This window comes from Micropterus salmoides, unplaced genomic scaffold, assembly GCF_014851395.1.
Source record: "Micropterus salmoides isolate LMB-PRFRI ecotype aquatic unplaced genomic scaffold, ASM1485139v1 Ms_hic_scaffold_12, whole genome shotgun sequence".
Classification (NCBI taxonomy): domain Eukaryota; kingdom Metazoa; phylum Chordata; class Actinopteri; order Centrarchiformes; family Centrarchidae; genus Micropterus; species Micropterus salmoides.
Genome location: NW_024040263.1, coordinates 16,766,458 through 17,054,815, shown reverse-complemented (window position 1 = coordinate 17,054,815; position 288,358 = coordinate 16,766,458). Strand labels below are relative to the sequence as shown.

The following is a 288,358-nucleotide window of genomic DNA, read 5'->3' as shown; positions in this document are numbered from 1 at the left end:
GACGGAGATAAGGTGATATGAAAAAAAGTACCTGGAAGCAGGTACAGGTGCAACATTTCTACAACGGAAAACCAAACAAAGTTGAGTCGAGCCAAAGGGCCTCCGCTCAGACTAGCTTAGTTTGAGGGCGTGCCTGACCCCGCTAGATTTATGGCGCGTTTTCATTGTGATGTCACAAGTAAAGGAAGTGAAGGGCTGGACCACAAACGAGCTGTTTTCAAGCGGTTCAGAGCAGAGCTTTCTGTGGGAGATGGGGACTCCCTTTGGGCTGGACTTTGGGCTTTTTCATTTTACAAACCTGTTACATGCACAAAAAATATATATAACTCAATAAAGGAGAGGGAAAAAGCCAAAAAGCACAATACCACCTCTTTAAATGGGAACAACAGCCCTCTCACACAGAGGGGAAAAGTGAAAGTCGACCAGTGGTGTAAGTACCAACGGTGCAGATGGTGCATTGCACCAGGGCCCAGCTGATTACAAGGGCCCACAAGGGACTGCAACAAATGCAGCATGAAACGTGATCAGATGCCATCATCCATTCATTCATACTTTGTAGGCCTACAATGAGTTGCTGTGCTTTTCTTGGTTGCTGTTTGTTCTGTGTTTATTGACATACTGTGTAAGCTACTTTTTGTTTATTTGTTACTGTAGGCTGGCTAAAGCTATTTTGGTTGTTTGCTAGTCCAAGACAGCAGGCTGTGGTGGTTTGAGTGCAGAGCAAGGCTGTTAGATTTGCTTTGATAGACGGGGCACTTTGGCTGCTGTTTGAGTCTGCAATGGCGTGGCGTTGTAAGTACGTTGTGTGCATGCTTTTTGGGGTAGGTAAGAAAAGTATTTACACCGGGGAAAATCACAATTATTTTACGCTGCTGAAGTAAACTATATATGTGATGTTCTTGGACAGAGGAGGAGACAACATGCTGCTTGTGAGGACGTCACGGTAGGGACATTTATGGGCACAGTTGCGGTTTTGTGTGTATTGCTTGGCCAAATATTTGATAAAGGGCTGTGGCCACATAGAGATAAGTGTTTGAATGACCAGTCATGTGTTGCAAGCCATGTTTATTTTGTTTTTTACTAATGATTTATATTTAATTTTATATTATTGTGACATATAAGGTACGTATTGTGAATAGAGGACATATCAGAAATGGTAAGGTAAATGTAGAGGATATTTTACAATTATATGACTGTGCTGACTTAAGCAATGATAAAAAGATATTTATTTTGGTGGCTGTGATGCACCAGTAAATTTATTTACTTTTGAGTGATGAGTTAATGTTTTGAGAGAGGTATGGCCTTTTGCAGCAAAAGTTATTGTTTTTGCTGCAGTATAAACTGATGTAGTGATTTCACTATGCAACAGTGTTTAAGAAAACATGCCTAAGCAATTGAGAAACTGTAAAATAAAAAATTCTGAAATAAAGAGTGGGTAGCAGATAGGGACAGTTAGTGGGCAAAAGAGCCATGCGTTTGCGTCTGTTTCTGTAGATGCTGCAGCACTGCCTCCTGCTGTTGCTCCACAGCAGTAACATTTCAAGCCTGTGCCAGCATGTGTAACAAAGCTAATTTCCCATTGTCAGTCCCTGACATTAATGCATATACTGATCTACGAGCCCCTTGGAGCCCTCTCCACTCCATCCACCTGTAGTCCTCAGCCTGGCTCACTCATGTTATCAATTCACTGTTTTCCCAAGGAAAATATAAGTTAAGCTCACCTTATTTACATTTATATGATCAGATTTTCTTCCTTATGGAAGGTATGCAAATTTGCCCTTTTCTCGAGTCTTAGCCACTGAGTGTGTAGATTTGTTGCGAGGGATGGAGGAAAAAAAAATAATAGCATTGCCCTCCAGAAGGAGAGAGACCCAAGTTAGTATGTATGGACCTCATGAATTTTGTAATGATCAATTGTGTTTACCCTACCCTTCCAAGACCTATCAGGACAGCAGGTGAGCTAGGGATATATAACATGAGATTGATTTACACCAGGAATGTTTAAATTTCTTTTTTTCAGTGTATGTTCCCTTGGTTGCTGCCCCTGCAGTGCTGAGAATATCATTTTTTTTATTTTCTTCATCTGATGGCCTCGAAATTCCACTCTCAGGTTGTGTGTTTGTGAGATGTGGCGAGGTGGTTTTGCAGGGTGCTCTCAGGCATCGGTCACGTCTTAAATCCTCTGTGTGTTGGAGCAGAGGGGGAATGAAAGGCAAATCTGAGGGCTTGCTGGATGAATGCAGCCTGCTTGAGTTTATTTGAGAGATAAAAAAAAAGCTAGATCACATTTGTGTACATGTGTGAGTGAGAGAGAGACAGAAAATGTGTCCGAAGGTGTGCCCTTTACAAGAGTGAAACTCCTGAACCCATTGTGAATTGAATGGCTGGGCATTGCATCGCTTTGGTGTGTGCGTGCTTGCAAGAGTGTGTGTGTGTCCAGTGGATGCCGGAGAGGGAATAGCACTCGAGCAAATTGCTTTCTGCCAGCATATTGCCAGCGCCAGTCTTTATTCCTCGGGATGGGGAGGCATGTCTCAGACGATTACAGCCCCGAATTCAGGCTCACACTGCCGGCCTACCCTGCTCAACCCATAGCACTGCTGTACAATACACTCCTATACCATGCTATACCTTGCTTGATGAAATGCAGATGTTGAATATTTAACTGACCCTCCAAGCGAAACCTAATAATATAATCAGGTAATAAGAAATTAATTTTCTCCCTGGCTGCACTTTGACTGGGGTGTTGATACAGGGCAGGGGAAGAGAAATCACGAGGCAAATGCTGGTGATGGAATGTCGTAGGTAGTCTGGACTCACTCTCCCTCCCTCTCTCTCTTTCTCTCTCTTTGCATCCACATTTCTCATGACACACTCCGGTGATTCGATAGCCACTCCGCGCACCCATTCACACGCCCCATGCTCCTGTGCACATACCATTTGCAGAAACCCACACAATAACAAGGATGCCTCCCTCTCTACACCACTGAACTGTAAATGACGAAAGCAAGACCACTTGTGACGCCCACACATACACAACACCCCTACAACTGCACATAAACACACAGGCACTCGCATGCTGTCGCTGTCAGTGAGGGGACTTGATGTCCCCTACGGGCTTACATTGTGAGTGGCAGCGCCGGCACTGGCCTGCAGCACAGACAGATGTGTGTGTTATGTTAGAAAGAGGGAAGCATCTTGCTGTGCTCGTGACCCAGTAAATGTAGTTGGTTTGATTTGTCCTCTCTCCTCTCTCTCTTGTCTACCTTCTATCAGTTTTTATCTCTTTTGAATGCGTCTTTCCTCTTTCTAGCTCTCTCAAGCTCTGTGCCTGTCCTTATGTAGTTAATTAGGAGTCAGGAGTCCATTGGTGTCAGTGCTCTGGTGTTTTATTGCCCCCAACCCCCTCCAATGCCCCCAATGGGGAGACATCAATAACTCTCCCATGCAACACACATACACACACACACATACTACGTGCCAGAGTTTCCACAGCCCTGCCTGCTCCTGCCTGGCATAGCAATCCATCTCTCTGAGCGACCCCCACCCCTCTCCCCTCCTCTCCAAACCACCACCCACCCGACCGCTACTCTCTCCTCCTCTTCCATCACCCCCCCCTCTCCCCCACTCTCCCCTCCTCTCCATCCCCTGCCATCGCCTCTCTACCTGAGAGCATTTGTCATCCCGTCGCTCTGTGAGCCGCGGCCAGCCCGATGAAAAAAGAAAGACAGAAAAAAAAAATCTCAGCGGCAATATGCAAAAATGCAAAACGGTAGATGCGGGTTGCCCCGGCAACCGCTCCGAGGTTATTTCCAAGCGCTGATGGAAATCAATGTCATGTGCCAGGCAGGCAGGCACCTCTGTCCTCAGGAAAATTAGAAAAGGGGGAAGGGGGAGAAGAAGGAGGAGGGAGGGCTGGAAGGACAAAGAAAAATGCAGAGGAACAGAAATCAGGTTTTTCTCCTCTCTGAACCTTAAGGACTCCTGACTTTTCTTCAAAGGAGCTCGAGGCATGCTGCTGTGAAGTCATTTTCACTTTCTTTTGCTTTTGTTTCTGCCCATGCATTAGCCATAAATTCTGCCCCTGCTGTGCACACAGCGCTGCCACTGGCCTTTTGTCATGTGTTTATGTACAAAGAGGAAAAAACAAACTCTCCAGCTGTAAGGGTGCCAAATCAAAAAGATAATTTAGGGTGCTGGAGGAAGAGGAGGGGGAAGCGGCTTGCCCAACAACTATCTAATCTGTTCTGTGATACCAACCAGCAGCTTCACACAACAAAAACAGCAATCCCACTTGGGAAAAGGCATTCAGATATGGTAACATGTAGCACTGTGCCAGGATATGCTCTGCTGGCTGCGACTAAATCAGGTATAACATAGTTCCTGACCTCTGAATAGCTGCCGTCTCTGATTTTTAAGTGAAAGTAAGATGATTCAGTCTAATTATCATGGTAGACCAGGGAAAGAAATTCACATGTATCAGTCTTCCCTGTGACAAAGTATTTCTCTCCTGCAAGAAGCTGAAGGGTGGTCAAGGGGAGACATGGTACATGGGTACATTCATGAAACTGTTTTGAAAATTACTTTAGATTTTTCATTCAAGGTTTGACATTTGGATTTTGAAAATGTGTTCCCCTCAAGCACTTTAAATTAATCATTGTTGTGCTAGAGTGTGACCTGACGATGTTTGCAAAGTCCAGTGCCAAAGGCAAAACATTGTAAACAGTTAGGTAGGAATTATATGTTCTCAGCTTGCAATAAAGTTGGTAATGACCTCTTACTTTTCATTTATCCAGTGCTCAGATGCAATCAAGGGTGGAGTGCATCCAAGGTTTTCTGATCATAAGTGGAAAGCTGTAAATACAGGTGTGAATACACATATATCATGACAAACTGTTGAATACTATTGGATATATCTGTCTATTCTAAATAAGCCATGTTTCATGTTTATTAGAAGCTGCAGTCTCACATACAGTAGATAAAATCAAATGCATGCAAGGATGCAAGTCAACTGATATGCATTTACTGCAGTCACTGTCAATCATGATCAGGATCATGATACAATCTGGATATTCTGGGTACTGAATACTACTGAATTTGCTCATGGTGTAGTCATTTGCCCTGCTATTGAGCTTTGTGTTAAACAGGCCAGTTTTGTTTATTATAACCACGCATTTGGACCTTGTGTTGTAATTGTATGTGTTGCACAGGTGTAGCCAGTGTCTGTTACCGAAATTGATGCTGCAAAACGTTCTGAAAACTGGCCTGGGTTTGGAGCAACACTGGAGCTTGCATTCATAAAGCAGGATATTTTTGTCATCACTGTGAGATATATTGGATTAATTTCCTTGGTTGTAATCAACAACCCATACAGTATAATTAATTATAATACAGTATGCTGCAATCACCTCCGGCCATCTCTGTATCACTGTGGCAGGCTGCTGTGGAGTCGATGGGCCATGCGTGCCAAGCCAATAGGTTCTCCTCTTCATTTGCATACCTAACATGGCGTTCACACTCCAGTTGACACATTTGCAACCCGCCACTTATCCCATTACCGGCTGTCCCTGGTCGCAGCAGTGTTTGCTGTGTCGACACTCTTTTCTAACTGGCTGGCCAGTTCATTTCCCACCGTGTGGTGTGTTGAGACGCTCACAGGTTGTTTGGATGCAGCTGAACTTGACACAACTGTGCTCACAGGCAGGCACGCCAGCGCACATACTTACCCACGCACGCAATTACAATCCTACAGTATGTGCACACATCCAACTCTCTGCAGTACATTCCAATTTATTAAGGGATTCTGTAAGCATGACCAAAGAAAAAAATAATTAAGAATACAGTCTATGTTTTACACATTTACACACGATATATGATTTTCCTAGATTTTCTATTTCATGAGATGCTTCCTATTTCCCCTTTTCTGCAAATTATCCTGTTATAACCCTCCACCCTCTCTCTCTGTATATTTTGTGTGTTGTTAATATAATCAGTTGTCATTAATGGTTTATTTTTTGTTGGCACAGTTGATCTGAGTGTTTAATTTAAGTCTTAAATAAACCCTGGAGCCATTTTTGCCTCCACACCCTCCACTCTCTACGTTCCTCTCCCTCCCTCTCTTCCTCTCTCATAACAACCCTTTCTCCTTCTCACTCCCTCTCGTTTGGGAGGGTAGCATTACAGTATAAGTAAAACTGATTCCCACAGGCAACAAAAAGTAACACCTATTAGTGTTCAAGGATGAGCTGCCTTGTTCACCTTCGACATCGCTGCAGGATATAGTATATCACTATTCTGAGCCACAGTGGCAATTGCCTTTTCAGACTGGGAGAGTTACAGTATGTTGGTGTGCAGTGGGTCTTTCAGGGTTTCATGTTTTTACAGCAGGAGGTCCTGGTATCTTTCACACAAGACTTGCATGACATTTCTGTTGTGCTCTGTTATCAAATGGTTGTATAAACCAGCTTACACCAAGACTCTGAACTCAACGAACTTAAAATCACTGAGCACATTCTCCATGGTGGAGGAATGCAGCTGAATGCTATATGTCACCCATGGATTTTCTGATAAGATCGTTTTCCAACCTGCACATCTATTTTTGATGTGCTGTGTTGGTGGCGTACTGAAAAAATGAATATTCATGAATGTGCAGAAAGCCTATATGTATCATAGTGATTTGATCCACCCGTGTCATCAAGCTATGCAAATTACATCCTCACATCTCCATACGGCCACACAGCCCCCTCTTTCTCCTTAATTAATGACACTGAGAAAATGTTTTCTCTTCCAAGAAAATTGGCTCCTTCTAGACAGAACTGGTACAGACATTAATGGGAAGTGATAATTCTGGACTTGTTTTGACTTGATGACTTCAGGAAATACATATTCCCCATCAGATGGTCACGCCTCTTTATGTGACGCTCCTCAAACTGAAGTTGTAAATACATGAAGAGGTGAATTTTACCTGAATGAATATAAATTCAAAAGTGAAATCTGATTGGATAGACTTCAACCAGTTTGTAGTACTATTGTTACATCCAAAACAACAACACATTTATCTTGAAACCATTCATTCATCTACCAACCCTGTCTAGGCCTACTGGTAATTTCCAACAGCAAATGTGTTTGATAATGGCACCTGAATTATGTTTTTTATCTGCACAATGGGGAAACATTTTTATTGTGCATATCTGATAATTTAACTGATAATTAATATTTATTTAACAGATGGTTGATATTCCACATCCGATTTACTTGGTATATTATCATGGTCATGATGTTTTCTTCTCTATTCCATAACATAAAAATTATAATTCTGACTGACACCAAATTGAATCAAGTATCTTAATGAAGAAAGCTTTCCCTTCTATCTGCTCCTTGTATATTTTACATATGCTGGCTGAGATGCTTAAGTGGTGTTTTCTGCTTTCTACCCCTCATCCTGCACTATTATAAGATAGAATTACAAGGCATGCGTTCAACCCATCATCTGTGGCCAATGTGGGCGACGAATCTCATTTTTGTCTTCAGAGGTAAAAAAAGAAGATGACGGTGGTGGGCGGGGGCTAACTCATGAAGAAGAGAATGATGGGCGGAAGTGAAGATAAGCAGTAAAGCTGACATTAAGGTCAAGTGCTGATCTAGCATCACATTTCCCTTTCAAATCCATCTATATGCATATGCTCACATGCATACGTTTGCACAGGGTCTTTAGCTACATGTGTGCAGCTGCACTCCGACATGCTCTGCTGGGAAACCCGCCAGAGAGAGGTTAAGTCACATAGAGACCATATGCAGATGGATGAAATCAAATGAGTGAATAACGATATCGCAAATTATTTAAGTGTGTGTTTATGCGTGTGTGCATGTGCACAGAGAATATACTATGTAGGAGAGGAAAGAGAGGCAGAAACGATTCAGGATGGAGGTAGTAGCTCACTGACAGACTGCACTGCCATGCTCAGCCAGTTCATTGCTGTCATTCCTTACATCTTTTGACATTTTCAATTATGTCTTTCACACATGGCTGGGCGCTTGTTTTTTTTTCTTTCCCATGCTCTCCTCATCATCCTCCTTTGCTTTTCTCTCGCTCTCCCTCCTGCCTATTCTATTCCTCCACCTTCATTCCATTTCTTTCTTTTTTTTTAATTGCCCGCTCCCGCCTTGCTTTGTGTGTCGGCCCTTTTCATATGCGGGGGTCAGGTAGCCAACGGATCCTATTACTCCCCCCCGCTCTGTGGCGGATGGAGCAAGCAGGGGACGGCGGGGTAAGCGAGGGATAGGGCAGCCATGGAGTGAAAAGGATGCTGTGAGATATGTCAAGGACTCCTGTTCAATTTATCTGCTGATCCTGAGGGGGACCTCACAGGGCAAGGTGCAGAAAGTATAGGTAGACTTGTGTTTTCCTTCCTACCACTCATCCACCTGACAATAATGGAGAGGAGATTTATATTTGGCAGTGAGATATGTTTTAAAGGTGCCATCTATTCTTTCCAATTTTTTGAGCTGTTCCTGCAGTGGCAATTCCAATACTGTTATTGCATTACATTACACATTGGTACAGTTTGGGGTGCTTATTTAAAGCTGCTATAATCATTATCTTTATATTAACTAATAATTCATATGATTAATTATAATGTGAAAGAAGTTACTCATAGAGACAAACCCAGAGAGAATTATCACCCGACTCTGCAGTTCCCCTTAGCTCTTTGGTGCTTTTTGTCATTGTCAATTCCGGATGCAGAAGGCAGCTGTTTTCAGCAAAAAAGCTCTGATAAACCCAATGTACACTTCTGTACTACAGGTGACAGACAAGGTTAGTGACTAGCTGGTGAACATAGTGGAGCATTAAGCATCTAAAAAGCCAGTTTGAAATTTCCCTCAGGACTGGGTCACCATCAAACCAGACCAAAAAGGACATTGAATATTGGTCTTACATTTGCCGGGTGTACATGACACTTAATTAGGGGTAATGTTAACTGTCACTAATTTAGTGTTGAATGTGTAAATATGCAACTGTTTGCTAACAAGTCTGAAATCTTAGCTGAAAATGTGATAGCATGTCAGTATGGTCACAGCTTGGATAATTTTGAGGTACTTTTATTTGACTTGAGTATTTGAATTGAGTACTCTTTTCTGCTACTCCTAGGCAAATATTGTACATTTTTACTACATTTATTTCACAGTTACTCCATAGATTAAGATTTTACACACAAAATATATGCTTTTTTCTAGGCTGTCTAGAGATTAGTTGGAATTAGCTCAACCTCAAACTGCAACGTAGAAATGCTGCTTACACTTGCATAATGAGTATTTTTACTTTACATACTATCAGCATATTTTGTTGAACAGTTATGCTTTTAATGTGTGTTAAGTATAGAGCATGGACCAATGCTACATATCACATTTAAAGCCTAAGCTGGTCAGCCTTTATAGAAATACACAAAACTCAACAAGACAACCTATAAACAAGATTTTTTTTAGGGCTGGGCACGTTAGCGCGTTAACGCATTAATTAATTAACACCGACAATTATTTTATCGCAAGTTAACGCAGTTTTTATTTTATTATTATTAGTTTGAAAGTTCGTGGCTCTTAATACACATACAGTCAAACCATGGGCCACAGGAGGGGCGGGATGTTGATCTGCCTGCAAATCACCCACCCAAACAAGCAGTGGAGGGAGGCTTCGGCAGACTACACTGTCATCTTTTTTCCATATTTTTACACCCGCGATCCACCCCTCCCATGCCATCATCCATCCCGATGTTTCAGTGTAGTTTTGTAGACATCGTCCCAACCCTACTGAACAGACTGTTTCTGCTGCTCCCTGATAAAAGATACCTCATGCTGATACCTGTTCAGAAAATTGGACTCTGATGGTAACTTGTTTTAACAAGCTAGATAAAAGGTAATTCCCTGGAAGTGGCAAATAACTTTGGTTTAATATTTGATTTGATTACATTAATGTTTAAGTTGAGATTTACAAGAAATATTTTATTGCTTCTGTGTAAAGGGAATACTGCTGGATAAAAAGCACCTTATTTGTTTAAAGTGTTTGCAAACCACATGTTATTATACTTTTGTGTATATAGCAGTACATTTAAATTAAAATTGCACAATACACTACTTTAGAATTCATTATTCAATTTTATGTGTAACAATGTGTTTAGTCGTGATTAAAAATTTTAATTGTTGCCCAGCACTAATTTTTTTACATTGTGATTTTGCTCCTTTTACTGAATTAAAAGATACAGTTTTTAGGAATGTTACAGACATGGGCATAGGATCATTATAAAACACATGACTTTATTAGAAAAAACAGGAATTATATAAACTGTCACCATGTCAATTACTGTTAGACATTTCATACTGTAATGTCCCCCAAATACTGATTGACAGATCGGCTCTGTGATTGATCATCTGACTGGCTAAATGATTGAGTCATAATGAACGCGTACTATTTTTCACCACAGAGCATCACACACAGCATCCATAATGCACGTGCCATATGAAGGGGAGTAAGGATCATTCTCCAACTAGACCAACTGATGGATTTACTTATTGATTGATTAGCTGACTGACTAATTGATTGGCTTTGTAATGAGGGGAAAACACATTTTTCTCCATTAAGGGGAACCGGGGGGATTCCCCTTGCTGGCAGCCATGATGTAATGTGTAGGTTCTAATGACCTCAGCATAATCACCACCATTATGAAACAGGCTCGCAACTCTCAAACCACTTCATCATCAGAGTGATGCCTGCTCATGCCTACAGCTATTGGTCATTCATTCCTCACTCATCTTCCACAAAGTCAGCCAAACAGATCACCAAAGCTGCAGCCAGATCTGCAGCCAAATCAGAGCGAAAATTTAGCAGGGTGCCAAGAAAGCTTTGTTTGGATGAGTCTGGATGGAAAAAAAGAGAAAGAGTGTGTTTGTGTGTGTTTGTGTGTGTGTGTATGTGTGAGGTAGGGGAATTTTGGTGTTGCCAAACTGGCAGCCCTGGTTGTACTCACTTTCACCAGGGGGCAGTCAAGGAGGCTGGAGGCCAGATTGCTATTTTTCCAGGCTAATCATGGGAGCGGATTGCCAGGTCTTTTCCCCCTCTTATTCCCCCTCTCCTGCTGACTCTTAACCCTGACCCTTCAGCAGGAGATCCCTCTCTTGGCAAGAGAGAGGTAGGAAAGCAAAAAAGAAAAAATGGGGGAAGTCAGTGGCGCGAGCTGAACAAGAGAAATGGGGGAGTCGTGGTCAAGGGCTGATTAATGAGCCTCTAATTTAATCAGCAATTCCCATCTCACCAGGGCCTCTCCACGTGGCTCTGTAGTAGCTTATTATTTTTAACAAGTCTGTGATCTCCCCCTTTTCCTTTGCTCTTTTTCTCCCTCTCTCTGTCTTCCCCAGTTCCTCTTTTATGCTGCACTCTTATCTGTGTCAGAGTCGGGGATGTGAATAGAGGGGCAATGATTAATGGAGATTTAATACCTATGAAGGATGTCTAATCACTCTCTCCCTCTTTCTTTCTTTCTTCCTTAAATTCTTACTCCCTCCCTTCCTTTCCTTCTTTCTCTCTCTCTTTGTGTCTCCCTCCCCTTCTTGCTCCTTTAACAAAACTGACTGCTGTAGAAAGAGTTTCAGACTGGGCAGCAGCTGTTGTGTAGCCATTTATAGTGATGAATGCACAAAGGTGGCCTATGACACTTATTTTATATTGTAAAATGTGAGATGAGAGTGAAAGTGTGTGTGTGTGTGTGTGTGTGTGTGTGTGTGTGTGCGTGTATGCTGTTCATTTTCAGTGTATTTTCTTTGTCCAAAGTTTGTTTTCACTGACTTGTGTCATCACACATTTCTGTGTTATGCGTTCCCCTCAAATTTCCATACACATACTGTACATTCATGGTAATAATAGTGATTCACTTACTGTGCGTTGTACATTAGCTTCTCTTTCATATAGTATTCCATTTGGTCAGTACTGATTAAAATGCAGGAATCAAACTGCGGCCACATCACTAGTGTGTTATTTCTCTGCGTGTTACATTGCCAAAAATGACCAATGCTCAGATTTGAGCGTCTTAAAAGCTGGATCAAAGTGTAGGAAAAAACTTTATTAAAACTTGGGTGATATTTTCCTACTATAAGCCCTCATTCCTATCTGCAATAACACAGGTGTACTCATTTTAATTACTAAGGTACATACTGTTGTTGTGCACAAACACACGAGATGTTGGTATTTGTATCAACATTTTGAATTACACTTACATTGGTTTTACAAACAAATACAGTGGTTTAGATCAGGGGTTCTAAAAGAGTCTGTGGACCCCCAGGGGTCCTTGAGGGAGTTCCAGGGGTCCCCCAGCAAAAAGGTGAATCATTTATTTTCACTATGTTTCCATCCATAGGTAACACAATGACAGATTGTATGACTAATTTGGTTATGGGTTTCATACACTTTCTGTAATAAAACATCTAAAGGCTAAAATCATCAGACGGGGGTCTGTGTTCTAATGTGTGTCAGTTTAGGGGTCCCTGACATAAGAAAGTTTGAGTTTGCTAAACTGGTTCACTGTCAACATTTTTTTTCTGTAGTGATTAGTCAGTTGCTTTATAGGCAATCTGACTCAGGAAGAATGAAATAGGACCACAAGCAGGAAACAGCATGTAAGGTTGGGTTATTTAATCTTTCAAAAGTAACATAGGTACAATTTAACAATTCAACAGGGAAAGTACTGTATGTTTGTTAAACATTACAACAAATGTGATGAACAGGTCGAAGCAAAGCAAACCTGTTCTGTAGCCCTACACTTACAATACAGTCATACATAAAAACCTTCCTAGGCCTCTCTTATCCTTCACAAATAGTCTTCATACTTCATACTGTAGATGCCCTCGAACACACTTTGGCCGGCTGAAACAGCACACACAGCACCTTTTTTCAAATGCAGAAGCAATTCATTTATTTCTAGATAATTAGAAATGATGGCAGGTAAAAAAAAAAAAAGAAGTAAGAATGAGAATTGATGGAATAAGAAAGGCTTTGTAGTGAGTCAGAATGGAGATGAGAGAAGCTCTTTAATTCTACCTCTGATTACTAAGTGCCTCCGTCCATTATCTTTACACAGTGAATAGCAGAACACCATAAAGGTAAAATGTGACTCATCCATCCCCACTGGTTATCACTCTCAATGGCCCCACACCCATCCATCCCCACACAGATTGACACAGTGCCTACTTAGCATAGCTCTTCAGAAAGTGGTTTTAGATTGTGTGTGTGTGATGGGTGCAAGAAGATATTTGTACACATTTGAACATTCAAGCATTCATTTTACACTGGATGTCCATGGATATGTTTTCAAGAGAGACTTTTGTGTATGTATGAGTGTTTGTGTATGCATGAAAATGTGTCTTTTTGTGAGTGAGTGTCAGGTCGTTCCATATGAGTCTTCTCTCAATCTTAGACAAGGGGAGGAGTGTGTAGGTCCCCTCTCCTATCCTCTGCCACGGTGCTCTGAGAGGTATTGCCTCCCTTATTGCTGTTGAAAAGCCCCATCGGTGCCAGGCGCGTTGATTTATGTGCCTGAACCCCTCCACCTCCAGCTCCTTTCCATTAGGCTTTACAATATTCCCCCCATTGTTCAGCTCCCGGCGTTATCGGCCCTGCCCAGGCCTGTCAGCAGGACCTTCCCCATACACAATCACACAAGGCAGTGAGAGCAGAAGTGTGGGGGCAGGGCAGGGGGATGATAGGAAGGAGCAAGAGATCGAAGAGGTGGAGCACAACAGAGGAAGGGAGGGAGAGAAAGAGTGCTGGGATGAAGAGGGGGATAGAGAAGTGGATGGCAGAGATGGGTGAGGGGATTGGATAAGAGGAGGAAAAGGACGATGAGGTGGAGGGCAGCATGTTGAGGGAAGTGTAGAAATGGGTGATGAACCTCGGTTTTATTGTTCCTGGAAGGGGGGAGGTGGTGGTAGTTCAGGGAGGGAGAATTAAGCAAAATGTGAGAGGTTGACTCTAATGATGAGGAGTGGAGATGCCATTTGGTCGCATTACTTTGGGACATTCTGTTAGTCTATGTCCATTAAGATATAGATTTTATTGCCTCAGAATGGGATGGGGTTGCCATGTGTTCAGTGCAGTGTTGGCGAGATAAGGAGATGGCAATGGCGCTAGAAAGTGAAGCTCCTGATATGGACCCCACTCTGTCAGTTTCAGTCAGCTTTATTTCTTCGAAGAAAGGTTGGATAAAGCAGCAGCGCAATAGTGCATTTGGTTAAATGTAGGTGCCTTTCAGACTGAGGTTTACAATGTAGTGCGGGCCGATGCAACAGAGTCGTTAAGTGCAGTACAATGAATGCTTGAAAGGCAGTCTCGAGAAAGGTCGAGGCAGCCACGTGAGCAGAATGTGAATGAGGGAGGGCTATTTAAAGAGATTCACGATCGATGCTTGTCTTGATGATGTGCGGGCAAAGACAGAGCACATAAAGGTTATTTGTGAGGATGAAGCAGTGAAAGTTTCAGCTGCTTAACAAGCTGGTCCTTTAAGCTCACCAACACCGTGAGGTAACTTTTCTGTGACAGGGCTTGAAGTTGTTTTTCTTTTACTGTTAATAAAGCAAAGGGAATTCAGTTCAATGTCATAAATCCGAAATATATTCCTCTCCCCGCCCTTTGTAAATGAATGCCACCTTGACTTACGTCCCCCATTCTAATTGACAATTCTAAAGACAATTGCCCACAAATGGCAAAATTTTCCTATTTGTTTCAGTGCTGCATATGCCTACCCAGACAATGACATGGTAAATTTAAAATGAATTGCAAATTGCCCTCATTTTATATGCAGGAGGCCTCTCCTCCCTTGAAGAGCTGGCTCATTCCTGTAAAAGAGCTTTCTGACATATACCTTTAAGAGGAGGAAGATGAGAAACCTCGGATTAAAAGATGAAGAGGAAGGAGAGAGGAGGGGTGAGGAGGGTGGCAGATAAGCTTGCTTGCTTTCAACTCTGTGGAGGATAAGAGAGAAGAAGTTTTAATATCTCTAAATCAGCGGCTCGATATTGAAAGTGTCATCTAATTGAAAATGATTTAGAACACCAGGCCTGCCTGGCAATCATATATAAATTCACTCCTGACACCAGCTCCAAAGTCTCTCTATTTCTACTTTATGAGTCATTTGCATGGTGGGGGCCTTGGAGAGTATAAACCATGCAAATGATATGGAGCGCTGCACAAGGTGATGTATCCCCTCCCCGCTCCCTCCCTTACCACCTTCATCTATCCCTCTCTCTCTCGTTCTCCCTCTTAGCCTCAGGAGAAATGCTTTCTGCTTTGCTGCTGCCTTTGTCCAGAAAGTCATTTATTTTCTTGTTGTTCGCTCGCTTTGCTATTTTACAGCTTGCCACATAGGTTAGGGGGAAACAGCCGGCTGCCACCCCATTCAGCTGAATAACTGTCATCTCCTATTTGCAAGCTCATGTTGTACGTGGAAGTCATTTCCTTAGACTGATAGAGATACCCACAATAGAAATGGTGGCATGTATCCCTATAGTACATAACAATAAATATACCTGTGCTTTAATGTGGCACTGAATGCCTTGGAGTACATCTTTGCACTTTAGACTGCAATATGAAGTAACACCTCTATTGTCTGTGGCTTGAGGCTGAAGAAAATGTTTTATTTTTATCTTTCAATGAGCTTTTGTCTTCTTAGCAAAGCTGCCATTAACATGGTTTAAGACCTCTTTCAAGCCTCTAGACACACACTTGGCAGGTAGTCTCAAGAAGTGATCTCCGCAAAGTGCATCACAAAATCAACAGTGCTAGGCAAAACACATGGCACAACAAAAAACGAAAAGGAAGGGACTATATACAGAAGGATCCATCTTTGTTATTTTCAGAGCAATTCTTTACCTGGCTGCCCAACTCTCATCTCACATGGATATAAAGAGCAGGGAGTGCGAGTTCAGAAGGACCGACTGTACATGCTTACCCTTTACGGCTCCTATAAAACGTTTATGACTTAAAAATCCTCTGGAGGGAAACACTGAGATTAAGGGATGAAAGGATGAGGGAGAAATTGAGACAGATGGAAAGCAACAAAAGGAGCATCTCTGTTGCTCCTTTTCTCTTCTAAATGGACCCAAATTTGTAGACAAACCCATTTTGGTCTTGTTTGGTGTCTTGCCCAAGCAGCTGTTATTAAGGCAGAAGTAAACTGGCAGAAGGGAATATCCGTGTGCACATTATCATCCAACACTGTGTGGCCTTTCGTTGTAGAAACGGGGCTAAGTTATCCCACAGGGTGTAATTTGTGTGTAAACATGTGTGCCCTCGTTTTTTCCCCCCAGATCTGTGGTTGTGGTCCATTTACCAAGAAGAGCAGCGCTTGCTTATAATCCTCTGTGTATGTTTTTGTGTATCTGTCCATATGGTTCATGTTTTGTGTGAATTTTACATTAGTGAGTGTGTGTGTGTGTGTGTGTGTGTGTGTGTGTGTGTGTGTGTGTGTGCGTATGTGTGTGCTTGCTTTTCTGTTTGTTTTTTCAGCTCCCAATCTTGAGCATCTACGCATGCATCATAATTTAAGTAGTAAGTGCTAACGTACATGCATGTGTGTGTTTATGTGATTTTATTTGTGCTTAGTATGTGCATTAGTAGGCAAATTTTACAGGTAGGACTGCATATGTGTGCGTTCAGGAGCCAGGGAGTGAAAGTGTTGCCCAGGGAGCTCCTGCATACGGTGGCAGTCTTGTTTGTCTTCCACTGATGCTCAAACAATGGCTCCCCATGGACCCGCTCTCCATCTAATTGAGAGACTACAGAGAGAGAGCGCCAGAGAGAGAGAGAGAGAAGTGTAAGCCACGCTTACACCAGCTCAATTGTACAGACATCCACCAACACATTCACCACATCCACACACACACAAGTAAACACCAACACACACTTGGAGACATGAAGAGGCAGCTGCATTTAATCTAGCAACACTAAGAAGTCTCCTAACGCAGCGCAAGGGTAAACCAAATAGTCGATACAGTGTTCTGTTGTGTCTGTGAGGCCTTGAAACGTCTCTGGCTCTTTCCTCCAGGAAGGCGCTGTATGCTCGTAAAACACATCACATGGGCCGTTACCAGATTGTGTGATTCACTGCATCATAGGTCAATTATAGTTGCATCAACATTGCATCAGAACATGTCAAAGTACACTGTAATGAACTATGAATCTGGTGCAGGCAGAATTCTTAATTACAAGTGAACATATATAGATTCGGAGATTATTTTCAAAATGTTTTTTTTATGTACCTGGATATATAAAATCACCATGTAGTGTGAACATGTTATGTGACCTCTTAATAGAGGGGAATAAAAAGGACTTGAGCTGTGGCACAATTTCATGCTATCCTAAGCAGGTATATAGCATGTTGACCGTGAATAAGTAACACTGTTGTGAAATTGTTTCTGATTTTTTCCTTTTAGCTGTCCCATAATGCATTGAACAAAGAAAATTGGGGTGCTGCTTCAGATGGAAAACATCCAGTTTGATTGATGCTCCTTGTACATAATTTCCTACTGGTATGAACCAAGAAAATATATTGATTTCTTCTGTACAAACTATAAAAACAGTATACCATGTACCATGTAAATGAAAATGTTGGACTATATGTATAACATTACAGAATAACTGTTGGCATATAGGTATCTATGTTATTTTTTTTGTTTTTTTCAGTCACACACAGAATGTAGGCAATGGCCCAACATTTCTTCTGCTTCTCCCTCAGCACTCCAAAACCATTAGGGGAAAAGAGAAAGTGTGTGTGTGTGTGTGTGTGTGTGTGTGCGCCCATAGTGAGCTCTCTGGGTCCATTAGAGTGGTAGTGCAGGGCAACTACCAGGAGAATAGACTGCAGAAACAAGTGGATTAGGACTTTCTAACGAGGACAGGCAATACGTCTTGATGGATGACAGCCTTCATACTGTACCGCTTTGCTTATAGAATGTGTGTGCGGGGGTGGGGGGGGGGTGGTCGGGGGGGGTCTGTGTCAACGTTTGTCTATCCAGTCTCAAAAGGAAATTGTCAAAGTGATGTCTTTGAATTTCGCATCATAAGGTTTCTCTGTTCTGTTTATTTATTTAGTAAAATAAAAATCATCAAAGCAGTCTCATTGCCCCCTCCCAAGACCAGCTCACAGATGTTTGTATAAATATTTACCATGCACTAACGCTCCAAGTCAAAAAAAACAACAACACAGGATATTGTTATACAGGGCGCCTGTGTTCGTCCAGTATCGCTGACACATTCACTTGGTATTACAATAGAAGCAAAAATGAGGAGGCATGGAAGTGTCAGCTGTTTGTGTAGTCAATGGGGCCCTTTTACAAGCTATTTAAGAGGATAAAAAGCATGTCCTTTTCAGTGCGACACCGGTGTCAGTGTGTTTCAAAGGCGCTCCAGGGCCATTTAGGAGCAGTGGCAGCGCCGCCCGCTTTGATTAAAGCCCTTCAGTGCAGAAAGGAGCGAGGCAACACTCTGCTAAGTGAATATGGAAATGACCTCTGCCGGCGTCTTTTGCTCCCACGTCAACCTCTCCAAATGCACAGAACAGCTGTGATGGACGCATAAACAGAAACAGGACATACTCATCTCTGAGTCACAGCATTAAAGGATCGTGTGTGTTTCTAGTTAAGATGTAGCACACAAGGAAGGTATGTGTGAGTTGCGGGGGGGGGGGGGGGGGGGGGGGGGGGGGGGGTATCTTGACATGATGGGCCCCTAGGAGTGGTTGCAACTGGCTTAAGTGTCCTGATGTTGATTAATTAAAACGCTTCCAAAAGCAGTCCCTGACAGACTGATAGCATGGCCAGGACCTCAACTCTCCTCTCTTCATTTCTCCTCTCCTCCTGGTGGAGCTACCAGCATTACACATGCCAGAGACTAATATAACTAATACTGAAAAAACATGCACACATAAATTACCTCATCCACTCTCTTTCTCTCTCTATAAATATTTAGTTTAGGGAAATATATTCACACATGGACAGCATGGGCCAAATATACGCATTCAACCCCAACCTTCTCACATATGAAATAGTGATAAATTACTGTGAAAGAAGTAGTCCCTTTATCTATCTGCAAAATGCAAAAGCATACCCATACACACCAATATGCTGATCCTCATCCATAACACAGATCACATATTCTAGCATGGCTGTGTCCTGTACTGTAGGTGAGCTCATTTGCATGTGTGCTCTCTTACGTGCCGTTGGCCCTCAAATGGATGTGTCCCGCCATAGAAGATTCCAGTAATTAACCCAACACAACATAGCTGTCATATGGTAATTGACCTAATTGTTTGGCTTGTCAGCTTCTGTTCTATGTATTAAGCATTAAATATGCTGGGTGCCATTAATCAAAGGATTATCATGTATCCAGGGGAGGGCGACTGCACTGTGTCTTGTTCTTGTTTAGCAGTGTGAGATGTTACAGTGTCGCCATAACATTTTTACAGACTTTAAGCCTTTAATAGCTTGTGAAAGTCCTTATTTTAAAGCCCAGCAACACTCCATCAAATTATCCACAGGGTTTACGGTGTGCTGTATGTGCCATGCAAAGTGGGGTTCTTTGAGAATTGTATAAAATTGAATTTTGTTTAGCTTGGATAAATTGCAAATCAAAATCTCTTATTCCCAAACACTATCATCGCATTAGTGTAAGGCTCACCACTCTAGCTTTAATGTTTCTGTGAGTGTCAACATCAGCTTACCAACCCTGATACTTTCTATAGGCCCTCATGGAGGGGTGTGTGCACGCAGGCAGACAGATGGCTCAGGTTCGATTCACAGCTGATTCACAGCTGAGGCTTATGTATTTAGAAGCAGATTGCCTCCAGGTTGCTATAAAAAGTGTTGAGCTGCCACTTTTATTGGATTTTTAAAGTGAGGAGATTACATCCTGTATATGTCTAATGGTTACCCACACACTGCTTATTCAGTTTCAGCTCTCTCTTCTGGTCAGGTTTTTGTATTGTCTAGAGCAAACGAGTAGATGTGTGCTCCCCTATACCCTATTCACACACCCAGTACATTAATAACAATAACAATAAAAATGTAATCAAATCTGTAAAAACAATATGTACTTAATGTTGGCCCAGGATCCACCGCTAAAAGCCCACCTCATCAAACTGCAAATTAGTCTCGGCCTTAACTTTATTACGGCATGGCCCACAGACGGGCAGCCATAAATAATTCAACTGCACCGTCTCTGCAAGTGGTGAGATTTAATTCTACTGAATGGAAAGTGTGTGTGTGCGTGCATGTGTGTGAATGTCTGCATGTGCACTTGCTCAGATGCATGCATGCCTGCGAGGTTTTGTTTGAGCTACTATGTGTTTGTATTTGTGAAATTAGACACCCCTTCCTCCATACAAAAAAACACACACCTCCTTCCCTCTGTTCTCTATTGGCAGGCTGCAGGCTTCACACTCCCCACCAGGCAACATGCTCAGCCTCATCCATTAGCCGGCCAGTGCCCCAACTTTCCCAGCTACAAATACCTAGAGAGAGAGACATACACACACACACACACACACACAGGGAGAGAGGAAGTTGTAAGGGATGTTGTAAATCTGTGTAGAAAGGAAGAAACAGATAAGAGAAAGAAGAATTGTAAGATTCTTGCCCAAACTTTAGGTTTAAAATGCTGACCAAAAATGCTTTACTTTAACTGTCCTTTATGAATATCCATCACAGTTACCAGACTGACATCTTGGTTTAACTTAACTACCATACTACCATAACTACACTTTGTTTTTCCCATGCAATGATGGATTATTAATTACATTTTGGGCATACTCTTTTGGTTTACCTCCAAGTAAGGGCTGTTCCCTGATTCCTGCAACAGCGTCCATAAACACACACATGCACCCGCAAACCTCTGTAATAACTTGATTGCACTTAGCACACGGATCCGGTGCATTGCTCTCGAAAATTTCAGCCGCACCAGAAAACAATAACATAAAATCATCTTGTCACACAACTTGCAGGGTTTTCCATCTGACAGCACAGGGCGCTCATTTCCCTAAACTCTTCACTACCTGTTTCTGGTGGCGTCCGAAACTATGGACTTGCCAAATTACCGGGCAGACAGCCGTGGTATGAACCGATGCCTCAGGACAGATGGAAACTGTATGCTGCCCATGAAAATGTCATCACTGTACCTGCACCATATATCTTCATTAATACAGCACAGATAGGCATCAGGGGAAATGCCCCCAGTTTGATGGGAGTGCTCAAGTGTAGTGTGTTGAGATCGATGTGCTGCACAGCAAGCAATTTGAATTCATTGTGTGTGCAGAATCAACCTATTAGTGGCATTTAGCTTTCAATACCACAAAGGCTCCCCAGTGTTGTGTGTCAGCCTGTCTGTACGTGTATGTGCCTGCAATTGTTTGTAAGGCTAAGTGACAACAAGAGACCTCAACATGCTGATGTATGGTGTGGTATTGCAGTTGAGCACATTACCAGTTTGCTGTATTCTCTGACATCTGCACCTTGTTTACTGAGAGCGAGGGACACTATCCTCGGGGTGGGGGTGAGGGGGTGGTTTGGGAGCCCCAGGTCTCAATTGTAATTGAGGAGTGGAATGAGGAATTGTGGAAGGAAAAAGTGAAAATAGTCTTAGAGGGAAAGTGGAGGGAGAAATGTGAAATTGCTTTTCCCTGCCCCTCCCCTGTGTCTGTGAATGCATGTGTGGGTGTGTGTGTGTGTGTGTGTGTGTGTGTGTGTGTGTGTGTGTGTGTGTGTGTGGTGGGTGTGTGTGTCTGTGTGTGTGTGAGTTGCGTGGCAGGAGCAGAGGTTGTGGTTGCCTTGAGATGGCTGGATATCAAGTGATAGCAGTGGCTGTATTGAGAGGAATGCATAGCTGTGTGTGTGTGTGTGTGTGTGTGTGTGCGTGTTTGTGTGTGCGTGCGCTCAACATGCGTGCGTGTATATGCATGCATGTGTGTGAATCTTGCACGACGTAACACCAAGGCAATATCACTGGCAATATTGGTGGTCTAAGAAGGGGCTTGAGTGAGCAGGACCTGGGGGAGTCTGTTTCTCTTACACCCTCTCACTCTCTTTATATATGTGTGTGTGTGTGTGTGTGTGTGTGTGTGTGTGTGTGTGTGTGTGTGTGTGTGTGTGTGTGTGTGTGTGATAGTGCAACAGCTCTGCAGCCGCAAAGCGCAATCAGTTCCACCAAGATGACATTCCACCAGCACCTGCCTCGCCTCGCTTTACTCCCTCCACCCCCACCCTGTGGCTCACTGAGTCTCGGCATGGATGCAGCGGCGCGAGCGATAAGGCCAATATTACTTGGGGATAAAAGCGGAATTAGGTACCTGCTGTGAAAACGGGTCCTGCAAGCCGTGATGGAGAGCCAGGGGGTTTCGGGGGGTGCGGGGGGGCTTCACAGAGTGTGTGTATGTGTGTTTTTGTGTGTTGGGGTTGTGTGGTTGTTCTGATAATATTGGATCACTATGAAATAAATGGCCTTACAACATCCCTTCAGCTTGTCCTCCTATAAGCTCTCAGAAACTGACCCTCACTGATTCGATTTCATCATTCCCATATTTTTTCTGTTGTAGCTTCTTTATCTATTGCTCTACGGCACTTCTTACTTGTAAAGGAGTTGAAAGCAACACTTATTGCCACTAAATGTCACACTAAAGCACCAGCATTTAAAACCAAAACAAACCTACACTACAGCCCTCCAGAGTCCATCAAGAACAACAGCAGGCTAATTTTACCTGGCAGATCATTGTAAAACATATTTTGCTGTGCAACCTGCTGTCTTGTGACAGAAGTCTTGAAGTCATTGTGGCGTTCACACTACGTGACTGATCGGGGGTCACACACTACGTGAGCTGACAACGACTCTGTCACCTGACACTGGTCTCCAAACTACGTTTTGTCAAGAAAACACACATGAAACAGCTGTTGTTTGTTATTATAAAGATACCAATTATAAAGACAAAAAATAATGGTGAAAGGATGTATTAGCACAGGCAGGTAGCAGGGATTGTGCTACAGACAGAGCTGGAGGTGAGGGAGCCATTTTGATGCGTTGTTGTGTAGTTCACACATAACGACTGGCGACCGCCGATCGACCGCTGATTTACCCCGATCACAGCCTGACAGTTGCCGAGCTCGCCAAGCGGCAAATCGGGCTAAAAATTGTGTAGTGTGAACTAGGCTTAAGCTGCCGGCTGTGAAACATGCTGGCATGGCTGCAACATAATCCTTGGGGACCAGTCAAAGTAGCATATGTCAACTAAAAGTGCAACATGACAAGATTATGAAAAGGATTCCCACAGAGATATACCTTTTGGTTACAGTAAGAACATACCATTTTGTTTAACCAGAAACCAGTATATCACTCTCGCTAGCCACCAGACTCCATTGAGGAAGAAAAACAGTAAATTTACCACGCAGATTATTGTTACAAACAGTTGATTCAAACTGAATAGAATATAAAACTTACCAAAAACCTGTTGCTACAAGAAATTGCAATGAAAGACCGGGCAGTCAGAAGATAAGACAGGTTGGAGGAGGAGGTGGAGAAGAAGAAAGACGAAGGAAGGAAGGAAGAAAAGGAAGAAGAGGAAGAGGAAGAAGAAGAAAGAATGAAAGGAAGAAGAAGAAGAAAGAAAGACAGAAGGAAGAAAGAAAGAAGAAGAAAGAAAGGAAGAAGGAAGAAGAAAGGAAGAAGAAGAATTGTTAAACAAGCACTGCCTGAGGGCCCTTTTTGTGGTTCAGCAGCTAAGTCCCCAGAGAATGTATCCTTGCTTATTGGACAAGCTGAAACCTGTCACTAAATTTAGGCTCAGTATGAGACACTGTAGCCTTGCCTCCCCCTAAACACATTCACACATTTTAGTGAAAGCCCATCTGTGCTGTTTTCCTGTTGCTCTCGTTCAGGTGTAACAGCTCGTTTCCTAACATGACCCATTGCCCGAGGGAAGGGAGGTTGGAGGTGTGATGTGGCCTATCATCGTCCAGATAAGGGTAAATACAGTATAAAGAAAGGCATCTGAAATATTGATAAGGGCCCGACATGGAGCCTGCAGCTCTGCAGCCTGGCTACTATGAAGTGCTTCATCATTCTCAGCTGTAATTGCACAGTATAAGAGAGAGAGAGAAAGAGGCCCTCAGGGCAGCTTGCGAGAGCCAGGAGCTACACTCCTACTCCAACCAAGGACCTCCCATAATGCTTCACAAGGAATTGCGGGGAATCTACTTTCCCATCTCACATTAATTGGACTTCATTTATCCATCAAATGCTCTTACGTCCACCTCTACTGGAATGATTGCAGCATTATGTCTGGATTGTGCCCCCCCCCCCACACACACACACACACACACACACACATGAAGACTGTATTCAGTTTTTCTTTCAAATACGTAGCATTAATCAGATCAAATTTTAGCTGGTGAGTAGGAGCAGCAAAGTTTTGATTTCTCCTTCATTTCCTCAAAATATGTGGCAACCAAAAGGGATTCATTTCTACAAAAACAAAGAAATTGCCTAGGCTGAAACTGCTGGAGGCAGAACGAAACACAAATTGTCACTCAGACAGATTTTGTTGCATTTCATTTTATGGAAATGAGATTTCATTTCTGCAGTTACCCATTATCCTGTGGCTGTTGGCTCAGTTTGATTCTGAGATGAACCCCAGAAATTGTAATTTTGCACTTTTTCAAACATCAGATGCTTTGACATCAAGACACAGCCAGCAGCTCTATCTGCAGCACTCCCTTTCCTTCCTTTCTTTAACACTTTCAACATTGCTCTTTACAACATTTACATACTTAGTGAAATCCCTCCCTGTCGAGCTGCCCATGATAATGACCATGTTGTGGAATGGGTGGCCGTGCCTGTGCCAACGAGCATGTGGGCACGAGGGCATGGTGGCTTGCCCGTTGGTAGGATAAAGAGGCTGCCTAGGTAAATAACTGTTATCAAATAAGTCAGTGCTTGGTTTGGAGGACAGATGAGCAGCAGGAGAGATGGTGTGAGGAATGAATAGAAAAAAAGTTAGGAAGTGTGAGATGGACTTGATAAGGTAACTAGAGGGTTGGAGGGTTTTTACAAAATGGGGGCAGTTCAGAGACTAGAACCCTCGCCCTGTGTCACTCCGCTACACACTCCTATTTAAATCTTTTAATTAGTATGAGGCTACATAGGGGGAGATTGACGAGTGCGTTGCCATGAGACGACTTGGCTGCTAAATGAAACAAGCTCTGGGAGGGAGGAGATGACTCTGTGTGTGAGTGAGAGCATGCTTGCATGAACAACCTTTTGCATAAATCTGTGTGCGTTTTTTGTGCTTGTGTATCTGTGTGTATGCTCGCACGTCGTGTAAGTACATGTGAGCACGTGTGTTTAGGGAGTACAGGGGGTTAACAGTTGCACAGGAGAGGAAGGGCTGATGGGGGTTGTTGTAATCGGTGGGTACCCCGCGTGAAACAAGCGTGGAGGGTGGAGAGGAAAAATCTGTTATTTTGCGTAATTGGCTAGTAATTGTGTCTCTGACTGTCTGTGATTGTTTTGTTTATTAGAGGGAGAGGGGTAAATGAACTCCCAGTGGTTTGACTCATACCGTCTCTGCTATTCCTGCTGTATTTGTATTGTATTTGTATTCCTGTATTTGTCATTAGGCAAGTGTGCCTTGTGGTCCTGTTTGTTAACGTACAGTAGACGGCTTATATATTAGTAAAATGGTAGGAAAATGTAACGTCAGTAAGCGTGACAGTCTGTGGCAAAGCAGGGGACATTGGTAACTCTGTGGTGTGCTGTCATTGCATTAACATGTCACTTCAGGTAGGCTATGCCTCCAGGTGTTGCCTGAATTGAGCTGGGATCTTTTGAAAATGAAAATGATAGTGGACTTAAACACAATATATTCACTGAATATAGTCCAGTAGATTCCACATCCAGCTGTAATCTCTACCAAGAGACACTGATATTGTTATTTCCACCACAGGGGGAAAAACAGCATTACAGATTGCTTAACAGCTGGTACAGTTGTAGAATATTGCATTAATATATTGTGTAGATAGTTTCTTCATTTTGTCTGCCCACAATGTTTAAAACAAAGTTTTCCTTTACAGAACAGTGTCCATATCCTAGGAATTACTCATTCTGTCCATGCAGCATTGAGTTTTGGGAGAGCACGAGTGCTACGCAGTCACCTGACGTGCACCTCCTCAAAAATGTAACTACACGTCGAGTCGACGCGGACCGTAAGCTCTGATTGGTCGGCTGGGTAGCCTCGCAATGCCTCCGAGCCGACCAGAAGTATCCCGCGCTTTGAAGTAACACTTTCTAGCGGCCAAAACAGCAGCTGTAACACTGTGAATCAATATATTTGACCGTCGCAACCCGAGCGAAATGACTCGTTTCGCTATCAGAATGTGATCCATTCGGTTGGTAACATTTGAAAAGGCTACACCAGCTGCACATATACAATTTTACCCCCATTTACATTGGTGGAGCGCTAAACCGGAAGTTAGCCTGCTCGGCCGGGAAAAGTCAACACAGTGGATGCTGTAGTGCTACTGCCGACTAGCGTTTGGGGGTGTAATTGCAGAATGACGGACACACCAACGCACAAGTATAAATGCATGGCTACGTGCGTAGCCTACGGTGTAGGTACGGGTACGCACGTAGACCCTACGCAGGAGTATAAATGGGCCTTAAGGCTTTTGCTTCATTCTCCATTTCTCTCTCTCCCTCTTTTGCTCTGTCTTTCACACATTCTGATAGATAAGCTCAAAGTGAAAGTACCAAATGACCTTCAGCTGTCTCTCTCTCTCTCTCCGCTTCTCTTCTTTCTGTTGTCTTCTAAAAATAGAGCCTCCCAATCATCAGGGAAGTGCTGCGGCTGGCCCTGTGGGTGCAGGCTTTGGCAAGAGGGTGCCAGAGATGAGCCTAATTAACTCATTGAGAAGGAGACAGCAAGGGACGGAGAGGAGGAGGTGGGTGGGTAACAACAGAGAGATAGAGAGGGTGAAAGATGGAGTGGTCCAAAGAGGAAGACGAGGAGGAAGAGGAGGAGATAATGAGAAGGAGGGGTCAGAGACAGAGAGGAGAGGCGAAGCGAGGTCTCTGGGGCAAGGATATAGTAGTGAACAAGGCAGACGGAGAGTGATGGAGAGGAGCACTAATTAGACCTAGGACCATAGCCCCTTCTCACTTTACATGATGGTAGAGGGGGGATTGGAAGAAAGGAAGAATGGAGACAGATGGGTCGGGCGGCTGCATCGCCAAGATATGAAAAGGAAATATGTAATCTTCTTTATAGGGAGAGCGAACCGAGTGACGGCAATCTAGCCAACTCAATTAGCGCATGTCTATAAAACAAACTGCTCTTAATCGGCTCTGTCAGATCCTCATAGGAAAATGAACTGGCTGCTTCCTGCAGGGCGGTGGGGGAGAGATAACGGCAAAGATCGAGACACCCCATCACCACCATTCCACCTCTCCTAGCACTTATCTGACGTCCATTCAAGGTGCTTATAAAACTATGTTTTATCCAGTTTTACCTGCTTTTTTGCTCAGCGTGTTCATTTCATTTACCTTCTCCTACACATTGCCCTTTTTTTCCTGTACATATAATTCTATTCTCTCTGTCTACCTCCTTGAAGGTAAACAGAATGAATAACAATATTCTTTTCTATTTTAGTATATGCTTCAATCAAAACTATTTTTCCATACTTTTTATCCACATATTCTACCAAATACTTTCAGAGATGTAACTGTTATTTTTATACTTCTTTTGCTATTTTGTTTAATTTGCATTTGAAATATCTGCCCGCTTGGACATGTGCAGAGGAGAGACCCAGGGTATATCAGGAGAAGAGTGCTGAAGATGGAGCTGCCAGGCAAGGGGAAAAGAGGAAGGCCAAAGAGGAGGTGTATGGATATGGAGTGGGTGGTTGGCGTGACAGTGGGAGATGTAGAGAACAGGAAGAGATGGAAACAGTTTGAGAGCAGCCATAAGAGGAGAAAGTCAATTACCTGTCACAGTCTTTTTTCCTTTAAGCACAATCATAGAGGTTCTACATGTTTTAGTCCATTTATATCACAGCTAACCGTTTTGCAAATACTGTATTTTAGAAATGCCCATGTGTTTTCTCTACCATCCCAGGCATACACTGGTTTCTATTAATTTCCATTTAAAATATGTACACATGAAAACATCACAGTGAACATCAAGTCTGTATTAATCGTTGTCTTGGTTACATTATTGTGTGTGATATAGTGCAGACTTTTGAAAGTAATCTATGCTTAAACTGCATTATCACTGACATACATTTATGCAGACTTGATGTTTACGCTAATGGGACAATACATTAATGAATCTAATGCATTTCACCATAACGACACTGGTTTGATCCCCGGGCCGACAGGATAAATCTTGGAGCATTTCTTGCCAATCCTTCATTACCACCAGTGCTAAACTGCTCCAGTGGAGCCGCTCAGCGGCAGATCAGACTGTGGTCATACTGGGCAGCTTAGGCAAGTGTGTTTAACTGTGTGAGTCTGAACAGGGCCCTCCTGAAAAAGAGAGCATTACTCTCAGTGAAGCTTCCCTGTCTAAATAAAAGTTTGAAAACAACTTGTTTTGTCTAAAGTTTTGTTTGGACACTCTGCACTCTTTGGTGTATGCGCCACATCCATGCAACACATAGTATCTCAGACATATGTCCCCATACTGACCCTGCCTGCCCTGCCGTCTTGCGATCAGTGGCCCCTGATGAGCGTCCCGGCCCAGGCTGACTGTAATTACCAGACAGGAGGAACAAGTAGGCTAATTAACACATTAACAAGCAGCAGCCAGCCGACAAGAGCCTATAGCACTGCCAAGCAAGGGTCTGACAACTCCATCCCCCATCTGTCACCAGGCACACACACACAGACATGCACCTGTGTGTGTGTGTGTGTGTGTGTGTGTGTGTGCGCATTTGCATTTGTGTGTGTGCTTCACAGCTTACGACAGGGTCCGTCCCTTCTGCACAGAGGAGAGGAATAGAGAAGTTAAGTGCCTTTTGTTCGTGAGACTGGTGGTACAATCCCGATGCCTCCATGTCATGTGCTGAAGGGTCCCTGCCAAAGCAGTGCCATCCATCACATTGGGTATTAGCCAGGTGGTCTGGCTGTCTGTGCCAGGAACAGCCATGCTGAGCTGTGCTAAGCCGAGGAGAGGCAGACCATTTCTTCAGAATGTTTGTCAAAATGGTATTTTGAAGAAAAAGAATGTTTTTATTGCATTTTATTTTCTCAAATATTCAATAATAAGCTGCATTCAGACCACAATCAAAAGCTACACCAAAGATGAAATTCTTTTGTGGTTGCCAGGTCCTGAAGTCTAGGTGATCCAAATACAAAGTCAAAAGCATAAAAGAAATGTAAGTACCGTCATTCAGCTGTGGTCATACCGCAGCGCCTGAGGACAACATAACTCACATTTCTTTTGACAGTTACATTGATTTGTTATAATGAGGGTAACTTTGCAATGGGAACAGAAAATGCATAGGATTTGACAGTTTTACACAATGCCTACTCACTTTTTAGTCAAGTTTATTCCACTACTAACTGAAACTAGGGAGCAAAAATGACAAAGCATTGGAAATGACACATCCAGGCTCCATAGAAGGTTCAATTGGCTTGAAAGGGAGAGTTCATTTGATATCTGATTGTGTCACCAGATGTTCAGTGTAATTGAGGAGTTAGTCAGTGCCAATCTGCATTCACTGAGTTAAAAAGAGTCTGGCAGCCAGGTGTTTATGCTTTTTTCAGCCAGTGAGATGCTGCCAGTCACCACAGAAGAGATGATTTAATTTAAATCAACAGTCATTTGGCTGTTAAACATGCTGTTGATGCACAACTGTTATCATCCAAAAATGCAAGGAGCCAAATGGAAGTGGAAGAAGTGCAAATATTAGGGCCTTTGCCACAATGTCCGTGCCGGGAAAAGTTGTGGTGCAGGGACATGGTGGAGGAGCTGGTGGTTGACTATTAAAATTAGCAAATGTTGACATGAAGCATCCAAATTCTCCAACTGACAAATGAACATTTCCAAAAGCTAGTCATCTCTGATCTAGTTTGCTGATCATCACATGCCCTTTCTTTTGATTCTGCTACTATAACCCCAGCTGTTCCTGCCAGGCCATGCCAGCTATGTCATGCCACGGTCCACTATGGTTAACCAGCACACTGTTAGCTGGCACAGATACAAACCGCTCCCCACTGCCGGTGTAACACTGAATATCTCTAGACTTGTTTAGACTCAAAGGAAACACAGAGAGTCGCTCATAGGCAGCTCAGACTCATGTCAAAGTTTGCATTGGTAGTCTGATGATCAGGACATTACGGCAGTGAAGGATAATGGGTACATTTTTGGTGAATAGCTCATAACTCATTTAGCATTCTGGGGAAGGCAGCTGGGGTGAAATCAGTGTAAATAACATAATGGGCTATGTGAACAGTTTTGAGGCAAACTAGCCCATCTCCATCGCTCATGTCGCCGGTGTGTCCTTGCCTGCAGGAAAGACAAACAGAGGGGAATATTCCACAAAGGTTTATGTTGTTCCGCTGATTTTTATGAGTGCTGGATGGATTTAATGGGGTTTACACAGTGCTTTTTCTGTTCACCCCGTCTCATTCTCCATCCACACTCATTCCAGGGTCCAGGGTGCTGCTCTTGTTCTGTTGTCAAGACAACCGCACACAGTGGCTCTGCCTGTGAGTCTATTTGTCTATCTGCCTGCGCCTGTCTGTCTATTTTTATTTGTCTGATTCTTTTCCGAAATACCCAAGTACTCTGCAGACACAGAGCCATATTTTGTAGCAGTTTGGCAGCAGCATCAGCGTGACTGATCACAGAAAGGCTGCGTCTGACTGATAAACTGGTAAATTTGGAGGCCTATGCTGATGCTTATATAAATAGAATATATGAGCTTCTTTTTTTTCACAAGTTACAAATGTTATCTCACAGAGCATTTTTTTCCATGACCCTGTTATTGTCTAATCAGCGTCTTATTATGTCTGTGGCTGGGGTCTGCAGTACCACACTGTCTCAGCAAAGAGCACGCTCTCCCCAGCGGCACAGCTATGCATCATATCCAATTGGTTTGATTTCCTCTCTGAAGGAATACAAGGCACAACCCCCCCACCAGGCCCACCCGCCCACCCCCACCCACTTCTGAAGTGTGGCGGATAGTCTTTTCACGCAGTGTAGACCCAGCACTCTTCTCATTCATCAGTTTGTGTATTTGCATTTTCAATTAATTGCCAGCATCATGCGTGGCGACTCCGAAAGCAGACCCAGCTTTGTGTGCGAACCTTAATTGCAATCATTACGCAACGCAACTGTTAACCCGCCTTTGAGTGTTCAATTGTACACTGGGTTTAATTATGGGAACCGAGTTAAAAGCATTACTCAACAGTCTAATAGACCAGATACTGGAGCCGTTTTCTCTGAAACTGAATGAAATGATGGTCGAATACTAAACTGGTAATTACTCACAGTTGTGGTTGCTGATTTGCATAGCTGCATCGTCTCAAAGAGAATATCAGCGTATTTGAAAACACAGACACCACTGATACAGTTTAAAGGAATATTCCAACATATTGGCAAATTAGTTTATTATGCCTCACTGAAATTTATCAATTCATCATAGCTCTGTGAGGGAGGCTAACTGTTTCCCTCTGCCTCCAGTCTTAGTGCTAAGCTAGGCTAAACATGTCATGCAGATCAGTGTTGAGCACACAAATGTGAAATTAATATTATTGTTTTCTAATCTGATTCTTTGTAACACAGTAAAAAAAATCATGAACATATAAGAGTGTTCCTTTAAACACAAACACATTCTGGGTCTCATATCCATGCAGGCACACATCCTCACAGGCAGACACACTCTTATTTATTCATATGCATGCGGACACACTCTCACTCACAAATAGATGTCACTTCTTGCATGTGAGCGGTTAGGAACAAAGAGGCAATGTGATGCAGGGGGATGAAAAAAAAAAAAGCAATTATTCTGTGCGGGGCTCTGTACCTGGGGTTAGAGCCTCGCCTCTGGAGTAAATAAGTCACTGTGAGAGTGTGTGCACATGTCGCAGATCTAAAAAAGACACGCACACATTTGTGTGCAGACATACACACACTTACGCTCATACTCCCAGGAGCAGGCACAGATTCAATCTTGCATCTTACTACAAATGCAGAACACACACGCACACACACACACACATACACTCCCCATCCTGCAACCTGTCACAGAGATAGCCCCTGTGCTCCAGTAATGAAGCTTTGTATGTTGCATTCACGGAACGGCCACTGAGCCAATAACACAAAGGCTGCAGCAGAGAACTCCCCTCTGCTCTCCATTTCCCTTTTTCTCATCCTCTCCTCTTTTACTTCTCATTTTTCTTGTCTTGCTCCCTCACTCCCACCTTCCAGAGCCCTGATAAGAAATCTTCCTGTTGGTGCCATGAAAGAAGCGTGGACAATTTGACTTAAAAGAGGGTGGGGGGAGCAGGAGAGGGCGATAGAACGAATGTGGTTGAGAGAAATAAAGACAGGGAGAAGAGGGAGCAATTGTGTACATGTCAGCATACAACCGGAGTCTCTGATATAAATCTTAATATCCTATTTAAGGCTTTTCTTCATCACAGGCCCTGATTTATTAGCGGGGCTTCCCCTTCAATTTGTCAAAATAAACTATGAGCTCACGGTCATGGCCGGCAGGGCAAATTAAAGCAACAACAGACTCAGGAGGAGGAGGAGGTGGAGGTGAGGAGAGAGGACAGGGTTGTCATGAAGGGAGACAACCACACATACATTTGTACGTCATTCTCACTCTTCCTTTCTTCACCTCTCTGCTCTCTCCATCTCCATCAGTGGCTCTGTGACAGGTAAGGCCAGCCAGTGTAAATGGCCGAGCTCCCAAAGGGCAAGGGGTTTTTTAACCAACAGAGAGAGACAGAGATGAGGGGAGAGATGGAGAGAGAGAGATAGGGAGGGGGGCGGGCATAGATCTAAGACACCGGGGAGTGCTTTGTATAAAGGCTGGATAAATTTGTTTAGGGATCTCCAGTGTATCAGTTGTGAGGAAGAGAAATCCACTCAATTAGTTCTGTGTGTGTGTGTGTGTGCGAGAGAGAGAGAGAGAGAGAGAGAGAGAGAGAGAGAGAGAGAGAATGGATGCATTTTAACTGATGTGTGTGTAGATAATGACTTCCTGTTTTTATATCCTAAAGGATATACTTGTATTGTGTTTGGTTACTGATGTGAACACATGCCTCAAATGTGTGCTTGATTACTCATAAGTGTGTCTTTGCATTTGAGAATGAGAGAACTAGGGGTGCCTAGTGTGTTCTGATTAAAGTGGTAGTTCACAATCCTGAGATTTCTCTGTTCGGTCACATTTGATGTTAAATGCTCATTGGTATACTGTTTCTGATCACCACTTCCCAGAGGTCACGTGTCTATCAAGCGGTGTGTCCACTTACTGTGAAATCCTTGGCCTTGGATTTCCTGTTTGTAAAGTTTTAGTTTCTGCAAAAGGCAGATTTATTAGACCACAGTGTATTCAAGTTATAATGCAATTACTTCAAGACTGTTGTAGTACAGTACTTGGTAAATGTACTTTCTACCACTGTGTCAATATCTGATCATTCCGCTTACCAAATCAGGATCTAACAGTTGAAGCTAACAATCAAGCGTACCTCAATGTTACCTGCATCTTGTTAGTTTGCTTACATTTTTACATTGGGCTTTTTTCTGACATACTTGAAGCTTACCACTCGTAAGATAATTTGAAACTCCTGGGATATAGTCTAAAATACACAGTAAAGATTTGATACTGGATATATAAGACACGCTATCTTATGTTAATGTTTACTTGTCACAAACCTTTTGTGGAAACAATGGTCTTTGTCGGTCAGAAGCAAAGGTGACATTGTTGCAGTGCAGCCAAACCTCTCAGGGAGGAGGTCAGGGAAGATGCACAGGTCAACAAATCATGTGACTTTGAGATGGAAGAGTGTCATTTGTTTCCCCTAGATATACCTTAATGGTAGATTAGATTACATACATATAAATAATTGTGTGGTCCCACAGATACGGGCACCAGGCCTAATGCTCATACGGGTTGTTTTGGAATGATAAATAACACATTTTGTCATTTGCTTTGGAGGATTTGTTGAATGTGCAGTGTTGTCATTCTGTCTAGAAAGCTTGTAAGCCTTGCTGTGTTGTAGTTATTTTGTGCAAAAAGCCATTCAAACATAAAATTTTAAATCACATAAAAATGTAGATTTACTAATGAATTTACTAATGAATTCAGCAGATTTTAATTTTAAAACACTGAAGGAGAAGAAAGCTGGTGCTCCAGGGAGGTCTGCTATCCTCACATCTACAAAAACCCAAATACACTTTTCAAAGCAAATCGATACACTGTACAGTCAGGCATTGCCTCTGACGAGGCCTGCTTTTGTGTGCGCGTGCGTATGTGTGCGTGTTTGGCAAGCAAATGCGCATACAGAGAGGGTTGGTATGGGGATTAAATGACAAGCAATAAAAAAGAGCGACAGAAGGAAGGGATGAGAGAGGGCTGTTGAGAAGTGATGCAGAGAGAGCGGCAGGAAATTGTACACACAAGCCAGAGACCAAATGGATGGAGGGATGAGGGATAAAGGTGAGATCAGGTCTCTCATCAGACAGGGAAGAGGCAGCAAAGGATTGTCATCAGTTAAAGATTTCCCCTTGTCTCGCAAGAGGGATGTTACTAAATACGTTTTGAAATGGATAGGGGGAATGTCTGCCTCATTTTTTATTTCAAATATAGGGAATCTCTTTTATCATATTCTTAATATAGTTCTTGTAGGATCAATGATCTTTAATTTTCCCCCTTCTGGGACAGCTGTGATTTCATCAACCATGATTTCCCTCTGGGCGAGACGCAGCATCATCTTAACCCACCGGTCAATCAGCCGTGAGGTAACTCTTCGCCATCCAGTAGTGAAAAGGCCAGATGAGGTCATTGACTTTGTCACCCTTGACCTTGCTCCTCTGACCCCTGGGTCTGGTCCGGTGGGAGTCTGGCGTAGGATATAATAAAACAAGGGGTCCCCAGGGAGGATCCCAAACAAACCACCAGTGTCCTGAATGGCCAGGCTGCTTGTCAATGAACCACTTTTGATCGGCATCACTTGATTATGGCGTCACGCTATTTTACAAGCTTGTATGTTTTTATGAGAAGTGACAGAGAAGGGATTTGAATAGAATGGAACAATTTTGTGACAGGGATGGTTTCCCCCACCCCTCCTGCTGTTTGATTCTTGTGTTTTTTTAATCATATTTACAAACCTAAATAGCAATTATCACAGATACACAAACTGATCAGCTTGAAGTTGGATTAGGATTGTTTATATTAATCTGAGGCCGTTAGGACCCTCTTTTTATTCATGGTTCTACTGTCAATTTGTATAGCCAGTGGCATAGGTTTGGTTTCACAAGGGTGGCAGGACACAATAAGGTCCAGGGTGGGATGAATTTATATCTAGCAGATAGCATATGCTGACATTGGTTACTGTGCTTTTCATAATGTTATATAACCCAAAAAAATCCAAATGTGAAGTGTCAACAAAATTGTTTGTTTTTTTTCCCCGATACAGGAACACTGCCTTTGGTGTTGAATTCCAGGATGCCTTTAGGAGAGTATTAACTGTAAATTAAAACATTTTAAAAATATTTTAACCCAAAAAGATACAAGCAGTACTGTCGTTTTCCTCTGGCTGGGGCAGCCTGAGAAGTGAAACCTCAGGGCCATGAAAGTCTGCAAATCACTATGAGTGAATAGTGATAGTAAAAGACGAGTATATTGAATGTTGGAGCCTAGACGATATTAATGCCACTGTTTCCTGTTAAATTATGCCATTTGACATTTAATTGCACAAATCAAAACTAAAAATGCTGGGGGTGGGGTGGGGGGGGGTGGGGGGGGGTTAGAAGTGGAAAATATGCAGTTGTGCACAGTTGACAGATGCAACAGTGATTCTGGGTTCATATGGAATTGTGTTTAGAGATGGTAACTGACTGAAACTGTATGCTTGGCTTACAATGGCAAATCACAGCAGAGTATTTTGCCTGCACGCGCCTTACTCCTATCAAATTACTGTTTCTAGGCAGATTTATTTTCACATAGCCACTCTTTCTGATCCCTCTCCTGTCTGTCTTTTCACCATATAAGCAGTTTGACTCTTTCCTTTTTCTTCTATTCTCCCAATAAAACCTGGGGTCCAACTTTCCATCCCACCCTTCTCTTTCTCTCCGACCATCTCTCCATTCATCTTTCTTTTATCTCTTCTCAAATCAAGGTCTCCGGTGGGAGCAGAGAGGTGACAGGCGTGTGTCTGCTTGGCCCTGCTGTCTGCTTTTCTAATGAGTCTGAAACACAGGGGGTCAGCCTATTATGGAGATGAGATGATCCAGGCAGGCCAAAAGGTGATGGACCTCGCTAATAGGAGCCCTCTGCGTTCCTCCACCCGTCCCTCCAACCTCTCCTTTCCTCTTTTCTCCTCTCCTCTCCTAACACCTTTCTTCAGTGTATAAGTCTCGTCTTATCCTGCAAGGTCTAATGAAGGGGCTCATATGCTAAACAGGAGCTGTGGCGTCCTGCTCATCCTTCTCTTCCCCATCATCCTTCTTTCCTTTTCCCTTTATCTTTTCATCATGGAGGTTGTTTGAAGTTTCACTCCTTCATCGGTCGGTCAGGTCAATCATTTCTCTCGGCCCAGGGCCACCTCTGTTTGTCTGCTCAGCCTCAGTGGGGTCTCTTTGTAGCCGGCCCGGTGCTGGAGCCTACTACTGCTTCCTCCAGGAGGGAAGTGTGTGTGTCTGCATGTATGTATTTGTGTGTACTGTTTCTTCAGCCTCTCTTCAATCACATGCAGCCCTCCCTTCGCCTTCTTTGTGGCCGGGCCTCAGTCAGCCAGGTTGGCTTTGAAATGCAGCCATAGCTCAGCTACACAGGGACGTCAGAAGACAGAGGCACAGTGTTTTCTTGACTTTTAAAGATTTGTTTGAAGCAGGAGGTCGCACACACCTCACATACTGTACAGATGAGCACTCTTTTTATCAGTCGTAAATTACCTGATACACATTCACCCCTCCTGTCTCCTCTCCCTCTCCATAGTTTTTTTTATTTTACAATGCAATCTAGTTTATTTCTCAGGGGGGCAAGATGGTGAATTAACCTCGGGTAAATACGTAACTGTGACTGTTTAATATTGAGTCGTAGCCACGATGAATCCATGGGGGTGTGTTCAATAGCCCCAGTGCAATGTGAAGCAGCGGGGTCACCCTCATTGGGTAGCGGCTCATTAAAAAGTTTTTTTTTTAAAGGCTCAGCAACCTGCCTCGTTAGCGCTTTCTTCAACATTTGATCTTCCAAGGTCCCTTGGATTTATTCTGTTTCACTGTTTGCCAGTCAAAAGCTCGCCAGGTGCTTTTGGTTGCTGGGTCAAATGGAATGATTAAACAGGAAAGATTCATTGGTCAGATCAGGTGATATGCAGATTAGAGCTGTCATGCTGTGCCAATGCCTGGCAAAGAGAAAGCTCCTACACCACATGCCGGGAATATTCTGAGATCGTTGTTGCTAGGGGAAATTTGAGGACTAGGGGGACTTTGAGCTGTAAGAAATACACCTGTATCTCTTTCAGCAGGCTTTGTGCATCACTTACTTGCCAATTTTTTTGAAGATTTGGTATTCCTGAACATTCTTTTCCAAAAAAAAAAAAAAAACATGCTCACTAAAGCTGCATATGTATCAGTATTTAATATTAAATATTAATAATTAATAACAATGACACAACAGATGTTAGCACTTCTGGGGACATTCAAGTGTCAAATCAAATCACACACAACTTGGCTAGTTCAAATATTTGAGACAATTTATTGAAATGTTATTAATAAAATGCTCCAGGCTCCTGTAATTATCTGATTGCCAGTGCCTGAGGTTCCTGCCTATGAGGGATATTTAGTGTCATAGCTGAACTCACAGTGAGAGGTGGTCCTGATGATTAGCCCCTGTTAGCGTCAGGTCTCATCCACTTCTCTGTGTTATCCCTTAGCATTAGTCTAATGGCCCAGGAAACACAGATAATGACTCTCAGCACAGATTAGCATCTGCCACTGCTGCTGCTGCTGCTGCTAGACAATGTACACACACACATATTGTACATGTGGACAGAGACTATGCATTAGCACATAATCACACATACACACAAGAGAGACACAAATTTACAAATGGAGGCTGTAGAGCAAATTATATGCATGGTTTAGCAAAGAATGAGATAAAAAACACTGTTTCTCTCCTTTCTTTGGAAGCATGTCTCTCTTTCGCTTCAGTTTTTTTCACGTCTCTTGAACTTACGCACACCCATCAACACTAAATCACCCCTTCATCTCAAGTAAAAGTACATTTCCAAGGGTTTTAACTGGTAGATGAAAGGAAAAGCTTATATTCAGGGTATAACCATTTTGATTTTAAGTAAAACTCACTTCATCACTGGAATACTATACACAACTTCCTCGAAATTGATGGCCACTGGCAGCACTGCTGCTGCTGTGAATGAGAGCAGTGAGCTGCTATGCACTAGCAGAAAACCAACAAATGTAGTGTGTGGTTGGTTGTGCTTAGGGGAGGCCCAAGGCTTCGTCTGTGAAGTGTTTTCTTAAGATGGAGCCATGTGTGGGTTGCAATGCAAATGAGCATGTGTGTTTTGAAATGCTTCTCTGCCACTGTATATGCATTCATGCTTACAGCCGTATGGGTGAATGTAATGTGTGTATCTGCCTTGTGCATGTATGCATGAATGCAGGTCTTTGTGTGCAATCCCTCCTGCAGGGCAGTGAAGTAGGCTGGAGGGAGGGGGCTTTTTCTGTGCCCTCTGAAGTCTAGCCGTCTATAAAGAGACCTCTTCACATGAGGCAGGCTGGTGATAGATGGTCGCTTATGCTGCAGCTGACATCCAATCTGGCATCAGCGATTATAAAGCCCTCACTTCTTGATGTGTCCCTCTGTAGCCATCGGACCCCCTCTGCTCAAACACAGAAATCCCATTTTGTGTCACAGGGCAGTGAAACGAGGTTGTGTCTGGGTGAATGTGTGTGTGTTTTGGCGTGTCTGGAGTTGTTTGATTGGAGTGTGTCTGCATGTGTGAGAGTGGACAACCACAGGGTGATTGCATATGTGCCTTTCCAGTGTTTTTTTAATGGTTTGTGTAACTTTTCTCTGATCCAGTCTGAACTATAAATGATAATGAATGTGAAGCAGGTAACCTCCACCTCTTCTTGTCTGTTTCCACAACAATATATCTGCTGATTTGGCAGGTGGTTTCTCTTCGTTTCTGTTTCTAAACTGAGCAGTCTAACCACTTGTTAGGCTATATTCTCTCCATCTCTTATTCTTTCCCTTTACTTTTATCCCTTTTCTGTAACGTGTATACCTCAATCTCTTCATTTGTTTTGTCTCTTCAGTTATTTCTACTATCCTGAGCTGTCCTGTAGCTTCTTGATCATTAACTTTCCCTCTGTGTGTCAGAGCCTGCCGCTGTGATCAAGACATGGTCAAGATACATGCTCACACTGGGTTGGCATTCACTGGGGAACTGTAAGCCCAGCATGGAGACTCCTTTGAGGCGACTACAGAGAAATACATACTGGCTGTTTGATTAGACAGTGCCACAGGGTGCAGTGTGTCCTTTTGTGTTTGCAATGGTGCTTTTGTATGCGCAAATCAGAACCTGTATCCTCTGTGTTTTTGTGTTAGGCCCTTGCAACACCAATCTCCCTTGATCCTGGGGGAGCGTGGTACACCTTTAATAAGTCTCTACTCACATAGAACAAATAGCTCCAGCATGAACCATTTTATGTACTTGAACACCAGTTGAAACCCCCACAGCAAGGCTCTGCGCCTTCTCGGACCAGTCATGTATGACTTTGTGTGTGTGTGTTCGTGTGTGCAGCACAAGTAGTAGCAGTTCCAGTAGTTCACGTCCTCTACTGATCTTTATCTTTCATACCTGCAACTCCGCTCTAATCAACCTCATTTCCAGCCACCGGAATTTGGGAATAAGATGGATATTAGAGATTCCACAAAGGGCTGTATGGCTACTGAACACAGTCACTTTTATTTGACTAACTGCATCATTCTTGATGGACAATGTGGAAAAAGTAAATTAGTAATATCCTTTATGTAATAAAGGATTCACAAAAAATGTATGCGCTCTGTCTACTAGTGGTCGGCCAATATGGGTTTTTCAATGGCTAATGCTGATATTTATAGAGCAGGGCAGTATATATAATTCCATTATTCCATGCAGAGTACAATCTAATATACATGGTTATCTCAACCAGTAACATCTTGTTTTAGAGGGAATTTGTATTGATTGATGAAATAGAAAAATACGTTATGCTTTGGATTTCAGAATGTGACTGGTGTTTAAGGGAGAATGGGGTACAGTTTGTCAGAAGTGACTTTATTCAACTGCCTTATTCTATATAGTATAATAATATATACTTAATGCTAGCCAGAAATGGTTTCAGATTAGATTTGCTGGGAGAAACATTTAGAAAAGACGATGTTGACTCAGGAAATTTAAGGCTCTAAACTAACTTTTTGAACCCCCTTTCCAAATCTCAGAAGGGGGGCACGCTATCATTGTTCCACAGTAGCCACACTGACAAGGCTGCCTGCAGGCGTGTCACCAATCATTTTTTGTTAATTGGCCTCGTGAGTGCAGGTATCAGCCTGATGAATCGGTCGACTGATAGTCTATTACTACTGTCTACTCCTTAACATTTATTTCTAACAGGCCAGTCGGAGTTGTGTGTTTTTGGTGGTTCCAAATATGTTTGCACAACCTTTAATTCTGTTGTATTGATGTTTATTATCCCACTGATATATTAGCCAAGTCAACATAGTTTTATAGCCTATTCAACATCTTATATCATTATACCATAGATCCACATAAGGGAAATCTGTTCCAAAAATGGGAGCATCAGGAAGATAAGAGATGTTGTATAGAGTAAACAGACAAAGTACACAACAATAGTACAATTACACAATGGTGAAAAAGATTGACAATTCTAGGTAAATAGGAAGACATAAGAAGACATCAAGCAACTTCCTGAGCCACACAACCTTTTGTTCTGCCACCTGGACCTGGAAAGAGGGCCAATTAGAAATACACAAAAGTGGCTTAATTCAAGAATAACATTCACACAGAGGAAAATGTGACAGAGTCTCCTGCTGGACGAAGATCTGAATCACAGATGTATGAAATTAAGTGTATGTATGAAATTAAGTGTGTTCTTGTTGTTGTCATGTTTTGTGTGTATATCTGTAGGACCTATTCTGTATTCTATGTGCCTCTATGAATGTCTGATTCTGCCTGTTTCTGAATTCGCGAGCTCCTGGTATCCCTCTATTTCAGACTTGTCAAATCTGATTTTCCTCTCTGGGGCTCTGGTTAAAGCATACCTGAAACAGACGTATGCATGCTGCATAAAACTCTACAAGGTACAAAATATGTCCTGCCACAAAGCTGAACATGAGTGCTAATGGAAGGACTACATGTTATTTCAATAGAAGCATAAAAATGGCTTTTAAAATACCACACCCCCACTTTCTCCATTTAAGAACCCTCGCTTTCTCTGCTTTCCTACTTCATGTGGTATTTTGAGATTCACCTCAGAGGAAAATGCCAAGAAGACAAAAAAGTCAAAGCCAGGATATTGTATGCTTAAGCAGCTGGCGATAATGATGCTGCATTGAGTCACTAATGGATTTTCAAAATAGCTTTTGTCTGCCAAGACACAGCTTGACCCCTTTTTCGTTGTGTTTTTTATTATCAGAAGAAGGAAACAGCCAAAGTGCGTGGTGCATTTCCAGGTATGACTACACTAGCTCTGTCATTAGGATGATTACACCAGGAATTGAAAGGAAAAAAAGTCAGATTTTTAAATTAAACCTGAGAATACTTAAAAATTAGATTTTGAGATTGAAGTCTCTTCAGAACAGTGACACCTGTTCAGAAAGGGGGCTCTCTATTTTACTTCATTAATTAATTTTCAGTTGCAAAGGACTTACCTGTGGAGAAAAAAAGCTTGGCACTCCCCTATCACCTATTCTTCTCAGAGTCATAACTCATTCATGTCTGAACACACAAACATGATACACACATTTCTAGAAACTGCGCGACAAACATTTAAAGAGGTCATTTTTTTCTTTTTCACTTTACTTTATTGTTTTATATACAGTAACTTTTTGTGCATGTAATAGATTTGCAAAGTGAAAAAGCTCACAGCCCACCCCAAAGGAATTTACCATCTCCCACAGAAAACATTGCTCCTGAACTGCCTGAAAATGGCTCGATTGCAGTCAAGCCTTTACTTCCGTAACCTATCTACGTCACTTTGTATCATGCGTCATAATGCTTGCCTGGCTAGTGTGGCACGTCCTCGAAAAAACTCATGGAGAAATGCACTGAGCTGCACCGCACACAGTGGCAAAGCCTACCGCCCACTGCCTCCCCTCAGACTGTAACATAAGACGGTGGCAGGTGAAAGTGCGACGCGTTTTCTGTCATCTGTTCTCCAACACCGCACACACAAATGCCATAATGAAAATGAACAGCACACTAAACCAAGAGGAGGAAACTAAAAAATAAAATGAAGACCCTCTGTTAGCTAACTTTCTGCAATAACTATGCTAGCTAACTACACCTGGCTAACTACAACTAAGTTAACTTAGCTAACTAAACTAGAAAGACAAACCAACAATCAGACACAGAGAGACACACCTACTGTAAGTTCTAAGGAAATGACATGATAAATTGGTTAGCTAGCTCACAACGATGTTTATCTGTTTGATGCTCTGACTTAACGAGGCGTGACGGTGTGACAGTTTTTTAACGAGGCATGACAGTGCGCCTGCGCAAGCTTGGAGAACGACATATGACTTATGAAATTACTATAGTCATACATCACCACACAGTTTAAATAACTAAGTAACTTTTGAAACTTTGAGCACAAAATTAAGCTATTTATCAAAAAATATTTGTAAACTATGTGGGTAATCAACATTGTAAGGAAATGACTCAGAAAAATATGAAATATCATAGAAATGTCAAAATACACTGGAGGGGGGCTTTAACTAGGAACTGCGTATGTGCAACTCCCGACAAAGATCATGTAGATGCAAAATGTATCAATCCATAGCTAAAACGTTCAACACACAGGGTGAAAAGAGGAGCTGCAGCAATGTACAGTATGACAAAAATATGGTATTTTTTGATAATTAAACCTGTTCTGGTACAACCCCTAAATAAAATTTTGAACCTGAAAATGAGCATAATACAACCTCTTTAAATGAAATTGTAAAAAAAGAAAAGAAAAAGAAAATGTGCAAGTGCAAGTTGTTGGAGCCTTATTAAATACACACATGCACACAAGCCTATGCACAGACACATACTCTCTCTTACACACACACATATACAAAGGGTTCATCCTGTCCTGATGTTTGTGAAGGGTTCAGGACAATAGCACTGATTAATAAAATTGGATGCTGACAGTGAAGAGCTCACAAGGATCCCACATCCTTGACTAAATGCATTCTCTTCCTCTATCACTTATCACTCTTTCACTGTCTCAAGAGCTGTGTTTACCCTCCTTCTTTACATGCCAGTTGGAAGACAAGAATACTATAAATGAGGACAAATGGGTAGTTGGCAAGTGACTGGTAATGTCTTTTGATGAACTAAACACGTGTTTGTGTGAACGGTGTTCTGAACCCCCTTTTCAATGTGTTGTTCTGAATAAACCGTACATGTAGAAAAAATGAAAACTTAAGTGAATAAAGTTACTGTAATTCTGTTCCCACTAAAGCGGGAACTTTTATCTAACAACACCTTTCTAAAAGCCATTTTCAATTCATCTTGATCTTTCTGAAGTGCAATAACTAGTTAACCACATAAACCCAAACAATTGTCAATACAGTATTTTCTAAAACAAGACTCATTGCACTATTTTGTCAGTGTGCTGTCACATGATAATTACTGAAAGACAGACATGTGAGTTTGGTATTTATTGTCAGATGGCCTGTTGTTTTTGTCCCCTGTGGATGATTCCTGCCTTCTTTGATTAAAGCTTCAGTTATAATTAGTGTCACAAGTGCTGCAAACACTGTGTGTTTATGTGAGTAATCAGAGGAAACAGTTTTATTCAACCACTGCAGGATTCAGTAAAGAACATAATGCACATGGGAGCCATGTTTTGTTTTCACTAATGAAAATCATTCCATTTAAAACTGATGATCATCTTGTGTGTGTATTCACCGTACAGTTCTGCAAATGAAGTTTTGATTATTTTGAAACTTGCAAAAAAATTGTGAAATCTGATTTAGTTTTTTTGTGTTCTAATAATACAGATTTTTAAAAAAGTATGTGCTGAACAAACACTATAGTTCATCAGCATCTCTAAATGTTTTCCATTCACTTTCTGTCACTGGAGGAAAGAGGTCTTCTTGCAGCAGAAAATACAAACAACTTTTGGTGACACAAAATCCACCTGAAAAACAATTAAAACAGATTATCAATTTTTTTTTTTAAATGCATTAAAAAAGTCATAATTCTATGGTATAGTCATATGATACTATGATACAAACACATTTTCAGGGACTGTTACATTGAGTGGGATAAGAGGGAGAATTAAGCTCCTTTTTATAACATGTTAAACCCTTTTGTTAAAGGGACTATGAAATTAAACAAATTTTCGTTGCCTTATTCATTGACAAATGGGCTCAAAACTCACTTTTTAAGCACACAGCTGTTTTCTCCATTGCTTGCATCAGCCACTATTCTGCTTTTGATGTGGGGACTCTCTCGTACTACAGCGACAACACGGCAGCTAACAACATACAGTCCACTAATACCATAAAACAAACAGCTCGCAGCAAAACACAGGCTCCACGTAAGGATACAAAACAACAACAAAGGTTTATGTGCTGAAGCCCATCAGACCAAACAGGTTCAGATGATGTCGAGTAAGAACAAAGTGAGCATTTGTAAAGCTGGAGAAACACAGAGAAAGTCACGTTAGCTCGCCGGCTAACACCGACCAGTTGCTAATGTTATTCAGTGCAAAATTGTATCGCTTTCCACATTACTTCACCAACTAATGCAACCCATGTTACTATCCTGTGTACCACTGTTGATTTAGCCTGCAAGAAAGGATGTAACGGTAAAAAGCAAATGTGGAGCGATTTGTTTACTAAAGTTAGCAAATAGTGATGCAGCCGGCTAACGCTACAGTAGCTCGGACCTGCTGCTGTTTGCTTCGTAACGTTCAGTTTAGGTTTATTGTGGTTTTACCAATACTCAGGTACACAGCTTCTCCACCTCTTTGTCACTGTAACTAACGTGACCCACATACAATACTGCCACTTCACAGCGACAACAACCCAGAGGAAGAGCCACGCACTAACACTACAGTAAAGTTACTTACTGCAGTCGTATTATTATACAGTGTGACACAATCTCGTTATAATATTCAGTCCAGCTCACTACCCGTTACGTTATCATCCAATACATTTAGCTGTGCTGACATTGCTGAGCCTCCGGTGAAAGATATACAGATAGTAAAGATAATTACTGAAAGTAGCAGGCGATCTAACAATGTAGCACGTCAGTTAAACGCAGTAAATGTACCGTGATCATGTAACGAGCATGGATTAGTTCAACCTGCAGCTGATAAAACTATTACAGTAACGTTGCAGTAGGGGTTTACCTGAGTTTCCAGTATATTGTGTGAAGCTGTCTCCCTGACCATCTTTAGCCGCTGTCACTCTGCCTTTTTTCCAGAAGGATTGTGTCGATATGCAGCTGGCTGCGCTGAATGAAGTAACGTTACAGAGCCGGTATTGATCTGCCTCTGAGACAGGAATGATGAAATAACAGAGCCTGAACATGTCTGAGTGAAAAGCCACAGCCTGCATGCTGGTGTTCCTGCATTTATTGCAGGATTTCTGTATGAAAGTGGTTGTGTTTCAGATTATGCTCGATCACGAGTTCAAGCGAGCACGCGTACAAGCACACGCCTGGTAGCAATCTTGAAACCACCGCTAGTGGCCGCTGGAAACTCCATAATGCCCCTTTAAGACTTTAAAATAATTTGCAGTATACACCCTAATGAAATGTAGAAACGTTACAGTGACTGTGCAGAATGTAAGCAGCTTCTTTTGTCACTTCTTTTGTCTTTCAATATTTATCCATTGTATGATGCTCCAACAGACCATGGTTCACTGAAAAACAGCTTCACATTCCAGTGAAGTATCAGTCCTGTGATTGTTACAATGATCACGAAAGCCGCCCAATTATCACGCCACCTCAGTTGTTTTGACAATAACACCTTCACACACAAACAGACAGACAGACAGCGATGCCCCATGTCGTCACTCTCTCATGAGATCATGCACTGATTTTCAGGCCATCACAGTTGGGATAAAAGGACACGCGGCCGCAGGAAGGGAGTCTCCCTAATGTGCTCTCCCCACAGCGGGGTGCACCGTCTTCCTGCACGCCTCCCCTACCTGCCCCCCATTCCCCAGCTCCTTTCCCCCTTAGGCCCGGCTAGATACAAACACTAATTGGATTAACCATGACAGTAATGTGCTACTGGTTCTGGGTAGTACAAACACACACTAATAAATTACGCAGGAGAGAATGAGGGCTTTCGCTATCATTTACGAGATTTAAGATGATTATGAGTGGCAGAATTAAGTAAGTGTGAGAGCCCCTTGACGAGAGGAAGAGAAGCTTTCTGACCTTGGAGCTGTGGACCGGCACCATGCCTGGACAGTCAGACACAGTAATTAGCTTGCAGAGTAAGTTGCCTAGCATGCCAGCAGACAGGCTAATAATAGTGTCATTGCTATTAATAATGAGAGTGATAACGGTGCTCATAATTATGACAGTCATAATCATAATGATGTAAATCATGTTCCAACTTAGCACTTTAATCGGTGTGTGTGTGTGTGTGTGAGGAATAACATAAAGATGATAGATTAATTTGAGGGTGTGTTTATGATTTAATGTCATTAGAGCCCTGTGTGTGTCCACTGGATTATCATTTATGTAACTCTGTGTTGTTGTGGGAGTGTTATCTGTTTTGGCAATGTCTGGCTATCTATCTAGCCTGCTGCTCGCTGTTACACATACTTTATTCATATAGAAACTAGGCCCTTCCCTCTGTTGCTCTTCTTTAATTTAAACTCTATCTTTTGCACATGCATAACCACAAAAACCCAAGCCCAATCTGGTTATTAGAAGGACAAAAATGAAGGGGTAAAAAAGAGCACATACACACGTACATGGAAATCATATGACGGCTTCACATGTCTACAGCAGTCACTCACTGAGCCCTCATCAAGTCGCTCATTCTTTTCATCAGGCATCAGTAAACCTCTCCAGTCCTTCCACTGAGGTTAGAGAACATGCTGTTCCTGACTTCACCACGTTATTTTGTTCACATCCAGCAAATTTTGTACTGGTACCAGCCGACCTTTTCCCATTGCCTCTCCTCCTTGCTTCTCCTTGACCTTTTGCTGGTCGCCGTGTCTGCTTTGTCCTTTTGTTTCGCCCCGAGGTAATATCTCACATTCGGTCCGGGTGATTTATTTACTGCCTTTCTTACACGCTTTCTTTCCACATGTTCCACACACACACACACACACACACACACACACACACACACACACACACAGACATACCCATACAAGTGCATTTTGCTTCTTTCTATCAGTCAGTCTTTCTTTCATTGCCTTTGTCTGAAAAGCACATAAACACACACACACACACACACACACACATTTTTGTGTGAATAGAACAAACTTCTGTGTGGTCAGTTGTAGAAATGTTAGTTTCTCTTGAATAAATTCAGAGAAAAGCATGGGTTCATTACTGATGACAGAATTATTTTGTTAAATTAAAGTTCCTCACATTCGTATTTCTCCACTGAATTAGCCATCAAGCAAGTCCAGCTTCCTCTGTGGAGTGCCATAATCCTACAGGACAAAATGTTAGCTGATGGGTATTTTTACAATTGTTAGGATTTTATGTGGAACAACCCACTAAATAAGTGACTCTTCCAATTTCACCTTCCTCAACTCCATTTCCCCTTTTAATCTGGTGACTCACGCTTCTGTTTTGACTGACTGTCAGTCAGCCTAAGTAGCGTATGATTGAGGTTTATTGCAGCAGATTTGGGAACCACTGTTCGTATTTGCCGGAGGCTCTTTCTCTGCTGTCTGTGTTGAGCTGAATTCATTACCAGGCACAGGCCTGGTAAATTCTGCTGTAGGTGGCAGCATCTCTCATACAGTAGCTACTGCTTTGCCAATGCTGATGTTTGCCTCAGGGGCATGGTTCAATTCAAGACTTTCTTTACTTTGATTTGTGAGAGCAGATTTGCTCTGCTGTTGACCTAGACCTACTTTGCTCACTATAACATTAAACATCAATCCTCCATCAAGGGACTGCACAAATACTAGTACATAGGAACAGTACAAAACTTTCATTTATTGAATAACTGGCTGCCAAAACTAATCCTTAAATCTCCTGATCATATTTAAGAAAATAAAGTCTCTAAGGTTAGGAGTAACTGTAATGGAAGTGCACATTGAAAATGTTCGCCTTGGGTTAAATGAGGCTTTTAAAAATTTGTGATTATGGAACTAAAATTCTAAAATCTGAAGAACTTGAAACTACTTTTCATTCACTTACTCACAAAGGAAAAAAGAAAACACTGAGAAATTTGTTCAAGCATTCAGATAATCGTCTCAGTCAGGCTGTGTGACCAAGCACAATGTCTGCATTATCTGTACTACAATACCCATAAGCCCTAGGGTTTACACTGTCAGCCAACCAATTAACTCCAAATGCTCCTGTCAGCCAATTATCCTGAAATAATGATACTTTGGAATCCCCCAACCACCAGCACACACACACACACACACACACACATACACACAAAGATGCCACCTTACTTCATCAGCATGCCAGCTACTCATGCTACTTATTTGTGTGTATGCGTATATATGTGTGTGAATGTGTGTGTGTGTGTGCGCACGCATGAGCGTGTGTGATGATGATGAAATTGCCATCTGCCACCGGCAGGCGTGTGTGAATCCCAAATGAAGACGAGTGGCTGGCTTCAAACAGCAGCAGCCTGTAAATTGTAAATGAATGGGGAGCATTTCTGCCTCCGGGCAACCCAACCTATACCTACCTACACAGCACCAGCGCCTCGCACTCCCTCAGATAAAGAAACACTGGTCAATTACTCCCTTTTCTTCAATTTAATCCTCTCTCGTCCCTTTTCTCCTTCGGTTCCATTAGATCTTTCCCCCTCTCTTTTTGAAGATGATACCATCAGAAGTGGGTCAACAGAGAGCAATGTCAGCTGTTTGCAGATATTTGTAGTGTGAGAGTGGGATGTGCAGCGTGTGTGTGTGTGACCGACTGAGACAGAGCAATTCACATTGTGTTTGATGTGAGTAAGCCCAGCAATGTGTTCATTAAGGTACTCTCAGGGTCTTATGATCAAATGATATGATGATGACAGTCCAGCCCTAATAGTTGATGGCAATTTAAGCTTTTACTGACAATTTGTGTCTATTAGAGACACTCCATAAAACTGAAGACATGCAACTGAAGTCAAACTGAAAATTTTTTCCCCATTACAAATGAAACCTTTGATTTCAATATAATTGTTCCCTTATGGATAGATTTGTTATTACAAAAATATATTTGTAATTGCTGCTAATTGGAATCCATTTATGAGAGCCTAAAGTTGCAGATGTAATCACTTCTGCTGAACAATGAACACCGGGTAGTATTCTTCTCTTTAAAAATGAACTCCGAGTTGGGTTTTGAATCTTTTCATTTTTCCCTCAGGTCGCCCCCAGAAACATTGCCACTACCAGCATCGGTGGATGTCAATATAATTTTTACAGCGGACATTTTGACTTGTTGTAGGAGGAAAGACACAGGTGAAAGAAATGGCTCAGTAAGGCTCCCAGTAAGCCATGCCAGTGAGCCTGTATGCATAATACCAGGACCCTGGAACTGGCTCACCTAAATGGAATGCAGTGAGTTATCAATTACACCTTCCTGCTATGACAAGCCTAAAAGTCTGCTGTGGAAAAGGTCTATTAGGGATGTGAGCCAAAAAATCCATATAGGATGGTTTTTAAGAAAAGAGAAAACTGATTAAAACGCAAAACATAACTTAATACACTTAACACTTAATCTTTAATGCATCAAAGTGAAGCGTTGAAGGGTTTGTGTGAGACTGTACAGTGACAGTATGATAGCAAAGGGGTGGTGATGACTCAATGGATAAGACACATGAATTTGGTGTAGGAGATCCGGGTTCAATCCCCCACTGTGACCCATCCACCATTGTGTCCCTGAGCAAGACACTTAACCCCTAGTTGCTCCAGAAGCGTGTGACCTCTGACATGTATAGTTGTAAGTCGATTTGGATAAAAGCGTCAGCTAAATGAATAAATGTAAATGTAATGCAAAGGTTGGGTGTCCCCCTTATAATTGTCAATCAGAGTCAGCCTGACTGTACGCCCCATTATAACTGTCAAAACTGCTTGTGTGCACATCTGCATTCATGCATGTGCATACAATGTGCTTATGTATGTATCATAACACTGCTATGGGAGTGCCTGTGTGTACAGTTTATGTACATTGTCACATCAGGCTGCATATGCGTCCTGTCCATCCTGTTTATGTGTGTAAGGTGCGAGTGTGCACTTTGCCCCTGCACATGCATTGGTGTAGACAAGCCCCACATGAGACCTCTCAGACACAAAGGGGGTAATATATGTATAGAAGAGCCTCTGTGTCCCAGTCTTATGGAAATACAGTCTAGCTCACTGTCTTCCGTGCTCCCTGGTAATGCCTGCTGCTAAACCCCAAATGGACCATTATGTGTCTGCAGAGTGGGGAGGGTCAAGAGATCTCCGATGGAAATTGGAATGGGGGTAGGGACACATTAATTCAACTTAGGTCTAGTGGCACACGCTCAAATAGGATATGCTTGTTCCGTGAAGCGCACACAAACACATGCATACACCTAGGAGCTGAATACATACAAATAGGGTAGACAAATATGCACCACGCAGGATATGCATGCAGGATTAACTGCACTGGATTCAACTGTATACACACAGACAGGCACACACTCAGACTTATACACACTTTATCTTGGACTCCAAAGCCCATGATGGCCCTAACTCGGTCCCATAATCTACACTGGCCACATGCTTAGGAGATCAATGCTGTGATTATACCGGAATGACTCTAGCTCTGTCTAGCGTTCTCCCCCTCGCTCTGCTCTCCTCTGCTCTTCTCTTTTCTCCTCCCCTTCTCTCCCATGTGACCTTATCTCCCAGGCTTTATCAAATTGCCAGTTAGTGGTAGAGGCTGGTGCAGAAGTTGTGGATGGGAGATAGCCTGGGAGAGGGAGAGAGAGAAGGAGAGTGACAGAAAAGAAAGGGAGAAATAATGAACACAACCGTGCAGCTCGGCTCTGCCTCAGAAAGGGAAAGGTGTTATAATAGATGTGGACAGACGGTCTCTGTCAGCAGCCAGCGCTCAATTCAGCCTCTCATCTCCTGCATTAACACCCTGGTGCCACTCCACCCCACCCCCCCACCCCCCTCGACAGTCCTCTGTAACCTCTTGCTATATTTTCCCGTCAACCTCTCTCCCGGTCTCTCTCTATCCTTGTCTCTGTCTTTGTCTGTCTCTTCCCTGCTGAAGTCTGACACCACACCTCTTTCTATTTGGTTTTCTTCCCACCCATTCTTCACTCCCTCGTCCTCTTTTTCTCTCTTCGCTTCTTCCTCTTCCCCTGCTCTTGCTCTCTGCAGCAGTCTCTCACTACATACATACACAGATCTACATATCTTCAGCGGTAATTGACATTTTCCATTTGCCAGCCTCTTTTCCTATCGGCTGCCAGCCAGCGTCACCAAGGCAACTACGACAGGCCCCTGCGCTTGGTGAGGGAGAGAAATTGGGAAGGAGGGTGCGGGGGTGTTAGGTCTGCCACTGAGACACACACACACACACACTCACCACTTCTTTGACCTGGCAAGACCTACAGCAGCCCACTTAGGGAATAGTTAATAAGCAAAAAATGATCATGAAGGTGGTGTTCAATAAGGACATTTAAGCTGATTTAAGGACTTAATGAGCATTTTATGATCCCCCAGGGCAGAAAGGTTTGTCGAGAATGGTCATGTGCTCTATGCACACACATATAATCCTTCAATATGTTGTGTCCATATGGATTATAATATGGAGCTATTAAATTAGATTATATTAATTATAATAGGCATTTCATGTCTTTGTTACATAAGAGCAGTATAGCTGGTTGATGTATACTACACTACATGTATACTATATGTATGAATGGACAGATGGCATATCATCCTATTAATCTTTGATCTGTCTGTGCCTCTGTTTTTCCATTCTTCTCCATCTCTCTGTCTGTCTTTTTTATCTCCCAGTTATCATGTGAGTGTGTCACTCTCTCTCTCTTACTCCCAAATATGTACAGTATAACTAATGTCCTTTGTGACTTTAATTACCCCAGTGTGTCTGAAAGGCAACTTTGTCAGCCAAATAATCAGGCAATACTTCAGTCTGCTTCCCTCCAGCCACATTCCAGCTTCAGTCGTTATAAACTAGAACATGATACATGGGTATCATTTTAAATACATGTAGATGAACAACTCTCGCTGACCATTTATTTTTTCTGTGGTTATTTTATTCATGAGATCCTGTGTCTGCATTGCATTTTTATAGGCGCCAAATTTTTGTGTGCTGCTGCCAATGGAAATGGCCAACATTGTCATCTGTTGGGGTGAATGCTGGCAAATTAGATCAAATTAAAAAATGAAACTACAGCATGGGTGAAAAAGGAACAAAAATAAAGTCAAAATTTTGCCTTAATTGATGACAAGATTTTCCATTTATGACACTCCAAAATTCCTTAAAACGTTTCTTTTCCTGGTGATCTGTCAGCCATTAATGCCAACCAGTTTTCACGTCACATTGAATATGAAGGTAGAGTGAAGCCAGAAGAAAAGTGTGGGATAAAACGTGCTATTGTACATTTAGGCTACACTGTATGTGTGTGTGTGTGTGTGTGTATGTGCGTGCGTCCGTGCGTGCGTGCGTGCGTGCGTGCGTGTGCAACACAATGTGCTGTCACCTCACAGTGTGTCCTGGGGCCAAGTAATGAGAGAGCACAGTTGAGAGGTCTGTCACTGTTCTGTCGTTCAAGAGTTTCTCTTTTCTTTTACATATTATTTTGTCTCCTCTATGGTTATTTTTGATGTGTGTCGCCACTTTCAAAAAGTATTCATTGAAATAGTTTAATAATCTCGAGTAATATTTTTAATTGTGCACAAGTTTAAGTTTAATCTAGATTAAATGTAGGGTAAGAAACGATTATTCAAATAAATGCTCACATGGTGGTGATGGTGATTGGACATTTAATTTTTAATTAAAAGAAGAAAGCTCTTTACCATGGTATTATGAGAACTTTGTTTACTGTGTTTCAATATGGCACCCACACATGACAGTTATTCACCCAGCACATATACCAAAAAGCAATTTTCTCTTCCTCGTTTGATTCTGCATTGTTCAACTCACATAGGCATTAGTGTCTTATTCTATGGACCTTCCAGTTTTATATAAATAAATATTAAATCCTCATGGTTTAAAAAAATCATGTGCTGTTTGAGGTGCCCTGTCACCAGTTTAATAGATTCTAATGGTAGCCTAAAGGATTTTTTTGTTGTGGTACCAACGTTGGGTGATAACAGAACATGACTGGCAATCGGGAGCACCAGGAGAATACCCGGTGGCCTGGCAAGGTGATTGGCCTGGAGCCAGTCCAGTGTTAGAAATGCTATTTGAAATTGGTATATCAAAGAGAAAACAACACAGGGCTGCTACAGTCCTTCAGAACTGTAGACTGTCAGCCCCCTGCCTGCTTTTAACCTGATGATCTCTGTCTGTCATCACGCACAATTGGTCGCATGCACATCAACATAATGTTCAGTCAGTGTATGGAGTGGCCAACCAGTGAGGAGAATAAAAAATGGACAGCACAGGAGAAAGAGAAAAGGTTGAGCTGAGAGGGAGCGCATTAAAAGGAGAAAAGCTTGGGAGGAAAGTGCCACTAAATGATGTAAATTTACAGATATCTTCAAAATATTTCAACAACACTCTTACAGTATACATGGTCTGTTGTGAATGGAGTCAATGTGGAAATCGGTCTGTTCAAACTCAACTTTAAACTCCACTGTGGTATGTGTTGCTTCCAGTAAAGCATGCCTTCCAGTCTGAGTCAGACAGCAGCTCTTCCTGATTACTTGCTTTCATGACTTCTCTGCATTACCAAGCTAACTACATACTGCCAGTGACCACAATGGAAGCTCTGGAGTCTTCATTCAGTATCAACAAACCTTACCATACTGTAAAAATTACTGGGATAAAGTGTAGCTAACTTTTAGCAGCGTGTGTGGTCACACGTGTTACTCTCCTTGCTTCCCATATCCATATCCAAAACATCAGCCTGTTCTCAGACTGACCAGTAATGCTGGTAAATTTGACTAGCAGGCTGCTGGTACTGTATACAGCTGATACGGCTCCTTTCGCATTGGCCCCTACGTACTGTGCCGAGGCCAACTGGTCATTTTGTTCAGCAAGTAACTTCATGGCAACACAAGTCAGGGTGGCTGTGGCTTTGAGGTAGAGCAGGTTGTCCGCTAATTGGAAGATGACATATCGAAGTGTCTTTGGGAAAGATAGTGAGTGTGTGTGAATGAGTACGAGGTATTCTTTCTGAGGAGCAGTTGGCATCTTGCATAGCAGCTTCTGCTACATCAGTGTATGAATGTGTGTGTGTGAATGGGGTGAATGTTGACATGTAGGGTAAAGCACTTTAAATGGTCAGAAGACTAGACAGGTGCTATTTAAATACATTACCATTTAAAAGTTTTAGGTTAGTGATAACTCTAAAAAGAAGAGAGGGTTTATTGAAAGCAACATACTTGTATGCATTGGTGTGATGATCTTATCTGGGTTTCCTCACAAGGTCCAAAGACCTGAAGATTAGGTGTACTGGAAGCTGTAAATTGCCTGTAGGTGCAAATTTGCGTGAACATGTTTGTCTAGGCTCAAGCCCTCTGTAACCCTGCATAGGTTAAACTGTTTAAAAAACGAATTGGATGAATAATATTTTTGACTTGAAAACAGTAAGTTTGATGAAAAACATTTTGACATGTGACAGCAGGAAAAGCACAGGTGTAAATAATAAAACAAATGATGGCTGAATTCCATTTGGCTGCTTCAGTGTCATGGTCCTGGTATTGTGCATGCTGGGTCAATGTCACACTGCCATGGCTAGAACAAAACAAAGCCATCATTGATGTTATTAGTAACATCTTTGCTTTTCTTATTATTGTGTACTATCTGTTGCACTTGTGGCGCCCTATGGGGTCATGTGTGGGCATGGAAAGAGATGATATGGATCTCTACCCCTTGCAGGTGAAGAGCTGAGACTGATTGTAGTAACTCTGGGCACCTGGGCTAATTGCCCTATAGAGTATTTGTAACACCTTATTCTCATTCTTAGGAGGTCGCTGCTGGGCTGAGGACACTGACCTCCCTGCTAACTTGCTACCCTCTGTTTTCCTTCACAATTTCTGCCTTGTTTTCTGAACATACTGTTTTAGTGGTATTTATTGTTTCTTGCGCATTACAACACCCTTACACACATTTTCCATGCATCCATCATCCTGACTTGACATGACTGAAACCACTGATGTTCATACCCCATACTTTATCACCTTTACTTTGGCACCAGCCTTAATTTGGTTCATTTCGGTTTAAGTAAACTTATTTTGTTAAACTTCTACCATGGTGTGTCTCCCTTTTGTTGTGGCCTTTGGCCTTTGAGCCAGGCCATAACAAATGGTGGCTTGTCCGGGATCCAAAACCATTTGGTAATGTTGAATCTTGCCTACTGTAACACACTATAGCCTATATTTTCATATATACTGTATTTTCTCCTACTGTATGTATATACTTTTTATTACTAAATCGTATAAAATTCATGTACAGTGATTTTTCTAGAAATGATGCACTATTAGACTTGACTTGGATTCTAACTCAAACACGAGGCTTAACATGGACTTTTTTGAATTCAAACATCTCTCACACAGATATAAGTCTAAATTGTCAACCTCTATTTTTGTGAGACGATGCTGCTGCTTTGGGATCTCCTGCGTTTAATGTGCTTGGTTGGAGAGATGGGAGCTGATAGTGGTGTGGGCTGGCAGGATCGAAAAATAAGATAATCAGCAGGACCGGAACCACGTCTTGTAAACCGCAGCGATGGCTAAATTGAGGACTGGTGCGATTTCCATCAGCACTGGGCTTTATGCCGTAACCAGTGGAGATTCTAGCCATGATTAGAAGGTGGTATAAGATATGCCTGCTCTCTTCAATAAAATAAACATGCAAAAGCAATGATATACATGCACACATACACACACATAGTCCTGTTCTTTATCAGACACATTTCATACATACTGTATCCAGTAGGTCTTGTCATTAAAAATGAATATTTGGTTATCATGTAAGGCAATCCCACAAATAGGCTGTTGGCTTGGCAAAGACAAAGCTAAGAATGACTTCCTCCTCTTCCATTCTGTGTAATAAGAGGCTCAATCAGCAGCCATAGCACTGTGTCAGTTTTTACTTGCATCTGCGGGGCACAGAGAAAACGCTCCTTCTGGGCCAATTGCTCTATTTCTCTCTTTGTCTCTCTTTTCACACACACACACACACACACACACACACCCTTTCTCATCTCTCCTGTTCCTCCTCTCTGAGGCTTAGTCTTTCTCCCTTAATGAGCAACTAAAGTATTTCAATTAAAGTGTCACCTGTCAGTCAGACAGCTCCAGGTGATGTTTTGTAATGTTGAGCCAACATCACTGATCCCTAAACCAAACTGCCAGCGGAATTAATTTCAATCATCTCTGCCGTGCGTGGTCGAACCCAGGGACTGAGACAATCCCCCAGCCTCCACAGATATGTACACCTCCTGTACTGTCTTGCCTCCGCCACCACCAACACCCCCTCCCCTCTCCCTCCATCTACCCCTCCTGCATGTCTCCTCACGTTAATTAGCTCCGGATTAAATTAAAAGCTATATGTTGCTGTTAATTGATTTATCTTGAGACAGGGTCTATAATTACAGGTTCTCAATGGAGAGATCTATACTGTGACACTAAAGGCTTCCCTCACTTTATTGTCTGGCTCTGTGTGTGTGTGTGTGTGTGTGTGTGTGTGTGTGTGTGTGTGTGTGTACGTGTGTGTACGTGTGTGTGTGTGTGTACGTGTGTGTATGCATTTATGTGTTGACAGTGTTTGTGTGTGATCACCACCGTAAGCATAATAAGCATTGTTCGAGCCAGTCAGAGGTTAGCGAGCAGGCACCACTCAATGAGCAAGGGAATAAAAGATGATGCAAATAGATGTCGTCTCGCCATAATGAAACACAATTACAGTTTTATTAGAAGACGTAATTGCTTTGTTAGAGCATCTCAATTTGTCCTTGTTGTGCGCCGTTTACTCCTGCCATTATACAATGCACATGCTCATCCGTACTTGACCTGCTATGTAATATGTGACACCCCCCTTCAGTTATTATTCTGCAAGCACGGAGAGTTGTCTTTATTGTCTTTATGGAGAGAAGTGAGCTTTTACTGGTGATAGGTGATTTGCTGTGAAGTACACAATGAGGGAGCCTGAAGGCTCTGGCTGTATCACTGGCAATTGGTATTCTGTGGCGTAACACACACACACGCTCAGACAGACACTTCCCGTAACACACAGGCTTCAGGATGGATACACTCAATTTAAATGCAGATGCACACTGACAAGCATGCAGACCCACACAACTATACACACCTTTTCTCTGTTTCTCTATCCACATTCCTCTCACCTAGTTCCTCTAAATGGGGGAGAAAATGAACCTGCCGGACTTTAGCGTTCCTTTTTTCTCCTATTCTTCCTTCCAGTCCACTGTATGCATTCTAATCAGGGCCAGCGAAGTGCCAAGTGCTGCCTGTCTGTCAGTTGTAACACCACACTCTGGCCGACTGGCTGGCATCAGGCCTGAAGGTGTGAAATGAGCCCACTGGGGGCTATAGTCTGGCTTGAGCACTAGTCAAACAGCTCCGGACATCATGAGAGAGGGAGAGAGATGGGGTGGGGGGCCGAGTGCAGCGAAGCGGAGGCGAAAGAAAGAAACAGACGATATGAAAGATTGTGAGTGAGAGGTGGGAGAACAAAAGAGTGAGGGAGGAAGAAAAAAAAGAAGACAGAGGCCAACTCATCTGGAGAATGAGGGAGAGAAGGGAGAAAGATGGATAGAGAGAAAGGGGGATGAGAGATGGAGAGACATGGCTCATCTGCTTCTGCTTTCTGGCTGTAGAGAGATTGCAGGATTTCCTAGATCAGCCAACTGTGGAAGTGAATTTTTCCCCTGCTTGTCTCCCCTCACTCCCTCTCTTCCTCCACCTCTCACTCCCTCTCCCTCATAATCTTTGTCCCCCCCCCGTTTTTTTCCCTGTCACTGAGCAATGGATTAAATTCCTATTTCTTTTCCAATGCTGTTGTGATATGAGATTATACTTCCTTATCCTCCATCTCTGTGGTACCAGTCTGTCTTCAGTTGTTACTATATTCCCTGTTTTTCTAGTTAAAGCCTTTTTTGAGATCAAAACATAGCACCATTTAAAGGCTCGATAGATGCATCATGGGCTGAATTATATACAGATATGTTGTGCAGTTGTAAAACATGGAAAATCTGTGACCTCTATTCTGTGATTAATAAAATGTAAAAAAAAAAAAAAAAAGGATGGTAATGAGGCTCAGTTGGATGGTCAGTAGAGCGGGTGGTGCACCCATCTGCCTGTCCAGCACTTAGATAGAACTAGATATCTTGACAATTATTGGCCAGATTGATATGACGTTTGATTATGGAAGGAAAAGCATTTTGTTTATATGCAGTTTTTCACAACTTGATTCTTTGGCAAATACAGCAACATATTTTTGACTATGTAAAATTTTAGCTAGTTTGGTGTTTAGAGACATGTCTTAATATGTTTTTATTTTTCATTAGAATGACACTTATAAGTGTTACAATAAGACACTGACAATATGACAAGGCACAGCCTTGTTTAGGTGTCAGGCACCCATGACGCTTAAACAAGGCTCACTCCAAAATACTAAGAATGCAATAGCTGAATAGTATACATTTCATCAAATGTTATTCCTGAAAAGGTGAAGAGAGTCTGGCATACATGCTCCAACTTAAGCTGATATAGTGATAACATTAGCATACAACACTATTGGTTCTACACAAGTATGCATTTGAAATATGGATTTTCCATGTGTCAAAACTTCGAGGCGGTAGGTAGATATGTGTTTTCACATCCATATTGAACATTCAGTGTGAAATCCATCAGCTAAGCTCCGTGAGAAGGTGCAGCCTGAGTAAAAAAGAAGTCCCCCCAAAACTCTCCACCTCTCAGAGAGCAAGTACTTCAGACAAGAATGTAGAAGTTGACAGTACTGAGTTGTTAGTAAATTACTGCAAGTTATACTGTACCCCTGGGGAAAGTAGTTTTCTGCTTTTCCTCCCGGCTCAGCACTAAGGGATGTAAGGTCACTGCCTTTAACCTTAACCCTTGGCAGGAGCATTGTTAATAATAATAAGCATGTTTGGAAACCAGAGTACCCAGAGGACACTTACATGACCATGAGAGAGTATGCAAACTTCAAAAGGAAAGCCCCCGTTCACATTTGATCCTAGGACCTTCTTGCTTTGAGGTGACAGTGCTGAACCACTGTGCTGCCTCTCACCAACATGTCACCCAGTAGCCCGGTAGGCCAGTATACATTAGTAAAAACATAAAACTCATTGTTTTCCATTGCTTTAAATTGCATGAAAAATGTTTATCTGTACTCACTGTAAAAAATGTGATGGTAAGACCCCCAAGGGCCTGCTGTGTAAAGCTGTAAGCTAGTGACAAGTGGTTAGCCTCAGCCATTCTATAGCTGGCTAGATGTCAAAAAGCCAGCTTCTCATCCAGATTACAATTTGCCAGCCTACCTCCATCCATCTCTCTTGTCCTCTGGACGGATGGACAGCAGATTAGGCCTGTTTCCACAGTAGCGTGTTAAACCCCATCCTGCGCTAAGTGACCTATGATTAATTGCACATTATTAACTTAACTGGGATTGTTCTCCAGATACGTAGGCGTCGATAATGTCTGAATCCTCTTTAATAGGCCACTTCTGACAGTATTCATAATGTGCCATTTGCCCTGATCCCTCCCTAATGTATTCCCGCTTTGTGAAAATTTCACTAATTTAGGGGTGAGGGAAATGGGCCAAAGGGAACGGAGCAGAGCAGGAGTGGGATGATTCTCCCATCGGTTACTTAGCCCACAGGCACAAGCCTTTTGGGGGTGGAGGAAAAAAGCAAAGTTTGTTCTTGTGTGAAATCCCCATTCTGGGCTTTTTCTAGGAAGAAGATAGATAGTTCAGTTTATAGGATACAGTCTTACCAGATATTTTTGTAGGATATACTGTGTATTTATAGGTTACTGCTGGTATCTCATTTCCCTATTGTGCACTGTTTATTTTTCAGAGTATAACAATAATTTTATGCTGTTAATGAGTTGGGGTGATATTCACACCTCCAGGGAAGCACAACAGGTGAAAATAATAAACTGTCATTTAAATGGAGCAAATCCAGCTTATTACTCTTATTTAAAGTAACATTTAACTTTAAACATTTACTTTTTAGTATATTCATACCAATCATATAAGTTGATAAGCAGTCAGTGTGTGCTTTTTGTCGAAAGGATGTTACTTGCTTTATTTTGAAAACCCACTGAACTTTTTCACCTTCTCAGTGACTAACTTTCCTCTCTCCAACTTCTAATCTCAAGCCAACCACATACAACATAGCTCCAAATTGAGGTGCTCACTGCTGTCGAACACCCTCCAGTTGACCACCTTATTCTCCACTTTTGTTAATCTTCCTCTCTCCAATCTGCTGAGGTCATACACCAATACACTTTATATCTCCAAATGAGGTGTCCACACAAGACTGCGTTCACCTCACCTGTCTGGTAGAACACCCACCACCTCACACACACACACACACACACACACACACACACACACACACACACACACACACACATATATTTGCTTTCCTGTCTCTCCACCAGCAGCTCTCTAATCCCCATTCTCGCTCTGTCTGTGTTTGAGTGTGTGTGTCTCTGTGTATCTGCCTGTGTGATTTTGTGTGTACACGTGTATTTATGTGCGATGTAAAAAGCAGCAGGGTTTATCTTCTGTCTCTGTGTGATGTGGCGCAAACAAAGGCAGCGTCCACGCAGCCCCAGCCTGCGCTGCAGCAGGACTGTAAACATTGTGCCACTACAAAGGGAAAAACCCTCACCACCTGCCTGCCTGTGTAAATCCCACTGCTTTCACCAATTAGCACTTGGGAAGAAACTCACCACTTGTGTGCCGTCTGCTGGTGTTTATTAGTAGAAAGAGACTGTCAGACAGAGATAGAGAGAGAGGCAGACACAGAGGGAGAGAGAGGGAAAACATATTGCTCAGTCGTATAGAAACTGTGGTACAATATGCCAGAGCTGACATTTATGACTGTTTAGATAGCCATAACCACAGCAGGCGGTGATGGTAATAATGCTGTGTTGACATTAGCCCAGGTGGGAATATGTCAGCGTTGCGTCGCCACCGCCAAATTGCCACTTCTATTGTTGAGTAATTAATGCTTAATTAGGAAGCTTGCTTCAATCAGCCGTGGGGTCATTAAGAGTGGTGTCGCACGCACAATAAACAAATGTTACCTTTACGAATGCAAATCGAGCTGTTGTTTTTTTCCTGTGCCCTCTTTTTGTCCTTGTGCCGCCAAGCATAAGGAGTGAGCGCACGGAGGCATCCATCTTGGGCTGGATGTGAGTGCTAAAGGATTGAACAAGGTTTCTCTCGTGCTGCTTTTCACTGGTGCTGAGTTGCTATTTTGTCTCTCTTTTTTCTTTCCAAGGCAGCTCCAATGTGGTTTATTATGTGATCCAGGTTGTTATTTGGAGATGGATCCCCATTGCCACTGTGCTGTCACACTTCAACCTATGGAGGGAGGCTGGGAGGGGCAAGGAAGGATGGGGTGGGGGTACAGTCATTGGGGAAAGTGATGTGTGTGTGTGTGTGTGTGGGGGGGGCTAAAGCTTAGTTGGGGGAAGAAAGAGTACAGGAAAGCATGCAGCATGCAGCTGGAAGAGGCAGAGATGAGCGGAGGCGTGAAATTGGCACTGCATCGTCCACCACCCATAGCATCCCCTCAATTTCAACCTACCACCCGCTTGCCCCCTCCGCACCACTCCACTGTGGAAGGGACCATGTCTGCAATGACTATAGTACTTGTGTGTGCGTGTGTGCTGTGTGTCTCTACCCCAACAAACTACGTATGACACCTGGTGCTTCCGTTTGCCATGCCCAAGTAATGCATTCCCTCACTCCCTCCCCCCATATAAATACATATTCGTTAACGCACACACCAACCGACCCACACACAAGCACACTTCACCCCACACTACCTGCCCCTCCTATAGAGTGGTCATAACTCACATTAATTGTATTTCGTTGGTGGTGCTCAGACGTAGAGTGCATAGTGAAATGTAGCGCAAGATCGCGAGAGAGCAGTAATGGGAGTGAGGGCAAGGTATTGGATAGGGGGAAACGCTCGACCTATTGGCCCCTGAAAACACACATTATGCATTTGGGGTGGACACACATGCACTGACATAAACAGGCTCACCCTCCGCCAGCATGAAATGAACACACACTAATGCAGACGGGTGAGCATTTAATGTGGCACACATATAATAACACTGTATGGAGAGACATATGCACTATTTCAAAGTCAAACACGTATATGGGGATAATGGGCACCTGCCCATTTTACATACATGTAAACAAATTATTAGTTGTTTGTGAATGCAAATGTATGTACTTGAGTTATTGAACCCATTCTCCTTTATTTAACCTTTTGCTGGGCTTTTGCGTAAGCTCGAGACCTTGAGATGTCCCAGTCTGGAATATATAAAACTCTATGCACGATGAAAATGCTAATACAAGTTTTGCTCCATACATGCTGCCAATATGATTTCAGACATATCCACAGACCCGATCATAATTTCAAACATATGTCTGCACACGCGCACACACTTGCCTTGTTAATCGGTGTCATAGTAAATCAGAGGCCCAGGGTGTGATGTTTGGGGGGGCATAATAAGCTCATTTGGCCAGTGAGAAGGTTTTCTCTGCTGCTGTGTTGACTGCTCTCAGGTAATTAAAGCAGCAGCTACAACTGTGCTGTCCAGTCCCCCATGAGTCCCCCATTGTCATTCCATTAGCAGCTAACCTGGACAACCTGCATTCAGGTTGACACACACCATAGAAAGCCACTATGACACTAATCTACTGTGTTGGTGATTCTATTGGAGGAGCCAATATGTGGAATTTTTCTGAACACGTCCAACAGAGGACGATGAAAAGAGATGTCCTAACAAGAAATCTTTTCATGGATCACCTTGATATGAGTACATTATAAGAGAAAACGCTAAAGATACAATACTTCAGCTGTCCATCATCTGGTTTGTTGGAGCAAACACATGGCACATTACATGCACACTGTTGTTTGTTATGTGTATCATGAAGGGAGTATAATCCGGTCACTTGTTGGTAAACATTAACACTGCATTAATCAAATGCCTTTTTATTACTGTTTTTTGATACCGAATCAATATACTCAGAAAAGTGAATGAGGTCTATCAAAGAGATGAACAATTAATTATCACCCAACTCTGCAATCACATGGAGCTTTTTAGTCTCTTTTTGCTCATCTTTTTGGTGTGATGTCAGACATATTTATTGTATGGTTGTGTCTCATCATTCTCATGAACCTGGTTTGATAATGTTTCTCAGGGAACCGAACACGACTCCACTGGTATGATTATATTGTTCTGTGTAAGTGGGAAATGTCACTAACATGATAGCTATAATGACTTCATAAGATGATAATACGTCAGGGTTGTGTATTTGTTTGTTTTAAAGTTCAGCCCCTCATTTGCCTCCATGTTTGTTTATGTCTGAAATCACATTTGATCACGTGAGTTTCTGAATGATCCCAAGTCCCCGGAATGGCCACATTAAAACCATTTACTATAAACAAATCGGTTAAGATTGGAAAATCTACTACTGTGCACCAGGCATTACCTTCAGCCAAAGTTTGTTTGTTTTTTAATAGAAAGCTTTAGGTGTTTTTTGAATTTCTGGCACGGTATTGTATTGGGGAAGGTTTAGCATGCTTCCATCAGACAAGGACTAATAATGAGAAGCCGATTGACTTTCCACTGCAGCCTTGAGCGGCCAAGAAGAAAGAGTACAAACCTCTCTATTGTTATCTCTTCTTCCTCCTCTTTCATCCCTCCCTCAATGGTCAAAAGAGGAAGGTAATTCCAGCCAGTTCCTACTTCACACCTTTAATATGTGTCTTTTGCTGCTCCCACCCCTGCCCTCCCTCCTCCTCTCCTTTCCGTTCTCCACTGCCGCCCCCCCCCCCCCTTCCCTTCGCATGTCTCCTTCTCTCCATCTATCTTTCTGTCTCTCTCTGTCACTCGCCCTCTCTCTCTCTCTCTCTCTCTCTCCTGGTGCAAGGTGATGGAGGCGGGTGTGTGTGGGTCTCGGAGAGCACGCCTCAGGGATTATACAGCCTGCTCGCATGAAAGATTCATGATGCTCGGGAGTGTGTGTGTGTATGTATGTGTGTCCCTCACACTCAGGCACTGACTTGAAAAAGGGAACAGGGAGAAACAGAGAAAAAAGGAAAAAGGGTGGGGGGATGCAGGGTACAGAGTGTGAGACAAATTGATGGCGCACAGCAGCACTCTACAGGCTGCGATTATACTTCTGGCTTCTTTGCACACACTTCTAGACGCCATCTTCTTAGACCTGCTTTTACTGAAATGACCAATGAGTTTGGAACAGAGATGTTCACATCGGCAGTGTCCAGTGAAAACTGCATGTCTAAAAATTTGTGATTTTGAATTTTTCTAAATGTTTCGAAGAGTGTTTCAGATAAACTGAAGCTCACATAAAGTTGCAGTTTTGGAGATAAATGGTAGAGGTATTTTAGGTCCAATCCATAACTGTCCTCTAGAAAACCTGAGAAGCATAAATTTAGACCCGATCAGAGGAGGACAAGAAATTTATTTACCCAGTAATGATGCACTCGTCATTTAACAAGCTGCTGCCGTCAAAAAAGGAGAAAGATAAATGTAAAGTCACCGACACTAATTTCAAAAACTATTTGCACTTATGGCATTTATCTCCTGCAGTGATTATGACGTGGTCAGAGCTGATAGTGTGTACTCTCACATCAACTCAGGTATTACACAATAAAACCCCACCCAAACTGATTAGACTGAGAATCATTTGAACCTAGTCTAAGTCCATGGTTTTTAGAAACCAGCTACAATGGAGCTGCCATGGAGTCCAAATATACAAATAAACTGATCTGTGTAAATCCAGCTTTGAGTTACCTTCCATAGAAGGCAAAAATAGCAGTGAGACAAAAATTACAAGAGGCTGCATTTTCTACTGGTACTTAAATACAATCCAGAAGTCCAGACTGAGTTATACATCCATGGATTTTACTGTGCATCAAACACCAGGAAACAGCAGTTTAATATACTATGAAACAAGAAGTAACTTGGCGGAAACACCTGCCAGAGCCCTGTGCATCTTCATCCACTCTGTGCCAACTCACTCACATAAATAAGGAGGCTGTGTTTTTTTAATGCAGTAATGTTGGTCTGGACACATCTTATCAAATATAGAGATACACACACAAATACACATGCTCCCTGTCTTTGTCAGTAAATAGCTTCTTGTGCCTTCAATTACTGCTCACAAACCCATTCAGTTGTTGCTGATGTGCAGGAGATGGCCACGTCAGTATGATGATACAGCAAAAACAACCATTTCTTTACAGTTGTGAAAATGGTTTGTAGTTGAGAAAGGTTGTAAATCACCAATACACAACTCTAATAACTGGTAGATTTAAAGAGGTTAAAACTATCACTTTTCCCCTGCCCTCTCCCGCTCTCTGCATGTAACTCCCTCTTGCCAGGTCCATGCCAGGAAAGACTGGCTGGCACAATAAGTAGCTATGAGCTTCTCAGCCAGAGGAAGTGTGTCATTGCCAAGTGTCTATTAGTGTAGGACAACTCTATTCATGTGCCTTCACCTTGGCAGTCCAACTGTGAACAGAGGGAGGGGAGGAAGAGTGGTGGAGGTGGTGTGTGTGTGTGTGTGTGTGTGTGTGTGTATGTAATGTGTATGTGTTTATCAAAACCTCACTGGGTGCTCTAATAGCCCCTCGCAGGCCTGTTCCCCCTTTTCTCTCTCCAGTATCTTCAAACACATTTCATTATTGCCGCTTTTGATTGCATTTCAGATTAGAGAGGGCTGGCGGAAAGAGAGCAAAAGAGTCAGAGAGAAAGGGAAATGGTGGCAGAGAGAAGGAGATGGATGGGGATGAGAGATGTAGAACGTAGGAAGAGAGGAAGGGCAGATCAAGGGGAGACATGAACAGACAGACAGACAGACAGGGAGAATGAGAGAGAGTTCAAATGAGAGACAGACACAAGGAAAAGGGGGAACAAAAAACTGAGAAAGAGCCTCTGGGAGAGCGTATTATACAGCCGTTACCCCCCTCCAGTGAGGCAGCGAATGGGAGAGGCTGAGTACCCGCTATTCCAGTGACCTTGGAGGTCAGTTGGAGGAAAGCAGCATTAATCAAACTGACGCCCAGGCTGAGGCAGATGATAGCAGGCAGCAATGCTCAAAACAACCCCCCTCCCCCACACCCAGCAATCCCCCCCAACCCTCCTCACACACACATACATCCCTCCACATTTATTTGCATTCTTCCTCTGCTTCCTCTTTCTGTTGTCTTGCTTTTCACATATCACCCTCTTGTCAATTTTTTCAATTTCTTTCCATCTCTCCTTTTTTTTGGCATCATCCGTCTCCCTCCTTCCTCCTCCTTTGTATGCCCTAAACCCTCTCTGGATCTCCAGCTACAAACACTGAATTAACCCATCTCCACCCTGTGTTAATGGACTTCTAAATATCAGACCTTGCCTGTGGATATGCCGTCAACATTTACATTGGATGTGGGATTGAGTTAGTTGCCTCCTGGCCACCCGCAGACGTATAAATATCGATTTGCGTGTTTTGCTCTCTGCATTGGTGCATATTTTATGGAAATGGCTGGTGGGGAGACAGAGTTGGATGTTTTGTACGAATGCATTTGTGCATGTACTGTATGTGCAGAGATATGTGAAAAATGACATGCAGTCCCTCCGACCTCCGAAAGTGACCTTTATCATGCCATTTTCTCACCCAATGTAAATGCAGAAGCAGTGATTATTTGTACAACACTGCACAGTTTTGACCTCAGATGTAAGTTTATTGTGACACTTCTTTAAAACAATTACTAAAGATTCTTGCTTGCTGTGGTTTTGGCCTTAGCAAGGTGAAGGCTGCCAGACCCAATGCATCCATTTCTCCTGTTTCTACAGTTTGGGATCCATACAACTACAACAGGACTTCCCTTGACCCAAATATATGTTTTAACCATGCATCCTCCCCACTATGCAATGCCAGGCAGCCAGCCAGTGAAAAAACTAAGTCAACAAGCAGGTGTGTACATGTGGTAGTTCTGTGTGTCAGTCAATATAAACCAATCAATACTCTCAGGGCTCTTACTGAATAAGATGTGCATTATAGTGTGTAAGAGTGAGAGAGAGACAGAGTGAGTGTATGTGTTTGGTCTGGGGGTTGGGGTGGTTATAGGAGGCTGGGTTAATCTGTAGCCGCTCGTCTGCACTGATGATAGTATTGATCTGGTGAAGATCATCTGAAGGTCAGGATATGTTGTCTCTGTTTGGAACCCCTTGATCTTCATACACTATCTGTCCTTTCACTGCTGGTATATGACCGCGTATACGTATTTAATTTCTAATGGAAACATGAAATATAACAGCGGAGGGCCTTTAAAGAGCAAAGCAGCAGGCAGAAAAATAAATCTCTGGCTTTCGGTTTTACAAGCATGAGTATAAAGATAAAGCAGACAATGCTCTTGCGCCTGTGTTATGAGTGATAGTGATGTTAGCATTTTTTGATTGACACCTCTACAACCTTCCCTCTCTGTGGGTCATTATCATCATTTCAGAATGATGAAACAGAAACTAGGCTTGTTAGCACTTAATTATTCATTTGAATCCATAAAGGCAATCAATTAAGCTTAAGTGTGCAATAAATCTGATTAACCAGTCAGTTCCCAAAACACCATAAAATCCACGCAGGTCTTTTACCCTGGTAATGAGTTTGCAAGTAGGGAGGGAGAAGGGGCTAATAAGTGAGGGTGCTCACCCACAAACACACACACCCCTGTATGCAAACCACTGTTTTGCTTGTTTTTTTTGTTTGTTTGTTTTTTGGGGGGGGGTGATAATTTTACATATTAGCTATTGGGATGAAAGACAAGCAGGGCTTAATGTATGCTAATATTAAGGTCTGCAGCTTCTAACAAAATAAAACAAGGTCATCAGGAAAAGGTGCACTTGTAATTAATAGATGAATTCATTACAAAAACAATGACTCAGTTCAGAAACACTCATTAACAAGATAAGGCATTTGAAATGAAAATAGAAACGCTAATGTGTTGACAATGAGAGCCACTATATTCAACCTTGAGTCGCTGTTAATACAGTGTGTGCGCATTTGATTTGGGGAATCTGCCGGCCTCTTTTCCGCCAGCGCTGTATCATTCCTCATTATTCTCTGACACACTCGCTCGCTGCCTCTCTGCCTTCCTCCCTCTATTCCAGCGATCTATCCCTCTCTCTCTCCCTCCCTCCGTCCCTCTCTCACTGGCCTTTACCTGCTTGCTGGCCTCAGGGGAAATTACCACAGTTCAGAAACGCTGTCCTACTGCACTGCAACACTCCGCTCTGCCCTGCGTCCCTCCACCCATACAGCACACACATATGGACGCACACACACACATATACTGTAGACGTGCGCTCACACACAAGCATGCATGCACACAAAAACAACCCCGCATACACACAGAGGCTGTATACTCCTTCCCCACCCCTAGAATTGCCCCTTTACCAGCCACTGCTTAGACTGTTTCTTCTTGCTATTGTCCTTCCCCCATAATATATTATGTACTATACAGAGCCACAGCAGTATACAGAGGATTAGAAGCATTTTGTTGCCACGGTCTATACTGTATTTGTATAGAAGAAGTAGTCTGAAAGTTTATCTTTGTGCTTTTATAAACAGCATGTATAACAGTACTGGCGCCCATGTTACATGTATGCATTTGTGTTTTAGTGCAGGGGAGTGTGAGCGTGTACCTAACAGCTTTAATGTGTCAGACCTCTTCTGTTCAGGGTAATTCATTCTTTAGTCTTAATGAAAGTTAATGAAAAGGATCTCTCCTCCTCTTATGGACTACCGTGCCTTCAGCCTCTAGTCTGTCTTATTGCTCCTTGCAATGCTGCAGACCTCGGAGATGAGCAATGAGCAACTCAGCATGGTTTTACCTCTATTCACTATTATTTAATGGATAGGCACTTCAATCACATTGCTAATCAGAGTGAGAAAAACTCACAATGAATGTTTGAGCTCAACCCCACAGCTACTTGCAAATTTGGCTTTGAAGTAGCAGGACTGGGAGACTTGCTGCGCAACATTCTTCTTTTATGTGCTGTTAGGAGATGGTTTCATTTGGCTCCTTTCACTGTCAGAATCATCATCATGACGGTCCTTTTGCATATGTCAAGTCATGCCTTTGGAAATGTCACTTTGAGCGAAGCAGCAGTAGCTCGCTGTCTGCATTTTGATTACTCACATGCATAAAGTCCAGACTGTGGTGGAAGATTGAGTATTCATAATCAATACTAAAATACTAACACCCCCAGCTCATTAGTCATTCTGCATCACACTGCAAAATATACATGCTTTCTTCTACACTGCAGTGTCAGGGGAATGAGGATTTAAAACCAAGATCTGCTTTTGGACTTGGTGCTTTTATGAAATGTTTGACTACCTATCAGATGACGTTTGTTTGGTTAATTCCACAAGATTAAATGTTAAGATGATGCATTTGGAGAGGGGTTTCGTAATTTAGAATAAGGCAAAAAATAGATTTTGAGTAGAAAAAAATAATTTGATGATCCTATATATTCAGCTGGTCTGTCTAAACTATGGAATATATTTTGACTTCTAAAGAAAAAGAAAATTCCTGTTGGGATTCTTTTTATGTAATTTGTCTGGTGACGTGGCCGCCTTTTGTGGATGAGTGTGATTATTAATGTTTCTGGATGGAGATACTTTCTCTCATGGGAAACATGTTTAAATGATAAAATGTAGCCACAGAGCACATGCATTAAATTTCCATGTGACCAGGTAACATACAAGTGTGTGTATATGTATTTGTGATGTGAGAGTACAGTGAGTATGCTTATGGTATGCATAAGAATCTGTGGTTTGGTGTATGCACGTGCATTCTTATGTCAATTTGTGCATGTGTGCATGTGAGTCTGGCTGACTCTGGAGGCAGGCTTGAAATTAAAACCTTATGCGGAACGCGGCTCATGATTGGACTGGAATTAAAACAAAAGGCAGGCACTCTGAAAAAAATGAAGAGAGGAGAAGAAGAGAATGGCGAGAGAAGGAGGAGGAGAAGTATATTGTCTGGGACGGGAACGAGTGAGCGGTTGCCTCTGCTGTACAGCTTATATCTGGACTGTTTCTTATCAGAATGTCAGGCGGACCTTTCCCATTGGCTTGCCTCTGTTAGCAGTCTGCTTAAATGTGAAAGCAATTGGGTAAATTGGTGGAGTCAAAGAAACACCTCAGAGAGCCCTAAAAGAACAGCTGTGATGAGCTGGAGTGTGGATGTGCACACACTCAGGCTCACATAAATACACGTGCATGTCTTTACACATACATACACACACACCTAAGTAGTTCTCGCCTTTGATTGCTAAGATACTGTCAAACCGCTATCGTTATTTCATGTCTCAGTTGTCCTTTGTGGTGCATAGATTTCCATCTACACCTTTGATAACTCATGTGAATCCACATGAAGGAGATCTAATCTACAGGTTATGGGCACTTTAGTTTGCATGATGTAATAAACCACTGGATTGGTGCTTCAAGTAAACACGTTTGAGCTCTGAGCCAATATATTTACACAGAACACAATTTATTTAGGGGGCATGAATGAACAGCAAATTCCTGCATACAGTTTAATAGTATATGATCCACGGTGAACTACATATCCCCTAAGGTGTTTCTGAAGACATTCCTCTCTGCTCTCACCTCTTTTAACCCTGACTATAGAACATCTGCTTTCTCCATTAAGTTGGAGTTTGCTGTTTTAATAGCTCTGGGCATCTTGCCTTGAAATGGAGAAAAAAATAAATAAACTTTTGGCCGGGCCCCTGGTTTTCTCATTAGCAGTCTCTTCCAGTGATGTATAGGAGCTCCGATCTTTGCTGAAAGAGTTCTCACTGGTCAGCCTTCCCCCTTTGTGGACTGCAGCTTTGACCTGTTCCCACCTCACAGTGTGTGTGTGACTGTGTGTGTTTGTCTGTGCATGGAGCGGTCATTTCCATGAGAAAGGAGCGTAGAGAATGGACAGGGGCCTGCATTTTCTTTCTCTGAGACGTCTGCACACACGATTCAAGGGGCACAAGGGCGACTTCATCCATCATGTTGAGAATAGCCTGGAATTATCACCCCATGTTTCTGGATATCAGGTGATCACGAGATTCTTGACAAAGGTCATCTTGGGTAGAGAAACTCAGGGCAGGCCCTTTAAGAGACACTTGATTCTGCTACATAAAGTTCATGATGCAAGTTCCAAATTTCTTGTAGACTTTTACGACGCATTTATTTCTGTGCTCTTTTGCGCTATTTTGGTCATGAGTCACATGAAGTACGGTATCCTATTCTATACTATAAAGTATTATGTAACTGAATCACTAGGAGCTAGTGGTGAAAAGTAACTAAGTACATTTATTTCAGTTTTGAGTTACTTGTACTTTACTTGACTATATCCATGTTTTAGTACTTTATACTCCTACTCCACAATATATATATATAAATATGATGCATTGATATTGATTAAAATTCAGTTTAAAGCAACATTAAAATATGGCTTGCATGTTGATGCATTAGTAATCATGTTTTACTTCTACTTGTAATGATCAAGGTATCGGTCCTTTTACTGAAAGCTGCATTAATTTATTTTTGACCAATCAGGGGCACCGCAACAAGCTGTAAACACAACATTGCCTGATGTGTCTGAAATGATGCTGATGGGAGCGGTGCAAGTGAACCAAAACAATACAGTTGTGGGCCATAAAACCAAAACAATGAGTTAAAGGATGCTAAACAGCTAGGGCTCAGGGGAACTGTGATGATTCTTTGTGCATTTGTCACCACAAGTGACACCTTTTATGTTAGCCTACTCATTGATCCATTCAGTATACTGATTAGTGCAGTAATGGATCTAAATAATTTCTCTGCTCAAAGCAAAAGTACATAATACTTAATGTATGTAATAATTAAAAGAACATAAACTGTGATATTTTACATAGTGATTAATTATAGTAGCCTGTGCTTTCTCCAAGCATATTTCTTCTAGGACGTTACAATTGAATTTCATATGGTTTACGTTTCGCTGTCTATAATGTCATCCTCCCAAAATCCATAACAGCTTCACATTTATTTCTTTTTTAAGCGCACAGACAGTTTTTGCTGCATGCTACTGCATGCTTTAGCAATTACCTTGGAAATATGAGCCTGAGCCTGAGCCTGCCCATCCTCTGTAGCTGCTTGGAGGTGTGGAGAACGTGGGAGGACGGGCCGGAGGCCGGAGGGCGGAGTTATCCTCTTGTGTTTTGGTTGGCCGAGAGTGACGTATCTGGAGCCACTTCCTGGTCTGTCTGCTATCTGGGAGGAGGAGGGGGAGACTGCAGTGTTGTTAGTTTGAACAAAATGGCTGCGAGACCACTGTCAACGAGAGCTCACTGAACGCCTACCATGACTGTCCGCTACGCTGTCTGGATCCACACAGAATGTATTTCCTCGGAGTCGTTTCTCACTTTGCATTTGCGGTAGCCAGCCTGTCGCTAGACGCCCAGCTGGCGACCTAAACAAAAACATTTATTTTGCACTTTAAAACAAGTTGGCTGCCTGGCTGGCCGTCGGCTTGTTCCTACACGGGAGAACTCATCTGCGCTTTTTTTTTTTTTTTTTTAACGAAAACTGCCTGATTTCTCAACAGTCGACGACCAAAAACGTCAACCAGCGTCAACGTTAGCTCACATTATACAGCTGCGTTTAAAAGTAATTTTTATTCGTTATTATTTTTTTTTGTTGTTAGTGGTGCTTCGGTCCCCTCCCCGCCCCCATTATATCGTGGCGTTTTAACAAACTGTTTTTTTTTTCGACGAGTGTAATTTCACTGCATATTTTTTAAATGTTTTTGTTTTGCCTAAAGCATAAATAACCGTACTTGCTGTGTGTATATCTGGCTGAGTAGCCGTTGTTTACCTCGGTATCTTGTCACCAAGCTGCTTCAGCAGCAGTCGGCTTAACGTTCTCTGCCAAGTCTGACTTCGATTGCGACTGAATCTCTGCTCCATCTCTTTACGGGTAACTTTAGAAAAGACATCGGAGAATGCTTTTCTGCATATTTTTTCTGCCATGCACCGACTCTCTCACCGAAAGCTGCCAAATCCGTGGTTAACGCAAGGTAAGTTTCAGATGCATAGCGTTGCTCTCGTGTGATACATTGGTGAATGTCATTACTGGGCAGTGTTTTGAAAATCATAATCGCAGCGGCAAGAGGAGAAATCTGACAGAAGTCAGCTGTAATATTAGGTAAATGAGCAAAGTAGCTTAAAATATCACAACGTTATTTTTCAGAGCATTACCTCTCGTCTCCATGATATAACGTTATCTCATTTCAGCCCAGTTACAACTACAACGTTAGTAATATAGCAAGCAATCTCAAGTGCCACATAATTAAAACATCCATTAACACTTATCTGTGCTTATTTGTGGTGCCACCGTTTAGTTGTTTCTTAACAGTATTTTTGTTGTATATCCACAGAAATAAAACTGTTATTATGTTGAAGGGAGAAACATTAGTCTGCTTTGTGAGCTCCCAGGGGGGTTTTAAGGGGGTCCCCTGCAAAATTAGAAATCCTGTTTTATGTGATGAGAAACCCATAGACTTACTGATCACAAGTATTCTCCCATGTGCTGCGTTTGGGTATCCATTATGCTGTGGATGACTACATTTAGTGTGTGTTTATTTGAAGGGACATGGAATGAAAATGTTGGGAACTTTAGTGTTATATCATAGCTCTTTCATGATTGGCTGAGTGGACTGGAACACATTCCTACATGTGAGCTTGTAATGTGATGGTTTCTGGAACTGACTGAGAGGACTGCCTTGCCTTTTTCAGTGTTTCGGTAGTTATTAAAAGGTACTGGTGTCCTAATAAGCTTTTTTTATATATATCACACAGTATGATTTTATAGGTTGATTGTTGACAAAGCTGTGCTGTATAATTTTGTTAGTTGTTGTGTACCTGCACATTTATAGCTGTAGTGTTTCTCAGTCTGACAGAAGCACATTCTTAGATTTAATCCCAATTGTTCTGTTGGCGCTCCTCTTTAGTCTTTGGTTCATTCTGTAGCTGTATCACATCATGTGTCTTGCTCACTATTGTACATTCCGCTACACTAATTCCAAGTACATTATTAAACATAGCCGTCCTGTCTCTCTTCCCTCCTTTCCTCCACCCCTCCTGCTCGGTGAGAAAGCCAGTGATTGAGTGATCGCCTTCCATTGCATTCCCCCTTCCTGCATCCTGTCCCCAGGCACTGGAGTATAGCTTTTAATATCTCCTCTGCATGTCTTAATTGAAGTACATAATTTCCCGTTCAATTTAAAAAAAAAAAAAAAAAAACTCCCTCTGACATCTCTGTCACCACTGTCTTATCTCTATCGTCACACACACCAGTGAGGTGATGAAATGAAAAATGCGCGTACACATACATGTGCACGTTTGCCATCGGAAAGGAAGACTGTTCGGGTATTTATTTGTGTGTATTTGTACATACACATTTCTGCGTATGTCCGTGCCATGTCTTGGAATGTAAACGTGTTATTGCCGATTTTGTGTCAGAATTGACCAGTGAAAGCACACTTGGAATTTTGTTTGTGTTTTTTTTTGTTTTGTTTTTTTAGCCATGGGAGTGTGTGTGACCATTTATGTCACGCTCAAAGCCCTGGCATTTGGTTAATGCCCTGCAGTTGTTAATCAGGTCGTGAGCTGCCTCTTGCATGCCATAGACACCCAGCTGATTCAGACAGACACACACAGAGCCCTGTTCTTACCCAGGGTCAAGGGTCCTCCCATATGCACGCCCACCATTGCAAAAGGCAGAAGAGCATGCACTAAGGGGGAGGCTGTGCATTGATGTTGCATGGTTTGTATGTAAAACCAGTGAATAGGGAGAAAACAAAGACCGTAAACCTGGTAAGAGTAACCTTACAGTTAGACTCTTCCCAGTACTCTTGCTCATCTTAAGGGCACCAGGGCAAATTGGGGGGGGTGTCTGGGCATTAGGTCACCAGTACTGGGGTTAGCCCGAGGCAAGACTTGTTATGTTGCAATGAAGATGTTAGCTATGCTTCTCCTTTTTTAAACTTCTTACAAATGTTGCTGCCTAGTAGAGTATTGAAGACGTGGCTTTTTATTCAACATGAAAGGAATGCATAAATTATCCACTGGGAGCACTGATAGGAAAAATAGAAGAGGAAAAAAAGTAAAAAATTTAGTCTCTCACTGGGGCCCAGACTTGGCTCTGGATCCAACCAGGCAGGCTGTAGGCTGTTGGCATCTAGACATTGTTTTGATTAGTGTATTGTAACAAAGCCATGAGGACAAACCCTGGCACTAACTCCATGTGCAGCCCTTTATCACTGAAGGGGCAGAGTCATTTGTTTAAAAGGAAAACCCTTAGTTGTGCTTTGGAGAAGTGGCTTGTGTTGTCAGTCCCTTTCCCCCATTATTGACCATAACCCAGTCCTGACCGTGGTAGTTACTGAGCCTGTGATTATGAGGCTTTTCAAACTACTGGGACAGTCCTGATAGATAACACGCTTAACACTGCCGCAGCGTGCTGCTCCCATAGGGAGGTGTTGACAGTAGAATCAGCTGGATTCAATTGGAGGCTGCCAAAAACCATTGCCCTCTTCCTCTGCTCTATGGAAAGCTATTTTGAAGTCCAGGAGGCCAGTATAAAGACTTGCCAGGCTGTTGTGATTAGTGTCGCCATTGTACTAAATGAGGAGTGTTTATGTACATGAAAGAACCAGCGAGGGTCTTGCATTGGGCTGTGGTGATGCAGTAGTAACGATAGCCAGAAATCCAGAAATAGTTGTAGTATCCTTGATTGGATGGACATCACCCTGAAAATAAACAGTATCAATCAGTCTTTAACCCTTGAACTCAGGGTTTCTGAGGGGTCTCACCACAGGTCTGACACTGATCTGCTTTGGTATGAGACAGTGATCCCATGTTACGATTGTCACAATATTGTTCTCTAGTGCTACCAGCTGTAAATCCGACATTTCCAGATTGCGAAGTGTGTAATACTGGAAGCTGCGTTCACCTTTTATACAATGAATAATAGTAATACAAAGACAAACAGTTCAACGTTCAACTCATGTGTATTATGTCATACACAGAGCTTTTGCATGAAACATATAGGAGAGTTGTGGGGGGGTTGTCTGTGTAACCCACTCTTTCTTGTTCAAGTTGTATGCTAAGGGAGGGGGCAGGGGCTTAGGAGGCCCACCGGGGGTAAGCCAGGCCGCCATGGACGCAGTGGGGTGGGGGAGGCGAAGCTGAAACCGGCAAACTGCTAGCTGTGAGTGTTGGCAGGGGTCCAGGGGAATGTGCAGTGTGCCGAAGTTTGGTGGGTGCTTCCCTCTGCTCCCTGTCGGCTAATTGGAGAGATGTGAAGAGAAGGAGATGGGCATATGCAGGTTCCCTTTTTCCTGCTTTAAACCAATATTAGATAGCCTTGCTCATTATGTAAAAGGACTTAGGCCCCTATAACACTTCGAAGGCCCCCAGTTAAAGCTATAGCACTAGCATGTTCAGTCTCCCCGTATGCTGGGGCCATGGCTTAGGCTAATAAACTCAGGTCATTTGTTTGCTGTCTGGACGGTTTTATCGCCTTATTATCAACTTGAGTACAGTCAATGAAGTTCAAGTGTTTACTTTTACTTTGTGTATTTTGATTGTTAGAGCACATTTGACTTAATTTTCAGCAGTTCAATCCAACTATCAACAAAACATTTCTTTTGAAGTTTGAGTTGTTGTGACCTAGTTGAATTACAGAATAGAATTTCTTGTGGGCAGATCTGTTTTAACAGTGGAGTTTGGCATAGTCTGATTCATATTAATTAAGCCACAGGGTATCTTAGGATGCAAACGAATTGGGGCAAGTACGCTGTTAGCCCAGCACATCATATTGTACACCCTTTACTAATGTTTTAATAGTGAAATGGCTGTAGTAGTTTGTTGTATTCTTGGTATTTTAAGAACTGTGCCATGAACAGGACAGGGTATAACTGAAGTTACTTAGAGTGTAGATCTCAGGATCACAGATGCTCATTCTCTATACACTTACACTTACATCTCTCTGCTTTTTCTTTTCTTGCTCTCTGTCCTCCTTACTACAAATAAGCACCAGACATCTGTCTCTCTTTCATGGGCTGTGTTTTTTGCATACAGTGTTAACAGCTAGGCTCCTCTGGTTTTGACAGTTTGGTGGAAGTATTTGAAACAGAAGATAAAGACCATTCTCAGACCCTACTTATGTCCAACTCCTCCCAACCTCCCAAACATCAGTTAAGGGATCCACAAAAGCAAGCAGTTGCAATTTATTCTTAACCCTGTTTCCACGTTTCCTGAACCCTCTTCATTACACAACATTGCTTTAATAAACCGTTGACGTCAATAGAAAGCCATTGTATTAATGCTAATAGCACTTCATAACTATCCAGACCTGTAGACAGGGATTCACCTCACAGCCTCTAAGCTGCCAGACGGGTACACAGATTAAAACAACTGTGCAAAATATGCAGGCACATGCAGAAAATGCACCACCACATATTCTCATAAATACAAAGCAGTCATAAGCAAAAACACATACACCAACATGCTCAGCTTGACAGCTTCTTCAGCTTTAGCTGTGGTGCTGGCAGGGAGCAGGCCTGCTTGGTCTTGTGCATTGTGCTGTTTTCCTATTTAATGAGCTGCCATCGTGTTAAAGTTTCATATTGACTTGGCAGAGGAGGCAGCCAAGACACTGGGAGCTAATTTTCTGGAGGCAAACCTCAAAGCTGTTATTTATAGCGCAGGTCTGACTCTCTCACTATTGGATTCTTTGCCTTTCTTTCTCCGTCTTGCGTCCTCCTTCATCGCCGCTCTCCACCCACCCGTTCGCCCTCAGTCACTCCCCTTGTCTACAGATTCCAATAACCACCACTGAGCAAGTTCAGTCTGGTAGCAAGAAAGTGTGTTGTGTATTTTCAAACCACCCTCTCCACCTGCTGAAAACAAAGCTGGTATGTGCAGAATGCTTACAAACCAAGCAGCCAGTGAGACTGTTAGTGTGGCTGAGGGATGGAAACACCCACCAACAACAACATTGTTAATGCTGCTTATCAACTGTGGAATTTACATGCTTGCTTTCCTCAAGCCTCCCAGGTTGAGTAAACACAGACACACACCCACATACACTTGTGGAGAGTAGTTGAGGTCTGTTGCAGCAGTGGCAGGATTTGAGGAATTATTCCCCAGGTAAGGGTTGTCCATGATAATGTTCCGTGTAATAAGGCTCAGGAGAGCCCTGTGGCTTTTCTAATGCCACAGAAATGGGTGGCTGGCTGAATGGTAATGTTGGTGGAGAGTGAATTTACCACATTTCTTGGCCACAACCTGACCATCACTTTTTTGCTGAAAGAGGAAAGTCTCTCTTCTTCTTCCACCTTCCTCCTCTCCCCCTCCTCCTGCAATTGGTGCTTGGTTGATTTGACAGCCGTTCAAAACACGTGGAGCTGCATGCTTTCCTTGCAGCTCTTTCCCTTTTCAAGTTTTTTTTCGGTGCCTCTCCTCCTTTGTCTTCCTCAGTCTTCACATGAGCGCAGCTCCCTTTACTCCCCTTCCCCTTATTCTCTTTTTCAATCACCCTCGCATGGTTTTCCATCTCACCCCTCATTTTCTCCCTGCATCTCCGCAGATACTTGCGATCAAGGTCCAAGGTTATTTAAGTGCCTTTCCTCCACTCCTTGTCCCACTGTTTCTCCTTGTCTGCCAGCCTCAATAGTGCTCTCTTCAGTTTTTTCCCAACTCCTCCATTTCTCCAGTGAGGATTTGTTCTGTCGTTTCCCTCTTCCACCATAGTCTCTCTTCTTTCTCTCTGCGGCCTGTCTGCTTCTCCGGCGGCTGTCGTTTTTAATTGGTGTTGCTCTGTGTCTGCTTTCATCCTCGGCCTGTTTTTTTTCCCCCCAATCTCTCCTTCGTCTTCTCCTCCTCCCACCTCCCTCTCTTCTGCATACCTGGCGGAAAAAGACAGGCATCAGACAAGCTGCCTCCCGCCTGTGTACATCAAGCTACCTTGTGTGTTTTTGTGTGACTAGGTTTGTGTTGTGAGTTTTCAGCCCCTTCATTCCTGTACAGTGTGTTCTTGTTGTCATGCCTCCTTCTTTAATAGCTTAGCCCTATAGTCCCAGGATATGGCACTGTTTTTGTGCAGCGCAGGAAGAGATACTGCCTCACCATGCAATTTCTTCACGATTTCCCAGCTGCCCCAGTTACTGAGACTTGGGATGTTTTCCTTCTCTGTATTCTTAAAGAAAAGCCACTGAGTAAATGTAGGATCACTGAATAGGTCAGAACTGAAGATAGGAGGAGGAAAAAGTCATGTGGTATTTCCTGTAGAGTTGCTTTATAAATGTCATGGGAAACGCCAAAGACCCTGGCTTGTATGTGGTCCAGCAGAGATTTTATATTGTATTACTGATAGTTGGATGAGGGGAAAAAAATGTTAGCTTGCGTATTGAAGCTAATTTTTGACCAACAGACCAGGTTAGGTGATCTAAGCCCCTTTTAATGTAAGAGAAGACTGAATGACACACTGTGGCCGTGTAGGTCAGTAACCTTAAAACAGGACGCATTTGACTAATTGCAGTGTCATACTGCCAGCGAGGGTAAACCTGATGCTGTAAGGCAGCACAGAGACACCCCGGGTCAGTGCTGTGGAGTTGCTGGTGTCAGCAATACTGACTGAGTGAGAGGGCGGGAGACAGGGAGAGACAGGTAAGTATATATGTCAGGGCAGCGGAGGTAAGAAGTGAAGCTAATTTTGGCATTGACTACATCAGCTCAAAAGACAAAAACAAAACAACTGTTTAACTGTAAGCTTTCCATGGTGAATTAAGACATATGAAATAAGATAGATAATAAATGCATATCATTTTGCCGGTGAGGCGGTGGTTGTGTAGCACTTGAACCCCCTACCAGGATTTCCCCGACCCTAATTTCTTGTCGTCCTCTGTGACAGCAGCAGCGTAAGTAACCAGATAGGGTATATCTACTATCGTCTGGAGGGTAAAGACTACTAGGATGTTACGGTCAGCTGTAGTAGAGAGGCCCTGTCACTAGCAACTCATGGTAAAAAAAAAAAGCTACCATACAGAGTTAATATCAAAAGCCACTTTCTTCCCCCTCATGTCCTGCACCCCTCTCTCTACTTGCATGCTGTCACTGTGCCCCAGCCCTACATCCTGTCCTTTCTACTTCTTGGTGTTAAAGAATTTTGGGTGGCTTGCTAGGAATTTAAGAAACTGAGGTGTTCAGGTCTAGGTTGTGTGTTTTCAGATACTGGAAGAGATGAATAAACTACTGCACAGCATTATCTGAATGCATGCGTGCGCGCACACGCACACACACACACACACACACACACACACACACACCATTTGAGATCCTATTTATTACCTGAGGGTTGCTTTCCCCTAGCTGCTGAGATAGCACAATGACACACACAGACTCCTCAGTATGAAAAAAAGGAGTGTGTGTGTGTGAATCTAAGAGAGAGTGGGAGAGAGCATTAGCGAGCAATGAGGGGTCGAACAGGGAATGAGGAAGAGAAAATCCAGATGGAGGAATAGAGATTTAGGAATATCTCCTTTCTTTCATTTTACCCTGCTGCTATGGCCTCTAGTCTGGCAGTCCTCCTCAAGGTTTGGCTCTGAACTCACTGTTGACAACAGTGCTCAATGTCTCTCTTCCTCCATCTCTCTCTGCCCCAGCAGTATGTCTAACTCTTATTTCTTTTGTTCTTTCTTTCTCTCTCTCTCCCTTACTGCCATAAAGATATTACCACGCCATCAGACAGTCTCTGTGAGGCCTCTCCTGTCTTTTTGATTGACAGCCTCCTCCCCCTGCCAATGGGCAGCACTGTGGGATGCAGGTCTTTCATTAAACTTCTGTTATGAGCGTTATGATTCATTCATACATTCAGATTTTGATTCATATCCAAGCTCCATGTAGGAAAATTTTGTCTTTAGTTTACTTGTCAGGGATAGTACACATTAATTGGACATTAGGGCTTCCAATTTTCATTATTGATTAATTTGTCTTTTATTCCTTCAACTAATTGAATAAAAGTGTCTGAAAATAAAATGTCTGAAAATAGAAAAAAATGCCATTGAATTTGCTTGTTTTGTCTGATGAACAGTCTAATATCCAAAGCTTTTAAATTCACAATAATATAAACAAGCAGCACAAAAAAGCAGCATATTCTCACATTTGTGAAGATTGAACCAGGAAATGTTTGACATTTTAGTTTCATAAATTACTTTGAATGATGAATTGTCAGACCGCATTTGAATATCATCATTTAGCTATTAGGCAAGATGATCAAACTGATTAAAAAAACAAATCTAAATTTGTCCAAGTTATAACTGAACAACAAATAAATTGAGAGTTCTCTAATATTTGCTGGCATGGAGTTTCTTTCTTGTGTGGCTTCAGTAGAAAAGGCAGATTGACTGAAAGTACATTTTTGCAGTATGAGGATAGTTCTTCTTTTCGTGAAACTCTGTTGTTGAGTTTGCAGCGAATTTCCACAGATCTCTTAAGCAGTGGGACAGTCTTTGAAAGAAAGCCATGTTTTTGTCCAGTTCTTGAGGGTGAAGCACAATGGCTTATTGTACAAGGCAGGCGTGTGTGCATGTGGACACGCACTCTTTGCAGAATGGCCAGCAAATAGGAATAGGCCATTATTTTAGACGGATATGATTGATTGTATTTGCGCATTTAAGAGAGTGGTATCATTGATTTGATATGACATAGTGCTGTATTATAGATTCACTATAGGTGCACTTAGTGAAGACTTAATACACACAGATTCGGTCCCTATGGCCCAGCTCATACCTCTAATAGTTTCCAGGAGCTGTCACTAAAGCTGAGCCAAAGGAAATACAGACTGAAATGAAGCACTTAGTTTCCCTGGCCCTCAGGCTAGCTATCTAGCTAGTTTGACTCACGCCCACTGGAAACAGAACTCTGTAAAAAAGGCTTTGTGTGTTATTCTGTCAGTCTGTTGGCCTTTGCATTGTTGTCCTTTTAATCCCTTGCCTTTTTATTTTCTTGCCATTTGCTGCTGCCTTTAAACCAACCTTTTAACACTGGCATTCACTTGCACTGTTGACTCTCTCTGTCTCCTACTGTCTTTATCTCTCACTCTAACTTACATGTGCCTTTTTTCTTGTCATTTTCCTTTCCTTTCATTCTCCTTTTCCGTTTTTAAGCATGATTTTTGTACAAAGTGATTGTGGATGTGATGAGTGCACTTTGGCTGTGACTTACACATGGATCAGAAGGAAGGGGTTGAAAGTTTATACTCACTGTGTGTGCGCATGTGTATGCATGTTTGTGCACGCAAACATTTTTTTACGTGGAATGTGACTCTTTTTTTATTTTTTTTTCGTAGAAAATGTCATTGTGCTTGAATGCCATAAGTGTGTGATCTTTTCCTTCATGTTTCAGTCATTACTCTTTGTCTCTCTCGTTTGACAGCTGAGAGAAGCTAGCAACAGAGGAAAGAGAACCATTTGATGGAAGAAAAGAAAAAGAAAAAACAAGAAGAAAAGACCAAGACGGACGTCGCTCAGAAAAAGGTGAAGGTGAAAATGATGCACATGTTCACACAACACTATTCAAGAAACTATGCATATTTCTTTTGAGTCTAGTAGCAGGCACTTAAATTGGCTCTGTGTGTCTGGGTTATACATTTAATGCTTTTTTTTTTTTTTTTTAACCTCCAGTCTTTTCTAATCAATAGCTTTTAATAAAATCAAGAGCTTTGGCTGATTTGTAAAGATTGGATCACTATACTCAGTAACACTATCCCTTTTCCTTTTTGTCATAACACTTTTGATTTACAGTTTTGAATCATTGCTAAACACCACCCTCACCGTATTAAGTTCCTAAGTCCATTTCTCTCTTTCATTACAGGCTGCTGATCAGAAACCCAAAGGTGAGTGTCATGATCAAGTAATCCGCACCCTCCCATCTGCCTCTTCTTCTAAAACAGCATTCCAACCACTGATATACATTAATCAGCTCTGATTTAACACATGACCCGTAAAGGTACACGCATATTATACACGTATTATACACAGATAGCATTTAGGGTCCTTGTACACAGATGGACACGCACGGTTTGCACATGCATGCACAATTGTGCCGTTTGACTCCCTGTTCTCAGACTCACACACATGCACACGCACAGAGCAGAGCAAATACAGTGGAGTCTAATGCAGGGTGATGCAGAGTGACGCCCAGTACGCCCATAGCACCAGGCAGTGAAGCGTGAGGGCGCCCAGACAGCACACAGAGTGTGGTGTGGGTAGGGGGATGGGGTAGATGAGAAAGGGAGAGGGGGAGTGGAATAAAAGAAGGGCATGGAGTTTAGCTGAAATGCAGAGAGAGTGGAACTGAAAGAACAGTGTCCTCGTGTGACCTTGGTGTTCTCTGAAGATGCTAAAATAGATTTTCTCAGTGTATTGCTGTAAAATTAGCTTTATTTTCATGGGAAATATTTACAAAATACATTGTTTTGCCTCTGCTGCTCTGAATTGTCCCAGTGACAAAGACATTTATTTGATTCGTGTGTTGTTGTGGCAAGAGATTTATAAAGACCTGTGATCATTTGATTTGTATGTTTTTGGCTTATGAATAGATTTATAGTCCAGAGTTAGTGGCAGGACTTTTGGCCAGTGCTAATTGTCACGCATAGCAATCCTGCTATGTTGTCTTTTCACCTAGCACCAATGTGGTGTTATTCCTGCATTTACACTTGATGCATGATGTAGTTAATGCAAAATGCTTGAAATCAGTTTTGTTATTACATGATTGGTGTTTGGGTGATGGCACAGAATTTGAGCAAGGTGTCTACCTTTTAAATCCTCCTAGTGTGTCTGTTGGTCCCTGTCCTCCCCCAGCTTGAGCAGCAGCTTGGCCATCTGTGTGGAACTGTTGGGCTTCAACAGAGGTCACCCCAGCTTGCCTTGAACTATGACCTGTCAGTTTTATTAGCCTCTACTGCCCTGACTGTGAGCTTGGCCTGTTGACCAATTTTCACAGCCTCTGCACAAAGCTAGCTGCTTCTGATTTGAAGAAGCATTTAATGCTGCTGTTCTTGTGCTTGAGTGGACATGCTTTTTCAGAGAAAAGATTATTATGATTGACGTAATCTGTAAGTACAATACACTTGTCAAAAAATAGTCTTTAGGGAACAAGCTTATTTAATTGTGTGCAGCTTATTTACACATGGCAGATTCATTGAGCGTGAATGCTCTTTTCCACGAACTGCCTGCTTCACACTCGGGTTCACCCTACTACGTTTTCATTATAAAATGGCAATTTAAAATAAAATAAAAAAACAATCTCCGTACACATGAGTGTTTTTAGCAACATTTCAGAAATAATCTCCTTCCAGTCTGCACGCCTGGAAACGCATATCACTTGACCATTCATGTACACTGGGCACTGAAAAATGCCTGCTGAATTTTTGTTACATCTAGAATTTAACCTGATGGACTGGACCAGGAGCTAGGAGAGGTCTGTGGTTGTGAGATGGTGGCAGTCCACAAGACCCAAAGGATTATGTGGGCAACAATATATGCCATGCACTCAAAGTTAGGGCCTCTGCATGCTGGATTTGAGCCAAAACAATGAAGAGGGTATCACAGCCCTAACACTTTCTGACTACCGTGTATGCTCATACCAAGTGTTTGCTGGCAGGAGTGGCGAAGGAAATGCTGAGAGTCAGAGTGGAAATATTGAAGCTCTGTATGTGAGAGAGGCCCATAGACAGGGGCAGAGCTAAGAAGAAGGAGGAGGAAGAAAAGGAGAGGAAGAAGTCTAACAGGGCGTTCTGGGGCCAGATAAAAGCAAAAATGAAAGAAGTAAAGGCAGAAAAGAAAGTAATGAAGCAGTGGACACTTAAGACGAGTGCCAAAGATGACTGTTGGGAGTCAATGACGATGCTAATATAGAAGGGGACTAATGACATGGACATTTATTTTATGGTATGTTTAATGAGAGATGGAGAGAATTAGGGACATAGAATGAGAAACTGATTGTGTGTATGTAGTGGGTACTCGTGCAGACAGAAAGATCAAGAAAGTAGTGGGAAAGAGGGCCTCTTTGAAGACTAATCGTTCAGTGAGCCACCAGGACCTCTGAGTTTTGCTCATAACCTCCTGCAATATCTTTTAAAAGGAAGGTGGCATATATATATATATATATATATATATATATATATATATATATATATATATATATATATAATATATATATATATATATATATATATATAATATATATATATATATATATATATATATATATATATATATATATATATATATATATATATATATATATATATATATATATATATATATATATATATATATATATATATATATATATATATATATATATATATATATATATATATATATATATATATATAAGGAGGAGAGAAAATTTGTATGCGGTGGTGATTTGTGTTTTTCCATCCATATCGGTGAATTCTGCCTTCCTTATAAACTCTCAGAAATTCATAGACACATGCACACCACCTCCCCCCATGCTCCTCTTTCTGCTTTCCACTCTCTGCAGGCCTCCTCGGTCCCAAGCATTTCAATTTGTTTGCGGTAATCGATCTCGGCCTGCCGCATTCATATGTATGAAAATGAGATAAAGCTTTGGCGCAGTGGAATTAACTTCTCTGCCCCCCATTAGGCATGGAGCTTCTCCAAACACAGGGTTCCAGGAGGCAGTGTCCCACTGCCCCAACCCACCTCCCCCACACACACAAACTGGACCTCTGATGCAGGGCCCTCCCACCTTTCCTCGCTCCCAGTCCCCATTACCTCAGAAGGATGCTGATTATTTACCCCCAGCACACACGCAGCTTCATCACAATCTCTGCCACGACTGCAATCACAATCAACCAGTTTGACTGCTATACATACCTACCAACCTTGGCAAAAACATGCACATGCCTGGACCACACACACGCACAGGAGTCCATGAAGAGCGAGCATATCTGTTGAGCTGCAGATGTGTGTTTCTAGTTGCCAACAGTCATATTAAAAGATGCACTTTCTTCCCTACAGTGACTTGTAGTCTTTCAATCTATTCTGTGAAGCAAATGCGCATATTATGGAATTGCAAAACATCAAAGGCAATAATATACAAGCCATTGTAGCTCAATACGAACAAACACACACAAATATTATTGAAGTTATGAGAAAACATGGCTCAAGCAGAAAGTTACACAAATGCAATTCATGGAACAGGTGGCTACACACAGGCACAGAAAGTCACAGTAATACCACAGTGCGTCTGTTGCATTCCCACAACCTGATAATCAGAAAATCAGCAATCTCTGTTTTTACTGCTCATGCACTTTTCACTGCTGAAAGATTAGAGAACAAATGTAATGCCTGTCACTGCCTCGTCCCTAACTTTCCTCCTTCCCCAGTTTCTTCCCCCTGTCTCATCTCACCCCTCGACATGCTCGGCACCAGTGACCACATCTGAGGAGAAACATATTTACACGGTGATAACAGCATTATATTTTTCAAAGTGGCGAGGGACGCACATAAACACGAGTGTGTCGTACAATTCTGTACTGGATTAATTTGCAATTTCACATGCTATTAATTGCGTCAACACTTTCGAAAGGGAATTTCATCAATCGCAATCTAATTAGGGACTAATTTACTTTAGCATTTAGGCTGCTATTCTTTTCTGTTAACCACATTTCTAAACACTCAAAGAATTAATGGTGAATAGCTTGTGAATTACATCCTGTGGATTTATGACTGCCGAGCATAATTGTTTTTTTTCCTCAACCTCCTGTGTGCTCACCCCGCATGCATGTCAAGTGCTAGAGGAGAGTGAGGGATGGAGGGAGAGACAGGGGCAGAGAGATAGGAAACAACAGGGGTGCACAAACTCAAACAATGCTTTCCTCTCTGTGTGTTCATGTTGTATGATCACTCACAAGCTGCTGTCAAGAAAGCCCATTCTGTTACTCATGCCCCACCCCCATCATTTCTTCCCCCAACATTGAGCTGCTTCATGTCAAATATCAGGAAGATTGATAGGATGTAGCACAGCTGATCTGAAGGACAGTTCAGTCTGTGCATTGAGGCCAAGATATTCACACACACATATGCATCTGTAAGACTGCCTGTATGTCTGCATAAGGGGCTCCCCTTGCTCTTCCCTCAGGCCATTTTGAAACAGCAGACCATAGCAGATAAAACAAAAATGTCCAGACACCATGTTGCTCTACCATTTGGATTTGATCTTATGAGATTGCTTCTATAATTTGTGTTTAGCGTAAGGTTATAATGCCTTGGGATATTAGTCATATTGACATATAACGGATGAGAAATTCACATTTGTACTGCAAATGAGTCCTCCAGTTGCCTACTGTGTTTCAGGTTTGACTATGGACTCTGCCAGTGGGAGCCACATTTGTCATGTGGGCGTCGGCCTTAAAAAGTTTAAGATGCCATCATGCATCATTTCTATCAAATTTAAAAGACATGTGTTTTCAGGCAGATGTTGCCCTCAGGCACTGACCTCAGACAGGGGGTGTAGTATGATCCTTTTAAAGCTCTTTACGCAGAGAATTGGTTAGCTACTTTTATGGCTAAAAGCGAAAAGGGTTTCTTGGGGCAGCTCATAATCCAATAAAAACTGGCCAGAGAGGCATAGCTGAGATGAACAACTGTGACTGGAGCAAGAGAAAAAATTCTTGGCATGGAGAAAGGGTGGGGGCATTAATTATAGAGAGAGACGGCGGAAGAGGTGTGGTATGGAAAGAGGTCACAGGAGGCACAGGGGGTCACAAGAGGCAAAATGGAGGTGTGTTAGGCAACTGTCAGTCCCTATAGCAACGGCCCATTATAGGAATGGTGAGGGGTGAGAAAATGTTCCTCTATTTTGTGAGTGAGGGTGTTTTTCTCTACTAATACTGACAGATGGGCTCTCATAGAAACACACCCACTTGACCCTCCCTTGTGCGCATAAACACGCACACATTTGACTTCTTCTTTCTGTCTACTAAAAGGTCCTCTTGGTTACCATATCAAAATGGCCAAGTCTTATTTCATTTTATTATTAAAAATGTTTAGGCACCATTTTAGTGGATTGTAGACTAAAAGCATTAAGTTGTGTAATGCTTAGCTACTTCCCTGGAAAGAGTAAGCAATCATATTGGTGTTGAAATAAGTAAGGATCCCATATCTGCTTGTATAGAGAATTTGCGGAAGGAAGTGAGAGGTGTGATATAGAGAACCGTGAACTCATTCCAAACTCGTGTTGTTTACAGTGTGTGCACTTCATACACCCGGCGAACCCTGCCTCCATATTGTTTTGATCCAGTTTCTTAGAAAAAATTGAGTGGACCTTGTTTCACATTTTTCACTAAGGCATGGGGATGCTTCTTTTCTTTAGCTTGCTTTGATGAGCTGAAAGAAAACATTGATGCACAAAAGTCTGCACCCATATAAAACCACTTGAAAAGCAGCATGTTTAAAATTGTCGTACACACAGATGTAAACCCACTTTGAAAACACACTGTATTTAATCTTACCTTCCTTTCTTCAAAGCTTTTATTGGATTAAGAAATGCACCATTGTGCAGGGCATATAGGCCTGTGTGTTATATCCATCCCTCCCCCCTTTTTTAAACATGGCTGCGTAATGAAGTGGCTCTGCAGACAATAGACAGAAGAGATGTGGGAACCTGCGCTGCCTGGCACTAGGCTCCGGGAACCAATCACTGTTGTTCTTTACAATAACTGATACCCTACCTTCATGCCCATTACGCCTTGTTCATGGATTTTCAACTCCCTTTATGAATTTCCCTCTGTCTTGTATGCTTTTTTTTTCTTCATCTATGCTCACTTAACTGTCTTCTTAAACCATTGCTCTTTCCCTTACTCTCTCTCATTGTGTGTAATTAACCATTTAGTGTGAAGAAGGGCTGTAATTAAAAGTTTGGTGTAAGGTTGTAGAGAGCGCCTCAGCTGGAAGGTTTAATGGAATTTACAATGCACTTGATACAAATGCTTATTTAATTGGCTCTCCTTGTCAACTTCAATTAGAGGTACCAAGGCCACCATCAAATAAATGTCTAAATTTGGTTTTCAAAGCACAACTCTCATAACTTTCATTGCTGTAACTGCATAATAGCAATAATAATACTATTTATGTCTCTTATTTTTCTTTTTTACATGTTTTTGTCTATTTGCATAGTTGTTTTTTTTTTATCAAGATGATATCTGAAAGTTACCAATGTCTAAGGTGGTTGGACAGGTAGCTTGTAGTCAAGGAATCTTCACTTTCGTGGTCAGAGGCTGATTATTAATCATTTAAGTGAGCCCCTGATCGTCATCAAATTGAAATGTCCTCTGTTTGTAGATTGTAGATTGAAAAGAGTGCAGTGAATAAATATTTATAAAATGTTTTATATTAGAAGCTGTTGACTGGTATTTATAGAAAGAAACTTCACCTACAGTAAGGGCTTAATAAGCAGAGAAACCCAGCAAAGCTGTTAGTCATTGAGATGAGTTCAGTTGAGTTCAAATGCAATAAACCTGCAACTTCACTGATCTTCTGTGTGGATTGCATTGCCTCCTCACACAAGATCAGCACTTACCCATCCATCATAGATTAAGAAAAGATCTCTCCTCAAAATAAGACATGTCTCTGCAAATATATATATGCATTTGTTCAGGGCAGGCGGGAGCAATGTCTTTCACACATACTATTCTTCTCACCTCTTCACATTGAGGCCATTTTTTAGTGGTCTCAGGTGTGTGTGTGTGTGTGTGTGTGTGTCACATCCCTTCCTTCTCAGGAGAACCTTCATTTTCACTTCCTAAGTACAAAGATGTTGCATATTATCCAGCTGGATAGTATCATAGCAGCACTTTTCTGGAAAAATCACAGATCCTTGTAGCTTCTTTGCAAGCATAGAATAGTGTAATTGAAGAGGTTTGTCACAGCGTGCTTCTGAATATGTCATTGTGCAGGAGAAATTAGATGTGGTCATCTGCAACATAAGGGAGTTGCAGCATGGATACACCCGTGTTACTACAACAACACAAACACAGGCTGTATGAAGCAGGGTGTTTTTGAGGCATGCTTGAGCTAAGGGACTAGTTTGTCTGTCTCCTGGGTTCTTCTGCTTCCTGTACCAGACTGGCAGCAGAAATGATAGCTGACTGAGTAACTCTCATATGTGTCTTTGGAACCTCACAAAGTTCCTTTAGCAAGTTTGTCTCTTTTATGAATTGTAAAGATTTGGCAAATAAGACGGACAAAAGATTAAAAAGGAACACCTTCGTAATGACAGAAGTACTGTTGTGCAGCTGTGATGTCAGAAAGAAGATATGCAAAGGTGGAGAAGGAGATTGAAAGAGGCAGAAAGCCAAGCACTCATCTTTAAAGTAGGTCACCTGTTAAATCATTTTTGTGGTTAATTTTCTCTTTATGTACATAACCACACACCAAAACAATTATCAGATACAGAAACAAGACAAGAGAGAAAATAGATGGAAACACAGGCGATCAAGACGGATAAAGGCCCAGAGGGAAAATGTCATGGTGAGCAGAGAACACAGAGACAGGTAGACGCATAAAAAAGAAAAGGAGAGAGAGCGAGAGTAGTGGGGTTATAGAGCAACCCACTGATGGAAAGGCAGAGATGGAAGGAGGGGGGGGGGGGATTGGAGTGGGGAGGACCAAGAGGAAAGGAGGCAGGGCAGCTTGTTTTCACCTTCTTGCTGTCTGATTGGTCGAGGCAGAGTCAGGCGGGCCGAGCTGAATTTAATCGGTGATGTGCGTCACCAGCTGCAGTTCCAAGCTAGCCAGACACTGCTGGAGGAGGGCAGCCCTCCTCCCCCTCAGTTCTCTCCATGTGTTGGAGTTGTATTTTGAATATGTCTGTGTTAATGCAAATTCAAGTTCCCTATATATCGCCGCTGTTTCTATGTGTAAGGCAGCCACCTGGATTAGTTTTGTGCTCACTGAGAGGGCCTCTCTTAGCTGTGCTTATAGACAAGCTCTTGGCAGGCAGGGTGAATACCTCTGCTCGTGCGCGTGTGTGTGTGTGTGTGTGTGTGTGTGTGTACACAGTACAGGACTGTTGAAGGAATAAGTCCAGACTTTCACACTATATCAACTAAGGCTTTAATTAACACATTGTTTCTTGCCATCTTTCCCCCCCACACACGTGTCTCTCTCACCCTCCCTTGAGTGAAGGCAGTCTCAGCTTTTGTTTAGAACAGCCATACCTATCTAGGGACTATAGAAAATAACATCATCAGCTCTATTCACCATGGTCCACAAAACTGTATATAGCTCTTAAGTCATCAGCTATTGGCAGTCAGTATGAAAGCAGCTGGGAAGGTAGAGTACTGCTATACCTGATGTAGTTCAGTGTCTTCTCTGATTAAACTCACACTGCAACATCCTCTTCAGGATGCCAGTACCCTGGAGAGGAAACTTTAGCCAAGCCAATCTGTTTGGTTGCTATCTATCCAGGTCTGCTGCTAATAATAACACCTTTCAGGCTTACGCTCAATTAGACGGCTGGCTGGTCACTGCCACCACAGGGAAAGGGGTCAGGCTGGGGCCACACCAGCAGGGAAAGGTGTATGTGTGAGAATGTGTGATGGTGGGGAGGGGTGGCAAGAACAAGAAAGTGTAATGAAGAGGAAATGAGGTGTCTGCGTGTGTTTGTGTGTCTGTGTTCAGTCAGCAGAAAAAATATGACCTTTTCATAAAGTGTGTCTGGGCCCGTAACATATGTTCTACAAAAGGCTGCATGAGGCAGTTAACTTAAAGGGATAGTCCATGCCAACATAGAGTGCAGACAAAGGGATTCAATTATTAATACCTTCTGGAATATCATTAACTGCACTCCTGTTCCACTGCATGCTGCTAGAATAGAACTTGATAAAGTGGGTTTTTAATTACACATTCAGTATATATAGTATTGCAACATTAAAAAACACAATTGCGCTTACCAGTAAATTAACCTAGATTAATGCTCAGGGACAACCTCACTGTTCAGAGACAAAAAAACGCTACAATTATTTTTTTCAACAGTTGTAAAATCCCCGCCCAGCCAAGTATAATTTCTGTTACATAAAGGACTAATAGTGAGTTAACCCAAACATTAATACCTTGCTACCCGCATGTGTCTTTGTGTGTGTGTGTGCATGCCTGTGTATTATATCCATCCAGTGCCAGAGCCTGCTCCCACTAAGCCCAGTCTTGGCCCACCCCACCACCTCCACCCCGCCAGCCCCACGCTGCCCCTCTCCACCTCCTCTTCTTCTGGCAATGGCAAGCGCGCCTCCTCCAGTAGCCAACTCCCGACTCCCCCTCAGCAGCAGTGCCAGTTGTCCTCTGCCAGTGCTCGCTACCCGCCTAGAGAGGTGCCCCCACGCTTCCGCCAGCAGGAGCACAAGCAGCTACTGAAGAGAGGCCAGCCACTGCCGGCAGGAGCCCTCAGCGCTCTTACCCTCTCCTCCTCCTCTTCCTCCTCCTCTTCACCTCCATCATCTTACTCTTCTTCTTCTTCTTCTTCTTTGACTACCAGCAACGCTACCCCAAACTCTGCCACGTCCGCTGCGGGCAAACGCCACCCAGGTTTGTGTCAATACTGTAAAAAAATAAAATTGCCCTGGAATAGATTCCTGATTGGTTTTTGTGGGTTATTTTATTGTTTATATTATTGTTAACACTTTTGTGCTGGCTGTGTGCAAATTTGTTATTCTTAAAATGTCATTGAGTTTGATTTTATGCATGTTGGTTGTATTCTAGCTATTTAGGCTGCATGTTTAATGACATTTCTTTCGATGACTTTAGTAAATTGTCTTTCATATCTAACATTTTGCTTCAACCGTTGTTATTCTCACTGATTTTCCCACATTTTGTGAGACAAATGTAAAATGTTTAGAATTTTATTAATAGATTTTGTATTCACTTTGCCTTGGTACAGATGCAGTGGTATGCAAAGCAGCACTGACTGATTTTACTGCGTTGCAGGCACAATAAATTATAGTAATTATAATTGTAGTTTAACAGCACACCTTCACTTCCAGTCAGTATAAAATAAAGACAAGATACAGCTTCTAAATTAAACCAAATTAAAATTGAAGACTCAGGTCTAAGGTGGCTTCAGTTGACTGCTCCCCCTGCTTTTCCCTTTCTTTGGCCTTCTGTAAGGATTGTGATAGCTGTACCTTGTTTCCAAAGTAGGTCTGTGCTGTTAGAGTGCTCAAGTCTGGCTCCCGATGCTTACGCTGGCAATAATGACGGCAAATTCTATCAAACCTTGGAAAATCGTATTTCTATATTTTAGTCTAAGTTAGAAGAATGTAGTTCAGTTGTTTCAGCCTCTGCACGCTTTCGACTGTAAGGACCACACACACATCCACACACTCTCAGACCTCTGTAGCCAGCGGTAGCTTTTTAATGAACTCACTGGTGGCCTCTAAGATCACTAATACTGAACTTGCCTTAAGGTGCTCATTGTGTGGTAGCTTGTGTGTATTTGTATGCAAGTGAGTGATGTTTATAAAGGATGGCCATGAGTTATTTATATCATTATAACAACTGTATTTCTCTCAGTTTATGGACATTATGGTGTTTCTTGTTATCCTGAACTCATTGTCCCATTCTTCTAAAGGTTTCTCTTTATTTTCTGTCTGTAAAGCAACCATAACCGTCTGCTTACTAATGTACACAGACATAAATATCTCACATCCTATAACATAACAGAGTGTAGTTTTGAATATATAGATGCAAAGATACAACACAGTGTTTGCATGTTCAGATTTGTTCAGGAGCTTGCATGCGTATCTGCTCGCATCTTCTTCTCTTCTCTCTGTTAATTTTTTCATTTGCTGGGAGAACACCGGGCACTCTGTAAACAAACTGGCAGCAGCTGTGGTGCATGGCTAGCTAGCTAACTACAGCCCTTTGCGTCACAGAGGCAACTGGTCAAGTTGCTGCTGTTCTCATATTTGGGCCTTTGCCACCAATCACAGCATAAAACAAAAGCTTAAAGCCTGCGAGTTTTTTGCTAGATGTGCCTCATTTACTAGTCCATATACTAGCATAGTTTTATGGGGCTCTTTTTATGAAAAATGTTGTGAATGTCAGTTAATTGTTTTCTTTCAGCATTTTATAAACTACATTTAAATATTAATAAGGGACAGATTTGGGTTGTCCTGGACATTTTTTATTGATTATTAGTTTAGAAGCTGAAACTTCCTCTTTGTGCTCAGCTGTTTAGTACAGGGTTTCCTCAGCTGTGGGATAGGATTTTAATTTGGCTGCAGGCTTAACTCCGTCAAGAGAAGCAATGCCTCTAAGCCTTTTGATTTAAAATAATATTTCTGTTTTTGGCTCCAGCTAAGTTGAGCTCCCCTGGTCGAGTGTATTAACCTATAATGTCCTTATTATTGTTGTCCTGTTTGGCCTTTACCTCACTCTGGTTTTCCCCGAGGCCCCTCAGCACAACACATCCTGTGGTAGAGTAGCTATTGGCTGGGTTTCTACCCCCTTCTCCTCTTGTTCTTGTCCTGAGGGCTTCCCCTTCACAGCCTGTTCTTTCCTGTCTGCTCAGCTAATAGCCTCAAGCTAGTGGCCCTGTTGTTGCAGTGATTCTGGCATACATAATTTAGAGAGTGGACATTGTAGTTTAACTTACTGTTCTGCACGCTAAGATTTACTCAGCACATCACTACTTTTGTGGTAGAAGAGCTTGAGAAATAACTTAAAATTTACACAGATAACAGTAATAGTAGCACATCAGGCCTTGCTCCAAGTACCAGTCCCGGCTGCAGTGGTTGTGTTGTAGCAATATGACTGACCTGAAATGGATATGGAATACCTCATTTATGCATGTCTTGTATTATTGCCAGACTACACATTTGTAAATGGCGTCAAGAACTAAATCAATATCAAATGTAAGAGAATAATGTATAGCCTTTTCTAAATCTAAATTTGTAAACTTGTATCAAAATCACAGTATCATGTTATATTCATGGGTAATTTGATGTACCCTGCCTGCAAATACAGAAACAAAGTTTTCTTCCTCAGTGTAACTGTAAGTAAAGAATGAACTTTGTTTTGAGGACACACTTCTGACCTCTCTGGTGAAGTCCAAAGGGATGTGATGTATCCTTCACTCGGATAACACAAACATGTTTGTACTTGTGCACATGCAAACACATGCACATAGATGTAGTGGCCGTGCAGCTGCAAGAACACACTAGCCTGGCCTAGTTGTGTCCTCTCAGATCTGTGTGTGCCTTGCAGGCCAGCTGGCTCAGAGTTTAAAGGGGAATGCGCGCGCGCACACACACACACACACACACACACACACACACACAGTGCTGCAGTCATATTGGGTCAATGTCCCAAAGTGGTTAAATGTATTTCTTTTGACTCTTTGTTTTTGGTTACTTTTCTTTCTTTTGGGAAAGTCATACAAATTTCAATTTAGAGGCCATAATAAATTTGTGCAATGTATAAGATTCTTACAGGCTATTGTGGCTTTCCACACACGCCACCCCATCCCCAAAGTCTGAAAGGCAACCCCCTTTAGATTTAAGGGCATTCACACTATTCCCACGTAACCTACGCTCTCTGAACCCCATTTAATTGTCCCAAACACCAGACAGAGACCCCCCGTCCCCTCTCCCTCCCTCTGTCGCACCCACTATCCCCATCTCTCCAGCTGACTGGGGACTATTAAGTAGTCCAGAGCAGCCAGCAGCCGTCCAGACAGGCTCCCCAGTAGCAGGTGCTAGAGTGGGGGTCTCTTAAGACTGTGGGAACTGCAACTCACCAGCTGTTTGCTGGTTACCCAGACAGAGCATGTAGCCAGAAGGCACTCTGCTGGGTGCTGTTAAAACACTTGGCCCTTTCATTTGGGCCCTTTTGATTTGCAGGTAAAGCAGTTGGGTTTTGGGGCATGTATTATTGAAGTGAAATGCTTAGTGGAGGTGGAACTGAGTGTTGCTTTTAGTAAAAAAAACAAAAACAAAAAAACGATGGTACAAATTAAGATGTAAAAACAACTACCACTTAGACATGTTTTTTGTATGATTTAAAATCATCAAATAATCACAAGATTACTTGGCACTAATTCATCCAAGGAGGTATAGATTGCCCCATGTGCTCAAGCTGTGACACACACGCATGCACAGAAGAGAGAGAACCCCCTAGTGGCTTCATTAATCCAGCCTCTGTCATGGAAACCGGAGAAGTCACCATGGTCTCGCTCTCCTATTTTCTCTCTCCTCTCAGCAGAGGTAAACAGACATGAATGATGAGCTTTTTAAACCCTCCTGTGACCATTCCCTCAGTGTTTATTTTTTATCCCTGCTTCCGGAAAAACAAGTACATGCCGTCTTTGATCCGAGTAGGCGTAAAGCACCCTTCAAAGACAGATGGAGAGGGTCCATTTGGGGACAAAAGACTACTAAACATCCCCTCATGCTCTGGTTCTGGTGTTATGTCACCCCACAGTGCCCTCTGATAAAACCAAACGTAGTCTTAGGCTCACAGTCAAACTAAAGAATCCATTTATTGCCAGACCATCTCTCTTAGTCTGTTTGTGTGTTTTCTCTTGCCATGTCACTTTTACCTTGACATTGCAATTGCCAACCCCTCCCCCCAGACTTTCTGCATCTCTCCCTACCACCCTTTCATTCAAAGGGGAAGGGAGGCGTTTATTTCTTGGCTACCTGCCCATGTCTATGATGGCAGATCATCTCATCATCAGAAGTTCTTCCCTTGTTTATTTCCGATGCTGATATTAAAGTGAAAAAGAGCTCATTTATGAGCCGATATTTTGATTTTAAGAATGGTTTGGTTAGTAGACCCCTTTACTGTATAAACTACACTTAGAACAGGCCGATATTGAAAGCTGGTATGTATGTGGGCTATAAACCCTTTTCCTAAATGGATTATGTTAATAAAATCGATTTAGTCTCAAAAAGTGAACATGTAAACAATTACACATCAATAAATATTTGCTATTGGAAGGTGCAACTTTTTCAGCCATCTGTAAACATAAGTGAAATACACGTAACACATAATCTGCCATAATTTCAATGTAGCACATTCACATCTAGTTTCTCCCTTTACCAGCACTCTTCTAACCAAAGCTACGTGAAACCATTTAACCACCATTGGTATAAATCATGCCGTCTAGGATACAGTGAGTTACTGCTGTTGAATGCAACTACAACGTCACAAAAAGCGCCTGAGCTACCGCCGTGTAAGATTCTTGTTCAGCTCACGTTTATTTACATGTCTGCTCTGGTTTAATCATTTCAGACACGCCGACTAACTGCAGACAGGCGGCTCACAGATACACTGCTCAAAAAAATAAAGGGAACACTAAAATAACACCTCCTAGATCTGAATGAATGAAATAATCTCATTAAATACTTCTTTCTTTACATAGTTGAATGTGCTGACAACAAAATCACACAAATTATCAATGGAAATCAAATTTATCAACCCATGGAGGTCTGGATTTGGAGTCACACTCAAAATCAAAGTGGAAAACCACACTACAGGCCGATCCAACTTTGATGTAATGTCCTTAAAACAAGTCAGAATGAGGCTCAGTAGTGTGTGTGGCCTCCACGTGCCTGTATGACCTCCCTACAATGCCTGGGCATGCTCCTGATGAGGTGGCAGATGGTCTCCTGAGGGATCTCCTCCCAGACCTGGACTAGAGCATCCGCCAACTCCTGGACAGTCTGTGGTGCAACGTGGCGTTGGTGGATAGAGCGAGACATGATGTCCCAGATGTGCTCAATTGGATTCAGGTCTGGGGAACAGGCGGGCCAGTCCATAGCATCAATGCCTTCCTTTTGCAGGAACTGCTGACACACTCCAGCCACATGAGGCCTAGCGTTGTCTTGCATTAGGAGGAACCCAGGGCCAACCGCACCAGCATATGGTCTCACAAGGGGTCTGAGGATCTCATCTCGGTACCTAATGGCAATCAGGCTACCTCTGGTGAGCACATGGAGGGCTGTGCGGCCCCACAAAGAAATGTCACCCCACACCATTAGTGACCCACCGGTCATGCTGGAGGATGTTGCAGGCAGCAGAACGTTCTCCACGGTGTCTCCAGACTCTGTCACGTCTGTCACGTGCTCAGTGTGAACCTGCTTTCATCTGTGAAGAGCACAGGGCGCCAGTGGCGAATTTGCCAGTCTTGGTGTTCTCTGGCAAATGCCAAACGTCCTGCACGGTGTTGGGCTGTAAGCACAACCCCCACCTGTGGAGGTCGGGCTCTCATACCACCCTCATGGATTTTGTTTCTGACCGTTTGAGCAGACACATGCACATTTGTGGCCTGCTGGAGGTCATTTTGCAGGGCTCTGGCAGTGCTCCTCCTGCACCTCCTGCTCCTCCTTGCACAAAGGCGGAGTTAGCGGTCCTGCTGCTGGGTTGTTGCCCTCCTACGGCCTCCTCCACGTCTCCTGATGTACTGGCCTGTCTCCTGGTAGCGCCTCCATGCTCTGGACACTACGCTGACAGACACAGCAAACCTTCTTGCCACAGCTCGCATTGATGTGCCATCCTGGATGAGCTGCACTACCTGAGCCACTTGTGTGGGTTGTAGACTCCGTCTCATGCTACCACTAGAGTGAAAGCACCACCAGCATTCAAAAGTGACCATAACATCAGTCAGGAAGCATAGGAACTGAGAAGTTGTCTGTGGTCACCACCTGCAGAACCACTCCTTTATTGGTCTTGCTAATTGCCTATAATTTCCACCTGTTGTCTATTCCATTTGCACAACAGCATGTGAAATTGATTGTCAATCAGTGTTGCTTCCTAAGTGGACAGTTTGATTTCACAGTAGTGTGATTGACTTGGAGTTACATTGTGTTTTTTAAGTGTTCCCTTTATTTTTTTGAGCAGCGTATATTTAGGATATGTCAGAAACTATAGTTTAATGGCTCATTACGACGTTAGTGCTCCTCGACTGATAAACACGGCATTAGCTTTGTGGTTAATTTAGCAACGGGCAGTGTTAGCTGCTGTAATGTTACATGACTTTAGAGAATATTTAGTACAGTTTACAAGTGATGAACTAGGGACAAATGTGGACCATTCGCTAGAACTGCCACACTGTTTGAAATAAATGTACAGTTACGTCTGTCCAGCAGCGTAACTTTCAGCACCCAACTACCATAACGTTAAACTGCTGTGAGCTGGTAGGAAGCCGGGAGATGGCAGTGAAAAACAGGAGGGTTAGCAAGTCATGAATGTTTTCAGGAGAGAAGTGACTGGGTCGGTGTTTATTATAATAATTAAAGTCATGTAATTAACTTTACAAATGACCGACTCACCGCTCACACAGTCCTCTGTTTCTAAATGCTGAGTGTAAGCTCCGGAAACTCCGGTCAGCTGATTGTTTTCTTCTGTGGTTTTTGTGGCGAGGCAGTGTGGTTAACAGGGGAGCTGCAGCTGGTCGCCCTCTTGTGTACAAACTATGCAACACCCATGACATGAGTGAAGGATCTGACTCTAGGTTTCTTTTTTAATAGTCATATATCTGCTGTTATAAATGGCCAATGCTGATTAAATGCAATTGGCTCATATCGGGCGATAATATCGGGCTCTAGTCAAGGACAGCGAGCTTGTATCTGCTCACATAGGCTTGCATGTACATGCACACAAAAAGCCATCCTTGGTCCCTGTTTGAAGAATGAGGAGCCATAGAGGCCCCCTTAGTTTTTTATTTTTGACCCTTTTTATTCAAAGCGTAATCAGAGACTACCCTCCTAATTGCAACCAGAATGAAAGCAGCATCACATTACTGACACATGATTGCAAATGGTGGATGGAAATAATTGTCCCCCTTTCTTTGTTTTTCATGTTCAGCTTGCTTTTGTCACACCCAACCCACCCCCCACCCCCTCCACAAAATCACTGCTTTGCTAAGGATCAGCAAGACCTTTCTGTTGGAATGTCAGGGGAGGGAGCTGAAAGGGGAACAATTGAGGCATGTTGATGTGAAAGGAAAAAGAGACTTTGCGATAAATACTCATTTAGTGACGCTCATTATCGTCCATTTGTTTTGAGGCAGATACCCATGTTTGGTATTTGCTTTGCACACAGTTACTCAAATACCTACACACACTGCAAATACTGTATGTTCAAGATACAACTTAGTCACCCAGTAGCCACAGTTTATTAGTGTTGCAAAGATTTTATGTTTGACCGGATAGATTGCTACAGACAGGATGTCTGCTGTTTCCCATCCTTGCATGGATTGGGTTAAGCACTCAGAGTGGCGCTGGTGCACCTCTCCTCAGGTATTTTTGCACTCTCTCCCTTTCCCTCGCTAACCCCTTTTTCACACCACAGGCAACACACACTCCCTTTTCTTTCCTTTTTGTTTATGTGTGGTTTTTTGTTTGAAATTTGGGTGGTTCATTGTCTGTGACAGGAGTGATAAAAAGATGGCTGCTTTACAGACTTTAATTAACTTATCATCTCATCTATTTTTATGCTATTCAGGAAACAAAATTTGCAAATTACTGAGAGAGAGACAGAGACAGAGACCAGGTGGGTGAGGGGTTAACCAAACAAAATTTTCCTGAGACTGCAGCCTCTGAGTTTCTTGGCTGTATTTCAGGTCTGATAAAGTGATGCTTGTTTCTGCTAAGAAAGCTAGCATTGACAAAGCAGAAAGAGAGTAACATTCAGTGGCTTTTAATGATGCCGTCATCTTTCTTTCTCTGTGTTTTAGAAAACAAAACACCTACAAGCCACTGAGAGCTTGCAGTGGTAACTGAAAAGACCGGCTGTTTGGATTTTGTTTCATTCTTTTCTTTACATTTTTACTGGGTGGCAAGCAGGCATGCTCCAAATCAATAGATTTGAAATAGAGCCAAACCAGTCTTTTGTGAAACAGAGACACTTACACACACACTTGTGGTGAAACTCAAACCACACTCAAGCAGTGATAGTTGATACTTAAACACCTAGATTTAGATGCACTTAAAATAAAGAGATGGAATATTGTCCTTTCACACAAGACTGTCCCTTCACTGAAAACACTAAGGAAGTAACCGAAGTATTGGAACATCTTTGACCCATCTGTTCAGTAGTTTAGTTATTGAGACATCTCTAGAATTCACTAAACATTCACTACTTTACTATAGACAAAAATGAAATTAATGTATTTCATGCTTCAATATGTAATGACACAGATATATTGGAGTTAAAGTCCCTCAAATATGGTCCAAAGTTTTTCCTTAATGCTATATTAGCTGCTGTCTTATGGGCAGACGGTTTCCACCTGACTAATTTCTATGTCCAGCCTATTTGGGCAGGTTTGTGTGCAGGCTTTACTTTTGAGTTTAACAACTTATAACTTTCCTCCAGCCAAAAAGATCTGCAATGTTACAGCAGTTGCAAGGGATTAATTTTATTGTGATACTTTAGTATTTTTTTCTGTGTTCAACTGATTGCAAACTGACTGCAGGGGTGTGTGTGTGTGTGTGTGTGTGTGTGTGTGTGTGTGTGTGTGTGTACACCATCAGTCTAAGGACCCTGTGTGATAAGGCTGCCTGGGGAGTGGAGATAAGTGTGTTCAGGTGAAAATTGCATTCACAAACATGTTGCGGCATGTTGCAAACTTTCTTAAAGCCACATATCTTCCAGCGTGTGTGTCCACACACCTCAAACAAATGGCCTCATCTGGCTGGATTGTATTGGCCACTAGGTCTTTATCTTATGATGGATAACTTATAGCTATTATGGAAATCATTGCAGCTATCTGATGGAAACTAATGGCAGAGTCATAGAAGGTGAGGCAGCTTAATTACCAAACAAGGCCAATATTTTACAAACCACCTGGTATGGCTGAACGATTAATCGTTTTCAAATCAAAACTGCGATTTGAAAGAACGCGATTAGCTAATCGTGAAGACAACAATTAAAATGTAGGTTAATTATACAGTGCATCTGACCCGTTTTAAACAGTCATGCAGTTGCAAATTCATTCCGTTGTCATCCTTGTGTGACAGATCTGCTCGCCAATGACAAGCGCACTGCACCTCCTGTTATGGTCCTACTCACCAATCAGAATGGGCACAGGGTGTGTACATTTTACAATAACAAACAAAACTAGAGGAAAACGTGTGAGACAATGGCACCAGCAGTGGTTTTGTCCGGCGTCAACTCGCACCGAAGTGTTTCAGCAGCGGAGTGTTTAGCCTACACGTTGTTAACGCGTTGTTAATTTGTCAGTTTGGTACTTAAACTACAGATAACGGCTCTCTTGCTCCGCTCTGTGCGGGCTACATATCATACGTGGAGCATTTCAGAATAAGAGCGTTTTGCCCATCTGATTTGTTCAGTTGTCCTTGATTTTTATGCTTCTACTATGGTTAAGTAGGCTACGAAGTTAAATTGTTTCTTTTTTTGTCTGTTTTAACTGTTTTTGTTGTAGTAGTACCATCGGGAGTCTGCAAAGGGTGTTTTATTTTGAAAATCGACCGGATTCTCTATGCCGTTCTGTGTCTGACTTCTTGTCTGGTTCATCTGCTCTGTGGTGCTTGACCCGGCTTCAGTCATAAATAGACTGGCAGTGAATATTGAACTTTAGCAAAACTTCAATAACAAAAATCGCATATCGAATCACAATATCTAGCAGAAAAATCGCAATTACATTTCTTTTCCCCAAAATCGTTCAGCCCTACCGCCTAGGTTTTACAATTAAAGGTTGGCGAGCTTCGCTTCCTGCAGCTGCTCAGGAGGTTAGCCAGAAATGTATTATTGTCTATCAGTCTTCTATTGCTTGTTGAAAATGACTGCTCATGTTGTATATGGTGTGGCATTGCACTTTGTTCACATAAAATGCATTGCAGCCACCTTAAAAACGTATTGGGCGTGTACATTTTTACAAGGAATATGATAGTTGCATAAGAATACGTAGTATTTTATGTGCAGTAAGATATCTTCAGTTTTCCCACTGAAGCATCCACTTTTGCTAAATGTTGGGAAACAAACAAAAAATCAGAAAAATACCTACCGGTAGCTTTCATGTATACATTTTGATTGTTTTATAATACACGTAAATTTCCTATTCTCTTCCAAGAGTTACAGGATTAATTCTTCCCTTCATATGGTTGGTTGGCCTGTGGTCTCATTGCTTTTTAGCCCGTTACATGAGGCAGGCATAGTGGTTAGGATGTTTGCATGCTGGATCGATAGCCTCCCTGCTCTCACCCACTAGCATTAATAAGATCATTGATTAGCTGCCTCCCACTGATTGATTACCCCTTTACAGCATCGAATCAGTCTATTATTAGTTCCCCCTCTGATAGGATGCTTTTGTGCCTAATGAAATTGCTTTTGTGCGATACCAGATACAATTAGAGAATGGTTGTTAGTGTGTACTGCTTTTGTCGATCATTTCTAAAGGCCTCTAAGTAGCAGGAGAAGATTTACATGCAGTCCTTGTATGATGAAAATGTATCTAGAAGTATACACAATCAAATGCACATGCATGCATACACATGCAGTATTGTGTACATGCAGGTTGTAAGAAGCCAGCAGACAAACACACATATTCATACAAACTTGGAGGAAGTCTTTTGTGGTTTCTTAGTACAGTGCTGTTGGAGGAGGAGTAGGCCCGGCGGAGCGTAGGGAGTGATGGATGAGAAGCCGTCCTGGTTTCATTCCAATAAATGAGCGGCGTTCTACTTGGGCTTCCCTTCACTGCCCTAGCTAGCAAAGCCACGATGGAGATGGATGGGCCTCTCGCTGCTGGATGTTGGAGGAGAACAGAAGGGAGAGAGGGAGAAATTGAAGGGTGAGAAAAGAGGTTGGGGCAAAAAGTGAGAGACCAGACACGGACACAGAGAGAAAAGGGGGATGGGGGGGTTATTATTATAATAATAAATAATAATAATTATAATAAGGGCAGCTAGAGAGTGAAGGAAGTAAGAGACAAAACAAGATAGCAAGGGAAGAGAAGCTATAAAGGAAGTGAAAGGTGGGGTGAAAGAGAGGGGGAAAGAAGGATGGATAAAGAAAAGAAAGTGAGGGCTCCATCTTCTTGTTTTTGTTTGGCTGACTGCACCAGGGCATGGATATATGGATATGCCACATCTGATATGACATGTAGCACGCTTGGCTGTGCATTCTGATATGTGTTGGATTGTGGAATGTGCAAGTGTGACCATCTCATCCTGCCAAGTCTTGATGGCTTGCATTAACCAACCACGAAGATAAAATTGATCCATGGGACTAACAGTGGCTGTATCACATGATTTTCCTTGGTCTAACCTAATGTGGGTTTTTTCTTCAACTCATCCCTCAGTTTCCGCTTTCTTTCCTTTTTTTGTTTAATTTTAAAATTAATTGTTTACCCTTTGTCTCCTGTTACTCAGTCTTTTGTTTATTTCTTGCATTTCGGCATCTTCTGTCACTCAAGTCCTCTTGTTTCTCTCTGACTGACATAATCTCCACCTACCTAATGTTTTGTATTCCTCTGTTGCCCTTTATCTCATCCTCGCTTCTCTCTCTTTCTCTCTCCCTCCCTCACTTTTTCTCTTTAGACATATCCCTCCAGAGTGGCCCTGTTTCCCGGTATGAGACCTCTCATTGGGGAGCCTCTTTGCCAGTTGAGAGCCCCTCCAGTGCCAGCAGCTGGGACAAAGTGATTATTGACGGAAGTGACACAGAAGCTTGGCCCTCCATCAGCCGCAGCATTGATCCCAGCCACCCTGCAGCACCAGAATGCCCCTTGGGCTCAGCTTGCTCTAACCAAGACACCAGTGCTGTCACTACCATCAGTAGTAGTAGTTTTCTGAGTATGGCCACAGGTGCCGCAGGCCAGCAGGCCCACTACACCCCTCTCAAAGCCAACAATAACATGATGACAGGACCTGGGTCAGTGAACACATTAGCTGGTAATAGAGGCTGGGGCTCAGATGGGAAACAAGATTGTATGAATGGTGGCCGAGTAGGAGCGCCCAATAACTGGGGCTCTCCAAATTTTAACTTGAACCTCAATCCCAATGCCAACCCATCAGCCTGGCCTGTTTTGGGCCACGAGGGTGGTGGAATTGGCCCCAGTGGGGTGTCAAACTCCCCATCCCTCCCACCAGGTATTAATGGTAATGGAAACATGGGAAATGGGAGCCTGGGAGGTGCTGATAATGGCGGGGGAGGTTGGGTTAACATGATTAGTGCTAACGAAAATGATCAACAGCACCCTTCAACCAACACAAGCTTGTCCTTCAATATGGAACCTGCTAACATTAACACTGACGGAGCAAACCTCACTAAGCAACAGCAGCAAGCTCAGGAGCCTATGAGCCCTATCCATGGGTTAACTGGCTGGGGAGGCCATTCACCCACTGAATCATCCCAGCTCAATGGGGACACAACAGGCAGCTCTTTATGGGGTAGTGGAGAAACCAAGGCAGCCGACTCTTCCAAGGACTCAGGCTGGGACTCAGCTACCTCTGGAGGCCTCTCTGCCTGGGGCCGCCAAGGCAGTGGTGGTGAGAGTAGTGGAAGTGGTGGCTGGGGTGACTGGGGGAAATCCTCTGGTGGTGGAGATGCATCAAAAGGCTGGGACTCAGTAGATGCTGGTAGTTCTGGATCAGGCCAAGAGCAGCAACTTAGCTCATGGGGTCAGAAGCCTGGAACAGCCCCAGCAAGCGAGGGTAGTGGGGACAGCAGTGAAGGTCGATCACACAACAGAGAGAGGTCCTCCAGCATGGAATTTTCCCCTCTGCTCCCCCGGCAGGACCTGGACCCTAGGGTGCTGAGTAACTCTGGTTGGGGACAGACCCCCATCCGTCAGCACACTGTATGGGAGATGGAGGAAGCCACCTGTGATGATGGGAAGAGCAACAGCAGCTCAGACACCTTAGGAGGCTCCAGCTCAAATGTTGGACCCTCATCCACCAATGGAGGTACCATCAACCCAAACATTGGCCCCAGTCAGAGGCCTGGGTCTGGAGGAAAAACTGACAGTGACGGATCATCATCCTCTGGCTGGGGAGTCCCTCCACCTCAGCCAATCCAGACCGGATCAGGATGGGTGGACCCCCCACAGTCACTCAGCAAAGCACCGAATGGCACTACAAGTGGCTGGGGAGACCCTTTGTCTACCAATCGTCCTAGAAATGGAGGCACACCATCCTGGGGTTCTGAGGACAAGTCTCCCAGTTGGGACGATGGTCAGAAGAAAAGTCAGCCTACTAGCTGGGGAGAGGGTCCCAAAAGCTCCCACAGTTGGGGAAACGGTAATGGCGGCTCCAATGGCTCCAGCACAGGGCAATGGGGAGAGGCAGAGGTCAAGAACAATGGTTCTGGCAGCAGCATGTGGGAAGGAGAAGGAAGCAATGGAGGAACTGGTGGGTGGAAAGAAAGCCCCAGAGGAGGAAATAGAGGAGGAGGAGGCTGGGGTAAGCCTGCTCCTACTATGAGTAACAGCAGCTGGGGGGAGACCTCACGTGCCAGTGGCCCAGTGCAGGCAGGCTGGGGCACTTCCAAGCCTCAAGAGAGCAGCAGTAGCAGCAGCAGCACTGACAGTGGAGGAGGAGGCAGCATTTGTTCATGGGGTGGTCCTGGTTCCGTGAAGCAGAACCCATCTGGCTGGAGCAATGCTAGCAAACAGGACCAGGGCATGGAGCCAACTGGCTGGGAAGAGCCCTCCCCTCCCTCCATCCGCAGAAAGATGGAGATTGATGATGGAACGTCCACCTGGGGCGATCCCGGCACCTGCAACAAGACTGTCAACCTGTGGGATCGTAACAATCCCAATGGTAACCCAAGCAACAGCGGACCACCTCCAAGTAAGAATGGTGGAGTGATTATCCCCAACAATAACAACAACAATCACCATCACACTCACCACATGCACCACCATACTCATCATGGCCAACCCCCAACTCACCTGCAACACCATGGAAACAACAACGGGTCACCCAACACTGGCGCTTCACATCCAGGTGCAGGCCCCCAGGGTAGACCCCCCCTCACCAACCCAGGTAACATATTATGGCTGTGCTGTTTAAAAAAACAAAAACTCAAATTTTTATAGATTTTATATTCTGAAAATGCTGAAACATTTCATAATCTCTTTAAAATTAAGATACTTGAATATTTAAAAATGTATGTACATTTAAAAATACCTTTATATAAAAACTTGATGTTTTAAATATCCAAAGTTTTCCCCTGACCACACAAGTATAGACAAAGCTTAAAGCAAGACCTGTTTTCACTCGCACATAAAGTGACTAAATTACTAATAAAAGGCATTGTTGGCAATGATGGTTATTCAATTCAAAGTTTATTCCTTCAAATAATTCTCTGTGATTATTAAGCAGATAGTCTCAGAAGTATTGAGGGCTTCTTAATGTTCATTCGTACATAATAAAGACCGTACAGCAAGCTTAAGTCAGTTCAAATAAGTCTTTGTGAAGACAAAGGCCATGCATATAGACATCCTCTCCTTTTGATTGTGAATGAGACCATTGCCCCCTGCTGTTTGTAATTTGCACTGCATCTACCACAGAGCATCATGACCACCTGAAGACACATTTGTGCTGAACACAGTTTCACCCAATCACCCATCTCTACTGAAGTCAGTATAGACAAAAAAGAAAAGAGTGGAAGATCTTGCACCAACAGACCTAAGCTGTTGCTTTCATCCATATACTCCTACACATTTGTACACACACACACACTACCTGACAAGCCTGACTGAGCTGGTCAAGGTTCTGCTGCTGTCAGGAGGAGGCTAGCATGAAAGGCACAAGCTTACTGCCGTTTTACTACAGCTCATCATGAGGGCCCGAAAAGACAACTTGACAAAAAGAGATATGAAATGTTAGTTAACAGTGCAGGGGTTTTCAGTTGCTTGGATCATCATAATATAGTTTTCGGTTAAAGACAGACATATGCATGAACATAATGCAAGTTTGCATTTTCCATTGTTTAGTACTCAAGGAAGGACTGAAGTTAAAAGTAAAAACTGCTAACAGATGAAGATTTTACTGGAGTGAAAATTTTTATTTTAGGTTGGGGAGAACTTCCCAGTGTTCAACCCAAGTCGGAGCCTGCTTGGGGAGAGCCAGCAACTCCGACATCAACTGTGGACAATGGCACCTCTGCCTGGGGCAAGCCCCAAGGGGTAGTAGGAGGATGGGGAGACGGTGGCCACGAGCCCTCTGGACCCTATGGCAGAGCCAACGGACCCCCAGGTTCTGCACCCTGCAAGCCAGGTAACACGCACAGATGAGTAATATTTGCACTGAAGCATGATATCAACCATGGGAAATCAGCATATACTAAAATTTATTGATTAAACTCTTACCCATTCTGGCTGATATACTACAATAGCAAACTGTGACATAGATGAGATTATTGTTTTAGGTTAGTTTCACATGTCCCGGTGTACAACAAGTCCACACAATACCATACATAGTAAACTGCACCTGTTCCAGTTTTTCAGATTACATTTTGAAAAGTAGTACAATGTAAATGAGCTTTTCTTCAGCTTCAGCCTGTCAGCATAATTGTCACCTTGACAATTCAGGCATTTCAGATTCGGGTTGTGTGCAGTGGTACCACCCCCCACCCCCTAAAAGACAGATTGATGGTAACTCCCAGCATGTATCCATTGCCACACTTCAGTTAAGGGAACGAAAACAGGAAGTTTCTTCAGACCTGTACCATTTGTAGAAATTCTGATGGTTCTTGTTAGTGCTACTGGTGTGTTGCTGAGATTAAAGCAATTCCACACCTCAGTAGGTCTTGGTTATTTGTGCTGTTGTTTGAAATGGTGGAAATGGTGGAGGAGGGTGTAGGGGGAAATACAGCATGCCAATGGCAACAGTGGCACCAAGTGGTCAGGTTGAAAATGACTTGCTGCTCATCCAAATGGCCTGTGGACACAACATATAACAAACAGCATTTTTATTGTCGTTTTGATATTACATCTTCATTCTGTCTTTGATGTTACTTCATCTGTTTCTCAGGCCCAAAATCTATGCAAGATAGCTGGGGAAATGGAGGAGAGGAGATGGGCATGTCTACTGGCCAATGGGACGCTGAGGATGGGGACATGTGGAACAGCCCCACCTCCCAGGAGAGCAGCTCTTCTTGCAACTCCTGGAGCAATGGACCCAAGAAGGGCCCTAGCAAGGTCAGACCTGACTCTTGTCATAAATATACTGGCAGATGTCAATGATGGCAGTTATTGTGATTTAAATTCAGTTAAATTTAATATAACTTTTGTGTTGTTAGGGGAAGATGGGCAACAAGCCAGATGAGGCGTGGATCATGAACCGTCTCATCAAACAGCTCACTGACATGGGCTTTCCGGTATGGGGGAAGTTCTCACACTGACATATAGCTACTGACATGCTTCTTTTAGGCAGATCTTTCATTTCTTTCTTTTTTATTACTGCTTTGTGTGATTTTCATTAAGTCTTGATACATTTCTGCCTGTTAATAACTGTGTCTGTAAGGTGTCAGTGAGCACTTTGAAAGGCTCCTATAAACAAAAATCTAAAATTTGGATTACATACAGAATCCTCTGCTGAACAGTCTAGAAATACACAAAGATGTACAAACTGTTGAAAACGGACACATAAGACCTTCTCCTGCAATTACACCATGGTCAGTGACAGACTTATCCATGTGTTACAGAGAGATCCTGCTGAGGAGGCTTTGAAGAGCAACAACATGAATCTTGACCAGGCCATGAGTAAGTTCACCAACACATTTGTGGAGAGTATGTGTCCTTGTGTGTCTATTGCAAGTGCTGATATGAGATTCTTTTACTCAGTGTGACAGTACAAATACACAGTTGATTTACTTTTCGAGGGATTACAATCAGCATTCAATTCTTTTGCCGCATTTCCACATTTTTAAATGAATCACAGAATAATACCAATACCATACTTTTCTAGAGTAATATTTGATTTCAGTGAGGGCTACATTTTGCTTACTGTCAAATACCTGCATACCCAAAGTGTATATAGACATATTGATATTTATAGAAGAATTAAAGGACATTTAAAATACATCATACTAGATTAAATGCATATAAACATCAATTGATTGTATGACAGTTTATTTCCTTATCTAGACTTATAATAAATCTATCTTCCTCCTTTCTGCTCCCAGGCGCCCTGTTGGAGAAGAAGATTGACCTGGACAAGCGGGGCATGGGCATGTCTGATTACAGCAATGGCATGAACAAGCCCCTGGTTTGTCGGCCCTCTGCACTCTCCAAAGACCCCTCTGACCGCACCGCCTTTCATGACAAGGTAAGACAATAAGCAAGCCTATTGGAAATGAGTGTTTACATTATCCGATCTTTCCTGTTGTCAGTACAAATTTTTGTGTAATCTTCACTCCCTTAATCATTCATGTTTGCAGTGTGTTACGATCATCTCTTTGTCCCCCCCCCCCCATCAACTACTTATGTTCCTCTGGTCCAGGATGGTGTTCTGTCAGATGATGCCCCCCCATCACCGTTTCTGCCTTCTCCCAGCCTGAAGCTCCCCCTGGCCAACAGTAGCCTTCCAGGGCAGGGTCTGGGACAGGGCAACCCGGGGCTGGTCATGCAAAACTTGAACAACAGACAGGTAACACATTCTGTAACACAGTTATGCCACACACTGTCACAGAACTTCACTTGAGTTGGGAAAAATAACAGAAACACTTGACAGTATTAGACAGTCCAAATAAAAAAACCTGCAATAAAGTCTACCTTTCTGAATGTTCTGTTCATGTTCATATAACATTGTTGAGACTGGGGGAATTTTGAGATAACATATAGAACAGCAATATTTTGTGCAGTGGTTATTTTATTTTCCTCAGTTTTAATGTAGATTGAAAAAGAGATAGGAAAACATCATTTGTGGTATGTAAAGTGCAAGCATTCAAGGACTTGAATACATTTGAGCAGCTGCTTTACTAACTACAGAATATACTGACAGATTATGCTACTAAATCTTGGTCAGTGGAAAACACATTTAGTCTGTGTTTACCACACTGGAAATGCATTACCATCATTTTAAAACTTAATGGCTCTGTGCAGGATTTAAGTGTATATGATGTAGTGATTGCAAGAAATCTCCAAATTATTATTTTATACACACTTCACACGTGTGTGTGTGTGTGTGTGTGTGACCTTGCCTGAAGTGCCCATTGAAATCAGATAGTTCTGTTCTATCAAGTATCACCCCCAGAGGCATCCATGGCCCAGAAAACTGCAGTATGTCCTTGAAGCCCAAACAAAGGCACTGTAAGCAGGCCTTTTTTTGCACTGAATGAAAAAACACCTCTCCATCAACATGGAATCAGAAATGTGGTTGAGTTTCCATTTACAGGATAATTGTTTTGGCCCGTTTGATAAATCCAAGTAGTCACGATTTTGTGATCTAACAACTTGCTACTCTCAGTTAGTGTTAAATGCTTTGGTTGCTTTGTGCACAAGGTGTTGTGTGAAGTTAGACCTTGAGGGTAAATGCTTTGAGAAATGTTTTTAGACATTGCTGTGTGTACAGGGAATATCATCGACCCATGCTAGGCTTTTGAGTGCACTTGTAAAATGTCTTTTTCATCCAATTCAAGAGCACTCATGCGTGTATTGAATGAACCCATCAAATGGATAAAGACTTGACAGCTGGATGCTCAACTCTTGGTCTTACTCTTGCGGTATTTTGTAATTGTTTGCTGGCGTGGTCAAGAATACAGATTTTCGTTTCCAATTCAGTGGCTCAGTTCCTCAATAATGAAATGGCTTCAGTAATTTGAATAAAGGTGGAGGTTTCGAAGACCTTTCCAATCCAAACCAGTCCATTTTTATTTATATATCACATTTTAAAAAACAGTTTACAAAGTTCTGCAAAAGGAATAAAACACATATAAAAACACAAACACATATAAACATAGATAACATACAAACAAATGGTTCAGGAACAATTCAAAGGCAAGAACAGAACACTACACAGCTCTCAGAGGTTTCATTGACTCCTGCTTGCAGATGCCCAGCGGAATGTTTGGCAGTAGTGGAGCAGCACAAACCCGGGCCATGCAGCAGCAGCCGCCTCCTCAGCCACCAGTGCCACCTCTCAGCTCCTCCCAGCCTAGTCTACGTGCTCAAGTGCCTCAGTTTCTCTCCCCTCAGGTAGATATACACACATATTGATGTACTCATTCCATGCCAAAAGTATGCCCTGGCTTGTGTGAATGTGGTTGTAATTTATTTATGTTGCATCACAGGGATGATTTGATGACCCAGAACAATAGACAACATAGACTTTGATTGCGTTTGATGATTACTCTTTTTACTTTTACTTACTTACTTTTTACACTTTCCAACTTATGCAACATCTGAGTAAAACGCTTGACAAGAATCTAAAACTGGTAGTGTTAGCCTATTATAGTCTTTGAAAATTTTAAATTTTAGAAGTAAATCAGCAAAAATACAATATATTGTGAAGACCACAAGTTATTTTGTGAGAATCATACTATGCCTCTTTCCTCTTCTCCTTCTTGCTCATATGTAGTAGTGACTAGTTTTACCATGCCAGAAGGTACTGTTGTACAGTTGTGATTTGCAATGACTAACTTGTCACCTCTCCTTTCTGCCCCCCCCCCCCAGGTCCAAGCACAGCTCTTGCAGTTTGCAGCAAAAAACATTGGTCTGAATCCTGCACTTTTAACTTCACCAATAAACCCTCAACAAATGACTCTCTTGTACCAACTTCAGCAACTGCAAATGGTGAGGCAGTCCATCTTTCCGTCTTTATTTGTAGTGCAGCGTTTGTACACACTATAAAAACATGTCTGACGTTTTGTTATGTCTACGTGTGTTAGTTTTGAATTTCATTTCTCATTCATTTTCTCATATTTACAACCTTCACAAATATCCAGAATGTGTCCATTTGAAAATATTTGAGAAATTGGAACAAATATTTATCAGATGGAAACAGTTGACCCCTCTCTCCTACTGTTTTTTTTCCCCCTCCATTATTGTCTGTTTGATCATTGTATTGAACTTTTGATTCTCTTCATTCAGGCGTACCAGCGTTTACAAATCCAGCAGCAGATGATGCAGGCGCAACGCAATGTTTCCGGCCCAATTAGACAACAAGAGCAGCAAGTGAGTCAACAAATGCATCATTACACACAAATATGATCATAAATGTCATTCATTTTATGCGTGTGACCCCATGTGAGCACTGACTCAAAACAGCATTGTTATTTCTCAACAAATATTTTGATTCTGACATGATGCCATAACAACAACAGATGGAAAAACACATGAAGTTACAACACATGTTGCTCAAACTTAAAGATATCTGCATGGGAATGGGTTACTTCTCGTTGAACATGAGCCAATCACTTTGTGAAAAGGAGAAAGAGTTTTTTCTCCTTCTTTGAAAATGTGGGGTTTTGTTAGACAGATATCAGCAACCTGCAGGAAGATGAGGCTTGTTGAAGGCGGAAATGCTTTTGTGAAGAAGTGCTTGTGTCTCCCACAGTTTTTCTAAAATTTTCCTTTTAATAATCTTATCTTTCCTTACCACCTTGTCTTCCTCCTTGGTTTTCTGTCTTCGCTTCTTCTTTTCACTGCTCACCTTCATTTGTCCAACACCTTTTCACCCTATTGTTTTCTCATCCTTTCCCTTCTAACCTCAAGTGTTTTTCCTTCCCTCCTCCCCCTCCTTTCTCTCTTTTCCTTATTTTATCCGTCTGTCTTGCTTTTGCCACCACATAAACTTGATTAATCTTCTTGTTTTCCTCCTCTTCGTTGCCCAGAACTTTATTTTATGATGCATTGTTGTGACGCTGCTTCTCTTCTCTGCCAGGTTGCACGCACAATCACCAACATGCAGCAGCAGATCCAGCAGCACCAGCGTCAGCTGTACCAGGCGCTGCTGATGAAGCAGCAGCAACTTCCCTCTCATTCCTCTTCCTCCGCCGCTGGTCTGCATCCCCCGGGCGGCCCCGCCGGAGGCCCTGGCTCTAGCAAATCAACTATGGATCCCTTCACAGGCCCACACCACGCTTCGGGCCTCGCCGACACACTGCACACCAAAGAGCCACCGTCTTCGCCCAACGCCTACAGCACCTATCAACTCTGTGAGTGTGGGATGGGGACAGCACAAGGTTGAAAATTTTTTGGGCCGGTCACTTTTGCTCAAGATGTGACTTTGACGGAAAATGTTGCTTGATTGTTGAGAGGAGCAATTTTCCTCTGCTGCCTTTGAGGTAGCAACCTTGTCATGCATACATCTGTACTCACACCATACAGTGTGGTCAAACACAATTCATACATACATCACGTGGACCACTAATAAATGCATCCAACTAAATTAAACTAGCTTAGCTAAACTAACTGGTTCATAGTTCGAAGCTGGGTTTTTTTTTTTGTTTTGTTTGTTTTTTTTGGTATGGATGAAAAAATAAATATAAAAACTTCCACCACTGACATGCATATTTGGAATAAATGAATATTCTTTAATTTTATGTGTGCAGCTGGACTGAATCCAAATATGAATGTAAACTGCATGGAGGTTGGCAGTCTGTCCCTGAAGGAGCCCCCTCAGCCTCAATCCCGCCTGTCCCAGTGGACACACACCAACTCCATGGACAGCCTCTCTGGCAACTCCTCAAACATGGAGAACAACCTCAATAAGCACGGTATGTGGAAGAAAAACATAAGCAGGCATGCACACATTCACACATATTTACATACAGTATTAAAGTAAAATGAAATACAAATGAAACCGCCTTTACTTGCCATCTTAAATGTACATATTATACAGAATCTGTACAGTTTCCCTGCACATTTGTTGTATAGTAATGTACCACTAGGCAGCTTGAAGTGTTGTATAATAGCAGCTATAATGCAATGCATTTTGAAAAATGTAATTCCTTTTAGTAGATACGATAGTTCTCTTATACAGGAGAGATGGATGGACTTTTGAAAATGTGTTAAAGTGGGCAATAATTCTTATTTGTCTTTTGCATATACTAGGTGCCATATCTGCTGCCTCTAGCTTGGGCCCCCCTGGGAAGCCCCCCCAGCTGGAGGATTCATACAGCCCTTACAATCTGATGTCCAGCTCTGAGTCCCCGACCAGCCCCCTGGTGCCCCCGGACAGCTGGGTCCAGGGCAAGAGCCCCAACGAAAAGATCTCCAATGGGACCAACATTAACTGGCCCCCAGGTAAGGGCAATATGTAAATAAATAACCGTTGAAACCCCTACACATCCATAGCCAAACCCACAAGGGAGTTTTCACTTGTGTTGCCTAATTAGATTTCTTGTCCAAGCAGGGCTTGAATGACACCTCCCTCACTCTCATGTTAGAAGAAGAATATGATGAAGAAGACATACTTTATTAATCCCACAAGGGGAAATTCAATGTTAGTTTTAGTCCATGAGGGCGGGGCAACTTACCCAGTTACAACAGATACTTTTCAGAGTCTAATTCATGGTCCTCCACAGCAGCTACTGTTTTTGCAGCTAATGGGTGTCCAAGTAAAAAAGAAATAAAGAGGAAGACATAAATAAAAAGAAACATGTTTGGGTTTGAGAACAAATCTGTTCTGCCCTAGATTTTGCATACTCTAGTACAAGATCAAAATACAATGCTAATGTAGTGCTACTACAAAAAAAAAAAATTAAATATTTGCTGCAGAAGTAGCATCAGTTGATTAAATGTGACAAAATCTGTGGTTTAGAGGCTTGTGTGAACTTTTAAAACTTCTGGGAAGTCATGAGATGGCTTTGAGTTCCTCAAAATCAGATTTTGTTGTTTCAAAAACCCTTCATCAAACCCTTTATTTTGCTCCCTTAGAGTTCTGCCCAGGTGTGCCATGGAAGGGCCTTCAGAACATTGACCCTGAGAATGACCCCAACATGACCCCTGGCAGTGTCCCCAGCGGTCCCACCATCAACACCAACATTCATGACGTCAATCGATACCTGCTGCGCGACAGGAATGGAGATATGAACAGAGGCAAGAACTCTAATATCAATTCAAGACTAGCAGTAACCCTAAACCAGAAAAATGTTGTGTGAAGTGAATCAACCGTAAATGAATAATTACTTCACTTGCGATAGGTGAACTGTCTACTTACACCCCAGGCCCATCATGTGCTCGTACTGATACATACATGAAGTTACTTGTTTTTTGTTTTGCCTCCGTCTCTGGTCACAACACTGTTACGTCTACAACCACATAGCCACTTTCCCAGCTCCTCCACTTCAGAATGGCTCTCTGCCTCCAACCAGCAGTGACTGGCCAGTCAGTGGCTACTCTAGCTCTTTAAGTTTGACATCCTCTGATGCAGAAAGCTCAGGTACACAAATATAGAGTATCTGCCCTCCATGTGTGGACCTCCTCAACCTCTCCTCATCCAAATGGGAGCCCTGATAGTACACTGCCTACTTATCCTTAACCTTACCTGACCCCATATTTATGACCCTTCTTACTTCAAGTAACGCCTAAACTTGTTCCCTCTACTTTGTGAATATGTCCGTGGCTCTTATAATACACCGTTTTGTAGAAAGTATTTTTCTTGTTTCTGCATTTAAAGGAAGGCAGGTATTCCACACAAGTCCAGACCAGTAGAAACTGAAAAATAAACATGAAAATATCAGTGTTTTGCAGTCTGTCCCAATGGGACTGTAAACATAGTTTCTGCTTCAGCAAGTATTTGTGTCTGTATTAACATTGCCTTTCAAATTTTGGTTGATTTCACTTTTGTTGTAGAAAAAATAAAATAAATTAAAAAAAATTTAAAATGGTGAATTTAATTACATTAATGAAAAATTAAGGCCCACTGAAACTCCCGTGGCATTAGCTAAACCAGTATGTGGCCAGTAACATAAATGCCTTAGTTGTAACGTTACATGTTCATCTGTTACTGGTTTTCTCTCAACTGTCCCCTCTCCATGTAAAGGTAAACTGTCTGACATGAAGTCCACCTGGTCCCCAGGGCCCATCTCCCAGAGCCAAGCCTCTCTGTCCCATGAACTGTGGAAAGTCCCTCAGGGGCCGCGCAACACCACGACCCCTTCCCGTCCCCCGCCAGGCCTCACTAACAACAAGCACTCCTCCACCTGGGGCGGCAACTCGCTGGGCCTGGGCCAAGGCTGGAGTGGCTCCTACACCTCTGGTACGCATAATATTAAAAGAAAGAAAAATAGATGGTAACATAGATTTTAAAAAATGTTGCATCTTTTTATGTTGGCTGTCCAAATAAATTCTATACATGGGACACATTGCTAAGTGTGTTGATACTTTTGAGTCTCAGGTTTCAGTTTGAGGTGTTCCTTAACAGGACTAGATCTCCTTAAACTATATTAACATAATTACAATCTCTAGACTGTTTTGTAAAATAAATTGCAGAATTGAAAGCCATTTACAAAATCTGAGAGTAAATGAAGACGTTCCAACAATGCCTTGAATAGAAGGCAACTCTTGCCAGTGAAAGCAACAGATATCAACTTATGTCAATGTCATTATATTTCACACCCAGCAAAAACTGAGGTGAATTAAGATGTGTAGGTGTGGCAGAGTTCACAGCTGCAACTGTGCGTACACAGCACTTGCAAAATAAAGGCTGTAAGTGAACACACCCAGCTAAACTGACATCTTGAGGTTTACCAGCTCTGCTAGAAGCAGCATTAAAACATTATATGTGTGACCTTGTTTTCACATGATTTGTCTCAGTTCATGCATATTGAAAAGGAAAGATTACTTTTAGTAGTGCAGACAAGACTAATGTGTGTGAAAATAGATGACAGTTGGTGAAAGGTGTCACGTTTTCCTCTGTTGTTTGAAAAGTTAAACTCTCCGACCTTATACCCAGAGCTCAGGGGCCCGGACAGTGGCTTAAAAAATATTACTGATGGTTTGACAGGAAATTACATTTTGATCAGTTTTAGACAGTCCCTTTTTAAAATTCTGTTGTAAGGGTACTGGCACCATAGAATGTATCGCATACTCCCGTTGTCTTAACATTTGTCTTTTGAACCAACTTTCTTTTAATTACACTGAGTATTAAAATGAAAGGAATTGCTTGTAGCACAAAATCCCAAAAAACTAATGCACTGACAACATTTTATGACATTACATGACACACTGCAGCTCTACTACTTTACATTTTCTTTCACTTGTTACTTAACATAGTCTTTGAATGTCTCTCATTCTCTGTTACAGAGGGAACCACATGGAGTACTGACAGCTCTAACAGGACCAGCAGCTGGCTGGTGCTGAGGAATCTCACCCCACAAGTACATACTCTGCTAATTCTTGCAAAAATAGAGCGTTGACAGTGAGTAAGGGAAATAAATAGTGACTGAAAATACAGTGTAGGTTAATGTACAAATGAATAAGCTCCCATATTACTTGAAACTGCAATTCGTTTGCACTTTTGTTTTCTCTTGTGCTCCAGATTGATGGTTCGACTCTACGGACCCTGTGCATGCAGCACGGCCCCCTGATCACATTCCACCTCAACCTAACCCAGGGGAACGCTGTTGTGCGCTACAGCTCCAAGGACGAGGCCGCAAAGGCCCAGAAGTCTTTGCACATGTAAGCCTTTTTTCCCTCAACTTCCACTGCCTTTTTATTTTGAAGTGAAGCAGCAATAACAGAGAACAAAAATGAGGAACAATTAAGGAAAATCCAGTGTTCTCAGTTTCTTATTGGTGTTTTCCCATGACTAGGACAGTTCAGCATTTTGGATGCAGACGTGAGTGCAGATGATGTTATTTTTGTATCTAGACAGTCACATGGAAGAGGTGTGGAGTCATGCTGTAAGCTACATTGTAATGTTGTATTGAATATTGTAATGTGAAATGGGGGGAAACGCCTGTGTAGAGCCAGTCTGGGGACACATTTGCTGCGTTTTATCTGTGTGTCTTAGATGTGTCCCTTGTTTTGTTAATAGAGGAAGCCACTGCAACTGGTTGTCATGGAAACCAAATTTTGTGCCCCACTTTTCATGATCAGCAGCACGAAATGTGGATATAGCTGCACACACAAAAAGAAAAGCATATTAGTGTGATCAAGCCCTTAAAGCTGAAGTAGGCAGTGTTAGCAAGAGACAGCTAGATTTTGATATCCCACCATCCTGTCAGACCTCCCACCAAAGCCACTCCGCAGAAACACATTTTAATGCGCAGAGCGTGCACAGGCAGAGCCAATCACTGTGCTTATTACAGTCCTGCGACAGCCACAGATACTGGAAGTTTTTCATTGTTGTCAGAGCAATTGACTTGTTGTTTGCTGTTGGGACGTAAAGAGAATTTCAACAAATACAACAAAAGATGCTTCTGAAATAAATTGCATAGCTTAGCTTTAAAAAACTGCCATTTGCTTAAAAAGTGTGTCCGGTATGTGCTGTCCCATTATTACACTGCTTGAAGAATGGATTTTCAAAACATGAAAAGAATTAGCTCCGCATCGCTGGTTAAGTTAGCAGTGCCAGATTGAATGATTTCCTCTTTTGTCCTCTGTAAGGTGTGTGCTTGGAAACACCACCATCCTGGCGGAGTTTGCCGGGGAGGAGGAGGTGAACCGCTTCTTTGCACAAGGCCAGTCACTAGGGGCAAACACCACTAGCTGGCAGGCCAACCCGGGAACCAATCAAAACCGGATGGGCGGGGCAGCGCAGTCCCACTCTGTTGGCCAGTGGAGCAGTGGTGGTGGCGGAGGAAAGGCCAGCCAAGGAGACCTGCTGTGGGGCGGGGTGCCCCAGTACTCCAGCCTGTGGGGACCACCAAGTGGAGAAGACACACGTGTGATTGGGAGCCCCACCCCCATTAACACCCTGCTGCCCGGAGATCTGCTTAGTGGGGAGTCCATGTAGGGTGATGCCACAATACACTAACCAACCAACCCACAACAACACCATGTCATGTGAGCCATCGGTGGAGGGTGGGATGAAAAAGAAATACAAAACATAAAAAAAAAATTCAATATGAACAGGAGCAAAACCCAAGCAAATCATGTGGCGATAATCAGTATCAATTTGAACTGTTATGAACTGTGAATTGTAAATCAGAAGGCCGGGGTCCCTACCGAAGACTGCAGACTCCAGTCCTTCTGTTTTGCGTTTCTGTTTTTTTTTGTTTGGTTTACCTTTTTTTAGTATTGCATCATAAAAAACAAACTGAAATGAGACACAACACAAAGAAACCTTTTTAAGTGTTTTTAGTTTTTCCATAAGTATACATGACATTCTGTGTGAAGTGTTTTTAGGAGAAGCAATCGAAGCTGCCATCTGAGACTTTTCCCTCCCCCCAAAAAAAAAAAAAAAAAAAAATCATCCCAAAATAAGACTTAAAATGACCATTCCCAGCATGTCCATGGCCAATGATGTGGTTCAAAGACCTTTACTAGTTATGTTAATGTTTGTTTCTCAGCACTAATATTAGCCTTAAGTGCTCTCTGGCCCAGGTCCTTCCCAAGCCGCCTTTTTTTAGTTTGTTTCGTAACTGAAGAAATAGCTGAAATCTTGCACAGTTTCACCTCTGAGCCAGCAAGTGGTACAGGATATGACTGGTGACCAACCCTGTCACTGAGCAGTAAGAAGGCCTGGCCACGTGACTGGCCAATCATCAGCTTAAGTATTTTAATTTTGTCTTCTCAAAGGGATTGACAGCTGTTAAATGTTTCTTTTTTGTGTGTGTAGGTCTAGACCCAAGCGCATTTTTTGATATCTTATCATATAAGCTGAGAGAAGATTATTTGTCAACCTTGCTGCGTGTCTCCGTTTCTGTACATGTCTATGTATGTGCGGTCGCAGCTAATCATTGACGTCTGCAAGCCCAGATCCTTCTGGTCACCTTCAACTTGGAACCTTCAGCTGGTGCTTTGTTGAATTTTCTATTGTACGATTTGTTACGAAGCCCAGTGGTATGGTCAGCCAGTTTTCGGAGGAAAGAAAGAACACAATTTCACCTTTATGTGACAGTTACATTGTGCAATATACACCATAGACCTTTCTTCCGTCCATACTCTGTCCACCGGAGCTGGTTTCTTATTTTGTGTTTCGTTTTTGATTGTTGCTGTTTGCAGCAAAAAGACACTTACCCCTTTTCAAAACTTGGATTCCCCCCAGGCAGCCAATCCCCCTGAAACTGTTGGGAACACTCTGCAAAGAGGAAGATGCAGCGAACTGAACTAAAGAGTGACACTGGGTACACAATAATGCACACTTCCTCTCTGCATGCCACAGCCACATCCAACAGAAGACTGAATCCACAGTGGGATTGGATGGTTCTGGGTATCTGGCACAATACCAAATAAGAGGGGTTTCTCCTAATGCAGTAGACCTACGAGTGTTCCTTGCGTTTGGTACTGTACAAACAGAAGACTTTTATAAAATTCAAAGGGTTTTATCTTAGCACTTATGAAGAGCAAATCGCTTCAACTGCAATCCAATAAATCAAAAAAAGGAGCAGCAAAAACACTGAAAACGACAAAAAAATATATACTGCTCTTTTATGTACTATATCTATTCCATGGAAATGTGTCTGCCGTTGTTCCTCTGGTAGCAGGATGAAGGGAAACAAAACTGAAATGTACCGTTGGACTTTTGGGGGGGGGGGGGGGACTGCAGTCTATGATATTTTCTCCCCTTCTCCTTTGAACAATATCAAAGTGAATATCACTGTTACTCAAAATGTTTAGCCTTGTTCAGTTTGGAGGCACTAGACTTGCAACGTCAGCTGTCTCTGACACCCGCTGTCAGTCAGTCACAGTGGGGTGGGGAGGGGGAGTGTCCACTGAGTGCCTCTCTGCTGTGGTCCTCTGGGTGCCAAGCGATAGCCCCACAGCGCAGCACTTCCTCCTGGGCTCCGCTTGACCCTCCCTCAATCTCGCAAGAAAAAGTGGCTCCTCCAAGACTGGCCAGTTGCAGCCCTCCGCCACAAACGGCATCTCCAAGGGGGGGCTACCACCGCTGGACCCTGCTGTCTGCCCTCTCCCCCATCTCTCAGTTCTTTGACACAAAGATCACTTTAGCTGGAAGATGTAATAGTCATATTTCTGGAATTTTTGCCAGTGTGCTTTCTTTGTTTTGTTTTGGGTTTTTTTTGAAAAGATGATTTGATTTGATTTTTCAGTGTGTTATATTGTTGTTTTTTTGTCTACATGCAGTGGTCGACAAAATACTGGCTGCTGAACTAGCCCTTCACTGTTCATATGCAGAAACACTTTGGTCAGAGGTGCCTCTGTATGTTCATCCTGTGTATTGAATGCAAAACGAGGATCAATACTACAGAGCATTATTGATTGTCTATTGGTTTTTAACTGATCATGCTTTTGTGTTTGACAGTATTCTGTAGTACTTCCAGGTAGTATCTTGAGATGTGTAAAAATAGGGTGTCTCAGACGGGGGTGTGGGTGTCTGTCGCTCCAAGCTGCTCCGCCTGCCCGCAGGCTGTCCCCCCTTTGCCCTTTGCCTAGCTGCTATGCTATGACCTCCTTTCCTCCTCCACCTCAACCAGACCCAGTAGCCCCTCCCCTGACCAGGCACCAACAGGCTCTCCTATCTGTTTCTATGCAAAAGACTAGAGGCTGGGGCCCTTTACAGCACATCAGACCTGACCTGGGAGTGAGCACTCCTCCCAGAGCTTTGCAAACCCTTATACTCGTCCCCTGTGCGCTTCTGTCAGCACTTCAGGCTGCCGTTTCTGTAAAGTCAGGCTAAGCCACCAGAACACTGTCTTATACTAAAGTTCAACCACTTCATCAAAGGTCAGCCTTTCTCTCTGAGCTGAAGACACTTCTGTCCAGCTTGATCTCAGGGTAGGGGAGTTGATGATACAAAGTATGAGATGCAGCTCTCCGTATCTGTCCTTTCTACTGTGAGAGCAAAGTCTTAAATTAAAAGGCCATCTTTGCAACAATATGTACAGACCTCATGCCTCGAACTTAATCCTAATTGGAAGGGAAAAGGCTTGTATTGAATCCTTTTCTCAAAAGGTGGCCTATCGTTACTGTTTGGGGGCCCCTTGTTGCACGTAAAAGATGCTAATATAATGTGCCAATATAAATTTCTGTGTAATACTGTATCTTTATAGATAGCACTTCTGTTCCCTGTTCGGAGGAGCTTTGATAACCTTTGCAGAGGGTGCAGCGGGGGACAGGAGGGATCAAACAAATGGGCGGCATCATCACACCCTTAGACGACTGAGTTTTTTTGGGGTTTTTTGTGGGGAATGCCCCATGCTAAGGAGAAAATCTTTACCCAGTTGGGGGTTCCAGTTTGCTACAGTGCACAGTTGATGGGTAATCCCGGGTACATATTTTTTTAAAACCAAAAATGAAATCACATTTTAATGTCATTTTTATGAAGTTTGACACAAAAATCTTAAAAATGCTAAAAAATCTAAATGAAAAAAAAAAAGATCTATAATATGTTAAAGCTCTGCACTTCTAGCTGAAACGTCTCCGGTCATCAGCCTCTACTACCACCATCTAAAGGAGTAGATTGGTGGCCGGGGTGCCTTTTTGTGGATGCTGTATTTATCTTGTTTTTATGTTTTGTGTCCTGCTCAAAGCGGGCCCACTGAACTGTACATTTCCACAGACCCAGATGGCTTGGGCCCACTGTATCAGCCTCACTCTCCTCGCTCTGCATCAGCAGGAGGGGAGGGGCATATTTCAAGAGGTACAAAGTCTTAAAAACATTTTAAAAAAAGTTTTAAAAATTAAAAAAAATAACAAGAAAACGGGAAAAGGCTACCTTTCAGGACTTGCAGTCCTGCAGCACACAAGCAAAAATCACTATTGCCTGTTTCTGTAACTGCCTTGATCCAAGCTCAGACAGACCCAATAGCCGAGGACCTCCCAGCATCCTGTACTAACTGGAGAACCCTGACAGTGAAGGGGGTTTCCCATGCTGCACCAGCATTGAGAGGCTCTCCTCTCTACAGCTCTGTTCTAGGTAACAGTGTGTGTGTATATGTATATGTATATGTATATGTGTGTATATATATATATATATATATATATATATATATATATATGGTGTGTGTGTGGTATCACCTCTTCAGACTTCTTGGATCGTAACCTCTGAAACATTTTATTTTTGTTTGAAAGGTCTTTGTTTAATACAACTGAAAATGAGCAATATGTATTTTCCCCGCAAATAAGCGATACGAAGGAACGAATTCGGGTTGGGTATAAACAGATACTTGATTGACTGAAAGCTAAGTCTTTCTTACATGGAGTTGGATATGCACGTTCTGGCTTTGATGACATATTACAGTACTTTGAAGTGCTTGTACTGTACATATGTGTATTTGTTAATTAGCTTGTCTAAAAGCCCAAACCAACCAGTTGATTAAAAAAAAAAAATAAATCACAAACATATCAAAACAAAATATTGAACACAATATACTTGAATTATGGAGCGCCAATAACGTAATGTGAAGTCAGTTCTTTTTTTGTTCTCTCCATCTGATAGGTACACTTAGGGGCTTGTAGAGAATATTAAAAATGTATTGTACTAAGTTACAAATACAAAATCTTTGAAAAAAATGCAAAAGTCATCTTAGAGGTGTGCTTGAAAGTCAGATGTTTGTATGAATGTGTGCGCAACAAACTGTGTGTACCATGTGTGCACATGGCCTGCTGTTCTGTTCCACTCAGTATGTTATTTTTTGTGTCTGTTTTTATCATCCTTTTTTGTTGTTTTTCTGTCAAAAACTATTCTGATAGACATTGTTATTATCTTCTAAAGTTGCACTGAGTGTCTTCTACCCCTCACTCAGCTAATCGTAGATAAGCGAGTCTAAGTACGGAGGGGAGATGGTGACAATTCATGTGTACATGTTTACTCAAGGACTTAATGGATTTTTTTTTAAAATTCTATCTGTAAAAAGTTGATCTACCTTATAGTGGCTTTTATTGTGGAATAATCCGATACAAGGATTATCAGTGAGTATTGCACCATTTTGTTCCAGTTATACAAAAAATTTCAAAAAAAAATTTCAAAAAAGAAAAAAGTACAAAAAAAACACAAAACAAAAAAAGGGGGGGAAAACAAAGAACTGTGGCCATAGATAGCTGTAGAAGGACTAGTAATCCCTATGTTAACTTCATGGAGAAACGGAAAAAGTGTGGGAGGTGAGTTTGTTACAGGACTCATTTCAGAGGTGCCTATCTTTTCTTTTTCTTTTTTTTTTTTTTGCTAAAGCCACCTGTTGTTTACAAGCAAGTGTCATTTGTCTGACATTCAAGAAATAGGAAAGAAATTTGTAACAGGAATGTTATAAAAACAAAAATTAATAAAAGGACACATTTCATCTTCCATCAAACATGGAAATCTTGCTAAATGAAGATTTATGCTACTTTAAGAACTCTGGGATTGATCAGTGTTGTGTCATATTTCAGTTTTTAATTTCTCTTTCAGTGTCGACCGACTATCTCTGTATGTATTGAGTTTTGATTTCGTGTTTCCTCAAAGCGACGCCGTTTGCTCACTATCTTGCACACTCAAAAAAGATGTGGATTTTGTCTCAGGAAGGCCAGGGTTCCAGATATTAACTCCATCATTTCTAGGTTTAATGTTTGTGTGAAAAGAAAGGAAAAAAGCAACTGAAAACAATTAAACTCCAAGCAAGCACTGAAGGTCACGAGTTTAACGGAATATAGAGAAACAAAAACAGTTCGTAGCAAGTTATATATTTACCAAAAAAGACTGAGAATCAACTTTGAAGTGGAGTGCTTTACGTGTGAAATCTAAGTAGAAATTGCTTTACATTTAAACAATGATCAATGGTTTGATTGTCAAAAAGACAGTGACAGAAAATACATTTGTATGTTTTGACTTTGTTCTTTAAGTTTCCATCCCGTAGTTCAGGAGCATCGTGCAAGTTTTCTTTTTTTTTCTTTAATCATCGCTCCTGTCTGTTAACATGTCTGTTCCTGCAACAGTTATTCAATAATTGAGAGATTTCTTATCTTGTAACGGATGGTTTTCAGAGGCAGATTGAAGTGGAGGAATAAAGCTGTTTTTTGTTTGTTTTTAAGGATCATGATCTATGCACAAGTGGGAGGGACGAGTCCAAACCCAGCTGCTGTACTGCAGGCGTTTGTCGACTCAGACTCTGGGGTTCAGGGTTTGATGTAGGGTTGTTCTTGTTTTGTCTCTTGCTCAAATTTCCTCCACCACCCCATCTTATTATCCGCGTCAACTAATGTTTTAGCAAAACTTTACATTGCATCGCCATACTGTGTAATTCTTAACCAATGAGCGCTTATCCTTCTAAAGCACTGTGGGTTGTACTGAAGGAAAAAAAAAAGCCCACGAGTTTTAAGGCTGTCTGTTTTTTTGTTTGTTTGTTTTTTTTTAAGGGGAGGAGGGTGGGTGAGGGAATGGGGGTACTTTGCCTTTGCCTTTCTCTTTACTTTGGAAAAAAAACATTAAGGAAAAATGTCTGTAACTGAAATACAAAGTTGTGGCTTTTAATGTTGTTCTTTTTTCTCCTCATAGAATGTGATTGTTAAGGACATGCGCCGGAAATGTTTCCATGGATAATGGAGCTTGTTTCGGACTATATTAATAAAATACACATTTTCTTGGCTGTTATTGGGTGTCTTGTCCCCTTTTTTTAATAATCTCCTAGTTTGCTTCACCAATGATACAATGATTTTAAAGCATTTTCATTATTTTAATGCATGCTAAATATAAGAACAGTAGCGAGGCAAAAAATAGTACAGTACAGTAACATACAGTATATTAAAGGAGGGATGATAGTATATACAGTGAGGTGACAAATCTGTTATCCCTTTCATATTGCTGGTTGTATTAGGTCACTGTGGACAATGTTGCAAATCCATAAGTAAATATGCTTTATGGAAATATATAATTTAAGCATCAATGTGATATTGTACTTTGATTTGTCAAATATTTCTAGGTACCCAGTGGAGTTTTATGGCCCCTAGTAGTGCAGTTTTTCCCTTTTTCTTAGTAATCTTGTGTACAAGTCGCCCATGTAATGTCATGACTGTTTTTAAGATGCCAGTATACTTCGTAAGAACCACTTTTACAAACAAGTGTGAATGTCTGAAAATGTGCACAATTATCCTCATATTAAAACAATATCGCTTTTCACCCCTCATTTGAGTGAGGCTATTCAAAACAACTGTAAACACACTTGCTTTCTGACATGCTGTATGAAATAGTTCTATTTGAGCACAACTCACCCCTTACACTACTGCCACAAACTTTCGATCAGTGGATTAATGTGCTATGAAATGCAAGAAAGAAGACAGCTAGCAAGCATGGATTTAAACAATGTATACTTTATTTCTATTTATTAGGTACACCTTTCTAAAACTAATTGAGTTCTAATCCTGCCTTCATGAATGATATAATGTTCAGTTTTTGTTGAAAACTGTTTTAGAGAGGTGTTGATTCAACTTAATGGACATTTTAGGGGAGGTAGTTTGCGGTGCTGTTGAACTGTACTGTGACCAGTGTTTCTGTTGTTTGGTCCAAACCACTTCCGCTGACAGTGGGCTAAATAATGTATGTTTGCTAAAAAACTCCACAGGGGACCTTTTCTGTTTTCCAGAAAATGTATTACATATCAACATTGGGATATAAATGTGAAGGGAGATTTTCACACGTCATCCACCCCATTGGCAGCCAACATTAAGAAAGGTAATGCCCCAGTATAAACACTCTTTCAAACTATCAACAGACTCATATACATGAGATTATAAAAAGAAACTGTATTAGGAGACTTTTTGCTGTTAAAATCTGTTGAAGAAACTTCTGGTGCTAACTGGAGTCCAGTGAGTTTCAGGCAGCTGAGTTGTTAAGTTGGTCTAGTTCATGATGTTGGTGAGAAGGTCTCATATTTCATTTCTGAGACACACTCCTGGGGCAGAGGGCCCCACTGGGGCTTTCATAATGGTTTTGAGGACAGGATTTCTTCGCAGGGCAGTTTCCATACTCAGAGCACTCCATTTCCTCCAGATGGCAAGGGGCCAGTTTTTGACTGAGAGGCTTCACTCCGGTCATCTCCTCATAGATAGGGGCCTGAGGGTGTGACTTGACACTGCGGCGTGCTTTGCCCTGACATTCACCGAGAAAGGAGGAAAACAAATCAGTGAAGGGCACAGAGTTAACGCACTCTCGATTTCCTGTGTTAAAATCAGAGTTTGTCATTTTCTCTCTAGGCGGCAGCTGTGAAAGGAAGTCCTAACCAAGTCTAATTTTCACAATGACATGTTTTAATGTTACTTGAGAAAGAAACAAAAACAGTGTAGTTCAGTGTCAGCATCAACTTTTTAACCCTAAACTAAAAAGTAGAACATGTTTCACTGCCCTCCCCCTTGAATGTTCAGAAAAACACACTGACAGCAACAACTTGTGAAACTAGTGTGGTTTTGTGGTGAGCTGCAGAGGAACTATCTGACACGCTCTCAACAGGCAGGTGCTGCTTGCAATGAGTTTTTATTCTCGCCCCTATTTGTGTCAGAGCAGCAGAGTATAAGCCACATGAGTCCACTCACGCGATAAATCACCAGAAATCCGAGGAGGAGCAGGAGGAAGAGAACGGCCACGGCTGAGGACAAAGCATATAGCAGAGTAGAGTAGCTGGAGCAGCCACACCGACCTCCTGTGAAGAAGCAGAGATAAATGTTGACAATAAAAGGGTTGACTTCACTGTAGGGTCACACTCAGTACGTGATGCCATTCAGCTTCCTTGCCGCATTGCATTTTCGTCTCTGATGCTTAAATTTGCATTAATAAAATACTGTAACTTGAAAATAAAAGCATTGCATGCTAGTAAGTAGTTAAAAGGCAGCTCAAATATGAAATGTTACGTGGAATTGCATAAACCACTGAGCTAAACTTCCTTCCTAGTTCTAGGCTGCAGTTACAATATATTATTGTTTTGAGGGGAAATCAGTCATTGTGAGACAACTAAGCTTCTGTGTAACAGGAAGATCAACAGCTTAACACTCAAAGCTGTTCATGAATAGGCATACTGATCTGAGGGCTGATCGGGCTGATATTATCAGGAGATGACAATAGTTTGGTTTGCTCAGCGAAAGTTGGAAATGGCCTCAACGGCAATGACATTTTACACCTCCAACACAGGACTTCGTAGAATTTCAATAATCTCTTTTATTAAATAATCTATGAGTCAACCACTTCCATTACACATGTGAATATTTTATAGTCAGAAATGGTGATAGTCTAGTTGCTGCAAATGAACTTTAAAAAACAACGGGACACTAGTTTTCTGCAACTTTCACTCAAACAGAAGTAGGCCTACCTAAATTTTGTATTTGTCTGGGACTATTTTTAGCTGCCACACATTTGGTATACTAGTGAGTATTTACAGCAAGGATACGTGTTTGTGGGATTTCCTCAAAAAAAACCCCACAGTGCCCATGTTGATTGTAATGAAGCAACACGTCACCCAGCGCAACAGTGTGGCTCATATTCATGTGTTTTTAATAGTTTTAGATCACAATAGAGGTCTGTTGCACAGAGGAACAAACCATATCAAACACTTACTCGTAAGATAAATTCATTGCTTTTGGTCTTTTTGTGCGATTTGTTGACTGTAATATATGTATAGAGTAGCACCAGAAAATGATTTTCTTTGTGTAAATGAATGGTTTATGGCGTTGCCTGACATGCCAGTTTTTCACTTTCATATTATAAAACCATGCATTTGGTATTAGCCTAACAAAACTATTTTAAAGCCTATAATTATATTTTAATATGAATCCAGCACCAACTTGTCTTCATTACTCTGCCACCTTTTACAACAACAACAAAATATTAACATCCGTTAGGCCTAATGTCTATTTTTGTGCAGTTTTATCAGTGGTGCACACATCCACAGACATACAAAGAAAAAAAAGAAACACTGCGACTGGGAAACTGACAGAAGTGATAGAAAGCCATTTTGCATATGAGGATCTTGAAACTCAATTAAAATCATTATTATCACGATTATAGAAACAAACACACAGCAACACTGCAAGACAGTTTACTTGGCAAATACGAACATCAGTGGAATCTTTACGAACGTTATTTGATAGGGGAGGAAACGCATAGGTGCTACAACAGAATTAGTATGAAAGGAAGTGGTATTTTAATTTTTAAAAGTCAGAAGGAGGGGGGGGGGGGGTTAGTTGTAAGTAACCTGGCGATCAAGTCCTGCAGCGACGTGACCCACCTTGCACAGAAACAAAGAATACTTGTCTCCCTAGACTGGTGGCGCTCTCGGGCCTGCCCCGCTGAAGCAGCTGGCAGCTGTACAGGGCGCTGTCGTCTGGCTGCAGCTGCTGCAGGGTGAGGTTGTAGGTGATGCCGCCGGGGCCGGGCGCCGAGGACAACTGGACCTTCTCAACTGGGAACTGGGAAGAGGACTGATGGCGGCTGCTGTGGTGACGCTTTGAGTGGTACAACACCTCCACAGGTTCCCGGTCCCTCTGCCGCTTCAGACTCACCCCCTCCACGGCCAAGCCCTCCCCGTGCGGGGGGAGACAGGGGAGCAAGACCGAGCCCCCAGCGCACGTCTCTACCAACCCTATGTTCACCGTCCCAGGGGCGTCTCCATAGGGGAGAGGGAATAAAACTTACAATATAACCTGTGGCATGTTTGGGCTAGGAGACACAGTGACATCATTTGGAGTAGGCCTACAGCAGCTGCCTTCAAGATGCATTTGGACTTTAAGCAAATCTCTAAATCCATTTTCCTCTGGATAGTCAGAATATTTAGCAGCCATAAGGGTATTAGCATTATTGAGCACATGTACTGTAAATGTACTCAGATATTACTAACTGAATGCCAAAACATATGTATAGTCAACAGGCAGTAATAGTAGATAGGCTACTTTTTTTATATACAGGAATTTCAGTGTGTCCTACAACATAAATTATTTTTATGTAAAAGTTACATACAATCATCTGCCCTTGAAAGTATAATTAGGGTGCTGTATAAAAAAATATATTTGAGGTACATTATTTTGAAATTTGAAATTTACTGTGTTCTGTATTATATATTGTTGAATTCGGGGAAAGAGCAACTCAATTTTAATAAAATTCATTGTGGTGAAGTGTGGTGGTAGGGGTGGGGTTGTATTTTCATATCTGGAACCACCAGTGTGGCGAGATGTGGCAGTTCATGCTCCAAATTCTGACAACTGGCAATAATTGCAAAAGAAAAACCTGACCGGAGTGACTCATCCAGGGCAAAAAGGATGAACTTGTTGTGAAATGAGGAAAGACAAGCAGCTTGGATTTCAAGATTAGAGCTGTGTTGAAGAGTCACACCACAAAGAACATAATTATATGGGGTTTACAAGGATTTATTAATATCTTTTTTAATAATATTGATAAATAATAACACCTTTTAGTTAAGAACCATTAATTAAGGGAACACTTGGATTGTGAAAAATCACTCTTGCTGTGTATCCTACACAGCATAATGTACTTTAGTGAGTTAATTCAAAAGGAGGATCCCTTTAATTTACAGTTCGACCACTTTTCCTTCTGGCTCTTTATTATTTACATCCCCTTCTTATAGTTTGCCCTATTTAACAATAAACAACGACACCAAACCCACTCTACATGTCAGCCCCCAGTGGACGTGCGGATATTTTGTGGGTGTTAGTTTTGGGAAGTTTAACCTCCTGTGAAGTGACAAACAAGTGAAAAAAGTGTGTGGGATGAAATGAAAGAAAACTGCAACTCACCGGCACCAACAAGGAGGAAGAATTCAGTCTTTCCACGCAGCTGTTCGTCTTCAGAGAAACGGTTTTCCACAAGAAACTCACAGTAGTAGCGGTCTGTGTCACTGACCCTCAGCTGAGAGATGGTCACATTCAGAGAGTGGCTGCTCGGGTCTCCGCTGACGCTGGTGCGGTTCTTGTCGTCATCATTACCCACACTGAACTCCTTTTTGGTGTACATGAACAGCACTTCACCGGGATTCAGCCAGCTGCGCTTCAGGTAGACACTGAAGGGCGCCGGGTTTCTCTGCTCAACCGCGCAGGGAAGAACAACGGACTCCCCCTCATGCCTCTCCAAGAACTGAATGTCACTGCATACTTGATAAAAACAAAAGAAGATAAATGTTAGAATGCATCGATTTTTAGTCTGCTGATAAAAGGGATTATCTACATAAAGATATGTTTCAGTTGCAAAATAAAAGTTGCTATTTTAGAAACATTTTGCACCGAATAATCGTAGTAGAGGGCAATAAATATATTATGATTTCAGTAGGCTATGTAAAAATGTTTAAATCCTATTCTGTAATTTACTAAGTAATCATTCAATATATATTAGATTATAATCCAACATTATGCTGAAATAAAATGTGACCTAAAAGATGATCAAAGTGAAATTAATCTGACAACCAAAAACTGCACAGTGGTGCATTATGTGTTGTGAATTGTGAAGTGGTCCTGTTGTTTCGTCCACCCCCTGTTTAAGTAAACTGACTCCCATGGACTTTCCTCAGAAATGCTCGTACTGATCTTCAGCAGTAACTTAAATACAATTCAAACTGAAAAGGGCGCAACTGATCAGACAAGCCTGAACAACAGCATGACACTCACCACATCCAGTCTGTGTGATGAGCCACAGACAAGCCAGGTACTTGATCCCAGTCATCTTGAATGCCATCACAAGACACTAATGAAGTTCCTGAGGGAAGTCGGTGATGTAAACCATGACAGCATAGATGCAGGCACTCAAAACTGGATGTCAAACGTTTGGGTAACTGTAAATGAAACCAAGAGGAACTCCATGAAGCTCCACCTTCAAAACCTCAAGACAAGAACAAGAGGAAGCGCACACAAACCAGCACTATGAATGCTGTATCTGCTCCTTCTTAGGTAAGATAGTAAATGAATGAAGAATGTAAGACACAGCTGAGAGGGTTTGGTCAGATTACGAAGCATCTATAAAGGATCAGCAGCACAATCACCATGACATGTGCATGAAGGGCCCTAAAGATCGTTTTTTTGTTGTTGTTGTTTTAGGCAGTCTGACCTCTCTCTTTTAAGTTCAATGTTTTAATTTGCATTAATTGTCTTTTACATGCTTGAAACAAACTTTCCACAGACTGTATTTCCCAGAGGAAATGATACTGACTGCTCTTCTCTGAACAGGACGCGTCTGCTTTTTGATGCCAATATGCATCAGTGGACAGACTGTCAACTCTAAAAATAGGCCTGCTGACTGAATGCAAAAAACAGAGTTTCACACCTGAGACTTCAGTCTGACTTAAATGACAAAAACACGAACTTTAGGCTTGATACATCAATTAAATAAACGCAATCAGGCAGGTCTTGTATAGCCTCACTGCTTTATATTAGGCCTATGCACTAAAATAAAAAATATTAAAGGTTATTCAACATTTCACAGTTTGAATATGAGGAATAATTACAGCAACTGATGTGTTTTTTGTTTACATTGTACTTCTGTATTTATACATAATTTTTTTTTAATGGAATTGAGAAATGCTACTTTATCCCTCTTACTTAGTTTTGTAGATGCCATTTCAAAGCTCAGCAATAAGAGACTTAAAAGACTTACATCTTGACTTTTTTGATTTGAAACCTATTCTGTGACACTTGAGACTAGGGGACATCTTCTACATTTCTAACTGGAGCTCCAGGCATTTTAACCCAGTCCACAAAGGGGACATGAGAAAAAGCTGTCAATGTAAAAGTGAATGGCGCAGGAAGTTATTGACCACTGCAGGGGTGTAACACAATTTGAATGCAGAACAAGAAACGGAAACAAGATAGTAAATCTTAAATTTAGTCACCCTAAAAAAAAAAAAAAAAGATTTACTACGCATGGTGAGGCACAAACCTACAAAAGCACAAACCATGCCAAGTCCATCATTCATCTATACACGCACCAGAAGACCTGACACTTAGTTCTCACATGCTAAAAGTTAGACTCAAAAAGTAGCAGGCGATGTTTATCTCTACAGGAGGTTTGCTCTATGGGTCCTACATCATGTACTATCATGGCAAAAGATCGCCGCAGCCCAATGTGATGTACAACCAGCTCTGAACAACTATTGTTCTGAAGATCTATTTGCCCAGCAGGAAACCACAATCAGTCTGCTTATGTTTGAGAAGCTGCAGCTCAGGCGTTATCACGCATTAGAAATGCATTTAATGACTTTTAGCGTTCAACTAAAGGTTCGTTTGCCATTCATTAAGCTTTGTCAAAATTAGATGGTGGACCTGGAAGGGAAATCTACCCTCACTGATAGTTGTAACACATTATTAGTTCCTGGAAATATACACAAGTGCCCACCAGAGGAAGTTTCCATTTCTCATTACACACCAGTACACGCATCTAATGACCTAGTTATGTTGTAGGTAATTACTGAAGTTAAAAACATAAAGGTCATGTGATGTTTACCAAAGTGGCCGATATTAAGTAAAACAATACTGAATCAAAATTAGGAAATATTTCAATACAAAAAGAACTAGAACTGCAAGCAGTTGTAAGCAGGGTCCAAGCCTCCCGGCGCAAGCCGCACCCCTTGACCCCGTGGAGGGCGCGTGAGTCGGTCAGGGCGCGCCGCCGTTGTGTCGCACAAGGTCCCCACATTTGGTGTTGATGGGCAATTCCAAACAGAGGCAAAACTTCCTGCCTGTGAAAATGCTATAAGAATGTATGGGCTTTAGTGAGAGATTTGAGCTTCGCTTTTAGCGCCACCTGTTGGCCGAACTGCACCATGTCATGTCATGTCATGTGTGATCAGGGCCCCATGAGGAACAATTGCCCCAAATTTAGTATCAATCGGAGTTGTGGTTGTGGAGATCTAAAATGCATGTAAGTCTATGGGATTTTTTTGAATAGCGCCAACTAGGGGCTAACTGTACCAAACCTCAGGGGGGCATGCCACATAAGGTCCTGAAGTTTTGTGTTGATCGGCCTTTCCATGCCAGAGATATGTCATACTTGCTGTTTTTAGCGTTTTCGCAAATATTTGTTAGCTTGTAATTGGGACATTTTTTGTCGGATCAAAATTCCCTCTACAAACTTTCTTCGGCTCGGTCCAGAGATGGTCCGTGCCAAGTTTCGTGTCGATCGGACTTGTGGCTTCGGAGGAGTTAATTAAAATAGGTTTTCCAGTTTTCGCGATTTGGCTAAATGAAATCATCATCAGGCGGGTCCTATACCATCGGAATCGGCAGCATCCCCCAAACACGTAGACATAAGATTTATGAATGTGCAATGTAGTGAGCCGTAGTTATCCTGCAAAATGTCCTTTGGTTGAAAATCCCATTGAAATGAATGGGTTTTGGGGTTCGATTAGAGTGCCACCTTTTGGCCGAGGTCCACCAAATTTTTCAGGTGTTATCAGGGCCCCATGGGGAACAATTGATCGAAATTTGGTGTGAATCTGACTTGAGGTTATGGAGATATAAAATGCATGTAAATCAATGGGATTTTTTTTTTTACGTCTTTAATCTGCAATAACAGCGCCACCTATGGGCATGGGCGTGGGTGAAGTTTGGTGCCTGTAGTAAGGGGACCATGCTGAAGAATTCCGCACTGGTTTCATGTCAGCCTGAACTTGTGGTTATAGAGGAACAATTTTCTTGGATTAAATAGCGCCCCCTAGGGGCGAGTTACACAGGCCCTCAGGAGGGCGTCCCACATTAACTATCCAAATTTGGTGTCGATCGGCCATTCCAAAGGGAAGATATGACATAATTTCCCGTTAGCAGCTTTTTCGTAACATTTGCTAGCATATAAGTGCGACATTTTTTGTCGGATCAAAATTTCCTCTACAAACTTTCATCAGCTTGGTCCAGAGATTATCCGTGCCAAGTTTGGTGTCGATCAGACTTGCGGCTTCGGAGGAGTTCATTAAAATAGGTTTTTCAGTTTTCGCAATGTAGCGAAAAAAAACGTCTAGGCGGAAACGGGCGTGGCCTATACCACAACATTCAGCTCGATCCCCCGAACGCGTGGATATAAGGTTTTTGATACACCCCTTCTTAGGCGGAAGTTCCAAGCCCAAACGCGTTGACCTTGCTTATAGCGCCCCCTAGAGGTAGCAGTGTGCGGATTTTGGCGCCTGAGGTACTCTTGAGGCTGTGAACCTACCTTGTGAGTTACGCGTCCCTAATAGTTACCGTCTAGGCCACAGTATGAGTTTTATGCACGAAAAAAAAAAAAAAAAAAAAAAATCCGAGCAAAAACAATAGGGTTCCCGACCCCTAAAAATCAAATTGTTATTTAATAAATGAAAATAATTGTGTTACTTCATCATTTTCATAATTAATTCACCGCAGTGTTGATTTTTTTTAAACAATGTTTTTACTTTATGATCAGTTAACAGGGATGACCAGATCTCATCTTACACAAATGGCATTTTTTTTTTCTGTAAACAATAAATTAATCAGACAGTCTAACATACCAGGGGTTTTTCCTGCCTTTGTCACTGAGCAGTGGTCTAACGTGAATCTGTTGAAGGGGTCCGTATATATCAACCATAAGGCACAAGGTGGCGCACTGGTTCTTGAATGCTCGCTCACACTGAGCACCTGAAGGCCATGGAGCTTCAAAATGGCGAATTTCACCTCAAGTTTGAATCAGTGATTGAAGAAAAAGAAGTGGCAGCAAAATAATGTAGTTCATTTATTGAAGAAAAAAAACACATGTTCAAAACATCTGAGTCACATTTTCATTCAAATATCAAGTTACTTTCTGGACAATAATTCTTTATAGGACAGCTTGTATTCATTTAATAAAAATACACCTGATCCAAAAACAAGAACATTTGAAGAAAAACACTTACATTGAGTATCATATGACTTTGTCAAGACCACATTAACCTCAGATTTAATACATTTAAACTTTGAAGAACCATTTTCCTTCCACAATGGTTTTAAGAGCTAATCTTTACTTCTGATCCTGCACTTCATGAAGTACATGCGGTTGCAAACACTAATCAAACTTAAAAAACATTTGTTCTCTTATCTCTAGTGGTGTCTAGCTGTAGTCTTGTTTTTGTGTGCCCAAGGTTTCTTTCTTTTGTTTCCATCTTAAAATCAAAAGTATCTGCTAGATCAGCGGTTCACAACCAGAGGTCAGGTTTCCATGAAGTATATGAGGGATCAGGAGAGGATTAAAAGGGTCAAAATAGAAAAACAACATTTGTTACACAAAATCGTGTTTAATTTCTCCCCACGTTCACCTTTTTGTTCACAAGTAGACTTCATTTCAAAAAGGGGCACTCCCATGATTTTACACATTAAATCAGATGTTCATCACGAGGACCACTCAGCCTTTTAAAACAGCTGTGTATTGTCTTCTGTGGCGCTGGAGGGAGCTCAAATAATCGAATTAGGCTTCATATTTTGGACAGAAAGCCTGTGTTTTAAGCTTGAAAGACACGGTTATTTATTACCAGGAAGGGAGAAGCTTGACTCATACTCGGAACTCGAGATCAGAACATCTTTGCTGCTTTAACTTTTACCCTTTTTAAAAAATAAAAAAAATAAATCTTTCTTATGGAATTAGAATCTTTTAAAAAAAAAAAAAAAAAAAGGTTGGGAACTACTGCGCTAGACAGGACTAGAGGAAAGTGCTCATTAGGGTGAGCTGACCTTTCAACACCCCACACAACCTTTAAGGCCACTGCTGACTACTTACCATGTTGGTCCACTTCATCCCAGACAAAACAATATAAACTCAACATTTACATTTCCCAAGTATTTTACCTTTAAATAGCTAAAAAAGGAATTAACATGTCACTTAAGACATCCTCTTATGTAAGATTCATTTATCTTAAAAACATACTTTTAAACACAACACAGCAGGTAATAGCCTAGCATCCAGTTGTACAGGACAGACCCACACTATAATGAACATCAGGTACTTACTGGGTTTAACTGACCTGTCATGCCAGCTGAGTGGGTTTTAAGGCTGATATGGATGGGCTACAGACAACAAAAACAAATACAAAGCAGTAAGTGATATGGGCAGAGGAAAATCTTGTGCCACACTAAATACCTCCTAAGTACTTCCTGTACCCCCATTTTTTGATCCATGTGTGCACTACACTCAGTATTGTGCACCTGTTATCTACAACTTTACACAATCAGGTTCACTCTCTCAGAGATTGCTTCCAGTGGAGCAATCTCCAACATAGGATGAGTAGAGATGACCCTGGCTGATGAGTATGTAAAACATTCTGAACATATAATAAAAAAATTTTTAAAAAAATTAATGAACACACAAAACCACCCAGCAATACAAACTAGCACTGCGGTAAACATCAATCTAGCAAAGCAGTTTCTCTTGAGACTGTCACATGTTGATTTACTGTTACTCTTATATCGTAGTCTGTGCTGTTTAGCAATCCAATATTAGGTATCAGTCAGTGCTGGTGAGGGTCTTCTTGTGACCACTGCTCCTTGCTAAAGATGTTTTTCTTTTGTCATAACATTTTGAAACTTGTACAATACATATTTTGCAGGAATGGATGCACTAGCAACTGAAGTACATGCTACTGTAAATCACAGGTGCAAACTGAGTCATTTACTATTTGAGATTTGCACAGGGATAAACCTCTAAACCACTGAATGGCTGATAAAGTTGCATACGGCTGATAAGCTGCAATACTGTGGTAAGAGGAAAGTCAAATGAAAGTAATGTTTTAATCAACTTTTTAATAATAAAAAAAAAACTGAGCTTCACAAAATTGAAATTTAATACTGAGCTACTGTAGAGCTGGGTTTGTAGTTTTGCTTGACCCCTATAGTAGATTATGAGGACATAACTGATATGAGACATTATAGAATTCATGCATGCGTGTTTCAGTACTGGTATGGACAGACAAAAAAAATCAACAAAAAACAAAAAAAAGTGAATCAGGAATGACATGTTTCTCTTTCACTGCTGTTAAGTATCATAATTTAATCTGCAGTTATTTCCAACATTATCGTGAGGTAACATGCAGTATTTGGAACCAGAAGTTGGCCAACATCTTAGTTTTATGCTGGTGTTAAAAAAGACTAACACACTAAATCTTTAAGCCGTTCCTAAACTGTAAAGAATGTTTTTGTACGTTAATATCAAGCTTTTTATTACAAATCTGTAAGGTGCACTCCACAGATGACAAAAACAGATGATGGCAAACTTGGTTTTTAAATACCTGATGAAATCCTGTAGTTAAACAGAGCCATAAGATGTCTAGGAATGCAGCACCAGTACAAACCTTTCATGACTCACCTCCACGTACGTCAGGACAAACCAGCATTGGATTTCAAGATGAATTTTATTACAACAGATTCATAAAACATTACAAAGGATGCATACAGGTTACCCTTTTGACCAGGAAATATTAAAAACAAACCTGAAATAAGAATAAAGCTAGAGACTGATGAGTCATGGATTTGTAACACTACTTAGGTTGGAATCATTTTCATCACTGAGACCCTCACCAACCAAGGTTGGGGACGCAAGTCCAACAGCACCTAAACATGCTGTGAGGGCCTCAATCAATCTACCAAAAAAAATAAACAAAAAATAAAATTAATCAAATGTTTACAAGAGAAACTTGCCTTTTTAAGGGGTTGGTACGTTCATGTAACTCCAGCAGCTTCAAAAGAAATATGAATCTTTTTAACACACTTCACTTCTATTAACCTGAGTGAAACCTATGGGAACAAAAAATATCCTTACATATGATCAAATGACAATAGCTTTCAGGGACTTAATGTGGTGTTTTGCTGTTTGTCAATAAAAGATGTTACATTAAACGTCCACGTGTTCTAACAAATAATGTTTGTCTTCACCACCACTGGTCTTACTGCTCTTTGTTTGCAGCTAGGTTCGAAAAAGCACAAGGATGAGAGAAAGGTGTTAACCTCAAACCTAATGTGGTGGATGCTTTGCTGCTTCAGTAGCGCCCAGCCGGAGACATGACGGGTGGCCTCATGCCCATGGGAGGGCCTCCCTGGTAAGGGGGCACCATAGGAGGACCCTGCCCATATGGAGGCATCCCTCCAGGCATGTAGCTTGGCATGCCCTGAGGAGGAGCGCCATACTGACCTGCAGATAGAACACAGAGCGCAGAATGTGTTAACAGATTCAACAGCTGATGTCCCTTAAACTTTAGTGTATATAAATAAAGTTATGCCACAGCTAATGTGACATGCAACATGCTTCTGGCTTGTGCGTTCTCCAGTTCTTCCTTACCATGCATGGGATGCCTCATGCCTGGCTGCTGTGGTGGCATGCCTTGCTGTGGGGGCATAATGCTGCCCACAGCCGCCACTGGTGGAGCAGCCGCATGGGCCTGACCCGGCCTGGGTATAAGACGCTGGTAACGGGGCAACTGGGCCTTCATCTCTTCCTGTTGGCAGGGACAACACACAACGCAAACATTCAGACTAATGAAACGCAGTTATGCCCCTTACAGTACAAAGATAAACACTCACAAAAAATGCGGAATTGGGTACCAATGTTGGCGTGCCCTGATTTCACACAGAGGATATTCAAGTTCAGAATCATCCTTCAACGTAACCAAAAAAGAGAAACTACTAAGTAAGAGTAAGGATATACAATCTAAGAGCTCCATTTCACACTTTGTGGATATTAAATACATTTCTAATTTCACGATGATCACAATTATTGCTATTAGGAATCAGAACGATTGTCTAATAGTGCACCAACCCATTCACCACTAAATGTACTATTATGTGTATCAGTCATTACTTACTGTGAAAAGGGCAAAAAATAAAGCTCAAGCAACTTACCAGTGAGATATCCTCATCAGGGTGGATCAACTTACTAGTTGCACTCGTGGTGGTGAGGGTGGCAGGCTTAGTGGCCACTGTGGCAGGGGGTTTGGCCACAGTGCTGCTAGAGGGGTTAGAAGAAGAAGTGGAAGAAGAAGAGACAGAGGGCTGGGTGTAGGCGGGGAATGTTGCTTTGGGAGGGTCGGAGGAGGCGGCTGTACTGTGGGAGTTCGAAGCTGCAGCTCCTGAAGTGCTATGCTGGGCCTGTGCAAAGACACAATACAGGTAACTGCAAACTGATACTTTCTTACCTTAAGATACAAAACAAAATCTCAAAAATACTCAACGGATTAAGCCTTTTTGACCATCATGTAACAAAACACTCAAAGTTACTCTTCTTTTAATGATTTGGTCACTCTGAATATAGTGAAATAGTATTAGGATTCCACTTTAAATGTGGAATATACGCGTTAATTTGACTTGTGAATTACATTATCCCAATAAATCTTTTTAATTTGAGGAATAAAAAAAAGATCTCACTATACACTTACACCCATTTACTTAAAAAAACAAAAAAAAACAAAACAGCACTAAACCAGTTCAATCCTTTGTATCCAGCATGGCCAATTAAACATTATATGAAACACCATTCCTAAGATACAAGTATAACTACGAGACATTTAGAAATCAGAAAAGGATTATGAGTAGTTATTGCAGAACTCATGCTTCAGAGGTTAGAAGGAGTGGATGATGCAAAATAAAATCCATTGTTATGCCTCATTCTGTGTTAATTAAAGCACATGCATGCTAATAAAGCTCACAGACAAAACGTGTGTCAGTTATTGTCAGGGACAATTATCCTCCGACACCAACATCATGGCCAACGTGCTCATTTTGATGCACCAGTTGGCTTCCCAGGCAAATACTGTTAATAATCAGCCTAGTTTACAACAACGCAGAGTTAATAAATAAGCAACATGCAGCTGCCACAGTCCAAGTCAAAGTGCTGCCTGTGGGCGTACTTGTGGCGTGTTAGGAAAGAGAGGCTGCGAGGAGACAGACTGAAGGTCTGCAGGTGGAGAGGAAATGGCTGCTGTGCTGCTTTGAACATCAGAGCCCATCTGCAGCATGGTGGAAAGGAGATCACAGCATTGGAGTGCAACATGTCCACATAATCTATCCAGATTCTATTATGAGAACAAATTAATACTACGCAATAGTGACACTGATTAAAAAAAATAGAATGGGGGTGAGATGGACAGAAAATATCGGAACAGCTGACTGCAGAAATGAGGAAACAAAACATCAGAAATCAGAAGTGTTGGGAAATCAAATATGTATAAAATAAGTGCTTTGTTCATAAGAGACAATATGGAAGTTTTAATTACATAAAACCTGAATGCTACTGACAGTGAATAATGAGACCGACAAACAGCTAAATTCTCTAAAAGGTCTGTATGTGTTGCATGGTGCCCACCTGTGCCGCACTGGGGAAAAGGGGTTTGGTGACAGCGGGCTGGGCCACTGGCGCTGCCGGTCGACCGGGTATCGCTCCTACTGCAGGTGCCGGGGCCATATGGGGCATCCCTGGCCTTGGAGCCATGTGAGGTGGCATTCCTAAACAATCAAACATGTGCAATAACCCTTCTTAGTCACAGGAAATCCAATCTGGTTGCCAGTGAGCACGACACTGAACGCAACATAAAGATGGGTGTTTTCAGTGGTGTTGCCACATAATTTGTTAGAAATCACAAACTTTTCAACAACAATAGTGTTGCAAAAATACCACCAATATTGATTATAAATGTCTTGTGTAACCCCAATACAACTCACCAGGGGGTATACCAGGCATCCCTGGCATCATGGGAGGCATCATTCCACCCATTGGCATCATGCTGTACAAGGTAATAAGACCAATAATGATTTGGTGTTACTATAACTACAGGAAAATTACATCTAATTTATATTACAAAATAAACATATGATCAGTACAATTAAAGAATCAAACAGAAAACACTGAACCTAAAAAAGGTATCATTAAAGTTTAAACACACAGTGAATGAGAGCTCTTACCCTGGTGGCATTCCATGCATGGCAGGAGGCATGCCGTGCATCATGGGAGGAACGCCTGGCATAATAGGAGGCATTCCTGTAACAATGAGTCAGAGGGACATGTTCCGTTTTACCAACAACTCAACGCTACATCCCCCTACAGACAGGCAGCTTACACACCAAGGAATCTGAAGCCACAACAAATGAATCCATGTGCAAAAATCCTAGAAACTTTTTTTCCTGCTGTAATCACACAGTTTCTTGAACTCAATTTTGCTACACGTTTTTCAGACTGCAGTTCTGAACCGGTTGGCAATGTGGACACTTCTGAGCAATAGTATAGTGTGTCATATCTTACTTAAAGAATATACATCTGACACACACAAATTAGGATTAAGTCATCAAACTATAATCAGATTATTAAATGCAGAGATGTGATGAAGACAACACAAATAATGTAGAAAATGGTGGGAGAGGTTTACATGTGACAATGCTATAAAATATAAATTCTAGCTAAAATTAAAGAGAAAAACCGACATATGTCCAACAACCCAACCACTCAAATTAACAGCACAGGTCGAAGTTTTGCAAATCACATTCAAGTCTCAAGCCTTAACTTTGAGTTTAGTATAGGAAATAAAGTCACAATGCATGACTAATGCTTGTGTTCGGTACTTTTGGCCAACACATTCCTTGGCAAAATATGAACAGCAGTGCTGTAGAGATCCATTTCCTATAATCTCTTACGTAAAAAAAGAAAAGAAAAGGCACAAAAGCTCATACATCTTCGCAGATATCATCAACACACCTAACAGAAGACTTGCCACAAAGTTACACATTATAAAAAGGTATTTAGTGCCTTTTAGAGTTTCAGCTTTGAGAGTCCTTAAGGTGACATGCTTTACGTAAATTCAATGGAGTCTAACTCAGTGAACTTATGAGTATTTTTTGTCAGTGTTGATTCCCAACTGTTCCTTTATGAAGAGTTCCTTGCCTTGATATCCTCCAGGGTGCATCCCAGGTGCACCAGTCACTGGAGGCATCCCAAGCTGTGCCATTGGAGCAGCGTAACCTGGCTGGGGCTGGACAGCAGCAACCTGCTGTGCCGAGGGTCCTGCTTCATCATCATCGTCGTCCTCCTCATCAGAGTCGTCCTGGTTGTTTGACTTCTTTTTTTGACTCTCTGAAATCAGAAAGAGGTATTACTCATATTAAAAAGGTAATGGTGGGGCTTAAACAAAATGTAAATTAACCCAAGGCTCTAGATGAAACATGGTTACTTTTAATGTAAGAACACAGCCTTCAGAAGCCAAGTAGTTGCGGAACATACAATGAACTGAGATCGGGATATCCCATGATCTCAAGAAACACTTAAGTCTGCCATCTAGGCCTTAGGATACAAAGATACAATCATTGTGTTTATCAAATTGGCAAGAAAAGTACATGGAAGTGTACAAACCTTGTGATTTCTGTTCTAACGTCCGTCTTCTTTCCTGCATGTCTTTCTCTGGTATCCCCTCCATACCATAAATCTCCAACTCAATGTCTGTTCTTCCAGGAATTGCATTTGGTACGCTATCAATCGTCTCTTTGTGTACCTGAAACGCATGCAAAGTGAGCCAGTGCATACTGTCATAACATGCAAAGTACATGCATTGCCCACTTCACGAGGACATATAATGGCCCTAAATTCCAGGAAGTAGAAAAGTAAGATACTTAGGAACTAAACTAGTTTAAATAAAGGAAAAGAAACCCACCTGCATGCAATGAATAGCCAAGCCTGGGCCAGTGTACAGCTTCTTGTGGCAAATATGGCATTTAAAATGCTTTGCCTTCTGGTGCTGAATGAGGATCTTTTCATCATCGAAGTCTCGATTACAGTACCTTGCATAAGGAGTTATGGAGTTTGTGCGAAACAGGAAACATGAGCAAAACACCCATGATACACCTGAGCTCACCAAGGCAGAGAGTCACACGACTCGAAAAAAATTACGTTAGTGATGACTGATCTGAGGCGCAACTTAGTCTTCATTGTATGGTTAATGCCCAACTTTTAAAACTACAAGGTTTCAGGGTAATCAGCCTTGGAAGTTTAAATCATACATGTTAACTGGGGCTGAATCGTCAATGCGTGGCTAATATGTTAGCTAGCTAACATCAGAACAGGGTTTAAGTGTTACGTTTTCTCTTAGCGATACAGTTAACTCAACACAAACCAGTTAACGTTCGAGATATTAAGAATAGACTGGATAAAATCAAAGCGATTTGAAGGCCAAACAGCTAAGCCGATAAACCCACGGAGGCGCTAGCTTGGGCCTTCCTTTTGTCAAGCTAACATGTAACTTAGCCTCCAGCATTTCCACGCTGGTATATCGTCATCCAGCCAAAAGGATACCAGCACCATGGCTTCATCTGCTTCTTCTTTTTTCGTCCCATCTTAACAAATACTGAAAAAGATGTCTTACAACGGTAAATACTAGTCTTATTATCTGTTTGACAACAGCATGCTGTAGTTCCGCAACAACGCCGAAAATGGCGCTTAGCAGGAGGAAGTTGTAGGGGACGATGTAGTCTCGCGTAAACACAAAGTAGACGTCACGTCACAGACACGCCCCTAGATTTGGAGGCTTCATACATCCATGATCGTGAGAGTGTTACATTAAATACCACCAGTCCATGTTACAGTTCTTGATGGAGTTTCTTTGACCATATGATGATTTGAAAGGGTGTTCTTGCAGGCTTCAAGTTGCATTATTATGTGGGCCTCCGCTTCACTAACTCAAAGGTCGAAATTTAGTTTTGTAAACCCATAACACTTCATGACTTAACAGCTTAAATAATGTATAGGTGCAACAACACCGGAGAGCAATAACAATACACGGGCCGTGGACTTTGCAAAGTAACAAAAATAATCAAAGAAATAAACAAAAAGATATAACGACCAATACTAAACTTAATAGGCTACTACATTACCTACCTACCTTTGTACTTGTTTTTGCCTCTCTCTTTTTTTTTTTTTTGTTGCTGTATTTGTATTTCTTATTGTATAAAAAGTTAATTAAAGGTGTGTGTTTAGTGCTAGGTGTCTGCAGGTAGGACATTAAACTGCAGTCCTTCTGAATTACATTATCTCCTGCCAAATGGCATGGTGTGAATAGATCTCAAACATGTACATGGTGGCCATAAAGGGATGGACATGGTCAGAAACAATGCTCAGGTAGGCCGTGGCATTTAAACGATGCCCAATTGGCACTAAGGGGCCTAAAGTGTGCCAAGAAAACATCCCCCACACCATTACACCACCACCACCAGCCTGCACAGTGGTAACAAGGCATGATGGATCCATGTTCTCATTCTGTTTACGCCAAATTCTGACTCAAATTGAGACTCATCAGACCAGGCAACATTTTTCCGGTCTTCAACTGTCCAATTTTGGTGAGCTCTTGCAAATTGTAGCCTCTTTTTCCTATTTGTAGTGGAGATGAGTGGTACCCAGTGGGGACTTCTGCTGTTGTAGCCCATCCGCCTCAAGGTTGTGCGTGTTGTGGCTTCACAAATGCTTTGCTGCATACCTCGGTTGTAACGAGTGGTTATTTCAGTCAAAGTTGCTCTTCTATCAGCTTGAATCAGTCGGCCCATTCTCCTCTGACCTCTAGCATCAACAAGGCATTTTTGCCCACAGGACTGCCGCATACTGGATGTTTTTCCCTTTTCACACCATTCTTTGTAAACCCTAGAAACGGTTGTGCATGAAAATCCCAGTAACTGAGCAGATTGTGAAATACTCAGACCGGCCCACAACCATGCCACGCTCAAAAATTGCTTAAATCACCTTTCTTTCCCATTCTGACAGGTTCAGGAGATTGTCTTGACCAGGACCACACCCCTAAATGCATTGAAGCAACTGCCATGTGATTGGTTGATTAGATAATTGCATTAATGAGAAATTGAACAGGTGTTCCTAATAATCCTTTAGGTGAGTGTATGAATTGGAAATTATCCGCATGTTTAATCAGGTACAAAGACGTTAGATTTCACACCTCTGGCTGGCCGTGATTTAACGCATCTCTCTGGCAGGATGTACGGCGTGTTTATTTCTTTCCAGTTAGGCTATTTATCTACACTAGACCTTTCTGGACACTGTGAAGAGGCCCATAGCATTGGGCATGCTGTCTAGCCTTGCAAGACATCTTTGCACTTGCATTCGCGACTTGTTTTGTCATCAGTATCCACTTGATGGAGACAAAGTTGCAGAAAAGGAAAGTGGATCCCGTGCCTTGGCACCATGGATGTGTTTTGGCATCCAATCTGTAATTTTTAAAAGACTGTGTATTTTGTACAAAATTACATATGCCAGAGTATGTAGACATCCCTGTCAATCATCTTTTCTTTACTTTTGGTTTGGGCTAGGGCCCCTCAGGTCCAATTAAGGGACATGCTAATATCACCAGTGTGTGTGTACTCATACTTTTAGAATGAGATGTTCAAAATCACATATAATGTACTGGTGTTCACAGTTGCCTGGTTGTCCACATACGTTTGGCCATGTAGTGTCATAATTGCATGTGTCCTATAAATACTAGAGACCACTGATTTAGCCAAGATGCAGTCTGATGTACACTGGACCAACATTCCGTTTATGTAAAAATAGTAAGAGCAGAGACAATTGTGCTCTTCCCCAAACCCTACACATGTGCACAAATATACTGCATAGATAACACTGGCAGACCAGGATGACAAAATGGATAGTACTACACCAGCAATGCCACTGTCAGACCGTTCCTCTGGTTAAAAGCACTTGTAATAATCATTCATCAGAGTATAAACTGTCAGTCCAACTTCTTGTGTATACCTAAAAATATGTGAAATGCATATTAAAACAGGGCCAAATTGGAACAAGTGCTGCTCTCAGCAGGCAGCATAAATGCAGAGATACTACAAATGCGTTCAGACAGATTTTTCTTCCCTGCAGCTCCCCTTGTCTTCTCTTTCTCACCAAGGTGAATGATTACCTCTGGAATAGCAGATTTATGAAGGGGAAATACAACTAAGACGGCTTTCCTTGGCCACCTAATGAATTTTTCATTGTACGCCTTCAAAACGGCTACTCTCCATACACTCATGCCGGCTAGACAGAGAAGACGTTCACTGACAGCTTAAGGGGTCCCTTCTCTGAATGAATTATGGCTGATTCTTGTATGCTCCCACATACATTGATCACTTTGACGTCTGCTTTGGGTTTGGAGTTTGAAGCTAATCTGGTTTTAATGCAGCAAACCTGCATGGTTTGAGCACTTTTCACAATAGTGGGGTCATTTCTGTCCCTAAATATTTCATTGAAAGTGGTATGTGTAAGTGCGACCATGTCAGACCTCAGGTAAGGTCACAATGAGGTTTTTGGACAGGACAATTGGAGATAAATGTTTTAAAATTATTCACATACACTGACAATAAAAGATGACAAGCACAGTAGCTAAACTGAAAAATCATATGAAAACTACTACTGTTTGTATACCCATAGGACAGTCAGATTCACCAATGCACAGACAAACAAGAACATTAATTTACTCAAATAAATGAGGACAAAAATCCATCAAAATCATATTTTGTTTCTGTATAAAACTGTTTAATGTACTTCGCTATGTACATATCAAATCTACAAAATATGCACAATGTTAAAATATTTTCAGCAATTTGCCCCTCACACAGTTTTCTGCAGTAGCCCTTATTATATACAATCCCAGGCCATCTTTACCAAGTGTTTAAATAGGATACATACAGGATATAACTAACATATCACAATGCAGACCGACCAAACAATTTACACAACATACCATAATCACCAAGTTAAAACAAAATCAACAGCAAATGCATGTTAAAATATTAATCTGTGTATAATTACATTATAATAATGTTTGTGCGAAGCAGTTACCAGCGTAACATGAGGTTAAAGTACAGTACAGTTTCAGACACAGCTGAGGGCTGGGGTTGTTTTCTATCCCAGTTCAATCAATTAGCAATTTCATTTGTGACAGAAACTAATGAGAGAGTATTGATTTAGTTTTTTTCCCCCACTGCCTCCTGTATGAGAGTAAAACGTCCCCAGCCCGAATGTAGTTGAGGTCAGGCATGTGTGCTCTTCTCAATTGGTAATCAGAAAAAAGACTAGATTTATTCCGAACGGCCCGGATGTCTCCATCGATGAATGTTTTCAGCGGTGAATTAGCCTAATCCCACTTTCCTTAATTCACCACCTTGCCAATCATTAAATAAACTTCTGTCACTTCTTCACAATTTTCAACCATTGTAAAAATCACTGCAAATGCCCAGAGGGGACAACAAAATAACTAAAATTTTTCTGTGTCAGCAAGAGATTCTTCAAGGATCGTGAACATTATTTGTTACATTCCAACGATTCCTTACAATCAAAATTAGATTAATTTTTCTTACACAAATTCTTGTCAGGGGATGCACTCTTCCCCTACTGCGTGTAGCAATGTTTTGGCATCATTTTGGAAAGCTTAAAGTCTGAATGGCACTTCTGCTTCTTTTTTATCTGTACACACAATGGTACAATTGTCGCACACGCAAAAAGACACAAGTTCAAATAGCGCTGAACACAAATAAATCCTTCTCTGGGGAAGTGCCAATTGCTCAAGGCAACACTGAATAGTAACCCACACTTTCCTACAAAGGTAAATTCATGATAATATATGAAGGTTGCTGTAGCCTATACACTATGTGCTCTCTCTATATCCTACTTTCTGGTTAATCTAAACCTTTTGTGTGTATGAGTCGCTTGTAATGATGACAAAATACCAACTAAGCCTAAATTCTCTAATGACCTTATTGTTCATTTACTGATGAACAGTACTGATGGAGGCAGGCAGATCACAGGATTTTCATGAACTTCTCTCTGCCTGGAAAACCGTTTATACTGCAGGGTTTTACTGCTGTCACCCTACACAAGAGGCAACTGTGCAGAAATACTTTCATCAGGCTGACGTCTCCATGAGAAGGCACCGTTGGATTGAGGCGGAAGAGGCAGAGAAGGTTAAGCAATGTGGACAGGACTGTTTTTGCTGTGTTAGATCCGAGGCTTCTCATTTGTTAATACAGTGTTGTCAACAAATGTCCAACTGGCTGATACTCTTGAGACAAACGTAAAACAGAGATGTAGTAAAAGAGCAAAGAGGTGGAGGTTAGCTGGCATGGTAAGCGGGAACAACAATGGTAAGGCTTAACCCAGAAGGTAGCTGGTAGGCAGATGGATAGCAAGGGCTGCTGCATGTCAGGAGCCTCCCTGCATCAGAGCGCTGGATGTAGGACGGTGGCTGTCAGATGACTCTGATCAACCCACAACAAACCTCAGGATATAAGGGCTGACTCATCCTTCCTGTTGGTGAGGAATCTGTCAGTGGAGCAATAAAGGGGATACAGGGTCTTGTCTGGCTCTAATAAGCAAGTCATGGTGGCGGGGGCAGTCGCACATCAAGCAAGCTGTAGGCGAAGATGTTCCAGAAGACAGCACAGACCACAAACAGGGTATAGACACAGAAGAATATCCAAAACAGGGACTGCTCCTGGAGTCGCTGCTCGTAGTTCTGCAGGACCACCACACCCAGCGTCAGACCAACCACCACTCCTCCCAGGTGAGCTACAAAACTGGGATTGGGGCACGGAGGAAAGGCCGGAGGGTAGAACCTCAGCCACACGGCCCGGCCAAACTCTACACTCACTGTGAGCAGACAGAGGGAGAAAGAGAAAAAACACAATATTTGCAAGGTGTAAGTATGTACGTAGTTCGTTGTAGATAACTTCAGAAGCTATTCCCTTGATTTGTTAAATACAATCTGCTGAGGCATCATATTAAATTTAGATACTATGTAAAACTATTCATTTTTGCACCAAGCACAGTTTGTAGAGTTCCACCACCATCGCTTAGATTGGCTTCCAGTGTAAGTAATTGGGGTAGAAATCTACAGTTCGCATTACTAAAGAATCTCTTAATGGCTAGAATGAACAGACTACTGTTGAAAGACTAAAGAAATTGCAAACCTATTCTTTAATCCAATGGAGAAGAATGCAGATTTTAAGACAATTTAAGCATATCTTTCAACAGAAACTCTCATCAGTGCAACAGTGCAAGGGCAAGGAGGATAAGGTCTGTGTTAATAAAAGCTATTTATGTTCTTTAACTTTGTATTCTTTGAAGATCTGAAATTCCTGGCTCAAACCCACATCTCTACTCCACAATATGGGTCACACATCTAGTGGTACACTAGAAGCTAAATGATCTAAAATCTCTCACTAGACATTATAGCCCTGTTTTCCAAATCCCATTACAGTGCAGACCCACTGTCACCCATTGTTGTGGGCGTGTCATGGGTCATGGGCAAGTAATCGATGTTAAACACTGTGTGAGTAAACAACTCTTACTAAACAACTTACTTGACGTTGTGCCAAGCAGAATATCATTTTTGTTTGTATCTGTCATCTTGGAGGCAAGAGACCCCAGAAACAGCAGTCATGGTGTTCTCCTACACAGACATGGATCCTCAGCAGATAAAGACTAAACTTTCTGACCCCCCACTGCATTACTTTTTTGTTGTGAGTTTTTCAGTAAATCAACTTTCAACCCTTCCCTTTTTTGTGCATCGCTGGTCAGTCTTGCAGTGCCTGGAATCCCACACTGCCTTGCAAAGCGATTTTATGGCGTAACAGAAAATGAATAGGGGCACTTTTATGCAGTCTGAAAAATGCATAGCCAGAAAGTTTAATATTGTTGCCTTTGGAGCAAAATTGTGTTTGTCTGATAAGGATTCGACTCTAGTGATGGAACAGTTATCACAAGCAGATTAAAAGTGCAACTCTTCTGCTGAAAAATTATTCTTAAACTGAGGTGAGTGTGGCATCTTCATTGAAACGTACTGCAAACCAGAGCCATGGCCATCCGGAATAACTTAAACTGACACTTCATTCCCGACCAATTCTACAAAAAGAGAAAGAAAGAGAGAAAGGAGAATTCATTAGGACATCTTCAAGTTCTGATTATAAAGACACAAGAACAGTGCTAGAAGGTCAAGTCCTCCTCAGACACACACACAGACACACATGCTGATATGAAATGACATGAGATCTTGCCCTCTGTCTCAATTCAAGTCAATTTTGAAAGCCCAAGAGACACTCTGACCCCCCAATCTGTTCATGCTGTGTTAGATAATATGATTTCAGCTGAGAGGAGGACAAACTCCTCCACCCTGACCCCAAGAATTTTGTGGAGGATCTGGCAGGGAACATAATGAGTACCCAATTACACATGATGGAGGTTCACCTGAGCGCCTTGCATGTATGTGTAATGACCCACAGGATGGGGAGTTAAGACCAAACAGAGCAGACACAGATGTCAGTGGGATGGGATTTCTTCACATGCTGTCACATAAATGTGTGCACACACACTTTGTGATCTTTGGGAAAAGGACAAACTGATGGGGATCGTGAGGAATGTATGGCATCTGTAGATAGAGCAGCAGCTGCTGGGGCCCGGAGCAGACTGCTTTGATGATGCGGCAGTGTTCTGTAGTGACAGGACAACTGAGTGATGTGATAATAATCTGCACACATAAAAACGTACCATTACTACATTGGCCAAATGTGCTGAGACCAGAGCGTACACTCCACCAGATGACCCGACAACAGGAGCCGTCATATCGGTGACCGATACTGCCAGAGAGCCTGTAGTGATGATAAAGGAATTTGCTTTAGGTACATTAACAAAAATGAGGCCATTTTTGTATTATCCACATCTGGAAAAAGCAACAACATCCCCAGGAAGAGGAAGACTCAAGATCTTTGACAATGAACTTTTATTGCACATAGAAATACACAATGGCATTCAACCTTTATTTAAGATGTCCACTGCTGCTTTTGGTTCTTTTTGGGGGTTTTTTTCAGTATAAAAACCCAATTTGAAATCACGACTTTTAACAATAAGAGGTTGTGTTGGGGAATGTTTTAAATATTAGAGTGTTATGTAGTTAAGGTAAAATAACATCTGAAATACTAGAATTGATAAGAGGTTCAAGGTTCATTATTGACCTTGGAAACAGCTACTGATTTATTTGGCTACCTGGAGGCAGCACAGACTGTAAACACAACACTAACATATTATCACCTTTTATACTGTAAGTTTAGATAGTGAATTTGTTAGTGAACAGTTGACCATTAACTAAATAAATATCTGTCTCTTCAGCTGCTAAATGCTCCACTACGTTCACATTTTTATTCATTTTTATCCAAAGCGACTTATAATTGCTATACATGTGAGAGGTTGCATGCCTCTGGAGCAACTAGGGGTTAAGTGTCTTGCTCTGGAACACAGTGGTGGATGTCTCACAGTGGGAAATCCAACCCAGGTCTCCCACACCAAAGGCAAGTATCTTATCTATGCGCCATCACCACCCCATCACCAGTTCACCAGCTATTTGTTAACCTGGTCTGTCTGCTGTTAGGTGCTGAGCAGGTAGTGCACAGTGGGTTAATCTGAGCAAAACAATGGGCTGAAAGATGATGAAAGCTTGATATAGCTGAGGCGAACTGCACAGTCTGGTGATGATTCCCTGTGGGTTCACAGGGAATCATCATCATCACATTTCACAGACAAGCACTCGTGATGCTTTGTTAATATAAATACATTGATCATAGTCACTTTAAAGTGCTTCAAAACAATGGAAATCTACCATCTGTGCCAATGGGGCCAACTTCATTTCAAATGAAGATGACTTGATATGATGGAAAGCTCCAGCTACTTCATGGACCCTGTGGTGAGAATGTTTTCTCAAATAGATAAGATTTGTTTAGCCTGGCAGATGCCCATTGTGGGGATAAATGGATACATTCTATAATGCAATACAATGCTAAACAATTCAGTGCCTTATTTGTTTATTTGACATGTCTGTTGTGCTATAATCTTGAGTCTGAGCTTTTACTATTCAGGAGGAATTTGTATATTTTTTCCCTTCGAGGATCACACTGGCAGACACAGTGAATAAATGGCTAATTTAAACTGTCTTTGTACAAACTGTGACCATTTGTGCACTAAAACATCTATTTTGAATGGCATAAAGCCTGCTTTGCTTGCTTTTTAAAGTGGGTGTATTATAAATAGGCCTTTATGATTAGAGGCTTGCTCATACTGTACCAGCACATGTTGTGATTTTATGTAAAACAAAGGCATTCATACAAATTGGGCTGCCACAAACAGGGAATTGCTCTCTTTAGCACCTTGGTACCAATTCATCACGTGCACAAAAGATTCAGTCGAGCATTTATTTCTATTCAAGCATTCAAAAGTTTAAATATGGGGATGTTCAGAGACAGAGTCCCCAGAGGAAATGTGTTCTCACTGTAGTCTGTGTGAAAGAGACAGGATGAAAGAAAAAAGGAGCTCAAGACATGCTTAGTTGGACAATGAAATTACGCAAATACAAACTCTCTCATCCCCTCTTTTTTGTCTTCATTTTCATTCACTCTCACTTTCCACTGTGCACACATCCATGCCATCCACTTTTCATTTCTCAGTACATCTTTTCCTTCATTTGTCTCCGTGATGGCACTGACATGTGTATATTATTGATGGTAGGTATATGAGAGGAGAGCACATAGAGCTATTAAATGGTCTTATACTTTACCTCTGTATTGTGAGCCAGCTGCATAAAATTTAAGTCATTGTAAGTCATTGTGTAGCATCCGCATTTCATATTGGTGAAAACTGTCTCTTTTTTTTTTGCAGTTCTTTCACATTATGCTCTGTTCCTATGGACTCCTCCTCCTGAGCTCCTCACGGGGGACTGAGAGCACTGTTACCCAGCTCAGCCACAATGCACAGTGCGTTACTTCCTCGTTAAAAGCCTATTAAAAGTCACAGAAAGAATCATGGTCTGATAACTGTCGAACATAACAGGCTGCTGCGCTATCAACCTTATAAACAGTGTATAGGCTCATTTTGTACTGAACTGAACAGCTTGGACCACAAATAGACTGAACGTACTACTGAACTCAAGACAGTCAGAATCAGCACTGCATGTTGCCTCAGTAGGGCCATGACAAACCTCAAAATGAGCTTATGGTCAAGCAAGGGTACGTGTAGCTGGTGGTGTATGAGAGCGTGTGAAAAAATTGTTCATTTCCTTTGTTGAAACATTTGTCATCTGTCTGTATTAACTGATAATCTCACAACTTTCAGTAGTTCTGCAGTAGAGCAGTAGGCCCCATTTAGATATTTAAGCCTGTGTGATTTCTGGTAAAACTGCAACTGATAAGCTCAGCCCTCAAATAACTGTAAAATAGCCCGCCTAAGCTTAAGTCACATTTAGCCGACCTCATAACTTTAATGCTTGTGTGGTTTGGACAACGCTTAGAAAACATTTAGCTCAATTTCACCTAGCTATGTTTAGTCTCTCTCTCTCCCTCTTGCTCTCTTTCTCTCACAACAACAACAGAGTATATAACACTATAGGCATACTGTACATAATTATAGCCGACAGAAAGGGCTCTGGAATTCATATATATCAAATCACCATAAGGAGGGATGATAGGATAAGGCATGGCACTGTAACTGGACAATAATACTCCTACATTGCAAACACTGACAATGTGATGATAGTGTGATCAAACCATTGACAGAACTGCATAAACTGACAATACTGCATATTCACCTGAGAATTGTTTTGTTAAAACACACACTTCATCATGTCGTTCATTGTAGCAGCCTTGAATAGTAGGCCTAACTGAATGTTTATTGTATAAGCCATGGTGCTTCAGAAATTCACAAAAAAACAACCATTTCATCCTGGAATATTATTGTAGGATTATAGTTATTTCAGGATATACCAATTGTATTACAAATTTTCCTTTGTTGACTGTGTTGGCCAATGAAATATACTCAACTGTCCACAACAGGTAGAACACCATTGCAGTTTGGCACTGTGCTAATTTTGCTGTTTATCTCCCCAGCATCAAGAAGGGAGGGAAATTTCTTCAGTAATTTTCTTTACAGAGTTTTAAAATCCATAAACCTCTGCATGGTGTCTTTCATAAGCCTTCAAAAACTACACTGAAATTATTCAAAACTGAGTTCCAAATCAGTGCACCGGCTTCCAACTGTGTATTTTCAAAGAACCATGTGACTGAAAGTGAAATGAAAGGACATTTCAAAAGCTGGAGCTGACATTTAGCACCAAATAGGAGTTTCTTCTTTGCCTAATGTGTGGCCTTCTCAGGTGTGTGAACCATAATGGCAGCACAGCGAGGTGGTGTAATAGCATCTAACTCACCAGGTCATTAAACAGTGCAGAGTAATCTAAGCAGCACACAAACAGACAATCACATTTAGACTGCTTTCCTCTATCTTACAGGAACATAAACAGCAAGGGGAAAACTGATTGATGCAAGATTCTTTTTCTTCAACGTCTCTAATTTTGATTATCATATTAGTGTAAATAAAGGCCAGCAAAGCGCGTGCATGTGAACGTGCACGCACATGATGCGCGTAACAGCCGTGCACATGAATACATTTTTGATTAATAAAAAAATGTATTAATTAAAAACTAATTAATCAAAAAAAATTAATAAAAATTATATACAAATAAATAAATAATAATATTTAAAAAAGAAGACTCCCCCAAAAACACTGGCTGATTTTCTGGACCGAAAGGCTTGGGCGCCTCAGTTTGAATGGGCGGTGGAAAATTTTAGAATGTCGGGATTCTTGTTTGAACACAGAACAGTTCATCTTTATACAAGAGAGCTTGATTAAATTTTTCTTCGTGAAAGCACACCGCACATTAGTCTTTCAGCCAAAGACTGGAATTACTTCAGAAACAAAGTCTGTAAAGATATGAGTGCTTCAAAAGGAGTCTATACCACACAATGGTGCGGGTCTGTGCCTGGAGAGCTCTAATGTGTAGAGACATATACAGAGCGCATATACAGATGAATGGAGCAGAAAACAACCTCACACATGCATTGACACGCTGCCCTTCTTTTATATTAAAGGACATAAGAGAGAAATTACGCAGAAGCTTTTTAACAAAAATTTTGCTGTTGCTCAAAAGTATGTACTACGTGGTCTTGGGTTGGTGCCAACGTGTGAATGCAGTATTCGAGACATTGCAGCAGCTGCTCTACTGATTTGGCTGAGGAACCCTTTTCTCATTGCTTCGCTTAAACGGGTAGTTAGAGTGGAGGACAGTGTGAGCACTGTAGTAGTAATCTCTGGACATCTGGAAGGGGGAACAACACTAAAAAACAATGGGGAATGTGTCTAGTCTACTAAACCATGTCAAAAAGAGATACATCGTGTATAAGATGAGAGCACTGTTGTGTGAAACTGTTAACAATGCAATATGTGACAAAGATAGGACACAATGTTGTTCTAGATTTGACAAACAGACAGAATGTGTTAGACGAATGACCTCTGGATGGCGTACCATGGTGCAAATGACAGCGGATAAATATGCAGATGTGAAATCTACTCTACTCAATATAGCAAATGTTTTTCCTCTGAACAATAATGAGTTTCATATGGGTCATGTGTTTTGTTTTTGTACTTTTAGCATTGATTTGTGTGTTTTAATGCTAACCAGAAAACAACATGTCGATGTTGCTGATGTGATGTATTGCTTAACTGAATCTTTGGTTTGTAAAAACATAGGTGCGTGTACCGATTTTCTGAAAAGTGTATACTTGTAATCATTGCTGACGGATATGTTGCGTATGTTGTTGGAAATAAAATACTTGAACACAGACGTTGAAGCGTCACTCTTTGTAACAAAGATCATGGAGGTGGTGATGAGAAATATATACTATGCGACAGAAAACGCAGTGGGTTACGGAGGCATGCAAAAACTTAAAAAGGCCATATTTGACACTACTGGAGTTCGGTACGCAGATTCAGACGTAGAAAATTGGCTCATGAAGCAAGATGCCTGTACTCTACACAGGACGGCTCCAGTGCATTTTAAGAGAAACAAGGTTTTAGTGAATTCAATAGATTGGCAATTAGATTGGCAATTAGATTAGATTAGATACATAGACTAGATTTAGTCGACATATCGGCTTCTTCTACTGAAAATGATGGGGTACGCTATTTATTAACGTGTATAGATTTGTTTTCAAAATACGCATGGGTGTGTTATATATGTAGGTATCTTAGCTGAAGGTAGAATACCGCATAAAATTCAAATAGATTAGGGAAAAGAGTTTTTAAACAAAGATTTCGATGCGTTAATGAAAATTAATAGTATCGTACACTTTCTACATCAAATGACACTAAGGCATCTGTAGTAGAGCGTTTTAACAGGACTCTGAAATCTAAAACGTGGCGTTATTTAACAGCCAATAATTCTAAACAATACATAGATATATTGCAGGATCTAGTCGCCTCCTACAATCATAGTTATCATCGTAGTAATAAAATGAAACCGACTGATGTAACAAAAGACAATGAAGACATCGTATTTAACAACTTGTATAAAACAAAAGATAAAAGAGTAATTCGTTTTAAATATGAGGTGATCGATATTGTGGGAATTTCAAAACTACGCGGCCCTTTTAAAAAAGGTTATGAGCAAAATTATACTGACGAAATATTACAGGGGACATTTATGAGCAAGAGATGCAAAAAGTTATTATAGATGAAAACAAAACATTTAAAATGGAAAAGATTTTATTTAGAAAGAAAAGACAAGGCCGGGACATGGCCGGGACATTAGTCAAATGGGTCGGATTGCCAGATAAATTTAACTCGTGGATTTTGGAAAAACAGGTCATTCAGCTACCTTAGCAGATTACAAACACACGTATAAATGGATACAGAGGATTTTTTTGTCACCTTGCCCAGCAACTCGTCTGCATTATTTTACCCGAGCAATACAATAGCAAACTTTAGAACGAAACTCTCCAAGCCTTTACACTTTAAATCAGCATACGAGGTGGGTTTGATAGAAATACAATATCCAAAAACATGGAAATCTTTTTCATCAGAAGACTTGATTTGTTGTGTTTGATAAAAAAACAGAGTAAGCATTTTACCAACGAGAGACGTAGAATTAACGTTTCAAGGAAAACTTGCACAAATGTTGGGATTTATCCCCGAAGTGGCTTTTAAAACTCACGAGGGAATTGCAACATTTAGATCTCAGCCACGAACTAACACAGTGTTGACACAGATGCCTTTTTTGGCACCACATCCTGCCGATGTTAATGTAGGTATGTATAATATATTTGTTTATACCGATATTGTTGATCATCAAACAGTAGGGGATAGTTACGTACCTCTTTTAAGAATAGTACATATATCGGGCCAGACAACCATATGATCACAAATACTTATGACAGACCACACTATCTGAGGCTCTGCAAAACACACATTGATAGTATCGAGATTTCTCTCAAGACAGATCAGAATCAACATATCCCTTTTACGTGATAATAAAGCTACACTTTCGACCCGTAAAATATCAGTATTAGACAAGGAGCAAACATGTACCATCCATATGCTCACAATGCGGACAAGTACGTTGCATATTATACAGCCCAAGCGGGTGGTGATTTACCAGGATACAGCGGGCTCGGTGCTCAGTATGGTGCAGGGTTAGGGGGTCTCTTTAGGGGTTTCTTTAGATTAGCATTCCCCTTATTCAAGAAAGGATTTACATTTGTTGTCCCTCATTTAAAGACAGCCGCTAAAAACATAGCTACGGATGTTATTACTAGAGTCATGAACAGACGTCAAGAGGGGTCGGGTATAGCGGCCGTGGCCCCCCGACCAATAAAACGACCTCATGGGAAAAAAGGGAATTCCCCACCAAAGAGGCGTAGCCGAACAACAAATAAGAAGACCCATACTAAAATAAAAATCACCAAAGCTAATGGTGGAAACCTGGATCAAGCAGACGAAGTGGGCTTTATCAACTACCCTGGATGTACAATATTTTCACAGGTCGACATATCGTTGGGGGACCGACTCATAACGCAATCATCAAACCCATATCCTTACAGGGGTATAATAGAGTGCCTTATGAACTATGGAAAGGACGCTCTGCAGACACAGATTGGATCCGGACTATTTAGCATGGATAGAGCAGGTCATATGGACGATCCAACGGTTGGAGGTAATGAGGGACTAGTTAAAAGAATGGAGTACACACAAGGCGGACGCATATTGGAGCTAATATCCCCTTGACATTCTGACTTGTTTTTTCAAGACAAGTTAATGATAAATGGCGTAGACCTCAAGATAAAATTCACAAGATCTAAAAACGAATTTTGCTTAATGCGCAACACTGTAGATGACTTTCAGGTTAACATTATGTCAGCAAGCCTGTTTGTAAAGAAAGTCACCGTATCTCTGGCTGTTAAGCTAGCACACGCTAAGGCATTAACACATGGCAACGTTAATATCCCATAGACAGAGTCTGTCTGTCTGTTTTAGCGTACCAATAGGCACTCGTGTTTGTAATCAAGAATATATTCTTGGGACAAATACCTAAATTTATTGTAGTAGGATTTGTAGATCATGAGGCATTTACAGGTAGTTATGCGCGTAATCCATTTACATTTAACCATTATGATATAGAGTTTTTATGTTTATACGCTTACGGCCAACAATATCCTTCAAAACCCTTTCAACCCAACTTTACCGGAGGGAATGCCATCAGGGAGTTTCATCAATTGTACTCAGCAACTGGAAAGTATCTTAAAAACAACGCTATGGCCATAACCCGTGACGAGTTTTGTAATGGATATAGTCTGTTCTGTTTTAACCTGAGCCCTGATGAAGGATGCGGAGACCATATATCTCTCATTAAAAACAGTAGTGTTAGATTAGAGGCTCGTTTTAGAAATCCGCTTCAACGCACAATAAATGCGGTTATTTACGCCACATATGATTCTATAATTGAGATATCATCAAGAAGACAGGACTTTTTCTAACTTTAACAAACGATAGTATGAATACGATAGAACTGTCAAAAGTACTTGATAAGGTAGTGAAGCAAGGCGTCTTTCTTGGAGTATTTGCTAGTGACCAGCTTCCTAAATCAGTTATTAAAAAGAGACCTGCCATGTTGGTGGTAAACACAGACCCCTCCCACCTGGGAGGACAACACTGGGTCGCTATCTATATTGACAAGCAGGGTGTGGGATCATTCTTTGACAGTTTTGGGAACTCTCCGGTATACTCACATTTTCCTGAATCCTTTTCTGTCTTTCTCAACAGTAATTGTAAGTCCATGCAACATTCTGTTAGACAAGTGCAAGATGTGGGTTCTGTAGTGTGCGGTCAGCATTGTGTGTTTTTTCTTTACCACATGGATTATCTTATGACAATGTAATGACTAAATATAGTAAAAAAACGGTCAAGCAATGATTTTATGGTGTACTGTGGTCAAAATAATTATGCAGAACCAGTGTGTCCAAGTATCAGATTCTTTTAAGTGTGTATAATAATATTAGAAGTTGTGTGCCAGTCATTATCAAAATGATTTATAGATTGAAACGTGTACGACAATGTTTTTTGTTATTATGGTGATATAAATAAAAACACTTTGAAATGATAAAGTTATGTCTCTATGTATTTATTTAAAACCGATAACGATATACAATTAAAAAGTTATCCAATCACTCAATCGCATTTCAGGAGATACAAATGGACTTGTTTCATTGTTTACTAATCGATGTCCTCTGGTAACAAGAGGTGTAGATGGTGGTCCAGTAATAAGAGGAGAAGATTCTCCAGAAGTCTTTCTCTTAATCTCGTAAATTTTTCTTTTGACCTGTTGATTTGGTACAGCTGATAAAGGTATATTCAATATAGCCAACGATTGCAGATATTCATCCCAACCTGTAGGTCTCTGGCTGTCAGACACGTTGTGAGAAGCAGTTACTCCTCTTATCAAATCATACACGAGACCCTTTAATAACATTACCATTAAACACAAACTCCCCACGTTCAGTCCATGCAGATGTGTTTTTTGAGGAGGACATTTTATCCAAAATATGCTGAGCTTTATTCCTGCTGATTTTTGGCATGTTTTTTAAAACTTCTTCAAAAACAAAATCTCTACCTTCTTGATTCTTCTGCTCTGAAGAGTGAAAATCCTCAGCGACTCGTTATAAAAGGTTTAGCGATACTCAGGAGGGGGAGTAGAAAACCGCCAGACTGTTTAAGCATTGTCTTCTTTTTCTTTGACGCGCAAACCTTTTTATTGGCGAGCAGTCTAATCCCCGCCTTCTTCTTTTTACATTTTTGATACTGTGTCTTATTTAAAGGAATTTTACCTTTTAAAACACTGTTAGCTATTTCGCATAACGCTACCAAAAGGTCTGGTGATGCAGATTTAAGAATAATGCTCCGTGCATAGTTTGCAGTAAAGACAGGTTTCTTTTAATGCGATCAGACATGTTTATTTACTTTCTCTTAGGCACAGTCTGAAATCATCAGGTGTCTTAGCTTTAAAATCAATCATCAAGTAACCGTAAGGAACACTCATGGTGGCATCCTCGAAACAATCCATAAAAAATGACTCTTCCCAGGAAACATTTGTCTAGCCATTAGCATGACTTGGTATTTATCTCTGGGATTTTTAAACAAAACAAGATAATTGGTATTCAAATTAATAGTACGGCTAACTTTGCCTTGAAAAAACTAATTCTGAACTAGGTATAAACAACTTAAATTTCTATGATGCACATATTTTGTAAACACATTTTGGACCTCAATGTTATTGCTAGCATCACTCATTAAATCATAATAACAACAAATTGTTTTTATCTAAAGGCAACAATAAACATAAAGAAGATGGCAATCCTTCAACGAAATTCACATTTCTAATTTTCAATAACTGGTCATACAATGGTTGCCAACACGAAAAAATATATACAACATTTTCAATCTGTTTTGAAATTAGCTTATCGGCATTTTCAATCAACAACACAAAATATCTTTTACCGCTGTTTGAAGGACCTGACACAATTAGACTAATAGGATGTTGTAGTCTAAAATCAAAACCATCAGTCTCCGTAACAGCCATGGTATGGTAAAGTTCTCAGATCAGAAAAAACTCTGCGTATCGTGTACACGACTTGAAGTCTTGGGGCTAATGTTTTATTTTTTAGTTTGAAAGCCTTTTTATTTCTCAGATACTTAAATTGTCTCCTATTGTTAGGATAGTAGATAGGGTGACATCTATCTTAGCTTAAATCCCATAATGTCCGACGCTCTGAAGTGTTTTGTTTACTAGCTATTAATTAAGATGTTGCCAGCAAAACACAAGAGTGAGTATGTTTCTCATGGCTTCCAGCGGAATTTGAGGACCTTAGCCAATCAGTGTTAAAGGCCGTCCCTCAGACATCCCGTGAGTCATAGCGCGACGGGAGCATTGTTAAAAATTACTGAAAAACCTTCTATTTGTATGAAATACAAAAGATGCTTTTCTTAAATGTTTCTGGTTGGAATATAATGTTTGGGGGGGCGGGGGCGCGCAAAGCTGGTCTTCAGCTTCACACAATATACTGGAAACTCGGGTAAACCCCTACTGCAACTTTACAGTAATACTTTTATCAGCTGCAGGTTGAACTAACATGGGTCGCGTTAGTTGGTAACGTTAATGTGGAAAGCGATATACCTTTGCACCGGATAACATTTGCAACTGTTCAGCGTTAGCCGGCAAGGATCTCATCATTGTATCTTTTTGAGATCATTAATGTCTTGCTTATTGCTCCTAAAAAGCAGTTGGAAGCTCTGGGGAGATGCTTGATTGTATTACATTAGTCTATGTTTGGAGAACCGTGCTGGAGGCTTGCCCTGAGCTGGATTTGAACCCCGCTCCTGCTGTTCAAAGGGCGACAATGCCGCTGCGCCATCCAGCTAAAGGTAAAAGTGAAGGTCTGATTGTCTTTATATAGAGTACAATTTTCCTTTACTTAAAAGAGGAGAAATATCATTTCCACAATTAGTCCTCAAGATTCTACTCAAGTAATAAAAGTATTCCATAGTGAATGTACTTAAGTATCAAAAGTAAAAGTGCTTATTCTATATGACAGATACATGTTGTATCTCAGTTCTTGTGTGCATTCGGTCCTTAATGAATTAATCTCTAAACATCATGTCAAAGTATTGGGTTTTCCAGTTATGCTGGCTGTGACTACTGTAGCAAATTGGAAAACATGACATTTGAAAGTGCATTATTTTCAATGTCAAAATTTATTTTATTTTTCTCAGTAACTTGTAACAGATTATTAACAATAAATACAATAAAGATTTGAAATTAAAGGGAGTAAAAGTACAAACCCCCATAAAAAGAAAATACTCAACCTCAACATTTGACGTAAGTAAAGTACTTGAGTAAAATAACCCCTAAGTGGGGTCACTAAGACACAGCTGAGAAATATCTTGGGAGCTTTTTTTCTGATCCACATTCCAGAGACTGAAATTGCACTTATTTAAGATACTGTAGAGATCTCATCTTTTGATCAGAGTAAGACAGAGATATTTTTTGCTCCTGAGGCCAATATGAGAAAACTGAGACATATTTGAGAAGAATCATGAGATCCTAGGAGTCATAGCTGAGTTTTCTTTGAGCTCTTTCTCTGATCCAATGTTCAGGAGACTTAAATTAGACTTATATACGATCAGCTAGAGATCTCTTGTTTTGATCAAAGTCAGACATAAATGAGATTTTATATGGTTGTTTCTCCTGAGATGAATTTGAGAAGTGGGAGAAAAGGCCTTTGGTCTCCGCTGGTTTTAAAATCAGCTCATTTGTGAGAATAGAAGATCTCATCTTGGATTTTGCTTTCCTATGGGTGTGCTTCATTTCTAAGTGAGTTTTGAGCCCATTGACAATAAGACAATGAAAATTTGATTCATTTCATTGAAAAACTTACATATAGTCCCTGTAATTTTTTATAAATGTAAAATCAAGCATCAGTTTTGAATCTAATTGTGACCCTCAACAATACAATTGAGCCACAATATGCACAAATATTTCCACTTCCATGGTTACACCCATTTAAAACATTATACAGTACTTCCTTCCTCTTCAAATACACACACACACACACACACAGACAATGAAACACCTCCACCTCTCTAGTTCCTGTGTTTAGGAAGTGTGTCTGGGCAGGGTGACCTCCATCCCTGTAATTAACTTGGTTTAATAACATTATTTCAGTTTGGTTGCTTGTGCACACAAAAGCACACACACACACACACACACACACACACACACACACAGACAAGGACACTCATAGTCCCTCAGCAGGCCCCAGGAGGCCTGTAGTTTTTAGAGTCGAAAGTGGCATCTCATTTATCTTGGCTGTTCTTCCAAACTGCAGAGAAAGGACCGGAAACATGGGGTGGGGGATAATAATGGACATCAGCACTCATAATGAATAAAGTGAAAGAGTTTACTGAATCTACAAAGTTATAAAAGTTGGTTTTGTATGTGTGACCTCCCTTGCAAATGTGCCAATAGTTCAGTCTGGGGCAGTGTGACTTTGTGTGACTTCCCTTTCTCTCTATTGTTTACTTCATTGCCTAGATGTCGGTTTTTCTGTCTGATCCTCTGCTGTTGTACACTTATTGTTGCCTGTTGCTGCACCTGTCTTGCACTCTTTGTACAGGCAGACCCTGTGTTTTTGTGTCTGTGTGCTTGTCTGCTGTCCATAAGTGAGTACTTGTGTGTTTACATTAAAGCGTCAGAGTGAGCGTTGGCCCTAGAGGGCCATCGACCTTTCTGTGAGTCATTACTTGACCTCTCAACTCTGCCTTGACCCCTGCATGTGCCAGCTGAGCCCCTCTCCGTTCACTATTGCTTGCTGGGTTTTATTCACACAATCTGGTAGCAAATCTAGCAAATTTACAGTCAGTGTGCATTTGTTTGTGTTTACTTAACCCTAACCTAAATTCTAACCTGAAAATTAAAACCAAGTCTTAACCATTCAGATGACCCTTGGAAGTAATGAGGACTGCCCATAATGTTGGTCTTCACAAAGACAGCAATGCAAGCCCACACACATACACACACACTCAGGCCAATGCAGAGAGGGATAAATGATAGTAAAAACATAAATTAATTCATTTTTAAAAATGTGTATAAAAAAACAATAAGCTGTTACTGATTCTTTAAGCACTTTTGTCAAAAGTCACATTACTAATTGATAACAATACATTTTGAACAGTAAACTTCACTGGGAATAAAATCATTATTTTCCAATCTGTGGAATTACTTTTATTATCCAATAAAGTCAGAAAAAAAGATCATACATAAAACTGCAGCTTATACAACACTGAAGCATAAATGCCACATATATTGTACAATGATAAAAGAGTCGTGGTGCCAAAAAATATTTTTTAAAAGCCCAGTCAGACACAACAAACCCACACATCGCAGCCAAACCCACCAGAACGTGCCTCCCCTCTTCCGCTGGTCGATATGTAATTAAAACAGCAGACGTGTGTGTGTGTGTGTGTGTGTGTGTGTGTGTGTGCACGCGCATGCATAAGTGCATGTGATTTATGGCACATTTCCTTCTCAATTCAATGCAAGGTTAATACTACAGGCCACCGCAGCTGGTATCCCCAGAGTGTTTGCCACTGACCCCTACACACACACACATTAACACACTCACACACAAATGGAGAGAGTCAGAGATTGAGAGAGAGAAATAGAGACATAATTGTAATGAATTTTAAACAAAATCACTCTGGCCGCAATTCATATCCCACAATCCTCTCTGCTTTTTCCCGTTATCAGTAACACACACACACACACACACACACACACACACACATATTCAGTGCCACAAGGCATCCCGTTTCCATTTCCAAAATTCTCCAACCTTCATCTCAAAAAGTAGTCCAATAACTCTACTCCAGTTATCTTGTAGCTAGAAGTATCACCCCCTGGGCACCAACAAAAAGGTCTCAATATGCCTAAAATGTTTGGTTTGGGGAAGAAAACCAACACTGGGAGTGGATGACTTTGTTAGTGTGTACTGATTGAGTAAAGGAAAAAAGAGCTCGTGAACACACATACACACACACAGAAACATGCAGACTTACTGTCTCGGCTGAACACTAAAATTGCACCAGAGCCTGAGTTTGATAGGAAAGTAGGAAGGGAAGGAAAGACATTTTATTCAAAGCTGTGCGCCTGCTTTTTCTTTCTCATTTGTAGTTGCTGGCTCAGTTTCACCTAAATCTCATCCACCTCCTCTCCTCTCCCATCTCTCGATTTCTCATATCCTGGCCCCCCTCTCCAAACCCTCTCAGGCTTATTAACACTTATGAATTCATCTCCCCTCCTTTGTCTCCCTTAATTCCTATCTCACTCCCTATTTCATTATTACTGTGTGTCTGTGTGTGTGTGTGTGTGTGTGTGTGTGTGTGTGTGTGTGTGTGTGTGTGTGTGTGTGTATTCCTCTGATTGAGCTCCATGACTCTCTCTGCTCTGCCCTATTGTACATGACCATAGGGGGATTTGGGGGCTTTGATGGGGCACTGACAACCCCCTACATCCCACCACGTCTGGTAGGAAGACAGAAACACAAGGCCATCTGTCCGGGAAAAAAAAAAAACACACACACGCAAAATTTTCTCACTGACCAGTATCCACCAACACACTGGCTGTAACCTGAGAGGCGTCATTGCATGAAAAACACACAACAAGCAGATGGAACAATGGTGAAGTTGAAAGGCAACAATGTGTATGTGTGTGTGTGTAGATAAGAGGGACGGAAATGTAGGCAGTGAGTGGAGAAAGACTGGTTGTAATTGTTGTGTGTGTGTGTGTGTGTGTGTGAGAGAGCAAGAGAGAGAGAGAGAGAACACGCCCACCTGCCAGCACACCACACACGTAGATCAGTCCGATCCGCAGGGCTCCGTGGACCATTTCTAGAGGGACTCCCACCAGCAGCTGCATGGCCATGTTCAGACTCAAGTGTTCAATCCTGTAAAAACACACAGACACACACACAGACAAGGGGTCAGAGTTAAAACTAAATCTATAATTAATCACAGGAAAATGAGCCACAATATTAGTAGAAAATGTCATAATAATATCAAAAGTGAATCGCACTCAAAGCGATAGTTTTAGTAGGTTGATTCTTGTGAATGAGTCTGAAAAACAACCGTGAAATTCCATTTATTTCCATTATGAACTAATGGACCTTAATAGAGTTTAAAGTCTCTGTAGAGTTTACTTCATTGTGCTCAAAGTGTTGCGAAATTACATTTAAGAAATAAATCTGCAATGTGTGTTTCCAGCAGCGTTGTCCCAGTTACTGCAGTGCACTGAACTATTTTCATTGGAACTGAGTACACAGTCCCTATGAAAACTCTTGACAAGGTGTTCTGTGGATTATTTAGAATATCCTGCACACTGTTTCAGGAAAGACATGATTTAGACATTTTCTAAATTAATATTAATTATCAATCGATGTGATGGAACCAAATGAAATGACTATATTATTCATTATTATCAAAATTGTTGCTGATAAATTTTCAGTTGATCAGATTATCAATTAATCAAACTGTCTGCATGGGCAGACAACAGTACAGAAGATAAAATTATTTTGTTTTGTAATTTGAGTAAATCAACCCTGTCAGGCTTAAAAAAAAACATTTCCATTTGTACTCGTGGAAACTTTAAATGAGACAAAGAAAGCCAGAGAAAGGGATGGGCAGTGGGCGAGTCTGATCAGTTCTCCACTGAGGTTTGTTTGTGGGGCCAACATTCAAACTCTGTTTTAGTATTGCGAAGGATCAGCACTGCTGAGCTGTTGGCAAGATTACATGGTTCATGTATGTGTGTGTGCAGCTACTTAGCATAATGTGTCACAAAAATAAAAACTAAATGGTTAACAATGCTGTTTACTAGTGTTTAATGGAAATTTTTGCACTGGCTTCTAAACACTGCAAAACACACCTAGTGAACCACTGATGATTTACGTCTGTCTACAGATTGTTTACATTTTGCCAACCATTTTTAAATCCATGATGCACTTTTTACACAATTTCATGCAACTCACAAGCAGCTTGACAATAACTTATTTCCCTGCCAATAAAATTCTCCAAACCCCAAGTCACGGATGTGATAATAAACTTTTTCAGTTCCTTCTATGGGTGAGGCGTCAGATGATTGACAGGAAACAGACTCAACTCTGGCACCATACAATGATAAAACAGAAACAGTGACAAAATCAAATTCTGGATTTATGTTCACTGTGATGGAAGCTGTTTCTTTGCTGTGAAAGAGTGAAAGGTAGCAAATGGCTTCTTCTGAAAGAATGAAAGATACCTCTGTGCATAGACATAAAAAGAAATAAAGAAAGGAAAAGGGCAACCTAGATGACTCGCATAATAAAAAAACACGTTAATCCTTTAACAAATAACAAACACAATGATCAGTCAGTTCACCTTAGATATAGTTAATGGTATTTTGAAGTCCAAAATGATTACATGTCACTGATTTGTGATAAGTGATAAGACTCAGTTACTAAGACCAGAGTGTAAGAGTGTGCAGCGTTGTCAGCTGCATGTTTCCTCCAGGACCACATTATTATGCTTGCTCACAGACGCACATACAGAACATCTGCTCCTTCATCAAACCACACTGTCATGACCATCAACAGATAATCATCTGCACACTCCAGTGCACTCAAACATTACATATGAACAGACGGAGATACACAGTGTGTACACTCACCACACACACAAACACACGCACGAACACACACACACACACTGACGGAAATGCATTCACACAATCCTCCCCACAGCACAATAAAAAGAGAGGCAGCGGCTGCAAATGTACCCAGATCTGTTCACAGCATGTGTTTCAGTGCAATGACTTTAAGCAAGGGATAGCTTGTTCACACACAAGCACAACCACACACGCATACGGCGCCCTTCATGGCTAGAAAGTCCTTCCAGCCAAACCTCAGTCAGCAGCACGGACAGCAGAATCCAAAAGGACAGCCGCTAGCATAATCCGACCTCTCCTTTTCTCTCTCCCTGTCTTTCTCCCTCATAATCTTTATCATTGTCTCTCACTCGCTTCAATCACTTCCCTCTTCTTTTTTCTGTCTCTGCCATCTCTGTTAAACATCTGCTGAAAGGGAGATGACAGAACGAAAGCGAGAGACAGGGAAAGGACTCTCCCTTTACCCCTTATTCGACAGATACACAAACAGAACTGTCGAATGATTTGTGTCCTGTTGGTAGATTCTGGGAAAAAAAACAGCATCAAACAGCTTAGAAATGAATACAAACATTCCCCAGACAAACACACACAATGCTCCCAACACAGACAGGAAAAAACAAGACATGGCCACTAATCTATTTCGTTTGAAACAACCCGGCCACCTCAACCACAATGCCGACAGAGAGGATCGTTCCAGTGATCAGAGAGACAATGTGGGATATTGATTGGCTGGGAGAGACCTGTCCAAATGCAGAAGGACAACTCCACTCCAGAGAACAGTGGCTATCTATTTCTATACTTTTAATGAGGCTATTGTGTCCAGATGACCATGAGCTTTCAGGGTGCTCAACAAAAGCACAGGTTAAGCACTGGTTCACCAAACAGCTGAACTTTTACAACGTGTTCAGCTTACTGCACAATTCAAGCATTGAACTGGTTTCTTTTCATATCTCCGCTGCATCAAACTGATGAAAAGATTGTGATGCACTAATGAAAAGAAAGAACAAGAGACACAAACTGGCCAAACCCTCGCAAAAGAAACAATGTATCACCATTCAGCCAGCATAGATTGTACTGCAACAGTATCATTTATTATTGCAGCACAAACTTTCTCGTGACAATGAGAAGTGGATGAAAGGAAAAAAATGTGGAAAGATATATTTTGCTGCAAAATGTTTAGAGTTGTGGTTTAATTTTGCAGGAAGTTAATCCTCCTGAAGTTCTCACTGCTGCTACAGACATGCTGTTTCTGTAGAAGAGAGAGAGTCTGCATAATGCTCTACTGAGGGATGTTTAGGGGCCAATATTTACACTCTGTTTTAGGATCAGTCTTACTGAGCTGCTGATGGGATTACATGGTTTGTGTGTGTGTGTGTGTGTGTGTGTGTGTGTGTGTGTGTGTGTGTGTGTGAGAGAGAGAGAGAGGCAAAAAAATAATTATGGAAACCGTGGTATCAGTCAGTCAATAAAGCTTTTCAAAAGACAGTGTCACTGTTTATGATTATATAAAGCAGGTACAGGTACTCAGGGTGCACACAGTGTCGTGCTTTTTAGCTCCTGTTCTTGACCTTCATTGAAGAGTATTCCATCTTTGCCCCAGTGCTTACTGCCACTGTTTAGTACATTACAGCTAAATAAAGAGGAATTGAAATATATTTTATTTGTGGGGTTAAATGATTGGTAACTTTTGGCGTCTATCTGGAAAGACATGAATGCAGCAATGCAAATTGGAAGAACTGAGCGAGCACACTGCAGTCGGCAGCAGAGAGACACGGCTGCAACCGTCACCATCAAAGTACATCAATAGCTTTAATCAGAGAGATATAGTGACTGGTTCATTTTGAAAAGGTCTATATCTGTAGGGATCCTTTCCACAGTGTTGTCAGACATGTACAGTTCCCTCCAAAAGTATTGGAACGGTAAGGCAAAGTCCAGTGTTTTTGTTGTTCACTGAAGACATTTGGGTTAAAGATCTAAAGATCAGTATGAGACAAGAGTTCAGAATTTTAGCTTTTATTTCCTGGTATCGACATCTAGATCTAGTGTTAAACAACTTAGGACATATCACCATTTGTATTAGACCACAGCATTCTTAGGGGAGCAAAAGTAATGGAACAAATAACATTAATAAAATGTTTCTCCCTTCAGTCTCCTCTTAAGGAGGTGAAATGCATGCTCTATTGGGTTAAGGTCAGGTGATTGACTTGGCCAGTCTAAAACCTTCCACTTTTTTCCCCTGATGAAGTCCTTTGTTTTGTTGGCAGTGTGTTTTGGGTCATTGTCCTGCTGCATGATAAACTTCCTCCCGATGAGTTTCAATTTATTTCTCTGAAAATTAGCAGACAAAATGTTTCTGTACACTTCTGAATTCATTCTGCTGCTACCATCATCAGTTACATCATCAATAAATATTAATGAGCCTGTTCCAGAAGCAGCCATGACATTACCTCCACCATGCTTCACAGATGAGCTTGTATCCTTCGGATCATAAGCAGTTCCTTTCTTTCTCCACACTTTGGCCTTTCCATCACTGTGGTAGAGATTAATCTTGGTCTCATCAGTCCATAAGATTTTGTTACAGAACGTTTGCGGCTCATCTCTGTACTGGTTTGCATTTTGTGGTGTGGCCTCTATATTTCTGCTCTCTGAGTCTTCTTCGAACAGTGGATTGTGATACCTTCACCCCTGCACTGTGGAGGTCATTGGTGATGTCACTTACTGATGTTTTGGGGGTTTTCTTCACAGCTCTCACAATATTTCTGTCATCAATTTCTGTTGTTTTCCTTGGCTGACCTGTTCAACGTCTGTTGCTCAGTACACCAGTAGTGTCTTTCTTTTTCAGGACATTCCACATTGTTGTGCTTGCTATGCCCAGTGATTGTCGAATAGCTCTGTTCGATTTTCCTTCTTTTCTCAGCTTGACAATGGCTTGCTTTTCTCCCACAGACAGCTCTCTGGTCTTCATGTTGGTTTATCCTCTTTAACAGGAAATGCAGTTTTTATAGGTTTGAACCAAGGATGAAAACTTTGACTAGTCCTGCAGAGCTATTTAATGTTTGGACAATCAACCTAAAAGCCAACACCTGGATAACAAACAAACATCTGTCAGTCACATGTTCCAATAGTTTTGCTCACTTGAAAAATTGGTGGGTTCAAACAAAGGGTGATATGTCCTGAGTTGTTTAACACATCTAGATGTGAATACCACGAAATGAGAGCTGAAATTCTGAACTCTTGTCTCATACTCATCTTTTGATCTTAAATCCAAATGTCTTCAGTGAACAACAAAAACAAAGGAAGTTGCCTTACCGTTCCAATATGTTTGGACGGGACTGTATGTAAGGCTTTGCGTGTGCAGTTCATACAAAAGATACTGCATGTTTCTCCGCCACTTCCCATTGGGACCTAAATCACTTCAATATGATCCTGTGTAATCAGTGCATGCTAAACATCTAATCTTTTAACCACACACTGTCATCCCTACTGTCTACCCTCTAGGTTCGCCTTATTAAATACATTTACCCAGAAGGTAATTAAACCTGGATGACCTAGTCTAAACTGATAATAAAATAGTCTGTAGTACTTGGAGAGGAGGGAGAGTAGGGAGAGGAGAGGAGAGGAGAGGAGGAAGAGGAGAGAAGAGGAGAGAAGATAGGCTGAAGGATGGTAGCTTTTTATTAAATTATCTGCCAAGTTAATATTTAGTGGTTAATTTTAGCAGACGAGAGTGATTATGGCGACAAATGCTCCCCACACTCATATATGACAGCAGCATTGCAGTATGTACACATTACACCAATGATCCAATAATAATCGCTTGTTTGAGAACATGGTATCACTTTTATTTATAACTTCACATAGAGTGAAAATGAACTGCATCCAAAGACTCATTAGCAATTCACAATCTTTCATTTTCCCATCCCCTCTTGCTTATCTGCATTTTCCCTTCATGACTGAAAAGGATTTAATTGCTTTCAGTTGTTCCGCTGCGCTCTGCCTTACTGAATTTTTCAAATGCCATAAACCCAAACCACCCGAGGCGTCACAGATATGCAGTGCCTCTAGTTTGTGTTTATCAATATGTCATTTCAACTCACTGGTGTCACATGCACTCCGCCAATGACAAGGCTGAAGTAAACACATTGTAGCGGATGAGTTCAGGTCATGGAAAATGTGTCATTGAGGCATTTCCAGCATCCAAAATTTGGATGCTGACGGGGAAGAAACACTCAACTGTGTCCGTAGGAACTGCAGAATGGCTTAACGCTCATAATTAGAAAACCAGTAGCGAGATGTTAACTCACCCAGTGTGCATGAAAATGTAGCTGAGGTACCTCCACGCTTGGGCTCGTAGCTGGGGGTGGTAAGGTAAGGGGCTTTTTAGAAAGGATGGGCTGGACACCTGCAGGACCAAGCGGTCTAGCTGGAACCCATAATACATGAACACGGCTACCTGGGAAAACACAGACAGACAATACAGAATGTGTGCTTTCACTAAAATGATGCTTAGCATCATAAATCTGAAATAAATGGCTCAGGTAATTAGATGAAAGTTGAACACAAACTTTAAACTTAATTCCTGTACTCTTCTTCAAGAGTTATCAGTCAAATTATATTGAATGAGAAAGAAAAAGCACTCCTGAAATCAACAAGCCATCATCAGTTTTCTAAGAGCAGATGATATTTCAATGTAATTTGCTTTATTTGAACACAGATAATGATATTGGACCCAAGCTATTCTACCAAGCTCAATACATGCACATAATGATTTGTAATGAATCAACATTCCTTCTGTGCATTGCAATCTATCATGCAAGACTTTTATTTACTTATATTATGACATATATAAAGCTACCCTAGGGAGTTTCCTTGTGTGAGTGTTTCTTCCCGACATATTGAGTACACCCTTGAGGCCTTGCAAAAGTGTTGAAATATTTTCGATCTATGTCCCTTTAAGAAAGAGAACAGGACACATACTGCTCTCACGCTTCCAAACAATTTACCTCAGCAATGGTGATAGCCAGGATGAGCCAGGGAGGGGGGCAGTAGGTGTAACTGTCAAAGTACCACTTGCGGTCAACCTCGCGAGGCAGTGTCTCATAGGCGACGTGTCGGACCAGCCGTTGAGACAGCCCCAAGCCAACCTCATCTCTAAGACTGCAGCCTTTTAGCTGCCGGCTCCCCTGCAAAATGGCCCTCCGGAAACTGTTGGAGCGCTTGTTACTCATCTGTAGAAACGAGGAAGGAGGAGAGGAAAGTGACGAAGGAAGAAGAGACAGCGGAGGCAGAGACAAGAGTCAAAAAAGAGGGAGGAGGGGGGAACACAGACAGAAGGAGAGAAGGGTGAAACAGGAGACAGGTCAGATTATTTTACTGCTTTATTATCATTAGTGCAGTAGGCTTTTACATTAATAACCATCCTATTTATTTACAACACTGGTACTCTGGATACCAATCCTCCTTAGTCCAGCACACTGACAGACCCCTCCCACTTCACCATGCCAACAGAAAGCCTGTATCGTCCCCTAACAAACATTTCACTGCTTCCCTTTCTGTCTAATAGTTCATTTACAAACATATATATGTCCATTTTTGATGGGCGGGAACGTTCATTCCATCATCGTTTATCTTTCCAAACCTTTCAGTTATGGAAGATCCTGTCAATCAGTATCATTCTTTTTAAACCTGAGAGAACAGCTACTAGTCTCATTTAATAAGCACTGTCATCTGTTTTGATTTAGTGCAGCAGTTTTTAAAGCACTGGTGTCACATGTTTCAAACAGTGGGCTTCTCATTTCACACATACAGTGGAGATACATGTAGGCAGTCAAAACACACACATGAACACATTTTCTATTAAACACATATGCACAACCCTGACCCACAAAAGTAGATATGTCCACAGTGAGGATTTGAGGAATGTTCTCGTGTTAAAATTATTCATGCACCTCCCATGAGATGAGTGAGTCCTTGAAGTCCTTTTAGTGAAATTACACTTCCTTTGAGTGCACCATCTAGAAGGATCACAAGCTGTATCACAAACAGGGGTAGCCATTTCTATCCTTTTTCAAACGGTTCCTGCTGAATTCTGCAACAGCATGAAGGTGAGAAAAGTGAGAATAATATGTGGGCGTTTCAGCTGCTGATTATTTTTTTATGATCAGCAATTTATTAGCCACATTACCGACAATGCATATCCATCCTAAATCAGTCTTTACCCTTTGCAATTCATACACAGTGTGAATGAATATATTTATATGGGGAACAATGGAACAGGAAATTATTACTATATATATTACTATTAATACTAAAACTAAAAACTAAAAAAGTGTGCCTTTTACTAAACTTGCTGTGTGTTTTATAAGATTTACCATGACAATGCAATGACTCCTCTCCCTCCTTCTCTCTTTCCCCAGTCTCTTCTCACTCTGCTCTGTTTATGTCACACTCCATAACTCAACTCTACTATTGTGTTTGTGTCTCTAGGATTGCAGGAAGCCCAGATGTGTCAGTTAGTGGATGTTATTTTAAGGGAGAGTGATATTGGCTTTTTTAGCAAGTATTGGCAAAATTAACACATGTAATGTTGCTTTCAGCAATATAAGTATCGTGAAAGGTGAATGAATAAAACTACTGCAACTTGCAAGTGTTGCTTGCGTACTGAAGCTGTGATTGATGTTAATTTAGCCAGATGTAAAATCAGACTATCAATAAAATCTCTGTATGAACAGTTGGCTGATAGTTCTTCCAGCACTGTTTAATGAGACGTTTACTGTCTCTGTATGTATCACTGTTTGGAGATAAACTCCAGAAAAGGACAATTATTTCAGCCTTTGTGTTAGGCACAGAGAGCTGTGGGAAAATTATTACGGGTTACCATGGCCACTTCCAGAACGCACACACACACACACACACACACACACACACACACACTCACCACACACACACCTAGACCTCCCCCAGGCAGCCATGCCCCATAAAGACAGTCAATTCTTCGTGTGAAGTGACTGCAATTCCTGTCCTCTTTGTACAACACAAAAGGAAGAATGACATTCTGTCTATTTACCCACTGGCAAGAGGAAAAGGAGAGGGGAAGAGGAGAGGTGAAAGGGACAAATGGGTGTTCAGCCGGCAAGAGACAATTTCACAGTTTGATCAATGGAAAACACAGTCAGAGGAGAGGGACAGCGGAGAGAGAGACATAAGCAGGAAGATGGCTAAAAAAAGGGGGACTAAAAGTAACAGCAGCAGACATGTATTAGCTTCACAGAAGTACACTTCATGGTGAAACATATGTGGACACCTGAGCACTACACCCATATGTCATTGCTGCCTCCACTCTTCTGAAAAGCTTTCCACAAGATTTTGGAACTGGGCTGCAGGGATTTGCTCCTATTCAGCCACAACAGCACTAGTGGGCATTTAGACTAAAAGGAAAAATTGCAATGTTTCAGATACTGGTAAGATGGTAAAAGACAATCCAGGAACTCCAGTTTTAGTAATAGAGCCATAAGTTACAGTGACTTTATCTTTTGTCACAAAGATCGCGAGGAAAAAAATAGAAATACAGCAATTGATCTTCGAGGAATGTGTATTTGGATTTATTTGACTGGCCAACACAGAACCTTGTTGTATTCTGTTGTGGTGAAAGTTGTAAGTGAATGGATTTTTGGCATCACCTGCTTTTATTAGAGTAGAGTAGTTGACAGGAGAGACATGACATGAAATGAGGAGTGAGAGAGAGATGGGGAACAACATGCAACAAAGGTCCCCAAGCAGAGTCCAACCAGGGACGTCATGGTCGGCACCTTAAACCCCAGGCCACCAGGGGGCCCCCAGATTCACATTTTTTGTCTGATGACCATGTGTAGTTGTTTTTTTTTTTTGCCAGAACCCTGTGTGTTGGCAGCCCCATTCATCAGTTCCTCCACACCAAACTTTGAAAACTATTTGTTTATGGATGTCACTTTGTGTTGGGATGTTTAAAACAGAGAAAAACGTCTTCTCCAAACTGTTGCCACAAAGTTGGCATCAAAGTATTGTCTAAAATATAACTGTATACTGTAACATGGAACTAAACCTAGCCAAAACCATGAAAACAGGAGGGGAATCCACATAGTTTTCACAATATAGTGTATCTCAAGCAAAATAAAACTACATCAGGTATAAACAACCCGAAACAGCACATCAGTGCATCTGTAAACAGAAATCCATCACAATCATTCCACAATATCATCCCACTGGGAGAAACAGAGGAGTGGTTCCACCTTTTCTGTTGATATTTTGGGAAGTATAAACCTATTACTGAGCCATTTGGTACCCAGGACAGTCGCCTTGTGATGTATGAGAGCGAGAGTCAGACAGAAGGAGATGGATGGACAGAAAGAAGAAGGAAAAAGTCACTGATAAGGAAGAAGCAGTGGGGGGAAAGCTGAGAGCTTATGCAAAGCAAGACAAACCGAAGGAGAAGGTAAAAGAGTGAGAGAAGATGCAGGGAGGAGAGGGAGTGAGCGGTGATTTTAAGGCTGACTGTGACAGAGCAGTGAACAGGCAATTAATGACAATCACATTGATGGAGGAGCCGCGGTGCAAAGGAGAGATGGCGCGATGAATAAACCCCTCACAGTTTGTCTCTGTCTGTCTTGGCCTCCTCCTCTAATTCTTTTCTTCATTTATTTTTCCCTTCCTTCCTTCCTTCTATTAGGGAAGAAGTGCTGGAGAGAGAAAAAATGCACCAACAGAAACCAGTCAATTAAAACTTGTTGCAAGAATTATAATTAATTATAATCAAGTTCCCATATTGGCCCTTTGATCTTTATCTTCAAGACCATTAATGGCTGCCCTTAGAATTATTTTGTGTTTACATACATTTCTTTAGATAATGGCATCATATTTACAAGCTTTTTCCCAGAAGTGTGGGCATAAATCCTTATCGATAACACCAAACTTTCAGCCTTGAATAGCTGGCTACTGTTGCCTGAAACAGAGGTGTACACTCTTCTTCTGTTACTAGTTTGGTCTATAAAATCTTGAAAAAGTAGGAAATGCTTAGAACGTTTTCCAAGAGCCCAAGGTGATGTCTTCAAAGTCTTGAAAACCTAAAGATATTTCATTTACAATGATTTTAAAAAGAGAGAAAGCAGCATATGTTCACATTTTAGTAACTGGAACAGGCAAATGTTTGGCATTCAAGCTTGATAACTAAGTAACAAATCGATTAATGTAATCTAAATTAATTGTTATACATGTCACTCTTTTTTCACTCCCTCCTTTCCCTGTATTGCTCTCTGTGTTAAGCTTTCGTTGCTCTGTTGCTGCTTCTATGAATGTCTAAACCATTGAGTGGGTGGATACAATAGGAACTAAGACAGAAAATGTGAATGTACACACAGATGCTGGGACCCCATTCCTCTCTGTCCCACTTCAAGTTGCACACCATGACCCACAGCTTGTCACATGACATGAATGCACCAATTGGAAACCAAGAGCGAAAGTCCTTTTGACATTTTTCCAAGCTTCCTACAGGCCTCATTTCTCACCCACTGTATGAGACAATAAACAGCTCCGAAGAACAAGAGAAAAAGGGAGACATGGACACACTCATACTCACAGACAACAATGAATTCCCTACAGTCTCCACAAACACACACATACCCCCCCACTCCATCCCTCAGCCACCCAGGTGTTATTGTGTACCACACAACTACTCCCACTCCAAGACCACTCCACACTGTCGCCGGGTCAACAGTTCAGCCTCCCATGGGGAACAGCAGCAAGACAGCAGAGAACAGAAAATGAGAAGGTTAAGAGGCAGCAAGCTCAGCTGGAGATGCTTGAGTGAGACCTTGGACAATCAGCAGCAGGCTGCAGTTTAAAGGTGAAACTGAATGTGGGGCAAGGTGAGCTTTAAGAGGGGAATTTATCACCAGACTGAGAGTCATTTCCTATTATGAAGACTCTCCACCTTGTTGCTGAGGTGACCTTGGAATATGGCTTTTGGTGCTGGATGTAAAAATTAAAAGAAGTTTGATGTGTGACAAATTATGAGTGTAGATAATGTAAAGTGTTATAATAGTGTTGATAAACAGAGTTTAGTCAAGTCAAAAATAAGTCTCAGTTTTTGGCTGTGAAGTCCCAAGTGAAGAACCAAGTCAAGACAAAATCCTAAACTTAGTGTTTCGAGTCTTGAAATTAACAGAAATAATGATGGCCTCTTTGAAGTTTGTATTTATCATCATTACATTTAAAGGCAAAATGATCAGGTGTTTCTTGGTGTGTTCTTTGTGCGACACAGTTATACATACATTGGTAATTTCTGAGCTCAATGTTTTGCATATTGCTGTCAATTGTTTTTGTTGATGGCAGCAGTCTTCACAGTCGAATTTGATAATCTTATCAATCATTTTGCAGGTCTGCGCTGCCCACACCATACGTTTTCCCCCTGCTTGCAAAACACAATTATCTGCTGACAGATTAATTCAAAGTATATCCATTGTCAAGAACATGAGGAGCTGATTTGATTCATACATTTTTTAAATCTCTTATCTTGTGGAGGAAATCAAATCATTAGAAGTCAAAAGGTCCAATGCTGAACTCTGATGTCAGCAAGACTATAAAAGTTTAAAACATCTCACCAGGTTGACAAAGTCTTGGTAGCAGATCTTTCCATCAGCGTTGCCATCAGCGAGGGCCAAGAGGACTTCCAGTTTGTGGGGATCAAGCTCTGAACCATGGGTCGCCAGCAGGTCCCTGAAACGCTCCGTACTGATGAAGCCCGAATTCTCTGGGTCATACTGCAAGTGAACCCACACAGACCGTGCAACATTGATGAGAATTTAACGTAATGCATATAAGTGCAAGAATGGGGAAGTGTAAATAGAATATAACAGACACAAATACATTTATACCTGAAGCAAACTAAACTGTCCAACCGTAGATTAGAGGCACAACACACATGCAGCATACCAAATAAGCAGCAGATACCGATAAACATGTTAGAAGTTCATGAGCGTTCAGTATCCCCTAGTGCATAATTTTCTGTGCAGCCAAACATCAGAAGCTCAAAAACCCACCAGCAGTGGTTTAGTCATAGTTTAAGTGTTTTGTAAAAGAGCCCTAATTACTCCAAAAAGGCCCAACTGTTGAGGCGCAGCAGTAAACTTTTAACAGCTTTGGGATTTCAGTTTGAAATGACAAGCAGCACTGCATTTAGCAGTAGGCTGTTTTTTTGGCTTATTCACAGCCAGAACAGAGTGGGTATTCAAAATTATCTGTAAAACACCAGATATTCTGATATTTTAAAAGCTGTAAATTCAAAAGACCTTCAGAGCGCTGATTACTTAAGCACCAATGTGAAAGGAGCTATGCATTCCAGCTTTGCTATCCCCTGACATCTTGGTCCTACAGCTCTTTTTTTTTCTTCGCACGTAATAGCTTTCAAATCTTAAGTGGCAATTTAGAGTGAAACTGCCATTTAGAGATATGCAAATATTAAAAATATATATACGTTTTGTTTGTGTTTCACATTGTGAACTATACCCAAGAGAGATAGAAATTATGAAAGAGGTCTGCTGATTGGAGAGAAGTGAGCAAAAACACTTCTTACAGCCTTCTCTGTTTCTGATAGAATAGACCTCCTGTAATTTTGCCTGGACTCCTAAATATCAAGCTCTTGATGCCCTAAAAGAAGGATAAAACAGAAAATGGCGACAGCTATGCGACAATATTTGTCTCTTCAGGAGTTGAATATTCGATTTGAATGTCAGGTTGTTTGTGGATGCTGGCAGAAGGCATTTGCTAACTCTCCATCTCTATGTGCCTGTGTGTGAGTATGTATGCAAATGTAGCTGTGTGTGTGTGTGTGTGTGTGTGTGTGTGTGTGTGTGTGCGCGTCTGTAAATTTGCAAACGTGGGTGTAACCATGTCTGTGTGTGTAAATACAGTGCATTCATCCATAAAGATGTGACATTCAGACATTATGAGCCACCTGCCTGATTCCAGCACCCCTGAACCATAAATAGTGACCGTGTACATGCATGCGTGTGTGTGTGTATGTGAGTGTGTGTTTGCCATATGCAAGTGTTGGCAGACGCTGAGGAAAGCCAGGCTGGCAGCAGGTGCTCTATGCTCGATCAAACAACAATGGGGAGAAGAGGTTTTGGCTCTGCCTTGTGTTGTTTTTCTCCACATTACCTAACAGTGATGAGGCTTTTTTGTACCTGTTAAGGCTACAGTTGTCAGTAGACTTTCCACTCAATGTTATCTTTGAGACCTGGCTGTATGCATATCATACGTCATTGGCCTGAAAATGTATTTAATGCAGCTCCTGTGTCTGCAGTTAATTAAATGTATACACTAATTTTTGCAGGTTTGGTTCACTGGCTCCCTTTCCCAATATGTGATGAGAGGATTATCTCCAAAATCATCCTTGTGTCTTCAGTAGATAGTTCTACATGGCAAGTATGCTAATGCTATAGAAGCTACATTAAAGGTTCAGTGTGTAAGTTTTCATGGCATCTAGTGGGGAGGGTTGCGAATCAGTGGCTCATGGTGCATTCACATGCTCCACGGATGGTCCTATTTCCCGAGTTGGGAAGTTGTTGTTCTTCTGAATGTGGAATCTACATGGACGCTACTACAAAGATGTGTTGGATTAGCATTATCAGAGCATATAAACAACAAGCAGACATCTAGTTCACTCTACATGGACAGCAAATTGCAACCACATTACAAATTACATATTTGCAAAATATGTATATGAAATATGTGATTTTGCGCAAATCAAAGTTCTGTATACTTCTTTGTGTCCCATGTACACTTTATTTCTCTTTTTGCAATAAAGATTTAAGAAAAAAAGATTCAGATTATTCCGACAACCACATGAATGCACCAACAGTGACCACTCACCCCTCCCTTTCCAAGGTCGCAGGAGAAGCTCCAGTGGCCGCTCTGTCTGCTCTAAATAATGCTTGTGGACCTCCATTTGTCCAAATGTCTCTTCTTTTCTAATAAACCAATCGACTGCTACTGCTAACACTTTTTCTCTTTCTTCTTCTTTTCTTCGTACGTATTCAATGTAGTGATGAAATGTGCTCTGTAGAGCAGTTTGTCCGTTTGGGCTACTGCAGAAACATGGCGGCACAACATCGCGGCTTCCATGTAAGTGGACCCCCGGTGTACGTAGATAGAAATAGCTCATTCTAAGGTAACGGTTCATTATGTAAGGTCTTTATACACCACTGAAAACATAGTTATGTATATTATCTTTCATTTCTATAGATCTTCCTAAATATTAAACACTGAACCTTTAAGTGTTCAGAAGAGATATGGCATGGAAAGACGCTTTAGTGGTGGGCAGATTGGATGATAACACATCCACATCAAAAGAGGTGAACTTCCATTAACACCCCCATAACCAATTTTTCTGGAGAAGACAGTTAGTGAAACAATTAAGAGTGCAAGAAGGCATGATGGGAAGAAGGACGGGGGAATATTTAGCCCCAGGTGTGATGTCAAATGAAAATGAAAACAAGAAGTACTGTGCCTTATCATGATGACATTTGTGACACAGTTGTGTTGATGGAGGGGAAAGTGTTGGAGAATTGCTCAGAAATCTGATTGAGAGACATTTTTAGTAAAAGCAATAATTGCTAGAGGGCACTAGATGAGAAAAAGTAAAGAAGATCCCCTCTTCCCCCTGAGAGACTATGTTCTCTGTGTGTTTGGCAAGTTTTATGATCTCAAATGTCTTTATTAACGGTACAGAAATTAACATGATGAATGAAGGAAGTGTTCAGATGTCTTTTTCATTTGGTAAGGTAAGCACTAGAACACATAATTACCCAATAAGCAAATGTAATATGATTGAGTGATACTAGGAAATAAAATCATTTTCCTGATATTACATTTTAAATTGTTTATTTAATGTGTCCTCTCTTAATAAATGGCATGGAGGGGAAAATCAAACTAACAAGAGCAGGTAATTTCATGTGATTATGACTTTAAATCTTTGTCTGCAAGCCTTTCACCAACTTTACATGAACTTACATTACTTACTTTGTATGGCTATCTAAGCTAGACTGCATCTGGACTGTGTACAAGACTATGTGACTGTGACAACATCTGGTATGGCAGGTGTGACAGCAATGCGAGTAACATCCTGGAGAATTCTAGTGTATTTGTTTAAGAAAAGGCAAAGTGGGGTTCACTAGTGTAACCTTACAAGAAGTTAGCTATCATCTGCCACATGGCATCCAGCAGAAGAAGAAGAGGAGGAAGGAGGTGTTGCAGAAATAATTTGTATATTCCTATTAAACTAGAGAATATTCTTACAATGCCAGTGCAATTTTACAATACTGTTATGTTTCTAGGCAAACAAACTCCTGAATATGATTAAACTTGCACTACTGAGTTCAACATACACAACACTAGCACATATGCACACCAAAACATCTCTCTCTCTCTCTCTCACACACACACACACACACACACATATACACAATGAATAAAATGTAAACTCTAAATATAAAAGAACCAACCTTCTCTTGCAGTAAATCAGCTAGTTTCTGCCAAGGACATTTTGTCATGGTGAAGTAATGTCAGCCAAAGCTAGTCTCGCTCAGCATGTGAGCGAAACAATATGTTGTTTGTGTATGTGTGTGTGTGTCCCTGTCATATTGTTTGTCCCAGACTGCACAGGGTTATTTCTAACCAGGACTAAAGGATTACAGTCCAATCCAAGACCCCTCAAAACACACCTCCCCCATCTTTCTCTCTCAAATACACACACAGACACACACACACACACACACACACACACCCCTAAAACCCCAGCCAGCCTCCTCTCACCCTTCTTGCCCCGCCTCACACAGAACACCACCCTCACCCTACATTCATACCCCTCTCCTTCACTCTCTCCCTTCACTATATCTCTCTAAAGCTAACATGTGGGCTCCTTCAGAAGAAAAATAAATGGTTCAATAAATTTGCCCCGTTATCTCTTTTACTGTCACTCCCAGACGCAGGCAGCCATACATTATTTTCATTATTTTCCTCACAAACACTGCCTTGCTCCTCTCTGCAATACCACACACTTCATAGTTGAGTGAGCAGTCCCTGAATTCAACAGAATGGCTGCTGAGGTGGAGCAACAGAGGGACATCCACTCAACAATGGGCCTACGATGGCAATTTCATGCAAGGTTTACCCAATCCCTTCACTTCAATTAGAGATCATTTCCTTATGATGCGCCCTGAATTTCACGCAGAGAAGGACAATATGATACACTCTCCACCTAAGACTACTCGAGCATCACCATAAACTAAAGACTAACAAAATCTCAGTCTTAGGGCTGCAACTAATGATTATTTTCAGTATCTAGTAATCTGACAACTTTTCTCTCGATTAATTGATTAAACGTTTGGTCTATAACCTGCCCAAAAAATAGTGAAAAATGCCATTTGTAAGTTTGTTTTGTCTGTTATTCAGACACTCAGAAAAGCTATTCAATTTATTCTCATAGAAGATGTAGAAAACCAGGAGGTATTTACCTTTAAGAAGCTGGAACTAATAAATTGCAGGCAGTTTTGTGTAAAATAAATAAATTAAAAAGTCTTAAATGATACATTTTTTCAATAGATCTGTCAATAAATTGACTAATTGTCTCAGCTCTACTTAATTGTATCTTTTATTTATTTAACGACATTTTGTAATGGCCTTACTGGGTTGTAATAATAAAGAAAAATAATTGAGATGCTTCTTTTTGCACCTAGTTACTGCATTACTAATACTACATGGACATATGAGTGAGGAGAGGATTTTGGGTAATGCAGTACTTACATTTTGGTAAGTATTTAGCTTGTGCATGTAGGAACATTCACCAGATTGTGAATTTGAGTGAACTTTTATCTCAATATTTTTCATTTTCTAACAACTCTGTTATTGTGTCTGCTCCACAAGGCTTGTTTTGCAAACAGCAAAGGGAGCGTGATGCAAATCCCCAGATTAAAATAGACACACATACACACTCATAAATCCTGGTGCAGACATAATACCACAAAACATTCACAGCCAATGAGCTTTCATATTGAGGGCTTCTCAGCAGCCTGGTGTCAGTGCGGAGGAGGAGAAAAACAGCAGGAGGAGGGAGGGGAGCAGGGAGTAAAGAGGGTTGGTTTGGGCTGTGGGGAGGGGGTGCAGATTGGACACAATACAAGGCTTTTTGTCTTCTGCCTCATTTTCATAAAGCTGAATATTAAGGAACTGGAGGGTAGGCAGTTTGTAAGGATCAGTGTTGTTTTCAAGTTTGCCCGGAGACCATGGAAATATGAAGTAGGGCAAACATAAAAATATACCAAAGGCTACAGTGAGAAGTATACTCAACACAAAATGTGATTATATCTAGCCATCAAAGTGACAACCATCATCAGGCCTTATAAAAAGTAAGCAGACATCAAATTTTCTGACCATAATGCTGATCTGGGAAAGATTGTCCGAGCATCTCTCACTTACTCATGCTGCTGTTCATTGCTTTCCATGATCTCAACTGTCCCTATTCAGTCACATAGGAGACTGAAAAGAATCAAAAAGTCTTCTGCTGTACTTAATCGTCTGGTTACAGAATATTACACCTGCTGATCAAATTCCTTAAAAAAGAGAAAGGCTTGGCAGGAGGTCATTTAAGACTTTGATCAACTTCACCATTGACTCTCAGCCCTGGCTGATCTCCAGCACTTTCAGTGACCTTTGACATTTGACCCAAACTGGTACAGGTCACTGTCTTTGAGCTGCTGATGAGGTATTATCTAGAACAGTAAACACAAGCTAAATGAAGGAAGGAAGCGAGGAGAGTGAACAAAGACAGACCAGAGTTAATTAAGAGAGACAGTGAGTAACTCAATCCTATCTTGGTCTACTAACAGCAAAGTGGCCACTCTCAAATCCTCTTACGCCTACGTTACACACACTGAACCTGTCACGTACTGAAGAATTGATGTAGTGAATGTTGGCATGTGATAATCATGCAGTGTATGCAAGTGAAAATGCTGCAGGACAATCACTCAACAGTGGGACATTTTACAAATTCCTTGTAATTCTGTAAATAAATCAAAACTTTTTTTAACATTTCTATATATACATCTCTATATATATCTATACAGTGTAACATCTCAAACATGAGTATGTGCTTCCAAGAAATCTATTTTGGGAAACAAAGGAAGGAGCAATAAAAGTATGAACTCGTGCCAAATTATGCTGCATAAGCAGAAAAAAAAACTTTGATAACAACATTATCAACATTTCAGACATGATGCACCCTGGGAGCTCTGCAGGAAACAGCCCACACTGTACCATTTAATTACAAAATGTTGGCTTTGTATTGGTATGAAGACCTTTGCTGTGAGTCAGTCACTCTCCAGTCATCCTATCACTCCTCATTGTCTTCTATGCAATAAAGCAGAAATGCTGTGAAACAAACTGTGAAACAAACTGACATGTCAGGAACCTGAAGTCTTATCCATAATAAAGTTTTTTTTGTTTTGTTTTGGGGTTTTTTTAAAGAAAACAATACAACCACACAGGCTTGTGTAGGAAACAGGCATGAAGAACAGTAACATGTGTGACTTGTCTCATGGGGATGCTGTGACATGCAGGATATCAGCAGGTGGGGCTTGTTTAACCACTTCATCATGTAAAAGTTGTGAGAAAAGAATAATTAAAGTTGTCCAGTACCTCAAATAACAGCAAAGGTGTGTTGGTGAACAAGGACAAGAAGCAGTAAACACACTGCATAAACATGAGATATGGCTGCTGCTTGCGGCGTCAGTAACCACTTCTGTAGTCACATCCTCCAGGCTGAGGCGGTATAGCAGGTATGACCATGGTTAATCAGCATGGCAACACACGTGACGGGACTGAATGCGAGTGCAATAATGTGTAACCTAAGGAACAGGAGTTCCAATAGCCCTTGAGTTACTGTCTGGCCATAATGACAGAGGGCCAGACGACAAAGGAGTGTGTGTGTATGACTGGGAAGAATTGTTTGTTTCATATTAACAAGCACCAGATAAGAATGGAAACTCACCTTGAGTGCTTATACTTTCTGTACTATTGTGTATATATACATAATATATTGAACATACATGTGTCATTATATAGAAAACATCCCCATATTATTACTGTGACTAAATTGCATGTCTGGATAAACACAGTCAATAAAAGTATGATTTTGTACAGCTGTGGTATATGCTGTTATTTTGGGTATTAAGCCCCAAAATATGTTACTATATTATTAAGTCTCTGTATCTTATTATTGCTTTCTTCTAGTTAAATAACTGGTATGGCAAAATCCAGTCAGCATACAGCCTGTCCAGCAGTATAATTACTTACAATCCCCCGCAGAGTCAGGCAGTGTGCACCTCTGAGTCGCTGCTATTATATAAGGACTGCAGTAAAAAAAAAACAGCCTCTACCTGCTCAGTCTGCTGACCCATAGACAAAACAAGCTATTAAATCATCCAGACATTAAGTCCCCTTTAGATACTTTCCATATTGACCTTTTTCGCTTTTACTTTTGATTTGTTCCCGTACAATTGCAAACCTCTAATCTAAAGGGTTTCAACTACAGTATGAGGTGATAGTGTATTGCATTACAAATACAATCAGTTATATTGCATGAAGGCAGACTAGCCCAGACAGAATAATTACCAGTAGCTGACATTATATCAGCCTATATTATGAGCTGGCAGGTCTCACTCTCCTAACGGCTTTCCTGTTTTTTCCTTAGTCATAAATGTTCCCAGGCTGGACTGCAGGCTATTGGTGTTAAAAACTCAGGAACACTTAAAACTTTAAAGTGTGTCCAGATAAGACTCAAATTCTGTGTGCAAATAAAGTAGGTATTTGTGACTCTAATTAACCATGTAATTACTAAAAATTATGCATGTATGTTCTCCATACAGAATTAAATTCACAGATCAGCACAAGTACAATAAAGTAAATATACATTCACCAAATGTAATAAATCCTCTCCAAATGGGACTTTTCTTGGTTTGGGCAGGAAAGGTAAACTGTGGCAGGCAATTAGGAGCATGCTGGTAAACCAATTAATTGATTGAAAAGCTATGGGCTCCTGATTTTAAGTCACCTTAGTCAGAGGAGTAAACACACACACACACACACACACACAGTCTTCATTAACAATAGATCGTTTTCACAGCAGACATTTTGGCTTGTCACAGCAAGTAATTGATATGATAAATTATAATCTATTTAATTTAGCCAATTCCAGGGTCCTGGTATTGTGCATGCTGGCTCATTGCCATGGCTTCCAGGGACACTGAATGGAACTGAGCCATCGTTAACAAAATTGGTTTCACCTGTGCTTTTTCTGCAATTACAAGTCAAAATATCTGCTGCGAAAAAAAGGGTCTATAAAAAAACTACTCCACACACATGGTACACCCACACAGATGTTTTCACTTTTGCTTGATTAGAACCTCTAGTGAGGACAATAGGATCCTGTTTGGACAAGTCACTCTCCAGTTAATGTGGCTCACGTAAAGGTGCAACACATGTAAAGGTGCATATAGACATACAGTTTATACTATTATACACAATTATATATGTAGAGTCCTGTTTAAATAAGGTCTTCAAATGCGACCTCTTCTCCAGGTTTTCAATTACTGTGGGTATGCAGATGTCAACATTGTAGCAGCATAGATTGTAGACATTCATACACACGCAAGTACACGCACACAAATAAACAAAACCCTCACACACATTTACTGTGCTTCCCGGTGCTTCCTAAACACAAAGCCCTAGTGTTCCCTTGATATCGAGCAATTAGCAGTTCTAATAAAAAGTCAGCCTCGTTAGTGTGCGAGAAGCTCGTTAGTCTCTCTGCTAATTACGCTGAAACACCAGGGAGGACAGGCGAGACCAGGGGCAGCTCATTTACTGGCCATCACTCACACACACTTAAACACACTCCGACATAGCATGTACAATGGAAAGGCACTCAGACACACTCACCTTCTCATATTAATCAGGCTTTTCAGGCCGTGCCCTTCACACCAAGGGATTTTTCCTGTGTGATATCTTTCTTGTCTGTCTCTTTCTCACTCACACAGATAGACACACACACATACACACACATTATCTGACACAGCCGAAAGAGTACTTTATCACAGCTACAGGGCACTGTAAGCTGGGAAATGCTCTGTGGTTTTTGTGCTTATCATGAGCCCTGGTGGTGCGGCACAGAATTGGTCTCATTTAGGAGACCAGTTCAGGTTGAGTAGAGACGACAGCTTGTCAGCTAGTGGCAACTCTGAATGGGAGCAGGGCAGTGATGGAGAGGTGAAAAGTCAAACACACAGACTGACAGATGACATCACCCAGAAGACCACAGTCGACTGACTTTATCTCTCGCACCCGTTATAGTGAAATCTGTTTTTAGATTAAAATGTCTCAACAACTGTGTGTTACAGATATCCATGGTGCCCAGAGGTTGAATCCTTGTGATTTTTCATCTAGCACCAGCAGCAAGTCAAAGTTTTATTTTTTTTAGTAAACCATTCATCCATTCATGGTTCCCAGAGGAACGAAGTTGAAATTTGTGTTTTTCAGTGAAATGTTTTAATAACTATTGGGTAGATTGACATTACATTTGTGCAGAGATTCCTGTTCCCCTCAGGATGAATGTTAATAATTTTGGTGATCCCTTAACTTTCCCTGTCACGCCACCATCAAAATTTGGCTTAGGTGGTGGCTATGGTGGCTTAGGTTTATGACAAAATACCATCAAAGCTAATGACATTCCTATGAGCCATACTTTGTGTTAGGGTGATGTTAGCATCAAAGCGCCACTGTGCAGTGCTAGTCCAGACTCACAGAGCCGCAAATGTGGCTGTAGAGTCTTGTTTACTCCCAAAAACTCTATTTCAAAATGCTTTCTAGTGAACAAACTCACAGCTGCTGCAAGCTGAAACCCTGTTTGTCTTAGTTTCTAGATAGCAATTATAAGACAGGATTGAACCATTTTATACTCATTCAGATAGAAACAGAAATGTTGTATTTGAACACAATCATCTAAGGTTTAACCTGCTGAGATGCAACTGAGTACTCGGCGTTGTCTGTCCCACTCTTTAGCATATAGTAGCTGTAATGCACAGTTTTGTTGTATGCCAACACAAATACAGAAGAGAAAAAAATATCTATTTCTATTGTTCTGACATTTTAACATAAAAGGAGACATTTTAGAAAAACTGCCTAGAACACTTAGTCAGTCTCACATATAAGCTTTTTCTTAAGCAGATGGTTAACCTTTTATGGTGCAGATCATTATGTTCACTGAGAGCAACTTGTATAAACTGATGGGAAGCCTTACACACACAAATGCACACATAAGACGACACAGCGGTCAGTGCAGTTTGTAAGAATAAAGCGCCACGCTCACGGAGGTCAATCTGACATGAGCAGGTCTGATCTCTACCACAGTCTGAGCCTGACCTGACAGCTCCCGGCTCGGCCAGGCACTGATGCTGATGGGGTACCAGACAGTAGCCAGTGGGTTGTTTCATTGTTCTCTGACAGAGAGAGAATTCAGATTAATCCAGACAAAAGCAGTACTGTTCAGAGGAGGAGGAGGAGCAGAAGAAGATACAGGAATGCTGCAGCTTGTAAGAATAAAATGAATCTAATTGTGCTCTGTGTGTGAGGTGTTTGTCTTCTTTTAAGAGGATAACACCTTTGTCTGCACTGAGGAAAAACAAGGATCTGATGTTGACTTGTGTGACACTGAAACAAGATGACTCTTTTCCGTCCGGCTGTCACTCAGATTCTCATTCCCCGTTTCAATTTGATTATCATCAGAGCGTTCAAATTGAACTTTTCTAAGCTAGGAACAAATTTCCACCTGGGATGAACACAGATGGGCAGATCCAATACACTCCCACCCTTCCCCAAGCCGGTGTCACTTGCTAACAGAGTGACACAGCGACAGCAGAGTGGGACGGCATGCGATGAGCCGCCAAGGTTTCACACCATTAATTACCCAGACATCACCTCTCCTGTCGCGGAGGATTCTGCAGGAAAAGGTCAGCTGTCTGGCTGGCATAAAGACCAGCTCGCCATGCATGTCACGGACCCCACTGGCCCAGACAGTGCACTGCCCACGTCACACTTCTGAGATGTGACTAATGCCTCACCAAGACTTCTAATAGCCCCCAAAATGCCACAGCAGTGCCTGTTAATGCGGATATAAACAACTCCTATACTCAGAGGCTAAGGCCAAGGCCACCGACGAGTAAGGAAAGAGAGGGGAGGACGGGATGGAAGACAGAGGAAGGGGACTGGTAGAGTTAATAGCATGACAGGGGGGAAAAGGCAAGGGTAAAGAAAGGAAAAGCATTATTACGCAGAGTTGGGAACAACAAAATATTAATATTTGACATTTTGGGACTAGAAGCTTATGCTCAACACTTGCTATCCTGCTGACTTGTCATCTTCTTGCAATTACGTTAATTATATGCTTGTTATGTGACATGATAGCATAACATCACAATGCCTGCAGTGCATGCTTTAATAGTATTTAAAATATAAACATACTTTACTTGTTGTGGAAATAAACCAGCGTAGCTTGCTGGTCAGAAATAAAACACAGTTGCTGGCAGGAGGCAGTTGAAATTACAGCTGAAATGACTGCCTTTGATAGGATAGGATAACCTTCAGCTGGGCACAAAGCGAGTCAATTAAGACACAATCTGACATTGCATAAATCAGCAAGATCAACAAGCTGAGAGAGGACCTCACTTGTCCCAGCCCGGCACTTGTATAACCCACTTTCATCAAACAGCAAGCTCCTCCACAGTTTCTCACCCACTCTCCTTTCTTCCCCTCGTTACTCGTGTTTGAATACAAGCAGTGTTTTCCCCCAGGGAAAACTCTGGTGAAAGACTGAGGGGGCAAGTGTTGCACAGACTGCACACTTGAACTTGTTATTTCGGAGGCTTATTGTGTGAGGAGATGATCACTGTAGTACAGGGAGCAGAAGGAATCCAGTCTGCTTTGAAGTGTGAGAGACACAGGAAGATGAAGAGAGACAAAGGGTGATGGTTAATCACAAGCAGGTGATGATTGGGAAGTGTTGTTTGTCATTTTTAAATAGAAAGGATGCAAAGAAAAATAGGGGAAGTGGCAAAATTATAGGTATTCTTTATAATTTAACGATAGAGTACAAATAAGCCACAAACTACACCCATAGAAATGACCACAGATTTAAAACCACATCTCTCTGACGCATTCTCAACAAAGATTTAGTGCTTCACAAATGTTTTATGGCTGGTTATTGTAATGGATTCCATTGTATTCTACAGGTGTTTCCTAACCTAATTCTTAACTGATTAAATGTATATTAAGTAACAGGATCTCCACTGACCTTTTACCAACCACTGTTCAGAGACAAGTCTTCCAGGGATTCACACTCATATTGATACCTATGGGTAATTTAGAACCTCACCTGGCCTTCATGTTTTTGGAAAATGAGAGGAAAACCACGTGAGAAGAACTCACTAGCAAGAATCAAATCCATCTCCTTCCTGCAGTGAGCCTTAAGCTCTCTCGGCGAAGTAGCTGCTCCTACCTGGACCTGCAAGTGACACCATGTCAAAGTCCCAATATCGGGCCAAACATTTTTATTTCCAAGTGCATGGCATTACTTGTGGAGCTATATTCACTCAGATTGGTCTTATCAGCAGGTACAGAGAGAACTGACTGTCAGGGCCTGCTGGCCACAGTATCTCTTCTCTCGTCTTCTACTTTCTTTCCCTTTTTCTCCTCCTGTCCTCTGTGATGGGAAATGCACGTAATATGCCACAGGTAATTGCTTTCTCTCGCATGCAGTCTAATGTACTCTCTCTGCTCTCATTCCTTTCCTCCGTCTTTTTCACCATAAAATAGATTAACTCTGACTACACGCAGCCAATACTCAGGGACCAAAATGAATCCTCAGATCATGCATCTGTTGCACTTGCTTTGCTCTGTTCATGCTTTTCTATATGCAAAACAAATGTAGTTTCTTCAGTCCTGTAATGCAAAACACACAAGAGCAAGGAAAGTCAGACCCTACCAGTACTGCAGTTCTGGCTGAAATAATTTTATTCCCACATTTAAACCAAACATTGCACTATAGAAATACAAAAACATACACACATCTAATAACTGCTGCCCGATTTCAATATAGCTGCTGCCAGTAGTGAGATCTTAGACCACTTTGGTTTCAAAATAATATTTTCCAGGTAAGTAACATAGATCCAGTCAACAAGTAACATGGATTTCAGACAGTCCTGAATTGGTTTTCCATCACACAGAAGTGTATTTCATGGTGGCTGCAGGAATGACTGACTTCGTGTCTGTCTGGGCTCATCAACGAAGAGCTGGGTCACCTGTCTTTCTTGACAGATTAGACGCCCTCATTCATCTCACACAAGCAGGTGCGCACGCAGCCCAAAACACACAGACACATAGTTGTCTGAGGCCATCACAAATTAACACGGGCCATCACCGTTTCCTTGCCAACTGGCCTGTAACCAGGCAACGTTGGTCTGTGTGAAGATGTCTTCAGTGGGTAGATGCTCATGTACATGCACACACATACACACACAGCACACAGATGGGGCTTGATATGTTGTTAGATGCCAGACACTATGATTTTACTTTAAAATCCCTGCACATCTGATTCCCTTACTGTGCTGGACCTGAAGCACATTTCGGACACACTACGACACACACAGGCTAACAAGACTGGAGCAGCTTCACAGTTATTACATCTGCAAGCCCTGATCCAACAGGTAAACTACATCTAAACCACAGGAGCTGTTTCACTTTTAGTAACCACTGCTGTCTGTCTGAAAGTACATTTCTCCATGTGACCTTGATAATTAAGCATTCTTCATGTTCTTGAGACTGAATGAGGAGATCCTAACTGAACGAGGTGCTTTTAGCAAGGTGAATCCTTCGAGGTACAATGGTACTGGTGCAAAAAATCCACTTTAGATTATATAAATGAAACCCTGGATCAGCCAGACATCAGAAAATAGATCAGTCATCAATTGAACAAAGATTATAATCAGGGTCTCATTCTGTAAAAGCTTTAGATGGTATCAAAGCAACTACTTGACTGTCTACTTTATTTCAAATGCACTCACTTCTTTTGTCTTTGTCATGGACACTTTAGGTTTAAATGGTGATATGCCACATAACTTATGTTCACCCGGTCTGTGCAAACCTTATTTAATATTAGTTTCTGTTGAAGGTGTGAAATGTGCAACCTTTCTTTTCCCTGCAACCAGCCCACCCATTACATTGTGAATAATAACTGCCATCCCCTTCATCTTGCTTTACTAATTAAGGATGAATTAACTATCACAAGCACTCTGCCTTAAGCAACCTCTCTTCTAGAGAAAGCGTTAGAAAACCCTCTTCCACGTCACCACAAAGCCCTGAGGGCTGTTACCACTTTGGAGCAGCTTCATCCAAATTAAATGTTTCTAGGCAACGTAGTATCAATACAGTTGATCAAACAGCAGCATGTTCTGTCTTTGTCCCATCGACATCTCTACTAATTCCCACCATATCACAGCAGCTCACTCCACAGACAGCCACTGAGATCCATTACCCAGCACCACACGGGAGGACTGCACACCCACTCGCCATCCCTGTTCTCTGTCTCTGGCTCAACCCCGAGCAATCATTAACACACAGTCATACACACACTTCATTGCACTGTTATTGCACAGAGCCCATTTCCCCTTGACAAACTCAGTGCCTAAAGTTTAAAACCATATTCCCCTGCAGGTTTATTGCTCTCCCAGACAGAGAGGCACTCGGGTCTCTGGGAGACAAGATGCAATCAGGATATCATCAGGGCTTTCATTTGACAGATGCTGCAATATCAAGCATAAGAAGATTGTTCTATGATTGATTGTTGTGAAGCTTTCTCGAAGGAGACCAAAGGTGACTGTAGCACTGACTTGAGAAAAGTGTATTTGTCCTCAGTGTGAATAGGGCACATGTCATTTGACCACTGCCCCGCTTTGGTACAAAAAGGTGACGAAAGCAGATTACTATACTATTCTTATAGGAGTACTGTAACACTGCAACAACGTCTAGTTCTCACTACCATAAATTCTACCAAATAAAGAAAAGAAAATCCTAAAAAAGTTCCACCCGACAATAAGTATATATATAATATATATAAATATATTAACTAGTATAGTAACTTCAAAGTTTTTTGTGAGGTGAAAAATTTGATGTTAAAACAAAATGCGCATAGAAACAGACTTAGCAAAGTAATCATGAAGTCCATGAAGCATGTGACTTCTTGCAGTACCTCAGACTATCTGCATTCAGCCCAAATACACTTGAACCTTATGTGATGACAAACACTTGTGATTGTCTATGCCTATGTTGACCCTCATCGTAATAGAAACAGAAGTGCATGCACATCGTCAGTCCGTGTCCGGTCTGTTTTGCAATATAATTGGAGTACAGGGGTTGACTGCCTGAGCGAGCTCGAAGGCTTTGCATCATTTGCCATGGAGTGGGTCCTTGTTTCCCCAGAAGTTTAATACATCCAGGGTCTTAGCGGGGTACAGCTGGTTTCTTTAGAAATCCTTTATGTCTGCTACTGTGTGTTACTGAAAGGTGGAACACAAATGTTTTCTCCTTAAACACTACAACTGGCATCTTAGAAAGAATTTAAAATAGCTAAATTTTAGAGCCAGACATTTAAGATTGGATGAAGAGACAAAACCGAGAGAACAACATGTGTTTTCAAAATCATCTGCATTAGTGTGGACATAGTTTGATTTCGTGTGACAAACGGCGAGATGGAGCAAGACAGACTGGTTGATAGTTTAAAAGAGGGGGATAGACAGACTAAATGGGTGGGGGGGGAGAGCTCTGTACTGTGCCGAGCGTGTCTGCAGAAGCAGAGGGGATTGCAGCAGACAGCCAAACGGCCCTCAGCAGGCTGTCTAGCGCGCGTTCAAATAAACAATTTACCCCCTGTTGCTGCTTGTGGAAAGTATTCACACTGGAGAGAAGCATGTATGAAACAGTGAAACGCACAAACAAAAACAGGGCTCAAGACATGCAAACACCCACCAGGAGGGGAAAGCTTAAACTACTGCAGCTATTAATGTCACACTCACTGAGACACAAATGTCAAAATCCTTGTCAAACATACACATCGACTGTGCTGGGGTAGTCGAGTCACTCAAGCATAGGGCACAGGCAGGTCAGCATAGAGAAAAAAATGGAGACTGGTGACCTTTTCCCCCCAAACCTCCCATTTACACTGAGGTGAGAACCTCTTGTTACCACCGGACCCTTTATCAAACATCCCTTCACTGCTCCACGCATTCAGCAGCTTTTTACCGAATAAGAAGGGGAATAAAAAGAAGGGAGAAACATTTGTTTAACGAGCCGTCCCCAGGCTGTCTTTCTCTCCCATTCAGACTCTTTTTCTGCCCTGAGGTCAACCCCCCCACAACACCATCAAAACCCTGCACCACTGATGGCAGTGGTTCCATTCACCGTTGAGATTTATGATCTCTAATAGCTGGCAAATGGACCCGAGGCTGGGGCTGCCCCGGAGGGAGGCCCCCTTCTTACTTTCTTTAAATCTCTAGAAGAAAAGGCATGAAAAAAGAGGGAGCTGACCAAGGCTGGGGGTGAGGATCAGGGAGCTAGTGTGACTGTCTGAAACATTTTCAAGGTTGCCATCTGGGTCGGGTGGGACCCTTCAAACTGTCTGTCAATCTTCAACAAGAACCCCTCCTCTACCAGACGGATAAGGCAGTGGAGGGGAGAGGACATATTATAGCAGTATGAGGTACAAATGCCCTCTGCCACAACTGACATTTCACTTCCTGGGCTGTGTTGGGACAATTCTGCAAGCAGGAGCTTTATTAATCGGCTACAATCAGGCAGTCAGCCAGTCAGCTGCCTCCTGATCTTTGGTGGTGGTGGAAAGCCCCACTACGGCACTCTCTACTTCATAATCCTATTCCTATAATCCTCAGAGGTCAGCAAGCAAGAAACAGTCCCCGCTCTCTCTATGACCAACTCCCCTTTCCTTTTAAGGCGAGAGAGGACTTCTTTCAAACTGCATTACTGTGTAGGAAAAAAAACTCCAGAAAAGACAGTTCTATGTATTGAAGAACTGAGGCTGATATAATGCCTTCATGCATCAGCCAAAGCATTCCCATCTTCATCAATCATGACGATGAGCCCCAATTTTTAACATGGAAATTTTTCCCTTTTTGTTCTCATTTGATGATGTTATTTGATGATGCCAATTATTATAGAAATAACACAAGTGCTTTGTTTAATCAAAGATCTCAAGTATCTTTCTGACTTTGTACCTGAATGCTTTTCCTCTGATTAAAGTTAACTAGGCTCTGTCCAAAGGTAATAAAAATCCATCAACTAACACCTCCAAAGCTCACTCAACACATTATCCCTTCAACTGCATTATATAGCTATTTTTTAAGCGCTTGCAATTTGGGGTCAGGGAGTCGTAATTCTCAGCCAGCAGCGGTGACTTCCTGGTTGCAGGCAAACCTCATGGTGATGACAAGACTCCCGAAAGTGACGCTTACTGTTTTCAAACAGTAAACGACACTCAGCCCGCTCTCACGTGAACAGACAGGGAGACAAGCGCTCAGTGAGTAAGCGTCAGGCGCTCTATATGTGGTAACCATAGCCTAGTTTTAGTTTTCCATCAATTTGCAATGCGCATTGCCAAGAAAACAAGTTTCGCATATGGTTGTTTCTTGTGTTTGGTGAGTCAAAAACAATTTCCACCATGATGGACAATAAAGATATATTCTATTCAAAAGTTCAACACATTTCAAGTGTGCCGTCAGGTGGGCAGTTTCACGGTTTTGTGCCTGCTTGTTGCTCAGCCTGTCAGCTTGCCTGCACCTCCCTACCTGCCCACTTGCATCTCATTGAAAATTAATTGCAAGGTCTGTCAATCGCTACCTGTCTGAAAAGACCTATAGACTTGCATCTTCAGAAAGTTTAAAAGAAAAGTCACTTCAAGAGGCAGAGGAAGTGAAATTGCCTGCTTCTTGTTCCATCCTTTCCTGTGTGATTAATCAGAGCGGAGTCTCATTGCCACTATCTTTTCAACCCACAGTTCTTGTTGAGGTATAAGAAAGACTGAAAATAATGAGATCTGCGGCGACAGTCAAGATAACGAAATGAACTATGGATTTGTCTCAACGTAATTTTTTAGACAGAAAATACCAGAGCAATTGACAGAACACACTCACATCTGTTTCATTAGAGCACTTTTACTGCTACTGTCCTGGACTAAAGAATCACCATTTTGATGAAAAACATACATGCATATATAATTGTACCAACATAAAGACTGTTACATTTACCCTATTAAAAAGTTACATTTATTTTGGGAAGGCTCTGCTGTAGAAGTGACGATTAAAAAGGATCCTTATTCCACTTGTAATGGAATTGTAACTTATCACAACGTTGGCAGCTGCTCCCCTGAAGGAGATAGTTCTTATCATAATGACACCCTCAGTGCCCGATGCTGACAGGCACCATGATGAGATGCTGTATCTGCAACTTTGTCTGCAGTAAACCCAGCGACAAAGATAAGAATTCCCCCCCTCTGCCCCTGAAACTGAGAAGATTTTTATTAGGCAGCGACACTGTCAGGGTGATAATGTTGTCACTGGGCAGGACAGCCTAAAGGCTATCTCATGGCCCTGTTTTCACACTTCACACTAATATGCAATTTGTGTAATCCGACTCCAAGCAGACAGCTTAGAGTTCTTGAAGAACATCCAAATTGGAGCAATAAATAGTTTTTAAAGTGCAGTGGCATTAGTGCTGAACATCCAGTAGCTCTGAGAGTTTCTGAGCAAGTTTTGAGAAAGACAAACAGAGTTTTAGTTTGTATTTTTCGAACGAAGTAGAGCACAGACACAAAAAATCTCGAAAGGTCGCCAAGCATTCATTTTAAGAGACTTCGCAATAATATCTTGAAATAGCAGTAATTGTTAACTCAGCTGGGTTAACCATACAAAAAAACTATGTCAGAATGTATTATCGAAAAGCCAGCTGAGACTTTGGGAATTGGGAATAACAGAATACTGGTATTGGATCAGTACTCTGCATCGGCAGATACTCTGAGCTGAGGTATTGGGAGAGTAAAAACTGATTCAGTGCATTCTTACTTCAAAGGGGAGATTTCACCATTTGTTTTCAAGACCCAAAAATCCAACTTACATGAATTTACACCAGCTCAACCATGAAATGAGCAAATGTCACAAAATATTTGGGCTAAAGACCAAAGACTTGTGACAATATACTGCACCGTGATTTATTACTCTTCACTAGACTAATCTCTTCAAAAAAGACATGTCTGTATTGTGAAAAATAGTTTTTAATCTTAATTACAGACAACTGTATTATGTTATTGCAGTCCCCACTGCGGAACAGCAGAGGTATCTCTTTTCATGATCAACACAAACATAAAGATTTGTCTATGAACAGTCTGATGTAATTGGCACCATGGATATACTTCAGAGAAGGGGGTCACAGACTCTTCTCAGACCCTTATACTTCACTGTAAACGTGACTGCGTTTTATTATCAGTGGGACCAACTCCATCTGTGACCTAATTTTTTTTACCTATTTTGGCATGAGCCCTCATCAATGAATCACATACAAGACATCTGGCCAAGTTTTTATACACTGAATAATTCCATGTTGCAAATGAGCAGTATGTGCTCTGCAGTGTATCTAATTCACCTCTTCATAAAAACACACCAGCAGTCGGCAACAACACTGCCACAAAGACAGACATCACTTCAGGGAGTAAAGGGTCAAAAGTGGCTATATTTTCTCTTGGCCTGTTTTTTGTGTTGTGTCATGTGGTTTCTCCTTGTCACAGTTCAGCATTTCAGCACTTTGGCCCTGCTGGTAGGCTTTGGCAGTGATGCCCTGTAAGACGAAACGGAGGGGACAGGACGGGAATGGAGATCTGGGTGAAAGCTAAGCACTGTCGCTCACCTTGGGCATCTGCTGAGCATGCCAGGCTGGGCCAGGCCAGGTTGCCATGACAACAGCAAAACAGCCACGGCATCCGAGACTGAATACTTTTATTTGACAGGCCAAACCCACCTTTACTGTCCTAAAAAATGTCACCAGTGATGTTTGCAGTACATGCTTCAAATGTCAACCTGATTAACTTATGTTACAATTTTACTTGTAAAATTATGTTCTATATATTCTCTATATTCTCAAAATGAAGTAATTTTCTTAAAATATTTCAACTTTATTCTCAAAATCTTTTTTTTATAAAGGACACATACTCAATTTTATTACCTGATTTAATAAAAGAGAGAATAATGCCATTTATATATGTATATATTTGTATAGGTATCAGGGTGTGCGTGTATCAATGCACTGTGTACTTTTCTGGGTAAACAAACAAAATAAATGCATATAAACCTGGATTAGTTTAGATTGGTTACTTCAAAACGTAAATAAGGTATCATATTAAAACAAAATATATCATCAGGTGAATGTTCACACTAACTTGACTATTCTGTGAATGTGTGTGAACAGTGTCATTCTTTAGGCACTGTGATCTTGAAACCGGGACAACCACAGAGTCTGGGGGAATCCTCTTAATCACCTTAATTTATTTGAGCAATCTTACAGAGCTAGTCAGACAGAGGAATCTGACGCAGGGCTGCACAGAGAGAACAGCTGCTATGGGAGAGGTTTCTGTGTTCACAGTCTATCACAGGCCCAAAAGCTGACTGGGACCCCACCTGCGTCATGCCAAGTGGAAACAGTTTTTATTCCCATACGTGAGGTGTCAAGTAAAGAGACACTGCTTTGTGAGTTGCAAGGAAAGCTTTAAGCTTCTGGAAAGTTGTCGTGTATACACAAACGAGACAAGGCAACACTGAGGAAAGACAAATGAGAGAATTAGCACAGGGTTGTACCTGATGTCTTTAAAAGGTAATACTGTACAGATTTTTCTCTAGACAACAAATGCTTCTAAAAAAGAACGTGAATCTAGAAAGCGAACAGTGGCTGTGAACTGCAAACTAAGCAATCTACCTACAGGTTTAGCGTGGGCGTTTATAAAGCAGCAAAAAAACGCCATTACCTTTATCTTGTCTACACTGCAGCCTGCCATGAATTCAGTGCAAACTCTCCAGGGAGAGGACGAGAAGGAGGAATAAACAGGGAGATGCTGGTGAGGCGGTTTGTTTGAACAGTGCTTCACGGACAGCTGAGCACATAGCAAGACAAAGTGATCTGAAAGACAGCAAACAACAATTTAAAGTTCAAACCCAAAAAGTGTAGCTGGCATCACAAATCCAGCATGCAGGCATAAACATCTGCGCTGGGTAGTTGTCAGCTTTCGTTTGTGGTGGTTGTCAACGTTGCCATCTGTCTCAGTAAAGACTAAACTTTTTTTCCAAAGGGAGAACAGAGGGTAATGAAAGAGTTTGCTGAGTGGTACACTCTGTGTGGAACATTCCCTAATGGCCAACGCTTGACTGAAGAGGCAGAAATCAGTTAACACAAGCTCTCTCTCTCTCTCTCTTTCACACACGCACACACATAAACAGGTGTACACAGCAAACACAGGGTTATTGTACCTGTGTCAACAGTGCACCTGCCAGGCTTCACTGTAGATCTGTATGGCCTATGGCATAGGAATGTGTCCCAAATATGTACGTGTGTGCGTTTCTCAGGATCATACTCGGTGAAGATTCCTGTGGTGTCTATAACCTCTGTGACAAAAGACAGAGACGGACATTTTCCATTTGTCTATGAAGATTCTCAGTCATCCAGGTCATAGTTATCCAACGAAGGTTAAAATCAAGGGCAACTGGACTTGGTTGAAGATATTGGAAGACGTTTCGTCCTTCATCCAAAGGACTTCTTCAGTTCTGACTGACTACTCAGACCAATACCTACTCTTCGATTCACACCACCCACTGGAGCACAAGCTAGGGGTCATGAGAACACTGCACCACAGAGCGGAAAACATACCAACAAGCGCCCAAGCCAGAGAGAAGGAACAGAACCACCTGAAGGGGGCACTTACAGCCTGTGGATACCCTAAATGGACCTTTGTGAAAACAGCCACAAGATCCAAGAAGAACAAAACTACAGGGGAGGAGGAAAAGAAGGTCAAACGCAACAACATTGTGATTCCATACGTGTCTGGAGTATCAGAGAAACTCAGGAGGATTTTCAACAAACAACATCCCTGTGTTTTTTAAACCCAAGAACACACTAAGACAGATGCTGGTCCACCCCAAAGACCGCACACCCAAACACAAGAAAAGCAATCTAGTGTATGCGGTCCAATGCAGTGAGGAATGCACAGACCTGTATATTGGGGAGTCTAAACAACCACTACACAAACGCATGGCTCAACACAGAAGGGCCAACTCCTCAGGTCAAGACTCTGCAGTCTACTTACATCTGAAGGACAGAGGACACTCGTTTGAGGACCACCAGGTGCACATTTTAGACAGAGAAGATGGATGGTTTGAAAGAGGTGTCAAGGAAGCCCATCTACACCAGGGTTGAGAAGCCGTCATTGAACAGGGGAGGGGGTCTACGCCACCACTTATCCCCCACTTACAATGCTGTCCTTTCATCACTGCCCAGGAAACTCAACAAACGTAACCTATTGACCTCAGGTGAAGATACCAACGATGGTCGTTCAGTCTTGGCCACAGGTAGTCTTAACGACTGTAACGATTGTCGTCACAGCAACAAGGAACACTAACGAACCAGCGGTATCGATGACCCGGGCCAACGACCCCACTGAGGTTAAATAGCTGAATTTCCCTGCCAGTCCTTTGGATGAGGGACGAAACGTCTTCCAGTATCTTCAACCAAGTCCAGTTGCCCTTGATTTTAACCTTCGTTGGACATTTTCCATTTGTTGTTCCACAGGTCGCTAGAACCTCGGAGCCGTCACTAGAAAACAGAAGCCCAAAAAGCCTGTCACACACAAACTGAACCCAGGTGTTTGCGATGAGTCATGGCAAGTATGTCGCTCTGTCAACAGCTCTGTAACTATGTGGGGAAGGTATTACATTTTCAGCCATAAGGAAAGAATGGACCGGCGCTGTGTCTTTGATCCCCGGAGGACCAGATTGATGAACTGAAATAGGAAGCTGGAAGCCGTTCAACAGTGGTGGTCGACTGGGAAGTTGAAGGAAAGGAGGACATTCTTCAACTTACCCTGAACAAAGGTAGTCTTATAAAATAAGCAACCCAAGGACACATTCTGGCACTACATCCAAAATAAAGGCGTCACTATGCTTAAACCGATGTGCTTGTCGGATGGTCATATTGTCAGAAATCCTGTGCCTTCCCTCACACCTTTATCGCATTTCACCCCCTCTCTATGGCATCAGGCTTTTAACCCCACCTTTTGTTAGAGCGTTTAGAACATCTTAACATACTTAGGCCTCGCTTCTTATTGTGGACAGTGAAAATAAGCTTTTGGCAAACAATGCTGGGCACTGTCTTGAGCTGTGAGGAACACCTTCAACCCTCTCTATGAACACTCATTTTAAATGTCAGCACATATGATCTCACAATACAGGTGTTATCATTAAGTTGTCATCTATTTTGTCAGATTACTTTGTTATCATACATTTGTGATTTCATTGCTCCAGCACAGGAATTACTGTCAGTCTTTTAAAAGGTACTATTCATAAACTACAATCAAATCAACAACAGTCTTTTTGCTTTTAGCTGGGTCAGTGTGGTACAAGAAACACTGCTCACTGCTGGCCTCTTTAACTGCTGTGGCTTAACAAGAACAAAAAAACAATACGACATCAATTGGTTTGTTTAAATGCAATGACTGAAAACGGCCAGCAGTGACACAGACACATACTGAACTCACAAAGTCTACAACCTCAATTAAAAACAGCTCCTTGTTCAAACTCTAATTTGATGCTTTTGCACTGTGGCCCTTCAGTTTCTTGTGCCATTATTTTAAAACTGATGAACAAGTAAGTGGTGAAGGCCGTGAACTGTGCAGAGCTAATGAAAAGAGATGAGATGAAAGCATCGATGAGCAGACTGAGATCGAAGCCTCTTCACATCTACAATGTCATCCACTTAACTCTGATGGGGAATCGGACTTCAGAACAAAAAGATGAGAGACGGAGAGATAGAGGTAATAAGTGAGAGGGAGATGAAAGAGAAGATAGAAAGCAAACAAATCTGGGCTCATTTGTGTAGGAGCCCCATCAACACTGACACTGTTGCTGGTCCTAAAAGGCAGCAGGCATACCCAGCCTTCACCGCACAGCGGGGTTGTGGGCTGTCACTTCCACTGCCCTCCCCCGGCCTCTAGTAATGGATTTACATTTTTAGGTCTGCTGGGTACAAACATACTGTATGTACTGACGCATACACACACACAAAGCATATGGAGGTGGCTAGATCACCGAGCCATATCAAAAGAGACACTTCGATTTCATGCCACCCCTGCTATGAGTTTGCACACTGTAGCCAATTACGGGTAAACTGGCATGCCGTCTTCTTTTTCCCATTTACAGATCGACAGGCACAGCAGCTATTTTTACTTCTGCATAAAAGCAGAGCGTGTTTTCACACTCCGCCACCTTCATTAAGGAAATCTATTTAGAGTCGAGCACGGGATAGGCAGACGAGCATGGAAAGATGAGCTCTGATTAAATCATTCAATGAAAATGTTTGAGGCTCTGTCTGTTATTTCATCACCAAACAGCCTGGAAGCTTTTTAATAGAATGGGGCGGGATGCACTTTGCTGCCTGTAACTACTTTGTACGATACTGAATCAAGACAACACAGTTCAATATCACTACAAACTCATTCCCATTGAGTTATCTCCAAGACTCAGCTGCTGTCAATCACCGCTAGTGTTCGATGAGCAGGTCAGCAGACTGTGACCCCACCATCTGTGTATGTGTCGGTGGCAATTAGGCTGATAAGCACATCAGTATACCATATATATTATGGGTAAAGAGAAAAAGACCAAGGAATCAACACACTATAAAGGAAAGAAACCCAAGAAGAGGCCGACTAATGCAAAAATGTGCTTTACTTAAGTGATAAAACAGGTGAAAAAAATCAAAGTGCATAAATAGAAAATATTTTGGATCATCATCAGTTCTGTGATGTAGCAAAGAAAAGTTTCTATTGTTTGAAGTCTTCTCAGTTATCTTGAAATCCTACCCTTTTGTGTGCAGGTTCCTTTCAATCTCCAAACACCTGAGTCTTTCAACCGGCGCAGCTGAAACTTTCTTTCCTCACCTACTCAAAAAGACTAACTTAACAGCTGCATACAGTCTCTACTACTGTTGCCATCAGTAATTGCAGTGGCTGCGGTTATGATCTAATTGCCTAAACTCCTACTGTTTTTTAATGTAGGTAAAACTGACAGGGCGTGGCGGGACATGTTGTCCCTGCATGCACCAGTAAACGCAGCTGAGGCTTCCCAGTTGGCTTACCCATTAAGTGTCAGTTACCTGGGTGGTAGACCATTCCTTTGAAGTGTAAGTTTAAAAAAAAAAAGAGAGCGACACTGAGATGGTGTCTGCTGTGCCGTGCCATGAGGTGGGGTGAGACGGCACTGCCAGACAAAACGAATTAAATAATGACCTTCGTTTTCTCTCGGCCATGGCCACTGAATATCTAACAAGCTCATTGAAACGCACGACACAGACTCTGGGAAACACGAGTCCCACCGGGAACAGGTGGCTTCCCCACCACTGAATTTCTACTTGTTTTAATTAATGACCCGAGCCAGGCTATTCTAACGACAGACCTCTCTGTCATTACTTAAGTTAAAAAGTGATGGGATGATCATAAATCATGTACCATATGGCTGATACAGTGTTTTCACTAAAACAGTATGTACTGTGTAAGTCCCTCTGGTTAGGCAACATTCCTAAAAGGTCTAAAAGACTTAAATTTGTGCGGTTACAGTGAGAGGTTTTGGGATCATAACTTGCATGCAGAGGCTTTTTATAAGCTACCAAGCAAGAAATTGAGGGGAAAACACTTCCATGGAAAGTATGCAGCCATGTGAGTGTTTAATCATTAAGCTCCTGCGTGTGCGTGCCTGGGGTATTTCAACATGCCATTGGGAGTAGGCTGTCAACACAAAGGCAACAGTGGACACACATACGGATCTCTCACTCACACACACACACATACGCACACAGACAAAAAGCCCAGAATTGTTTCTGTTCATGATAGTAGCGATTTTAGTCTTCTAAGAATACAAGAGACAAAAAATCCTGTTGCAAGGCTGCAGAGATGAGCCATCTGAGTAAAAAAAAAACAGAAAGAAAGATTCTATTGCACAGAACCACAGATATCCAGTCAATGCTTTGTATACATCCTGTCTCTACAAGTGCTCCATCGACCTTGAGATGAGCCAGGTTTCCAGGTTGTACACCAGGGGACTTCCAATCTCAGGCTTTACAAGCACTGGGACAATCCCATTCCCCTTAGATAATGGCTTAGCATGTCTCTGCTGTAAGTGTAGCCCTTCATCATTCACGTTGTACAAAATCACTCACTGTGCTGAGGCAACTTAAAGACAGAGAAAATTTATACAGACGAACATGAGAAGAAAGATAATGAGGTAAAAGACAAAGAATTTCTAATTTAGCTCCTCCTTGACACAGTCGTACAGGAGAAATCCATCTGATGTGTCTTCCCAGGGAATACAAAATAAAGATTGGTTTATTTTGGGGTGCGATCTAAACATGCTTAATACGATTTATCAGATAAATCCTGGACATAAACTGTGGTCCATCTTCAAATCCCCAGAAATCCCCCAAAACAACAACACGAAGGGGTACTTTAGTGAGACTCCAAAACAGACCCTGTTCTTTCTTTTGGATGATAAATACATTGTGTGTAATCAGGCTACCATGGCTGCAGTCTTTCCAAATTGGTGCATGTGCGTGTAGAGGACAAATAGAGGCTTGGACACTTTGATTATGAGGGCAGTGCAGCTATCATCCTCCTAACAGCATCTCTTCTGCGTCATTAGATGTCGCCTCTGGCTGCGTTCAGTCCTCATGTTTGTTTCAGGCGATGGGCAACATGAATCAAAGCATTCTGAGGTTTGCTCTTACTTCCTGCACGCAGAGGAGAAAAGCACTTATACAGCAACAAAATCCTCTCCGGGGACAGGAGAGAGGAGTGAACTGAAAAGCGAACAGAGCGACACAGCACTTTGATTCTAGCCCCCAATGGTCTGAAACCCAGAAATTGATAGCTGTATGTAGCTAGTTCACATGGGAGTCAGTAAAAATGATATGATGGGAAGGTTTTGTACACGGCCCAAACTGCTTTAAAGAAGCTGGAAGAAAAGCCAATGTCAAAACAGAAAAAAGGATGGGGGAGAGAAGATGATCCTGTCTTTTCTCTGCTGTGTAAACATCCCTGATTGGATGGACTGAAATGAATGTGGTCTACTCTGCCTGTGACTAGACAGGGGTGCCAGAATTGATTAACACAAGGGATGTATCATTGTCTTCATCTCTGGACATCTTATTTTGCCAATGTATTACACTCACTGGAACATTTCATTGATTGAATAAGTTACAACTACTATCCAGAAGGTCAAATCGTGGCTCATGAGAAGTTTGGAAGGGTAGAACAGAGCATTCTTGAAAAAAATAACAAGTGTCGTCCAACCACATCTAAAGGCTGCAGGCAGGGGCGGACTGGCCATTAAAGTGTTCGGGAGCAATACCGAACGGCTGGTCCATTCAGGCCGAACCGGCCAGGGGTCAGGAGTTTCTATTTTTCAATTTTTGTTTTACTTTATGATCCGTGACCGCACCGGCCGGCCAGTCTGCTGAAGCAAACGCTGTCTGTGTGTCTGACTGGGCCAAACCAATACTTTCAATATGGAGGGGGTGTATGAGCGTCCCCTCCCAACTTGGACCAATCTTCGTTTTTGCTGAAATCTGATTGGCTCAACATGGCCGATCAAAGAAGTTTACTTTCCATTTGGAGCGAGTTTAATCTCAAAACGTTTTGTCGGGTGGCTGAAGTCAGTGCTGGGTTGTGTGATAGGATCAACAGAGACAGTAAATGTGGAGAAGAGAGTGAAAGAGGGAAAAGGAAAGTGTGATGCTGGCAGAAGAGGCAGCTAAATGTGCCAAATTAACCGAGGAATCTCTGTATGTCTTTATGTATATTAGCTGTGGAGGTGATGCACAGGGACAGGGTACAGGGTGATGATGACCCCAGTCATGTTGATGAGGAGGGAGAGAAGGAACAGGAGGAGCAGCAGGAGGAGAAGGTAAATGAAACCAGACAAAACAATGCAGGTACAGGGACAGTGTGTTTTTAGAATTAGCGAATAGATTATTTTAAGTCATTTATTACTGATTTTCTACGTGCATATGTAACTGTACAATCAGTAAAAGCAGAGGGTCCAGCACATGGGAAGCTGAGCCAGAGAGAGGCCGACTCACAGATAAAGATGAGGGATTTTTATGCACACATACACACTGCTGTATTTTATGGGACCTGGTCTTGTTCAGTGCAGAGCTGCCTTGCTTATACAAACTGAGGAGGCAGGTGTCATCCTGAAGTTTCTTGAAGGTCTTCAGCATAATCTGATTCTCTGTATACAGCAAAAACACTAATACGAATTAAAATAAGTGCAAAAAATATTTCTCCAAGCCCCCAAAGGGCGCTCACATAAAAGGCCTCTCTATCTCAAAGTCCTGGGCTGAATTTCAGTCCCAGTATACCCCTGGCTGCAGGCATAGTGTTGGTGATCCGAACGGCCAAACTCAAAGGCGTGATGAAAAGCCTGCCATCTCGTACAAATGGGTGTAATGACACACGTTCAGACAGTCTCTCCTCAAAGACATTGATGGTGTCAAGAAGGGACGGAGTACCTGGCCAATCGGTGCGTGAAGTGGGCATGTCTGTCAGTTGTCAGTTTTGTAAAGTTACAACCTGCCCCCTTGTTTGACATTGTTGCCACTCCACAATCCAACAACAACTTCATCTGAAGCATGCCAAAGCCTGTATTGGATGGCTGGATGTGTGATGTTGCCCAGCCACCTACAGTAACACAATCTTTACTCTCTTTATATAAAGGACCACAATGAAAATGTCTTCACCAAGCAGATCATCCATTAATGATTCAACGCTGACAGTTTGATCCCTGCCTCCTCCTGTCCACATGTCAAAGTGTCCTTGAGCAAGATACTGAACCCCTCGATGGTTAGGCCAGTGCCAGTAAATGCAGTCCATGCAGTCAGTAAGTGTCATCGTTGATATTGTAGATGTGTTATTTTACGTCTGCCCTGATTATTCTGCCAATAAAACACACATATTGGACATAAATAGATGCACTTTGCACAATCTTTGCAGTAGACAAATAGAAGACTAGACCTTGTTCTTTTATCTCTCATGCAGTGACACAGGTTGTTCGACTGGTTTAAAATCCTTCTTTTTCTTGTCTTTAGTGACCCATCATTTCTCTCCCTTAGTCGCCTGACAGAAGCTGGGGGTCTCCGAGGTCAGCCCCTTGACTAATGGAGCAACTCACTGAGGAAGAAGGTAAGGAGAATAAAGGATTGAAAGGACATTTGTTGCTGCCAGACCGGGCAGTGACCTTGCCATTTGACAAACCCACGTTTTTTAGACCGACGTCCACTTGAGGAAATTCAAAGCTGTGCTGCATGCATAAAGACCAGCGGTTTGAAAGGCCCACTTAATGCCTGTCCATAGAATATGATCCATCACTAACACACCCATACACACACCACACCCCAGCTAGCCTTTCCCGTAATCCCGTGGGACCTCAGTATCCCCCTGAAAGAGTGAGCCTGACACGAGCCTCTGGCTCAACCCTAAACAGCTCTGCTAACCCCCCCTACACACACATACAATTCCCTCCCTGGAGAAAGTAGGGGGCCCCAGGGCAGGCAGGTGCTGTGGCAGCCCCACAGAGTGGTGTCTGTGCATGTATATGTACGTGTGTGTATGTGTGTGTGTGTGTGTCTGTGTGTGTGTGTGATAGTGGGGGGCCCATTTGCCGTCTGTCAGTCCAACATGCTGCTTGCATGATCAGACGGTCAGTATTTCTCTTCTCCTGGGGTTTCTTGGATGTATCATTGTGTGTGTGTGTGTGTGTGTGTGTGTGTGTGTGTGTGTGTGTGTGTGTGTGTGTGTGTGTGTGTGTGTGCGGGCGCACGTCTGCATGTGTTTCTCACAAGATTGGTCTGACTGATAGATCAAGCCCTCTAGGATTATGTATCACCCTAATTGTATTATCAGGGTCAATGTCGGTGGATGACACCCACATACTCCAACTCCTCTGATGCTCTCGCCTCTACAGGAGTTTGGTTTGACAAAGCCGCAGCCTGGTCGCACGTTATGCTGTGATTGTTACCCAGCAGGCAGCGATTTAAAGCTCCACAAGGCAAGATTTTGATCTAAAAATACATTTGTCTGATCAGCCTAAATCACAATCTGGGGCTGAAGGAGAGAAGGCTGTGCCATCTTTGCCAGCTGGTTTCACCTCATTTAGCCAAATTAAATTCTAGTGCCAGATATGTACCCACAGAAAGAAAGTAATCAAAAAACTATAGACAGAAGCGAGTGAGCGCTCGAAAAATAGCTGTATTCACCAGCATGAAATCTTTTGGGATGCTTTAAGCAGCTAAATGTAAATGTAATGTAATGTAAGCAGCACAGGAGGGACGGCAAACATGAGTGAGCTTGATGATTTCTAGGCATAGAATTTAAAAAATCTGACAGTTACATGCAAAATTTAAGTCACTTATATTAGTGATAAAGCCAGTATTAAAGTATAATTACAATGTCATGGTCATGATACATGGACACAATTAGAAAAAAATCACACCATAGAAGTAATTTTCGGGCACACACGACTTACACACTACAAAAAGTCAAAATATTTACTTTTTCACATTAAAAGGTTACTTTATCCAGTTTTCCTGTTCCCGATTATGCTTTTGGTGCAACACTGAATCTCAGTCCATCCAAATTCTTCCCCATGTTTCATGACCTTTAAGCGGGACAGTGCAGTGTTTCATCTGCTTAGCACATCTGTCTTGATTCAGGCTGATAACAGCGATTGTCAGAGGTCACAAACAATTCACACACAGATGAGCACCTTTGAAGACAACACCGCTCCACAATGAGTTAAACATGCATATATGGTAAGAGAGTCAAGCCACTGTAGCACTACATACCTTGTCAAACAGAGCCTTCCATTGCTGAGACAAGGAAAGATAGATAAAGAGAAAGGGGAAGAGTGAGTGAGAGGTGGACAGTGGGGGAAACAATCTCAGAAACAGGTGCCAGAGCGAGAGAAGAGCACCTGTTTGGAAATGATGAATCCTGGCCAAAAGGACTTTCATGTCTGTGCGCATTTGCCTTAATTGCAGTCTTGCCATCACATGCTGTTATTATCTGATCATTGTGGTCAATGAGCCACAGCAAGAGATAATAACGTACCAAGGTGTGGATCATTATGTGTAAGGGGGCTCTTACAGTAGGCTATCTGAAAGTCTGAGACTGAAGTGAGAGCGGAGTTCGTGTGTGTATGTGTGAGAGAGAGAGAGAGAGAGAGAGAGAGAGAGAGAGTCCCTTGGAAAAGGGATGTGCTGTGTGTCTTTGGTGGCTACTCTCATTGTCCAACTCAGTATTTTAAATCCCCTCTGGTGTTACTGTTGAACTCCATTTATGAGTTATGCCATGACATTTAGATAAATTACTTTTAGTCTAAATCAGTCAAAATCACCGCGTGGATGTGCTCCAGTGCAAAGGAAAGTGAAGGTATTGCTAGGTAATTGTAAATATTTGAAAAATGTAGTGGTTATATGGAATGTGCATTTGAGGTACCCTCTGTACTGTGTGTATACTTACGTCCTCTTGAGCCACGGGGAGGACGTCGGTGCTTTCCAAAACCTCGATCTCCTCACCCTCCGCGTTGGCTGCCACCGCCGGAGAGGAGTTTACCGGCGTCTCCCGGGGCCCGCCCGTCATCCTCGGGCTGCTCTTCTCCATACACCCGCGGAGAGCAGCGACTCAATCCTCAGGAATGACTCCCCATAGTTTACAGCCAATTTTCGCTCCCTATGTGCGTCAGCAACAGCGGAAGGCAAGGGCGCTGTGTATCATGCTGTGCGTCCCTTTAAGTCGGATCTTTCTTGTATTTTTAGACGGTCAAATGAGTGCAGGTGAGATGACACACATGTAAGAGGCGTGCGTACACCAGTTATTCCCAGCACACTTCAACATAGACTCGGACAATCAAATCTTCATCCGCAGAGGAAAAGTTGATTTGGTGAAAGTTTAGTAAAAGTTCTGGGCTATAAAGTCCGTTTGTAGTGTGCAGTGACGGAGGTTTGCAGAGCTGGATGTTGTTCGCCACGAACAGAGGCAGCGGTCCAAGTTTGTGAAGCGGCGGACGCACACATGCAGAGCAAGTCTTCTCACTTTGAGAGATGCTACTCAGCAGAGGCAGCAGCGGAGCGGAGATCCATCTGAAAGAAATAATGACATCATCAAACACTGACAACAACACGAAACGCGGGACAGAGATGTCAAACCGGGCCGGATGACGCACAAATCTCGTATGGCTCCGTCCAGGGGATCAGGTGAAACTCGATTAAACAGCGTGGGCACAATCACATCACACGCCAGACCCGAAGAGAGAAGTCCAAGCAAGTGCCCGGTTTTTTGGGTGCGTCATGATACCTGGCACGCTGCTTTCTGCCGGTCGGCGGCGCAGCGCTGGGACATCCGTCTGCTCCTTCTGCCGCGTGCCGAGAGGAAGCCTCAGAGAGTTGGGGAGGAACACACCGACCGCCTCCGCAGGGAAGGTTGGTTCAGCTCCAGGAGACGCGGGGACTCTGCTCCAGCCGCATGCGTCCTTCCAGGCACAGGGAGAGAGATGGAAAGGGAGGGTGAGGGTGGGGGCGGAGAGCTATGGGAGGCAGGGAGAGATTTGGCAGGCGGTGAGGAGGGATCACCAGCCACTCCCGCTCAGGGATTTCGAGGAACTCCGGCTCCCTGGCTGAACAGCTGGCTGTCACTGCCTCAATGTCTTAGAGAATGTAGGTCGTTTGGTCATTTGTGCATGATGTGTAGCCTATTATAGCCTACTATAGTCTAATTTATTACACCAGTCTAATATTCAGTAAGCTTAGCCTACTAATGTAATAGGCTAAATTAATCATCATTGCTTTACAGATAATTTCTAGCCTATTTGTTTCAAAGGGAAATGAATTTCTCACTTTTTGAGCTACATAAGGCTTTTGTCCTTTTTATAGTAGCCTACTTCATCAACTCTGCAGATTAGCCTACATGACATCGTTAGTGAATGGATCTGGGTCCTATAGTCTTCCCAGAAGTTAAGCTGTCTCGTGGTCCACTTGAGGGGCTTCCTAAAATGAAAAGAGCTAAGAAGACAAAAGAAAAGCGTGAAAGAGGAATTTCAGTCCAAAGTAGGCCTATTTGTCACGATTCGGCAACCCAATGTTGTTCTTATTAATGACTTGTAACCGATATTTAAAGCATCAATAAAATGTTGGGCTACAAAGAAAACTTAAATGCTTTATAAAGGCTGTCTTACAAGAAATGTAATAATTGGCTATATTTGTTGCTATTTTAGTTGAACCTGACTTTTTTTGTTCACATTCAACCTCTAACATGGAACAAAAACTGTCCAACAAAGTATTGTAAATAATGTTCACACCTTAAAAATACACTCCAGAAGCCTACTACAGGTGCATTTTATTTAGATAGTCCATCTCTAACACCTAATCCCTTACCACCAAATGGCCATAATGTGTTACTAAATGTTTCAAAAATTAAAAGCAGTAAATATAAAATGCTGTGCTATATTGTTCAAAACTGGAGTTAGAGTCAGGTGTCATTTACACTGGGAACTTTATTAAAGCATAATTTGTTAAAACACGTTCTGAAATACAGCTTGTATGTAAATAATATATGAAATACCTTTACAAAGGTTTATTTGCACATTAAGAAAACATGCAGTGTAATTAAAATATAGAAAAAACAAATATGCATTGTGCAAAAAAAGTAACTGCTGATAAAAAAAAACAAGCTGCTGATTATAAAATGACCCAAAAAACGTGCAGCACCAATCACTGACTTTAACAAGTTCTTGACACAGTTTCTTTTTTAGCCAAGGTTTCCGTTCTCTCCCTGTGAACATGACAAAAGAGGAGGGAAGACTATATCACGCCTACAAATGTGTTGGGATGATATTAAAGGGATATTACATGAGAAAATTTGAGAAACAGATCTGAAAGCTACACAGAATGCCTCAGACCTGCACTACATTATATTCTGTAATACTTATACATTTTGAAATGTCACATGCCACCTGACTTTTTTGTTTCTTTTTACATAAATAAAAACACTTCAACCATAAATTGGTGCAGAAACTTTCACCAGAATGCTGGAAATGGAAAAGTGTTTAAAGATCCCCCCTGACCTCCCACCTATATCTCCGCATTGAGGATATCTTTAAAACACTGTTTAAGGATCTTTTCTGTCTTGCTCTCGTGAATCTAATATTACATATTGTGATGTCTCGCGAGCTAAGTGTCTCTTCACACCCCTAATCTGAGCCCCTATGTCCCACCACTTTTAAACACAAAGTGACACCCTTGGTTGGGGTTTTACAATTTTGAAACTTAAGGGTCACATACTCTCTTATTCCACTTCTTGTTGTCAGCTGTGCAAAGTCCTGCTGTGGAAGGCTGTTATGGTTGAAAGCTACGGAACAAGAAAGTATGGATTGTTATATGGTTACAGGTCAGAGATTGTTTGAGATTTATACAAGTGATAGGCTTCATATTTTTGTAGCCTCCAAAAGAAAAATGAAAAATCAGTACAGTAGTCCTCCTGTATGGTATTCAATAAATTATTAAACCATTTCAGTAGGTGCATATTTTCCGATTATTGATCAATTCTCACCAAGTGCAGCACAAATGTGATTAACATCCTAGAGGATTTCAAATTAACCTGCAGCCAGAGTTCCAATCATTCTTAAATGTAATTAATTAATTGAATTTTAATCTGCAACTTCACACAATATGGACAAATGAAATTTGACATCTCCTGTAATTTTGTCTCATCTACATGTTTTACTGTTGTTCACATGCTACTTTTGCAATAAATCAATTGTTGGTTTGTTTAAACTGTGTGTCTCTCTTTGTGTATCCTGATATTTGCTGCCACAAAGGCCCACTTTCTCAGTGGGGTTCATTCACATTTAATGTAATCTCATTTTATGTCATAAATACTAATTATTATTTATTATTATTATTAATTTCCTACAAAAACAGCATGCATAAAATCTTGCTAAATTCGCTTGCTTTAAAGGCTGAGGAAGGAGGGAGTGGCCAGGGTTGTAAATACCAGGTTGTTTTAGGGAATATAAACCGTCCTATCCAAATCATGGGGCCCCATTTTAAGGCATACACCTACCTATTACCTGAAGAGAGATCAAACAAACCTAATAGTTGGGTGGAAGCCATGTACGAGGAGAAATTATGGGATGACGGTGTGGTCTGCTGTGTGTAGGTTGATCAGTAGCCTTATAGTGAAACTCCCCCAGGTACCATATGTGATAGCATTGCCATGGAAACAATCTGGCCAGTTGATATTTTTAACCCATAGGGGTCTTTTCCTGACTCCTACACAGCCGCGTTGGGTTAAAGTTGGAGTCTGTTATGTTGTTATATAAAAAGACCCATGAACCATTCTCTATCCATTGCCAGAGATCAGCAAACCATGGCCAAATATTGTGATTCTGTAATTTGTAGATGGGAAAGACGTTTTATGGAATTTTGTCAACTTATTATGTCTCACATTCTAGCAATCATTAAAACATAAAAAAAACCTAACTTTGTCTGTGTAGACAAAGCCAGTGCATGGGTGACACTTTAGGGACTAAATTGCTGATCCTATTGCACACTCGTTAATAGGATATAAGAACTTCAAGGCATAAAGCTGTTGGGATTTAGAGCTGTTTTAGATCTTATTTGCATAAACGTATCACTGAACCAGAAGCTGCCTTTTTATATCTTCACAATGAACACATTTATTTCACTTTTACTGGAAAACCAAAATAAAATCCTTCATACAAAGACGTAAATTACAGGGTGTAACTGCACTAAACAACATGGGAAAATGAACACTAACACTAGGCCCTGGAGGTTTTACATGTGCCAATAGCTGCAAAATGTTAGCACCCTTTCTTATTTGGATCCCACAATGACTAAGTAAATTAACCTTGTCACCATCTCCCTCGGACAGATTTCCATCTTTCAAATTACCCAAGGAGTGAGGAGAATTATTGTATCGTTAGCTACAATGGGAATTTCCATTTGACGTGGCATTGACGTGGCTGCTTTTGCAAGTCATGTGCTAACATCAGCTGGAGAGCTGTAACAGATAGGCAGGGAGGCAGATTATGGGGGGACTGGGTGATGAGGGAAGACAGTGTGAAAAAAAGGAGAGAGATAGAGTTTTTTTTATATATTTTGATTTTTTTAACACACACACGCTTACTGTTTTATTTATTTTATTTTAATTTTTATATATTTTTAATTTTTTCAACATACACACACACAGTTACAGTTTTATTTATTTATTTTATTTTTATTTTTAATATATTTTTATTTTTTAACACAAACCTTTCATGCACTCTCAATGACTGCAAATGGTGACGTTCAGGTTTTAGACCTGGCACAATATGTGTATAATATATATACCCTATGGAACTGCAGAAATACCCGAAAGTACCCATGGTTGAGAATCACTGCTGTAAAGGTCTGTTGTGTCTAAAGCACATGCACCTTTAGATTACTTTCCTGGTACCAACAGAAAGTAGGGTTTACTAGCACTAGGACTTTATTTTCATAGTTAAATTTGGAGTTATCTTGCAGAAGTTTCTGACTGTCTAACATAATTAAAGATAGTTATTAGTGAGAGAACCAGCGGTGCTTTAAATGTCCTGACAAAGCAGACGTCCAAATGCAGTGTTTCTTAGACCTATATGGATAACAACCCCAAGCCTTTTAGTGTTTGGGTGGCCCAGGGTATCGCTTGATTTAACACAATGTCGGGGTCTGCTTTTTAAGTTTGTGGGTTAGTGAGTCAGTGACCTAAGGTCTGGGCGAGATGAAAATTAAAGGTCAAGACTTTGAGTAAACCAGATAATCCCAACTGCCAAGTCCCTGATGAAGTCACTGTATACCGCCTACTGCCCAGTTGGTTCAAGCTGCTCCAGACTAATATGCTCATGAAAAATGACACATGTTTTTCGTGAAACATGTTTTGATAAAATGTATAAATATGGTCAACCTGAGATGAAATACTAGTCTACTGAAATAGAAGATGTACTAGATTAATTAAAACATGCTTTGAATCAGGCAAAACAACATCTAAGTAGGTGAAATCTATTATTAACCCAATACCAAACACTCACTATGATGACCCAGGGGTGCTGTTAAATTATAGAGGGATCAACTTGATGAGCATGGTTTATAAATTATATTTCATTTTACTTAATGAGAGGCTTTCATCTGGAGAGAGACGGCCCATTTGTTGAAGAGCAAAGTGGGTTTTGTAAGTTGAGGTGACTGTGCTGGAACAACAATGCAATAAGATAACGATCTACATGTATAATATTCCTCAAAGTGGTTCCAGCTCTTACTATACACTAAGAAAGTCCCACTTTGTACAATATCACTGACCACGTCAACATGATCTCACCCCGGTCTGCCTCCCCTCGCAGACTGGCTCATTATGAGAGCCGGTATACTTATCTAAACAAATTAACAGGCTTGAGTCAATTTCACACAGTATTTTAAAACCTACATTACATGGCAGGCGCTAAATTTGGTGACAGGTTTAATTCACTGGCGATTTTTCTTCTTAAACAATGCTGCCCTCTTGTGCCTTAGTAAATCCTGATAGCATGTAGGAAATGTAACCAACATTATCTTGTTAGAACAGGATAAAATAAAAGTTGATCATGTGGGGAGATATCAGATACAAAATTATAGTGAAGAATCTCCTTTTCAATAATTAATAAAAAATACTTTCTGCATTATTTTCACAACAAGTAACACTTTACACAATCATTCTCTGCCCCAGAGTCACCTGTATCTAATGGTTTTCAGAAACACACAAAATCATTTCACTGGTATGTTATGGCAAAATAAATACATCTCTTCATAAACTGAAAAGAATAAAGATAGATAGACATATTTATTGACTCTTTTGCACAGTAAGTCTTAAAACACTGGAATGTGGTCGTGAAATTCTGAAGCTCACTCACCACAGCCAAAAAGCTTACCCTCATTTTCAGTATAAATATAAATAATTTACTTTGCAAATACTTGCAGACAAACATATCAGGCAAATTAGCAATTTTTGTACAAAATTAAACATTTTTAAAAATGTAAACATTTTATTCCCAAGAAGAGAAATCCAGTTAAGTGACATGTGAATTAAGTGAATGAAAATGCAAAAAAACAAAAAAAAGGATGTTTGCTGTTCGCTAGCTTTCACACATTTTCCTCCTGCAAAAACAATATTTTCCCCCACCCATTTGAGACCTATTAAACTACAAAACTATGATAGATTTTCAAAATTATTTTCATTTTGGAAAGCTAGGACCCAGCACCAGGCAGGCCCACATCAGGAAAGACACCATTATGATGACCTATGTAGATGTGTCATCGCAAATTGGGTAAGATGGTGTCAGACTTCCACTAAATCAATGCTAGTGGCTGGTTTTATCGTCACTGACATGGAGTAATTTGTAAAAATTATTTATTTTTTTATTTCATAGGGAAAATGCAGCAGCAGTCATGGTAACACTGCCAACAGGTCTCATTGCAGTTCAGCCTGCTCCTCCACAGAACAGAATTGTGCTGGAGGACACATCTGATGAGGAATCCGTCAGTGAAAGTGATGTGTCAGCTTCCACATCTGAGGACTCCACCTCTACCCTTGTTGCTGCACCTGCCGCTGTTCTGGAGGACAACAGCAACCTGGACGACACAGAAGACAGCAAGCCCAACCGGAAGTAGAACTGCATTAGATGCTTCTCTTAGTGGAAGAGGATGATTTGGTCTTGCTGCAATGTGGACAACATTGCAGAGTCAAGATCAGGTCTATGAATATTTTGTAGCAAAACACCTGAGAACTTGCTTTCAAGAATTTAGCTGTAAAGCCTTTGTAGATCTCTATGAGGACAGCAAGGTGGCTCAGTGTGTAGCACTGTGGCCTTACAGCAGAAGTCGGGCACTCATCTTTTCTGTGTGCAATATGCATATTGTTAGCATGGGTTGTTGGTTTTCTCTGGGTGCTCCAGTTTCCTCCTTGTTAGGACTGTTTGGAGACTCTAAATTTCATGATTTCGACAAAACTTAAAATAGGATGAACATGTTCATACTGCACATTTAATCTACACACCACTCAATCCAGTCAAGAAAAGATACTCATTCAAGATAGATATACCGTTGCATTGAAGGTTAAGTGTGATGATTTAGTGGCATCTAGCGGTGAGGTAAAGAATTGCAACCAACTGTCCCGTCTACCGTTTCACCCACCATTTAAAATTGCTCAGATGCTAAATTTGCCGACCCCTGCTGTATTGCTTCTTCTTCAAAGGTATGTATTCAATATAGCGTCTACAATGCCAGAACACCCCCATTTTCAGCAAGTCTGACTTGGTCAACTGGGGATTTCAACCCTGGACCTGCAGATCTCCAGAGCATGACTAACTGACTGAGCTACTGGTGGGAGGGTGTTTCACCATACCTTCTGACAACTTGAGGTGGTGACGTCACATGTGCCAGAGCCGGATAGTTTTGTCAGTTTAAACTGAAAACGCTTACAACAGTCAAGATGTAGGTGAAATAATTCTGAAAAAAATCACACATCAATCTGCTGGTTTTGGGAGTGTTGTTAATTATTTTGGTGGCATTTGATCCAAAACTGAGTTAAAAAGAAAATGTTGTTCATACTGTACAAGTTACAGCGAGATACTGAATATCACTGCAGACTCACCATTGGACCGATCTGAAAACCCTTTGAAACACTTGATATCGGCCATCTGGAGAACGACTCTCTCGAGTTTGGTAGTGTTTGAAGAAAGACTTGTGGAGATATAGATGTTAATTGAATTAGCATATTCTGAAAAATATGGAGTGACTGACTGAATTTACCATATGTTGCAGTGAGCCAAACGTTAGTTACATATCAGTGGATGCGCTGAAAAGATTTCAGCTCTCTAGGACAAACGGATGATTCTTAGATTTTTTGCAAGTTAGGAATGAGAAATGTCTAGAAATTTACATTTCTTGTAATAAGCCACGCCCACTTTGCGAAATCATAACCACATTTTTTAGCGCCAACATGGCCACGGGCACGGGCACGCCGTTTCGCAAAAAACCACCGTTTGTACAACTTTTAATCATCAAGGGCTTTAGAGCAGACAGGTAAAAGCTGAAGTCGGTCGGTCTAATTCTCTAGGAGGAGAAGTTAAAGTATGGAGTGTGTAAAACATCCAAAACCATAAAACCATAAAATTCAAAATGGCCGACTTCCTGTTGTGTTCAGAGCATCGCTCCAAGAGGTTTTTTTTTCATCTGGACATGATACATGTGCCACAGAAATTTTGTACATGTAGGTAAAACGTGTGCGGGGGCTGCTTCGTTGAAGATCACGTCGTGTTGCCAGTAGGTGGTGCTATGACTATGTACATGTGTTCAGGGCGGGACTCTTATTAAACGTGTGAAATTTGGTAGAGATCTGAGCATGTACAGTCGAGTTACAACAACTTCCTCTGTCATGGCGAAGCGGGGAACTTTGCTGCCATACCACCCACGCCATTAACTGCAAACTCACAACTTTTACAACATGACTTCATCAATGTGTTATGGGTTTTCTGGAACAGTAAGTTGATATGTCCAACCTGCTAGCAATAGTACAGCACATAAAACGTGTCATTTCCTGTTGCCAGCAGGTGGCGCTATGGCTTTGAGTGAATGTTGGGGGGGACTCTTATTATACATATCAAATTTAGTGCAGATGTGAGCATGTACACTGAAGTTACAACAACTTCCTGTTTGATGGCGAATCACTGATTTTTGACAGCACGTCACGGGCAAACCAGTCGACTGGTGATAACCGTTTGTACAACTTTTAATCATCAATGGGTTTAGAGTGCAAAAAGAAAATTTGAAGTCGATCCGATTTATTCCCTAATAGGAGTTCGTTACAGTACAAAGTGTGTAAATCACCAAAAATGACCATTAAATCGAAAATGGCCGACTTCCTGTTGGGTTTAGGCAATGGCTCCAAGAGGTTTTTTTTGTACTTCTGGACATGATACACGTACCACAGAAATTTCATACACATAGGTGAAACTTAGTCTGGGGGCTGCTCTGCTAGCGAGCTATTTTGCCATGCCCATGCGCGAAATCCATAAAATACGAAATTTTTCGCCACTCCTGAATTTTGTGCAAAGTTTGGGGAGTTTTCAAGTATGTGTAGGCCCCCAAAATTGAGCTTACTTTGCAGAAAGAAAGAAAGAAAGAATGAATAATAAAGACCTGGCAGGGTTTGTGTCCGGGCCCTAAAAACCAATAGGGCTCCAGCAGCTTCGTTGCTTGGATCCCTAATTATAAGGTTTATATTACCAATATAAAACACACCCGTCAGGACTGAACAGAGCAATGGATTCGCCATAACGCTCTTTACAAAACGCAGTGGTGAGCATGTGGGATCAAAGCCAAATAAAAGCCTACAATTCAAATGAATGACAAAAAGCCTAAGGCTTCATATTTTTTATTGTTCAACCAACAATATATTATTTCTTATCTTCTCCTACACAAATCCTACTTGTAGGTTGTATCCTCTGTTTTAAACAGTTGAAGGTTTGTAGTCATTCTTGTTTTTAGCCTGTTAATGTGATCGCAGGTCCCAGTTTAAATTCTATGCATGACAGTTTATAGAGGGAAAACGGGGAAATATTGGGATTTATCGCTGGCTACTTTTACAAAACAAAAAACAAAAACAATGCAGCAAATAAATAACGATCCGCAAATGTTTTTACGCATGCAGGGCGCACCAGGTCACAGACCTCCAAATTAAGATGAGGAGCAGCCACTGAACAGACAAGCCAAAATACAGGCAGAAAGACAGACAGACATGTTTTAGAGTCTGGGATGGACAGATTCTCAGGTATTTATACCTGTAACCTGTATCACAGTAGGCCTAATCAAATAATCAGTTCAGGCTGTCATACATTGCCCCAGGAAAATGCACTTCTTTGTTAAAACAGCGGTAAATGAGGTAAAAGGTGTTTGAATTGTGCCGTTTAACCTGTTTTATGAAGTGAAATCGCCAGGGCTTTAACCAATCTCCAAGGGTGAAGGGGGTTCAGGGGCTTGCTCAAGGCCACCTTCAGCAGTGCCCAGGAGGTGAACTGGTACCTCTCCAGCTACCAGTCCACACCCCATATCTGTGGTCCGAGCTGGACTCGAACTGGCGACCCTCCAGTTTCCAGCCAAGGCCTCGAGCAAGCCCCTGAATCCTCAACCACGAAGGGGTACCGCACCAAGTGGCAGCCCCCTCGCTCTGACATCTCTCCAGGTGTTATACCTATAGGTCCTGTTTGTGCGTGCGTGCGTGCGTGCGTGCGTGCGTGCGTGTGCGTGCGTGCGTGCGTGTATGTATATGTATTTCAGACCTGTGTGTAAAATACAAAAAATTAACAACAGAGTGAAAACACTTAGTTTCCCCTTATGGGATTAATAAAGTATAACTTCTATCTTCTTCTTCTAATCAATTAGTCTATCCAAAGTCTACCCAAGGAGACTTTAAGTAGATGGAAGCTGGAGCAGGAACGGTGCACTCCCTTCTTTGGAGAGAAAAGCTGCTCCATTGTGCAGGCTCTTTTCTTAGTATCTGAGATACTATCTTGAGGCCACGAGATAGTATCTTTCCCAGCAGCAGCCTGGTTCTCCCGTCTCTCTCTTAAAGCACTCCTTGGGTGATAACTATTGATAGAATTTAGTTGATAAATCAAATAGTTATTATTCTATAATATTTTCACTGGAAGCATGTAGTGGCAAAATATTTAAATCCCTTCATAAACTGAAAAGAATACATTTCATCACACTAGGTGTCATAGACATATTTATTGATTGTAAACTTTTGGAAAGGCGGGGATGAGTAGATACATCTGACTGAACCTTGCAGCTGCATGGAAATTAACATCAGGGGCCACATTATTGCATCTTCTGCGATCATGAGAGATGACCGGGAATCACAAGAAGCGTCAAAGACTATCAAATTTCACTATGACTCAACACACAACTACCTATCCGCACCCCTATCAGCACTCCTGTCGATAAACTTTACTACATCCCTGGATTACTGGGAGCTGGAAAGAAATGTGGAGAAGTCGGCATCGTGACTCTTTTGCACAGTAAGTCTTAAAACACTGGAATGTGGTCGTGAATTTCTGAAGCATGCAAACACAAAATGTACAGAATGGCTGTAAAGTGTAGATTTTCAATATCCTAGCACACATACACCCACGCACGTGCTGATAAATAAAGTGACCAACGTGGGAAGACTTGAGAGAGAGCAGCAGACCCTTCAACATATTCACATCCACTATTCAAGCACTGGCCTGCTCAGAAGTACAAACATTTTTAAACAAGTGTGCGTCCAAGAGTTTGGCCTTGAAAGGCAAACCGTTACCTTTCACCTTGAATAATCAATGCTAATTAACGTTTGTGCGAGTTGTGATCTTTGCATTCAGTATTTTGAAAGAATTAGACACGTTGACCCTTTTCGACAAAGACAAGCAAATGTATGTCAGTCTGTCATATATATACACACACACACACACACACACACACACACACTTTACATATAGTTAAGTCTAATAAAAGCATCAGTGCTATTGTATAACTCACATATCACAAGCCATATTACAAGTGACAGCAAGCAACTAAAAAATAGCTTTATACACTCACTCATATGTTACTCACCACAGCCGAAAAGCTTACCCTCATTTTCAGTATAAATATAGATAATTTACTTTGCAAATACTTGCAGACAAACATATCAAGCAAATTAGCAATTTTGGTACAAAATTAAACATTTTTCTTTTTTATTCCCAACGAGAGAAATCCAGTTAAGTGGAATGAAAATGCCAAAACAAAAAAAAGGAACAATGTTTGCTGTTTGCTAAGGTAAGCTTTCACACATTTCCCCCCTGCAAAAACAAAATACCCAGTTTGGTACTCAAACTACAAAACCATGACAGATTTTCAAAACTATTTTCATTTGGGAAAGCCTAATGTTGTGACTGGTCAAAATAGCTCTATTTGGGTAAAGAGGGTCAGACCCAGGTGCCCGAGAATCACCGTGGTTTGAGCAGCACTCTGTACATGGCGAAGCCCAACACTGCAAACACTGTGGCCCCGACACTCGCTCTCAGCCAGAAGGTCGAGCTCTTCAGGTCAGCTTGGCTCACATGCCTGTTAAACGGAGAGAGAGCAGGCCCAAGAGAGATAAGGAAAGAGATAAGGAGACGACAAATAAAAAGAGAAAGAGAGTAAAAAGTAATGGCGATTTACTACATCATAAATTACTCATAACTTAGTCAGAGTTAGATACACATATACAGCCTCTTAGCGTTCTGTTTGAATTTGAGAACAATGTTAATGCATCACTTAAACCAAACTGATACAATAAACAACTATTGAACTAATATCTCTGAAACAAAAGTGAAGAATGGAAGCCTCAGTAGTGAGAGGTGTTGCTGAGGAGGATGATGTGAAAATAAGTAACATGAACATTAACAAAACACAGATGAATTGAACAGAACAGTGATGGTGCCTCAAAATATGGAGATGCTGAAGCAAAAGCCAGTCAAACAGACGAGGGACATGCAGGATTATAGTTATGACATGAGACGACAAGACCAGCAATTAAATATGACATCTTCGTTAGATGAGATGGCTGAGGCGCAGTCACATGACGGAGAAGACAACAATAAGGAAGCTGATACCGACCGAATGACAATTAGACTGAGATCAAAATAGAAAAATACATCCTACTACAGGAAGCTCACAAGCAATATCAAAGAAAGGAAAACTGAATACATCAGAATGGTTTCTTGGGGGAAAAAGAATAAACTTAAAAGGAATCTTACTATATGAAACAAGGGGGAAGGAGAAATGCAGCAGGAGAATATGGTGTGGGAAACAAGAGTGACTTAAATACAGACTTAGAAGTAATTACTAGTGTATTTTAACCTCTGGGAAATCGATCCCTAAAAATAAAACAATTTTTCAAAAAAAAAGCAAGCAAAAAAATGAGAAGAAATTAATGGGTCAAGCCTGGGCTGATGACGGTGACAAATCTATGAGGTAGTCAGAGGTAAAGACAGGGTTGAAAAAAGATTTTTAAAAAGGACCTTCTGAGTACGACTGCGTAGAGTTTGGCCCTGACCGTCTGCAGCAGCTCGGAGTTGAGGAAGTTCTGACACAAGCAGAAGGTGCACCGGTTACAAGTGCACATGCAGCGTAGCCGGGCGTGGCTGAGGAGAGGTACGGGGAAGACAAACAGGAAGAAAGGCAAGATGGAGTTCAAAGATGCCACCGCCATGAAATGAGTAGGTTGTGGCTCACCACCCGAGAGCCAGCATCCATGAACGACAATGAAAACAGATTTTGACGACAAGAGACCTTCCTCAAATGAGATCCCTCGAGGAGATGCAATGGGATTATCTAGTCATTTGAAAGAAGGAATCAAGTACACAAATGTCTAAAAGATTTTTTTGACTGGATTATTGCCAAGAGACAGTGTTCAGAATTACTCCTCAAATAATTTTCAAATTAACCAAATGCAGTATTTTCTTTGAATTCAGAGTGATTATAGCATATTCTAGATTCTAGATTAGAATAGTCGTTATATTGTGGATTAAATAATGGCTGGTCTGCTGTGTGTAATGATCTGCAGAGCTGCAATGTGTGTTGCACAATGCACAGCAAGCTAAATGACTAAATTACTTCTCAGCAGGGAAACCCATTTAACCACAATACAAAACACTGTGGCATCAGACTGAGTGCAACATGTCCAGAGGGCAGTGAAGTGCATTCATGTAGGCTGAAGTACATCATGTCTGACGCTGATACTGTCAGAGAAGAACATCTCCACAGGGAGCAGGTGTTAAAGGAAAGGGTCACTGAAGTTACACAGAGCACAGTTTGTATTTAAACTGCAAACATCAACAACAAAAAAAACATCCCGTCTATCCCACCCGTTTTAGACATATTCATTTCTGCAGTTGGGTCAAGATTGGCAGGAAATTCTCAAAGCGTACAGGAAATACAGCTTATAATGTTAAATACCAATAAAAAAACAGTCTATTTTACAGTCCGTGACTGAGCTACGTCATCACCTCAGACCATAAGTAGCTGAGGATTTACATGACTAGTTCAAACTTTCCACAGAACCAGGGGGATGTATAAAACAAAGTTCTCTGTTCTCTATCTCCTTGCACCAAAAGCTACATTGCCAATTATAAAACACAGACCTCTTTTGAAGGAAAAGACTAAATCACAAGATTTTAGCTGCAGTTACAAAACTGCATTTTCATAGAGCCATAAGTAGCTGAGGATTACAAGACTAGTTGGCTAGTGCAACTTTCCACAGACCTTAGTCCTTTATATGATCAATTTCAGCTCCAGATACACATTAATTGCATCAATTTTAATGACTTCTTAGTAACAAAGTTAAAATCAACTAACTGACTAGTGCAAGTTTAAGTAATGTAAATAAAGTGTCTCTATACTTACGGGTACATGGCCATAGTGGTAAGTTTGGTGTAGATGTCTCTGCTGGGTGCTCCTGCGGTGTTACAGGTGAAGGACTGTGGAGGCGGCATCTTGTGCCTCCTGCAGAACTCCAGGGGACTGCAGCCATACATTTGTTTGATCTCCGGCAGGTCCGACTTTGCTGCTATCATCATACATGGAGTCTTGCTGTCCATGAAGTATTGCTAAGATAATAAAGAGAAAGGGGGGACGAATAAAAGCGCAGTTAAAAATGTTTTCCAAATCCATGAGTGGGTGAACCTTTGTCTTTTGATTTAATGTGGGCAATGCACATGCAGTTTTACCTTGAAGACTTTGGCGCAGTATTCAAAGGAGTAAGGGTTGCTGACATCATAGACCAGGCAGACAATGTCACAGGATAGATCAGCATCAGACAGGTAGTCGAAGTCAGGGAACACTTCATGAAGCTGAGAGGAGAGGAGGTTCATTTAAAAAAAGCTAACTTTAGCCCCATGTTATAGCAGCCAAGTCTTACTGTGGCCAGCTCTAGAGGCCTGGTTTACTACGGACATCATTTCCTGTCAGTAATGGATAGTAGAAAGAACAGTAGGATATGTTTATGCAGCTACAAATTAAGTTTATTATACTGCACATAACCAGCAGTGTTTCAGGTATGTACTATAACAGCACATGCAAATCGTAATATGTTTGCAAGTAAGTAACACAATGCTAATGCTTTTGTCAAGCAAGTAGAAGTGCTTGCTTGACAAAAGCATTAGATGAGCATGGTAAGAAGATTATACAAACAGCCTGAGGTAAGCACAGCCAACCTCATGCTGGTCTCGCTTTGATGGTTCACAGTTGACCATCTCACACACAATGCATAGCGGTACATATAAATACAAATTATGTTTTTTTATAATATAATGTTAATATATTTAATATTTGTCCATTATTATACTTGTTGTTCATAGCGCTGGAAAAGCTGTGTAAAGACACAAGTCATAAATGCAAAGGGATTGCTAGTAATTCAGGTAATACTAGAGGTATCTTTGATACTCACAAGAAGGTATTTCTCCTGGCCGTAAACATAGGTTGTGCTGATGGCATAGTAGGATCTGTGTTCCTCTCTGATCAATTTTTGGCGCTGAGAGAAGAGATGAAACATTATGTGACTTGCAACTGACTGCAAGCAATGGTTACATGCAGCAATAGAAAAAATCTATGTCAGTCTGTAGTGATACGATCCCATATGTGCAAGAATAAGAAGTCTGTTGTGATAGTAACTGTAATCTTTGACTAAGTGGGGGGGGGAAACATGACATATCTGGCTTGGAATATTTCAGTGCAATGTTTTCTTTTTACAGCATCCCTGGGGAGAAAGTTACATCTGGGAAATCGTCAACCACCTGTGAGGGCAAAGTATGCATTAAAATGTGTCATATCTGGTGTTTATTTCCATTTACCATGAGGTTACTACCCAGAAAGGCTTGGAGGAAGCCGCTCTTGCCGCTGCCAATGTCTCCAAAGACATTACAGCGGAAGACGCTGCGCTGGGTCTGCTTCTTCTGCAGGTCAATCTTCTTATCTCTGGTCACTGCAGGGGGCAAACCACGCAGGGGCATCAGAAATCAGTTCAGTTTACACAACACATGCCTGCGGTTAGTCAGCAACAACATTCAGAATGAGCTGTTGCGTCACCACTGTTATGACAGTGTTGATTAACTGATGTGATTACTGACAGCACGACTGATGAGTAAAATAGCTCAAAGGCAATTTCCGTAACAAGACAATGAGCTTATGACACTCAATAATAGTCCAGCCTTTACCATTAGAATGTATGAATGTATATGAAAACTTGCCAAATGTCGTCATTACAAGCAAGACTGTGGCGTTGCCATCAACTTTTTTACGTAAATCTACAAGTCGTCATCTTGAATATAAATACAAAAATGGAAAAAGACACAATAATAAGTATTTACCTGTAATCCCTGCTGCTTGGGACTCTTGTTCAGCAATTATTGAGTAACCAAGGTAACCCAAATACTCCAGGCATCGCTGGACATCCAGATACGTTGTTAACCTTATTGGATGTAAGGCAAAACAGGCTAAATTAAATATAGAAACCAACTTGACTGACATAATGTGGGTTTTTTTTAAATCCACCCACCATGGGAAATACTTGTAAATAGGTGTTTTGTATCGGTGGCAATATGATACCGGAGTCTCAGTACTAAAAAGAAAACAATACTTTTTTCCCCAGATAGCTCACACTGAGGAATATAAAAAAAAAAAAAAAAAAAACCTTTTCTACTAAACCTTTTTTTCTATTCAATAAACTAATCCAAATACATCGGCGTTTAATTGTGTTGTTGCCTAAATAAAATACAGCATCTGTATGAGGAAAAATCTATTGAAAGGTTAAGTAAACAAGATTATGAATCTGACCAAGCATTCAAAGCCAGCTTTTGGTCCTCGACAGTAGTACACTACATTGGAAGGAGACTAATTATATGAACATGACATGGAGCTACCAGAAACCAGCATCAATGAAAGAGTAACATCTGCACAATGACACCACAACACAAGTTGATTTTAATATTTCAATCTATTTAAACAAGTTTGTGGTTTCGGAGAGGGAAGTTTATGAAAAGGATCAAAGATGGTACTTTAGATACTACTACTAGTGGGTGCCAAAGTCAGAAAAATTCCAATTCAGCACATAGTGGCTTTAATTCACTTTTAGCTTGATAATAATTTGACTTATTAATGGCCACTTACGTCCACTGGGAGAGATATCCCTGGTAGGTGATCCAGCCCTGGTCATTAGTGCAAACTGTGTTATTGACATCTGGACCCCAGGGCATGTAGGGAAAAACCTCAAACAGGTCCCCCAGCTCCTCTGGTGACAAGGCACAGTCACGGTCCTGATAAACACAAAGGTTGGTTACTGTTCAGGATGGTGAACTGAAGTAAAGGGATGGGGGGTAAACTGAGCCCTTGCTCAGTTGATTTCAAGAAAATAATTCCCTTAGTTTGCTGCCTTTCATTTCTACCTGAGAAAAACAAACATGACTGAAGCACACTTTTCACAGTTGGACACTAATCTCCATGACAGAAAGCAGATCATGGTGTAAGCTGCCACTATCACTCTTTGACTTTCATTTGAACCTCACAGCTAATTCTCTAATTCACGCCGCAGCAGGTGGTCAGTGTTGGCTGTGGAAGGGTATTTTGGTGTTGTGAGGTGCCGGGTACTGAGCAGCTTCCTATAAATGCCTCTCTAGGCCAGAAGCCAAAATAAATACAGAACCAGGTGCACAGGACTGTACCTTGTCATGTTTGTCAAAGACGCTCTGGAGGAAGAGGTAGGCATTGTGGTTGAGCTCTGTGGTGCAGTCTGGAGGAATTTTCAACCTAGAGAAGAGTGAAATATTGCAAAGTAAATGTTAAAGTCACTGAGCCTGGGAAGAATACAAGATCAGCATTACTACAAAGATGAAATAAGAGGATAAATATTACAGTTCACTTATAAAGTAATCCCCAGCAAACACTGTAGGTGAAAATGTGCATAATCCTCTATCTATTAATCCATTCCTGCTAATAACTATAGCACTGTGTCAAGTACGGAATCTAATATCTAATTCAAGGGCTTAACAACACCGACTGTTTGACTATAAGTGAAAGACAGATGTTTCTTGATTAAACTGAACCAAAAAGGGAACTTTATGTTGGAACGTTATGTTTAATAGGCAACCCAAAAAAGAGGAATAGTATCAATCATGTCCACACAGTGAGGGAAATAATTTGATGAACAAAAGAAGTGTTTTAATGTAATCATAATCCACTGCAGGTTTTAATAAGGCAGAGCTAAAGGCACGCAGGATGGAGTTGGTGGTTGGTGTCTAAAACAACAAGGCCAAGACTCACGGAGGGAAGAGGTAGTCCTGATTTAACTCCAGGTCGTCATCGTATCCAAACCTCCTCAGCACTGTCCATGTTGTTTCATGGCGACCTCGCTGGATGAACAAGGTGTGGAGGAACAGGAAACCTGGAAAAGAATATTACAGAAATGCCCAACAATACAGTCACAAAACATGCTGCACAATGTGTGTGTGTGTGTGTGTGTGTGTGTGTGCATAAACAAGAGGAGGAGGCTGGTCCATCCTACCTTTCAGAGTGAGTCCGTTGTCACACACTCCGTCACTCAAGTTCTTCCTCACCACATTTTTTACATCCTCCAACGCCTGAGGCTCTAGTGGGGTGTTGAAGCACGTCCGCTGTGAGCATTCACACAAAAACATCACTGTTGTCAAAACTAGCACAAAAAAAGAGGTCCTGTGCAAATTGTACTTCTTCTGAAACCCAATGGTCACATTGTGAGCTGTGACAATCATCAGATGAATTACCTGGAAGAAGTTGAGCTCATGATCATTGAGAATCCCATCATTGTCTAAGTCAGAAACTTTGAAGATTCGAGTCAGGGCTTTTATGCAAAGTGTCTTCATCTGGGAGTCAAAGAGAAAAATCAAAAGTGACATATTCATTTTCCAGACAGAATTGTGGATTGACGTGAAACTGCAACAAAGACACTGAAAAACAGAATTGCATAACTCAAATTTAAATTCATAGAGATTTCAAATACAAAAAAAAAAGCTGCACTGGATCACAAAAACAGTGGGACAAAATTCACACTGTGTGTTTCTGCTCTTACATCTTTTTTCTCTGGACAGTAGAGCGGACCTGTGGGGTGCAGAACAGCCTTTTGAGCATAGTAGAACAGCTCTGAGATGTTCTTCAGGTTCTTCGCTGAACACTACAAAACAACAAAATAAAAGGAAGAAGGCTGTTTGCTTATACATATATATATATACCGTTTTTCCAATACTGCACATTGCCTTGTAGCATAAAGAGACCTTAACACCTTTGTAACCCTGTGAAAATACAGTGCGGCTCTACATGACTGCGATGTGGCAAACCGTGTCCTAGGAAAGCAGGGCCACCCCTGTTTACCTACCTGTCTGTGTGTGTCTATGTGTGTTAAGTCAGGACCAGACAGGGTATTAACACACAGGATCTGTCTGAACGACGTGCCTGGTATAATTAACCAGTCTGAAAAAAAGAAAGGTGCTGCCCTGTTAGTAGATAGTAATCAGTGTTAGAGTAAAGAGTAACACAACAGACAGTGACATTAGCACTAGAGCAGAGTTTTGCTTTTGTTTGTGCCGATTTCACTCAAACATCAGGAGCGCGCTCATCTTGCTCAGACATGTGTCCTGTATGGCAGTCCTCCTGTTGTGGGTTTGAGTTAAGCTCATGGCCGGTGTCAAGTATGAAGTCCTCTTATGCTGTCGTTCCTAATTTCGCTCATAACTGTATGCCAGTTAAAGAAACAACATCAATATAACACAATAACAATGTCAGGCCTCGTCATTGTAAACCTTGTATGTAGTGAACATCATGTCATGGAAAGCAAAAAAAAGGGCAGCAACAGAAATACCCTTGACAGAATGGTCAGTTAGGTTAATGTTTACAAGTTAACAATCAATCTTCCAGAGTTTGGCAGTTCACCAAGTTAAAAATCACCTTACTGTAAACTGACAAATTGACATACTATAAGGGGGAAACACACATGTTCAGTTTAGTTAATAGTGAGGATCATAAACATTAACGTGTACGAGCAGAGGCTGTAAAGGGCTTTACAGATGTCACTGTAAATGACAAGATAGGGAGAGAAAATATTCTTAGTTTGGGTCATTTCTTTTCTGCAGATATTCTGTTTCTACACTGTCATCTTGTAAAAACCATTCAACTCTATTTTGACCTAAAAACAATACTGTTCCTCTTGGCTCCTACAAGTTGGCAGTTATTGTTGAACTGCTGTCCCGTTTCTTCCCCTTCTTTATGTTCTGTTTAATTCATGGACTACAGAAGACGTTTGTGTTTATGTCCCTCTTGTCCTCATGCACTGGGCAACATGTCTGTGTCTGTCGTCTAAATCAATAGCATTGCTACCGTGTTACTTGAAAATGGTATTATTAGTATTTTTCAGGCAAATCAACAAAAAAACAAAAAACAAAAAAAGGTTAAATGATGATGTTTTGTTCCCCTCTCACCTCAACACAAGTCTCTATCTCACTGTACTGGTTCATGATGGGCAGTATGGTCTCCATGCTGCTGTGTTCCACCAGGTCCGACTTGTTGCCCACCAGGATCAGAGGAACCCTGAATACACAACAACACACACGCAAAAGAGTACTTGTCTTTTATGTACTGTTGTATTTTTTCCTCCCAGAAAAGCTGTGACTCATTTCGCAGTGAAAATCTCCAACAACACCAAAGGGAGAACAAGGCCGAATCTGCTCTTCCACCGCTGCTCCCTGCTTACAGAGAAGCATTTGACAGACATTGTCCACCCTTTATTGCCAAATCATTTCCAATTAAAGTATCTAGCACTAGCTCCATAAGTTGCTAAAATTATATGCTGACTTGCATGTTGATGATGTCACCATGCAATGTTTTGCACAAAGCTTGGAGCGGTTAAGGAGAGATCACCTTAGATTACACCGTATTTAAAAAAAAAAAAAAAAAAAGAAAAAGAAAAGGGTAGATAGATACATTTTTGGCCAAATAATCACAATCTCACTACAGGAACATCATATATTTGAATGAAAAGAGTGAAAAAATACTTTAAAATACAAAGGGAGAAGATCACCCAAACTATTTACATATGTAGAACCTGTAGGAACATCTTAATCCAGAGATCCGGAAAGAAAGAGTGAGAGAGAAGCCGCCTGCCCTACATGCCACACACTGACTACATGCACACAGCGCAGGAGGAGAGGGAGAGAGAGACCTGCAGCACGCACAGGATCAAATAATAATATAATATATTCCTCGCCTTTTCCCTGATGGACTGAACACAGAGGCAACACAGTGTATACCCTGTGACTATGGGTCATCACTTCAAACACTAGTAGAGGGATTCCATGGCTGGCCTCTTGCAACAGACAATTGTCTTTTGCACACTTTCCACTGGGTTGATCGTGCATTAAGAGCTGGCGGTGCTGTGACAAATGGTGCCCTCTCTTCACCCTATTATTTCACTGCCCAAAATTGAGTAATTCGAGTTCACACCTGCTGTCCTTGTCTGTGTTCTCCGTAATGAGGGGGATCCAGTGGCTGGTCACCTATGGAAAACAAAAGGTAGAAAAGATAAAAACATAAAAGATCATCACTATTTTGAAAGACAACTTCAAATTAAAGTGACACGCAGTCACACTGATAGTCTCACAAGTTATACTGCTTTACAAACATATTATGGAAATGCTAGCAACAGAGCTATCTCACCTTTTCTATAGATGTCTTGTTGTTGACAGAGTAGACAATGCAAATCACATTTGCCTATGAGAGACGCAAACACAGACCATTAGGCTTATACCTTGACTCAGCACTTATCTCCATGTTAACAGAAAAGCGCAACACACTGACTGACCTTGGCAATCTCCTGAAACAACTGCTCATCTGTCTGTTCTGCCTCTGAAGGAGAAAGAAAATGTGCTACCGTTAAAACCAGCAGAGTGCTCTTCTTTCTGATTTGGAGACACAATTTTGTATATTTACAATTTCACAAAAAAAGATTACCAAAATTGAATACAGTTAAATAACCAAAAAACATTTGTCAGCCACTGCAGAGTCAAAGAAAGAAACAGTCACAGGCTTAAAGTACCTGAATAGTCCACAATGTGCGTAGGAACTCTCTCTGGTGTGACATCTGCAGGTATGGTGATTTCCTCAGCTCGGTAGGGAACCTAGGGTGAACATAACTTGGCTATCACTTACATGGACATGTTTGCAATTGATTAGAGGTCTTCAATACTACAGTCAAATCTGACATAATTATTTATCCATACCACATTTGGGAACTCCTCGCTGACCAGGGACATGATGAGAGAGGTCTTCCCCACTTTGGCTGCCGAGGGACGATGAAACAAGAGGAGGGAGAGTTCAGTACAAATGAGAAAGACTGTTCCGGAGATCCTCTCATACACCCATTACAATTTCTATTAATATTTTAGCTGTAAGGACATCATTTATTAATCTAACATGACAGTAATTGTCATTGAGTGTAACATGCCATTGAGGCATGTGACTGGGAGACAGACTTCACATTATGGACATTAATACAAACCACAAGGCAGGTTTCAGTGATGATGGGTGCAATCTTTCATCCTAGCACCGTTTAAAAACCACCGGACTTCCCCGCGACTTCCTGCCAGAGACCCTCTTAAATTACAAACGTCATTCCTAAATGCTCTGTTAATAACCTGAAAGCAATCTAATTTCTAAAACAGCTGAGCCTCGCGCTGAGAAGTAACCACAGAGTGAAGGTGGTTTGATTCTGGAAAATAAAATCCCCCATCTGTGTGGAGTTCACACATCCCTAAATTCCACGATATTCCATGAATTCAATGATGATCTGTAGTGATATCAGTGCTCTCTTCAGGAAAGCAATATCTTATCTGTCTTTCTGTTGGTTAGGACCTAAACATATATTTTTCATCTTTTTCAAGAGTGTCCCGGCCAAGATATGCAGCAAAAACAATAGGTTACAGACAGACAAATTAAAACACAATAACACACACCAGAAGTTAAGCGAAAGGGATGAAAGGACTGAAATGAACACCATCATCATGACACTGGTCTGGTTGTCAGCATCTCATGCCTAGCTGGTAGCATCAGTGCAGTCAATTACTGCTGACCAACACAGTGTGAATGACAGCTTTACTTACGCTCTCCCACTAATAATATCCTCACGTCCTTGCGCATCTTCTCCGGCGTCGACGAGCTCGGTAAAGTGGTATGTGTGAAACATTTACGCTCCTGTCTGGATGAAGGATACAGCCAGCCAGCTCTCCTCGGCCTGGCTTGCGTGCTAACGGCTACGTTCGCATTTCAGCTCCGGTTTACGCTGGTTCAGAAGAGACGGTACACCGATAGATATCTGTACTATCCTCTAGATATCCGGGATACTAACAAGGTGTTTTGCTATATTCTAGCTGCCTGTCACAGTCAGGTCAGTCAGTCCTGTCGCTGATGTGTCCAGCCAGCTAATCTACACATTAACTTCACACTGCTTACCGCCACGCCCCTCCGATTCAGCTGACTGAGGCGAGCAAAGATCGTATATTGCTAACAGAAGCATTTGACGTCTTTTGAAACTAATAAATACAATCACAAATTGTAACTTAAGGTACAGACCCAAGATCCTAATATTAACTTAGACTTAAGACTCTAATTATGATGATGGTTAGCTTGATATTTCTGGTACTGGTAGAATGGCTCGGAGTGAGGCGCTTGTGTTTTTCCCCAGCTCGACAGCGCCTGTTAAAGACCGTGGATGTGGTCAAACCCCGAGCCCTACGGTGGAGACCCAAGACGCAAGTAAAGCAACAACGCTACAGGTTCTGCAGCGTCTGTTTAATGCACACACATTTACAGAAATGCACCATGTAAGCACAATATATAACAAAGGTCTACAAAGTAGCCCTTAAGCTTCTACTAGACAGGGCCTCAAGACTAAGTATCATGCAGGTGTTGCTTTAAGGCTCTATCTTTCGATTTATAGTAAATAATATTAAAAGCAGGAATCAATTGTGTATTCAGTTTATTAAAATTATGAAGAGCTTTCAGTGTTAGGCTACAACTTTTCTGACAGCTACAATGAAACAGCATAAGAAAGATGAGTTAAACAGAAACTACAAAAAAAAAGCACAATTATACATCAACTAGCCTATAGTCCTTATTTTTAATAAATACAATATTTGGTTCCAGTTTATTCATAACGCATTGCATTGTGGCAACATCAATGGCAACTTTAACAGATATTGCTTCTGAAATGCATCAATCTTACGAAGGAGCAGCTGTACTTAGTAAAAGAGAGAGTTTGTCTCCATTTTTTAAATCCCCACTGACAAATTCAGGAGCATCTTTTGAAAGTAAGGCTTTCAGTCTCTTATGTCCAAGAAGGATTGTTATTGCATCCTGAACTCCTTCAAACCAGCAGGTGGAAATCTTCCAGTTATTTTCCCCTTCTCAAGTTGGCTTCATCTATACCAAAGAAAGAGAGAGGAGTGTGTGTGCACAAATTAAGTCATGTTTATGGCATCTGATACACACACACAAAGGATACAAGCTAAAGTGTAACAACAGTATCTTACTAGTGTAGTCCTCTGGGGTCATAGGTTGAGAGATGACCTTTCTGAAGGCCTCTAGCCACTCCCTCTGCTCCTGCTCATGCTCACACATGAACACGTACGGCCTGTCTGGAGTCTGCAGCGTGATGCTGAAGTGCCAGCGGCCTCCCCTTGTGCTCCGGCCGCTGCTCTCTGAAACAGAGTAGCTATGGCTCTCTGTGCCAATGAAGACAGAACCCAGCTCCATAGCATCCTAACAGTCAAAACAAATAGCAGAGAGATGCGTTTACAGAAGAGCACAAGTGTAGTTAACTGCAAACACTCTGTATTGTTTCAAATCAGGCTAACATCTGCATTTGATTAAAATCTGGAAATGCTGTCCACTTCCAAAAAAGGCAGTTTGTTTGAATGCATAATCACTGTATTTTTTTTTAGAGCATATTAGAATTATTGTTCATTATTATTAATATACATATATAGGTACTATTTTGGATTTATTTATTTATTTACACAGTCACTTTTCACACGCACTGTAGACACTGTGGTATTATCTGTTAATTACCAGTGGAGTTTTAAAATATAGAAGCTTTCTGTTTATTGAGCACAGTATGAACCACCTCTTCTTGAATGGCTCCCGTTGCTGAAAACACACATACATGAACACACACACACAGACAAAGGGGCATAGAGGGAGAGAAAGAAAGACAAAGAAAAGAAGGAATCAAATTAATCTGTCTTATATAACAACGATAAATAAATCCAATAGATTTCTTTGATAAATTCAGACAGCTGACAGACCGTTGGGCCAGTTTTCTCCATGTACCCCTCCTTCAAGGAATGTCTTGTTATCTGAGGTATTAACTGTGCAAAGAAACACAGGTAACACTGTTAACTGAGCAAACGTTGCAGTTTAACACTTTAACTTTCACAATCTATCGAAGCTAACTGTTTTGAAAATTTGTCTTACGTCATTATCTCGAAGAGTGGGATGTTTCTTCTGGAGGTACGCCAAGCGCGTTGCCCGAATAGCATTGAACAAGGATACAATTTCCTATAAGGCATCAGATATAGGAGAGCATTTGAGGAAGACTAAAAAAAACACACTGCATCCATGCAAGTGTACTGTCTTGACAGTTTCATACATTTTAGGGGAAAAAACAGAGAGCTTCTTGTTGTTATTTCTTCATAGTCTTGACCATGACACACATATCTTTGTGTATGTTAAATAAAATTCATATGTGTGGAGATTAGCTGATGTGACTTATTACATTTTAAGGTTGTCCTTGTTCTAGCTTATAACATATTTGGATATATCAGTGGTATGCTAATGGATTTATTTGATGTTTATCACCCTGTTAGTCTATATATACACCCACACCCATACACATTTTGGCATGGCAAGTTTGACCTGGTGTGAGATTTAACGTTAAGACACTCTGTACATGCACTGATGCGTTGTCCACGCGACAGGTTTTGTCTGCTTACATTTGCAAAGTTAAGACATTTATCTGTTTAAAGTGAAAATAGAATAGCACTTGAGCTCACCTGTCCGTTCTCATGATAAACAAACAGATTTCTCATACGTCCGTCGTGCAGAAAGGAGATCTGCAGACCGTGCGCATGGCAGATCTTCTCTGGCTGGAAAACTGCATTCAGGTCCTTCATGGAGATTATGGCTTTGGGGAGCTTGGACTTGGTTTTAAAGAGAGGATTGAGGAAGGATTAGAAACAAAAAGGTGTTGGACTGTAACCTGTGTATGCTCATAAAACATTGTAAACTAAATGATGATATGGCAAACGAATGACCCACATCCTCTTTGAGAAAGTATCTCAGGGTGAAGTCTTTCCGGGAAAGCAGGAAGATCCTCTTAAAAAACTGCTTTTTGTGTTTGCCCTTTTTCCACAGTGTTGACTCAAACTGGTCTGGGTTAGACACATAAATAAATAAAAGAGAGGGAAAGCAACAGACAAAACAAATGCAGAACTCTGAATCTTGTGCTGATGGGAATAATATTTCTATGTCAGAATAACTGCAGGATAATTACCTGAGCTATAAAATTGCTGAAGATAGTTGTTTTCTCCTGTGAATTCTCTTCTTTCATACTTTGCACGGATCCATTGATCTTTAAGAACACTAAAAGCAACGCAAAACACAGAATTACCACGTCCTTATGGATGAAACACAAGTTTTTAAGTAAATGCATGAGTCTAATGCATACTGTCTGTTGTAGTAGCTCCACCTTGTTTGTTTACCACAATGTACCTCTCCACTCCTATTCACTAAAAACGCTATTAGTTGAGTCTTCACTTTTCACTTCCTCTTCCTCACTAATGAAGTGAATGGATGGTGAATGTGTTGACGGTTACTCACACGCAGTCTTTTTGTTGAGGTTGGTAAACGAAGCCAGGGACACACTTCTCATAAATGGCTTTGGCTGCTGAATTTCCCCTTTCCCGCATGAACTGCAACCACAAGTTTAACAAAAAACATAAGTTGAGACAAGACAATATTCATTCACTTCATTTTGTGTCTGTAGATCCCCGTCTTGCAGAGCAGGACTACTCCATTTGCAAGACAACTGACTTAATAAAACCAAGTCATCCAAGACTCATGAGACGGATCCCAGAATAGAGTATTAACACAGTGGTAAGATTAGGTTTCAAGACTCAAAATTGAAAGGTTTTATCTGTCACATGCTTATAGAATATGCAGCAAAGTGACATATCTAGAGGCAATGCTACAAAGTAATAAAGAAAAGTGTGAAATAAAGAAAAACACATAGAATGAGGGGAATGAATTAGCAAAGGAAAAAAGAAATATAAAGAATAAAAATTCAAAGGTAAACATTTATCAATATGTATATACCTATTAATATTGTCCCAGTGTGAAGTGGATGGTGCACATTTTTAATATATAAAAATGTACATTGAATAAACGATCAATACATGTTATTAGTCAGCCATTTAAAATGACTACAAACAAGATATCTATACCTCTACAAGTGAATCTTCCCAGAGATCCAAGCGTATGGATTTCACTTTGCTGACAGCAGGCAAGTTACGATGAAGCCCCGAACAGTTCAGGCACACAAAGATACCAAGAGTGTAGGATGCCCAGTCAGGCTCTGTGAGCAAAACACATAGCACAATGTTTACACTGTTAGAAGGAACTAAATAGGCCTACTCATTAAACTCTAGTTGTGGGAGGAGCAAATACAGACCACAGTACAATAAAAGTGACAATAACAGTTTAGGGTAATGTGCACTACAAATCTGATGTTACATTGAACAGAAAGTTTAATTTAAGCATTTAATTTCTTTCTCTCACACAGACACTCACACTCTAAAGCTGATGATACACAGGGCAACTTTTTGAGCAATGTTGCTGGGCAATCTTGCTGGAGGCAAGTCCGACTATGTTTTGAACGGATAGCGGCGGTGCGGGGCGAGTGGTGGAGTGGTGGCGGAAGGGGATTACGGTAGTAATCTTTACTCATTACCACTGACGGCAACGTTGCCCAACACGAGTGCTCTAAAAGTTGCTCCGCGTATCATCAGCTTAACAACTGCTGGTCAGCGACGGCAACAGTGTCGGGGGGGGGGGCTATGCGAGGAACAATGAGGTCATTCTGCAGAATATACAGCAGCCACCACTTACCCTAATGAAAGTTTCTTTTAAAACGTGACTTGGCTGTAAAATATTACTTTGGAGGTAGTTATGTTAACAAACAACGTCACATATCCTGATGGCGCAGTTTTCCATTCTTTACACATATAAATAAAGAAAACGTGTTCATTCACAACAATGTTGATATCATTTAAAAATAATCCTATTGTGGTCATAAAGCTTTGTCAGTGTACTCACCGGGAGCTCCACAGTCAGCGCATACGTTGTTACCTGGCTGTTGCACTAAATCGAACAGGATTTTGTTATTTCTATCCAGACTGGCCATAGGTGAAGGCAGTTTGCTTCTGTCAGACTGACAGCTAAGTACCAACAAAAGAGCTACTAGGTATTAACTCCATATTGTTTTTGCGCATTAACTGATGTAGAGCTAGTCTGCTCTGTAGCAGGTGAAAAACACAAATCCTTCTCACTGGCCAGTGGCCCAGCATTTCCTCTTACCAGCACAGCATCATGAAGTTTATTGTTCTGCACACAAACGCAGAGGTCCAGAAATAACAGAGAAAGGAAGTGGAACAGACGTCACCATGTAACAGGGTGACTGACTTACAATGTCATACTGATAGACTTGTATGTAGCTCATAGAAAACTGTGTTTGGCTGGTGTGGGGGAGATGTTAGAGGCACACTGTTGTACATTTAGGCTTATTTTGCAATTCATTAAATGCAGGCTAGACATAACAAAATACTTATCTTTATTAATTGGAGACTTTGTAAATAAATACACTGAAACATTAAATGCCAACCTGTAACAATTTTCTAGCTCATCCTAAACCTAACTGTACTTGACTGACTCTCCTGTTGCGTTTTTTGTTTTCTTTAGTTTTTGCACTTGTTAGGGCAGGACAATTTTTACATTTATCTTTTTTAATAGTAGCTATACAGATTTGGATGCCCTTGTTTAATTCCCAGTAGAGCTCTATTCAACTTTAACCTGAGCAGAGGTCTAATCACATTCTTCACAAACTATTAGTTATTTCATGAGGTCTGGTTTATCAGCACTAATTAAAACATTTTTATCCTACTATTTTATTGATAATATAAATTTAGAATAATTAACTTGTTATCAATAAGTATAAGCCCATGTCATGTGTAATAGTGTAACTGACCAGATGAGTCTACACTGTGACTGTGTTTTGGATGAAGAAATGGCCCCTCTCAGTGTTGCATTACTGTGTAAGCAGCATTTTCATATTTCATCTGGTGGAAGTTTGAAATTTGAACTACAAATAGTCTACTACTTTATGTGGTTGCATAGTTTAATCTATTTCAATTCAACCCATTTTATAAACTATAAATCACATTTTATGGATGTCAGATCTTAATCAGAGAAATAAGTAAAGCTGCTAAATATAGTTAGAGTAGAAGTATTAGGTGTCATAAAATACTAAAGTACTTATGTTCAGTTCTTGAGTAAATAGGCTATAGTTTAGTTACAGCCCACCACTGGTAGTGGTGCTGTTAAATTGTATTGCACAGTACTAAGATAGGTTTATTATACTCAGTTGAATCTACCCTCACTCACTAATATAATGCGGTATGTAAACATAAAAAAAATTTTAAAAAAATCAACCCCTCAACCCCAGATAAATTGTATTGCTGTATCTAAGAAGATTAGTCCTTTCTCAGTGACTCTACACACCGCCATACAGCAAGTGGCGGTGTCGGCCCCGCAATCCGCCAGGAAACACGAAGAACAACTCCGGAACCAATGGAAGTGGTCTGCGGTGCCACGCCGGGTGTCGAAAGCCGTCGGACAACAACCGAAAGAGCAAGAAAAAGTGGTTCAACCTGGATGATGTTGTAGCTAAAACGAACTATTACTTATTTAAATTAACGAGGATGTGGTTCGCCAGGCGATTTCTGTCCTCGGTCGCTCAGAAAAGTAGGTTTTAGTAGTGACATTTGTCTCTTACCTGCTGTTTGCATTCATTTGAATTAGCTAGTTGTATGTATGTTCAGCTAGTTTTAACTGCTAACTAACTTCAGCGTTTACAGTTTGTTAGTATCCCCAGTTGACATTTTTTTGTGAATTAATGCACTATTTAAGCCCGACATCTAACGTTATTTGTTAAGTCCACAATAACTTACACCAGGACTCTCTTACTCATTTGTGTTGAGATCATACAGGTCGCATTCTTTCAGATTGTCACCAGTCAGCTCCCTCTCGTATTTCCCCTGCAGGACTGTACGCAGGACAGTTCGGCCTGTTCCGTCGCCCTCAGCACGGCTCCCTCCCTGAGCTGGAGCTGCGGTACCTGCAGTGCACATGTTGCTGGCGGAGCCGGGTTCCCGTGGCAGGCTTTGAGACCCTGGACGCCACCCTCTCCTCCTCTTCTCAGCCCTGCAAAGAGGACAGCAGACCGCTGGATGCGTGCTACACCTCCGAGCAACGAGACGTCATCCTCCAGCTGCTCAACACCGCCACTCCGTCGGTGCTGGCCGGCGTCAAGCTCCTGAGAGGCCGCAAGTCGCTCAACATTGTGGAGTACAGGACTAAAAACGGACCCTTTAAAACTCTGGAGAGTGTGGTGAATGTGCCGCTGCTGAAACACAAAAGTGCGGTCACAGTCTTCAACTCCATCCTCAACCCGGTGAAGAAAGAGAGGAAAGTGAGGATTCAGCTGGCCAAGTTTATCAGGCCAGAGGTTGACCGGTCCTGGTTGGAGGTGCGGTTCTGATCCTGTGCATGTCTATTGGTCAACACTCACTTGCCCTTGTCATTATTTGATATAAAAGCTTATTGTAAAGTAGGGCTGGACGATATGCAAAAAGAAAATCACATTGCAATAACTTTGATCATCCCTTACATCTGAAGAATATGATTTGTAGGAGGGGGTGTCTCTGCAGCACCAGGGTGCTTCATTTATATTTGACTTTATTTTTTTAAATCAAAAATTTGATATTGTAAAGCCAGAGTTATAAACATAACTTAACCAGGGTGGCTGAGGAAAGACTTGTCTTTTTTTTCTTGGGGATGTGAGCTCAAGTCTCTGTGTTGACAAGCATCCGCCTTAGACTGTGGGGTTGGGTCAGTTAAAGATGCTTAAAGGGGTCCTCATACAATTTACAAATGATGCAGCAGAGGAAGAGATATTCTGACCTATAGTCCCTAGTATGGGTTAAGTTGCAAAAATGCTGCATCCTACATTTCTCACAGTAACAATCATCCCTGTCAAACACCCCGTTTGTAACACAGAATTTGTGTACATGTTGTCCCCTAGCTCAGTAAAGTCACTTGAGTTAACTTTCCTGACAAAACTCTCCACAAACAGAAGATATTCCAAACTGACTTTGACACGTGACATAAGCGGAGTGTAGGGCAAGACGGCCCCCACTCCTGTTGGCTAGTTCGCCCTGACCTTTGACTTCCCTGTGATAGATCCCGTGTTCTTATCTCATTTCAATTGTAAAACAAAATGTTAACATGTAAAATGAGAAAGCAGGATAATTCACTATGACCACCTGTCATGATTCTGTATTTCTTCACTCAGGAAGCAAGTTCCATTGTGTCACTAGTATGTGGGACTAATAAGATCGCCTGGACTCATGTGAACCGTGGGATGACGGTACTTGATTGGCAACAGCTGGAATGCCCAAATTTCTTGAGGGGAACATACATGGCTTCGGCTTACTTGAATGACGTAAGACTACCATCCAGAGTCCATGTTATTACATAACACACTGACTAATCTCATGACTTTTTGTAGGTGAAGCTGTCATCTTTGTGTTTTAACTTGTTAGTAACATTTGGTTGGAACTTGCAGTACAGAATGTAAACCCGTATACAGCCACACAATATGTAGTTTTTCTTTTCTGCCATTAGGTCACCGCAGTTGTGGCACTCCTCCCGCCAGCAGACTTCTACATAATAGAGAAATCCTCCATCTCAGTCCAGAATACGGCCCTGTTCCCCATCATGGCCCACATGAGGACTGTGGAGGCCATGCTGTTTGCCCTGCTTGAGCCACCAAACTCAACACCAGAGTCCAACATTCCTCCCAGGTGGGAAAAGGGGATTTCATAATAAAAAAACATCTTTTTTTTGTGGCAACCGTGTTGAAGTCGGCTCATGAAATGACTTGTCACAATTTCCTTTCTTCATTTGCAGAGTTTTGAACATGATGCGTACTGCTGTTGGACGTCACTTTGGACTCATGGTAGGCGAGTCACGGACCAGCGGGGCACAGACGGTGCGACAGCTGATGACTGAGTCGGTGACACAGAAGCTTCCCAGGATAAACTTCCCCCCAGAGCTGCTGGTGAAGCACAGGAATTCTTTCCAAATGGGCAGCAGAAGAGGAGGGGAGGAGCTCTGTGACGCCCTGCTTCAGGCTGTGGCTTTTTACGAGCTGCTCAGTGAATCTTCCAGTTAGCCACCACATGGACCGATCTCATGGACCGATCTCATGGACCGATCTCATGGACCGATCTCATGGACCGATCTCATGCCCCGGCTACGCTCTACATAAAGCATACTTCCCGAGATAACACTTAGGACAGTGACCATATGAACAGATTTGGTAGTGGTTGATGGTAATGGTTAAAATATTAAATTTTCTTACTGTTACAAAAAAAACTTGGATACTGTTTTTTGGGAAACGTGAGTGTTGCTACGGTGTTATTACCGCTGTCGAACTTGTTCGATTTGGACACTAGCATAAAGTAATAGCTGTCTGCCATCTTCCTGCTGTTTGAGGATTTTCACTCCTGTTGGTTTGTGTTTGATACATATTCTTTAAAACCTTTCAAAGACTAATAATTAAAAAAAAAAAAAAAACTGTACTGATCTCACCTGAACAATCAAAGTCCTTTATATAAAAATACATTTTATTTTATTTTCATGGTTCACACATACATGTAAAAATAAAACTTGATTTCTCATCTCAACTGCATTAAATTCATTTGACAGTATTTAGAAGGGGACAGTAATTCAGGTAAAATGAATGCACAGTAGAATAAATACTGACTAGGGTAAGGTGAGGTAGTGAGGATGTGAGCTTCGCTCTGAGAATTCTTCTGCCAGGTGTTGAATAGTTGACTTTGAGAGACCCAGGTGTAATCTGCTGAGGTACTTCAGAAACCTAATGTGAGGAGTAAGACATTTTAATTTTGTTTCTGCAAATACTGGGTCATATTTTTTTACAAAATTACATTAAACAGTCAAATTAGGGTTCAATACTTGGAACTAACATTTTGTCCAACAGTAATTCAAATGGAAGACTTAAATGATAACATCTGTTGGCTCTGATCTAACAAAAACTATTATAAATTATATTATAAATTCAGGAGGAAGCAGTGTGGTTTAAAATACTTAAAAACTACCATCATCTACCTCACGGTTAACACTGACTACCATGATGTGGCTGGGTTTGTTGTAAAGGAGTTAAAAAACAGTGCTATCATTTTATATGATTTGCTATTTGAAGTGATGACAGTCTGCCTCTTTAAATGAAATTAAAATGGTGTGTCTGGCTCACCTGACTGGCTCCTCTTTCTGTTGCTGTTCTCTCTGAAAGCGACAGATGTAACGGAGGACTGGCATGTAGTCCACACTGACAGCTTGCCTGTTCCCCAGCAGGCTGAAAGATTCACTGCCAAGCACTGTCCTGTTCAGCTCGTACCTCCTTTGGGACACACTGGAGGGGACAGGCACCAGTATGACATGGGGAAAAACAGACATTCTTCTGATTATGTGGACTGTGTCCTTTCCCAGATTCCAGAAAATTAAGGTAAGCCATTGCATGAATGGAAAATACTATATATTTTACTAAAACACCAAATGCATCCAGACTGAAGTGACAGGTAAATAATTTGAATCAGTATTGAGAAGGTGAATAGACTCACCTTGGTGCACACAGAGGTTGAAAACTAAAGCGGAAGCTCTGTCTTTTGGAAGAGGCGGGCAACGACAGTCTCTCCACCAGCCTCCCCCAGCTTATGTCTCCCAGTTCCTGTCTGTGTTTTTGGACTTCAGTCCATGCCTTGGACACCTGCCAACAGCACCTGTGACACCCCAAACCCTCAACAACAGCCTGGACTTCTGCCAGTCTCTCCTGGCTCCAACTCCTGCCCCCCTCCTCCTCGCTCATCTCATCCAACAAGCCATCTTTTATCCCAGCTCCTGTCCAGGCAAACGCCTCAGGTCTGCATGAGCCCGAAACAAGCGGCACTGCGGCTGGCATTGTGGCATCAAGGTATGACATGAGGTCAAAGAAGTCAGCCAAGGCATCCAAACAGTAGGTTGTCACTTTGGCTGCATTTTCTTCAGTCTTATCTCTTGAACTAGAGGTTCTTGAATGAGCCCTCTTTGACGATAATGATGGTCTTGGAGGAGTTTGTGTCAAACTGGAAGATGATGTGGTGTCATATTTCCCCCTGCTAAGCGTGGAGTTACTCCTGACAGATATGCTGTTGGTGGCTGATGCCTTTGGACTGACATTTCCATCCAGCTGCTGGATTTGAAGGTCAATGTCAGACAGCGCCAGCTCACTCTGCAGCCCAGAACAAGTCCCCCTGCCCACGATGTGGACTGAAGTTTCCTTGGCCTCGATGGGAAGAAGGAGCTCAAGGTTGGAGTACAGAAGAGGCACACCTCCTCTCCAGCTCTCAGCTAGAAGCCTCAGGAGCCTGAGCATGTCTATTTCAGTCCAGTACCCACACTGAAAAATAAAAAAATATTTACAGATGAAGTTAATTTTTCTTTAGATATAAGTTTACGGATTTCATATACACTCAGTGAAGATGACAGGACTTGCCTTTAGAAGGTTACGCAGTTGGTTTTGGCTCACAGGGGGGTGACCCAGCATGCTAGCAGTGCAGCCTGTGTCATATTGAGGATGTTGGAAGTCTGCATTGTCTCCTCTTTCAGTAACATTTGAGCCTATATTAGGAAATTGAGAAAATTCCTGCAAATCAGCGCTGGTATTGAATGTTTTTGGTAACAAAATCTACATCATGATTGTGATTCATTTAGAACAACTTACGCTGTACATGTGTAGGCTCCTTAGGCGAGCCTCCACTCTGAGACGCCCGTCCTCTACCACTCTGCACCCACAGCTGCAGTTGCAGCAGGCAGCGCCTGACGTCACCTCTGAAAAGTCTGATCAGGCTGCTAACGTCGTCCAATTCCAGTCGCACATTCTCAGCCAGACCCACCAGCTGCAGGTAGCTACAGACATTCTCCTTGGAATAGATGGAGTAAGTTTATGACAAACTGGGCCAATCCAGCTTATATTTGCACTAATTATTCTACATGTGTGTGGAGCCTTTAATAGTGCAGCCAAGTGCGACCTAATTCAGGAAACATGATTTCACACTGATGATGTACAAAGGTGTAGTGATAAAAACATACCACTGATGGGGTTTTGAAAATGATTTCCTCTATGCCGCAGCTGAATCTCTCTCTGAATGAGGGATCTAAGGAAGACATTTATTTAGCATCACAGCTTGTTCTCAAGTCTGTTCTATTCAAAATTACACAGTGTGAGTGTTTACCATTGGTGGTCAGAATGACTGGTCGTTTAGTGGTTGTCATGAAAGTCTTGATGGCTGCGAGGAAACCAACATCATCATCAAATATGACATCAACCTGGGAGAGTAGACAGTTGCAGATGGATCAGCCCAGACCAAACACAGGTTGTGTGCCCTCTCATAGCCATTAAATTATATGTCTTACAGTGTGGGGTTGCTGAATGGTTTACCTCTTCAAACAGAATGAGTGATGTGGCTGTCTTTTTGTTCTGTGGCACTGTTTGATCACAGCCTGGTGATGGGTTGCCGGATTTCTTGCTGTCTGGTTTTTCAGATGGCGACAGGCCACTAAAGTGTAAGTGATCTGCTTTGGCCTTCATCTTAAAATAGTTGGCCAAAGTGACTGTGGCTGGGTTAGCTTTTCCTTTGCGACTGGATTGGCCAAAGGTCTGTGCTGCTCTCTTTTTTGGGTTAGAAGTGACGTTTCTCGATGGCACTGCTTTTCCTGTTAAAGAAAAAAACACAAAGGCCTGTAAAATATGTTTATATGACATTGAGACCTCCACTACTGTCTACCGAAACACTACATAAACCTGACAACATTAGGTTTTTCACTTTTTCACAAAACAATCTCCAATGTTGCAAAGTAAGCTAGGAAGGATTTTGTATAATATACTATATTTAAAACATTTATTTGCATGCTTCTTATTACGTCCTACCAGGTAAAGTCTCAGATTTAGGAGTGCAGCTGTAATTGTTGAAATAAGTTGGTTTCAGTGGGTCCTTCCCCGACATCTCCACTAGGTGGGACTGGGTAGCCTCCTTCAGCTGGGAAAGCACCTGGCGGCCGCTCCGCTGTGAGGAGCAGTTTACCTCAAATACCTTTGATGAAAAGGAAAAAGACAAATTAAAGGATAAATCCTCTTATGTAAGTGTGATGTCCAGATGATTCATTGCCGTGTAAGCAATGTAGAACCTGGTGAAACTCATGATTTGGTCCTGTGGTACGGGCCACAAAATATCAACATTTGACGAGTAATCCATTTTGAGACTCAATTTCAAAATTGCCCTAATAACCGTTTTTATGGTCAAATATAAACTGGTTGTATGTGTGAACCCCTTAACCTTTTTCAGTTGTTTTATATTCATCTCAGGCATCTTTCAAAGCCTACTTTGGATTAGACTTGAAATATGTCAGCATGGACTCAAAGATAATGGTCAAGTTTGATTCCAACCTTGAAGCCAAGCTCCTGACAACAGGCATACACCGAGGCAGTCTTGCCCACACCTGGAGGTCCCGTGATCAGCATGGCGTTACACAGCGGCTCCTCTGTGTCGTCCTCTGCCCCAGCCTCACCCTGGAAGTCTCCACAGTCCCATGAGTCTGCACATGAGGACAGTTATTACTTAACCAACTGAAAATCCCACAAATCAAAAATTCTGTAAAATCTTGAGTCAGTAAAATAACTCTATAGTCATGTGGATTACCAAAAATAAGCCATTTGGTTATGGCTAATTAGAAACCACATTAAAAATGACCCTGAGCTGATATACAAGAGCAAAAGTGTGACAAATGCCAGCCCATACCAATACTGTTGTCTTCTTGTTTCCTTTCCTCCATCTTTCTCCTCTCGTCACACTCAGCTCTTAGTTTCCATTTCTTCAACCAACTGAATTCCAGAGAAACACCACACTTACTTCAGGTCCAATGTATCAGTGAAAGAACCAGGGGGCTACTTATAGAAAACTCACCATTGCAGTTTATTTACAGAGGCAGAGTTGCCAACGACTTCACTTGAATGCTGAGGACTGTATTTGTCCGTCCAGGGAATATCCTCAAAACTGTAATCTAGACAAAAGGGGGGAAATGTTCCTGCAATTTAAAGGATATAAAACATGCCATAAGTATATATGTTCAAAAAAACAATCAGCATATGTCAAGTTTACCTCTTTGGAGAATGTCAGAGGGTTTGAGAGACTGGAAGTAAGATTCTGTGCAATTTATCAATCCGGAGCCCGGCTCACAGTTGTTCACCAGGCCTGCTGGGCTCCCACTTTGCTGCCTCAGTCTGTGAGTGCGACTTAGCTTGTTTCTTCTGGGCTGCTCCTTGGCTGTCAGGACAGTACTTTCCTGGACAACCTGCACGGACATGTGACAGTAACCCATACCAACGAGACCACACTTGGGACGTTTGGGTACCCTCTCAGTGCTTTCATTTCCCCGTTTCCTCTTCTCTTTTATGTGGTTCTGTAGGGAGCGTTGATGAGGGGAGTTTCCTGTTTTGGAAAGGAGAGAGAGGCGACTGGTTCAGTTGGATTGCTAACCAAAGCGATGCTTATTGAGAATAATAACATTGTTGCTCATTTTCACCTGTGGATAGAGAATTCTGCAGCCTTTCGCTGGCCTTCTTCTGAAAAGTGCTGAACACTGTTCGGGCTGGAAATGCTGGGTTAGATGTTTGGATTTCATCCAGACAGCAGTGCAGAGCCGAGGGTGACAACTGTCCTCTCCAGGAGGGCCCATTTTTCTCTGTCAGGTGAAAAACTGAAACAGATAAACGCTGCTCACTTTTCACCAGTTGCACATCTTCACTCTGAGGAGCCGATTCCTGCAGCTTGTTTACATGCTGATCCTGCTTCCTATCACTGGTCCGTTTACTCTTGCTGTGCCGCGCTGTATGCACGAAAATTGGTGCAATTTTAATGTATTTAGCGCAAAAAGTCGAATCGGATGTTTCATGACTGGAGCAGCTTGACTCTGTTAACACTAACGGAATCACCTCGGCGGCTCGCTGGCGGTCTTTGCTTGGACGCGAAACATCTTTACAGGTCTTACTTCGTTTGAGTTTGTTTCTCATCATAAAGGGCTTCAAATAACGGCTTGACTTAAAGACTTCTCGGTGGCATTTTGGCTTTGGCGCTGGGCTGTCATGCATGATGCGGCGGTAACGTTAACGTCAACAAGCGACGTTAACTTTAGGCAAAACTGTCCATTTTCTTTTTACACCGACCAAGCTAGCTAAGCGTATATTTTATCAGAATTAATTTAAGTATAAAAAGGTAAACGCTACAAAAAATGCACCACACCTCTGGAGACGTCACTGATTCGTGCTGCGACTAAACATCCCAACTGCTCCGCAATGACGTTTAAAACAAGCGCGAGAAGTTCAGTGTAGCCAAAGATCGTACATTTACAGACAAATCACGCTGAGGCTCTCGTACAGCTTAGAAAGCGATTTGATTCAGAAAAGACAAAAGTCGTTAAATCTACTCATCACAATCGCTTAAATGTTTTTTTGTGAGATAAGATGACAACATACATGTGTCATCTTATAATTTAAAGTTTTATAGTTTCTCTCTAAAACCACAACTCCACTACGGTTTTTTCTCACACAGAATAAAGTGCAGAGTGACAGCTCTTGCTGTTGTAATTTGCTTTTGTGTATCTTTGTGTTTTGCAGTCCTAAATAAAAGAAAACAACTTGTCATAATGTCTAAAACGCGATTATTATTGGCTGCAAAAGATGAGACGGGTGATGTGGGGGTTTTGAAAGTGCTGTTACAGAATATCAGGACATGAAACGTCCTACTATAGTTAGGATTGTAGATGTCTTATCAGAGGCAAATTAGCACAGCATCCCTTGAAAAAATACACTGTTTATTTGATAGAATAAACCAACATGACATGTTGCTCTCCAACATTAAAGTTGAACCTAGACTCAAAAGCAATCAGCTTAAAGCGCAAGACATTGCATTTTTATGGTCTGTTCACTGCCTTGACCAGTATCAGCTTTTACCTGTATGACCGACTTCAGTTTCAATTTCAAAATCTGAGACAGATTGCTATGGAGCAACCCCTAGGACTCTCTTGATTATTGGTCCCAGGCTGAAAATTAAGGTAACAGCGGTGGTACCTTTGTTCAAGAGAGCAGACAGCCCCAGTCCAATATTATAGTACCCACTGTGTCCTCAGAACAAGATTACTTTAACTAAGAGTCACCCGAGGAAAGATGCTGACAGTGTGGAACATATTAACACACAAAGAAGAAAGAAAATAAGGAATGTAGAAAGCTAGAAGGTGATAAACAGAAGTCTAATAAAATTATTTTGGTGTCAAAGCTCTAACTTGAGCGTATTTGTTCTTTACCAAGTTTCAACTCAAGGTTCTCTTAATCGCTTGTTCGAGTACGAGGAGAGCACAATGCAGTGTGTATACACATACAGTGGGGAGAACAAGTATTTGATACACTGGTGATTTTGCAGGTTTTCCCTACTTACAAAGCATGTAGGTCTGTAATTTCTATCATAGGTACACAGAGAGGGAATCTAAAACAAAAATCCAGAAAGTCACATTGCATGATTTTAATATATTAATTTGCATTTATTGCATGACGTAAGTATTTGATAAATCAGAAAAGCAGGACTTAATATTTGGTACAGAAACCTTTGTTTGCAATTACAGAGATTATACATTTCCTGTAGTTCTTGACCAGGTTTTCACACACTGCAGCAGGGATTTTGGCCCACTCCATACAGAACTACTCCAGATCCTTCAGATTTTCAGGGCTGTCGTTTGACCAGTTCCTGCCATGTAGTTCTGGGCTGATCCCTCACCTTCCTCATGATCATTGATGCCCCACGCGGTGAGATCTTGCACAGAGCCCTAGCCCTAGCCGGGAGATTGACCGTCATCTTGAACTTCTTCCATTTTCTAATAATTGCGCCAGCAGTTGTTGCCTTCTCACCAAGCTGCTTGCTTATTGTCCTGTAGTCCATCCCAGCTTTGTGCAGGTCTACAATTTTATCCCTGATGTCCTTACACAGCTCTGGTCTTGGCCATTGTGGAGAGGTCGGAGTCTGTTTGAGTGTGTGGACAGGTGTCTTTTATACAGGTAACGAGTTCAAACAGGTGCAGTTAAATACAGGTAATGAGTGGAGAACAGGAGGGCTTCTTAAAGAAGAACTAACAGGTCTGTGAGAGCCGGAATTCTTACTGGTTGGTAAGTGATCAAATACTTGTTTTGCAATAAATGCAAATTAATTATTTAAAAATCAAATTTTGTTTTAGATTCCATCACAGTTTAAGTGTACCGATGATAAAAATTAAAGACCTCTACATGCTTTATAAGTAGGAAAACCTGCAAAATCAGCAGTGTATCAAATACTTGTTCTCCCCACTGTACACACACACACACACACACACACTTTCACTTAAGGGGGTACTCACTTTTGTTGCCTGCAGTTTAGACATTATTGGCTGTGTGATGTCTTATTGAGGGGACAGCAAGTTTACACTGTTATACAAGCTGTACACTCACTACTTTATATTGTAGCAAAGTGTCATTTATTCAATATTGTCACATGAAAAGTTATAGTCAAATATTTACAAAAATGGGTGTATTCATTTGTGAGATATAGATATGTATTTTTTTTCCCCCCTTCCCAGATGTTTTAACCTGCAGTGAATGGTATCACTCAGACTGGGATATTGTACAACAGGAATTGCGAGGCTGAGATGGAGAGAGCAAAATGATAGCTAATATCCAAAATGGCTAAAACATTACAGACATGAATAAGGTCAAATTTATTTTATTTCTTTAAATATAAAAATCCCCTTAGCCAGAGTGTACAGTTCAATTTTTAACAGGGTGTTTTGACAAATAATGATAAATGTCTCCCTTTTCCCCCCCAGATGAATACAGAAACCTTTCATGCTTACTGGAAGGAGGAAATGTATTGTTCATTTGGTTGTCCACAAGAGAAGTATGAAATAATGAATGGTGATCACCAATTTATGTGCACACTACAAAACTACTGCTGTTTGTTTTTTTTGTTTAACTTGTCATAGAATGAACAAAAGAAAAAGATGCCCCCAAAAAAAAGAAAAAACAAAAAAAAAGAACTAAGAGCCTGATGAAGATATTCCCCTTTGGCATAAACTGCACCTAACAGGACAGACGACGGACTTGGACCTGAAAACCAAACCACCATCAATCTGTCAATCTGCACGACTAAACATTTGATGTGATTACATGTACACATTTCTGTCAAACAGCTACTGATACTCAGAACCCATGTTTAAAACAAAAAAAACCCAACATGTTTAAGATTGTAATTCAAAACATGTTCAAACCTCAAAGTGAAAAGAAACTACAGGTGCCAAGAATCATCAGAAAACTGTTGACTTTTGTCTTACAATGCTATGCACTCTATACAATACACAGGTGATGTGCTGCTGGTTGTTTCAGTAAATCTTAGGAAAAAGAAAATATTCAGAAAGGTTGAGTTCCCTGGCTTTCCTTGAGCTATTATCAATGCAGGCCAAAAGGCTTACTTCTGGTTGATGAAGTAGGAGTTTTCAGTTTCTTCTTTTGTCCAGGATCCAAGGCTTACAGTATTACGCTATTGTCACTGCAACCTACCAGCAAAACCCACAATCCATTTTGGGATCCTAACACAAGCTTTATTTACTCTACACATTGATGACAAGTGTAGATCATTTTACTGTAATATTCTGTTAACTGTATGACCCTTCAAATTAATGTCATTCACAACAGTGAAATCAAACACGCTAGTTTATCCACTGATGTCAGTGGAAAAGCTGCATTAAACATTTGGCGCAGCATGAATATAAAAAACAAAAAGACAATTTCAAGGTAAGCTTTCTAAATACAAAACACCAAGTGCTAAAATAATCAGCTAAAAAGGATAAGTTCTCAACAAGGTTATTGTGTATGTGTACAAATAATCAAGTGATAATGTTACCAATACAGTTTTGACTGTAGTCTTGACACAGTTGTCTATAACAAGGACACACCAAAAGGCAGTCATGCCACATCAGAAGACTGTTCACCCTCTCATCCAAAGACAGATACTTCATTGGCTCCTACAAAATGCATATTAAGTAGGTTCAATGGACATTATCAAGTCCTTTAAATTCCTGTTTTGTGTAGGTGTTGTGATTCACTTTTATATAGTTCATATTTGGTTCAATTCTCAAGTTCCAAAAACATAGTTACCTTGTATACTGGTCTGCTTCAGGTCAGATCCTCCGGTGACCACTTCTCCCACCTATCTAAGCACCAAAGGGTTGGTAATGTTCATTAAAGAAAAAACAAATCAATAAAAACAAAACAAAAATCCCCACGACAATCATTGTTCCATCCATCATCAGTCCGTTAGTGCGCTTTTTGTCCTCTTGCCCTGTTTCCCCCCAGTGGAGGTGACGGCGTTGCCGTTGCAGGCTCCTGCTGATACCAGAGTCTGGTCCTGCTGCACCTCCTCAGCGACCGGCAGCTCCTCTTGGATCTGTCGGAGACGGGCCATAGCACGGTCAATGGTGGCTGTGCTCACCAGGTTGAAGTCGTGCATGCTGACTAGATGCAGGAGGAAGTTGCGGCACAGGTTACGGCGGATGATGTGGGCACCGCTGTTCTCCGCGAAAAGCATGATGGCCTGATTCATCTGGTTGTCTGCTATGAAACTGCAGGGACAATAGAGAACAGAAGAGCTTAGTTTTTGTTTCATCAGATTGATGGGACAGGAGCAGCTGTCTCAAAATGTACAACTACATTATATAAAACTACTGTCTATTTGACGAAATACCACAGATCCAATGGATATACTGTACATATAATGCTTTACAATGAAGTGCTTTGGATTTGTATTCAATCTGTAGAGGCCCTCCTGTTTAACACTCATTACATTTGGTACTGTTTAGTTTTCCATGGCAACAAAATTCAAGAAATTGTCATTGGTGTTCAGGTAGGGCTGGGTGATATGCCCCCCCCCCAAAAAAAGATGAATAAATAAATAAAAACAAACTAATCATTTGATTTCGTTAATTACCACGATAAATGTCAAATCATTATTTCTTTCAAGTTTAAAGGTTGGTTTTGGCTCCTGAGTGAAAGTTAAGAGACAAGATGGTTATTTGTGGTTTCAAACTATTCTTTATGACATGACAAACACTTGGCAAACAGTGCATCACTTAACAAATCTGAGGCAGAACATTTGTGATAAAAAAAAAAAAAAAACACATATGCATGAGTAAAATCAAGTAAATTCTTTTTTCAGTCCCCTTTCCTCAACAAAATAAATATCTTAATAGAAATATTACATGCCAATTAATTAGTGATTCAAATGAATTAAATCAAACAATTATTGTACATTTGTTATATTATTACTGAGGAAGATTACATCACTGGTCTATCGCCCAACCTTACGTTCAGGCAAGCAACCATCAAAAAGAAAACTACATAAATACACAACCATTACACTGCTTAAAGAGCAGCTCTAGGAATACTGTATGAGGATAGAGTAACGTCCAACATCTCCCAGCGTGGTTGCACTGAACATACCCATGCTTCATGACGTGCAGGTTCCACAGCTTCATCACTTCCTTCTCTCCCTCATTGACATCTGTGAACTCATCCAGTTGCTGTAAGTAAAATAACAAAAACGTACAAATTATGATGATGCAATGAGAAAAGCTAAAACAACCACAACCCCTAACAGGACAATGTATCTCACACTCCTATACTTGTGAACAGACTGTAATGGAGGCTGGTCTTGAGAGCAATGAAACAATTTTAACGATGATCCATTCATTTTAGGAATTTTCTCTTAGCCCTGATAGGGCAATGAGTCGTGATAAGACATTACAGAAAGTGATGTTAGCAGGCTCAGGAAATCAATACTGAAGTGATAAAAATGTTGTGTACGGGTGTAAGAGCAAGCTGAGGAAGTGTAGTTGGCAACAGCTTTTGCTCTGAGCACTTTTTTAGTTATTTATGGGGGAGTGAGGCTGACCCAAATGCTCTGTTGCCATGGTAATCAGACACCGAAATCTTTATTCCGAAGCTTAATTTTTAGGTTTTGTTTTTCCTCCTCTTTTATGGGCACCTCAGAAACACTCAAAACCAACCACTTTTGTTCTGTTTAAAAACATTTGAAGAGTCCGATTGTTCAAGTTTTCTGGCCTCAGTCGAAGGTCACCCCACAATTCACCGACTTCATTGCAGGCTTCTTGCTACCTGCATTAGTGAGGTGAACACACTTGTTTTTAAGAGACAAAAGTGTTGCTGTCCATCTGAATAAATGATAATTACCAAGTAAGATGCAGAGAAAGCAGCTTTCAAGTCATAATGCGGTCAACTGCTTCCAGCCAATCTTAACATTATAATGAAAGATAAGTGTTACAATCTCGTGAGAGGCCAGCTGTTGCAAGAAGCGCCGGTGAAAACGTACGTCATAGTCGGAGTTTAGGAAATAAAGTCGTGCTAGCAGTTCCTCTACATTTCCAACCGGCGTTTCCTGCAACAACTCACCTCTCATGAAATTTAATATTCAATATAATTGTCTTTCAGCAAGACTTTTGTTTCCCGTTAAAAACAAAGGGTATTGCCAGGAGTCATTTGTATGGATCCTTTCCATGATGTTACCAGACACCTCGTTTGGCAAAAAGAAGCACTTTTTGTGGACGTAATTTTGATGGGTGTAATTGCCCCGTAGGAATACGTTGCAGCCCCTGTAGCGTGTTTGCTATTTTTCCTACTAGTCATTTCGACACAACAATGTGTGAAAATAGGGACCAAATTTAAAAACACCAAAAATAGTGCTACATCTTAATTCAATAGTGAAACCAGACACAGAATGCCACAATGAGTAATGGCTTCTCACCGTGGCAGTCTTCTCTCTAAGCCACTCTGGATCCCTCTCGTCCTCACTGTCCTCTTCCATCTCCTGGGGCCGCAGGGGCATGCAGCTGTCACTGTGGAAGTACAGACGGTTGTGTCCACTGACGTAGGTCCTTTGCTGCTCCAACTCTCCGTCCTCGGTCTCCAGGAACTCTGATAGACTCGGTTTGGTCCTCTTGGGCCTAGTGGAAGTGGGGGGGAAGAGGACACAGATCTATGTAGGCTGGAATTTCAAATCTTCATATTCTCATTTGTTAGAGATAGATACATTTATTTATACACTGATAGTTTCCTCAACACATTATATTCAAATTTCAGCACTCATATACAAACTAATGAAATAACACCCTCAGGCTGAATTTGTTATTACAATATGCAGCAACATTTGGGCAAAAGTCTCAGAGTAAATGTTTCACAAGTTGTCAAAATGCAACCAACTATCAAAAAGAAAAAAAGATGAATCACTAAAGACGTCCCAGTCCAATCATACCGGCTATAATAAAACTGATCAACATGCTACTCTTTTATTGAACTCCACTGTGTTCAGTCCAAATGAAAACAGGTCTGTTGTCTGGTTAAAGAGATCCTTTATGAGGGAAGCAGCTTCACTCTGTAACACCACTTTACAACCACGATTTGTATTTGTTTTAGTTCCAATAAATCTAACAGAGCGAGTCTTCTCTCTAGTAGATTGCAAGAGATTCATGTCAAATTTCAGGAGTCTCATTCTCCCAGTAAACTTTTCATCCCATGTCAGTAATTTAAACTTATAAAAATGTTTTTTTAAAAACAAGGTCCTTCAGGATGTGGATGAAGTAGATCATGAAAAATGTGTGTCAGATTTAATAAGCTGCAGCTGTTATTTAAATGTTGATTAAATATTCATCAGACATTAAAAAAATATCAAACTCTATATGGGCAGAAAAAAAAAAAAAAAAAAGACTGATTAGGAAAAATATATGAAAAAATGATAAATCACATCTTGAATTTTCCCCCCCACACACAAACGTGTCCTTCCTCTTTAAAAAAAACAAAACAAAAAAAACAAACCCAGTTTGAATCCAGCTCATTGCTTATGAACAGTTCATTAAAGTTAATTAAATTGATTAGATCAATTCATCACTAAACCATTCCAAATGAAAGGTTTAAAAGTTTACCTGCAAACCAGTATGTGAGTTACTGCAGTCCTCTTGACGGGGCCATTGCGGCTGAAAGCAAAGCCAGGTTGGCTGTGGATGTCCTGAGGGTTGCCAACGTATGAGCCGTCGTAGCACTCATTGATGGACACGTCTATCCGTGCCCCTTTAGGGTGAGGCTGTAAATTTTACAAAAGGAAAATTAGTAAAAGTCTACAGGAAATTGCATTCAGCAAAAAAAACAAAACACACATAAGGCCTGGTACTTATTCTGATCAAGGGGAACCTGTCACCGTCTGTCACAGTTAGCAGTAGGATTCCTCACAGGGTAAGCCACATTGTGCTTTCAATAAAAAGTGCCTGTTCAGATAGGTGCCCACCTAGAAGTATTTTAAAAGAGAAACACGGAGAAGCAACTAGCTGCAAATAGGTGGTAATAGACTAGTTTTCCCAGACCTCTTGTTAAACAGCGGTTGTCCTTTGTGGTTTGACTGATGATTTGCCCTGCAACTTGAACCATTTAGCATTTTTCTTTTTGCAGTGTGCGACACACAGGGCGCCGCCCAACTTGCCTGAAAGCTACATGCTGCCGTCTTCCTTTTAACTATGAGTTCAAAACAATGTTAGCAGTCTGTTTGCCAAACGGATTTTTATTTATTTTTTTTTTTTTAAACACAACGCCTGCATTTTTCTTGCATATGTAACACAAGTAAAAGGTGAGCAGGTGCACACTCAACCTGAGGTGCCCACCCCCCAGGAAACACCAGTAAACAGTCCCCTGTGTGTGGTCTGCAAACTGTGAAAGGGTACAAAGAGCAGAGGCAAGGACATTTGTCATCACATGTGTTAAACAGAACTTACCTCTTCATTATAACAAACGGCTTGAAAAACCATGATTATGTCTTTCTATGTATTTTACAATTTATCCACCAAGCTGTTTGTTATTTTGTCGACTTCAAAATTGGTTGAAATCAGGTGGTGTCTTCTGAAGACAAGCGACTAGCCCCAACCACGCACACTCCGTTCCTTACCACATAGTTGAAGATGAAGCGGGAGTGGGAGAGTTTGAGGTGTTTGAGCAGGCTGTAGAGTTTGCTGCAGTTCAGAGTACACCAGGGACAGTGAAGATCATCTCTTGCCTCCGTTTGCTGCCGCGTGTTATTGTTGTACAGGAACTGAACAAGGACAAATCACATTAGCTGCAAGCTAAATCAGAGAAGGTAAACTTAGCGCAGATGTAAATGGGTGATATGGTGACAGTATTGCATAACATCAGAGTTACAGTCACATTTTGGTTCACAAACCCTAAGGACCGGGTGGCCAACACAGTCAAAACTGTTGATACTTTAAATGTCTCAAAATGTGACGGTAATTCCAAACATTTAGAAAAGAAACAGACCACAAAAGACATTTTGCTTTTCAGCCACCTCACCAAAAGATTCTTGTAAATCAGTGTCCCAGTCGTATTTGTTACCGTAGTGTGGTGTACCTGATAAAATATACGGAGCTTCTGCCGCGGCTCACACGGGACCTGCTCTTTCCTCGTCTGAATGTCTGTGCTGACTGACTCTTTCACTGCTGACGGGAACAGATGATGGAGAGGTTATTTCTTAAAGAATCACCAAAATCATAAAAGTCGATTTGATACATTCAGCATCAAGATTTGAAATGACAGCACACATATTTCAGTTGCTAAAGACCCTTTCAGACATGGAATATGAAACATTGGTGGCTTCATCCACCTGTTAAAAGTAATGGCTTTTTGGTATTTAAACATAGCTCTCCGTTATGTTAAAAAAAAAATGACAGAACCATTACAAATACAGCAGCAATGTTCCTACAATTTCTGGAGAAAAAAAAACAACCCACAAGTCTATTATACCTTTCTACCACAACAGCTGGCATGTAATCAAAAGAAATTTAAAGCATTTATAGGTCTTATGGGTTGCATCAGCAGTGCAGTTGAATTAATGTTTCTCTGTGGCTTAATTAAAAGGTGGGGTAAGCAATTCTAATCAAATACATTTGTGAAATTCTGCAAATATCCCCTCATGGTCGCCTAGCTTTCCGTTGTGTGTGTGTGAGCTCAAAATAAATCTGTTGTGTACCATAACGTACACAGTTGTGGCTCGGCTCACAGACTTCAGCTTACTTTCTAGTTTGGAAAGATCTGCTGTTATAGCAGGAGATTTGCGAGTATCGCTCTCTGGAGCTGGTGTGGTGGCTCTGGTACCGTCTCGTCCTCTCTGCATGTTAGCTTCGCAGCAGCTTGCCACCTCACAACTTAGCTAACGTTAGTTACATTACTTGCTGGATCGTCGTTCGCTCTATATCATGGCATCTGTCATGGAATTTGATTTCTCCAGAATTTCTTACCCCACCGTTAATGACCATCATGCATCATGTTGCCTATGCAACCCCGTAGACACCCCAATGTTTTCTTCCACATTTCTTAGTTTATTAGTAAATACTTAACATATACAATCTGCTGCCCTTTTCACACTGCCCAAACAGTTAAAATGACAAGATGTTATGTAATGACCGTAATTCCCATTTGCTCACGTACAGTGCGCAAGCATTTTCTCTCACACACACTTACCCCAATCAAGACTTCTAGAGGAACATGACAAGGGCCTTATTCAAAAGAGTGATATGTTAAGTTACCAGCAACATTAATGGAGTGAAGTGTATGTCTGAAAGGGACTTAACAGTTATGACTCACTGAGTGCCTTTTTCCAGATTCAGTTACAAATAGACGATCCCACACCAATATTAACAGTGGGTGAAAAATCCCAAATCATGACCCATTCAGCTTTGCTCAGAGAATCTGGCATGAAAAAAAGTGATCTTTAGTTCTTTGTTTGGTGCAGTTTATGAACACTTTTGCAGTACTTATTATAACAGAAGGTGGACTCTGTATGAACTGTGTATGTCCCCTGCCATCCTTCATCATCTATGGATGTTTTCTGCCTCCTGCTCTTAAGTGTAATTCAAGCTGCAATAAAAAAGGATTCTGTAAAAAGCAATATTGAAAGAAATGCTCCACATCACAGAGCATTTCAAAATAATGCTTCATCTTAAAAACAAAGTTAAAGCTACCTTGCAGTGTTTTTGTACTTACTCATGAGGGCAGCTCGGTGGTTGCTGGTCCTAGTCTCCATAGGGGTGAAGCTGTCAGAGTTACGGGTAGCAAGGGGTTTGGCCACGGGGGCAGTGGACTTTCCACTAGCATCACCTGTCCAACGCAGCATGAACTGCAGTGTGGGTCCCTGAGAAAATGTCTCAAATGGTGGCAGTCTCTGTGGGACAGTTATACAGAGTAACAAGATATGAAAGGGACATGAGGACGGGGATATTCCAAGGGATCTAAATTGCAGCTCCTTGTGTAACACACACAAAAAAATATCACACTCCCAAGCATACACATGTACAAACCCCCCTACCTTTCCATCAAGAATGGTTTCCCATGTAGCTCGCTTCTTGCTGACAGGGCTGTCCTCCATCCCTTGCATTGACACCTCGTATTCCCCATCCAGCAGCTGCAATCTCCTGCAGAGAACAAATATAAAAAAAAAAAAAAAAGGTAAGGTCAAAGGAACAATATTGGGGGGGGGGGGGAATTCATGACAAAACCTTACCTATTCTTATCAAAGACAGTCATCTGTGCAACAAAGGTCTCTGTGGCCTCTCCTTCATCTCTATGGGATGAACTTCTCTTCTTTCTGCAAGGAGTATCTGTAACTTCTTAGCACATAAACAAAAATTTCATAACTAGCCAGCAACCATTTCAGTTACATCAAACATTGTTTTTGCAGATGCACCCTCCTTGGCTCCTTGCAAACAGCATATTGCTGTTGCCCAATTCTAGCCAATTATTCATTTCAACACGAACTGTGCTCCGGCACAAAAAAAAGAAAGAAAAAGAAGAAAAGAAGGAGGCTGCAATGTGGATGTCCTACCAATATTCTCATTGGACTCTCCATTGACCAGACCATTAGTTTCCCTTCTCCCTGTGCGCGACACCCTGAACAGGAGTGAATAGGACTTGACCATGTGGCTGTTGCTGGGCTCAAACTCGTTGCTGGAGACCAGTAAGGAAGGGTAGGAGCCAGGCTTTGTTTGGTTACTGTCAGGATTCAAAGGCACCTGCTTTTTACCTGTAGGCACTTGCTTAACCGGGCAGCTGACATCCTGGAAGAAAAACAACTGAATTTAACAGACAAAAATCACTAGTAAGTGATGGCAGATGAAATGACTTAACTGAAGTGAGAGACTGGCTCAATAATATTTTACTTCACCTTGCGTTTTTTATGGCAGACTTTGACAAGTAGCACCTCTAAGGACACGGAATTTTGTTCGTTTTCTGAATTCTGAGATGGCTTTTCTGTAAAGCAACAACAACAAACAGTCTAGTATCAATCTAGGGCCCCGTTTCAGAAAGCGGGATTAGTGAAAATTCTGAGTATGTTAAGCCTGAGATGAGGGAAACTCTGGGTTTTCTGTTTCAGAGAGCAAGATCAGATAATCCCTAGATCAGCAACTCCAGCAACTGATGCTGTGAACCTAACCTCCTCGGGAGGAGGTTAGGTTCACAGGACAAGTTGGAAAACCGTCAGTTTCTCTCTGACTCCTCCCCTCCTGCGGAGCGCCTGAGGCGGCTGTCTGACACACAGTTTCATTTCCTCATTCATTCTGTCGATATCAAAGCACATCTCTGAACGCATTTACAGCTTTCAAAAAACAAACACAAAACTTTAAAATCCCGGTTAGATAGGCTATTAGTTTTTAGACCACTTTATGATCCATCTGTCATCGATGTAAGGACAGATCTCCGCACATTGTGGAATCTATGTCGGTCTTTAGGTAGGCTATAACGCTGTCACTCTGTGGACAGTTGCACTGAAAACACTTACAGGGGCTACATTACAGCTTAATAAATATAGCCTTCCTATTTCCGAATGTAATGGGCTGTAGCACTTCATCATTCATTAAGGAAATTCCAGTCTGGTAAATGATGAATGAGCAACGCTGTGTAGTAACCTAATATTGTTAACACACTGATCCTTCTTCCACTCCTGCGTTTTAGAGCCTATCATGGTCCATGTTGGCATGCATTCATATTACTAGCTCCACCTGATTTAAATGGAGGCTCTGCCTTTATTTACTCGTTGCCATGGTGAATCGTATCATCGGAGCTCCATTGACGATGGCTTCCCCCATCAGGCTCAACATACTCAGAGTTGACTGAACTTATTCTGATCAACTGTTCTGGAACCGAAAGTTCAGAGTTTCCTATCTCAGGTCAATCAAACCAGAGCTCAGGGATAAACTCAGAGTTTGTTAAGCCTGCTTTCTGAAACAGGGCCCTGGTGTCCACTTTTGATTCACAACAAAATCCAAGATAATATTAAAGTGAGGCACACATGATTTTCATTTTTATCTCTATGTACTAGTTGTAAGACATCTTCTGCGTCACTCCTGAGGGAAAGTGTCTCCTTCTGTCACTAGTGTAAGTGTGCGTTTACATTTATTTTTTGCAAACTGCTTGCTTAAACCCCATTCCATACCATGCTTGGTGTCATGACAATAAATCACTTTAACAAAGAGTGTTTACATAGGCACTAGTATCTTTGTTTTGATCTTATCCAGGATACAATGTTTACATGAACATGAGAAACCTGGTTATTAACATCACTGCAGACATGATTTTAACAGTATCCATGTTTCTGATCATCTGTGTGCCGTTGTGTCTTGATTAATCACCACATCCACCATGTTCTGTACCAACAAAGACTGATCAGAAGGCTGGATAAGGTGTTTAACTGCCACCGTTTCCTGTTTTCTATCAGAATACTCCATGTAGCGTATTTAGGTTTCTCAAAACTATAATAAGCCCTTATCCAGGTTTCTAAGACCAGAACATAATGTTTACATTCGCAACACTTAATCAACATACTCCAAAAAAAAAAAAAACAACAACAACCCTACAACCCTGATCATAACCTGGATACAAGTGACAATGATATATAAACTTTTTTATCCAGACAATTTTATATGCATTTTTTGCATCTCACTTTAAAAGAAACATACCAAACACAAGTAATTTATAAAAAGTAAAGTGTGCTTACCATCCTTATGGAAGAACCCAGTGAAGGTTAACTGTAGATGTGAAGACAAACTAAAGAACCAATGGGAAAAATGCACATGTGAAACTGAGTCATAAGTGCTCAAACTGTCAATATGAATAGTCACAAATTGTGTAAATGCTGCTTCTCTGGTATTTTAGTCTCTAAAAACTATCCAGCTATAAAAAGGGTCACCTCCACATTTGTTAGCTGTGTTACCTTGGAGAATCCTGCTCTCCCTTCATCTTCTCCACCTTCTGCAACATATCATCCACTTTGAATGTTTTCCTGGGAGGAAAGGATTCAAAGTCAAGTAAATACATAAAAAATGTAAGAATCATCTAAAAACTCTACTGGTGGATCATCACATGTATCAAAAAGGAACTCTGTTCATATAGATACCATGAAAGACATCAGATTTCATACCTTCTGGCATTTGATCGACCGTTTCTGTGAGACATGAAAGTCAACGTCCTGTGCAAAAATATTGGCTAAGATGAGGGGGAAAATAAGAATGAATTAATGACTTAATCCCATTGGGCTGGCTAATCAATAACATTACTGAAGAAAAATATGTATATTAATTTACTTACTGCAATCAAGTTCCTTGTGCGGAGAAATCTGTATATCTGAGTTGGTTCTGGGAGGAGATACAAAAGTTATGGAGATGTTTAATTTGGACACAGCCTCAAAAAAAGTTAAACCTGGAACCCAATAAAATTTGTAACAACAAAAAAAGGTCTGTTCTGTGTTTTACAAAAGTACAGTTATCATGCTTCATGAGACAGGCCTCTCTATCAGTCAGCTGCCATTCAAATTCTCTACGTCGGTGTTTGAGAAATTAATCCACATTATTGCTAATACATGCCAAAATATGGGGGTGTTAACAGGTGGTGGCTGATTCGGCAAAACATCCAACAACCAAAGAAAAACTGATAATAAATACGCTGTCATTGATTCCAGTCGGATAATCGCTGCATATAGTAATCATGAGATTTGTAACGTTATAGTTACAACAATCAATATTTGGGGATCCCATCAGAATTAGTTAGACTCCGGAGGTCTGTCAGCCAAAACCAGATATTGAAAACAAAGTAAGTAACAGTAAACCTAAGCCGGTAGCTACACGCTTAATTAAAGCATGTTTGGCCAAAACAGAAAAGCCGCATTGCAAAGTGACGAATGGTGAAATCTCACTTTCAAAGGCCTGTAGGAACAGCTCATGGTCGGCCTGAATCTGCTCCATCTTCGGCTTCTTCACAGAGTTCATCATTGCTGATGAGGCAGGGTACACCGCACCGTTAGCTTTGCAACTCGCCCCACTCATAATATGACCTGAGTTCTGCGAGTGAAACAACAACAACACTTATCAATACATAAATTATTACAGAACAAATGGTGGCAATACAACACGTTAGCAGATAGCAGTCGGGGCGAGCTAGCTCAGCTAAAATCACAATGCTAACATGTTAGTTTGCTTTGTATTTCAGCGTAGTATCCATTAGTTTGTTCAAACTGGAATTGGCGAAAAATCTAAAATCCGCGTGTGGTAGATATCAGTCACAAATAAAGGCAACCTACCCTGGCCGATGGCATTAATTTGTTAGCCTCGCTGCCTCCAGCACAAGCCTGGCAGACTCAACAGCAGAAACCCATGAAGATGAAGAGGAGGCGACGAGACGCTGGCTAGTTAGCTAGCAGTGCTAGCATGGTTAACTAGGAAACAAACCTCCGTACGGCTGAGGTTCCACCGCATTCAACTATCACAAATGTCGTTTGATATCGGAGAAGTTTGGAGTATTTCGGCTGAAATTAATATTCTATCTGTAATTTATTGTCGGTGTGGTCTCCTTCAATTTGTACTGAACAACAGAGTATTAGTCAGTTCTCAGCCAATGGGAGACGGCCTAAGAAAATCCAGCGCTGTGATTGGCTGCTGGCCTCCGGAGATGACATACAACCCGCTCTCGCTTTCTGCGATTTTGCGGGAAATCAAGTTTATCAGCATTCACATCAAGGCGATCCTGCGGTCTCTTCTTCATATGGGACTTGATATTTCCTCTACTTGAATGTACGTTGTTAAAGGAATGTATTGCATGGAAAAATGAACTATGGCCTGCAATAAATGCAATCTCCAAAACACTGTCAAAAGCTTATGGTTAGGGGGATTATTATCTCATAGTACTTCTTAGGCTTTATGCTTAAAGTACCCAATACTGAGTAAACTTAATTTATTGTACATATGGTATAGGCTAAAAATCACCAAATATCCAACAAATAAAATATCACTGTCATTTAATAACTGCTTTTATAATAATATTGTCATACTATATGGTATTTTGGCGTCATGTTTTCATTGAAATTGAACTTTACAACAGTACAGTACAACTGTACGCGCAACGTCAGTACAGTCTGGTAATGAAAACAATACTTTAATTGAAAAATTATGGTTTTGAGATGTTGATAGCAAGACGGCAAATAATAAATAGGAAATAATGTGTCCTCGGGGGGTTTCAAATAGTATGTGGCTCCCCAAACCAAACCAAACTGTACAGTACGTGACTCCTATATCCAGTATATGGTTTAAATTGATTTTGTCATCACTAGCTCGTGTTTCCCGACGGAACTATTTGCTGGTGGAACCGGAAGAGGGGCGAATCACAACTTCCACACATGTGTAGGGCAGAGAAGCAGCAGCCCCATTGCCTACAGTCTCGTGTTTTTCAATTTAAAGTTGACAACAATCAGTTTAATATCACCAAATAACAGCCGAGCCTGAACCCGTAACGGCTGCGTCGACAAGATGGCGGAGATCGTTCAGCAGCGGATTGAGGAGAGAATCCCTGAGCTGGAGCAGCTGGAGAGAGTGGGACTGTTCACCAAGAAAGAAGTCAAGTAAGGCAACAGACGACGTGCCAAGAGTTTCATTTAGTAGAACAACACACACATATGCCGAGGACACCCTTTTAAAACCATTTAGTCTAGGGATGGCCTCTCATAAGAAATGTTTTGTTGAACTGGGCAACTGGCGAAAGTACGTTAATGTGGACAGACAAGAGCATCCATTTTGTCATCTTGTAGCATATTAATCCATCGTTGACCTCATCGCTACAAATGAAATATTAGTGGATCTAAAGGGAAAAAAACTGTGTACTATTTTTATAAAACTACCCAGCTTACTCTTGATTGGATCTAAAGTTTCACTGTAAGCTGAGAGAGCAGAAATTACAGATCAGGAAACAGATTCTGGAGCTGTGGTGTCTCTATATAGACACCTGTGGGTTCATTTCATGATCCACAGTCCATATATATATATATTAAAAAACATAAGCCCATGGAGCCAGTCAGTAATTCAGGCTAATTCAAGTGTTGATTCTTAGATTTACTTCTTAGGGAAACTGTTTTTCTTTTTTACTATTTCAGATCTATAATCAAGAGAGCTACAGCCCTGGAATACAAGCTCCACAGGTTGATCATAAGCAAAGAGGACTTCATTGCATACATTCAGGTAGAGTGCCATGATCACGTTGCCTCCAGTTTTAAAAACAAAAATAAAACTAGAACCGCAAACAAGCGTCCAGTCCCCCGGCGCCAGCCGTACCCCTCACCCCACGGGGGCCGCGCGAGTCCACCCGGCTTCAGGGCCCTGCGTTAAATAAGTTTGAAATTAAAGGGACTTGCAGTTACGGAGATGTAAAATGAATCTATGACTATGGGAGTGTTATTTTATAGATGATTAATAGCACCACCTAGAGGCCGATTGATGCCAAATTTCACTCAGCCCCTTGGTGTGGCGTGCCAGATAAGGTCCCTGAGTTTGGTGTTGATGGGACGCTGCAAACCTGACATATGAATCACATCCTGTTTTTAGTGTTTTTCGCAAACATTTGTTAGCTTATAATTTTGACATTTTTTCGCCCATGTGATTAAACAGAGATTGTCCGTGCGAAATTTGGTGCCGATCGGATTTGCCGCTTGGGAGGAGTTCATTAAAATAGGTTTTACAGATTTCAGAAACGTCATCGCACAGAGGCGTGTGTCCTATACCATACGAAGCGGAAGTATCCCCCAAACACGTAGACATAAGGTTTATGATTGTGTGATGTAGTGGCGCGAAGTTATGAAGCAAAATGTACTTCGGACTTGTGGTTCTGAAGATATAAAATGCATGTAAGTCAATAGGATTTTTTTTGATGTCTTTAATGTGCAATAACAGCGCCACCTATGGGCATATTAGGGTCAACTTTGGTGCCTGGAGTCAGGAGAAGAATTGAGCTGAAGAATTCAGCTCAACTTTCACGACTTGTGGTTATGGAGAAAATATTTTTTGGGGTTAAATAGTGACACCTAGGGGCTAGTTGCACCAAATTTGGTCAGGCCCTCAGGGGGGCGTCCCACATTATTGCTCCAAATTTGGTGTTAATCGGCCATTCCAAGCCTAAGATATGACTTCCTGTTTTTAGTGTTTTTCGCAAACATTTGTTAGTTTATAATAACAAAATTTCCTCTACAAATCTTTATCAGCTTGGTCCAGAGATTATCTGTGCCAAGTTTGGCGTCGGAGGAGTTAATTAAAATAGGTTTTTCAGTTTTCGCAATGTAGCGGGGAAAAAAAGTTTAGGCAGAAATGGGCTTGGCCTATACCAGGAAATTCATCTCGATCCCTGAATGCGTGGATGTAAGGTTTTTGATATGCGCCATCGTAGGCTGGAGTTCCAAGCCCCAACGCTTTGACCTTGCTAATAGCGCCACCTAGAGGTTGAAGTGTGCGAATTCTTTCGCCTGAGGTCATTGACAAGAGTTGGACCTACCTTGTGAGTTGCACATCTGTAGCACTTACCATCTAGGCCGCAGTATGCATTTTCTTTATGGAAGAAAAAAATAATAATAACAAGAACGATTGCAATAGGGTTCCCAGCCCCACTCGGGCTTGGACCCTTAACAAAGGCTATGATTGATCTATTTAAAATGCTAACTTTCGAATGTTGTTTAATTACAGTATGAAATCAACATTTTAGAGCTGATCAAGAAGAGAAGAGCGGTAAGTGGCGTGTGAAGCAGTGGATTGCTTTATCCAATGTTAATATTCACTTTGGTTAGGATTCATTTGATGTTAAACATATTTTTGCATATTCTAGAGGTAAACTATACTTTTTAACATACATGCAAAACAAATGGAGTGAGTGGACACTGGCGGCCTGTTCCTTTCAGATAATGTCTCATCATGCCTAACTTTGTTTTTGCAGCACATACATTACCATTTCAAAAGAGAGGAGATTGAGTTCCCCGTCATCCACAGAATAAACAGTGTCTTCAGAAGAGCAACAAACAAATGGAAGGTACCGTCTACAAAGCATGTATACTGTATTTCAGTAGTGTACTAATTAAATCTTTGCATCTATTACACATTATGGCAATTGCACTGCATTGATCTTCTAAAAGAAATGATCTAATTACTCTGCATCACACTGTATACTCTCTGATTCATTTAGTTTTCACTCACCAGTTTGTTTAAAATCTAAACATCTAATGGGACTTGATGTAAGTATAAATGAGTGAACAGTCATATGTCTTCTTTTCTCACAGGATGATGTGCAGCTATGGCTCTCGCATGTTGCTTTCTGTAAGAAATGGGTATGTAATGATCTCATCATTTGCTTTAAGTACCACTCGGGGCCGAACACTGTGTCTTCTCTTGCTAATAATTCTGTCCTCTGGGTTTCACTCACCAGGCCACCAAAGGCCAGATCAGCAAGGTCTTCTCAGCCTTGCTTGCCATACACCCCGACAAACCAGGTACAAAAGATAGCGCTTTTCAATCTGTGGTAACTCCCACTACTCCAGATACCACTGTTGCAATCCCAATTTTAAGGATTGACAAAACAAGTGCATGCCCAGGCAAAATGGGCACATGATGTCACCTACAAATACAAATGAATTGTGACTTTGTTCTCCTCCCTCTTTAGCTCTGTGGATCATGGCAGCCAAGAGTGAGCTGGAGGATAGAAGTTCCTCTGAAAGTGCCAGACACCTGTTTCTGAGAGCTCTGCGCTTCCATCCAAACAACAAGAAAGTCTACCAGGAGGTAAAAGAGTCAATGTCTTGAAACCTGTACAGAAAAACTTTGTTTTTGCTTGAACGAAATTCTGTTGAAAAAAGGGCTTGGTAGCTGCTGTTGAAAGAGCAATGATTGTGATTTTGTATGTGTGAAATAATCTTTGTCTAATTTTCTCCAACAACTCTGTGTTAGTACTTCCGCATGGAGCTGCTCCATTGCGAGAAACTGAGGAAGCAGAAGAAAGAGCTGGAGAAAGCTGAGATGGACCTGGTGAGTCTGTTGAAATCAAGTGCGAACAGCGGAAAATGCAAAAAGTTAATACACACACACACAGAAGCTTTATATCCAGTGCCTAAAGACCTGCTCTTTTCTCCTTCTAGGGTGAATATGAGTTTTCTCCAGAGATCCTGAGTGCTAAACTGGCTGAGGTTGTGTACAGAGATGCTACAGGGAAAATCAAAGGTAGACTTTTTTTAATAAGTTTATTTCCTATTCTGTGCAAAACATAAAATACATAAAAATCTTGCAAACAGGGCAATTAAAGTGCTTTTTAAGTTTAGAAACATTTTGAGTCCCCCCTCTCTTGCCTTACCGTGGTTTGGTCCACTGCCTGCTTTCTCTCTCACAGGAGTTCAATGGCAGAAGACCAGTTCAAATCAGTCAGTAGTTGAGGAGCTCCAGTAATGTTAAGTAGGCTGGCAGGGCTGTGTTATTATTTTTAAACATTGGATAAACTGATTCTTTTGTCTTTAATACAGATGATGCTGAGTCATTAATAAATTAATCATGACAAAAAGTTATGATAACCGATTATTTTTCTATGAGCCCACTCTGTTATTATAACATTACCTAGCTTATTTGGTAGCTTGTTTAACAGCTTATTGCACTGGAACTCACCTTCTACACCTAGAGATGTGCAGATCGATCAGCTGGGGACTGAAATTTTTTCGCTTACTCGCCAAGCAGTGTCAAATGTCGAGTTTTCTGCCGGTAACATTGAACGTTACAAACATGCTGCACGGCGCCGTGTTTCTCATGTGTGCAAAGACAGTAACCTCACGCGGCTCATCTGCTGCTGTCAAAAGATACCAAATGCGAGTTCTTTTAAATAAAACTGCTGGCAAATAAAGTCAGAGCAAACAGAGAAAGAGAGACAGACAGGTGTAGGCGTGTGCTTCTGTGTCTGATGGGAAAAGAAAGGTGAGCAGATTTCTGTAGTTTGTGATTAAACACAAAAATAAATTGGAGAATTAAGTAGAATTAAAATGGTGTGCAATTTATTTTCAGCTCCTTCCAGTGAAAATGTTATTTTATAATCAGTGTTTCATTATGACCATACAACTGAGACCAGTGAGAATAGCCAACATTTATACTGGTGCTGATAGGGATCCTAATAAAAATAGATGTTTACAATGTTTATCAGTTATAGATCTTAGAAAGAAATAAAATCGGAATCGGCCAAAATTAGAATTGGCAGGTCAGACATTTTCAAAAAATCAGTAATGGGAATCAGCCAGGAAAAATGTAATCTATGCATCTGTTACCACAGCGATAATCCTGTGTGTAAACCGATATTAGGCTGATATTGTAGATCCACCATTGTGTTGGGTTTTGTGCATTATGATAAGTGGCAGAGCAGTTGGCTTGCTTCCCTTAAATATGTTATAGAGAGAGAGAGAGAGAGAGGTGGTGAACCTATGAACTTAACTCATATTTAAACAACTTTTGCTTTGTGTTGTTGGCCAGAAAAATAGTAAGACTTCTCTCTGTGTACACATATCCTACAGGCCTACAAGTATAATTTTGGCTGTATTATTTGTGTCCCCCTCAAAAAGTTTATTGCCCCCCCCCCCACTGTGAGATGAAATTTACGCCCATGAATATATATATTTTATTTATTTATTTATATTATTATTTTTTTAAATTTTCATTATCAATATTATTTGTATGTGTTACATTTTTGGTAAGTGGTAACATTGCTTACATTTATTTCCCAGTATCTTAACAACTAGGGCTGAGTACCAAACAAAGATGTGTTTCTGTAGCATAATTACCAAAGATCGCACAGATTATGCTTGGTACAGAAAGATATTTCCTGATTTTAAACAAGACTTTTTTCATTTTAAAATGTCTAAAAGTTCTCTAGACACTGATACATTGGAGAAGATTGGCCTACTTTTTAAGTAAGATGTCCACAAACAATGTTTTTTACACATTGGCTTTTGTACGGATTAAACAAATGAGTTGCTGGTAGGCAGAGTTTGCTTCCTTTGGACAGAGCCAGGATTTGACTGATATCAGGCAGAATTGTCAACTTGGTGGAGTGGGCGGATTCAAAGGTCTGGATCCAGGCAAAACCAGGCTAGCTGTTTTTGCCACTAAGCTAGCCATCTGCTGGCTGCAGCTTCATATTTATGATGCAGACAGAGGAGTTGGATCAATCTTTTCATCTCACCCTCAGCAAAAATGCGAATAAGCGCTCTTAATAAAATGTCAAATTATTCCTCCAACAACAGAAATTCTTCGATCTGCTCACTTTACCTTTGTATTGCTGATCTTTTTGTCCAATAGAAGCAGAGTTTGTCATCTCACTTCTGAACATAGCAGCTATCTTTGACTTCACCAAAGAACTCCAGGACTTCATCCTGCAAGAGTAAGGCACCAGCTTACTTCCAGAAGAGTTTATTTTTTAACTCTGCATCTCAAACAGAACTTTATCACTAAGCATGAACGTACCTACTCCCTTACCCTTGCTTGCAGCTTACAGGAAAACTACACAGAAAACAGCTTGACATGGGATTTCATGGCTAAGAGGGAGCTGGAGGCTCCGGGGGCTGGGGAGGAGCTGCAGACAGCCAAAGGCCGGGCCTCAGATATCAGCCGCAGAGAGGAGCGCTGCTGCCAGGTCTATGAGGAGGGAGTCAAGAGCATTAATACTGGTAGGAGCTCATATATACAGTTCAGTTCAATTCAGTTGGCTTTATTGGATAAACACATACACAGAGTACATACACAAAGAGTGAATAGACATTTATAATTTGGGAAATATTTCCACAAGCAAACTCAGTTGTTGAGACTTTGCTGTTTGAGTTTTGATGAGTAGTTTTAATGGACATAATGTTACGGTGTCCTGTGGATTTATAAAGTATGAAAATTATCTAAAGTATGAAAAGAAGTAAAGAGTTAATTAGAGTTGAAGTTTTATCACTTTGCAGTGACACATTTTTTCCACTGCATGTGCTTTAGAAAAGACGAGAATTAGTTTTACCATATAAAAAAAGAATATTTTCTTTACAATGTAGTTGTATTTTACTTATCAATGCTCCTAGTTTCTTTTGTGCATACACTCAATATCATTTCCACTGCAAAGTGAGTCTGTTTTTGCCAGTATTGTATTGTCAAATCATCTGATCCAGGTAGCCTAAAAGTTCTAAAACACCTTTAATTTGGCTTTCTGAACTCTACTGGTGCCTTGTTTTAATTCACTACTTGCATACTCCCTGCCTACTTGATGTGTCAGTATAAGAAACTATTGCTATGCTTGTGTGATTTGCGCTGTAGAGCCCATGTGGACTTGCTATGTGGCCTTCTGCTTAGAAAGGCTGAAGAGGAAGACAAATGTCCAAGAGCTGAAAGAAAAAGTAAGTCAATAATCTACCAGTTTAAAATGAATGTCAATATGGCAGTTAGTTTTCTCCTGAGGATAAAAATTAAACATGTACACTAAAAAAATGTCAACGCCTTCAGTGTTGGAGATGGATGTTTAATGGGTAAATCCTGACACGGTTTTATGTGTTTGTGTATTTATTACAGAGGCAGGAGAGGCTGCTGGGAGTGCTGCAGCGTGCCCACGACGCCTCACTGCTGAAGGAGGATTATTACAAGAAATGGGTTAGAAAATAGCTTCATTTAACGTGCAACTGCAATCATAAGGGCTCTTAAGCCTTTATGGTTCAGTCTTCTCTCATTTAAATAATGACTCTTCAAATGTCTGTTCACACAACATGTTAATAGTATGAGTTTAATCTAGCTGCGTGAGAGAAGTGCCAGTCAAAGTCGGGTGATACCCATAAACGTCTTTGCTTGTCAGTCTCCTTTAAATGCATTGTGGTGCAGTTCATGAGGAGTGACAATGTAAAGAACAATGTTTACATCTGTAGCTGATAGTTGGTAGTAACTCATACTTCATCATACTTCCTAGCACAACAAAATGAAACCTAACTGGTGTCTGCAGTGATGTTCGAAGGTTCGAGACATTTAATTAGAAAAAAGCGCAAATGTCAGAGGCAGATGTCTTGTTGGCCTAGTGGTTAAAGGCTCACACCAAGGACCTTTTACGCATGGCAGCCCCTCCGTGTTGTTTACCATCTATTAAGAGAGAAGTCCATAAAATGACTGTTTGACACCCTCCTGCAGCTAAAATTGCATGTTACTAAAACTCTGTTGAGTAAAGAAGTTATTTGAGAGTCCATGGTACTGTTACAAGTCCTGTTTCGCTTTTTAATTTGGCAGTGTAAACCTCAACAAGTAAAATATTAAAATGTAACACTTTTATCAAACTATATTAATACCAGAGTCAACCAAGTGAGTGTGATTGCATCTTAAGACAGTTCTTAGATCTGCTGTGGCCCTTTTTGGTGTCACTCGTAATGACTGGTCAATATTGATAGTGTTGCTTTTGCCTTGTAGCAATTTTTGGGTATTAATTTATTAATTCCTTTATTATTTTCTTTATTTAACTGTTGAGTTGGGGCTTACATGTTCATGAGGAGATTTGATAGAAGTTGCTCTTTGATTTATAAATGAAGTAAAATGAAAAGAGGTAACAATGTTGCAAAGCGCCACAGCACCGATGTGTGGAAACAACCAACACGACATTCTCCATGTGACCAGCTGCAGATCCTGCTCTCATCCGGAGATGCTGAGGGAGCGGCCGGTGTTGCCATGGCAGCCACGCAGCGCTACAGCCAATCGGTGTCAGTGTGGAGCCTGAGTCTGCAGACGCTAATGCAGCTGGGGAGTGAGAGAGACGTTGGCAGGCTTTTCCAGGACGCTCTCACACATGTTAATCCTAAGGTACACCGAGTGTGCGCGCTCGCGCACAAACACACACACACACACACACTCGCTAACACTTTAACTCTACATAATTTGTTCTCAGTCACATTGAGATTGGTCATTTTCTCTGCTTACACTGAGCCCCACATCAGTTGTGCTCCTACTGTACCAGTGTAATTGTTCTCCTTGGAGAATGGAAATACACACACACATCAGCCACAAGCGCTGCAGTATAAGTGGGCCATCTCCTTGGCCCAATTAGTCTCTATTCCATTACATTAAGTCGTCAAATGGCTTCCGCTGCCCCCCTCTATATATGATGAAGACTTATAAAAGACAAAAAACTTACTTTAAGACCTTCAGTTATAAACACAAACATTAAAAACCCAGAGATGATAATGATTATTATAGCTAGTGTAATTATTAGTTATTTGGGGTCTAAATTAGCAGTATTACTGTTTATACCTACACGCTTGACAGATATATAGGCTTTGGATGGATAGTGAACTGATCCTTAGAAATCACCTGATACACCTCAGATATTCAAAGGTTGTCAGTGTTTTTCTGAAGATTTTCTCCTGTTAAGTACAGCTTTCTGAACACAACTAACATATAATAGACTAATATAAAAGACTTTTTGTCCTTAATTTTGTGTTGCCCTGACACTCAGCCCTTCACATTGTTGCACATCACAGTATATTGCTGTATGACTATGACGACACATGCTTTGACTCAGCCACAGGCCTTTATAGTAGTGAGCAGAATAGCTGGTTATTGTTATGGTGTGGGTTTCACAAGACTGTAGCCTTGAGAAGGAGCTGTGTGAGGAGGATTACAACGCTGCTGCTGATTACGCAAGTCTTTTCTCTCAAGATAAACATTCTCTTTAAGTGTTAGGAAACTGTATAAACCCGCAGGGGTTTCACGTCTGGTATGTCGAACAATAAAATGTTTCCATATTGCACGGTGCAGAGGTATAGATAAATGAATTAGGAAAATGTGGACGTTCTATCTTAACTGACTTATTAATCATTTTTAAAATCTATGCATATAGTGGAGAAAATACGGCAGCTAAATCTGCAGGCATCGGCCTGATTTGAACTTGGCATGCTCAGGTTGGTTTGCTCTAAGACTTAAAAGGAGATATTGTATGATACTGACAACACTAACCACTAACACTAAGTGCTACTGGAGGAAAGTGGACTCCTCACTGAGCTAGAGACGGGTTAGAAACCAACTAATAGCTAAATCCTTTCTGTCCTGTCTTGACAGGAGAGTCTACCACTTTGGCAGCTGCAGGTCCAGTGGAGCGTGGCCAACCAGAGTCCGGAGGAGACAGAAGCCGTTTTCAAGGTAGTTCGCCAGAATCCACCAGACTGAGTTACTGCATAGTGTGCTGTCACTGCTCTCGTTTGGCTGCGACATTTCTTCAAAGACAACTGACAGGAAGAGCTGTTTATTGTAAACATTTAGCACATAATGACATGCCTTTTGTGTCTTGCTTTACACTGGAACAAAATCAGTGTGGATGAACTGAAATCAGGATAAGCAGTCCTTGATAATACCTACCTGTGGGCAAATACTTAAAGACGAAGCGGAAAAAAAGGCCCTCGCGTCTGCACAGTGTTTTGGCCTCGCAGACAGTTTGTTCTCTCGTTTGTTCCCAGAGAGGTCTGCTGTCTGCAGTAGCAGCTGTTGCCATGGAGATGAAAGGGAGCTACCTTGATTGGTCGTACTCCACTGGAGGCTACAAGAAAGCTAGGAAGACGTTTACGAGGTAAAAAAACAAAAACCTTTGTCCGCTGATGTTGTGCATTAATTTAAATGATGAACTACACAAAGGAAAAAAAACATTTAATTGGTCCCAAAACACTGTGGGGCAAATTCAAAAGTGTCTCATAACGAAGCTGTTGATTTAAAGCTATTAAACTTTTTTTCCTCTTCCTGTAGCTTACAGGAAAACCGTCCCTTGTCCAAGGCCTTTTTCACCAGAATGATTCAGATCGAGAAGGAACAAGTACGTAAAGCAAGTACTGTATGTCACATGTGAAAACTCTTGCGTAAACTACTCCTCAGTCTGAACCCTTTAGGTTTTAGGTAGAGAACTGATTACAGCGAAGACATAGTGGGGACAGACGGTGGACTTTGATATTATTCATATTACTGATAAGCGGAGACAATCCTGAGCTGTGGTAACAATGGTCTTTGCTCCTCCAGGAGAGTCCAAAGATGAACAATCTGAGAGACTGCTATGAGAGGGCCCTGCAGGAGTTTGGCACATCAGATGACGGTAAGAAGAGTTTAAATGCCTGAAAAGGAACAAGACTCAAAAGGAAAAATAGTGTTATTTCAAAATATTTATTCCTGTTATTCAAGTACCAAGGACTAAATTCCATCTAACAGAACTTCTGCACCAAAGAAAAGTTCAATGCTAAGTACTTTAATAGTTATTTGACCAGATACACAGTAGCTCAGTTCTGTTTTATAGATGATAGTGAAGAGTGAGACTCAATATTTATCAGAGGCTGGATCCCACACAAACTACCAGTCTGATTTCTAGGCCAAATAAAAAGCTATCATTTGGGATACTGGAAGTTGAACAGTTGTTGAGTGTCATAATTTAATTGGAGCCTTTTCTTTTTAGTGTAAAATGTTTTGTTTTTATTTTCCCGAAGATCTGTGGCTGCAGTACATCCGGGAGGAGCTGGGACCCCTGGGACAGCCAGAGAACTGTGGCAAGATCCACTGGAGAGCTATGAAGTTTTTGGAGGGGGAGAATGTGGAGAGGTTCACTTCGAAATACACTCTACTTCAAACCGGACACTTATGAGTAACCCTGAAAAGGTCCAAGTAGCTTCGATCAAACCTTGTTAAGTTCAGAAAACAACAATGCCAATGTTTCACAACTGTGTAGCAGTTTTTTCAGCTGAAGAAGCAGCACAGGTTTCGGAGCACGGGTTTCTCTTGGTCCTGTATAATACCAGTGCTGTGCCCATCCATGCACTGTTTCACTCCCTTCAACAAGTATTGCAATTCCTGGAAAAGGCCTGTCGATTCTTCTTGAAAGGTTCCAGCAGCGTTAGAGGAGAAATGTTCTTAGGTTTGGCAATTGCAGCTTTAAGCAGCAGTGTTTTACAGCTGTAATTAACTTGTACCTACTTTCCATTTTCTTTGCATTGCATTTGATACCAGACTGACATTGGAAACACGTAGTATTATAAAGGTGTCCAGTTTAATTGAATTCCACACAAACTTTGATGGTGTTATATTGTTAAACATATTAAAACAGTCTTTCATTCTGGGGTGTTCTCTGTTGTGGTCCCTCTGAGACATAACAAATGTTCACAGATAAACAAACATCACATATGGAAATAGTTTTCAATGACCCACCACAGGTTAGTTTAAGTAACTATGACAAAAACATCCATTATCCTCTAAAATACTAATTTCACACATTGAGCAAGTGTTTCATGGTACAAAATGTCGCCTTTAAAAAAAACAAAAAAAAACAAATATTAAGCAGCAGTAGTACTATGGGACAGTTGCACATCTATGAAACGTTACAATGGCGGGTTAAACAAAACTGTCCATATACATCCAAATATATTTACAGTTTTTAAGGACACTTCAAATTGTTATAAACAGTATACATTGTTTTATACAGCAGAGGCAACTACAGTAATTTAACAGCTATGAGGTATTACATTAATGGAAAAAGCATTATATAAATGGATCATGATGTTGCTCTTTAAAGTCTAATAATGTAGATAATACACACCTATAAAATTGTAACACGAGATTTTAGGGTGTGACAATGTGAAATGACACTATCGAAGACCTTTGAGATATTAAAGTATCTCTGCACTCTCTGATCATCTTTCTCACAGAAACTAGTTTCAGGGCTTCTTAGGCTTTGAGGAAATCAGTGCAAAATTGAACATGATGCGCATTAAGGCATAAGTTGTTATGGCGAACTATTCATTTCACTGACGATCCCTTTAGAAAAGAGTGAATTACAGTGTGGGGGCAATGCCCAGACGCATTCTGTCAGCAGAAGCCGTCTCAGTGTAACATGAGTTTGACGTAGCACTGACACCACACTAATACTTCAGTGTGTGTGTGTAGAGGTTTCTGATAGTGTTGGCAGATGTACTGGGTTTCTGATATGTTCAGCTACTTGGGCTTTGCAAAAAAACTTGCATATTGGCCATTTCATATTCACTGCACACTGAGTGTCTGTGCTGACACTGGATATTTTTGTTGTCTTTTGATATTTTCAGATAGTTCAAATGTGTGAAGGACATATTTTAGTCAACAGCCTGCAAGACTTGCAGTGAGCAGCTGAGTCACAATGTCCCATGATGGTCTAAATGCTTTTTCAGAGGCATTTTAACTCCCTTAAGAAGAAAGTTTTCTGTGACGGGGGACAAGGAATCCTTTTGGTTGTAAAGCCATTAAAGTTGAGTATTAAATCAAAATTTAAATATATTGAATAGCGGCACATAAAATCCTTCATCATCAGTACAAAAACTCTATACTGGCCTTTTAAAAAGCCGCTGCTAGATTCTTTAGCTCCACATGTTCACTTCCACAACCACAACATTACTGATGATAAGGACATGAACCTCAATGTTTTTTCCCCAAAACAGATTTATCACAAAATGTGGCACTAAACTGAAGTTACTAAACGATAATTTGTGGTGAAGTGTTTTTTCCACATACTGCTGCACCTTCCTACCACCTCGTCTGAAAAAAGCAGTGTGCTCATGTATGTGTTAGGTCCCACGCCATCTCCTCTTTGTGTCCAATGTATAAAAAAAATCCCCTTTGTCTGCTTGACCAGCTTTACCACACCGGACACCAATGTCTCATTCTGGCCAGTCCACGTCCCCCACATCGCCCCCAGGCCACCCCTTACCCACATCTCAGAGCTTCTTGAAGAGGATGTAGCTGAAGAGTGCCAATACGCCTGCAGACAGCAGCCCGATCACACACTGGTGGATGGTGATAACGTTCTCCAGGGCGTGGATGCGCTCCTCCATGGCATTGGTGTTGATGTAGTCATAAATTGAGGCCCCGATGCTCCACACCGCCCATATGGCATCCACCAACGCTTTCATGGTGGGAGAGACCATTGAGAGGGCCGCCTGCAGCTGGGAATCAGCTGCATCCGCTACTTAATGGCCCCACAGCACTACAGAGAGCAAGAGGAGGGTAACACATGGTGACGTGAGGAAGACGCATTGTGTGGGCATACTGACATCTACAACCATGAACCGACCATTTGATTGTGAGGAGCTTCTTCTAAAAAAATTGTAAAAAACGAAAAGAGGCAAAACTGCTGATCAGAACAGCCATCTGTATACTATCTCTTTGAGATTGGCTAAAATGACACAGTTGTGATTGGAGTTTTTTTATTTATTTTCATGACTATTTTTATTAATTGGTTGCTGGGGTTTTATTCTTCATTAATTTATCTTTATGTCTTTCAGTGGTGGAAAGCAGTACATTTCAAGTATATGAGTACAATTTTGAGGTACTCGTTTCTTTTTTTTTATGCTACTTTATACTTCTACCCCCACCTACATTCCTGAGGCAAATATTGTACTTTTTACTCCACTATATTTATCTGAAATGTACTGTCCCTCTGCAGATTAATAGTTTACTCAGAAAACCTGTATTGTGCTTATAAAATATGAATATTATTATAAATTAAGCTACCTATCTTAACAACGCAGTTTTAGTAATCACTAGTAATCCAATAGATTAATATCTATGAAAATACAACACTGAAAGCAGTTATTCTAGGTGCTTTTACTTTTGAAACTTTAAGGAGGCTACATTTTTCTTATAGTTGCTACATGCTTAGTGGACTTGTAGCCTACTGGTGTATACAGTAAGGTATTGGTTGCTTTCCTCTGGTGTATTTATTTACCTGCTTAATCAACATCCGCAAAATATTTCTCAAACACCCTTTGTGATTATGCCTGTGTCTTTCTGTCTTTACATCCCGCCCCCCCCCCCCCCCCAACCCTGCTCTAATGGTCGACGGCCTCGCTCCCTCAACACATGCTGACGTCATTACAGTATTAATAAACTTGGTCCAGTACTGTATTGGCTTGGCATTATCCGGAATTTGCTTCTGTAAGATCAAGGGAAGCTCCGAATCTGCATTGGAACAGTCATCTGAGTTTGATGAAACTGGGATACCCGATGATGTACAGATACAAACGCTGTGAGGCGGAGACATTTATTAATGGACTCACCGACGGGTGTCAGATGTCAAAATGATGATACAGATGATGATGAACATCCATCCTGTTGCTGCTGCTGGAGTGATGAAATATCTTGTTTAGGAGAAGCCGGGCTGTTCCTGTCAGGTCCAAAGTCGGACATTGCTATTCGGCGTCAAGTCAAATCAAACACATGGCTTCCGGTCAAACCCTTAAAAATAAAATGATTCCCTACTAATATCAATTATACCATATTTTAGAAATAGAAAGTGTCCAGGCGAAATTGAGGGTGAACGAGAGAGGTAATATTACTACAAAATACACCGCGTGGAACGATACAATTACTCTTCAAATAAATAATGGCTCATTCAGGACAAAGCATCACGTCGTTTATTTTATTTTCATCAGAAAGTCGCCCAATTTCCGGTATTACTGTGTGATTCTTGTCCACACAAAGCAGCTGACAGCTGCCAGGAGAGCGTCACCACGTACACTAAAAGTGGAGCATGACTTCGAGAATAGAACAGAAGAGAATAAAATGCAATATATCACATTAGAATAGGTCTATATGTGAAATACCAGAAAGAATAGAATATAGTAGAAAATACTGCAATGTAAAAGGGAAGAATAGAAAATAATAGAATAAATGGATAAATGGCATTAAGACTTGCTCGTTTTGGAGCACGTAACATAACATGACGAGCTCGAATAGAAACCTTTCTGACTTAATAATCAATTTGGAATGAAGCCACTGACTAAATATGTCCAAAAGACGCCTCCTGTCACGCTGTAAGTGACCCCTGATGTGCGTCCATACGTGATCACACTCGGTGATAGGAAGAGAACAATAAAAGGTTGTGCGTTTGATACATGCTTGTAACGAAGTGTCATGGCGCATCGCTGCCACCAGGGGTCGCGACACGCTAACATGTTGCTGTTCAGGGAGGCGACACGAGAGGTGTGATGAACCTGGGATGTATACAGCCTCCTGTGCAGCATCGATAAAAGAGGGGAACACCTTGAGAGGGAGCCGCAGACGAGTCGCCCGGCCCGGAGACGCAGCCGAGCGCGGCGTGCGGGCGTGTGTGTGGCGCATGTGGACTGGGCGAGCCGACACACCGCAGGAATGTGTGCAGTTACGGGCAAAAGACACATGCTCGGACATTAGGCTACTCTGTGCAGTGTTCTTGTCCTTTTTTAAAAAAGTCCTCTTTCAGAATAATTGGAAATACGGAGCCACGCTGCTGCGCTCCCGACGGAAACCTATAATTGGAGAGGAGCCAGTGACGCGCTGAAAATAACCAGGTTACCACTTAGCACCGGTCCATTTTGGGGAGGGCCCAACACGAGGGCGCAGCACCATATATCCTCTCCTTCCAGCTGTTTGGGAATACCCTGCTCATAATATCGAGGCTACAGAATGGCAGTAGTAACAGCGGGCTCCTTTCTCCCGCTGTCTCCCCGGTTGTCTCTTGTTCAGAATGGATATTGGGTGAGTGGATGGGTGCTCCATGGTTCATGGGTGCGCACTGGTGATCTCTCAGTGGGAAACACAGAAGCTTTTTTTAAGGGCGGGAGGGGTGTTGGGGGGGACTGGCACAAGGCGCGACACTGTTGCGTCTGCATGTTTTTTCCCCTCCTTGGATAGAGGGGAAAACATAGGCCGGGGAGGGGGGCTGTCCGATTTCTTCCAAGAGACAATTCGTTACCCCCCACCCCCAAATGGATAATCTTGCTTAATTTGGGTTGCGTGCAACACCAAGTGATCAGATATTACTGGGGCGGCGGTGGTGCTGGCGGTGGATGGACGGTGAAGTTGAACTTCGTTTGCAGACGCGATTTCCTCCAGGCAGCCAGACAACCAACCAGACAGTCGGCGCTCTTTACGCGAAGTCCCCATATGGCAGCGGGATGCTGACACCTGCCCGGTACGCAGGTAGCAACCACCTGGCAAGCATCACCTCTCCAGACACTGACAGACAGCAGATCAGTGGGTATGTATCGGCGTGGGCACAGATTAAACCCTTCGCATTCCTTCATTAACTCGCCTGGAAGTAAAATCTTGTGGTACGAAAAAAACTATCCCGAATCCGTAGGTAAACCTTTGGAGTTCCCTCCACATCGAGTCCCGGCCACGGGATAGGTGATGATGATGGTGTGTGTCAGAGGCTGGGTCTTTGCGGGCAAGGTGAGTCCTCAGTTTGTTCAACTGGCCTACAAAGTCCCAGTTTCTGGCGCATGTGACCACCAAGTTATCGAAAATCCACTTGTGCTACATATTGAGGTTTTACAGAAGATAAATGGGGAGCAGATGTGGAGTCTTAAGGAGAATACGAACAGGCAATTCTTTTTCATTTCTTTCATTCTTTATTTCTTTTTCTTTTTAAAGCATAGCGATATCTTAGGGGATAATAGCAAATATGTAACGCCCGATGAGTCAGTAAACACACTATTCAATACCGTTGACACAAAATGTGATCTATAGCCTAATAAATTTGGGTGAATATTATGGCGATAATATCGAGACTAAACACAAAGTACGCTACAGTACAATAATGTCACCATACAGTCAATAATAAATACCATAAATCCATTAGACTGTACATAATATTATATCAATATTACACTTTTTTACTAAGCTACTCTTCAGGCAGTGAACTACACAAGGAATGAAAGTGCGAAAGAGGATTGCATTTGGAAAAAGCTGCAGGTACTTAACCAATGGAAATGTAAAGATTTAAAATTTTACTATTTAATAGCTCAGACAGTGAATGTCATTGCTTAATAATTGGCTTAAACCTTTGATTAGTAAAACCTGACCTTTGCAACCTTGTGACAGAGAGAAGCATGCTTCTCTAGAAAGTCACAGCTTCACAGAAAACCAGAGCAGAGGTTGTTTCTTTCTGATGCACACAATGATGAACAGCTTTCATGTGCCATTTCTATAGAAGAAGAAAAAAAAGGGGCTCTACATTTCTCAGCTGGCCTCATTCTGCTGTACAGCTCTTGATAAATAGATATAAAATATATATATTTGCCCAATCAAAAATAGGCCAAAATAGACAAAAAAAGCCACATTTACAATGAAAATCTGTGAAATTACTGAATTAATCTCTGTTCAAAGAGCACACATGATAAAAACCTAAATTAGCTGCGTTACAAGCGAATTACTCGCACCCTCTTTGAATTTAGATGAGCAACTGAATCCAAAGTTGAACCATTTCTGTAGAAGCTTACAGCTCAAACTCTACATCAACATATTGAGATGAATTAAAAAAAACAGACCGTTGTCAAAAATCACAAAGTGCCCACACTCTATTATGTGGAACATGTCTGTAAAGTGGGGAAGAAGTTGTTTTGGAGGCCTGTTTCTATATCTGTCCTGACCCTAGCATGCCGTAAATACCTCACTAATGAATTTAGCATCCTGACACTAGATGCTTTATGTAATTAATAGAGCGGCGGGCCGTGGTGGCATCTTTATGCTGCAAGTGACACATAGGTAAGACATTCGCTGAAGCATGGGATTTTTATTTTAAAAACACGAGACCCTCTGTGATTATTAAAACACACCTAAAAACAGTCCTGTAAATGGACTCCCTTGGCATTGCGGTGGGCTGGAAGTTGTTACATTAATCTTTCCGTCAGTTTTATTTATTAAAAAGTTAACACTTGATCATAAGTTATTTGTGGGCTGTGTTTAACAGATTGGTGGCAGATCATTTGTTTTTACAAGCCTGCCATTTCTTGTTACGTCTGTAATAGGTTGTTGTGGACTGACGTCGTGAGGAAAGTTGACACTTTGTCAAACCCTCTGGAAGTTCTAATTAAATTCCA

General features: G+C 41.5%; 10 protein-coding genes and 1 long non-coding RNA gene across 23 annotated transcripts; 3 read left to right on the top strand and 8 right to left on the bottom strand.

The window, feature by feature from the left end:
- Nucleotides 1-73,441: 73,441 nt before the first annotated feature.
- tnrc6c2 (trinucleotide repeat containing adaptor 6C2) lies at nt 73,442-127,852 on the top strand. Of its 3 annotated transcripts, none has more exons than XM_038713757.1 (22): nt 73,442-74,231; nt 83,653-83,753; nt 84,091-84,112; nt 93,423-93,830; nt 105,806-108,253; nt 109,286-109,489; nt 110,246-110,412; nt 110,514-110,591; nt 110,919-110,976; nt 111,399-111,541; nt 111,716-111,862; nt 113,266-113,409; nt 113,887-114,006; nt 114,304-114,387; nt 115,097-115,370; nt 115,767-115,931; nt 116,269-116,460; nt 117,094-117,255; nt 118,238-118,417; nt 119,464-119,537; nt 119,699-119,838; nt 120,769-127,852. In XM_038713757.1, exons 2-22 carry the CDS (start codon nt 83,691-83,693, stop codon nt 121,115-121,117), a joined length of 5,622 nt encoding a protein of 1,873 aa, XP_038569685.1. In that variant the 5' UTR covers nt 73,442-74,231; nt 83,653-83,690; the 3' UTR covers nt 121,118-127,852. The 3 variants fall into 3 exon arrangements, with proteins under 3 accessions (XP_038569685.1, XP_038569684.1, XP_038569686.1); XM_038713756.1 differs by having other exon boundaries at nt 118,202-118,417; XM_038713758.1 differs by lacking the exon at nt 93,423-93,830 and having other exon boundaries at nt 118,202-118,417.
- cd7al (cd7 antigen-like) lies at nt 127,848-134,028 on the bottom strand. The gene is made up of 5 exons (XM_038713759.1): nt 133,858-134,028; nt 132,994-133,347; nt 131,472-131,849; nt 129,787-129,893; nt 127,848-129,346 (listed from the first exon to the last, which is right to left on the bottom strand). The coding sequence occupies exons 1-5, from the start codon at nt 133,922-133,924 to the stop codon at nt 129,131-129,133; spliced, it is 1,122 nt and encodes a 373-aa protein (XP_038569687.1). The 5' UTR covers nt 133,925-134,028; the 3' UTR covers nt 127,848-129,130.
- Nucleotides 134,029-140,545: 6,517 nt separating this feature from the next.
- znf207b (zinc finger protein 207, b) lies at nt 140,546-146,636 on the bottom strand. Of its 2 annotated transcripts, XM_038713755.1 has the most exons (11): nt 146,477-146,636; nt 145,839-145,965; nt 145,541-145,679; nt 145,076-145,264; nt 144,103-144,178; nt 143,863-143,924; nt 143,507-143,646; nt 143,052-143,150; nt 142,048-142,293; nt 141,488-141,644; nt 140,546-141,340 (listed from the first exon to the last, which is right to left on the bottom strand). In XM_038713755.1, the coding sequence occupies exons 1-11, from the start codon at nt 146,515-146,517 to the stop codon at nt 141,189-141,191; spliced, it is 1,428 nt and encodes a 475-aa protein (XP_038569683.1). In that variant the 5' UTR covers nt 146,518-146,636; the 3' UTR covers nt 140,546-141,188. The 2 variants fall into 2 exon arrangements, with proteins under 2 accessions (XP_038569683.1, XP_038569682.1); XM_038713754.1 differs by lacking the exon at nt 143,052-143,150 and having other exon boundaries at nt 146,477-146,517.
- A 3,044-nt stretch (nt 146,637-149,680) lies between these two features.
- Nucleotides 149,681-214,916, bottom strand: rhbdl3 (rhomboid, veinlet-like 3 (Drosophila)). Of its 4 annotated transcripts, none has more exons than XM_038713751.1 (10): nt 214,574-214,916; nt 213,871-214,490; nt 213,195-213,218; nt 181,484-181,642; nt 175,853-176,077; nt 175,154-175,302; nt 168,983-169,095; nt 153,716-153,816; nt 153,013-153,073; nt 149,681-151,819 (listed from the first exon to the last, which is right to left on the bottom strand). In XM_038713751.1, the coding sequence occupies exons 2-10, from the start codon at nt 214,009-214,011 to the stop codon at nt 151,548-151,550; spliced, it is 1,245 nt and encodes a 414-aa protein (XP_038569679.1). In that variant the 5' UTR covers nt 214,012-214,490; nt 214,574-214,916; the 3' UTR covers nt 149,681-151,547. The 4 variants fall into 4 exon arrangements, with proteins under 4 accessions (XP_038569679.1, XP_038569678.1, XP_038569681.1 ...); XM_038713750.1 differs by having other exon boundaries at nt 214,705-214,916; XM_038713753.1 differs by lacking the exon at nt 214,574-214,916 and adding an exon at nt 203,065-203,216 and having other exon boundaries at nt 213,871-213,963.
- A 10,272-nt stretch (nt 214,917-225,188) lies between these two features.
- rhot1b (ras homolog family member T1) lies at nt 225,189-238,023 on the bottom strand. 2 transcript variants are annotated; one of them, XM_038713745.1, is made up of 20 exons: nt 237,653-238,023; nt 236,774-236,832; nt 236,590-236,671; nt 236,356-236,399; nt 236,211-236,264; nt 235,998-236,050; nt 234,977-235,085; nt 233,575-233,676; nt 233,270-233,368; nt 233,032-233,140; nt 232,791-232,911; nt 232,193-232,277; nt 231,642-231,787; nt 230,843-230,943; nt 230,327-230,457; nt 229,924-230,007; nt 229,205-229,327; nt 228,882-229,084; nt 227,498-227,620; nt 225,189-226,556 (listed from the first exon to the last, which is right to left on the bottom strand). In XM_038713745.1, exons 1-20 carry the CDS (start codon nt 237,687-237,689, stop codon nt 226,439-226,441), a joined length of 1,983 nt encoding a protein of 660 aa, XP_038569673.1. In that variant the 5' UTR covers nt 237,690-238,023; the 3' UTR covers nt 225,189-226,438. The 2 variants fall into 2 exon arrangements, with proteins under 2 accessions (XP_038569673.1, XP_038569674.1); XM_038713746.1 differs by lacking the exon at nt 227,498-227,620 and having other exon boundaries at nt 226,419-226,556; nt 237,653-238,018.
- A 487-nt stretch (nt 238,024-238,510) lies between these two features.
- LOC119899240 (arf-GAP with dual PH domain-containing protein 2-like) lies at nt 238,511-244,977 on the bottom strand. 2 transcript variants are annotated; one of them, XM_038713748.1, is made up of 11 exons: nt 244,848-244,977; nt 242,051-242,181; nt 241,428-241,519; nt 241,102-241,190; nt 240,867-240,979; nt 240,602-240,748; nt 240,024-240,107; nt 239,855-239,917; nt 239,619-239,696; nt 239,081-239,309; nt 238,511-238,970 (listed from the first exon to the last, which is right to left on the bottom strand). In XM_038713748.1, exons 1-11 carry the CDS (start codon nt 244,864-244,866, stop codon nt 238,942-238,944), a joined length of 1,074 nt encoding a protein of 357 aa, XP_038569676.1. In that variant the 5' UTR covers nt 244,867-244,977; the 3' UTR covers nt 238,511-238,941. The 2 variants fall into 2 exon arrangements, with proteins under 2 accessions (XP_038569676.1, XP_038569675.1); XM_038713747.1 differs by lacking the exon at nt 244,848-244,977 and adding an exon at nt 242,922-243,215.
- tefm (transcription elongation factor, mitochondrial) lies at nt 244,466-247,520 on the top strand. The gene is made up of 5 exons (XM_038713749.1): nt 244,466-244,625; nt 244,925-245,409; nt 246,235-246,384; nt 246,567-246,745; nt 246,852-247,520. Exons 1-5 carry the CDS (start codon nt 244,583-244,585, stop codon nt 247,114-247,116), a joined length of 1,122 nt encoding a protein of 373 aa, XP_038569677.1. The 5' UTR covers nt 244,466-244,582; the 3' UTR covers nt 247,117-247,520.
- A 39-nt stretch (nt 247,521-247,559) lies between these two features.
- atad5b (ATPase family AAA domain containing 5b) lies at nt 247,560-253,336 on the bottom strand. 2 transcript variants are annotated; one of them, XM_038713739.1, is made up of 14 exons: nt 252,585-253,336; nt 252,161-252,490; nt 251,966-252,086; nt 251,801-251,883; nt 251,449-251,597; nt 250,933-251,095; nt 250,444-250,718; nt 250,238-250,331; nt 250,095-250,159; nt 249,727-249,925; nt 249,499-249,623; nt 248,588-249,402; nt 248,221-248,379; nt 247,560-247,824 (listed from the first exon to the last, which is right to left on the bottom strand). In XM_038713739.1, exons 1-14 carry the CDS (start codon nt 253,147-253,149, stop codon nt 247,710-247,712), a joined length of 3,258 nt encoding a protein of 1,085 aa, XP_038569667.1. In that variant the 5' UTR covers nt 253,150-253,336; the 3' UTR covers nt 247,560-247,709. The 2 variants fall into 2 exon arrangements, with proteins under 2 accessions (XP_038569667.1, XP_038569668.1); XM_038713740.1 differs by having other exon boundaries at nt 251,966-252,062.
- A 2,450-nt stretch (nt 253,337-255,786) lies between these two features.
- Nucleotides 255,787-269,075, bottom strand: suz12b (SUZ12 polycomb repressive complex 2 subunit b). Of its 4 annotated transcripts, none has more exons than XM_038713743.1 (17): nt 268,754-269,075; nt 268,370-268,514; nt 267,766-267,812; nt 267,599-267,663; nt 267,392-267,460; nt 267,176-267,225; nt 265,346-265,431; nt 265,007-265,238; nt 264,686-264,788; nt 264,491-264,596; nt 264,169-264,346; nt 262,537-262,625; nt 262,079-262,222; nt 261,069-261,226; nt 259,895-260,093; nt 258,574-258,653; nt 255,787-257,696 (listed from the first exon to the last, which is right to left on the bottom strand). In XM_038713743.1, exons 1-17 carry the CDS (start codon nt 268,766-268,768, stop codon nt 257,384-257,386), a joined length of 2,079 nt encoding a protein of 692 aa, XP_038569671.1. In that variant the 5' UTR covers nt 268,769-269,075; the 3' UTR covers nt 255,787-257,383. The 4 variants fall into 4 exon arrangements, with proteins under 4 accessions (XP_038569671.1, XP_038569672.1, XP_038569669.1 ...); XM_038713744.1 differs by having other exon boundaries at nt 262,537-262,622; XM_038713741.1 differs by having other exon boundaries at nt 264,686-264,791; nt 268,754-269,074.
- Nucleotides 269,076-269,823: 748 nt separating this feature from the next.
- On the top strand, nt 269,824-281,531 carry utp6 (UTP6 small subunit processome component). Its single transcript, XM_038713738.1, has 19 exons — nt 269,824-270,067; nt 270,596-270,680; nt 272,172-272,213; nt 272,419-272,511; nt 272,759-272,806; nt 272,905-272,968; nt 273,139-273,257; nt 273,423-273,500; nt 273,611-273,692; nt 275,802-275,883; nt 275,991-276,169; nt 276,792-276,871; nt 277,044-277,121; nt 278,124-278,306; nt 279,561-279,641; nt 279,956-280,065; nt 280,239-280,305; nt 280,506-280,578; nt 280,964-281,531. Exons 1-19 carry the CDS (start codon nt 269,976-269,978, stop codon nt 281,116-281,118), a joined length of 1,791 nt encoding a protein of 596 aa, XP_038569666.1. The 5' UTR covers nt 269,824-269,975; the 3' UTR covers nt 281,119-281,531.
- LOC119899235 lies at nt 281,502-284,711 on the bottom strand. Its single transcript, XR_005443756.1, has 2 exons — nt 284,555-284,711; nt 281,502-283,482 (listed from the first exon to the last, which is right to left on the bottom strand). It is a non-coding gene; the product is annotated as an uncharacterized LOC119899235 (long non-coding RNA).
- Nucleotides 284,712-288,358: the final 3,647 nt, after the last annotated feature.

What these genes read in the sequence shown, in the direction of transcription:
- atad5b (XM_038713739.1), bottom strand. Translation starts at nt 253,149, where the DNA reads ATGCATGACAGCCCAGCGCCAAAGCCAAAATGCCACCGAGAAGTCTTT. An exon ending in TTTTCAAAACCCCATCAGTG is followed by an intron (nt 249,926 to 250,094) that starts GTATGTTTTTAT and finishes ATCTATTCCAAG; the next exon opens with GAGAATGTCTGTAGCTACCT. An exon ending in AACTGCGTAACCTTCTAAAG is followed by an intron (nt 249,403 to 249,498) that starts GCAAGTCCTGTC and finishes TTTATTTTTCAG; the next exon opens with TGTGGGTACTGGACTGAAAT.
- znf207b (XM_038713755.1), bottom strand. Translation starts at nt 146,517, where the DNA reads ATGGGACGAAAAAAGAAGAAGCAGATGAAGCCATGGTGCTG. An exon ending in GCACCCTGGAGGATATCAAG is followed by an intron (nt 144,179 to 145,075) that starts GCAAGGAACTCT and finishes TCATTGTTACAG; the next exon opens with GAATGCCTCCTATTATGCCA. An exon ending in GATGCCTGGTATACCCCCTG is followed by an intron (nt 143,647 to 143,862) that starts GTGAGTTGTATT and finishes TTGATTGTTTAG; the next exon opens with GAATGCCACCTCACATGGCT.
- suz12b (XM_038713741.1), bottom strand. An exon ending in TGGGTTCTTCCATAAGGATG is followed by an intron (nt 265,432 to 267,175) that starts GTAAGCACACTT and finishes GTTGCTTTACAG; the next exon opens with AAAAGCCATCTCAGAATTCA. An exon ending in CTGCACGTCATGAAGCATGG is followed by an intron (nt 257,697 to 258,573) that starts GTATGTTCAGTG and finishes TTGTCCCTGCAG; the next exon opens with TTTCATAGCAGACAACCAGA.
- tnrc6c2 (XM_038713756.1), top strand. Translation starts at nt 83,691, where the DNA reads ATGGAAGAAAAGAAAAAGAAAAAACAAGAAGAAAAGACCAAGACGGAC. An exon ending in TGCTGATCAGAAACCCAAAG is followed by an intron (nt 84,113 to 93,422) that starts GTGAGTGTCATG and finishes ATATCCATCCAG; the next exon opens with TGCCAGAGCCTGCTCCCACT. An exon ending in TCACTGACATGGGCTTTCCG is followed by an intron (nt 110,592 to 110,918) that starts GTATGGGGGAAG and finishes CATGTGTTACAG; the next exon opens with AGAGATCCTGCTGAGGAGGC.
- LOC119899240 (XM_038713747.1), bottom strand. Translation starts at nt 243,009, where the DNA reads ATGGCCAGTCTGGATAGAAATAACAAAATCCTGTTCGATTTAGTGCAA. An exon ending in CGCTGACTGTGGAGCTCCCG is followed by an intron (nt 242,182 to 242,921) that starts GTGAGTACACTG and finishes TTTTGCTCACAG; the next exon opens with AGCCTGACTGGGCATCCTAC. An exon ending in TATATTTTAAAACTCCACTG is followed by an intron (nt 239,310 to 239,618) that starts GTAATTAACAGA and finishes TTTGACTGTTAG; the next exon opens with GATGCTATGGAGCTGGGTTC.
- utp6 (XM_038713738.1), top strand. Translation starts at nt 269,976, where the DNA reads ATGGCGGAGATCGTTCAGCAGCGGATTGAGGAGAGAATCCCTGAGCTG. An exon ending in CATACACCCCGACAAACCAG is followed by an intron (nt 272,969 to 273,138) that starts GTACAAAAGATA and finishes CTCCCTCTTTAG; the next exon opens with CTCTGTGGATCATGGCAGCC. An exon ending in AGTCAAGAGCATTAATACTG is followed by an intron (nt 276,170 to 276,791) that starts GTAGGAGCTCAT and finishes TTTGCGCTGTAG; the next exon opens with AGCCCATGTGGACTTGCTAT.
- rhot1b (XM_038713745.1), bottom strand. Translation starts at nt 237,689, where the DNA reads ATGCGCAAGGACGTGAGGATATTATTAGTGGGAGAGC. An exon ending in TCTTTGACAAACATGACAAG is followed by an intron (nt 231,788 to 232,192) that starts GTACAGTCCTGT and finishes TGTGTTTATCAG; the next exon opens with GACCGTGACTGTGCCTTGTC. An exon ending in CCAAGCAGCAGGGATTACAG is followed by an intron (nt 230,458 to 230,842) that starts GTAAATACTTAT and finishes TGCCCCCTGCAG; the next exon opens with TGACCAGAGATAAGAAGATT.
- rhbdl3 (XM_038713751.1), bottom strand. Translation starts at nt 214,011, where the DNA reads ATGGAGAAGAGCAGCCCGAGGATGACGGGCGGGCCCCGGGAGACGCCG. An exon ending in TCCCCGTGGCTCAAGAGGAC is followed by an intron (nt 213,219 to 213,870) that starts GTAAGTATACAC and finishes TCCTTGTCTCAG; the next exon opens with CAATGGAAGGCTCTGTTTGA. An exon ending in GGCCATGGCTCTGGTTTGCA is followed by an intron (nt 151,820 to 153,012) that starts GTACGTTTCAAT and finishes GTCTGCTCACAG; the next exon opens with TGAGTGTAGAGTTTGGCCGG.
- cd7al (XM_038713759.1), bottom strand. Translation starts at nt 133,924, where the DNA reads ATGGCATTCAAGATGACTGGGATCAAGTACCTGGCTTGTCTGTGGCTC. An exon ending in CATCACACAGACTGGATGTG is followed by an intron (nt 133,348 to 133,857) that starts GTGAGTGTCATG and finishes GTTTTTATCAAG; the next exon opens with TATGCAGTGACATTCAGTTC. An exon ending in CTTCCTCCTTGTTGGTGCCG is followed by an intron (nt 131,850 to 132,993) that starts GTGAGTTGCAGT and finishes TCCCCTATGGAG; the next exon opens with ACGCCCCTGGGACGGTGAAC.
- tefm (XM_038713749.1), top strand. Translation starts at nt 244,583, where the DNA reads ATGTGGTTCGCCAGGCGATTTCTGTCCTCGGTCGCTCAGAAAA. An exon ending in GTCCTCGGTCGCTCAGAAAA is followed by an intron (nt 244,626 to 244,924) that starts GTAGGTTTTAGT and finishes TTTCCCCTGCAG; the next exon opens with GACTGTACGCAGGACAGTTC. An exon ending in CTTCGGCTTACTTGAATGAC is followed by an intron (nt 246,385 to 246,566) that starts GTAAGACTACCA and finishes TTCTGCCATTAG; the next exon opens with GTCACCGCAGTTGTGGCACT.